The sequence below is a fragment of the Labrus bergylta genome, chromosome 7 (assembly GCF_963930695.1).
Source record: "Labrus bergylta chromosome 7, fLabBer1.1, whole genome shotgun sequence".
NCBI classification, from domain to species: domain Eukaryota; kingdom Metazoa; phylum Chordata; class Actinopteri; order Labriformes; family Labridae; genus Labrus; species Labrus bergylta.
The window spans coordinates 17,296,421-17,515,887 of NC_089201.1; the positions used below are offsets into that span (position 1 = coordinate 17,296,421).

The 219,467-nt window shown below is 40.6% G+C and overlaps 3 protein-coding genes across 6 annotated transcripts; 1 reads left to right on the forward strand and 2 right to left on the reverse strand.

Annotated features, from left to right (window-relative positions):
* Window positions 1-32,928: 32,928 nt before the first annotated feature.
* On the reverse strand, window positions 32,929-45,347 carry rassf9 (Ras association domain family member 9). Its single transcript, XM_020637209.3, has 2 exons — window positions 45,149-45,347; window positions 32,929-36,063 (listed from the first exon to the last, which is right to left on the reverse strand). Exons 1-2 carry the CDS (start codon window positions 45,193-45,195, stop codon window positions 34,803-34,805), a joined length of 1,308 nt encoding a protein of 435 aa, XP_020492865.1. The 5' UTR covers window positions 45,196-45,347; the 3' UTR covers window positions 32,929-34,802.
* A 3,001-nt stretch (window positions 45,348-48,348) lies between these two features.
* nts (neurotensin) lies at window positions 48,349-55,692 on the forward strand. Its single transcript, XM_020637235.3, has 4 exons — window positions 48,349-48,649; window positions 50,081-50,142; window positions 53,385-53,591; window positions 55,234-55,692. The coding sequence occupies exons 1-4, from the start codon at window positions 48,589-48,591 to the stop codon at window positions 55,375-55,377; spliced, it is 474 nt and encodes a 157-aa protein (XP_020492891.1). The 5' UTR covers window positions 48,349-48,588; the 3' UTR covers window positions 55,378-55,692.
* A 15,108-nt stretch (window positions 55,693-70,800) lies between these two features.
* Window positions 70,801-198,457, reverse strand: LOC109986539 (mgat4 family member C). 4 transcript variants are annotated; one of them, XM_020637233.2, is made up of 7 exons: window positions 197,977-198,457; window positions 176,993-177,080; window positions 143,275-143,345; window positions 133,189-133,272; window positions 77,204-77,355; window positions 76,435-76,582; window positions 70,801-75,918 (listed from the first exon to the last, which is right to left on the reverse strand). In XM_020637233.2, exons 5-7 carry the CDS (start codon window positions 77,330-77,332, stop codon window positions 74,762-74,764), a joined length of 1,434 nt encoding a protein of 477 aa, XP_020492889.1. In that variant the 5' UTR covers window positions 77,333-77,355; window positions 133,189-133,272; window positions 143,275-143,345; window positions 176,993-177,080; window positions 197,977-198,457; the 3' UTR covers window positions 70,801-74,761. The 4 variants fall into 4 exon arrangements, with proteins under 4 accessions (XP_020492889.1, XP_065812992.1, XP_065812993.1 ...); XM_065956920.1 differs by lacking the exon at window positions 197,977-198,457 and adding an exon at window positions 182,705-182,950; XM_065956921.1 differs by lacking the exon at window positions 143,275-143,345.
* Window positions 198,458-219,467: the final 21,010 nt, after the last annotated feature.

Consider the following 219,467-nt stretch of genomic DNA (forward strand, 5'->3'; position numbering starts at 1 on the left):
GCTGCAGCAGAGACAGTTACATTTTCTTTTCCTGGTTGTGTTGCTGTGTCCTATACGTCTTTTTATATGTTGTGTTTTTACCCATTGCTGTAAATCAAATTCCCTTCCAGAGACAATGGAGATGTTTTTCATTTATCAAAAGTCAAGGCAAGTCAGTAAATGTTGTAAGCTAACAAGGCATTGAATCGATTGTCGAGTTCAAAAAGCTCCAGAAACACTTGTAGTATGAAAATCAACTTTATTAACAAATTAGACCAACGCGTTTCGGCTTGTGACCTTCATCAGGGTCATTGAATTAATAGTCCCCGTTGTATTTGGCAAAATGGTCAGCTGAATGGTCGGACGAGGGTCAATCCACAGCAGTGCTGAATGACCCAGGAAATTCATGATGAGCAATTGGGATTATTGATTAATCCCACAAGCCATTTATAAAATAGTTTGTGTTGACAAGTTTCTGACGGCCACTTTGTTTGTGATGGTGAAACTTTTCCCCATTCAAAATGACAACCGGATTGTTTTGCATGTCACTTATAAAATTGCTAGCAACACATGCAGCAGCTTTGTGTCTGTTTACATTTTGTGGATAAGACAGATCAGCCTCGGGCTAACTGGAAAACATGTCAAAAATGTAAGCTCATTATGTTTTTCTGTCAGATCCATTGACCGGTTATTTCTCTTCTTTGTATCTGGGGAGATTTGAGTTAAGTTTTGAGGTTTTTGGTGTCCTCAGGTTTGAACAATTTAAAGTTGCATGGAGCATCTTTGTCTAATTCAGTTGCACATGTAGTGCAATATAAAGCCACAAAACTTAAAAGGACGTAGGTCAGAATGAACGGTTCTGTTAAAGCTAGACGTTGACCCCAGAGCCTGAGAATGGAACCAGCATCTATGTTTTTAATGGTCAATCTTTGTAAGTTCAGGTACCATTATATTACTACTGGTCACACGTAGGCGTTGTAAATAACTTTGTCATATTCATGCTTACTCGGGGTCAGATCGTCTGAACGTCACTAAGACTTTGTCCATATTTCTGATCGCTTTTGTCATTTTGATTTGAGGACTTGCTTTCCCGATTGTGGGGGTGGACTTTGTACCTGTGTGAGAGAAAGCAGGAAGTACTAAGTGTAACACAACTTTATGTGTGTAACACTCCCCACTAGTTTTGTATAAACACAGTGTAAAAACATCCGGAATCCAAACTAACTACATAAAAACAGTAAGATAAGAAACTGTAATTTAAGTATCTCCTCACAGTCCCATATGGTGCTAACAGGACTGTAGCGCTTATAGACCCTGCTCTTGTAGCATGAAGTAAAGGATCTCTCCTCAGGGCTGGATCGTATGTCACACAACAATAGTCCGCATTCCTTATTACATTAACCCGAGAAGCTTTTATTCACAACATGTAGCCTACATCTGCTCCTATCATATCGAAGAACAAAACGCTTCACATGGCAGAATCGGGTTTTGTTATGTCAGGCAGAAAAGCTTGTCTCTGTTGTACAAGTAAATGTTTTCAAAAATCTGAGTGCTTCTGAATTTGAGACTCTTAATAACAGGACTTACACCTTACACCAGACACATGGGATGTCACGACACCAGAATTTTGAACTCTGATACAATATTTGTGAAATCAAATCTCTAAATCAATACCAACTGTATTTTGAAACCATGGCAACAAAAATGGAAGTCTCAAGTACCCAATGTTGGATAGTTTCTTGATTTAAATGAGTAAAAACTGCAAGCAAAGATTGGCATTTTCTGGTACCACAAGCATTGCCAATGCATTTTGAGTAATTTAGACAGTGTGAAGGTGATTACTTGTGATTAATGATGGATTCATTCCTCTCCTATGCACCAGTCTTATGAAACAGCTGTATTTTTTTTAAGCTTCTGTATTTTGCATTACAATCAATCATTTAAATAGCAGAGATTGTATTGTTTCATAAACGTGGTATCCAAAAGTATAGAAGTGCCGAGCTATCCAGACACAATGGCGATCAAGCAGTTTATTGACAGCAATGAAAATATGAAACAGCTTTTGGATGCTTCCAAGATAACTAAGTGATTTTACTTATAATCAATGGAGGCTGCAGTCTTTACAGTTTTCTCTCTTACTTTATGATCTGTTTTAAGTTTAAGTTTAAGTTTCTGTTTTAAGTGAGTACAAAGACAGATTTGATTTCTCAGTTGGATCTGTAGCAGCTAACACAAGTTATTTAGTCTTTCAGCATAATGACAGCACATACTGTTATGTTGCTTTCTCAATCTTACATATTTTATTTTAACAAAGCCAATGGATGACAGGCATTTACTACAACCACATTGGTTTCCTATTCGTAATCAATTCTTTCAATCTGTAGGAGTTGTTTTCAGTTTCACTTCATAGTCTTTTTGTCTGTTTTTGCTGGTGTAAAATGATAACACAACCAATGTCATGTTTAAGTTTAAGTTCAACAGAAGGTATCTTCTTTCATAAGTTATTGCCACCATGTATGGCCATACTAAGTTTTTATTATTACTTTAATATATAAAAAATTCCCCTGCTCTATTCTCCAGAACACAATGATTCCCAACACATCACTTCAAGTTAGCATGACGGTCTGCCCAGGACCAACAGACAGTAATACAGTCTGAGGGTTAAAACAACAGACTCATTTAAAGCTTTAAAGGAACAGAGACGTTTCTATTCTAAGATGGTTTTATTTTATGTCACTTTTGTTTAAATCCCTGTCACATGTATCCTTCCGAGCAGTGTTGCTACTGCCGATTTATTCAGGATGAGAATGCATTTGGATCATCGTTTCATAGGTCGCTGTTACACAAAGATTTATTTTCTGAAACACGTTGCACATGCTCCGGTCCATGCCAGGCTTTTCTGGGCCTCAGCTGGAGCGTTCGTCTCCAGAGGATCGTCCTCTGCGTGGATACACGGCAGCAGAAAGCAGAACATTAAGATTCAACATGAGATTCACAGATGACCGGTCATAGTCTAATAACGACAACACATTAGTGGTCATTATGGATGCAGTAGTATAACGTGTATGGGGAAAAAGGCACATGGATGGAGTCCATTGTTAAATGAATACACATCTTCCTCAAAATGATCATTGTTCCCTAGGACCGGTTTTCTTGGCATTTCCTTTTTTTATGCAAGTTAAATAATCTTTAACACAATCAGATGATTGATTATGTTTCTGCTTGCAGGTAGAAACAGCAGAATAATAAATAAAATCAGAATTCTGGCCTGACACATTTGATCAGATATTAGGCAATTTATGTTGTGTGTATGCATGTGTGTGTACCTGAGAAATGACACGGCCTTCATAATACTTGCCCCAAAATGAAGCTTTGATCGGCGTCATTTTGTACTTGTAAAGGAGCAGAGACAAGCCTGTGGGCAAGTTGGAGCAATCATGGGGTATTTACGGTCTTTATGTGGATAAATTGTTCTGTAGCCTCCAGTCAAGCCAAATTGGCTCAGTGTAGGTCTTGGATTAACATTCTATTAAAAGTCAGTTAAAGATAAACACATAATAATATGTCTTAAGTTTCACTTTTTAGTGTCACAGAGAGAATAACATTACAGAAGTCGCCAAAGAAATGTCAGAAGGGATAACAGGCATGTACTGTATGATCAAACATTTACATAAAAACCAAACAACTCTCACACTTATATACTATAAACTTATAAATAGGTTTCATCATATAGTTTCATCATAGCCTTGACAAACATGCTTTTGCCAACACCTTGCCCTTCTCCAGTTTCACCATCATCTCATTGTAGTCATCTCTGGTGGTGGAATATCGGCATGGTTGTTGCTGCCAAATTTAAGGTTTCAAAAAGGAAGGTCCACAAGCCAGTGGGTGACATCATGGTGTTTACATTTCATTCTCATACAGTCAATGCTTTCCACTCATCCTTTCTGCTAGTTGAGTGAATACAGTTGGTAGCAATGGCAGAAAGCAATGGTAATGTACCTCAGCTATCGGTGGTGTTAATATTCCTGCACCGAAAAGTCCTTCCCAGAGGAAAAAAACATCAGCAGCCATTGAACTTGAAGTCACAGGATAGAAATGTTGAGCAGTCAAAAGGCTATTATGTGACTATAAGATAAGGTTAATGCCCCAGAGAGCTAAGGAGGCAGTTCCTCATCGTGCGCCTCACAAAAGGTCAAACATATTCACCTTCTCCTCTCTGAAATTTTATTCACACAGGGGGCACCCCCCACCGGTTTGATGGGACTTGGCACTGTGGCCTCGTCTTGGCTTACGTAAGCTTTTCAAACAGCTTTAGCTCCTGCAACTGTAAGAAGGCCCGGGGGGAGTGTGTGTGAACACTCTCCCACCACATTCAGAGCTTCTTTTTGAGTTTGTAAGGAACAAGCATAGTCGCCACAGGAAAGGATGAAGCTCTTCAAACCCCACTGAATACGTTCACACCTCAGAGGTAAAAGCCCCCACATCAGTGAACGGAGTAGGTCCTAAGTATGACTAGCTGTTCTTGATATCATCTCAAGAACAAGAAGAACAGGAAAATTCTCTGCGTTTGTTGAACCGAAATGCTTAATTTGATTGGGCTGATTTAAAAAAAGGTTTTGCATTGTGCACACAAGAAAAAACTTTACATGTTCTATTGTTTCTATAATGGCACATCACTCACTTCTGGATACCCTGAATATTATCCAATGTGCCAAATACAGCATGTGCTACCTCACATGAGCTTCTATCTTAAAGTGATCTTCAGGAAGCAGATGTAAACAGAGACTGACTACAGCCATCTGTTATTATTTGTCATAATAAAACAAAATCAGAATTTGTTACCAGCCTTGGTAAAAACAAACACTTACTTGGAAGCAGTGAGCAAGGCTTTTCTATTATTCAGCCAGATTGATGCATGAATGGTGTTGAAAAAGGAAGTGCCAAAAACAGCAGTTCCTTTACTGTCCACTAGAGGGTAGCTCCGAAAGCAAAGGAAGCCCGGTTAGGTTCCATACTAAAATGCTAATTGTTACAATAGAAATAAACCTGTTTACAACCTGATTCAAACATGTTTTTTTATTGAATAGCTAATTTCTTTATTGGTAAACACTGTACTGGGGTTGAGTTTTATTTTTATTTTTTATAGAACTCAGTAGTTTTGATTATACTTAGCGCAAGAGTTATGCATGAAGTGGCATCATTAGGGGCACAGGTGAGTACAAAGTAACTTTTTGCCGGGAGGCTTAAGGCCTGCCTCAGCACCATCATTGCTAGATTGATCTAAAGCTAGGTTGAGATAGCATACCCAATATTGTGAACATTTTTATTGGGCTTCAAAATGCCTCCTCAGGGACCAATGGGATACTTTGTCCATGTTTCATATGATCTATGTGTTCGATTGTACCTCTTTGTTTTTTTTTTTTAACATTAGCAGGCTAGCTACCTTTAGCTTTAAGGGCTGGAATATTTACTGCTGCTTTGAAACACCATCAACTGATCTCTATCATTTTCGCCCCCTGCCTTTTATTATTATTTTAAAAAATATATATGGAAGGCTTCATGAGTAGACGAGCAAACCTAGAAATTCAGGATCTATGTCTACTGTCCCTCGAGAGCGTTGCGGTCCCGGAGTGCAGGCCTGCTAGTGGTACCTACAGTCTCTAAGTGTACTATGGGAGGTAAAGCCTTCAATTATCGGGCTTCTCTCCTCTGGAATCGTCTTCCAGCCGGGGTCCGGGAGGCAGACACAGTCTGTATTTTTAAGAATAGACTTAAAACTTTCCTTTTTGATAAATCTTATAGTTAGTGCCGGTGCTGGTGTAGACCAGCTCCTAGTTATGCTGCTATAGGCTTAGACTACCGGGGGAACTGGCACCTTGAGCTCCTCCCTCTCTCTCGCTCTCTCTCTCTGTGCATATACAATACATCATATTACTGCATGTATCTATCTGTAAATCTCAGTCACTAACCACCTACTTTCCTGGGAGCTATCTCTTAGGCTCCTCAAGATCGTTGGTTGACGGCCTGCCAGAACAACCACCACCCCCCCACCGGATTGTTGATGGACGGTTTGCCTCCCCCCACCCCCTTGCTCCCTATCCCTCTTCCTGCATCTTATCCCATCTCTCCCCCTATCCCTTTCCAAGCCCGGCGCAGTCTAGGCCTGTGAAGGCTGTTTCGTCATGAGACGGGGATCCGGCCGAAGATTTCTGCAATAAGGCAGTTTCTTCTTACCACTGTAACTTTTGCTGCTTTGCTAAAGTGCTCATGATGGATAGGCTGGGTCTTTGTAATATAGCAATAAGTAAGGTCTTTTACCTGCTTTTTGTAACAGACAAAGAGTAAGGTATTTTACCTGCTTTTTGTAAAATGTCTTGAGATAACACTTGTTATGAGTTGACGCTATACAAATAAAATTGAATTGAAATTGAATTGAATTGATCTAAAAAGCCCACAAATTATCAGATATTCTGGATCAAGACATCTAACAAGATATATCTCTCGAATGTCATGAAGGACATATTGGCATAAACTACTGTAAGTCCAAGCCTTGTCAGCCCCTCTGAAACTTAACAGGTGTCTGGAGGTTTCTATCAAATTCTTTGTCTGGAAAAGCTAAGTTCAGATAACCAAAACAAGTTAATATTTGGCCGTTAAGATGGTCAAAGGTAAATCTTTGAGGACTGTGGAATCTAAGGTATGCAGGAACCGTTCGTGGATGTATTACCAGAACCCTCAAGTGAGGCCCTTATTTGGAGTTTGTCGCTTCCTTTTTGTCAACACTTCAGAGAACAGTAATTGACTTTTCAATGGCATGAACACTACGTCAGACAATGCTACAGAGAAAACCTCAGACACAGCACAGTGTTAGGATAGGGTTGAGATAATCATTTGGACAATGTTACTACTGATTAAAAGAATGTAAGCAAAGGTTGAGAGTGCATAAGAGATAGTTTTGTGTTCAATGGTCAAAAAGACATAAATGTGAAATTGTAATGTTAGTGTTAGAATAATGGGAAGCCAACATAATAGAATAATAGAATCAGAATCAGATTTATTGGCCAGGTATGCTTACACACACAAGAAATGTAACTTCGGTGAACTATGCTCTCATATGTATGGGTACAACATTAAATATCAACAATAAACATAATAAGAAAATACTAATATTTACATGACTAAATATGAAACAGTGGTGATTAGTGCAAGAATCAATCTAAAGATGATAAATAATAAGCATAGTACATTTATGACTGAGCAGAAATTAGAGATAGTAAAAACAAAAATTGCATCAACATCAACATGTAAGGATGTACAATTAGACAAAATCTTAATGAATCTGTTTCACTGAAATGTTGCAAATGTGCCAAAGATCTCAGAGTTAGGAACTCAACACTGAGTCTTTGAATTTATTAAAGTTAGTGTCTTGGCTCTCCATCACACAGGTTAAACAATTAAAGCAGAAAAAGCCGATCAGAAGAAATCTCCCATGCTTCTTAAAGGGCCAGTGTTTGATACACTTACAGCAACAAACAGTAACTGTGGTCCTGTTGTCTTTCTTGAGCTGAGCGGCTTTGCAGTGATCCTCCATAAGCTCTACTATTGTCTGAGTACGACCCCTCAGGATACAAGCTGCTGCTCATGGTTTCCTGTGTAGAAAGTGGACAAAGACAAAACATGAATTTAAACATCAGCTCTTTGTGTCCAACTTCAAAACTTTTCCCCTCATATATATTTATGATGCAATCAATGCTTGCTGGTCATTTATTAACATGTTATGAAATTAAAATGTAACTATACATCAACAAGCCCTCAGATCCATCTATCTATCCATTATCTATACCACTTTTTCCGTTTGGGGTCACAGGGGCTGGAAGCCAATCCCAGCTGTCATTGGGCGATAGGCGGGGTTACAACATGGACTGTTTGCCAGTCAATCACAGGACTGACATATAGAGACAGACAACCAGCCACACTCACATTCACACCTACAGACAAGTTTAGAGTCATTAACCTAATGAGCATTTCTTTGGACTGTGGGCGGAAGTCGGAGTACCCGGAGAGAACCCACACATGCACGGAGAGAACATGTAAACTCCACATAGAGAGCTCCTGTCAAACAAGTATTTAAACCAGAAACCTCCGGGCTGTGAGGCAACAGCGCTAACCACTGCACCATCATGCAGCCCCCTCAGATACAATAGAACTAAATTAACAAAGTGTTAATCCTGGGGTGTATTCAAACTAAATGTACTGTAAGAGAAGCTTTTCCTAAACTTAAAATTACTTCAAATCTCAAAAATATAAGTGTAGAATAAAGTCCTTTAAACTGTCTCCTTAAATACTGCAAATAATTTGAAATACTTTAAATGAATATGATGAATGAGGGTATTTGGATCTAAAACAGTGAATCATAAGGTGATCATCTTCGTAATTTTGTAATTTTGAGGTAGCAGAACTTACTAAGTGATCCCTCTGATAACTGTGGCCATGTGCCATAAACACTAATGTGTGTTAGCTGCATGGTGAACATTAGTCTGTGTTATGTGGCCATAATCACAACGTCTTTGACGGAGTGAGACCTCTCAGATTGTACCTGCTGTTTGCTGTGGACGTCACTCTCTGTGATGATTCACAGACTCAATCTGCTCAGATACTGATCACAGAGAGCGTGATTCAAAGCTGCACTCACTGTCATCATTTCAGCGTGTACAGAAGTCACTCACATCCAAGATCATTCAAACAACACTTTACCAACGTAGTGTTGATTTGACTTCGCAAAGTTGTCATTGATTTCCTTGATTAAAGAAAGTCTGGTAGTGACAAAACAAGTCCTATATCAAACACTTTAAAATAATGTTTTTTGTTCCATATGGTACTTTGAGAACACTTCAGGTGTGATTAAATTTGCACCTATCTGGGGCGCTGGTGGCCTAGTGGTCAGAACGTGCACCCCATGAGCCGACGCCGGGGTCCTCTGGGTGGGCAGTCCGGGTTCAATTCCGGCCTGTGGCTCCTGTCCCGCACGTCGTTCCCCACTCTCTCTTTCCAGTTTCTGACTTTTTCCACTGTCCTGTAAAATCATAAAAAAGCCCCAAAATAAACCTTTAAAAAAACTGTACCAATTGGATTTTTCTCTACTGACAATAAATTAAATCGCTAAATTTACTGCAGAAATGGTTACCTGATGTGACAAGCCCACAAAAAAATTTGTCACCAAACTCACAACTGTGCAGTAAAGGTAAACCAAAGAACAGTCCAAAACAAGCGGTAACCTTCAGTTTTGAAATATGAAGCTAATGTTGTATTGAAACAGAATTCAAAGTTTTGTTTGACTGACTAGGAGATTAGTTGGCTGGGAACATCCCCGGTAAAAACTGTGTGCCGGTTGAGTTGTTTTATAACTCACCTGTTTTGAATGTTATGAAGGCAGAGAGTTATGCATAAATTTGGGTGCGTCTGAGTTGACTGCACACAAACAATTTTTATCAGTTTGCCTAGAGGCTTAAGACTCACCTGAGTTCTTTGCCCGTCACTACATTTGATCTAGGACTGTCCCCGACTGAGGATTCACATAGTCGAAGCTGATTCTTCAGATTTTGCTTGTCATCAATCGACAGTCGAAATATTTGTTGTTATTTTTTGATCAACATTCTCATTTCAGATTAACCACATCATTAAACTATTTGTCTTCTAATCTGGGAATAACAATTTATTCTATGATAGGACATCATTTTCCTTACTCATTAATTTGACCTTATAATGATATTACACATGTCCAAAACAGCAGTCACACACACCGACGCAGTGTGTGCAGATCAGCCCAGCGACAAACAAACACCGTCTTTTAATTTACCATTTGAAGATTTACTTCACTCTCCTGATCATAATAATCCACCAAACAGAGATTTTCATCCAGTAAAAGTTTTATTGAAAATACAACGGAAAGTTGAGGGGTTTGATCCCCAGCTCCTGCAGCCACATGTCCGATGTGTCCTTGTTGGAATCTCAGCTATAATGGATTCTTTACGATTTCACTATGTTTTCTCTCCCTTCGTCCACGGCCATATAAACATTTATTCATCGTTTGAACGCTGAGAAACTGTTTGTGGAGCCTTCCCACTGAAGCTGAATATCTGAATATGTTTCCATCTCAAACAGCAGATTTATAACGCCAGCTCCAAATCCAGGAAGGATTTCTGAGTCTGTAATGGGGAAATGTGAATTCATTCAAGAATAAGCTTAGCAATATTATTGGCCAAAGAAAAATAAAACCAAAAAAGTACTGCTTTTGTTTCTCTGTTTTAGATGATAATGTCCCTTTGTTTCTAAAAGCATACTAAAGTTGATTTATCATCAACCAAGCATACCCTAAATATCAAATCTGGAAATAGTCAAACCAAACTCATGCAGACCAAAGATGTGAAAGATAACATTGTAAATGCATTTACATTAGAAATAATATTTAAATGGGTACACAAATGGAATATTATAAAAAAAACAAATAGAAAACTCTAATTTTATCTTGTTTTGTAAGACAGAACATCCATGCCAACCTGCTGCACTTATTTTTCTGCATATTTTTGACGTAAACTATTACAACACTAAACCTAAATGGGCTTCTTACTGAGAAATGCTTTTATTTGAAGAGCCCGACCGATTAATCAGCCAGCCGATAATATCGGCCGATATGGGCATATCAAGTGAATATCGGATGCAGTTGTTGCTAGACTTATTCACCAGTCTAAAAACCTTTGATTGTATTACACAAACAGTTCTCTTTCACCAGCAGAGGGCGCTATATGGATTCCAACAAGCATGAGAAGTTTCTTTCCAGTTAAGTGACTATCTAAACTTCATTATATATTTTCCACAAGTGTTTGATGACTGCGTTTAAGGGATCATCGCAATAAATGTGTATATCTATATTCATCTATCTCTACAGATCGATATCCGTATCCGTATCAGATATCGGACCCAAAAATCCTGCATGGGTCGGGCCTTATTTATCAGTCAAAACTTGCAGCATCACCAGGCTGGTAAAAGAGACTGGGCCTGAAATTGGGATGTTTTACAGTAGTCCCAAATAAAAGCACTTTTTGCTCTAGTTTGAGTGGTATTTACTGATTACTACATGGTCCAGCGGTTAATGCAAATTACATGCCCTTTTGTAAAGTATAACAAAAGTTTTGACATTTTAGTTGATTATTTCTTCAGACAGACACAACGAAGGAGAAAGACTGTACAAGTCTGGTCTTTGAATTTCCTTGCAGAAAGCTGAATACATGACAATACCAGCCTTATACTTTGAATGTAAAGTATTTTAATCTGTAAACAAATCCCCACCTAAATGCATAAGGCTCAAGTTTATAGGCTGTAATGTATGCCAGAGTTTCAATGAAAAATATGATTGTGTCGGTTGTTGCACAGCTGCTTCAACGGCATATTCACTGTGTGACAGATTTATGGAGCTGCTTTAGAAATCTCCTGGAAATCATTCAGGAGCAGCTTTACAAACCTGACGGCTCAGTGTGAGAGTGAGAGTGTGGGAGAGGAGTGCTTATACACTTTACACACTCAGGATCCTCTGACTGACCTCATTTTCATTGCATCTGAGTTGCATCTTAAAGACTCGATGCTGGAGCCAGAAGCGATCTACATCCAAGTGAACTGGGTCTGCACTGTACAAGGCCTAAAAATCATAAAGATCACAACCAAACTCTCACTATTGGACCGTCTCCAGAGCCATGCTGCTAGGTCGACCATAAAAAACTTAAAACAAAAATAGCTTCAACATTAAAATGTGGTAAGCTCAAAAATGTGTATTTTTGAAAAGTTCCCACATCATATTTTTTTTTGAGAAACAGTACCACTCATTGGTTGGGACCCTGAACACCTGAGTGTTTCTCGTCCGCCTGAACAGTCTCTATATGGACATGTTCAGACTGAAGTCTATGACACACGGGGCTCCTCCGTCGGGGAGATGAATCGATGGTGGTAACCAAACTAGGAATTAACACCCTGTCAGTCCTGACACACACTGAGAATTACAACGTAATCACATAAAGTGTTTCCTCCCCCGCCTTCACTACTCAGCAAACAATTACACGAATTAGCAGAAACGCTTTGCATAACGCACATCTGTGTGCTTTAATTAACCTAATATCTGTGAAAACATACTGTTTGATTTCTGTTCTGGTTCACTCACACCTTTATGAGCTGAGACTGAAACCTGCGAGAAGAGATCTAGTGTGCCTTTGTTTTGAAAAATCTCCATTTCTTTGTAGTTACCCTTTAAGATTAAGATTTTCTATTTGATTTTACAAGAAACAACACCTTCACTAAGCTTTCCACAAAGTCAAACACAGCTTTTCACAGTCCAAGTAGAAACCACCTTCTGCCAAAAAACATGACATCCTACCAAATTAAGTTGAATTCAAATAAAATGAAACAGCACATTGACCTTGTTTATAGCATAAGTAGAAATGATCTTTTTATGTAATCTTCACAGCCAACTATTTCCTCATCCAGCAGATGAAAGGCGCTCAGTTTGACTCCCAGTGATTCATCAGATAATCTCATGTAATTTGGTGAAATGAGCACATTTCCTGTTTTTGCTTTCTCTTTTACAACACTACAGATGGTATCTTCAGTCTCTTACTTGCTTGTGTGTTAACTCTGTCTGTAATACACTTATTGTTTAACTGATTTACAAATGCACAGTAAGAAACAAAAATGAAGTGCTGTTTATTTAGTCAACAATGTATAAAAATCACAAAGGCCTTGCCTGAAGTCAGGTTGTTTTACCTGTGGCACACTGTCATAAACATTTACTGCTATGGCAGAAATGTAACCCCCAATGTCCACATATTCCGTGCATGCCTCGGTTTTGCTCCGGTGTAGGCCTATGGCGCGTCCTGCCGCACTCGATCCATTTCTGGAACTTGAGCGGTTATCACATAACTACAAGATCACATGGGAATAAAGAGAGAAACATGCAAACTACATGTTGCTTTGTCTAAATGATGGAAAATGCGATCGTGAGCCCGTATATTGTGTTTTATTTTGAAATTGACCGGACACAAACTGTGCACTTCCTGTCCGGGTCGTCATATTCTGTCCAGCTTGACGCGTGCCTGCAGCGTACTCCGTCGAAACGAGAGTCGCAGAGTATTTGAAACAGAGCAGAGCGTAGTGGCGCCGCTGTCACGCTTCAGAGACAGACTGCGGCGCCCGCTGTGGAAACACAACCATCGCGTGGCAGTGAATGGTGGATAGTGCTTGGCGCTGACAGACAGAGTATGTGGAAATTGGGGGTTACTCCTCAAATCAAATGTAAAAAACTAAAATGGGGGTTCACTTTGCTGCCTAAAAAACATTCTTATCTCCTTTAATGTAAAAGGAAAATATATTGTAGGATTTGTGAGACAACAGAAGGCCCCCAGGTGAGTCTTTTGATGTAAAGATCAAACACAGTGTTTTAGCAGAACTTGACCTTACAGGCAAAGATTATCGCCCAACAGGGCAGGGACTTTTTTATTTACATATCATTTTTGTTTCTCATTGCTCTTAAGTTTGCTGAGCTTAGTGCTTCAGCAAGAAAAATGAAAGTGTTATTTGTCCTTCCAAGTCTCAAGCGTTTGCTGGGAAAAAAAAAAGCAGGCAGTTTGTCTCAAGACGATGTAAAGGGCATACAGTCACCGCTCCATTTCTGCTGAGTGCTCACAGTGTTTGCTCTTTGAGTCACAGTCATGCTCAGCAACAAATTACAGGCTTTCAGCGTTTGAAACCAACACCCACTGACCTCAGAAGTGTGAACAATACATCTATCAAACACCGTATCCACCATGAAGGTTTGAGCAGTTTTTCAGCATTTGTCACTGACTATAATGCATGTCATCCTGTTGGAAACATTTGGTGTGATTTAACATTAGGAACCTGACAAAAGTACACAAATCAACTTGTCGCAAAAAAGTTAGGTCTCACTTTAAAGACCTGAAAGCCACTGTTAGGAGAGTGGTGTGAAAAATCCTCCCTTAGCTGGCATCAGTGATTAACTTCTCCCTCACGTCCCCAAAGGCAAATCAGAAACCTGGAATGTGTCTGGACGTGTACACCTGACGTGTGATCTGCTTGGGCCGATTCCCAGCTGATGCATAAGACATGTTCATATGTTAAAGCACAGTGTGTTCAATGGACTTTATAGACACAGCCCAATCCATGCAGAGCTAACATATTTTCTGCTTCTCAGGCTTTGCCATTCTTCGAGCATTGAGTCAAAGAAAACAAAGCCAAAACTAATTTGTCACCATAACATCGAGTTAATCCTACCACTTAGTATCAATTTTCTCCTACAAGAGCTGCATGCGCTTTCTCAGGTTGCTAATAAGTTGGAAGTAATAAGCTCCTGGATACCGTTTTAGCGTCTCAGTCGTGCGTTATGAAGAAACTCATCAAGCTGGTAGAACAAACAGAGTCGAGAGCAGAGGCAATTTTTAAAACTTTTTATTATACAGTCAACTTGTTTGAAAGATGTGCTGCTCTCTGAGCGTGAACAGATTTACTGTATGAGCAGGAGATAGCTCTCAGTGCCTCTCAGTGGAGATAGAGATGCTCAGTCATGGTGGGATGATGATCACTGAAGGATGTCGTCTTCTTGTGAAATCAAGAAAATAAAGACAGTAAGGCTGTTCAGACTTCCAACCACTGATACACATTACTATTTCTTGTACTGAAAACTACTTAAGGGTTATTACGTAGACAAACATCAAAGATATGCTTAGTGGGGTTATTTTTCTGTTATAATCGTATGTACTAAAGATATATTTTTTAGCTTTTTATGCCTTTATTGGAGAAAGAAGACAGTAGATAGAGTCGGAAATCAGGGAGAGAAAGATTGTGGAATGACATGACAAATGATCCACAGATCGGACTTGAACCCGGACTGTACATGGGGTGTGAAAACTAACCACTAAGCCATCCAAAACGTTTTATACACAATTAACTGATATGAAAGAGATGACGTTAATCATTTTCTGATTTCTGGATTTTTTTTTAGATTTTTTTTTTACTTTACTTCTTTTTGAAAAAATACTTGGATTTTTAAACCAATTTCGGTGCCACTGTCAGGCTCTGCATTGTGGGTCAAAATACTCCTTCAACAGAACAATCACTCTTCAGTTATTGACTTGATTTCAAAATATACTTAAAATAATTTAGGAATTAGAACGTAATGACTTGGGACTAATTATTGGACTGAACGTCGTTGTTGTTGTTGTTGTTGTTGTTGTAAATCCTGCCGTGAAAACTAGCTGTTATTCAGTGAAGCCAAGGGAGATTAGGTACGACGTTGTGCACTTCATCTCTCAGAGTAAAGGCTCTCATGCAGATCTCAAGGTGTTTTTGTTGCCAAACATTGTTGCAGAAAGCTACAAACTCATTAATTCCTGTTTGCAGCTTGGGCTGTGGGAAGCTGGGAGTGTGTAAATTGAGGCCTCGGTCTTTTCATGTGCGATAGTGTTTCTCATCTCTTACCGCCATTCAGGAGGATTAGTAGGAGAACCAGTCGGTGGTTACTTGTTTGGCCTTTCCCCCGCGGAGCCAATTCTCGCTCTCACCAGACGTATGGCCACTCCAAAGCCTTGGGCTGAAATATAATCTTGAGCTCTGCACAGCAACTCACATGGGCTCTCCTGGAAACAAAGCACCCAGGGTCTGTAAGGTGGAGGGGAGAGTGCTCATAAGATAAAGTGGATGGTATGAACTGTAATGGATACATGCAAGGTTTGGACAATTTCTGGGTTGAAACAATATATCAACTGCGTCATATTTGGCTGGAAGTGGGAGAAAGGACTGTATGTTGATGGATCAGGTGGAATTTGATCATTATAAAACAGGCACACAGCTTTCTGTAAGCAGCTCCATTTTACAGTTTCACTTCAGTATGAAACAGTAAATCTTTTATTGCTTAAAGAGTGTTGATTTTTCTTTAACAATTCATTGGAGTTTGCAGTTCAGAGAGCTGTCTGTTTCCTGATAGCTGGTCTGACTCTGGCACCTGTTCAAAGGTAAGGGGGCACCAATCAGGATTAGCTTTTAACTAAGATTAAATCACAGTTTCTAACAATACTGTTGGAACCAATTCAAAACCTGGTTTTGGACCTTAAGTATTTCATAGCTTTGACCTAAAATCTGCTACACTTTTTTAGGCTTTTAAAGCAATACTTCCACAGAATGCAGCCAAAAAAAAAAAACCCCACACAACAATGATAATGCTTGTAGTTTCATTGTGTTTCCAAAAAAAAAGTAAAGTCGTCATTAAATATAAGCCTAATTACCAAGGCAACTTTCCCAATAGGGAAAATTTACTGTTCAACTGTAGTATTGCATGGTTTGACATCATTTAATGTAAAGTTTAGGTTTCATCACAGGTACAACATATATGGGATCAGTTTTCCAAGTAAAACAACTTGTAGGTTGTCTTGGCTAATCTTAGTTGAAATTAGAAACTATTGAAACAATCAACTCTGACTTGGTTTGACATTAATGACCTGGGCAGTTAATTTAATCACCCTGCAAATATCAAAATGTGACCTTGCAGAGTCCTTCTTTTCTCCTCCTATTGGACTAGTTCTACTTTTCCGTCTGTACTGGTGGCTGCACATTTATCATTAACATTTTAAACCCATAGAGATAACCAAAAGTTTAAAGCACTGAGCAGTATTTTTTTCTTCTTAAAATCACCACCCAAAGGAGGTTCTGCTGCTCTGAACAGAATGTTTTCATGGCCCACTATCTGACACATAGACATCACAGGGAAACAGCATGAAGGGGTTAGCTACAGAAAGGGAAGATAAGTAAGAACAAAGCGAGTTGTCCCATGGTGTCAAAACAAGACCTCCCATTTCACCCCTATAGACGATGCAGCCTTGAGCAGATACCAGACACTCCTCATACTCTCTCAGATTAGGAACAGAGTCTTCTATAGACTAAACTATCACTAGACCTGCTTTGGCACCAGCCAAAGCCTTCAGGCATGCTGGGAGTGTGTTTCTGTGGTTTGTTAATATTTGGCTAAGTGTTCTGCATTCCAGGGATGTTGGGAATTGTAGTTTTCCCAAAGGAATAATTACATAAAAAAGCTGAGTTTTCCCAATTTTGTTGCTTTTTTGAAACCTTAGTATCTGGGCAAATATGCTAACAATCACTTTAAATTCTACTACATTTCAAACAATACAAGTTTACTCAAGTTTATTTTGTGCTGCTCCTGCTCCTGTGGTTTTTAAACACTTATGAACTCACCTGTTCACAGCAGGTTCACATCATAATTGGCTTTTGATAGATGGAACCAGTTTGGTGGAATGTAATTTCAAAATCAGGCGTGGCAATTTGGCCATCATCCCTTTCCCAAACCATACACGGGTACACCCAATGAGTCAATAACAACAACAATTGTGCAAGTTAACATCACTCAGTGTTGGGGGAAAACATATTTGTGATGCAATTTTATGCTCTATCTTAATTCGTGACTGACTTCTGTGTTCTACTTGTTCCAACCAAGATCCAGTATTGACAAACATATAGCTTTTGAATCTCTATCAAGACATGTCTCTATATTTTGTTGCAGACTTTTGTTGGAAAGTTTGAATCATCAGGCGTTAACTGCATGGTGTTTGAAAACAAAACAACATTGACAAACCATGGTTGAGCTGCAGGAAACTTTGGTTTTAGGTTTATAAGTGTTTATATTTGAAAAAGGCAGGGAAAGATGCCAAGTGAGAAGGCCTAAAAGCCATTCAACATCTCCTGCTACCTTTTCCTTCTTGCCTACTTACTCTCTGATAATTTCCATGATTTAAAAGAAAAAAAAAAAAAACTTGCACAAATTTGAAATTCTGTCAACTTTTTATTTCTTCCTCCGTATCCCAGCTATTTCGTTATTCCTAGTCATAAATGCTAAGAACTCTGTCCTTGAAAAGCAATATTCATCAAGCTTTGTACCTGATTTCTTCTCTCTAGCTCATGATTTTTTCCCTTTCCAATCTGCTTCCTGCATCATTTCCCTTCCAAGCTGCTTGTGTTTTTCCTTTAAAGCTGCTTCCTCATGTTTAGCCTTCTCTTGGACCTGATTCTTATGGCTTTAAATACCAAATTTCTCTTTTGACGGTCTGCTTGCCATGCTTTATAATTTACCCTAAATTGATAATCACCTATTAACCAATTTGACCATCTTGATACTTTTTTTGCCTTCACTACTTCTTCATCTCTACCTCTGATTTCACCTGTCCATTTCTGAGGATTGTGTCTACCTGCAGCTTCAATCAACCCAGTTTGGACTTCCCTCTAATGGGCTTTCAGTAGCGGCAGTAGCTCAGTCTGTAGGGACTTGGGTTGGACATAAAAAAAGACCCTTGGCCTCTATTTATGTCTGAATGCATTAGAAAAAAAATCTTGTTTTTGATGCAACCAATGCAATGTTTTTTTTTTAAATAAAATATTGCCCATCAAACCAACATGGTATGATTTGGGTTTGCAGGTTATCTAATTGGGAGAGGTGAGCATTTTGAAATGAATGCATCTTCAAATGTTTCCCCACTGCAACCACTTCAATATTTCATGCTTTGCAATGGGTTAACACACAGAAATGTATTTAAAAAATCTAATCAATATTCAAAGATATTTAGGAATATCAAATATTTCTAATTTAACTGAAGGGAAATGTGTATAACGACGTTTAATGAATCACCATGATTTATATTTCCTTACCAGGTTTTGGTGAAACCAAATACCAACCAAATAATAGTCTTCATAATCTATGTTTAGAAATGTTCCATATCCTCAGTGAAGTGTTGAGGTAGAATATTGAATGAGTTGTTTTGATCCAAAGCCTGACATCCTTAAAGTGAAGGACAGCAAAGATAAAATTGGATGCTAAAGGGGTTCACCCAGCCTGATCTTTGCCATGTACCTCTTTAAATCTCCTGTCGCCTCCAGTTGATAAAAATTGTTCACAATCTGAAATCCCATGACGTTTCCTCACCCACTTACTGTAAATACACCGTAAGTGGTATTCAACAAAGTGATGGGAATGTGATTTTGAAGTGTGGGACTCCATGTCTGCCGTAGGCAAGCTCCATAGAGGAATCAGCCTGCTGATTGGCCGAACCACTGAAGGGATGTGTTCAGGATGGGGATTACTAACTACAGAAATGTGTAAGGCAAATGGAGACGTACAAAGTTCAAAAGATTATTTTCCTATTCTGGTATTCAATTCTATGAAAAATTGTGTTTTTCCCATGAGGCATGCAGCAACCTTTATTTATGTAAATTAATTTATAAAGGGAAGATTTGAGGTGGTAAAGGATATGGAATCTGCTCAAGGCGAATAACAAATACATTTGCAAACAGACCAGCACTAGCACTAGCATGTTTTCAGGACCCTTGTTTGCTGCTAGTTTCATGCGATCTATTTCAACAAGTCAATGAGTCACAAAGCTTTCAGACAAAGCATTTTGCAGGATTGAAATTGCTGGGTCAGGTTGTAATGTCAACATAATATGGACATAAATGGCTCACTTAACAAAACAAAAAAACAAATGATTTCCAGATATAATTTTGAATCCCACTGCGGCCAAATGTGTGTTTATCATCATGTGAAATTGCCCCAGGTGTTCCTTAAGTATCTCTATTGTTTGTTTTAATGTCAGCTACATTCCTAAAATGGAAATGTAATGTCCAATAGGAAAGAAAAGCTATATTAAAGCACAGAAGCCTGTCACAGTAATGAAAGATGGTGTAAAATGACGGTTTTATTTGAGGCCATTGCCTGGGTGTTGGTTAGCTACCAACTCAGGAACAATGGAGGGTGTTTCCTGTTTGAATCAAAGCTGCTCTGCTACCAACTTCCTCTGATTACTGAGGGAGTGTGTCTGCAGTGTTTGTGTGTGTGAAATAGACGAAAGAAGAACGACATAAGACACACTTTTTTTCCCTGAAAACTGAATATAGGTACTTCTGTCTGCCACAGTGGTCATAGCAAATGGAGATACTGAAGAGGCAGCAGGGAGCGTCTCAGAAGTCATAGTCTTCCACATAAGAGCTGGTAGGGGTCGTGATCCTATCAGCTCGCTGACCGCCTTTGTGCGTAAATCAACAGGTGCTCCATACGTCATCATGTCCCACATCAGGCGACACTTCAGCCAAAAACAGCACAGCAAAAACAATACGGGAGTGAGAGGTGAAAACACATGAGGTTTATGGGCTCATGGGTAATTAGATTTTTCAGGCAGCATGCCAACAATATTTGACTTTGGTGAGGTGGACAGTCTTTGAAGCCCAACCTCATTTTGAAGGTTTGTCTGACATCAATAAATCCTTAAAAGGGGGCATGATGTAGGTTACTTACAATAAAGCCTCCTGACAAAGGGCCACGCCCCTTGTTATGAATAAGTCTCAAAACAGATGCGTTAAAAGAAATCACAGTGTGTGTAGACGTGAGCTATAGAGATCAAATAATTTTTTTGAACAAGCCTGTTAGCGTGTTACTTTCTGTTTTAGAAAAAATGGCATTTAGAATGTATGTGTATGGGACTAACAGGGCTTTTGCAGCCACTCTCAAGTGGACACTGAAGGAACTGCAGATTTTTGCACGTCTGCATTGGCTTCAATTTTCAACGTTAGCATTGCCAATTGGTATAGAGATGTGTCATAGAACATAAAACCTCTTTCAAGGATTCAAGTTGGTTTGTTTGTAGGGCTCATGTGTTTCATTAGATTCTTTATTCATACGGATTTGTTGTACAACTATGTTTAAATCTAAGATTAATTTTTTTTATCCTTGATCTTTCATTATATTCCTTCCAGTTACAGAAGATAGTACACACAAATACTCCGGGTTCACATAAATGGCTTACAAAGATGGATACTATCGAGAGGATGTATTTTCTCACCTATTAGATCTCTCTATGATACATAGATCCCTTTACTCTGCTGATAACAGTGGGTGTCAATCACAAAAAGGAGCAATGTAATAACAACAGCTAAGCCTAGTGCTCCCTGTAAAGGCCTGAAGACTTAATTTTTAAGGTCGGAATACATAACTTTTTTTGTTGAATTTGTTGTCTTGGTTTGTGTGTTTTTGCCTTTCCATCCTGAATGTTTTTCCAGCATGTTTGCATTTGTATTATGTAATATTTATACAGTTTACACACACACAGAGGCAGATATGAATCTAAACAGTGCGGTTCTGCCAGAAAGTTCCTGAGGATTAATCTGTTTACTTGTCAAGTTAGCAAAGTGGACGAAAGCATTCCAGGTTCAATTCTTTTCTTTCATTGTGGCAAACAGGTTTTGGGGCACTATAGGGAGATTTTCTGTCAGCAGGAAAGAGTAATGTATTAAACCTATTGTTTAGCAGAAGGCTTGTATTGTTGTTCTGTCAAAGGGGTTGGACGTTGTCATTCTAATGTTTGAATTTCTCCTTTGTGTTGTATACAGGCCGGCAGCGGAGGTGTTTACATCTGGAAAGTTAGCGTTCTCTACCATACATGGCTTTTCTCAACAACCACTCTGACTCCTCTCTAGAGTGGTATTCATAAAAGTATATATTATTAATCATAAACTGTTAAGAAAGCCCATTGAGAATCATATTTTACTGACACATTAATTCCAATGGAGCTCCAGTGGACAAGAAGCTTTTGAATTCTATGTATACAAAAAGGGGATAAAAGCCATGGGAGCTGTAATTACTGTTTACTGTTGGCAGTGGCCAATTTTGTGGAGCAATCAACTTTTGTGATGATGCTTCATGAAAGTAAGCTGCTTGTTTGTTTACGTCTGCCGGGGTGGGGTTCATCTCCACTGTGAGAATGACAATTAGGACGAGAAGTTTGGACTGACGTCCAAGAGAGGTGGATAGACAGAAAAGATCGATGATGACGTTGGTCCTGCAGGGGTTGATGTTTTTAACATACCACATCCTCCTACAGAGAGAGCTAATGTGATGGTCAGAGCTAAGGGATACAATGAGGACACCATTGCAAATTAATGGGAAAAACTCACATTCCTGCAGAGAGTTTCCAGGAAGACAGATGAGTGTTTGTTTGCCATGTGTTACGCTCATAAAGAACACAATCAGGAAAATCAGACCTTCAATTGTCCCTCATGGGATTTAAATATTTTTTTAATAGAATGGCCCAGACAACTTTTTTCTGCACCTGTCATTTGCACAGTTTGGTTTTCACTAGGAAATCAATATGATGATATATTTGTAAAGAGCAAGCACAAAAATAATAAAAATCATATCCCTCCACAAAAAATGATGAATGATTGTCAATTGTGAATCAGAAAATGGTGTGTTTTGGATACGCTTGTTGGACATTGATGATGGTCTGTGTGTTGACTTGTCCAAAACTGTGCAATTCTGACTTAATCATTGCTTAAACCAGTGGTTTAACTCAACTTCAATTTTTGAGACTCAGGACCCACCACCGACTCCTTCATGAAAAATCGTGACCCAAATTTATGATATTTTTCAATCAATCAGATTGTATTTAATAAAAAAGGGTGCAGTTTGGACCTCAGATGGTACAAAGCGTGATAGAACAAAGAAACTGAACTGAACAATCAAGCGCTTCATAGACCTTTGGACACAATTTTTCTTCAAGGCACACCTTAGCGACCCAATGAAAACGGCTCGGCGACCCACTTTTGAGTCGTTAGGCTGAAACCAAGCAAGTTTGAATCCAGCCTGTGGCTCCTTTCCCGCATGTCATTCCCCGCTCTCTCTCCCTCATTTCTGACTTTATCCACTGTCCTATTTCTACATTGAGGGCCCAAAAAGCCCAAAAATAAATCTTTAAAAAAAAGAAAAGCTTTTATTCTTGACATAACATAATGACTAACCACAATCTTCCTAAATCAATTATATTGATACATTCCAACATTAGCCCAAAAATGTATTTGTGAAAATGTCAACCAGCCACAATAAGGTCATTAAATCTCCACCTTGTTCTTCTACATCTAGCCTGAACTCCTCCCTAAACTGCTTATCTCTTACAGGTAATTTTCCAGCTTTTCAAAGCTGAACGTCTCGTCCTCCTGAGGTAATTTAATTCCCTGTTGTTCCAAGGTAATATGCAGTTCAGCCCATTGTGTCATTGAAAAATGTCAAAGGTCTGTTGCAGGAAATGCCTGACTGAAATAGATGAACATTAAGGGGGATTTTACACGGCTCCATTTCCTCCACGGCCAAAGATGGGCAATATGTAGCTGTTCTTAATCGAAAGATGAAACAATCTTTACATCTTTATTGACATACTGTTCCATTTTCTTATTAGCTAAAATGAAACAACAAACCCCAAGCCTAGCTGTTCGTCTTCCATGTCAGCTGTTAATGTGTTAAATCTCTGGTTAGATGACACAAAAATAAACTAAATGAGCCTCAGTCTTTGATTTTTGGGGAGGTGGGGGATTTCCGTAATGCTTTAGACATTTTAAAATAAGGTTAATGGAAACATACCATAGGACACAAAGACAGCACTGTAAGTGATATGAGATGATAGTGGGATGATCCTCCAGCATGTGATCACTAATCAGATTCATGGCAGACTGAAGGAGGGGAAAGACGCGATGCCCTGACCTGTATAATGTCATGTGAGAGAATCTTTTAAAGCCAACCAACTGTGCTTTCTTTCTTATCTTGGGATTTTCAGCTCCCAGTTTGAGATTATCATAAATAATAAAGATGAAACATTCATTTAGTTTGGAACACTTTTCTTTTTTGTGTGAGTTCAAGTTGAAAATATCGGTGCTGCTTGAAAATAACCCGTACTGCCTGTCCACCATCATACACACAAAGAACCAACCTCCTCTAACACAGGGTAACCTTTTGAAAAAGCTATACTCTAAGTAAGGTTTCTGAATCATTGTTTGAGTCAATCTCATTATGTTAGTTACATATGTTGAACAATGTTAAGTGAAGTTGACTTTAGGTTTACAGTAGGGCTGGGAATCTTTAGATGTCTCATGATTTGATTTGATTTGGATTCTTGGGGTCACGATTACATTGAGAATCAATTTTTGATTCATAATGACTCTGGATTCATGATTCAAAAGTCTATTTTTGAATTAGTACATACTTCAGGATCTACTCCAGTCATCTGTGAGACTGGATGAATTTCTTGCTGCTCCATTATGCATTCTATTGAATTAAAGCGCTAGCCTTAGCACTTAGCAGGGAGTGACTGATTAGCCTGACAAAAGAAAAAAAAACGATTTTTGGAAGTCATGAATCTATTTAAAATCCCACAAGACAATAATCTAGATTTATTTTAAATCTATTTTTTCCCCATCTCTAGTTTACACCACTGACATTAACACTGGTTTCTTAAATATTTCGTTCCAATGTTTTATAAGAATCTAAACAATCCTGGTGTGCCCTGGATTACTCTGATCTTGAAAGATCTGTTCCTGCTCTAGCAGGATGAGTAGCCCGGCTGTGTACAGGGCACCCATCAATCCATTGGTTTCTTAAATGTTTGACCCACACACACTACCACCAACCTCTTCCAAAGAGATGCCCCGCTTTGACAAGGTGTCAGTATACGTGAGAAAAACTTGTTTTCAGCTAAAAAAAATCACATTAAATCAGAGCCACAACTGTATGTGCTGCACAAACTCTTGGTTCCAATTTGCAGAGCTGACAAGATGGTAAGAAACATTTTATAAACAAAAGTTAAAATTGACTGATGGTCTAAAACTTTTTATCAATCAAGATATCGCAAATGAATGTTTTGGGCCCATAAATCAATCGTCATAAAGTTTTAGGTCGTGTCCTTTAGTTCTCAACTATAAAATGGTGCATTCATGTTGTTCCCATGTTATGACTTGAAACTCTGGAACACACAAACATTGGAAGAAAGACTTCCCAACTTGGGAACTGGGACCACCCAGAGAGCTTGTAAATGCAGGGTCTCTCTCTCTCTCTTGCTCTCTTTATACTATTTCAAATGACTCTGTCATAATTTACAGCCACTAAAGGTCGACTGAAGAACATATTTAAATAAGTGTAAAAATAAACTGCTTGTATTTGTAGAAATGTGGATGTGGAACCTCTGATGCAAAGGAAGTTTAAGTATGAAGTTAGGAGCTTATGAAAGACCTTTCAGTTTTATTTTGTTGTTTAGTTTAATAAAAGGCAGTGGTTGAGGTTGTATGCTAAAATGTCATAAAATAAACAAATCTCGGAGGGAAAAACAGCCATGTCTCACAAGTAGGCTATGTAATGTAAGAAATGTTTCACCATGAATTAAAATAAAAAAGTTAACAGGCTGCTAGCAGTGGCGATTCTAGAGTCTGTTGGGGCCCAAGGCAAATTCAATTGGGGGGCTCCTACCAGCCTTCAGGAGGGCAACGACAGTGAGTGCTGTTTTACACAACAGTTTTACGCCCGCTGCTTTTGGAGCACCCTGATGGTCTAGGGCCCCAAGCAGTTGCCTGTCTTGCCTGTTGACTAGCAGTGCCTCTGGCTCTTATTGTTGATCAACCTCCAAGAACGTAACAAAGTTCCTGATTATAATCTTATCACTTGTGTGTTGACGTCTTACTTTAGTCCAGGTCAGGCACCGAGTAAAAAAGTCTTGCAGCTCGACACACTTGAGACAGAGTCTTTCCAGACCATTCAGTGAAAGTTTGAAGTGTGGCTGTGAGTCAGAGAAGAAGAGAATCAAGATGCAGGAGAGAGAGAGAGAGAGCAACATACCGGTGTTTCTTAGGACATTTCAAAACTGAGAGAGGACCGCTCCATCAGAACATCTTTCTCTGTGGGAAAGTTTTTGTTGGTTTCAAGTTAAAAAGAAAAAACCCTGCTGTTCTGTAGTGCCGTAGTGTGTGTGTGTGTGTTTGTCTTGAAATTGCTGATTTACAGTGACCCCCCCCCGCCTCCAGACAAACATAAAGCCGGGCTCCATTGTGAGCGCTGACCTCTCCTTTCTCTGGACAAACACTACGCTTCCCTCACTTCCTGTCACGCCTGCTACCAGCCTTCAGCAGAGTGCCCACCAAGTCTGTTCACTTTTTAACCCGTCTGCATGCAGAGAGAGTATGAAAAGAGTTTTCTGAAATTTTTCAAAAGTTTTCAGTGTGAAAATGTGGGCTATTGAAAAAGAAAGCTCAAGCGTTTCTAATCCCACTCTCTTATTTAAAGATAACAATCAGAGTTGGCCACCAAAGTCAGCATGAAACAGGAACCTCTGTGTTCAGTTGAAACCCAAGCTTGCTCATACGGAAGCGTTTTAAAACTTCTTTGTCAGTGACTATTTTATATAATGGTGCTTGAGAGGTTGTTGGTTTTGTGCAATAGCATCAAGGTGTTCTTGACCGCTGATTATGTTGTGTTTTATGCAGATCTCTTTCAATATAAATAATGTACGATAAGCTGTATGTTGTTTGTGTTTTTTGTTGTAATGTGCTTCTCTGTTAACATGCTTTTTGCTTTTATTGTTTTCTTATATATTAATACTACTGTGGAGGCAGCTTAATGCATGCAGCATTGGGGTCCAAAACAAATTTCCCCAAGCGTATCGTATCGTACTGTATCATAGTGTATCTTATCGTGAAAATCCCTATAAACCCAAGTTTGAAGCTCATTTGTTATCTCTCACATTCCTCCACCAAGGCCAGATCGCTGCCCTCAAATCTCCTCCCTGTCAGGAAGCATCACAGGAAGCCACAACCCATGAGTGCACAGGAGCCCAAGTGCACAAGTCTACACAACAAAACAAACGGCCTGGTGTTGACTGTTTTTTATTTGAAATTCTAATGAGTTCCTTTCGCTAATCTGAGAGATTTCCCTTGAACATAATGGCATCTTTATAATAAACAGGACTGTATCTAAAAAAAAAAACCCCTTATATCCGATGATTGCCAGCTTGAAGTATGGAGAAACTTTGGTGAGAGAGGATGGCTGCTGAGCTTTCTCCATGGTGACTTTTGCACCTTTTTGAAATACAGAGGGTCAACTGCCAAGAGGCTGAGTGTGCTTTCAGTTACCATGGTAACCAGCCCTGAAAGACAAAGCAACTGCGGGTTGTTAAAGAGGTGCGTGTGTTTTTTTGTTTTTGAAAGTGCATTTGCCAAACAGTGTGTGTGTGAGTGTGTGTGGTTCGTCTGTTACGTGTGTGTGTGGTTTGTCTGTTACGTGTGTGCTGTGTGTGTGACAACAACAGGACCACTCTCAGGATATTAGCACCCAATCATATTAATCTCATAAACAGACCGGGATCTTCAAAGTGTGTGTAGATAAGCACGATGCACCAGCCTCGACATGGCACAGGAAACAAGTGTCCAGTGGACTAGATTGAAGTGGAAACATCTACACAGGTATTAAAAGCCCACCTAAGTGCAGAATTTGAGTCATGAAAATACACGAGAAACATAAATAGAGCAATTTCCATGTCTTGTCTATATGCATGTTGTATTTATCTTACCTCCTCCTCTCACTCTTGTGGATGCATTGTGAATCCTGGGTGAATTTCAAGGCTTCCTCAACATGGCAAGGTCGTGACTCACCGGCCAATTACACGCTGAGCAAACCTCCGTAAAGCAAACAAAAACAGGCCCAATCAGGTATAAGCCTACATGTGGGAATGAAGGACGGAGGACAGCCCCACAGAGGAACTGTTGAGGAGTGTAGAGGTCACACTTCAGGTCGGTGAAGATGGGAGGCGACATAAACGAATTCCATGTTTACTTAAGTAGCTAATCAGAGCCACAGTCAAGCAATCAGAGAGAGACGGGAGGCAACACTTAAATACCAACAAATACCATCATTGTGGTGAAGCCTGCTGGGTATGAAATGGATTTGAAGTGAAGTGCCTCCGCGTTTCATGGGAATATAAAGAGGTTAGACTGGACTGCTGGGAATCATTTTCTTTGCTGCAGCATTTTGGTTGTTAAACTGGTTTGTCCTTCAAGTTTCTCTCATATTTTTGTCTCTAATCTCGGTCAAATCCTTATATGTGATGGGAAATTGAAAAATTACAAGTACGTTCATGAAGAAATGCAACTGCAGAACTCGCCAGAGATAAAACGGGTAAGATTTAACAAATAGGCGGCCAATTTCTCCTGCTGTTCCAAAATTGGGTCAGGTTCCAAAAATGTAAAAAACTACACATCCCAAAATGCAACCCATCGTGCTTTTTTCCCCTGCATGTTAAAGGCCCTTGCCTTTCACAAGATGCAAGTAAGATGTGTGTTTTGGTAAGTGTAATATAAGGGGCAGTACTTCAAAACTGCAGATCCACCAGCTGATCTCTAATACACAGACTCTGGCTTTAAATTTGCAAAAAAATGTCAGCACAGTTGGTATTTTGGCTTCACTTTTTTATAATGGGAGGAGGTGGAGAAACGTCAATTTTTATAAAGTCAAGTCAGACTCTTACATACACATAGGTGTGGACAATCATAGGCCCCCAAAAGGCTCATAATGGGTAAATGCTTAACCTTTTTATAAATGTTATTTACCATGGGCAGTTGGGATACATGTAACCAAACTTATGATGTATCCATTCCTATTCATTTGGCCTCCAGGTCAACATTTTTCATATCACTGCTCTGTTTCTCTCTGTGTCTTGACAGACTGAGATCATCTGTTCTGTCTGTCTCTGTCTGAGCAGTGGCATGCGGCTCCACCTTTTTGTAATGAGAGGCTGAGTGACAGAGCAGCACCAGAGAACACCTGTCAGACAGCAAACAACCTGAGCCACAGAAAACAGTGTTAATGAAGAGGAAAATTTACATCAATGCCAACATCAAATGTGTTTACTAAAGTTGGCACCGAGGGAGTGCGGCGGAGGAGGGAGCATAGAAGAGCAGGAGCAAGTGTGTGTTGACAGAAAGTCTTAGTTTTGATTTAATTTGAGCTGGTGAACGCCTTATATCGTGTACAATAATGTAAGAAACCACATAACACAGATCATGTTTCTAAAAAAAACTTTCCCCACTTTTAAACAGCAGCCAGCAGATTTCCACAACACACGAACCCACACCTACACACACACACCCACTCTCACTTTTTGCTCTCCTGTTGCTGCCTGGACACTTGATTGCTCGCTGGGGCCTTTTATCAAATGATTCATGCCTCTTTGACAACATGGCACTCCAAATGTGCTTTCATTAAGGCAATTAAGCCCAAGGCCCTTGAACTACTTTGACAAGTCCCAACTCGTCCAGTTTAAACGCAAATGTGACTTGGACTGGCAGATGGGACCATTGAAAGGGGGCCAATACATGAACATAATTTGATTTGGCCCATATCAGTCTATCTCACTGCCAACAAATTGTAAAGAGAAGGCTGCATGTATTGATGCATCAATGATTGATTTTGGCTCCTGGCGGAATCATAAAATATACATAATCACGTTAGTTTACTGTTGGGTGTGCAGCTGCAACTTTGTCAGATAGTTCTTTTGGTTTGGGTTGGTGTGAATGCTCAAATGAAGTCTGATGTGGACCAAAGAACCAAACTCGGGTCCGCTTGAAAACAATGTCTAGGTTCGCTTCCAAGTATATTAGAGTTCCGTTTGCCATAGGTGAGAACAATGATCAGGACCAAACAAGGGAAGTAAACCAAAATGCAGTGCATTGTGGGTATCAAATAGCTTCACAGAGCATGGCTAATGTTAGCATTGCTAACAACAGTCGCCTTCAGTTGCCCATAAACTTGCAAATGTGTGTGCCTGTGTTAAACTTGAACCCTGAATTGAGTCCACCAAACTTTATATATGAAAGCGACCTTAATGTCATTCATTACGCACAAACAGTAAAGTTTGTACCAGATAATTAATCTTTTCTCACTTATGGGAACCTGGGAATAGCTTTCAATTGATTGGTTGCTTCAATATTGGAATATTGCAGCCAAGTGTACTTGTTGGGAATTTAACCTCGGGTGAGAATTGTGCTTTTGTCACATGCAGGAGTCTGTGAGGGGAGTGCCGAGGGGAAATAAAATCAAGCTATGTCCTCACCTCAGTTGCCCTGCTAAGCTTTTTAATTCATTCAAGGAAAAAGAGAACATCTATTGGTTTTAAAAAAAACATTTTAATTTGACCAATTTACTGTGTTTATGATTGATGCATAATTTTAAGTGTGTCCTTAGACATCATAAGGTCAGCCAGTTTTTATTTTCAATGCAGATACGCTGATTAAAGAATGCCCTAAACAGTGTAGAGTTGAGCTAAGTAAAGGCTGATAAAATGTGTTAATTTGGTATTTTTTGTAGCTGCCCAACCTGATAAATCATACATGCAGTTTCTTTCACGTCATGTCTTCCTGACTCTTATCGCACCGCTTCCTCCAAAAGTCTGTGCACAAAGATATGGGGTACAGTCAAGGTTGGGGAAAAAACAACACAGCACAGTCTGTATCAACATGTATATGAATAGTTATCTGTGTAGATTTCAGTTTTTCATCTTCAGCACTGGAACCAAAGCTGATAACAAAGTATGGTTTGCTCAAGCTGCCCAGTCATCGTAACTAGGAGGGCTGAACAAATACAGGTTTGCAGTCGGTCTAATTGTCATTTTGGTGCATGTAATTATTGTTGTCTGCAAACGCACTTGTGAGCTGGCAAGTCTTTGAATTGTTGCTGTGCTGCAGAAAGAAGAGGGTAAACATTACCTGAGTCTGCAGCCTCACTTAAAGGCACCCTGCAGGGAGGAAAGCACTTTGTTTGTTGGAAAGAATTTTGACTGCAAATTCTTTCCATTAATTTCCAAAGAATACCTAAATCGGTACTATGAATACTCAGTGCCATTGGGGTGGCTGTGGCTCAGTTGGTAGAGTTGGTCGTCTCTCATCCTGAAGGTTGAGGGTTTGATCCCCGGCTCCTGCATGTGTCCTTGGGCAAGACACTTAACCCCAAGTTGCTCCTGCTGCATCATCTGCAGCGTATGGATGTATATGAATGGGATTAATCAACGCCGATGGACATTTTACATAGCAGCCTCTACCATCAGTGAGTGAATGGTTAGGTGTGACCTGCGGTGCAAAAAGCACTGAGTAGAAAGAAGAGAATAGTGCTACACAAGCTCTAGTCCATTTAGCATTGCATTTAAGAGAATGTCACTGTCTTTCTGAACATATGAAGTGTTTCTGAGGCTGTCACAATTTCTCAAGAATTTGAATTTCTCAATCGGTTGCTTCAAACTTGTTTTCATCCCTAAGCTGCCCTTAAAGCAAAAGGCATTGGGAAAAAAAACTACAAAGAGATCAAATATAAAAAAAAATTAAAAAAAACGCTGTCAAAATGTCCACCTGTTTGAGAACTACAGGTGCTTCCATATGTCATTCAGTAAAGTGATGATGTTTATCTGTTAAAAACGGTTATGGTAGAAGGACAACACTAATAAACTGTAATATGGAGGTCTATATACAAAGCAATTGTTCAAACACAGAGCACAATAGCCAGCATCTGTGGAAGGTAAAAAATTGGTCAATTAATTGAAAATGTATGTTGCACATTTTTTTTAGCATGGGCCTACCCAGAAGAGTAATCCTAAAATGCCCACTAATTTAAAACTCTGGTGCTTATATGCATGTTAGAGAAGATTCACACTCACAACAGGATATCATGCAGATTATAATGTGAGGGGAGAATTAGGTCAACATTGACCTCTGCCCTCTGTGGTCTAAGTCCAGCGCTAGTCTGGTTGTAGCTGAATGTGGTTGTTGGTGTCATGTATGACACCATTATCATCAATAGCTGTATGTCATTTGGAGTGCTGCATCATTGGAAGGACACAACCAACATAGTGGTGTGCAGAGATGCCAGACGCAGAACTTCCACCAGATGCGTGTCAGCTCCGCTCTGTAACGGCCCTGTGCTTCCTCGTCTGTCAACACCCACAGGCTTCAGAGTGCAGCGAGGAGCAGCACTGTCGGACAGCTGGAGTCGCGAGACCAAGGAGTACTCGCTGCATTTGGAAAATTGAGAAGCCTTGCGTATCTTCTGCAGAGTGCTCCAGCCCTCCAGAGGTGGGACGGAGCTGAGGCGCAGTATGGTGGAGCCAGTGGAAGCACACACATTAACAAAAGTAAAAAATCTAGTAATCTGCTCTGCTGCCGTGGGGGAGTGGAGAGGAGCCTAACATGCATTTGGTGGATGTGAGCAGTTACACTGTCAATAAGAACAGGTGGACCCCAGATGCCCCCAGATGTCCTCAGCTCTGAATACAGAATAATGACTCTTTGGATCAAATCGTCTGAATCCTCTGCAACTCTGTTATTCAACATTCCTTCCCTTAATATGCCCAACATCTTAAGACCTGATTTGCATTAGAATCTCAGTCCCACAAAATGCCTCTTTTTATTCCTGCTTGGTGCGTGCCTGATGGTGAAAAAGAACATGCTAGAAGCAACGTAATCATCCCCCATTCCATCAACAAGTGTGAGGCACCGGTGCAACATTGTTCACATTGTAAGATCTCTGGCCTTTCATGCTTGGTGGAGTTACTTAGTGGCTGGAAGCGATGAAGGAGGACGAGGAGGTCGAGGGATGGGGTGGGGTGGGGGGGTTAAGCAATTAGTGTGTGAAATAGATATCCTCTTCTTTTCCAAGAGGCAGCCTCACTCTGCCCCGAGTACAAAGTGTTAGTCTGTCAGCAGGACCCTGACAAGGGGAGAGTGCTCGCTGTTGTTTGTGCTTGCCTGGCGACCATGTTGTCTGATTATACGCTGCACTGACGGGAAAGGGGGGCTCTGTATTTGCTGTGTCATTTCTTTCAGGTGACTCAGAAGTTTCAGGAATCTATGAAAGTCAATTCTGTGCTTTTGTCGGCTTCAGGTTTCTTTCTCGTGGTTTTAGCAGCAACGCCCGCCAGCTGGAGTCTATTCAACAACTTAGAGAAAATACAGCAATAAATCACCAACGCTCAGGACAAACAAACTGAATATAGTATAGTATTAGTGTTTATTATAAAAGTTGAAACTTACAATTACCTTTATAATAGCTTTTGTGTTAAAGCATGGTGTACACAGTGATAGCCAAATACTTGTGCTACTTTTGCCCCGGATACACCTGATGCGTGATCAGATCGGTTGCACATGGACATTATTGCCTCGGATAGCAAGCGGTCACAATAAAATCTATAAAATACAATTACAAGACAAATAAATATGTTTTTCTTTCAGCTGCTTTTTTCATCTTTACACATTGGATCATAAGAATAGGGATGTACTACGGAAGCCCCAAGTGGACATGAATCTATACAATTTTATTTACTTCATTCCCCCCATATCGAGTCATTTCAGGTTGTTTTTGGGAGATTTTCACTTATTCATCTTGTGCACAAAATGCACAAAACAAACCTAGAGATAGGCAAGACAACAACAATAACATACCATTCTGCCATTGTCCCCATTAACAGAGAGGTTTAAGGTCATCACAGTGATCAGACTGTTGTTCTGTTTTTTTCTGCCAGAAAATTATCCTGGTATTGAGACAAAACAAGGTTGTAAAAAAAATAGATAAATTAATAGTTAAGAGAAAACAAATAGTCAAGAAACAACTGGAATTCACTGATCACAGGTGAATTAGCTTTATCTTGAGATCCATCCGTCCATTATCTATACCACTTTTCCCATTCAGGGTCACAGGGTCATTGGGCGAGAGGTGGGGTACACCCTGGCCTGGTCGCCAGTCAATCACAGGGCTATTATCTTGAGATGAGATAACTTGATATCTCCAGAAAACAATCAGAAACTACTCATTATTGCTATAAAACGGTGTAAATAAAATGTATTCATGCATGTCTGCTCTGGGCTTCCATAATGTTCTGCTGCTACAGTAGTATATTTACAGTGTTGCTGAAAGGAAGACTCAATTTAAATCTACATCCAAAACAGTTAGCTCTTTGTTTTAATATAAAACATTGTTAATAGACGTATAAGTGTGTACAAAGAAGTGCAGTTCATAAATAGCTTGACAAGGGATAGGAGCATACATTCAACATTATTAAGAAATCAACAGGAAACACTTAATTATAGCTAAGCCTGCTACACCTCAGACATGTTAAGGCGGGAAACCCAGCTGTCATGAACAATAGTGGGTGGCTTGCCTACAGTTGAAGGAGAAAGAAGGTATTGTATTCTAACTATACCGTCCCTTTTGTGATTATTGCGCCTTGAAACTGAAAAAAGTCATTTTTGATCAATCTGTAAATAGTGGACTAAAAGCTCTGCATTTTCAAAGCTTGTGAAACCAAATTTTTGGCAATATTGCTTTAGAAAATGTGAATCTGTGGTTAATCAGTTAATTGCTGCAGAGGAAAGAAAATGAAATAGGTACTTAATGACAGTTATCTCATAATGTTTCACACTTTAGACATGCTGAGGGCAGAGGTCAAGAAACCCATCGGTCATAAGGAAAAGTGATGGACTGTTGGTGTTGTATGAAAAAGCTCCTGTGTCATGCCTTGCAAGTTTATCAGTAAAGTGAAATAAAGACAGGAAGCAACCTTTTTTGTATGAGATGCATAAAAACTACAAAAAAAGGTTAAACTGTGGATACTGTCTTTGTATTCTAAATATTACTGAAGGCCCTTACAGTTTTTCAAGACTGAGCAACAGAAATTTTCATTATTGCAAAAATGATAAACATGGTCAATCAATTAGTTGTGAAAGGGTTGATGAAAGCTATCCAGGGATTTGTTGGTCAGAAAAAAGAATGTTGCTCTCTTAGACACAAAGACAGTGACAACACATGACAGGCACAAAGAAGTGCTAGTGCACACAGAAACTCTAAATTGCAGGTTCAACATGGTCGTTCAAACGTCTGTGTCCAGTGGGGGAGGGAAGTCGAGACACGGTGACAGCGAGTCCTGACTGTGTGTGGAGCTAATCCCGGTGTCTGAGTCTGTGTCCGTAATGTCTAGAGGGGACAGGCTCTGTTTGAGTTTCACTGTCTGTGAGACACTGCACTGAGTCTCACTTTTCAGAGGATTGGACTGCTCTTCGTCTCCTTTGTCTGCAATTTGCAATGAGTTCAGGTGGGCAGCCAGCTGCCAGCACTCCTGATCCTTGGAGACCAGGGTCGTCTCAAAGTTCTCCAGCTGCTTGTCTATCTCAGCAGCTTGGTTGTGAAGGGAAACACCAGTGAAGAGGCTGTGCTTCAATTCATCCTGCAGCCTCTTGAGTTCAGCAGTGTAGAACAATATGTCTGTCTCCATGGGGGACCAGGAAGCAGCTGCAGCTCCTTCGTGTTCACAGTCCTCGTATTGGCTCAGCGGGAAGTTGGCCCTCCTGAGTTCAGCATCGATATCCTTAGACAGCTGTAGGATTAGTTCCTGGTGCCTCTGAACTTGCAGCTCGAGCTGTTCCACCCCATCACTGGTGTACAGATACTCCTGCAGCTGATCATCAAAGTGCGCCTCCAAACTCTGAGCACAAGCCGGAGTCGGTGAACTCTCAGACTCAGCTTCCTGCTTCGTTTGGAGATCTACCTGCTCGAGCTCCAAATCCAGCTCCCTCATGCGTTGGATCTGTTCTTGGATGGTGTGGTCCTGGTCTAGAATAAGCTGCACCATCCGGTCGACCTCGTCTGCACCCAGGGAGCTCTTAGTTTCCTTGTGCAGCTTTTCCAGCTTTCGGAAAGCTTTCTTCACCATGCGCTTTTGCCTCTCCACCGGCACAGCCTGGGTGTGCTGAGTGCGACCATTTTCCAGCCGCTTTGGCCTAGCCCCCCTGGACTTTCCAACCTTCTTGGTGGGTTGAGGCACAAAATCACTGGTTTTGATTAGTATGAACTGGATGAAGGGTCTCTGGTCGCCCCAGGCGTACCAGAGTCTCAGGATTCTGGTTAGAGGAGGCAAGGCTCTTTCAAAACCCTTCCACCGCTCCACCAGACAGAAGTCTTTGGGTTCCCCGTGCAGGAGCCGCTTGCTCTCTGGGATTGACTTGTGATCATCCAGCAGTGCCTGAATCATATCTGCACATGTTGTGTGCTTTGTTACTCCACAGACAACTTTCTCCTCGTTGCAGACTGAAACCTGAATCTCCTTTCCCACCACAGGCTTGGCATCTTTTGTCCTGGGAAAAAGAAAGGAAAAAAGCTTATTTAGTGATTGTGGCTTAGGATTGAAACATTCATAAGTCTTTTATGGTTGTAAAAATCACAGTCTCAGTGTCATCTAATGGTCAAAGGGTAAACATTGAAACTAAAGACTCAGTGGTTTTCGTTCTTCCATCGTTCCATAAATCAGAAACCGTTTTGATATGTTACATGCATTTTACCCACATTTGGACTTACTTGTTGCTGGGTTTAAGAACATTTTGGAGTCATAAAGAAATTGAAAAAAGATTGTTGTTAAGTTCAGAAGCTTTGCATAAGAAGTAACAGAGCTGCAGTTGGATGTTTACCACACATACTCTAAGCTTAAAGGTCCTTTCACTGTATTCTAAGTAGCATATTTTCTTAAGCAGTTCTGTCTTTGATGGTTTTCCATTAGATCAGTGAGCAGAAAACTACATTGGCACATTTGGTGCTCCCAGCCTTGATTTTATTAGACTGCTACTTATCGTCTTACTCATCAGAGATGATCACTTAATGGTTTGATTCTGAGCTATTTCACCCTGAGGCCCTCATTACCTTTTCATCTGCACGGTCAAACTCGCTCAAGAATTGACCTCCGATGGGCCAACGATATCCATTTTTTTACATGCTTAATGGACCACCGGTAATATCCAGGACCTAATATGCAGTCATTAAATGATCGGCACCGGCAATGCAGACATAATCGAATAAGTAGATACCATCGCCAGACATTTCAATTTGATTTCATGATAAAGACTGATGCATCATGTAATCATTTATAAAGAAGAGATCAGCAACAGATAACTAGAAGCAGAAGTATTCCTAAATGTCAAGTTTCGGTCTCAGTGAAATACTTAAATAAAACCTTCTCTTATGTTTTATATATATATATATATATATATATAAACACACACACACACACACACACACACACACACACACACACACACACACACACACACACACATATATATACACACACACATATATATATATAGTTCCTATTCCAATGCTGAAGAGCAGACTTACTATGGAGGTTGAAGGAATGTTGGTTTCTGGTTTTACAACCAAACAGGCATTTATTCATGATACTGTTAACAGTAATAAATCCGAATAACGTGCTTGCAATCCTGGTAAATGTCAAGTTTGGTCCACAGTCTGCAAAACGGATAGGTAGCAGACTCTGTGAGGGAGCTCAGCTTTAGCTCAGTGAGACACTTGCTCACATTATTTGACATGAGCAGACAAAAGCCAAAAACTTTTGACCAAAACATGATTAAAATGACTCCAGAGAAAGACTCATCATCACCCACCAACTCCTTCACGGAAAAACATGACCCACATTTATGCTATATTTCAACCCTTTAGATGTATTCAATGAAAATTTGTGTATTTTGGACCTCAGATGGTATAACACATGCCAGAAACGGAACAAAACTAATATGTTTAACAAAAACGCTTCACAGACTTTTTTAAAAAACTTTTTCCAGGAACACATTCATGACTGACTGAAAAACTCTGTCACCCACTTTTGGGTCCACCTGTCGAGAATCACTGCTGTGAGGGATTTGTGCACAAAAGCCTTGCCTACGAACATTTGTGGTTAAAATCAAATAGTAGAGATGTTCAGTCTCTAGGTACGAGCCGCCATGATTTCAAGTTTTGTTGTTTTCAGATCCAAACCTTGCATCCTGTAGCTGCAGTATCTTTTTGTTCTCAGATAGCCTTGGTTGACTGCAGCCCACATTAACCACCGATCGTCACGAGGAAGGAGGCACAAAAGTACACATCGTCTGGAGATGACACAGATATGACCCGCCTGGAGGCCAACACCAGCAAGTGAGATATAATAAGTACTGTTTGAACAGGAGAACTGAAACGCTTCTTTATCTCGCACATTTTTACAGATGTTACAGTCTGATACCACCAGCATTTTGGTTCCCACACTGCATGAAAACACACAACCAGAGTATTGTATAAGCTGGCGTTGAATAAGGTCTCAGGAATGCGATATGTATGCAACAATGCAACAGGTTGGTTAATGGTTATATAGAGACCCTCGGAGACAAGCGGAGCAAAGCAAATACCTGAGCTATGTGCAGGCCAAACAAATCCTGCACGCCTCCAGCATTCAAAAACATCGACCGTGACGACTATGACCTCAGAGTTTCCAACTACAGCCCACTCAGGAAACCCTGCAAACACTGTTGATGCACAGGGGGGGACACAGGGGGAGGACAGCGTGTAGGCCATGCATCATATGTTGTTTACTTTATAGGAATATTCAAAAATGTTGCACATTTTTCAGCTCTTTCGGTATCTAAAGCCCCCGAGGGGTCAACAAAAACTGAAAGAGGATCAGAACGGGGAAGAGGAAAACGATGAGAATCACAACCATGGATGTTTCCGGCTTTTTGCAAATTAAGCTTTTCCAGGTAGAGTAATAGATATTTTCACCTCTTTAAAAGGTGAGAAATGCAACAATCTGTGGAAATGTTCAAGGTTACATGCAATGGTTTATTACCAAGTAAATAGAATTTGTTGACCTTATTTTATGTAAATCGATAAAGTATTTGATCTACTTAGAGGGACATTAATCTGTCAAATCTACACATTTAACAGTTGAAGATACACTGCAGGACAGCAAGACAATGATCATTTCTTACACATCTTTTACACAATATTGTGAATTTATTGATACATCTACTCCTTGAAGTAAGTCTTTGAATGGAGCACCACCTAGAACAATATGCAACATTGAAAGGCTGCGCTGAAACACAGCAAAAGTTGTTAAAACTTTTTTTGAAATCGGGTAATCGGTATCATTGTTTAGCACACGATTGTACTCTGAATCAGAAGAATAAATAACACAATTTGATGGTATCCCCTGGCAAAAAAAGAAAAGAAAAGAGAACCAGGGATTTCCTGCTGCAGATGAATAAAGAAATAAAGGACGGAAAAGAGAACAGGACAGGAGGGAAGAAGCAATAACGAGAGAGAAACATGAAGCTTGTTGGACAGATGTTGGTTACGTATTAGGACAGGAATATCTGTATTTGATTAGTGCATGGTGATATCTGAACATACAGGTGGATAAACAAGCTCTACAGACATTTCTGTATTTCATAGAGACCGACCCATGGCCTCAGCTGTGCAGGAAGAGGCTACAGCGAGGCAGGGAAACACCTGTATTTGTCCCGGACCACAATCCCCAACATCCTGCCACCACAGCTCAATAGACAGATGGAGGAAGGGGACAATGAATTCCATAGCGGTCAAAATAAATCTGTTTCGTAAAACTCTGCTCTAATGTGAAGTTAGTGTTGACAAATCTATGACCATGGCTGGATAATCCTGATTTCAAATGTCTGAACATTTTCTTAAAAATTTTAACATTAATGAATGAAGCTCATGTCCGTGTTGAGATATTCTCAGGGAGTAAGGGTGTTTTGTTCCGGGAAACAATGGAGCGATTCCCCCTCGGCTCCGATTAGTTTGGACACACGTGAAGACAACAATTGTACTCTGATGCGGATCAAAACAATCGAGTCGAGATCGCCAGGAAGTGGCGGTCTCGGCTCGCTTTAAAACCTTATTCTTCAGTGGTTCGCTTGCACTGAGAACGCAATCAACAGAAAAAAACAACTGGCTGACTCATTACCCTTTAATTGTTGGTGAGTGTTGTGTGTGGGTGTGTCTGGGTGTGTTTGCATGTGAGAGGAAGAGAAAGAGAGAGAGAGAGACTGAGGCAGAGAGCTTGTATTTATATTTGAGCTGTGTATATTCAACATCTGAACGACACACAGATCTGTCTTCAACTTGTCTGCGAGAGCTTCGAAGTGAAACTTTGTAGAGAAGTGTGACTTTCTCCATCACGAGCACTCAGGTCGTACTTGACAACAACAACACTATCCAGTGGGAGCGCATAATTCATGATCCTTTGTCATGTGTTGTAAACAATTCACTCATACAGTGAGACATGAAATACCACCGCGACTTGTATACAACTGTACAGAGTATGCTCGACTTTCGGTAGAAAGTTAAAACAAACACTACATTATTGTAACCTCATGAGAAAGTGAGGTGGAAAAATCATATTGTTTTATGAATTAACATTTTGATAAGACCGGTGGTGGACTAAGTGTCTGGAAATATCAAAGATGCTAACACACTCAAGTCAAGTCCCCACCTAGATAAAGAAAAATACTGCACGCATTATTGGGCTGATTGCATCGCAGCTAATATGCTCATGAGGGCTGTCACTTCAGGTGCCATTTGATATTCATAGTTTGGGATTAAGAGGTGGTTGCCAGACGCAACAAATGAGGTTGCCCTCATAAGTCCGGGCTTCAGGTGGAAAAGGACAAAGCTGGCACTGGTTTTATGATGAACTCAACGCCTCTGATTAAAAATCATCCAATAGAATAACAAACATATGATGAGTACTAGACATTCAAAAAGACGCTGTCATAGAGGGGGTTGATGCTGTGCAGGGAGCAACACAGGAGAGTCAGACCTCAACATTTAACACTCGAGTGAATCCAGGAAACCTGAGCGGACCAGCTTGACCTCAGTTTGAACTTCCAACCTGAGAAACTCAGAGAGCCATCAGACACGTGGGAGGAAACCACATTCAAATGATCTGAACTTTCAGCACAAGTATCTGCGCGGGCCGATTCCATTACAGCTCCACCATGGTGGCATGGCACTCTTCCATCATAACACTCATAAAGACCACCTTTGGGACTTTAACAATTCCCTCTTTGTCGTAAAATTTGCAAGCTGCAAGTTACCGCGATGACTGCATGCTGGTGGTTTGAACATGTCGTAACAAATGACAGAGTTATAGCCCAGCAGTGTCTCAGCTTGTTTTCTCAGATTGATAGCGATATGATAAGTGGATGCTAATATTGCACACAGAAACAAAGCTTTGGTAGAGCGTCAGCAAATACATCCTGTAGCAACTGCTGTCAGCAAGTTCTGATTTTCTTGCTTTGGCATCGACGTTCGATTACCTTCTGATTCTTCAGGTGGTGACAAAATGATAGGTTTGCTATTTAAAGAAAGAAATAATGTAAATGTGTCTTGTTAAGAGCTCTATTAAAGGGCTGCTTCGCTTTGTTTACATAAAAGTCATAGTATAGTTTCTTATATCTCTAGTGGTAAGCATGAAACTATTATTTTAAGGCCAACATTTTTAATAATTTAAATATCCATCCGCCTGGAGGCTTTACATTGACACAACAGTACTTTTAATCTACATGTCGGCATGCTTACATCCCTATGACAATGCTAACATGCTAATATATAGCAAGTTTTGGATTTACCATGACATCATTTAGCAAGTAAGCATACCTAGATGGGCTAATTAGCAGCAACTCTAAGCTAAGGCTGATCAGAATACGAGTTCTGCAGGTTTATGGTTCAAAACAAATGTAAGAAATGGTTAAGAATGAAAAGAAAGACCTAAAAACAGCTGTATTGTGAAGCTAAAGACGACCTATTTTGCTGATCCCCATTCTAAAACTCACATATTAGCGCTACAATGCTGGATGCCTATACTTAACCTGGGCAAAGATTTAGGTCACGAGGTAAACGTACGTCAGAGAAATCTCAGGATGCAAGGAAACAAGTCCAGCTTTGCATTAAAAAGAGGTAAGTAAGAGAAAGTCGTCTGTTGACATTTGTTTGAACCAAACCTGAAAGCTTTGCTGGAACGACACATCTCATTAAAGACACACGACCTTTGCATTGTTTCTCTTGTTAATGACATCAGGCCATAAGATGAAACATCATATTAGCATTTCCTGAACTAATAAGAAGCAGCTCTCTTTCTCAGACTTACTGTTCAGCTCTACGATAGCCTGATGTGTTGTGCCCTGTCGGTCATACAGTGTGAGGACTATCATACAACTTATCTGCAACTTATCTTAGCACGCGTCTCGGAAATTTCAACATGAGCTGCAGGGCTTGCCACAACGAGCCAATGGGCTTAGATCAGTGATCTCACACTGACAATGAGGTCGGACTGACAAATTTTTATCGAGGGGGCCTAGAACCGAGCGTTACATGTGGCTAATGCTACAGCTAACAGGAGGACGTAGGAGAAGCCGCTTTTCCGCGGACTTTGAATTTTTGCACATAGATGTGCCTAAACATGCACAGGACACTTGGAAAACACACTAAAGGGCATATTAAACCAGAAAAAGCATAATATGGGACCTTTAAAGACAAGAAGTCACACAATAACACAAATTAGCTAAGCGATCAAGGCAGCGGTAGATCAGCAACTCCTGTGTTCTGCACAGTCAAATCACTGCTTTTGTTATTTGAGTCTGGTGATTTTGACGAGAGCAAAACCAGCAAAACCACCAAAGCCTCTTTCTGATGAAAAAAATGAAAATCTGTCTCATAGACCACTTAAAAAAAACAGATCCTTCAGAGATCCACGTTTATGTTAGGCACTTACTACGACATAGATATATCAGACTTTGAAAGTGTAAACATACCGTCTTTAGTGGCTTATTTAGATAGAAGGAACAAAAGCAAACAGAGAGCAGATTCTGGTTTCTGGACAGGAGGTGCTTCCTCTCGCTCTTATCTCAAAGAGGATGAGGGATGGGCGAGGAAAAAAAACATCACTTTTCAAATGAATCTGGATATGTTGATCTCTGGGATGACTCCCGCTCTGATAGGCATCTGTGAGCAGAGACACAACACACCCCTTCCCCTTATCTCCCCCCCCCCCCCACACTTCCTCTAGGAAACCACCCACCCGCCCTTTATTCCCCCCCGCTGGCTCTGTGAATCACCAAATAGGCTTTTGCGCAGTGAAAATAAATGACTTATTCTCTATGAACACAATCGATCCATTCAAACTGCTTTTTTAGTGGCCTGCTAATTTGTGCAGAACCAAACAAATTTCAGCAGCTAATTGGTCGCGTCTGCACAATGCTGTCATGCTGTTTCTGTGGCAAGAGAGCAGGATTAAGTGGAAGTTGTCATTGCATTGGCCACATGTGTCACAGACTGGCAACGATTACACTTAAAAGTTACTTGAGGCCTGAAAGTGCAGTTTCACCACCACAGCAGCTCCGCAGTGACGCAGCCTGAGTCTTTGAAGTGAAAGAGAATGAAACAAATTTTGTCAGCTGCAATTATCAGTTTAATTCTGAAAGTCTTGATGTTTCAAACCGACTGTTAAAGAGCGACAAGATGAAGCTGATGTGGAGCGGCAAACATCCGCTTGAATGTCTCAGGAGCCGCTCTGAAATTGAGTGTGTGACATATCTGCAGATCTAAACACTCGAGGTAATTATAGGTGCCGCAATGGTAATTACTACTACACAACATGAAAAAATAATAAGACATCCACAAGAGACAGCCTCAATCAGACTGTTTGAAGTGATCAAAGATAATTCATCTCAGCTCTGTGTGTGTGTATGTGTGTGTGTGTGTGTGTGTGTGTGTGCGCGTGTGTGTGCGTGTGTGTGTGTGTGTGCGTGTGTGTGGGTGTGTGCGTGTGTGTGTGTGTGTGTGTGTGTGTGTGTGTGTGTGTGATGTCAAAATCCATCCATTCTGCTGCTGGTGCCACTGTCAAGCAGCAATTTAGCATAAAAGCCAGTTTTATTTCTGAACTTAATCCAAACCTTGCTGCTTGGTTAGGTGCTAAGTCTGCGTCTTAATAAGTAAAACTAATGAAAATAGCTCTTAACCCACAATTAAAGCCTTCCTGATCCCGGTTTTGGCAACATAAACTCTGTCTGCTCGCTGCGAGAGGATTGGATCATGACCTAGATACTCCTTAAAAAAAAACACAGAAACTCTGTTTACCAACTCTGCACAACAAAAGTCTGCAGTCAACAACTCCAAATAGAATTTCTGCACCCATAATGGAGGACAGCTTGTGGCTCTGCAAATCTAATTTTCCCACACTTTTTTCAAAGCTGCTGCACATACAGTAGAGGCACATCAAAAAGGCAGAGTGAGCCACTCAGGGAAACTACAGCAGCAAATTATAAGCGTGTTGATGACAGGACGACTTTGTACCTGAAGTCTGAACGTTCTTTGGTCGTGTTATCCCAGATGAAACATGCATTAAATAAAACACCTTTGTTGTAATTACAGAGCAGGAGAAGGTGAGCGCTCTTATAATTTAAAGTAAGGTCAACATTTTTGATGCTTAGATACTTTTCAAAACCACATGTTTTAAAGTCATACAGAGATATCTGATATTTTAATGATTGACAGTATCTACAAGTACCGACACTTAAAAATAGCTTTAGATCTTAAGTCATGTTTTTGAACCCAAAGCTGCTGGAGCGAAAGAAAGAGAGAGCAGTGTACAAATACATTGGCAACGTTTGTATTTGTGCAATTAAGACAGTGTGCAGGAGTTTGTCTTCAGAGAAGAGAAAAAAAAGAGTTGCCATGGTACCCTTAAATGTATGTATATCATTTGATTTGAACTGGAATCATATCAAAAAAAAATCTGGTTTGACAGAAATAAGTGAAACCTCATTAAATCACATGTTTTGGTGCTTGTTTTTTTAACTGCTGGTGCAATATAATTTACAAAGGTTTCATATTTTAAGTGTCAAATTAAGTTGGAAAAAAAGTATCTGTTAATTTTTGCAAGTGGCAAAACGTTAAACTGTCCTCCAGATACACATATACAAGAAATAACAACTTTGATAAGAACAGATGACCCTGAACAGCTTCAGGAATTGTGAATGCGGTGTAATCTTGCTTAAAATAATAGTAAAGGCCCATTATATGGTTATTCCCCTTGAAAAATGGGTTAATAACATATCTCTTACTATAAATTCATAACTGAACGTTTTTTTCCAACTTTAAAAAGCTTATATTTGAAGTTGCAATATATTTACTGAGATCGTTTTAGATCATTCCTAATATTATCCTTCCAATATTGCTCTAAATAACTATTAAAAACAGTATTCCTCCTCTGTCCTTCTGTACCCAAAACGCAGCTCGCTCATAAACCTGACGCGCTTCGTCGTGCGTAATTCACCACTGAGCTCACAAGTCTCCCATAACGACACATCACTGTCATCACATTACCTGTTTTTCAGTCGAGCTTTCAGGAAGTTTTTTCCAAACGGAGCCATGTCTCAGGAGCGCGAGGAGAACCGAGCAGCGATCCGAAACGCGTTACAATCCCCGCATGGCACGCGGGACTTCGTCAGACACTTTGTGGAGACGTTCAGAAAAGTTTGAGGGTGTCCCGGCTGAAACTCCGCAGCCAGTCCCAGACGAAAAAAAGCGGAGGGAGGTGTTTCCCAGACCCAACTGAGATTAGATGGTGAAACTCTGCCCCCCTCCACCTGCAGGAGTGTGCGAGTAAATGCTCGAGCCTCTTCAAAATCACTGTGTTCATTACAAAAGAGTAGGCTACAGTATCAGTATAGGCCTAAAACTTTCTGGGATTAAAAGGGAATTATATTGTAGGATAGGAGATCAGATTAAACTCCATATAAGGCGTTTTAGAGGAATAACAAAATGTGAGTTTACAGAAATATCAGAAATATGATGCACATGGGCATAAAAATAACCCCCATGATGCAACAGCAAGTACCATTATACTAGTATTGACTTGTCATGTGACTGGTTGTATTACAGAAACCTTAATAACGTTATGTAAAAGTATGATCCCAGTCACAGTTTGCTGCAGTACAGGACACACAGAGGGAAATTAACTTTTAATTTAGTTTGGGAACTAGTTCTCCCTGCTGGATTCAAATGACACAGATTTAATTTCAGACCTGAGAGGAATGCAGCGCGCTCTAACTTCAGTCTGACTGTTTTTTTCAGACTGGAAACATCTTGAGCAGAACACACAGACTGTGTGGCTTTTCCAAAATAGGAAATTAACCCTCAGGAGACCAATTAGTGTGAAAACGGTACTGTCACTTGAAACCAAAGTGGATTTTATTTGTTACATAAATTGTTATTTACATATCCAGTAACCTCTCTTTAGCCGTTTTCACATATGCACTCAGGATAATATCTAGATATTTACAGGAGGACTTCTCTGGAGATTCTCCCGACCTAGCCGTTCACATATGCTCCTCACAGCGGGGGACTATCCCTGTCAGAGGGGAGGGGGCTCGGGGGATTTCCCGAGGTAAGACATAACGTAAATAAACAATGCGAAAGTAGCGGCCGAAGCAACAGAGTCCGCTACACGACGTTATAATGAGCATATTTGCCTTTATATCAACGCTATGTGTAATCCAATGGAATGACAACATCCACCAAAGAGTGGAGAACAACATACTGATGAACAGAAAACATAATGCAGCTGTTTAATTACGTGCACAGAGATCGTAGAGGGTGCAGACACTTTAGGCAGTCACTGTATAAACGTCACTCTCTTTCCATTGGCTCAAATTGAAATCTCCGGAGTATATGCTGCCATGTTCAGACATCAGCTCACTCGGATTTTCTGCGGAAAAAATACTAGGGGTCTGGCCGGAGAAACTCTGAGTAAAGTCTGTGCGAAAAATGTGGCTGTTTGCGTTCACACATAACCTAAATCCCCTCCGGATAGCCAAATCTCCAGAGTTTTTCAGAAGATATCCGTATGTGTGAAAAGGGATTTTGTTATCAGGATGTATCTAGAAGTAGTTTGTATATTGTGATGAAAATGTATCAGAGATTTATCATAGTGAAGATGTAATGCAAATCCGCACACATTATGCACTTCCATGAGCTAAAAAGCATGTCATTTTATAAATAGTGAAGTGAGGAAATTATGGACGCATACTACATTCACATGAGGAAATAAAAAATAATCTGCTCTGTGCTTCTAAATGTAAAAGATAATTATGATGTTAATTTGGAAAAACTGGGCTGTTTTTTTTTTTTTAATTAACGAGGTAGAGGGGGCTTCTTCCTGAATATTAGTTGACTATGTTCATTTGGGAAAAGGGGGTTGTTTTCATCAATTAATGAGTTCACTTTGTTGTTGATTCAGAAATAGAGGCTGTTTTTCCTGAATTAATGACACAACTGGCTCGTCGATTTCTAAAAAAACAGCAACAGATTTAAGAAATCTTTGGAAATAATTCAAGTTTGTCAAGTTGTTCTAATTGTGGAATTGCTGATGATGATTGTTATTAGTTTAAATTATACAGCTCCTGCAGCCCACATGTCTTGTTGTTCTTGGGCAAAACACTGAACCCTACTGCTACCTGTTGTACAGCCATTAATGTGTGAATGTGTATGAATGATAAGAAACTAAATGCAAACGAAAACAAAAACAAGGCAGTATCTTGAAAAAGGAGAGGATCTAAGAAAGATCCCTGAGGGACTACGAAATAAATTATTTTGATAAAAAGTATTTAAATTGATCATAGTTGTGTTTTTGAAGCCGTAAAATGCAAGTTTCAAAGTTCTTACAGAGATCATCACGTAATGGCTGTTAATTTAATGCAGCTTTTTAAGGTTCTGTTAATGTTCTCCTTTTTTATTTTTCTGCAGTTACTAATAGAGAAACACTCATCAGATAATTAAAGTAAATCAAAGTTAAAATGAGTGTTTTCTTAATTCATGAAAAATCAAGAATGAACTTAAATGTAAGCAACATTTGTGTATTGTTTTCTTTAATGATCCGGAAACTGGACACATGATTGTGTTCATGAACATTTACATTACTGGGAAAGGTAGTGAATTAATGATGAGGATAGACATTTCAAGAGTTTATGAAAATAAGTGCAAATTTTAAAGAATATATGTATACAAGTATATTAATAAAAGCAGAGAGTGCGTTAGTAAAGCATATACAGTAAAATTACATTCCCATATTATCAGATATACATCAATAAGATTGATGTCATTCACCCACAGTGTTGGAAAGTTAAAACAATCACCTGTTGATTTAGAAAGAGACTTCATTTACAAACCAGAGTACATGGGGGGAGCACAGCTTCTCCAAAGACAGGCACAGAGGGAATCCTTTTCCATGCACCCTCCCCCACTCCCGACAAACACAAAAAATATATCTAAAATTATTGAATACATAAATAATTTCTCAGCCGAGGGGAAATAACCAAATCTCCCAAACCTTGACGCAAAAACATTTTCGCCTTGTGATGCCACAGTGACGTCTGCGATGACACATGGATGTAAAGGGAAAAAGATGATATGAAGACAGAGAGGATGGATGGAGGGGTGATGGGGTGGAGGAGGAGGGGGGGGGGGGGGCATCAGTGGGTGTGAAGGTGGGGGTGATATTCTTACATCACACTGGCTCTTATAAACTGAGGGAATGGAGCCCACTGCACTTGACAACCAACCAGGAAACTGAAAGACAGGAGGGAGAGTGTTTGGATCTGCAGGAGAAGAAAAAGGAGAAGAAGAAGAAGCAGCATCACTTTCAGTTCTTCTCCAGCCTCTCTTTGTGTCTGACTTTTAACCATACGGACTAGACCCCTCCCCAGGTTAATTCTTATTCTTCAGAGCGGGATCTTCTTTACTCTTTTAGTCCTTTTCTTATCAACATGCAGGTTCTGTTGACGGGCTTACTCCTCCTCTGTTTCACACGTGGTGGACTCTGCACAGGTAAGAAAACTGGTTTTTTTTTCAAAACACTTTTTGCATTGCTTTGCATTCATTATTTATCACTGAACAGATGCACAATAAAAACACGTTAAAGGAATATAAACAGATAACTATAGTGCTGAATAGCTCTGGCCGTTTCCCCTGTTACACGTCTTACTGTGTGCAACAGGTGCATCATTCTGTTCTATATTTGTGCAACAGTGAAACATCTCTATATTAAAAATAAAGCATAGAGTTTAGTGCTGCACCTCAACAATTCTTCATGTCGTTATTTATCTCTATGTTTGTAATATTCTTGCTGTGAAACACGTTTTATTTATACTGTAGTTATTCAACATCTCTAGTCCTTCAGTTTATGGAAATGCTGTTCCATCATGAAGCTCTAACTTTAAAACTTCACTGAATATATTCAAGTCAAGCTAAGACATTATCTGACATTTTTATCTAACATTTTGCACAAGTTTTGACTCTTTTTGGCTCCTTTTGAATCAACTGAATTTAATGCATTCTCTTATTTCTTGTATTATTATTTTTTTACACAATCATGCAAAACAAAGGTGCTAACAAAAAAAATGAAGACATGATGAAGTTTAACATACATATACATAAGCACATATGCATACGGATACACACGATCAATTCAGCATTAAAGGATATGTAGTGTAATGCACACTCACAGTCACATACACTCTGGAGATTGAGATGAATAAATCCCCGCTCTTCTTACTACAGACTATATTCTTCTTTAACTGTCTTATTTATCTGCTTCTCCTTAATGATCCAATCAGTTAAGACCTAATTTAACTGTCCTAGAAGCCTTTCAAACCTTTGCTCATCCAAAGATGCCTCAAAATTAACACAACATGTTTCTCTTGATTCCAAATCAAAGTAAATTTATTTTGAATGTATTTGCGGTTTAATGAAATTACCCTTTTATGCAGCCTTCACAGAACTCTTTAAGAGACTTAATCCTTTGGGATTAGATTACAAAATCACGTTGAACTCATTGATCCAATCAGCAGTCAGCCTTTAAGATTCTTGGACATATTGCCTACAATGATTTAATACAGAGAGAGTTTTGTAGTATTTTAAAAAAACAACGGATGTTGGTTGATGAACCTTAGGATACTTTGTCTCCTAATGAATGCTTAAAGACTTAGTTTAGGTTTTCTTTCCATATTTCATTGTATGTATATTTATGTTGTTTCTTTTATTTAACCGGGTCAATAGACAGTCCCTGAGTTAACCACGTAGCCACATATTATCTGCTTGTTAAATAAAAGGTTGCAAACTCTACATGACGACAGCTCAAACACAGTCTAAATGCTATCTGACACTTATCATAATTTAATGTTGTTCTTATGTTCTGTATGTTATAAACATGTGTCATGCAGATTTATTACATTTTCTTTTCATTTGCTCCTCTGACAGATGTGGACCAGGATCAGCGAGCGCTAGAGGAGGAGCTTCTCAGCAGTCTCTTCACTTCTAAGGTACTGTACAGGGGTTTTTCTTTTTCTTTTTTATACCTGTGACATCAGAGACTGAGTGTCCAAAAAGTTTCGACCCACCCGGTGTTTTAGTGATCCCTCGTATCCCTGCTGCTGCCCGCACATACAGGCCGCCAAGAGTTCTTTCACCTTCCTGTTGTACTCATGCTGAGTGCAGATACATGATTCAATCTAATTCAATCTTTTTCTCATCTCTCTTAGAAACTCTCACTTTGACTGAGCTAGTTAGGGTTTGGTTTGAAATTATGTATTTTACTCATACAGAGAAAAAAGACTAGTGTGCGCACATCCACGCACATTGCATACAGAGGCAGGACAAAAAAAGTATAAACAGAAAAAAAGAAGATCCTTATGATCCAAACGTTGCTCTTAATGAAGCTGCTTATTGGGAGCTGAACAGTGTGCTGAAGTGCAGGTTCTCACAGTGAAATTGGCCTCCACACGATTTTGGACTTCATGATTTTTAAGTTATTATTTGGTGGTGTGAGCTCGAGGTGGGACACAACAAGTTTGATGTGTTACCCTAAACTTCAAAATATGAAGATCTGGTTTGGATGATCAGTTGTGTTATTAAGTTAGCTATAATATTAGAATTGTTCATGAGGCCGTTTATATAAAGAAAACGGGTTAGTGACAATAATCTTGTAAAATGCGGTCTATAAAAATGCTTGCTGACGACTGGTGTCTGACCTTTCACAGATTATTTTGAGTTGTCATTTAAAAGTTGGTTCTAAAAGTTTTGGTTCATTTTAAACATTTGTTTTTTGATTTCTGGATACAGAAAAAACATGACACTGGTTTCATACTGTATGTGATGTATGATGTAAGCAGACTGCAGCACATACATCCAGTGTCCATTCAATAATACAAATATCCATCCAGATGGAAAAACAAAAGAAGAATGTTGTAACATTTCATGTGTAACTATCATTAACCTGTGGTTGATGTTGTAAACTACCTCACTTTGGTTATTTTATGCACCATGAAAACTCGGCTTTCTTCAGAGTATAAAGGTCACTCAGATATGGACATGTTCGGTTTATAACACAGGTTTTAAAGGAGGTGTTTGCACGTCCAGCTATCTCATTAAGTTTTTATTTTTATTTATTTAACCAGGTTGGCCCCAGTGCAAAAACACAGAGTTACAGACAGAGACACAAAGAAAGACAAAGTACAATTTACAAAGACACTACATTTTGCATGAAAATGTATTAAGTAGGTGCGTAAGATATCAAACTGTCATTTGGAAAAGAAAAAAATCTTGACCACTCCTCTTGCAAGGCATCACTGATTATTAGAAAAAACACACAACATTTTCTGTCCCTCTGAACCTTCGTCAAGTGTGTTGACAGAGGTGATGCCTTCCTAGAGTAATGTCTTTTTAAAGGTTTATAACACATCCCGTCTCGTATCATCAGCCATAAATGATTGACACAGCCATTGCTCTCGACCTCCACATAGACGAGGCTTTGGTACTTTTTAAAAGATGTCACCTGACTTTGATGGAAGATCTTAATCATCAGCAATAAGTAACACTGCTTTAGGGGCATCTGCAGCTTCATATTTTGAGTGTGAGGCCACTGACCAAGCTTGAGTGTTTGTCAACTTTGGAGTGAGAATGTGTCGGGAAAATAAAGCTTGTTAAAGTGACGGATACCCGAGAGTTATAGGATTCAGATGGACAGCATCATAACGACACGTCTTCCACCTCTCTGTCTTTCTCTGTCTGGAAAATAACAGTGCTGCTCGTACAAAGATGATCTGACAGTCGCCGCTGATGCTGGGAGGTTGTTCAGGGCTCATGATTGTAATAATAACTCGCCAGATGACTGATAGACGGCTCCAAAGGCTGAGGAGTGCAGGACTGTAGAGGAGTCATGGGGCTTTGGAGCTTCACAAAAAAACAGGATTATGATTTCTTCACTTTGAGTTGAAATTATCCACCATCTGTTGTTGAGTCTTCTCTTGTTCTGATTTCCTGCAGGATTTTGGTTCGACTCTCTGGCTTATTTCTGTTTGTATCACTACAGCACATGAACAAGCCAGGTATCATATGTGGGTTTTTTTTTGGATGATGTTAGTTGTTTGTCAAAGACACTTTCTAAAATGTTACTTATAAATCCTTCAAACGGGAGCTTCTGTTGGTGCGGCTCTTGTTTTCCTTTCCTTACCTATTTTATGTTTTTTGGATCCAGCACCCACTGAGAGATGAGTGTGACTTGATATAAAGTTATTTTGCGCTGGGTAGTAATATTTGATAGGGGATACGGGGAACCTCTGCTATCATTTTACGCTATAGAAGCATTTATCAACAAGGTAGCACATCTCAACAGAACACCGGCTAATATAGTCTTTATTTCTGATTGATTCAAAAAGGATTAAAAAGAACAGACCCTCCAAGGAGCCGATTCCAAAGAATTACTAACAAGTGGACCCCTGGGGGTTGTTAGAGTATCTGCCCACTGTATTATCCCCCCCCTCCCCCCTCTAAGTTATTGATTTAGTGACATTACAGGAGAAGATTCTGATGAATCTATACTAAACACGACACCTGCACAATTAAATCCAAACCTGCCCCTCACTCGTTAATCAATTAAGATTTATTTTAAACTAAATGAAATGTGAAAAGGACATTCGTTTTAATCAAAAATGATTATTCTGATAAGAATATAAGAACACATTCATCTGATCTGTAAAATTGATGGTGAAAATGTTAAAATTTTATAAAGCGATATGAATTACTACAACTTCTTCTTTGTCCTGAGCAGCATGATGAGCACACATGTGAACACGTTACATCAGGACGATTAGATTAGCTTGAGTTAAGTTGTGGAAGATTCTCTTGATTGTGATCGTCTTACTCCTGTCTGTATCTAACGATCAAAGCATATCACTCAGGCCACAGAAAAAAAAACGTTTTCCTCCTGCCCAGAGAGGTTTAATGGAATGAAATGATGATTACATTTGAAAGGAAAAATGTGCCTCATGGTTTTATTTTGGTCCTCTGTGGTCTCTCTCTCTCTCTCTCTCTCTCTCTCTCTCTCTCTCTCTCTCTGTCTCTGGGATCATATTCAGTTCAACAGCGTACTGTTTGTAGAAACTTCCTTTATATCATCACTGCACAATAAGGATCGACTTTCTAAATTTTCTAAATTTAGAGAACCTTATTACTTTCTGAATTTCTTTTCAACCTAACAACCTCAACTCTTGTTCCCTGTTTGCAGATGAAACAGAATAAGCAGAGTGCCCCCTACTGGCGCGTGTCGCTGCCCAACCTGTGCCGTGTGGTGAGCAGTCTGAGGCAGGAGGTGTGGAGCGGCGAGGAGGGCGAGGAGGAGGAGGGCGAGATGAAGGAGGGGGGCCTCCAGCTGCTGGAGGAGCTGTACAACCTGCAACACATCTGCAGAGCGCTGCAGAGCCGGGAGGAGAGGGTGAGAAACACACACACACACACACACACACACACACACACACACACACACACACACGTATTACAAACACACACATGATAAAAACACTCAGAAACAGACTAGTGCAGGTCGGAGTAGACATCCTTAGTTCACATATAGAGTAAGAACAGGAGCATATTGTGTGTGCCTGAAAAGAAGCGTTTTAAGTGTAACAGCAGCAACATTTAAGTTGACCTCAGACTGAATGCTATAAAGTAACTTGTAATAGGATAAAAAGAGAACCACACATGGTGTCTGCTATAGTGTTTATAAACTGTGCAGGTTGTAACCCTACCAACCAACAGGTAGATTCAGATTGTCATTTATCTGTTTATCTTTGTGCTGTCTGTATGAATTGAATCCTAACTTCAGAGTGTTCAGAGTGTGTACTTCAGGCCTATTTATGGAGCTTTTCTTTCAATAATGGAGTGCAAACCTGAAAATAGATTTACATGGATTTATTCAGAAGAAATAGTTATATTATTTAATTCCCAACTCCAGCATAGAGGTTTATAAACAAAATAAGGTGATAGTGATGGGGATGGGGGGGAGATAGGACAGCTGATAGAGTCAGAAGCCTCGGAGAGAGGGGTGCATTGGGGAGTCTTTATCGGCACACACTTAATAGGGAAACACATTTTTTCATAACCCACTTTAAGCAGGATAAAAGTTAGGCATAATTAGGGGCGTGGTCAGTCTGACTGCAAGAAGCTGCTTTGTAGCAGTTTGTCAGGAGGCTTAGAGTCTTTGCTCCAGCTCTTTGCCTACCGTTAGGTTGACCAAAAGTTTGATCGCGTTATCATATCCAATATGGCAACCACCATGGATGGGCTTCAAAACAGCACTTCAGAAATTAATGTGTAAAGTCACAGACTCCTTGTCCATATTAATATACAATCTATGGTTGGCCCTTTATTTAGATTTCACCTTTTCTCATTAGTTTTTACAATTTGCACCAGTTTAAATAAAAAGCACTATGCACTAATCTTCAAATTTCATGAATTATCTTAACGCTTAATGTTAATACCAATGAAGCTATCACTTCTACTGCAGCAGACAAACACAAAGTCTGTTATATCACAATATATTGAAAGATAAATACACTGGCTCTATTTTTGTTGTTTCTTTTATCAATGTAAAAAAAAACAACAACAAACAAGTGCTGCAGGAAAGGGTTAATAAAACTGTGCTAAATAGCAATACTGGTTTAAAAGGCCAGTAACACTGATGACATCATGTCTTAACCTTTACAAAAACTACAATCTCCCCTCTCCTTCAGGAACACACACACACACACACACACACACACACACACACACACACACACAGAAGAGGCCCTCCGTCATAGTAAACATAGCTCATTAACTCCCTTCCATCATCACCCCATCACCCTCCACTCCACACAGCAGCGTCTCTCATTCTTTGTCTTTCATCTGCAGATTAGCACCTGTTTTTCATGCATGGAAGCACAAAGCAGGAGCTCTCGTTTAATCACGGCTACATGATGCAGCCTCCCATTACCTCGCCACTCAGCGGCTAAACATGTGTTTTCCTGTCATTCCCTGCCACACTCACCCTCCGCTCTCTCTCTCTCTCTCTCTCTCTCTCTCTCTCTCTTCAACAGCTACTCCACGACTCTCTGGAATATTTAGACGAGAACAGGGACACTCCGCTGAAACGAAAATCACCCTACATCCTGAAGAGACAAGCAGGGCAGAGCACCAAGTCCCGGAGGCCGTACATCCTAAAACGGAGCACAATTTACTGACGACATTCCCACAGGACCAGACTGCGTTCCTGCTTTGAAGACGTGACATGCTATTTTTCCTCCATATAGCTTCTATGTTTTATTTTCTGTTCCTGTCGTTGTTTTTCTCCACTCAGACCCTTTGACTGTGCGTCCAGCATCGAGGCCTGTCTGTATTCTGCTCCTCTCAGCTAAAAGTCCTGAAAAGAAATCTCCCCGAGCATCGAGCAAAATCATGTATCTCTGAGAAACTATATTTATTTACTCTATTTCTTCACTGCACTCTGAGTCTATTTTGTTTCAGGATATGATTAAAGGATTCATGATACAAAACCAGTGTGATGTCTCTGTGATCTTTTCATTCAGGAAAACTGATCAGCTGATTCAACTGATGCTCAAATGATTCTTTAAAGATCCCATATTATCCTTATTTTAACTTTTCATGATGTCAGTCTGTGAAACCCATGAAGTAGATTTTCAGCTCAAAAGAACTCATCATTAATCGTATACCTAAAAATCCTAATTTCAGCCTCTGCCTGGACCAGTTAAGGTTAGCTTTAAGGCCCCCCTCCCCACATGCCCACTTTCTTCTGATTGGCCGGCGTTCTGGTAGCTGTCGGGGTCAGAACGCTGCAGCGCTGCCAGGGAAGAGCAGCTCTTCAGTGTTTGGAAGATAGTCTATAGGTGTTTTTTGATTTTGCACTGCAGGAACTATGAACTACTTTAGTTCCTAGAACCACATTAAGAGGAACCTTTATAGCTCCTGCTTCAGAGTAGGTACCAGATCGCCTGATTGGCAGGACAGGCCGTTTAGCGCCCTCAGAAGTCATCCTGAGAATGCTCGGACATACGTTTACCTCATGATCTGAATATTTGCCCACGTTGAACGTGGGTATCCAGCAATGTAATACTAAAGGTGAGTTTTAAAATAGTTATCAGCATAATTGGTCAACTTTAAACCCGTCTGGCTGCTATCAAAACTCTAATCTCGGACTGGCATCAAGTGCCATGACAAATTCAGGAAGGAAACAATGACTGACTGCAAATTATGCAGTGTGTCCGTGAGCCAAGCTAGTGATGTAAAAGCGGGTGTGTGACATAATGAAGCATGGGTTGTTGTGGAGTAAAACAGAACAAAGACAAAAATGTGCAGGTGATAGGTAGGAAGAGTCCAGGTAGAGTGAGAGAGAGAGAGAGAGAGAGAGAGAGAGAGAGAGAGAGAGAGAGAGAGAGAGAGAGAGAGAGAGAGAGCAACAGTATGGTTGCGCTTTTCTACACTGAGAGCATCAGGCCCAGGTGCTCTCAGTCTGGCTGGCTGTTTCCTCTAGGAACAAGGGAGACACAGAACATATGAGCTAAGCCTGCATGTGAGGTAAGGCAGTGACCGTCACAGTACCATACTGCACCATACGTCATACTGCAGCATCCTGCAAAGTCATTATCTGCTGCAGAAAATAGTTCACAATACATACAAGATATTTTTCAGGGTAATTTGTGAGAGGCAGCAGCATATTTAGAGAATGTTAGAGATATCCATCCATCTGTTATTTATACCGCTAATCCTCACATTCACACCTATGGGCAATTGAGAGTCACCAATTAACACAGGTTATGACAGGGGCTAAATAGAGGTTTTTTTTGTAAAAGTGCGATGAGTGTACATCAGTACAGTATATGTTGAATGTGTATAGTGAATGATGTGGGCCTTCTGCCATAAAAAGTTTGGAAAGCACTGAATAAACCTAATGAGCATGTGTTTGGACTGTGGGGGGAAGTAAGAGTACTCGAAGAGAAACCACTAGGCACGGGGAGAACATGTAAACTCCACACAGAGAGGCGGCGCAGTCTGATGAGAGTGCCTGCTGTTGAACAGTAGTTAAAAAGAGCACAGAAGCACTTAAGCAGATAAAACACACTCTTACTGCTCGTAATGAGAACCTTGGCCTTAATAAAATGGCGTTTTCATCTACTCATCAAAGAGCTTTGGTACCCATCTTTTTCTAACTCAGATATTATCTCTGACAGCAGCCAGAGAGGCTGAATGTGTCGACATCAGAGAGACTTTAAAACGTCCTCTTTCTGTTTCTACAGTGAGGGAAAATGTCTTCTCTCTCTCTCTCTCTCTCTCTCTCTCTCTCTCCCTCTCTGCATGTTAGTCTTTAAAAAAACAATTAAAATTCACACAGACACCTGTGCAGGTCAGACCCTCAGTAAATCAAGGTTCAGGTAAGATAACATTGTTTGATTTGAGCCTTTAAAGGACTAGAAAAGGACCTTGATTTGTTCTTGTTGATCGCTTCTGTTTGTTTGCATATTTATTATAAAGCACACTGAATGCTTCAGAATTTTATTTATTTTTATTTTAGATATTTTATGAATTTTCTGGTTTACTCTCTGTTACTGAGAGAGACTTGCACTGGAACTTGAACTGGCGATCCTACGGTTACCAACCCAAGTCCCTACCGACTGATCTACTGCCGCCCTAAATGGTTATTTTGTTTAAGCTATAAAACTAGAGTCACAATGGTCAAAAGGTTTGAAATGTTTTGTTAAAAAACAGGATTGTAATGCTGTGATCAATCCTTCAAAACCAGGAGGAAGCTCACTCAGAATTTAATGTCCCTAAAATCGGCACTTTTATAAGTTTGACCCAATATTTGCAAATCAAAATTGACACAAATCATCAAAATCTTACAAATTGCTAAAATATTCCTAAATAGATGCACAGAAAAATAAAACAAATAAAGCCTGTTCCTTTCATTTAACGATAAATGTGTCAGATTTCCCTCACTTTGAATTGAATAGAATAAAGCAAATCATAATGCAGAAGCAGACAGGGAAACTATAAAATTCACTTAAATTAGTTAAAACACATTCATACTAAAAGACTCACAGTGGTTTCAAACAATACCAGTAGTTTGGATCTCTCTGAGTTACTGAGGTTTTATAAATCTCTGGACACAATGTTCCAGTTACTGTGAAGAAAAGACTCTCCAAGCTCACTGGACGCTGATTTCAGTGGGACTATTATTTTCTTTAAGAAAGGTTTTCAATTCTTTGAGCGCCAGAAAAGAAAATGACATTCACCTTGGTTGTATTGGTGTGAACTCAGACTATCTGCGAGACAGATGTCTTTAAACATCAGCAGATAAAACTCCATCTAGCTAGAGTGATGAGCTACAGAGGTGAATGAAACCTTTAGTTCAGAGCTTTGTCTAGGAGCTGTACTGATTGAATCACTCTTTTAAAGACAATAATGAAAAAGAAAAGGGACCGAAGAATCTAAAAAGAGGCGGAGAAAGCGTGGAGTTCAGGCCCACAAGACACAGTATGAAGAAAAGTGTCAAAACACATTTAATACACAGACTGATCCCTAAAGTAATAACAGGGATAAAGAAAACTATTTGAAAACTGACTGCACTAAATTGTTTTGTTGATATTTATCAACTTTTTGTGTTAAAGTTGGGTTGCAAAGCTGATGTTTGAACTTCCCCTTAACAATAACCGTAAGGTGCCTTTGAGTCGTGTAACTACATTAAACGCTCCAGGAGCTCCAGTTGGTTCTAGTTGAACTTGAATGTGTCAAACTGTTCATGTGTAGCAGGGAAAGGGCAAACTTTGCATAAATAAAGGTTGGAAAAAAATGCTCTCATTTTAGTCAACAATGCCTGCACTGTACAGCAGAGGGCAGTGTTGTTAAAGAAGTCAGATGGTTGTGATTTACAGTGTGAATGACTGCAGAAACATACAGTTAGGACGCCTTCAGGCAGAAAATAAATGCTGAATCCAAAGAAATCAATTTGAGAGCAAATCTCCCAGAACTAAAAGCTGGATTTTTATAAAATCATTATCCTCTTCTTCATTAACCTCTTGCCTAAAACTTCACCAAACTTGAGCAGTGTGAGAAAAGTTTTCCAGGTTCTGATCACTCGTTGTCCAGCTGGAGGGGGTTTGGGTCAGAACCTGTAACACCCTTGTTCTGGGCGGTAAATCTACTTGTCTTTAATTTAAATTTGGTGGTTTTTAAGACGGTGCTTAACTCTGTTTCTGAATTTAAGAAAAGGTTCTGGATAGGACAGTTGGACAGAGAAAGGAATTGCTGGGAGGAGAGAGTCGGGCAACATAAACAAAGGGCTGAGGTCGGATTCAAAACCCACAGCCACAAGAGGACTATAGCCTCAACGAGGACTAGCCTCTGTAAGTAGGATGCGTGACATAACTAGGCTATCGTGCTCCAACAGTAAGTATTTTTACCCGACATATCCGGGTAACATTATACTTCCACGTTACATCATGCAAAAGTCAGGCCAAAAAACTGTGAAAGATTGATTTTTACCCTGTAGAATTTACCTCAAAAGCAATAATGGCATTTTAGATTTTATATGGTTGTGTTAGAGCTCCCATTAACCACCCTGAGGCACGACTCATTTATCTTTATTGAAAACTGGAAAGTCTTTGAATACTTAAACTGAGCAGTCTAAAATGTCACCTCAACACTCTGAAACTTAAAGCACACAGAAACCGTTCTATTTCCTTCTCTATTCACAGAGTTACTCCTCATTGAGTAAATTTGTCTTTTCTTCACACACATTTGGAAACCTCTGACTCAAGAATAAAATGTCTGAATCACCGGTCAGGGCGACGGATCCCAAAGGCAGTAAATGTTTAAGTGTGCAGCTGGAGAAACTATCCTGCCATTAGGTGAAAAAGTGCTTTAATAACATTTCAACTTCAGAGAAGTTTACGTAGATCCTTCTCCTATATCCTCCCTCGCTACCTTCCCTGTTCTCTAAACTAAACCCTTGTTTTGAGTGTTGTTCACATCACTGCCAGCAGGTGGTAGCGCTGTACAACTCTACTCCAGACTGTGGCTTTCCATAACTTCATGTGGTGGTTGGATGAAGTTTTATGAAGCTCTGGAGCTTCTTTCTCTCCAGCTGAAAAGATTTGAGTTTGAGGGGTTCAGACTACATCAGATGGTGTTTAAGACTTTGAAGCATACCTTCATGACAGTCTGCGTCACCACCACACCTCTCAGGATTTCAGAGTTTGAGTCTCATATATTATCAATACAAGTCAAAGAAGTGTGCATGTCATGAATTGATTATTTCTGTACACATTTTTCAGATGTTCTGCATTGAGTAGATATTATTGTGCAGAATGCTGCTGTAAAATAACTTTTTGTTGTCTAAACAGTATTTATTTATGAGCTTTTGTCTGCACATTTTAAATCAGGCTAACACACAGGGTTGTATCTGTATGTATGCTTTTTGTGGATATGGTATGCTTCTTTCTAAATTCTTTAAATTTCTTGGTTAATATTTATGTCTGGGCGGGCCATATAGCCTAGCAGTGATGTTGCTTGCCCCATGTACAGAGGCAAAAGCCCTCATAGCAGTGGGTTTAAATCCGACCCTGGCCCTTTGCTGCATGTCATCCCCCCACTCTCTCTCCTCCCAACCTTTCCTCTTACTCGTCAGCTGTCCTATCCACTAAAGGCAAAAATGTCACAAAAAATATCTTAAAAAATACTCCATGTATCAGTTTATGTCATGATGTGAGGAATCAGAGACGGATATTCATAAAATGATCAGATTATATTATGACATTATTCCTTGGTATCATTTGGAAATGCCCTAATGTTGTTTTCTACTCCACAACACTATATTCATAAAGGTGTTCTTTCTTTGAATCCGGGTAATGTGGGCCACAAGTATGTACCAAAGAAGGGTATCAAACGTGAAACAATATTTTTTCAAGATGTATTTTTGGGCTTTCTATGCCTTTATTTAGGGAGACAGGACAGTGGATAGAGTTGGAAATCAGGGACTGAGTGAAAGGAGCCATGGGTCGGATTTGAACCCGGGATGCATACTTTGAGGACTATACAGCCTGCGTACACAGGGGGGGGGGTTCACATTAACCATAAGGCTAGTGCCGTTTTTATGACCAACAATTTCTTTGTCAGTGTAGAGTTCCAAAAGCACAAATGAAAATGTTTTTTTCTGCAGGTAGATGATCACACAGAGGGATTCATTAAATGAACATTTTAATTCCATAAGATTACTCGATTATATATTTATACTGTAACAGAAAAAGGGAAGTTTAAAGAGAGGAAGATGGAGATTTTCACCTTGTCTATTTAGGTAAATATGTTGTTGTTAATGTGTATTATTAACAACACAGTAATGTGTATACTGTGTATTATTAACAACACAGTAATGTGTAAAATGTGTATTATTAACAACACAGTAATGTGTATACTGTGTATTATTAACAACACAGTAATGTGTAGAACAAACAGATCAATCTGTGCTATAATACAGAACTTTAAAGACAAATCTACAGATCTGTACAATGATACAGTCATATAAAAGTCAACATTTTGATAAAGAGACCTTGGCAAAGTATAGTTCAACTAGTAGACAGTTTCTGCAGCCATAATACTAACTAAAATATAGTATTAACAAATAATGTCGAACTGAAGCACAGTTAGCGTTTGAAGCTGATGATGTCATCACTTACATGACATTCTCCAAGTTTCCTACACAGTGAAATTAAACAGTGAGAGTCAAAGGAGGAATACAAGCTTCAGAGCTCCCATGTTTAATAACTGGTTTATTTTAATCACAGCCTCATACGTTCAGAGTGCCTACTTACACTGACAGCGTGAGGCCTCAGGCTGTCCTGGATTAGTTACAATATCAAGGAGAGCTACAGTAACTCTACGTTAGATTGAGCCCCAAGCATCATGCTGCTTTCATGGAGCTCCTCATGCAGAAACAAAGAGGTTACAATGATCCTCCTGTGAGTGAAAAATACCCACAACAGGCCAGAATGTTCTCTTAGATAACCAGGAGGTTAGATTGTTTCCTACTACATGCAGTCAAGTCAGCCAATGAATGAGTGAGCCCATGATTCCCCTTTCATTTTTATACACCAGGTGGAGAGTTGTCTTAGTGAAATGCTGCTGTGGGGTGGTCCAGGTCCGATCCTTGATGCAGACATTTACAGCATCTCTGAAATTGATTGACAGATCTGTAAACAAGAAGACCAGCTCTAGTTTCAGACCTCTGAATCGCTGCCAACACCCCCAGGCTCCTTTCACATACTCAGCAGTTTGCTGTTTGGTGTTGAAACATGCAGACCGATCTGAGCTCTGTAGGTGGAATTCAAAATAACGACTTAAGACTCGCAGCTGAAATGTAACAGATTTTCACACATCAATTTGGATAAATAACAACAATTACGATTGCATATTTCATTGATTGATATCACACATTTTAAATCATCTGCTTCAACCACCTGCACGCTGTACACCTATAGACTCTGGAAAGACTTAGAAAGGATTTAATAAAGACTGAGGTCTGACACTCCCTTACATATTAATATAAGGGCACATACTCTAAGATATAACAAATATCCTGTGCGGTCACTATAAAAGACGACTTCAACAACAATCCTGTTGAATAATTACCTTTCCTGCCTCAAACAAGCAGAAAAAAACAAGCAGTGAAGATAAAATTAAGCACCCTGGTTCTGCTCCCTTGAATGTTTTGTGCTATCTGCAGTGATTTCACTCACACAATGCAATCCGTACTATGCCAAAACACATTTGACCCCCAAAGTCCAGTTGGTAAGACTAGTGTGAGTGGTCCATACCTTTAATTTAACTTTAATTTAACCAGCTAATTAACCCATTGAGATCAAAGTCTCTTTCACAAAAGTGACGAAGAGGTCAGCAGCAGCAGCACACATTAAAATAAACAATAAATAAAGAGTTAACAGTTCAAAAACTCTTCCTTGGCCCTGAAACAGTTTGAAGAGGTGTGCTGCTTCGGCGCGGTACAGTTGCTCATGCACTAGAACAACAAGAACGGGATCGAAAAAGGACATAACCTATAATCGATCCCCATCTTGCATTATTGAGAAATCCTGGATAAGAGGGCCGTATCTGACAAAAACAACTCAAAATAAAGGAGGTGGAGTGTTTTCTTACATGTGCATGGGTTGACGTCGTAAATCAAACAAAACACTTTAAATCAAAAAATGATAATTGAGCATTGTGTTTGTTTTTATCATCTCTTTTGCATGATCGGATCTTTAAGCACTCCTGCTTTGGATTATTTGCTGTTAATTTCTCTTTCTCTTTGCTCTTAATTTCCTCTTAATTTCAAGGTTAGTTAGGGGGAAGTGACATTGACAAGCAGGGTCGTATTCCAAAAGTTGGACTATTTTCAACAGGCTGATTCAGAGGACGTTTTTGTGCTTAGGATGAACTACATTGGTTTGTATAGAAAATGGGCGTTGACAGAGCAAATAAACAGCTGTTAGTGGACACAGGTCATGTCTTTTGGGGGCTTTCACGTGAAATACACTTCATCATAAATGTAAATTGAGTTTTATTAAAAGGAGTCAATAATATACATGAAATTATTCATGTTGTGCTCTTTGAAATTGCAGAGAACTGGCCAACGTATGTGAGCACACACTTCAGGCTTCACAACAGGATTCACGTTGGATGGTTGCAATTTATCATTATCTGAACATCAGAGCAGATCTGTCAGTTTTAGCAAATTGCAGGCCGCCTCAGCAGATGTCTATCAATATAACGACTCTCATGACCCTGGGAAAGTTCAGGCTTAGTAAGCCTCCCACATCCACGGAACAAATTACACTCTGCGTGAATTAATTCAACTCCATTAAAAACCTTCATCGACATCTGCCGCCGCAGCGATGCTCGGCCCTGCTTGTCTTGGCCTTTCTCCAGCCGGACGCCTCTTCAATTTAACTCCAATTTGGAGTTGGTGGATGTTGGCTGACAGTTTGAAACTTCTCAGTGGGATGCTGACGAGCGTCTTCACTCCTGCTGAAGGAAAGTCATTCTCTCATCTGGACAGCGTTGCAAATTGCGTAAAAAGCCGGTCCGATCAAGATAATGGCTTGTGAAGGAATGAGATTAGGCTCCCTTTGTGAGAAATCTGATTGTGTGGATGGGACATTGGCATAACAAGTGTGACCTTGTTGCAGGGGCCAGCTGAGAAAGTAATTAGGCCTCACATATGGGCGGCATTACCGAAGCCTTCAGCATTGGCAGTGAAGGGAACAGACATGTCAGAGCTGTTTATGTCACAGGTGAGGCTGTCAGCGTCAGCTGTGAGTGGTAACCGTGGTTACTAAGAGAGAGACAGCAGAGAAAGACAAACTGCAACGTTGAGAGACTAATGACTTAGTGAAGGTGTTTACATTTTTAAAATGGTCCTTTCTATTGAAGCCCCTGGAAAGCAAATAAATACAGTAACAGACTTTTAAAAGTATAATTTATATCCATTGTAAGAGGTAGTTTGGTGCTAAAGTCCAAAAGTATTAAGTTTTGGTTTAGAAAAAAAAAACATGTTTAAGCTAGTTTAGCTTCCATCTAGTCACAGCTAACGTTAGCATTCAGCCACTTCCAAGTTATCGTTTACGTTTCATCAACACAGATGCAATAGAAAAAGGTGACATTAATTCAAGATATTCACGTTCATTTTGGACATCCTGTATATAAAATCCTGAGGGAAGACTGACTGGGTGTATTTGCGCTTACATCGTAACATTCACCGTGCAGGTCTGTCTTCAAGCTCCACTGTTATTTTCACATTTCTGTGTCACTGATGTACATTAGTGTCCACTTGTTTCCATTATCAGCTAGTCTGAAGGATTGTCCAGTATCCCAAAAAGGATTAAAAAAACCCCACAGAAACTGAATTGAGGCCTATATCCACCATGTTGAGGTTAAAACAACCTTCCTGTTTCCCGTCCTGTAAACATTGTATTTCTAGCTAGCTAATGTGAAGCTAAAAAATACACCACATCAAAAAAGCTCTTCTTACAGTCAGCTAATAAAGTCATCATTATTCTAGTACAAATGTAAAAAGCATCTATTATTTGTTTCACTAAAGGCTGCCTCGACGATCCTACAGTTTTTTTTTTTTTTTTGCATGATTCTTTTCTGGAGATTAGGACTTCTTAGTCAAGGTCTCTGTTACAATGCCTCTGTTTGCACAGCATTTTGGGATTTTTTGAGTCTGCATCTAAACTCACTCTTTGGATGGCCTTATAGACGGGTTACTTAACCTGTACCACTCAGTATGGGAGTGCTCTAAAAGTAAGGGAAGTTAGTGGAGAATTGGGATGCAATCTTTGTCATATGTTAAAGAAGCAAACAGAGATTCTCCACATAATGTTCATAAGAAATGCCAACTGTGTGCTACTCTCGATGGATCAATCCTCCCGCTGCACGGAACAGCTAACAAGAAGGCAACACCAGACTGAATCAATGCCTGGAACGGTCTTTCCCTCTGGATATTATAGGAGAGAGATTTGCTTACACAGTGGCAGGGATTGCAATGATACGGTCATTCTGGCATCTGAGATGTAAAGCAAATAAAGCAATGATCAGATACCACAGTCTCCAGAGTAGATACGCTGTGTTTGAAAAGCCTGTATCTGTAATCTACTGGTCTGGACAGCTGGCTGAATGTTGCAGAGTTTTTTTTTTTTCGCTTTGTGGGCCCTCTTTCAGATTTGTTTTCCATGAGATTGGAATTAATTAAGAGGCCTTTTAGACCACCCCCCTTCACTTTTTCTTCTACCGAGGGCCTTGTATTGATTATGTGTGTCACTGGATTTCATCTTTTTATTATTAGAGAAACTAATAACGGCTTTGAGATGCTGATAGATATATGCTGCATGTTGTGACAAAGAAACCAACACGCCTCATTACCGCTCTGCTGGAACTTCTACCTCAATTGGTCCGATTTCATCTTTCTCTATCTGGAACTGCTGACAAAACACATGTCCACATGAACACGCATGCAAACATGATTCAGTGGCTCTGACTCTGCAAACACGCCATGCATGTACACCTCAGTTCCCCACAGAGGCTTGTAAAAGCGAGGCTGATTTCCAAAGACAGATCCCCACTCTGTGGCAAGCCCTGACATTGTAAACAGTCTTCATGAAGAAGTCGAGCAGCAGCAGCCGTAGTTGTTGTAGGATGTATCGACAGATTGACTGTGCAGCGGGGCCTTCGACTGGCTGATTGTGTCTTTGCCTGCCTGTGATAATTAAAATGACTCAACCTCCCCCCTGCTCCAGTCACAGTGGTGGCAGAGGCAGAGGCAGAGGCAGAGGCAGAGGCAGAGGCAGAGCTGTTATTGCTTGTCCTTCAGCTGAAAGGATCGTGTTGGCCGGAGAGCTGAGGGCTTTTGTTCTGAAAGCTGAAAAATCTGGTGTCCAGCCTGGGTGGTTTTTAGCGAAGCGCCTTGGGAAATGAGTTATCTAAGCGGAGCATGCAAGAAAACCCTGACATTAATCTTTAATTAAGGCCCTTTACAATTTTGGACGACATGCCCGCGAGGCTGAGAGTTCCTGTAGGGGATAGATATGAACAGTGGGCAGCGGGGAGGGCCAGGCAACATATTAGTTCTTGTGCTGGGCTCATTTTGTCTCATCAAACTCAAGGATCCGTTGATCTGCTGAGACGTTGCCCCGCTTTCCTTTTTTCTGCAGTTTGGATCACGAGACGCCCTGTAAGGTAAGCTTGGCATTGAGACATTGAGATATTTTCCTTTTAAGTCCCCTGAGGTAGCAGTAGTGAATTTGATGAGGAGTGTGGCTGCTTTGATTTTCGACACAGTGATCCAGATTGCTAAATGTTCCACAGCTCCTGATGAGAGTCTGTCTCAACACTGTTTGTGGGAACACATCAAGGTGACTTTTTTTCTCATACACACATTGTTTTCCACACTCTCTTTTTTTTTTGGTTGTGGATCTCCTGTTGAAAGAGTCAAATGATAAACCTGCTGGTAGAAGCAACGTGCCACTGAAGGTTTTTCCTTGTTTTGTGACAGCTGCTGCCTTTGTGATGTTCCAGAAACCCCCCCCCCCCCCCATGGACACAACCTGTTTCATTCTGGCTGGAAACTCACATGAAAACCCCCCCCAAAAAAAACAAGTCTCCCATGAAACAAAATCAGACTTTTTAATTGTTATGATTACTCCTCTCGCTGTTCCCAGAAGGATGAAGGCATTACAAAGCTGAAAGAGGAGGTTTAGTGAAGAAGGGACTGAGGAGAAAGTGGCAGCACATCTCCCTGCGGCAAGATTTGTTCACTGGCAACAATGAGAGACAGATGGGAGGATGGCGGTGCTAGGATGAGGAGGAGGAGGGGGTTCACACCTTTGTGAGGCAAAGCAATTGGGAGCGATTAAACCCCCTCATTCGCTGAAGGGACGATCCAGTCGGAGGAAGGAGCCGGCTCCAACAGCGCCTGCAGCAGTGTTCCTTTTATCTCCACTCCTCATGAAGACCCTGTAAATGCCAGGGGAGTAGTTAAAGTGAAGCACACAGCGTTCTGCTGGGCTGCTTCACTGTTAATACTCAACATCATGACGGCAAATGAAAATAATTCCTCGGCTTTTCTGCACCACTGTAATGGATCATATATGCAATAAGAGTGTGGCTTAACCCGAGTAATTAAACTCCTGACCTAGTCGGTTATAACTCGTCCCTTTTTTTAACCACTTGGATCGGCTCAAACCTTCTTCTGTGCATGTGCAAATCCTACTTTACTTACCTTTGATTTGCCCCAACCTGGAAACAAATGATGATTGAAATGCTTGACGTGCTTCACCATTTCCGTCCCAGATTTGGCAGATAAGGATCCTTTCACTTTCCCATCACGGGAGCGTTTCAATACCCAGCGGCACGCGGCTGGCTCAGGCCTCTCGGTATGCTCTGTAAACTGGCGGCTCATCAGCCCGAGAGCACCTGAGCACAGAGGGGCCCCCTCCATCACCGCCAGATACACAATCACAGGTTCCTCGTCGGGTTATTACGAGTCATTCATCACCTACGCCTGCTTCGTGTTTGTCTTTCGGCAGCTCAGTACTTTTAAATCCATGTATTTACTGTCTGTTCATTGCACTTCTTTTCAGCTTAAGATGCCTTTTATCTCCCCCACTCCCCCCCTCCACCAGTGCACCTGTCTACTGTGGGTACATAATGTACTAATCAGGAGCTATTGACAGGCTTTGATGAGGCACTGTTGTGTGCTTGAAAACATATTGCTCCTGCACCTTGAGAGAAGAAGCGGCCAAAAATAAATCAAACAGGCTGTGGTGCTTGTTCTTTTGATTTCTATGCACACAGCCTCTTCTTAATAGATGGATTGTGAATGTGAAACAGCATTTAAATCCCACCACAGAGATGCATTCCCCAAAGGCACGAGAGCAGGACAGATCAAAAGGCAAAGTAGGAAATCCACACAATCCGTATCAGCCCCGGTATCATGTGGGGTTTGCCCTCCTGTGCGGATACGTGCTACCAGCACCATGGCAACCACGACAATTGATTGGTCGACGTGGCCCGCTGTGCACAGTGGGATATTGTTTTTTTTACTTGCTACCCCGGCCCCCTCACAGTGTGCATTAGCTGTGGTTTCCAGGTACCCGGCTGTCATGTACGCTTACCTTCCCTTTGGTTCTGGATGACTTTGAAGGACAGGAGCTGGAGCGAGGCGGGGACCACTGTGACAAAGCGCTCAAGGTCTCTGAAATGGTGCAGGTGCTGTGAAAGCCTGAAGGTGTTAGATTGAAAATGAGACTCTATTATCAAAAGGAGTCATAAAGTCTTTAATAACTGTGATTCTGTTTACAGATATTTCCCACCAACTAGTGATTCTTCATTTTCTTCTCTATCCATTATTCCTTTCAATCTTTTTGTATAGTTGTGAAAAAGATTATATACCACATGCTCATTGTTAAACACCTAATTAGCAGCGGGAATCAAGCATGACACTGTGACGGCCCAATCTGTTCAATTAACAGATTATATGTTTCTCTACGGGTTGAGGAAAATTCTCTAAATCTGCTGCTTTCATGGAACTCTTTCAGAACCAATGGGAGGTTTTACAGAGGGAAATGCTTCATATTAGTTGGGGGAAATGTTGAAACTTGTTTCCCACCAAAGATCTAAACCATTCAAACACCATCAGGAGTTACTCTCGTTGTCGTTTGCAGGTCATTCTTTGCAAATAACACTAATACAAAAATTATTTTTAAAAGAAAATAAAAATTCTTGGCTAAGTTTTCTGAAAAAAGTACGATGTTGGCTAAAATGTTAAACTCTATTTTACTTTCTGTTTGATACAAGACTACAAGCCCGATCTGCTTGGTGGTCTTTAATCAGCACCTCTGTCAGGCTGAAGGTAAGAACTCCAAGTTGGCTCATGATGACGTGGATTAAATATTAAAACTAGAGCAATACTTCTTCCATAATGAACAGTAAATGAACCGCCTGAATTAAGAGCTAAGACTTTTCTTCACCCATGCCATAGTTACCTCATTTGTACCTTTTATTAGAAATATTTAATGTAAAATGCTTGGCACTGAAGGTTGACAGGCACTACAATACTGATGCTCATGTGTCCCTTTACCCTGAAAGTAAAACTTACAAACCTGTCGAAATATATATATTTTTTGTATCAGTGAAAGTGTTGCAGGTGCAAATATGCTCATGTTTCCTTGCCAGAATTTTGCAACCCGACACTTGAAATGCATATGACAGTTAAAATCTTACCTCCAGGTCACGTAAAATAAGACAATCCATGTTGTTGGAAAAAAAATACTGTAGCATGTGATGCACCCTTATTTTTGTTTAAGATTATAGGGGAAAATATCTGCTAAGATATTCCTTGTGTACATGATTCTACGCGATTTCAAAATCAGGTAGGAGTTTCAAACTCCTGTAGTCTGAGCCCGGCTTAATGTGTGTTTGAAGCTCTAGTTACGTTTGATTAAGAAACACGTTATCTTTTTTTCACATGGAAATTTAACACCCTGGATTCTAAGGTAAAAATCCTCATAGACATTTTTTTTTGCAATGTCACCTGTTCCCTACATGATGGACAACTGCTTTGTGTGTCTGATGCTGCTGCAAATTGGTAGGAATTTGGCAAACCATGGGTGGGTTGTATATGAGTTACAGTATATTACTATTGGTATAAGTAAGAGTGTAGTAAAATAAATCCATCCAAAGTAAATGCTTCATGGACTTCACTTTTCTGGGACAGTTGAAGTCGATGATCTGTTGTCCTTGTCAGCCATGTTCTTCAGCACAAGACGGTTTGTTTTACATAAGAAATGCATAACCCATCTTGACAAATACACAAAGAGTATAAAGTATCCCCGCAAGCCCCATCCCCACACCTTCATTAAGCATGCAGTTAAAAAAAAAGAAAAAAAGCAGAACCCAAATGAATATTGAAATGAATAATGTATGTTTTTTGCTTTTGGCTACAGCGAGATCTGAGTCAAACAGGGTTGCTCTCGCTGCAAGTTTCAAGGAACTGCAAATGTCAGTAATGGTTTCTTTCTTTCATTTCAAATGTACGCCATGACTGTATGTTCTGCTTTTTATTTCCAAACACTCCAATAAAACATGATCAGGCAAAGACAACAGGGGACAACATCTTTGATTCAGGGTTATGTTAATATTGTTTTGTATTCCTCAAGACATTCAAACCAATATTCAAGCCCTGACTCCGCAGACACATATTCAATATTTGGCGCTCCCCCGAGCCCTCCTGCCTAACAGCTCTGTCTCAGTAGTCAATGCACCACAAAGCTGGCATCCAATCCTTTAATCTAGTTTCATTTTAAATACAATATATACAGTACAACATTTTGAAATGATACGTGTAAAAAAATATATGTCATCTTACAATACAGTACCATTTCGAGAACAGAGAAAGTCAAACAGACACAAGGAACAACATCTGAACACACTCGCTCCACTGAACGATAAACAGCAACGTGTGAACTCCAAACCTGTTGTAAGGTAGTATCGGTAGGCTTCTACATACAAACCCAGTACATTATCATGAGCAGAAGCTGAACAATACGTCATAGATCCTGATGTACAAAAAGAGTCGTTTGATCCACTGAAAAAATGCTTTTGTTCATGCACTTTGTACATGCTCCACTGGAAGACAGCTCACATTTCAAAATAACTCACAACCCTACATGTTGTATTCACATTCATCACTTGCTTTGAGCGTCATTGATCAGACCCTCACAGCCAATATGATGAACAAGCTGCCTGCACACACCTCTTCAATTATTCTCACAGAGATCTGCCTCTAAAGCGTTAAACTCTTACCAAATGGGACACCTACTGTAGAATGACCATTTATAACTAATTAGCTTCTCGACAGGAGGAAAGAACAGTTCTTCCTGTGGTATTAAGTGAAATGTACAGTATAGATAATCCTGTTCACACTGCTCGCTCAAAGGCCCGAGTATGGATTGAGGTTTCTAAACATGCTGCCAATTGCAAATGAATTGCTGTGCGCAGCACTTTGCTGACATCCACTTGAAGAATTTATGCAGCTTTTGTTGTTATCCCCCTAGATGTAAATCTGTCCATAAATCTGCAACGTGCAGCTAGTTTTGGCTGGCATCTTGTTTCAAATAAAGATCAGACAGCAATTTCTCCTCCAGCTGAAAACAATAAAATAAATAAATAAATAAAATCAGCCTCACAACACGGTTGCTCTACCTGGGCATGAGGCGTATCAAAGCCATCCATTATACTTGTAAAACAGCTAACTGCCCTGCGGTGACATCATGGGTTTATAGCTCATAAGCAGGTAATACTGGAGCTGAATTGGCACCATGGTGTGCATCGTAAAGAACACCACACGCACAGCACAATGTAGATTGTGTTTTCCGAGCATCATCCATTCAGATGAGATCCCCTTCCCGAGGAGCTGATCCATGCAGGTCACGGAGACATTCACCAAAATGAATGGCAACATTTCCGGGCAAATGGCAAGGAAAAAAACAATAAGCCGTTTTGTGAGGTGGTGGGCATTCTAATTTCATTTCAGATAGCACATGGGGGACCTGCTGAAGACGGATTTCAAAGTTTTGCTACAAGCCAATCTGCGAAAAGGCCTCAATCTGTGACACTGAACGAGACCTTGAGCGAAAACACAGAGCAGGTGGCCAACCGCAGCAGAGCTTTACAAAACTGTCGCAGCATGCTTAATGACAATCTGCTTCCACCACGTGTTCCTAAAGAACGTCAGTGGTATGTAAACATTTACCTCTTTATTGCCTTTAGTGATTCTTGATGACGTTTCAGCGTAGAAACAAATCAGTCGCTGAACATTGCTCACCAACAGATCCTTACTACACGAACATGGGAAATGGAAATGTTCAAAGCTTGTCTCAGGAACGCTTTGAGCATCCAGATGATGCTGATTTAACATGTGCAGCGTTAATTCTCGCAAATGTTTGCTGCTAAACATAAAGCAAGGTGGGGAATTCTTAAAAGGAACTTCAAAGGAAAGCAAAGTTAAATACCCCAAAGCAGCAGCAGACTGAGCGAACCAAGAGCAAAGATCACAGAGAGGCAGCCATGTAGGAGCAGAAACATTGGGGTTGTGAGAGCGCAACATAGGGGAAAGAACGAATTGAGATCCTATAGCTTCAGGGGAGATGTTGTTTTGCTGGTGTAGAGAGCGAGGCAAACACAGACCAATTTACTGCGGGAAAATTGCGCTGTGGTGAGAAAAAAAAAAAAGAGACCTAAGAGCAGACCTGGCCCATTCTTCACTGTGCAATCTAATCTGAGCTCTTAGAGAAGATGGGTGAAAACAAACATTGTTCTCCCCTCGGCAGCCTTGACGGAACATACAGTGCTCACACAATGAAGAGGATGATTAAACCGGGACAGAGAATACAAAAGAAAACAACAACAAAAAAAAAAGGAGCTGTTTGTGACAGGGGTGAATATTCAAGGCAACAATGACCTCTGATACGTTCTGCTGCGGTTTCAAGGGGGAAAATAATTAAGGGGCTAATGGGGACATACAGCTAATGGGGTCTACTCTCAAAAGCAGTCATGAATAATTGCTGAAGACACCATGGATTTAATTTGATGGTATTTTCAAGGAGAAACCTGTTTTGTCAAAAAAATATTCATTCACACTTTTTAATAGCTATCCTTTCAGCTGATTTATAACAAATCAGTGGGTTCAAAATAATGAGAGAAGCTGAAATTAAATCAACCAAGCAGCAGGTAATGAGGAGTCTGCTGTTCCCTCAGGTAGATTTGTCTTCATTCCTGACATGATACCTACTAACGTCATCAGACTGATGATGGGTGATATGATTAAATTAAAAGTGTATAGATATATTGAAATTGATATGGCTGATGTATGCAAAATCACATTTACAATGATACACACATTAATGTTAGATGCAATGACTGTCACTGCTTTGCACCAGATAAAAGTCTTTACATGTGGGACACAGCACCTTCATTAAAAAAATATATCCCTCAAACGATTTAGCTTTGAGTCATTGGAATGATAAGTCTAAAATGATGCCCAGTAGTTGATAATGTCAACAAATCTCATGAAAAGGCCAGTACCAAAAAACATTTAAGTCTGTCCCAAAGATAATGTCTGACCTCCATAATTTTGTCTGTAGCTGTTAATTATGATAATGATTTTTCACACTACTTTTGCGTCATCAAATTTTCTGCACTCTTGTAAAGCACTTTGAACTGCAATTTAATTTGTCTGAAAGGTGCTATGTAAATAAAGTTTGATTGATTAATTGATTGATTGATAAATTAGACATATAAACATGAAGAATCTTTCAGAAAATTTCACCCCTTTCTGGACTGATTCGCATTGAGCCGGTAGTAGAAATGTGTTTTTTTTGCTACAGCAGTTTGCCGCCGTAGCTTTAAGCAGATATATCTCAATCTGAAGGAAATCCAGTACATTTCAATCCTAATTCAGCTGAAGGGTTAACAACACATGGTGCTCTGGTGAGAGTTTATAATCAACGCAAAGTTATATGTCACCCAATGAAATGGTATGCTTATTCATTTTATACATTTTTGGACAATAATAAGATGTATCAGACTTTGATGCATGAACACACTTCAATAAAACTATAAATGAATAAACGCCTCATCCTGGATCGACGGGTGCAAAACACAACTTAAAAGTGTAACATAAATACAATATAGGGTACCAACTTCTCACCCAGCCCTATTTAGGATAGCTATTAAAAGCGTAAATAAATAAAAGGCTTATGGAACGTTTAAGAAAACATACGTTGGTGAATACTCTGAGGTCAGTTAAACAGTCTGTAAGAATGACTGGGAAGATGCTCCACTAAGGTTACAACTTGCAGGTATAAAAAACTATAGATTGATTTAGCAATCAAAATGAGTATCAATAAATACATACAAAATGAATAAATAAACCTGGAAATACATACATTAGTAAATAAAAAAACACTTTGCCTCTATGATATTAAGAGTCTTTCTGGATAGTCCTCATTGGCTGGGGGGTTGTGTAGTCCATAAACTTATACTTCTAATGATAATCCATTCTTTCTGACTGGCTGTCACTACAATGCGCACACACTCAATATCAAAGGCAATTTTGTGGTCTACATCTTGAACCTCAATGTTGCCATTTTTGAACTCCCCTAATGTGATGTAAGAGGAACACTGTTTCCCTTTTTTAGTCCCAACCAGCTTCTCTCCTACTTCCAGGGCTCCATGGTGGAGAATGTCATTCTGACGGTCATCCGAACCAGTAGAAATCTTGATTTTATTAATTTTGGTCGATTTGTTAAAGACTATAACAAAGAAGTCTCCTGTGGAAGGAGGCTTTCCCCAAAAGTATTCGTCCACAGAGCTGTAAGCCTTTGTGGCATCATAGTTCTCAAAGACGTTGATGTTTGTGTAAAGGCTGGCAGGAGGGTTGTCAGGAATGTCGATGGAGTCTTCTTCAAAGTCGTCGTCCTTCAGTTTGTTCTCGGCTCCTTTGTAAGAGGAGTAGTAGCCCATGTGCTGGAACAACGAGGGCTTAAAGCGGATCACGTCCTTCTGAGCCAGCAGACCCCTGAAGTGGATGAGGAGCCAGTCGCAGGGCATCTCCTGGTAGAACATGAGGAGGAAGTGAGCCAGACGAGGAAGGTCTCTGGAGTGGTACAGCTTCCCGATGTAGCCCAGCTTGGAGAACTCCAGCATCACCCAGTAGGAGCCGTCTCTGGAGGTGATCACCTTCTTCAGTGCCGTCAGGAAGTTCCTGGAGCAGCGCACGTCGTCCTCTAACATCATGTAGAAGTGAGAGAGGTTTGTGCAGAAGTTCAGGAGGAACGCGTAGTCCACGTTCTGCTTGGAGCGGAAACGAACCCGGTCCTCCGGGTCGTTGTAGTTTCTTTTCAAACCGTCCAGAGACGGATAATACTCTTCTGGTGCCTGGATCACCAAGAGGCGCCCCGCTATGATGTGATGAGCAAACTTTCTGGTGATTTCCTGCACCAGGTTTTCACACCACACCAGGTCAAAGTCTGCCAGGTGGACCACAACCACAATCTCTTTGAGTTCCTCGTAACTGGACTGATCAAAGATGGATTTGATCGTCTCTAGAAGGTAGTTTCCTCTTTTTCTTTTGACTGATGACAGTCCAATGGTGAGATACTCTGTGAACAAAATAACATCTTAAATTTGAATAATGTAAACAGATGAACTTGCAAAATACAACTTCTTAATATAATTTGTAGACATACAAGAAAATGCATAAGAAACCCACTCATTAAATGCAAGACTGTTCATTTCAAAAGATGTTCTTGATGTATAAATGTACACTTTAATGAAGCAAGCTGCCTGTTAAAGCTTGTAAGTCTACCTTAAAATATTGGTACTGTTTCATAACTTTAAATCACAAAACAAAAGAATGTTTTGTTGATACAATCAGGAATATTTACAATAAAAAAATAATTAAAGATTCTCAACCAGATCTTAGTGTAGTGGTTCAAAAGCGAAAAAAAAAATGGTTCCAACATTTCTGTACAATTTTAAAAAGCTTTAAAAAACAGGGAAGTCCCAGCTTTTAGTCTTTATTTACCATATTTTCTTTCTCTAATAAAAACATACTGTTGCTCCTACAAGCTGAGGTGAACTGTCAATCCTTTTGAATCGAACACTAAACTACTTACTCTTGCGATTCAGCGGAGTCCCAGCAAGATATCGATAGGTTACATTAATGGATCCAGAGAAGTTACTGAGGTCTCTGAAGGTGTGAACGTATCGTTCTGAGCTTGGAGGGTGAACTGATGTTTCCCTAAGCTGCCTTTTATCCCCTTCCTGTAAAAAACAGAAAAGTAGAACGAAACATTACTTAACATTTTTAAAGAACAGAGAAAGAAATAGGCTGTCAACAAGAAGCAGGGGAGTCCTTTTTGAATGTTAAGATTTATGCTGTGAATAATTTACACAAGGTGAAAACCAGACTTTTGGTTTCTTAAACTCATCTCTTGGTACATCTTGTACCAACATGAGACAATATGTGTTTGGAAGTGACTGAACTAACCCTCAACTTGTGGAGACAAAGGGAATATTAAAACCTCTCAAGGCAGTTTGCATAGCTGAGCAAATGGACTTAAGAAGATCACCAGAGAGCTGGAAACACAGTGTACAGTACAGTTTAATAATTTAAAGGACAAACATGGATAATGTACTGCGATCACCAAGTTTGATGGCATCATGAATTAGAAATAAATCATCTAGATGATTTTCACTTTGGGTCTGCATTATAAAAATTTAAAAAACGTCCTTTAGATTCAAGCAATTATGAAGCGGGTGACATGGATAATTACAAAAACACATTTAGTGCTTATTTGTTTAAGTGTAGACATTAAATAAGAAAAACAAAGACTAAGTAAGTATTTTATCTTAATTGCTACCATGGGAAATAAATGTACTCACCAGCACGTAGCCATCTTCAATGTAGAGGTTCAGGAAGAGGAGGAAGGTGATGAGGAAGCCAAGGAAGGGGATGGTGGAGCGTTTCCTCAGACACCTCATCTTGTCCAGTGATTTCCACACCAGCCTCATGCTGCACGCGCTCTCACTGCGATCTGCATGAGAACAACATGAGAAATGACACGTTAGAGCAGCTTGCTTTGAATGTCGTCAGCTCCAGTCGCTGCATGTGAATAATTTGTCTCCTTTATCAAGCATCAACAGATTGTGGGGGAATTAATTTTAGGACCATACAGCCATGTATGGTGATTATCTTCCACTGGGATCATAATTATTCTTCTGCAGATTTCTAATGATGTGTGATAAAGAAGAGCTGGACCGAATGCACGAGGGAAAAACTAAACGCACTGCAGGATATAAAGGATATAGACAAGCTCAATGTAGGATTAGGCTGATTTGGTTTGAAGCATCCACACAACCCACACTAGAGGTATTTTTAGCTGATAGGTGGTGCTATAGCTGGTGCCCAATTCTCCATTAGTCCAACAGGCCAAATTACATTGTTTTTGGTCTATTAAGCCAAGACTTAGGGCATTGTTAAACTAGGCATCTACATCACCTGATAGAGATGATGAGAAAAAAGAGCTACAGTCATGCTTAAGCTAGCTAGCTTATTAGTAACATACTGGAGCGCTAGAAGCCATCCCAGCTTGTGATTCTTGTGGAAATTTGTTTTGCGTGATAAAAGGAAACAATTACAAAACATATTTTACAATGAATGCGTTGAAAATGTAGTAAACGACCTCAAATATGTTTTCAAAAAAGAAAACGTCATTGTGTTGGAAATTGTAAACTGCCTTGCATATGTTTTATTTCTAAAAACCAAGCTTAATTTAAGCTTTAAATTCTTTAAAGGTAGGTGACCATATGTCACGATGAACGGTTGAACGATTGGGAACGTCCGATTTTCAAGCTTGGCGTCCCGAGTCCCCACAAATGTCTATAAAAGACTAATATGTCCCGGTTTTAAACAGTCACTGTCCTGGTACACTTATATGTCTGTATATAATGTCAACCACTGTTGTTGGGAAGGCATTGCTCTTTTAACCAATAGAAAAAACATAATTAATGCACCACAAACAAAGTTCAACACTGATTCATCTGTACATGTATCAATCATTGTCTAGGTTGTGGCTGTTGCTTAGCTAGCCTAGCTCATCATACTAACAGGACCTGCTGCGTAACGACAGGTAGGCTTGCGGTCATGCCGAAAAAGAAAGTTTTTTTCCAAATAGCTCCAGGAGAGTTTCAGCTTCTTTTAAAAGTACTGGGCAATGAATATGCTGCGTTTTGCACACACTTCAAGTGTCCATTTTCAGTCGGCCACAGTGGAAATGCCAAAATTCAAAGCCATATGAAATCAAGTAAACACAAACGGTGGGTACAGGCTGGAAGTAGTACTGTTGCAATCTGCTTCAGTGAGGCAAACACAGGTGACAACAAACTTTAACGGGCTGCTCAGGAGGACACCGAGGAAGATACATGTGGGTTTGCGATACATTTAAAGTGTCCCGATTAAGAGGATTGAAAATGTAGGCTTTTAGGCTAAACCCAGATTATGTAATTGTTTTTGATAAAAAAGACCTGCAGTTAAGTCATAAACTTTTTATCCATCTGTACTTCTACACTGTTTGCCATAAATCCTCTGAAACTCAAAACCCTTTTTTACTAAACTTCTCTGCTTCCCTGTGTACTCCTCTCTGTCTTTGTAAGGAAGAAAACATTCTTATGGTACAACGGTCAAAAGGAGACACTTCTGTCAGCTCTCATCACATAGCTTACTCCTCTTTGTTGTGAAAATGTGTCTTCTCTATTTGTAGATTATGGGCTGTCATCACTAAAGGGAAAAGTCAATTCAATTTTCAATTCAGTTAACTTTATTTCCAATTTGTGGTCCATAGACGAAAGAGATAAAAGATATAAAAAGGCTGAAGTGGAAAAGAGTAAGACACAAAGGACTATAAAATGGATGATTACTTTCACACATCTCTTAATCCATCAGTTTCTAATCTCAACTGTTTTGGATTTCTTTATCGTTTTTATAGATTTTAGAAAATAAAAAGAGCCGTCAAACAGTCCCAGATATATAAACCATGAAAACAACTGTTTTCATGAAGACAGATTGGAAATTTGAGATTAAAGTTTAAAAAAAACACCCCATCCAAATCCTCATCCCCTCACCATCCCACTCCCCATCACATCCCAATCCTCATCCCACTCCCCATCACATCCCACTCCCCATCACATCCCAATCCTCATCCAACTCCCCATCTCATCCCCATCATCATCCCCATCCCCGATGTAAACGGCTTATCTTACATACATCACAAGGCTTATCCACAACAATGAAAGCTATATCATAAACTGCTTGCAGCTATAGAGTTATGTATCAGGCCCATTCATGACAGGATTGGCAACTCCTTATAGAAACTGCTGCCGAGATTGACGGAGGGTGGGGGGCTGGTGGGGCATAAACAGCAGCAGCTGAAGCAACAGCCTACAGATGTAACAAAGGCATTGGTCTTTTCTTTGCTAGCAATTAGACATCAGCATGCGCTTTTGTTCCACTGCTGAAAAACACCCCCAGAGATGCCTAATAGAATACAAACTAACTGTAAGCTCAGTTCAATGACCATACACACATTGATCACTCGCACCAGGAGTCAGCATCACCTGGGATTCTTGCAGTCAATACCTCTTGTGCACGCTTGAAAACTGAAGTTAATGTATCCATCCTGTGTGGCCTGCTTTGTGCAATTTCAACCCCAGTCTGCTTTAATATGACCCGCAATTATTTGTGTTTACAATATGTAGAGCTGCTGTCATACCACTGCACATCAGATCAGCATTGTTTCCCACAGTTTGTGTACGAATCAACTTTTGTTGTGATCTAATATACCATAATTTATACACAAAGTGTTAAGATATAGCAGCGATCTGTTGTTGATGCAATTAAGATATTATATATATATATATATACTATTTTATATATATATATATATAAAATAGGTTTCTGGTAAATTGTAGAGTCTTGCTGAAAATAGCACATCCTGATGAGAAGAATCATTATGGAAGACTCTCTGCTGATGGCTACTGTCAAAATGTCCTCATGACACCATGGGCTTAAGTACCGTATTTTCCGCACTATAAGGCGCACTTAAAAGCCTTTAATTTTCTCAAAAAACGACAGTGCGCCTTATCATCCGGAGCGCCTTATATATGGATCAATTGGTTAATTGGTTGATCCATACTGGTTGTTCACGGCGCTCAGCGACACTGACTCGGATAATGACGAGAGGGAGCCGGGCACGTTGGATGCCGTACTCACCCAACTGTTCAATTCGGACACTGAAGAAGAAGAATTCGAGGGATTCGTGGACGGGGAATGAACTGAAAAAGTGAGCTTTACGTGTTATACGTAACTGAACAATGTTGAGTTATGCACTAACGCAGGGGTGCCTAACCTTTTTTGAACCAAGATCTACTTTTAAAGTTACCAGTCTGCCAAGATCTACCAGTCCACATAGTGAGCCATAGCCTTTACCAACAGCCTACAAACGCATTTAATACTCACACAACAAACAGAAAATAATAAATGAGAGTTCTGTAAAAAATAATGCAGACTACAGACTACAGCAGGCTGCTGTGAGAAGATTTTGCTTTTGTTAAATTAGCTGCAGACACGGTGAGAGTGAACGGAGTAAAGTCCAACCGACTGTTTGACCGGGTCACGTGTGTTCCCACCTCGGTCCGTAAAGATCACGGATCAACTGTGTGCTGTAGCACTAAAAGTAAAAAGTAAAAAGGTTCGCGTGGTGGCTGGCGCTCCAGTGCATGAGTGTGTGTGTGTGTGTTTGTGTGTGTGTGTGTGTGTGCGTGCGCGTGTGCGTTTGCGCTGTTTGTTGGTGTGTCTCGTCCCCCGCGATGCTCACAGTCATGACAGCAGAGAGGAGCAGAGAAAAGTAGCTGCAGCTTCATAAAATGCGCTTAATACTCGTAGCATAGTTTCTATATATGACTTTTTGGTAAAACATTTACCCCCCCCCCACGTCCTTGCGCATGCCTGCACTCTCTCTTGCGCGCGCTCTCTCTCTCTCGCTCCCCCGCTCGCTCTCTCATGCACACAGCAATTTCATGAATAAATGAAAAATTAAATACACACAGGTCGGAAGTATACTTGGGCTCCCCACACAGGTATCGTGTGTGGGAAACAGTGCAATGAGATGAAATTGAAATCACTTTTCTATTTTACAATTGTATTTTATATTGACAAAACATCTCGCGATCGACTGACAATCAGTCAGCGATCTACCTGTCGATCGCGATCAACTGTTTGGGCACCCCTGCACTAACGTTTGAATTAGCGGTATCAGACTGTGTTTCTTTTACGTGTTTACAACTGAACAAGGCTGGGAGATATTGTGAATATGCACATTAACGTTTGAACAACGTTGAGTTATTGTGAATGCACTACGTATAAAACTATGTTTTGAGAGTTAAGAGAAACGTCAAAGAAATAATTTATTATTTGGGGAAATCGTCTTATGTACTTTTGTTTTTGTAGTTTTATACGTTACGTTTTATACGTATTTATATTTATATATTCACAATATCTCCCAGCCTTGTTCAGTTGTAAACACGTTCTATTCTATGCGCCTTATAATCCGGTGCGCCCTATATATGAAAACAGTTCTAAAATAGGCCATTCATTGAAGGTGCGCCTTATAATCCGGTGCGCCTTATAGTGCGGAAAATACGGTAAGTCTTTCTTTTCAGCACGCATCTTTATTGGCAGTTTCCACAGGATCCGTGTGCACAGCGTTCAGAGAAACAATGAGCAACAGGTAACTTTGTCTTTCTTAGGTAGCTTTGCACTACATGTTGTGCATATTTTGACGTAATGTTTATAAAGTGAAGGGATATACGACTGGACGTCTGTACACTGTGTTTTATTTTGAAGTTGACCGGATGCACTATGCATTCCCTTGTCTGACTTTCTGTCTGGGTCGATGTGCTCTGCTCAGCACATGCCGGAGAAGGACCGTGTCGCATGCAGTGGAAATACGGGCATTGACTAAAGAGAGCTCAATCAGCTTTCTAAGTGTGAAGCTTGGACGGAACAAGGCACACACGGATCCTTTGGTAACCAGTTAAGAGAAAACTCTGCAGCGTCAGCTCTTAACGTTTGTAAAAGTCAAACAATGTTTTCAAGACATTTCCAACAATTCAACTATTTTTGTTGCGGGATCCAGAGGGAGAGGCACAATCAAAGAACTTTTCTGCTTTTTCTTGAATAGGAGTCAGTCTCTTAGATTGGAATATGTTCTATGTCCATCCTGATGAAACGAGACAGAGCTATAGACTAAGGTCTTCATTTCAATTATTCAGTATGTGCTCAGAGCAGGAATGCTCGTCCTGGTGAACATGCTCGCGTCTCCTGTTGCAGATTTTAACTGGGACTGAGATGTACTGTATGACAGCACACCTAAGACAACACCATTAACCCTATTTCTGGTCTACTGTAGCTTCTAAGAGTATTCCTGTTTATGGAAAAGGCATACATGGGACATATGGATGACCGCATGAGTTCCCTGAGAGCATCCATTAACAAAAGGCGGACATGTGTGTTGTTGTTGTGTTCATCCTTGTGGCATGAATCCATAGTGGAACCGCAGCAGTAAAATGGACTAAGTGTGTTTTAATGGCTGTGTCATCCTGGCAGTCACACACTCCCTCAGATGTCCCCGACACCATTTTCAGGGCACAGCACACTTCCAGCAGGCCGGAGCTGTTAAATATCCATTATGCACTCTGTGTGTGTGTGTGTGTGTGTGTGTGTGTGTGTGTGTGTGTGTGTGTGTGTGTGTGTGTGTGTGTGTGTGTGTGTGTGTGTGTTTGTGAACTGGACCAAACAAACAAAGAGGTTAAACCCTTTTAGACTGACATAAAGGGAACGTGTGGGAAAGAAATACTGTGATAGAACCTAAATGATGTATTTTTTTATTCACTTGGGACTTTGTTTCTATCATTTAGCTGTTGCAAATAGCCAAATCCCGCCAACAGCCAGCATTCCCAGTAATTGCTTGCAGTAGTTGCTCCTGAAACAGACAGGATAAAAAACTATCTCAGGAAAGTATCACCTGGTTGTATCACACCACGGCTATAGTGCCTCCAGGTTTGGAAAATGGCTCTCAGCTGGAAGTCTTCTACCCATCAATCGTTGACGTTACAGCGAGCCGAGGGGTTATTATTATTTTGCTGTGCAGAAAGATGACTACACAAAGGGCTGTACATGAAATACAAAAAACACTGAAGAGATTTACCAAAGGGCTCTTGTAACCTTGAATCACGATGTTTCCATCAAGGGCTTTCTACTATCAGGAATTCATACCTGGAAATCCTAATATTTTAATGGATATTCTAAAAGATTATTACAATGTATAAATTATTATTTTATTTATAAGTCATTCTTTAAAAGTGTTTGATAATAGCAAAAACATTCAAATCACAAATATTAAACATGTTCAATATCTATGTCTAGGGGAACTAAATGTCGACTGATTGGGAAGGAAGCACAACGACTGTAGAAAATCAATTCATAACCTCCAGCTCACCCATTAATTTATATGTACGCCTCAGATGTTGTACACCATCTCCATGTCTTAATCGACTTATTTGTCCGTGAATATTCAGTTAAAAGGATTCCAAAAACGATAGCAATTCCTTCCTGCCCGTTGTCGGCCATATTTGTTTACTCCAAAGTCGTGTTTGACCCCCAAAAAATTTCACTAGATTATCAGTTTAGAGAGTCAGGAGTCTGGTTGCTGGTGAATGGAATCTGTTTGTGTGTGGAGAGCAACAAAACTGTTTAATCTGGGGTGCTGAATGGTTATGTTGCTTGCCACATGTACACAGGCTATGGACCACTTCCCAGCCGTCCTGGATTCAAAGCCATCCTCAGCGCTTTGCTGCCCGTCATCCCCAGCTCTCTCATCCCAACATTTCCTGTCTCTCTGCAGCTGTCCTATCTAATAATGGTAAAAATGTCCCCCCCCCCCCCCCCCCCCCCCCCCCCCCCAAAAAAAAAAGCAATTATGTTTCATCTGTGATTATTTTTCATCATGTGTGGGGTCTCTGACACATTTTGCACATTTTGTTTTAAAAATGTTTAAAAATCTGTTTAAAAATGCCTTTAGTGTGTACCAGGCTTCAGATGCAGCACCATATCTCTAGAAAGTAGGGCCTAGTTTTAGACATTTTTCGAAGCAATATAAAAAAATTTCTGTGCTCCAGGCGAACCTTTGGCAAGCTATCTCTGGCTTCATCGTCAATGTCCTCATTGCTTCTCTGGCAGCAGATATGAGCTGACTGATCCAGGTATTGTCTTCCTCTCCCCTGCCTCACCCCCCTGCCCCCCCTCCCCCCCCACCACCACCACCACCACCACACACACACACACACACACACACACACACACACTCCCTCCCTTTAATGGTGAAATCTGACAGAGGCAGACTTCAAATGGAAAACAAGGAGCTCCCCAGTGAGGAGGAGGCAATTATGGTCTGGCCTGATGTGCAACCTAATGCCAAGAATTCTATATCACACGAACACACACATACACACAAAACAAGAGCAAAACAAAACAAAAGGCCTTCCATTCCCTCTCCATTCGTAATGGCTTGATTGCTGCCGAGTAGAAGCCGTCCTCCTGCATGCCAACGAAACCACTTTTTGTTTTTCGAGTGCTGTGAAATGGGAGCAAAGAGCAGAGGAGATTTTGGGGGGGGCGGAAGGTATACGATTGAGTCAAGTTGCAACGACATGCCACGAACATGAGTCGAGCGCTACAGTAATTTCACAACCCATATTCCCAAGGTTGTCCCTCTAAAGTCATTTCCACAACAGTCAAAGCTGAATGTCAGGATGGCTCTGAGAACATGCGGCTTGCCTGAGGAGAAACACCTGCAAACCTGGATCTGACAAAATCTGAATGGATTACTTTTTTTTTTCCTGCAAAAAAATTGTTTGTGTACAGTATCAGCATAATGAATTCAGTCCTTTGAATGCTTGCAGGGAAGTGAGAGTAGCGGAATAATGAAGGTGAGATATGAAAATAAAATGTTTTCCTCTGGGAGTCTCAGGTACACACAACACTGAGTCCCTCCGTGTGTTATTCAGAAATCAAAATAACCTCTTAACAAACACTTTCTCGCCTGCTTGAATCAACCTTCAACTTTCTATTCAGGCTGCTACGTTTTAAAAAAGTTAAGCTGCATTTTTCCTGTAATGGGAAAAAAACCTGGATGGGGAAACTCATTGTGAATAAGAAAAAGGGGAAAAGATTAATAAAATGGGAAGCTGAAAGCAATTCTCCCACATTTCATCTTGTTATCTGTTTTACATTATTTCCCCTGGGTATCCTGCACCTTGCAGATATACAGCTCTGCACAAATAATCAATTAAGCCTGCAGATTTGCAGGGATTCAGCAGTTGCTTTGTGTCAGGCCTTCAGCCACTTTCAATGGATTTTCTTCAGTGATAAAAAGCTGAGAGTAACAAAGGCTTCTGTTGATAACAAAATTGTGCCACATGCTGGAATTATAAATCCCTTTATTATGAAACGGCTGTTTTGTTAATAATTCAAATTGGTCAAACAGTTTACCAATTACTACATTCTTACAGCCTGACACACAAAAGAATCTGTCATCTGCAAAGATTTAAAGACCCTTGTCAGACATCCACGCCTCTCATGATAACGCGGGAATGATCTTAATTATCTTCATGCGATGGGGAACCGTCAATGAGTTTGTTATCAATGCATGTTGGGGTAAATTAAAACTAACAAATGAGAGCTTCAACAAGGTAATTCCTGCCAGGCTTGAGTCAAACAGTAAACCTAGTATGCGGTTCGGGTGGGCGATGAGGCAAAATGTATGATAATTAAAATATTGTTTAGTTTGAATGTACTGCCAGCTTTATATCCTGTTTCTAATAGAGGCCAAAAGAAACCAGACTGATTAAGTTGAATGTTTAATTTTCGTTTCTCAACATTCTCTAAATCTGTCTCATACATTTTGTAAAGTTTACATATTATGCAATGTGAAAATACACTTATACCATATTTTGTCTAACACTTATGTGTCTGTAGTCTTTCTACAAGCCCCCCAATTATGTGAAAAGTCCATCCTCTTTTTCCTGCTCAATCTCAGAAAACGTGTGCTCAAACAAGCCGTTTGGAGATTCTCCCTTTATGACATCACAAAGGGCAGTAACCCCTCCCCCAGGTGGGTGATACTCCCACAGCTAGGTGTTTGTTCTGACCTCTGAGTCTGTCTTCTCACCCTAAACAATAGGACATGGAGAGAGAAAGCCTGAGCCACACAAACAACTTTCAGAGGGGCGTGGTCAGACACAGCTTTTTAGCATTTAGAGCTTCAGACACAGAAACAGCCTGTTCTGAGCAGGACTGAAATAGAGGGGTTTATAGACATGATCAAATACAGGATCAGAGGGGATTTCTGGGAAGAAACTTTAAAGACAAGTTTTCCGGACCTCTGAGACTTATTTAAAGTTGTTGAAAAGAAGTATAATATGTGACCTTTAAGGCTGCACACTTTTCATTAGTAAAGTACAGTTTAAACCTAAAATAAATAAAAAATGTACTCCAACAAATTATGATTTCTCAACCTCTTTCTAAGTAAAAAATCAGTTGTTGTTTACAAATGAATATGAACCTGTTTTTGTTGTATTATTCCCAGTCTGAAAAATATCTGCATCTTGATGTTGTTTCTGAAGTGTAACAAATAAGACATCTAATCCAACCCTGTCTGCACAGCTGTATAGCCTAGCTTCCATACCTGCACTCCAGCTGGTCTTTCCATCAAAGCTGACCAGCATCTAAACCCCACTTCAAAAACACTGAACTATCCCTTTAACCAGTTGTCATTTCCCACAAATACAATACCAACATGGAACCAGAGAAAAACAAGTTTTTGTTGTGTTCTCTTCATTTTTTCAGCACCTGCATATCGGTGTCTCTCCCATGCTGTTTTGTAGATACAGCATGTGTCAACATGTGTGGGTGGGAATGCAGTTAACATTAAATCAGCTCGTTTCTAGGTGCCAAGCTTGCTTACATTAGATTACCTTATGGGTTTATTGTTTGCAGCCACAAAGAATGACTTAATAGAAATTATCATTTTTTTCTCTGATGGTCTCATTTGCTTTTGCACGTCATATCGAGGCATCCTTATAAAGTTCTGTATGTTACATTACCAGCTCGCAGGAGCTTCAAAGGATTATGTATGGGTTCCACATTTTTTTGTTTCTTTTCTCCAAAACATCAAATTTCCACATTGCGAGCCAAAACAATACTTTGCATCAGAAATGAGTCCTATTCTCTAAGGTTTACTTCAGAGGCAATCAAAAAACTGGATGCTAACTGGATGCTGTTGCTAATTCTGCTGATCTATCCAGCATGTTCATAATGTTATGATCATGTTTATGGACAGTAATAGTATCATGAACCTCTTTAACAGACCTTTTTATTGACCTACCCTATTTGTTGTTGATACCCTGTCATCTCCACAAAGCTGCAGCAGGAGGTTTCAGATTATTTGAGACACCACTCGTATATTTCTGTTTTTTTTTTGTGTGTGAACATCTGTGAGCTGCCAAGTGGTTGTCTAATCATGAAATGATCCCAGATGTGGTGTGCTTTATCTGAACTCGAATACATCACATTCAGGAGGCCAGCCGGTTGTGCCGAGGACCCAAACAGATGTACCATCCAGCGACAGCAGCAGCACCCGCCTCCCCCTCTGTCTCCCTGTTCCGGGGCCTGTCAATGCTGTCAGCAGCTTGAGCTCACTCACTCTAATGGAAGGAGGAGGTGTTGCGGAGGTGGCAGGAGAGAAGTGTGTGTGTGTGTTGAATGTGATGGGTTCCCTACGGACACACTGTCTAAGTGCGGAGCCCTTCCTTCCACTGCCGCCACCACTAACCGCCACCGCTACCTCTGCCGGGGCCCTCAAGGGACAAAACAAGCAGTCCAGTGACAACGGCACTTCCAGCTGTTCTCCCATAAGGCCACAGTGTGCAAGACAAGCATTGGAGGGTGAAAAACCTCCAAATGGTCTCAGCACAATCAGCCTGTCAGACTCTCTGATACAGCAATATTTCTAAGCACCTCCAGCCAGCATTTCTATTCTGGACGGTCCCGGTGTCCTTGCTCATAAAGGGAAAGGACAGTGCCTTGTTCTCGTTCCAGGATGTGTTGGACACATCCACAAAGCTCTTCAATTCATCAGCATTAATACTTGTTTTTTCCAGAGCAGCACTGGCAGCTACTGGAGTACGATCTCATGAAATACTGATCACTGTGCCACCCGTTGACGCAACCTTCAGAGCGACGGAGCATCAAAACATTCAGAACAAACGGTTGCAGCCCTTTCTTTATTGCAGTACAATCCTGATCATTCAGCACGAGCTGTATTGAAGTGTGCCTGAAAATATCTTCCTCCCATCGTTCAATATTTTACCCACCATTTCATTACAACTTACTTGGCTTGAGAGGAAAAGGTCTCACATATTTTATAGCTGTGAATGGACTCGTGCCATCTCTGGACAGCCAATCCTCGAGGCCATCAGGGATATGAAAGGGACGACGCATTCATCATGGAGCACAAACTGAGTGCAATCAAAGAGCGTAATGTGCTAATGATGTAGCAACAAATATACTGCTTGCTTCATCAAAGAGAGCAACCAAGAGGCTGTCGGACTCTCTGCAGTTATGAGCTGCTTGTCCACCTGCAGGACATTTCCTCAGGAATACGGGACCACGGTGAACAAGTTCAGGATGAAGCCCTTGGTGCTTTATGCTTCAAGAGGTCCCGGCTCTGAGGGTTGTACTTTCTGAGGAACAGGGACTTTGTGGTGGGCGTTGCTGCACAGAACATCGAATTGTTGGAGTACAGGTGTAGTTTTCTATACCTCAGCAGAAAATAGCTGCATTCCATCAAAAGTACCCATGCATGACTTTTAGTCTCAGAGGGTTCTTCTCAAGGGTATACCAGGTTTAAACTCAAACTTATTGTTGTCAGTGTTCCAAGCAATATTATAAAAATTCACAAATATCAGATGAATTATTCTGCTGATGGCCTGGAGGTTAGGTAGCGTCCCATATACGAAGGCTGTGGTCCTCCAAGCAGGCGGCTGGGTTTGAGTCAGACCCACTGCTCCTTTTCCACATGTCACGGCCCACTATCTCTTCTTATGTCCTCCTTTTTCCATTGTCCTAGCTAAATGAAGTCAAATGCCCCAAAATAATTCTAAATAGTATAAAAAAGACTCTACTTAAAGAACTCAAACATGTAGGACGGAGCGCTTCCTGGATTAAAAAGGTTTCAGGTGCTCTTTGGCTTGGGATACAAGCAATCATAAAAGAAAAAAAAAAGGAAAACATATCCAATGCACTTTCACAATTAACAATTAAAATGTCTTTATTTTCACAGCATGGTTGTGCAGACCTTTAAAACACACTTTGATGTATTCAAAGTGTTCATCAGGACGTCAGACAGACGAAAAGGAACCCTGAGCCATATTTAAAGTGGTACTCTACATGGAGCTGGAGTTGTAACCTGCTATTATTCTGCTTAGTTGTGAAGAAGTCTTTCGAATTTTCGAAAGTACATTTGACCATTTAGAAAATGTTCAGTATTGTGAGTCACCCGCCAAAGCCTATGCACTTTTGAAAAGTACTATCTTCATCCAGTTAAAATAAATAGTCTCAAGATTTTTTAAAGGCACTAGTCCCTAATACCCTAATATCTAATCCCTAATATCTTAGATGTAGACTTTAGACAAAAATGTTTTAAAACCCTTCAAAGTGTTGGTCGGGCTGTACTCAATAGAAAGTAATTACTTTTCGTCAAAATGTTTTTCTTCTTTTGAACGACTCAGTTAGCCTTATACAGGAATCACAAATCAGTATCAAGACAACATGTTGTATTAGCTGTTTTTCTTACCTCATAAAGACATTAAAAACCTTAAACACCTAAAGTCATAAAATGAAAAGCAATAGCAATGCAGCTGTAAATTAACATATTAGGAAACAAATTAATGCACTATCACTAATCTTAATACTTCAACCTCATACTGATAACCACTACAAGTAAAAGTCCTTCACTCAAAGTATATCAAATCCCTATCAAATGTCATCAGAGTCAACACCAAAGATTTATTTTGAGCTCATCAGTGTCTCGTATTTGTCATGGAAAAAAGGTCAATGACCAACATTTATCATCACAATTTACCACTGCTGCAATGGAAACAAAGAAATGGTCTCAAGTCCTGAAAATGTTCCTGCCATAGAATTATAGATTTGTTTGCCGATAGTCATCATGGGTCTTTAGACATCTGTGGTAAAGTAAAAAATGCTCCAGGGACTCGAGGGCTGGTTACCAGTCATGAAAGCTGTTTTCACACATGTGGAAAACTCCTGGGGTCTCATTAATCAACAGTGCGTAGAAAGTGTTCTAAATTCTGTCTTACGAATGAAATTTAGAATGTTTGAAGTACAAAAAAATCTGTATTTATCAACCATGCAGACAGTGATCGTACGCACATCGGTAGGTAATCAGTGTTGATAAATCCCACATGTTCTTAACCAGCAGGCTTGTGCATGTTCGGGGACATTTGCATTCAGAAACGCCTCCACTAAATCTCTAAAAACTCTCGCGCAATGTGATCCAATAAAATTATCAGTCTTTTCACTTAGTCGAAGTTACTCACAAAAGAACAAATGATGCAGGAGAGAAGGTGACAGGTCAGAGGAGAAAAGACGAAGATGAAGTTTGAGATTAAGCTCAGTGCAAAAAATAAAACTCATCGCGGCACAAAAGCGAGAAGCATTTGCAGCTGGAGGATAACAGAATACTCCAAAATTTCACCCAAGAACGGTACATTTACAGCGTCATCGAGGGCACAGCTCTCTCTGGGAAAAAAAATCAAACAGTGACGCTCTCACAAGAGGACAGGCTGGACCAAACAGATCAGTGCACTCTTTTGAAAAGCCCTTACTGCGGAGCACACAGTTCGCCAAATCATCTAAAGGCAAAACGAGCCATAATGCAACATTTCAAACGCCTATCATGTCGGTCTTTTTAAGGTTTTGGAACAAATTAAGGCAACACGTCTGTTTCAAACTAGACAAAATCACTTATTTGGGGTTTTTAATTAAAGAAAACTTGGAACATGCATCTACGTTGAGATTGGTTCTGGCGTGCTGTGACACTCGTAGTGCTTTTTATTTGTAGTTTCAATGTTCTACCGCTAGGTTCTGTGTAAGCATGCTCAGAGCTGTGCTTATATTTACACACATTTCTAAGTAAAAGTACAAGTTTATAAATCCCACTGTTTGCGTGGGAATGTTCTTACGCACACATTACGCACAGAACCGTGCTTACGTACTGTTGATGAATGAGCCCCCTGGATTTTTCTGAGTGAGCTGCACGTAAAACTTCAAACAGCTGAATTTTTCACCCAGACTTTCTGAGACTTTCTCCTGTCAACCCCCAAGTAACTTCCCCCTCCCCCACCCCTATCTTATCTTCACAGAGAAAACTGCTGTGAGGGAACAAGTGTAAACAAGAAAAAGTTCCTGAAATGTTCTTGAACTTTTCACAGAAGTGCTTGTGTGAAAACAGCTTGACTGTCTTGATGTGAAAGAGATTAGTGATGCGGTTGCCACTGAATCTTATGTAAGCCAACTCACTTTCAGTGTTTCATTTGTTTAGGTGTTTACATTTGAGGTCAGAGGGAAATATGAAAGCTTTTCACCGCTTTGTCTGCAATAAGCATAATGAGGACAGGAGGCGTGAGAAATGATTCATACGTGGCCGAGCCTCTACAAGGCCCTTCTGAGCAGTTAGCACTTTGACCCAGATTAGCGCTCTGCCAGGGGATGCACTTGGGAGGGATGGCGATGGAGGACCGCGATACCGCCTGTTCATTTCCACTAGAAAACACACTTGACGTGCGTACAGCCCCCTGTGCTCTTGAAGAACACATGCGGTCTCCGTCTCTACCACATCCCTGGTGTGAAGCTGTACAGATACGGTCTGCGATATAAATTATTACCACCATCTGAGGCACAAGATGATTAGTACTTGAATATTGTGATGTAGACTCTAGGGCAAAGGTATTCAATTAGTTCTTTGTTTAATCACGGTCTGCTAATAGTTTGTGTGTTTCTCCTTGACTTCAAACTCCCAAGCTGCCCTCTGCGCCCGACGTCACGTCATAAACATATGCTGCAGCACCCCCAAGGCTTTTTTTCTACATTAAAAGCAAAGACCCACTTGAATCAGCAGACAACAGCCTGTCATCATGTCTACTTACTCTATAAAATAAATAAAAAACTGGACAGGGGCTGTGGGCATGAGAGAGGATGAAAAAAGGAGGGGAAGAAAGGCCATTGAAGAAAAGGCCGGAAAGAAATCCCCTCTCCCTCTCCTTCTCACTCTCAGTCTCCATTTGTGAGACGCGGGAAAAAAAAGGAAGAGGAGACTTGGCTCTGCCTTAAAAGCACTTAAAAAGCCAAGGTCACCTCCTGGTCAAATCTGTGAAATGAGAAAATGGCTGAAGGGGCGAGAGGCCGGTGGCAGATAACATGAGAATGCACTATCTCCTCCCTACACATTTAGTGCAGGGGAGGACAGGGCCCTGGCAGGCGTTTTCAAAAGCCTCGGTGTTGAAATGAGGACTGGAGACACAATACCATGGCCCAGTTTCACCCAGTATGACAGCGCATACATTGAAGTGCTCTTAGGGAATGAGCTTTTTTTTTTTTGGTTAAGCAGAGAGTGGACGCCGAGGAGCTCGCACAGGACGATTTTGCATTTAATCACAACGGCTGAAAGTACTCAGGTAAAATTAAAGGTGCAACCTCCAGTTTTGTCAAGATTCATTAGCGTCATTAGATAAATGGATCTTACAACTGAATATGCGGTGTGCTAATCCAATGATTCAGGTAAAATCAATACCTTAAAAAAATGTTTCAACTATCTCCCTCAGGGGGAAATGAGAGTGGGTTGAGTAAAGGTTGAACTGATGTCATCAGGAGGCAGGTTTTGGAGGTGAGCCACTGACAATGTGTTATTTTGACACTGTGGGGTCAGACCTTCTTTCCTCTTATTTATACCTACCAAACGATCTTTTCTTCAACAATGAGGTTACAGCTGTGACTCATACGCTACAACTCAATGTGCTCAAACTTATACACCTTGTTTGCACACAGGATTGGTGTCATCTGTGCTCGGCTCTGGTTTGCAATACCTGCAGTATGTGTTTTAAAATGTGTGTGACTCAGCCATGTTCATGCCCTATGAAACAAAAGTTCAACCACATAGCATTAAGTCAAAATCCTCACAACTGGTTCAATCTTGTGTCTCAGACATTCAGAGTCAGATAAAGAAATAGCCGTTCACTTGTTTTCTCTTACATACTCTCTGACAGCCAATCACAGATGCTGTCCAAATATTGATTTTAAATTATATAAGCAAATTAACCATCAGGTGTAAAAAAAATGTTTCCTACGTTCCTAACTGGTTACCATGGTTATTTATCTTGTCTAACAAGAACATTTACATTATTTACACTATTAACAGATTCATACAGTGACAGTTTATAATCACTGTGGTTTGATAATTTAAGTATTTAAATATTTACAATAATCATTTATACGGATCAGTTGAAATCAGAAAATCTCACCAGTGAGTTGAAAGCGGCTTCTTTGCCACCGGTAATTGAAACATCTTGAAGATGCTTTGAGCGGGGAAGGGGAGGAGTTTGGGGAGTTAATTAGGCTTAGTTGAGACAAGCAGAGAGTGGAGCCACACGACTTTTGACCTCTCAGTTAAACTTTTATCGAGTGGTCCTGTGGATGTTTTGATGTGGAATATGGATGAGGGGACTTTTAGAGCGTTAAGCTAAGGCTTCATTCAGTGGAAACATACACATAGAATCTGTAGACAGGATTTCATTGTGCCAAAAGCTTTCAGGGGTTGTGTCTTAATGACTAATTGAGCAGCCTCTGGTTTTGAATTGAGAACATATACATCTGGGATAACATTGGCTATAATGGGATGGCTATGCTCCCATTTGACTTCTCTTAATCTCCAGAAACAGAGATCTACCTATAGGATGTATTTACCAATTTGGTAGTTAACATCTTTGAGTTGAACTATGTTTTGTATCTAATCTTTTAGGATTATTTTCTGCATTTTGTTAAAAGGTGAGAGGTGTACATTATATATAGATAATCACTATTTTTGTTATATTTACATTTAATTATTGTATTGTCTCTCCGCCCTTTGCATCTTTAAATCCATCTCTTGAATACCCCTTTCCTTCATATGAGCTGATGTGACGAGTAAATGTCCACCAATGGGGAGCAATGAAGTATGTCTTAACTGTCTAAATTAATAATAAAGTTTAAGAAAGTCAGCAAATTATGAAGACCAAGGGGGGATGGCAAAGGGTTAAGGGCAAGGTTTTGAAAAGTTTGATACCCAGCTGCAGTGGCAAGGACTCTGCCACTCAAAACAGGACTCAGATCTACCAACCAAGCTGCACTGGTGCCATGACTCAAACCTCATTCTTCTGTCTAATTTGACTTTAAACAATGATCAGCAGAAGGGAAATGATTTGCTAAAATATCCTTTATCAGCTGTCTCGATATCTGTAATCTTAATACACCAAACACCCTGTTTGCTGTCCGTCGCCCATAGAGGCTTAATCAACGTCAGTCAATAGCAGATGGACTCATATTCCTTCAGACCTGGCTTATATGAAGCAACTATAGAACTGTGTTTGATGTGTAACCGTTTGTAGCATGCAAGCCAAAGCAGCCTTAAAGGAGAAGGAGTCTGTTGGCTTGTTTTTTTATTCATACAATAGCCAAATAATGATTAAGTCTTTGGTGTCACATAAGTGTACTATGAACTTTGAACTATTGCCAAACTGTAGGACTAGTTTATAGATGACAAAAATAAGAGCTTTCTTTTCAGTTTAATAATAGAAACACAAACAAACTTTTTAAGGAAGCACAAACACAGTGGGTAGAATACTAGAAATTCCATGAAAATAAAAATTGAGATTAGAAAAATCTACTTATGAGGCGACTCCTGTGTGCTCTAGTTCAGGCAGACAACTCGAGCTGCACAGATTTTACACTGACAGGTACCATTCACAAGATCTCCAATCACACACATCCTCCCAATTGAGTGATCTATTTGAGCTGCAAGATTCCCGGTCTATCCCTCTGTTCTGTCAAAGCCTTGCCGTCTTGTAAGTGCTTCACTTAAATACCCCCACCACCCAAGCATCCACCTGAGTTATTTGTCATCAGTCCTCAATTTCTGCATTTAAAATAAATCTACAAGGAATGACGACAAACTCAAGCTGTTCAATGTTCAATGTTCAGCTGCTACAATAAATATTTTAAACATGCAATCGTGAGTCTTATGACTGAAATACTTTCACTATTGTAAAAGTTACTTATTGTGAAATGCATCTAGTTTGGATTTGGTAGGTGAGAAAGCAAAGACTGCATTAATGAAGTCAAAACATCCAGGGGATCACAGCTGGAAATCTAAATCAGAAAATCTGCCATCATTAAAGCTTTATACTTCAAAAGCTAAGTCCACGATCCTCGAGATCACAAATTCTTTCCTTGAGAATGAACAACAAGCAGAAATTGAGATACACAGCGCGATACCTCATGGTTGAAGCCCCATGTTTCCTGTCGGCCTCACCAGCCTTCTGTAGTTGAGTTCTTCTGGAGGCGGATCTCTGCTGAGACATCGACTACCTTTCCCAGAGCTGGACCGATGGGAGAATATCCCATTTCCCTGCATCCTCGGACGTCTCCCAAGTCTCCGGCATGAATATTTGATGAGAGATGTGTGGGATGGCCAATCACTAAAAGACATTTATCTCCAATACCCCTGACTGGGCGAAACCTTCACCGAGCCTCTCCTTTGGTAATCAAAAACAAACGCTTCATGGATGAGAAGCCCTTTAACAGAGAATCATCGATACCACTGTAACGTATGAAAAGAAGATCAGCTCGGCAACATGCTGGGAATACATAAAAAATATATTTTTAAAGATTCCACATTTCGATTTTTCACTTCCACCAGCTACAAAATGAGAAAGTGCAGCCTAGTTTTTTCGTATATCTCTGCTGCCTGTGTTTGTCGTCTCTGGCCTCCCGTGGGTCTCCGAGTGCACACAGTCTATATTAATTAGCTATTCTGGGACTTAAGTCTGTACTTATTCAACCCTAACGACCCTGTTTGTGCCACAGCAACATTACAGAGTGTTCAGCAAATTCCTGCGGTCATTGCTCAGACCTTGAGTTTTACATCATCAGCCTATTATTTTATAACCTTGGTTATGCAAAACACCGTGGCATTTGTGATGACACAAATGAGCTCCCAGGTCCTTGTAAAAAAAAAACAACCAAAAAAACATTGTTTTAATGATGCTTCAATTGAGTCATTCCCTCACAGTGGATTCAGATATCACACTTCTTTCTCTTCTTTGTCCAACTAACAGTGACCTTTCAAAGAAACTGTCCAAGAGAATTTAATAGTTGGGTTACTATTATCAATCAAAACTCTATCAAGCCCCTGCATATCTATTATAAAACGTTTTCGTTTTAATGAGAAAAGACATCTAAATTAGACCGTTTAACACCATCTATGCTTGTTCAGACCAGTCTAATAGCAGTTCACGACATAGTGATTAAAGTGTGATATAAAGAATCGTACATGGACATGAATTTTTTTTCTGTTAACACACATTTCTAATGGTATTTTAGCGGAAAGTTTTAATCCCAAAAAATAAAGGAATCGTCTTTTACAATAGCTCGACTTGTCAACCAGTGAGATTATTATTTTTTTCTTTATGGATCTTGGTATCTGAATGTCTCCAGTCTTATATAGAACCAGTGCAACCATGCACTTTGTTATTTTGGCCTTAGACTTTAGATATTTTTGTCCCCATGGGAAAATTCCTTTTCACAGCCCGGTTTCTCTCCAACAGACAATTCCCACCAAAGACCAGTTCATACACAGTGCATAAAACAAACAACAATCAAAAGTTCCCACTCTGGCCTGTTTATCGTGGCCTTTTATTCAGGGCAGCTATAACAGCAGGGCATTTCTCTTCCCATTGCTCTGTATCTCGATCCTGAGGGAAGAGGGGTGAGGTGGATGTTCAGTGGATGTGTGATGTCCTGTTCCATGACGTTGCAATGCATGTGATGGCCGTGTTGTTGTCGAGTTGTGTAAGGTTGGGTGTAGGGAGACCAATTATTCTGGCAGCTGTGGTTGTGATGCGTGTGAGTTTGGCCCTGTGTTTGGCCCTACTTTCTTTGTAATAAATACATTTAAATTCAATCTGTTCCTTTAGTTCTTCTGAGTAATGTACAACAACAGACCACTACAAAGACATAATGCGACTGCAGTGACCTCAATCTCCTGATGTGACTTATTCTTGATATACTGTACTTAAACAAAAAGCTGCGTAGTTAGTTAGAACAGAAAAGGTTGCATTTTGATTTTCTTTAAGGGACAAAACATCTGGGTAATGCTTGGGAGGCCATCATTGTTTGGGCCAAGATGAAATGGAATCGTTAACGTCTGGTTTCAAACTGGACTCAAGCAGAAGTCTCCTTCCTGAAAGAGAAATAACTTTGGAATAGAATAACAAAGTTGTGCCTTTGAATGGCTTGTTTTACTTTGACAAACTCCTGCACGGCTCAGTTGACAAGTTTAAAGTCATATGGCCCTTGTGACAACAAACATTTCACTCCTTTAGCATTCCCTTAAGCTATTCATTGACTTTTTGACATGAAGCACATTTTTCAGTAGCTACATTAATGTTGTAACCTTTGTTCTGCCAGCATATCCTGTTTCTTTCAAAATAAAACAACGCTTGTCCAAACAGGAAGTAAAGCACCTTTAGCTTAAGAAAGTACAATTGACAAAATAATAGCATTAAATGTTTACAATGTATTACAATGTGAAATGCAAACTGCCAAATGTCAAACATGCGATGAATCGCGATTAAAAATTTGAATTTATTGATTAATATTGGTTTTGAAAATAAAGCGTTTGACAGCCCTATTATTTAAATCATATTTGAGTGGGTATTTTATAAATTGTTGTGAGATCTGCTCTATGGCCTTTTAGTGAAAGACAGAGGTATTACCGCGCCACATCCAGTTGACCTTTCAATGCCATACTACACTAAATAGTTGATTATATAATGATGTCATAAAGACACTAAAGCACTCAGTCAGTGTCTTCATAGCTCTTTTCTGTCACTTGTACTTGAAACTGTGCTGCCATCTGATTGCTATAATCACACAGAAGTAAATGAGGCACCGAACCAACTGTAACACAATTACACTTTAATTAACGAGTGTTTTACTGTTCAGTGACATTTATGCTCAGAGCTAAAGCCTGACAACGGCTCCACCAAGATGACATTGGCTAATTTCCCAGGTCCTGATTCCTTCTTTTTGTCCTCCAGAAAATCAATTAAAATCAGGTTGAGGACAAACCCGCTCTCCAGTCACGAAAGGTTGTAATGTTTCACTGTTCATGTAGATTTTCTCTGACTACTACAGGTGTATAATTACTGATGCATTCCAGTCAACATTTTAATTAATCTACTCTACAGATAAATGGTCATAATTACGCTTTTTAAAAAGCCTTGTCTACTTTTTTTTTTCTTTTACATTGGAATAAATCCTCCTGTAACCCCGTATAGGTTAATGAAGGCTCTGTCTGTGTTCACTCAGTGAAATTGTGCCTCTTCTTTTTTCATGTGTAGCCAAAGGGACTGTTTTCTTTTGAATAGCGGTTGTCTGCAATTACTCTTTAGGTGGATCTTTTTGCTGTCAGTTTGAGATGCTGACAAAGGATGCCCTTTGCCTTTGAAGTACTTCATCTTGCCTCGGGTAAAAGAGTCCATAACTTGGCAAAAAGGAAAACTTTTTGTTTGGTTTCCAGCCTCAGGCAGGCTTTCAACCGAGCGTGCCCCTCTGATGTTCAAGTATATACACACACTACACATTCATAATGGTACCTGGAAGAGAGAAAGGCAGAGAATCAGCCCGACTCATTTCATGAAAGAGCGACTAGAGCACTCTATTAGGAGTGTATGCTGCACATTTCCTTCTACCTTTTGAAATAGCAAATCAGAATCCACTAAAAGCTTGTCTGTGTGCATTATTAATGCCACTTGAGCGAAAGAGGTCGCCAAGAGAATGACTCCAGATCCAGATCTTCACCTGGTTGCCTGGGTCATAAAAAAACTAACATCCTGCTCATCATTTTAAGTTTGAACAATTTTCAAAACATATTTTGTGTAGCAATAACTAAAAAATGATCTTTTAATAAATTGGGACATGATGATTTGCAAAACATTGAAACTCCTTGTTTAATTTAAAATAGCATGAAGAAAACAAATTAAATAGTGACACTGAGAAATTCTGTTATTTGATGTCAGCAACACGTTTCAAAACAGTTGGGACAGTGTAATGTTTATCACCCTGTAGCATCACTTCTTATGTAATTTGTAAGCATTTTGGGGACTAAGGGGACCGGTTTCTGTCATTTAGAAAGTGCTTGATGAAGGATTTCAGCTGTTTCAGTTTGTTTAAACCCCATAATAAATTAAAAATAGCAGGAAGATACATATCAAATGCTAAACCACATTCAGCACATATTACAGCATTACAGCATGTCTCCATGGTAAAAAAACAAAAGTTCAGGTGCTAAACAAGCCCTCCTGCAGTCTCAACTTGTCACCAATTTTATATTACTTGGTGGTTTTTTGAAGCTTAAATTCGACAAAGGAGACCCCAAACTGGGTCATCCATATGTTCCCTCAGATTATTACTTGTCTCATTTGCACCACCTGCTTCTTGAATTTTTTAAACTTAAGCAAATCATTTGCATGATTTCAGGGTGCAACACCATGTTAAGAGCGTTATGAAAGGGCCGACCTAAGGCTGGGGGAAGGTATAGGCCTGGGGGAACATAGGGCCTAACTTGGGGAAAAATCCTTAAGGGAACGTCTGGATTTTGGAATATAGGGCCAGATTTTGTTGGTTGGAAACTGTCAAAGAAATCAGGGAACATAGAGTTGAGAGAACCTAGGGATGACCCTGTTAGGGGTCTCATTTGTCGAATTTCACACTACTAAAAAACCCACCATGTAATACAAATGTGGTGACAATTCGAGACTGCAGCAGAGCTTGTTTAGCACCTGAACTTTTTTTTTCTTCCATGGAGACATGCTGTGAAATGTGCAGAATGTGGTTTAGCATTGTGTTGCTGAAAAAAGCAAGGCCTTCCCTAAAAAAGAAGTATGTTTCTCCAAAAGCCGTATATATGGTTCAGCATTTATTGGAGCCATCCCAAATGCAATGTGCACTAATACAGCCCCATACCATCACAGCTTCTGGCTTTTTCATCAAATTCAAGATGTGTATATTATTTGCCATAGACAGTGAAATGTCTGTTTAATCATTTGATATGGGTCTTTCTGCTATTTTAAATTTAATATGGGGTTTAAATGTTTAGAAAATATTTCAAATTCTGGTTTTATTAACACAACGTCCCAACTTTCTAGGAAATGGGGCTGAATTAAAAAACCTGTTTTTTAAATGCAAATTATGATTAAAGGCTTAAACACTTTAACTACATCATAACATCATTACTGAAGGTGAGAGTTTCTATCAGGTCTCTGGATGTTTTCTGTATCCCCAGCCGTTCTCTTTCACCTCCACAGCAACGGTTCTGCTGTTTATTATTCAGCGCAAGTCGGCACACCAGCCCGACTCCACCTTTGGCTCATTTCCGAACAATTTTCCAGCTTCCTGTAAAATGAATATGCATTGCCTTCGCAGTGAATCCATTTGCAAGACAGAATGATAATGAAGAGAAAGTGCTTTCAAAAAACCCAATTAATCTCATGTAAACCGGCTGCTCACTGCTTCTAATGAGATGCCATTTTAATAAGCGGGTATGTAGTACAACAAAGCCATTTGGTAAACATTATTGTTTATTTGTTTGATGACATGCAGGCAACGGAACGGATTGGATTTTGCAAAGATTCACTTACAAGAGTTTATATCAAGAAAATGCATCCTTTAAATTGCAGCTTGCAGCATATGAAGGTTATTTTTTACACATGTTGATGTGCACAGAGAGAATGCACATTTGTTAGTTTAATTTCAGGAGCTTATACAAAGTTGTCTTAACTTTACCATATGAGCCTGCATCGTATCATATCTTATTGTTTTGTTTTGTACATAGACTGTAAATATTAATGAACGAAGCCTGAGTGACGTCAACCATCTGTTACAGCAGGGGGGCTCTGGAGGCTTATCGACAGCAGCCGCCATGCAGGAAATCCTGTCTCAGCCTAACTTTCAGTCAACCTAACGACAGGCTGAGAGCTGGAGCTGAGGCGGGTTTAAAGCCTCTTGACGAACCATTACATCGCGCCTGCCTGTCAATCATGTCAGCTATGCACCTAGCAATGGATGACCTGTATTCTTCTGTAAAAACAGCTTTTTTGTCTGTTGTGTGTATGTGACTTCCGGTGTTCCAGCCTCTAGGGGACACTCGACGCACTGCAGGAGTGCACTTCCACATTGGCTTCATTTTTCAAGACCGGAGGTTGCTGCTTAGTTTTTATAGAATTTGCTTTCAAGAGTTCAGACAAAGTTGCCTTAATTCATTCGTCTGTATCAATCAGGATATGTTATGACCCATTCTGTTTTTTTATATTTTAATTTACCAAAACTTTATCATTTTGTATCACATCACATCATGTCATATTGTATGGTATGGTATGGCATGGTATTGTATGGTAACATGTCGTTTCTTTTCAGGAGTTTACATTAAGTTGCCTAAACTTTAAACAGCTTCTTATTCAGAGTGTCCTTGAGCAGGTTACTCCTTGAGATTTTAAAATATATGCAAAGAATATAAATCAATATAGACAATCAAGTATGTCTTCATGGAAGCAGGCTGCTCTGAAATTGACACAAATTTAGATGGAAAACATTTATGGAAACCTCATAAACCTGGGCTCAGTGCAGGCACAACCTAATTTATTTTTTATTGCACCGTGAAATACTCGTTTCAGATGCAGCTTGTTTGGACACGTTTCAGGGAGAAACATTATGTGGTCGGTCTCAGAGTCCGGCTGTGTCAGAGATCAGTGAAAAGTGTTGAGAGATGGATCAAATTTGAGAGCTAATCGGTAGCTTGTAAACAACGCTGGCTTCGGATGAAAACAAATCTACTTGTTATCGACTCGGAGCCTTTCGACTGCATCACTGCCTGGTTGAATGTGTTTACTTATTCAGCAGGGTACTTTCTCAAACTAGGGGTCCCAGCTCTTATCCTTTCCCTGCTGTCGGACAAGAGGGGCAGACCTCATTAAAGATACATTGTGACCAGAAAGACGAGTTAAAAAAAATCTACAATCTTTGTGCTGCCCTCGTCAAATATTCACCACCCCGACTACTGTATGTGTGCAGTCTTTCACGCTAGAGTAAACGTGGCTTCTTCCACCCATGTGCGGCCTGTGATGCCTGTGCTATGTGCGGGAGGATGGGTGGGCAGCAGGATTAAGAGGCCATGGGGGATGTCTTTACATTATCTTAGAATGAAGGTCGCCTTGCAGATAGGAAAGAAAAGTGAGGCTAAGATCTTATGCAGAGTTCATGGGTGGTCAGGTACCCCATGTTGTTCATTCTGATCTGGACTCTCTGCAGACTGCTTGGTATTCAGGGAGAAACCTGCACAATGAGGGGTAATAAGAGAGTACTGGGCAAACTGTGCTCTGAATGCATGAGCAATACAAGCACACAAATCAGAGGGTTGTGTTTGGGTCGGGCTAGAGGTTAGCAAAATGGGTTTGTGGGCTGATCACATTTCTAGACCAGCTGGTAACAACGCGCTTTATCTAATATACCATCTTTGGACCAATGGAATAAAAATCCATTTTGCAAATAACTTTATAGCTACCATTAAAAGTTGCTGGAGTTGAAAGATGATCTCACAATAATGCAATTACAGTTCTAGAAGACAGACAGACTTCTGAGATGGATGCTCAGAAGTCATCAAACAAAGCCGAGAGGCTTCAACTTTTGCTCCAGAGCTGGCCACGTGTCTGTTCGTTAATCGTTAATTATCCTAACTCCTGTGAGGCGTTTTTTATCTGGTTATGAAAAAGACTGAAACTATTACTGATATCTCTATATGACCTACAAAAGCAAGCGATGCCATCACACACGAGATTGATTATCTCTGTACAGTTATTTTCAATGCCTAACCTGTGGTTAGTGCGCTCGCCCCATGTATGTAGGTTGTGGTCTTCCAAGCGTGCGGCCCAGGTTCAAAGCTGACCTGTGGCTCCCTTCCCGCATGTCATTCCCCACTCTCTCTCCCTGATTTCCAACTCTATCTACTGGCCTATCTCTCAAATAAAAGCACATAAAAAGCCAAAAAATGAATCTTAAAAAAAAGACGATCTAATTGTGAAAGTTTGAGAATGTTTGGAGGAAGAGACAGCTTCTATTTTGGACGTAAAGAAACGTTTGTGCTGCGTCACATATTGAAGTGAGTCCTTTTTTTTTTCCTTCTTCTTCACATTCATTTTCAATTCTATGCTATTAGTCATAGTAATGGTGATTATTCTTGGAACTTTGCCATCATTATAATATATTTTTACATGGTTTTAAGAGACTCAAAGCATGTCAGTCCAGCTAATAAGCCATCAAAGAGAGTCTAAAAATATCCAGTAAGCCTCTTCTCTCCGCTCCATTCATGACTCAAAAGGAAATATGACAAATGGCTGTTAAATCTCAATATAACAGCTTTAAGTAGCCTCTAAAACTGACACTTTGCATCAACCAACAGACAAATTACTGATTTCATTCCTGACTCTGGGAACATGTCAATGTCTTTGGCTGTAATGAGTAAACTGTTGCCTTTATTTCCCTGATTGCTTTTGACTTGACTGTCCATGAGGAAATAAACAATTTCCAAAGAGTTTTTTTTTTTTTTTTTTTAAAGGTGCAGTGATGCTAAGTGTTTAAGGCGTGTCATTGAGCGTCCTTTCACATCCTCTCCCCCTGCAGTCGTGCCGCGGAGCTAATTTTCTCACCTTGTTTTATTCTCGGCTCAGATCGGAGATGCATGGCCGATTATTGCCTTGTGTTCAGGAAGAGTGACAATGGGCGCCGAGCCATGGCCTGCTCGCTCTCTCGTTTGTGTCTCGCTGGCAGTGAAATACACCCCAAACGAACGCTGAGAGAGACAGCACACTTCAGCCCATGATGGATGTTGTCATTGTTCAAGGAAGGCTCCAGTACAGTGCGTTTTAGATGAGATTTAGCACGAGCGAGGAAGAAGACACAAACAAATTAAGTTTGTGCACAATTTGGAGTGCACACAGATGAAGGAAATCGATACAATGATTATAAAAGTGTACTAAACATTATCCTTAGCAGTTTCAGCTGACCTGCTAGAGCTGAAATGAGGCTTTTCCTTGGTTTTCAGGAAGCCATTTCCATTATTATGCCCCACTTATCAAACTGGGACAGAGTATCTCTCTCACACTGCACGGTCACCACTCCTGTGAAATCATAAAGCAGAAAATCACCATCCATCTGACATTTTTCGCTGGGGAAATAGTGGCTATAACTCCTGACTGAGTTGGCATTTGGAAGTTGGACGTTTGCGCCTCGGGGACAGGACAGGAGCTGTGGGTAGAGTGTCGAGCGGGAGCACAGAACAAGTTTTTCTCTCTTGTGGAGAGGATCCGCTTCAGTCACAGCTGCTGTGCGACTGGCCCTGGTGGGCACAGACGTTCAGTGAAACCCGTACATTTCACTCCACACCCTGCACAGTGGGGAGTTTCTCGAAATAGAACACAATAATATGCATGTTGGGCTCTTCGAGGAGGAAATGTAACACACCATATGGGAGCAAGAGCATGCAAAATATTGAAACATTGCTTTAGACACAGTTGTCAGATGCCGCTGATAGCTTTCATTCCCAACTCTGACAGCTGCAAAGCCTGGGCTTCTTTGAAAAAACAAAGTCTGAGTGTACTCATGCAGCTCAGAGATTGGAAGGACCACATGTCAGAAAATGATCCGTCTTTGAGATCCTTGCTTTATTCAAAAACATAGATCAAACCTTTCCAAACAATACAAATATAAACCTTAATGTTCACAGCCTTAAATAAATGTACACACACTCTTTTTTTAAGCTCAGTTCTTCTATGCTCATTCAATCTGTGTGACAGCACATGTGATCAGTCATCTTAAAACTAGAAAAGCGAGAGTGAGCAGCAGGACAACATCAGCCAATCAGAGGGCTCCACCCACAGTCATTTTTTAAACATGAGAATTCGATGAGCATGCTTGAGCGTTTAACTCGTAAACAGTAGTGATTAAATGGACATATGTCACTGCTGTCTGTTTACCATAACCCAAAGCATTGTAATAACTTAGAATGGGATTCATCAGCCAATAAACGGCATCGTAAACAAAGGTGATAAACAGCATGATTTAAGTAGTCATTGGCTGAAACAGTGGCAATAAAGTAGTGTTACATCACTTCGTCATTTCCTCTAAGTAACATGTAAAAGAACAGTTGTTTGATCAATTTGAGTAGAAGAGAAGAGAAAAAACATTTATTCAACCCTGAAATGTAAACATTTTTAAATAATTATATCTCTTGTGAGAAATAGAGTAGTTTGAATAATTTGAATCTTCTGGACTTAAAAGAATAATTTCACAGAGACCTGATTTTGGTGAAGAAGACATGATATGTCACTCTTGGTAAATGGACCAAGAGTGACATATCTTGTATAGCTTGTATAGCACTTTTTTAGTCATCAGACAACTGAATGTGCTTTTACACCCCAGGTCACACCTACACATTCACCCATTCACTCACTGATGGCTGCTATGTAAAGTGTCTTTCAGAAGTAACAAATCCCATTCATACACATTCAAACTCAACTGACGAAGCAGCAGGTCCAGTTAAGTGTTTTGCCAGACATGTTGCTGCGGGAGCTGGGGATCAAACCCCTGATCATCTGGTTGAGAGACAACCGACTCTACCAACTGAGCCACAGCTGCCCACTCTTAATTCCTATAATGTATCTATGCCATAGAGTGACTTCTACCACTAAAGATAGAGACTGAAAACAATAACTTACAAACTGTGTTTAATGCTGTCCAGAGAAAACCTACTGTATGTACTGCCATCGAGACTAAAATGATGTGCTTCTCAAGGTCTAAGTCAACAGTTAATAAGGGTATTCTGATTTTTACTTTGAAAAATTAGGTGATTGAATGCTTCCAAACATGTAAATATCTTGGTTTTTCTATTGGAAGAAAATGTGTCGTTTAATCAGCATATTGAGACTCTCCAACAAAAAAAACTGAGTGTGAAATTGGATTTCTTCTACCGAAGCAAACGTTCTTTTTCTTTTGTTCCCTGAAAGAAACTCATTCAATTTTTTTTTATGAATCTGCAATTGACTACAGTGATAGTCTTTATATGCATGCTACATCATCCTCACTGAAAATGTTGGACTTATCGTGCTGCCTTGTGATTTGGCCCTGGTTTGGGTTTAAGCACACATCATTGCATTTTGTTTGAGAGAGTAGGTTTGTTCTACTTGTATGACAGAAATGTTGAACATTGGTAGGCTACAGCGCAGACTCCAGAGGACGAACTGCAAACACATCAATACGCATTAAGAAGTACGGTAAACTAGACGTTGGTCTTTTCACTTTGGGAAAAACAGAAAGGAGACAAAAGCAGAGGTAAAAACAGGTTGAAGTAATTTGAATAAATGTCCTGTGTGGAGCAGCAGATTGCCTAGAGGTTGTGTTCAGACACAGCTGCTCTGTTTGGGGCTCATGCTCACTCTGTTCAGCTTCCATTCAACTACAACAACGTGCTCACTTTAGATCATAACTCACTGAAGGACACATCTGTTTAAATGTATGTACAAATACAAATGTGTGGTGCGATCTCTATGAAAAGGGTGGACGGTTGTTTATTACAAATTCCTACAATTGGCCACTTTTCAGAAATTGCCTCTTTTCAGAAATTATGTCAAGATGTCTCTTTTAGTATCATCTCTGTCTCTGCAAATTAAGTATGTCTTGCAAGCTTGTTTTGCGCTGGACACTTTATTAATGTTTATCATAATGATCAAATTAAATCAAGCCAAACACATGTACCAACAAGCAGACTACCATCTCTTAAAGTCCAACGCTGACAATAGATCTGATAAATGTCATTCCACACTGTGTAACCACATCATATGGTCATGTTCCCCTTGACAACTGATGCAATTCACTCCCTATGTTTTTTGTGCACACCCCTCCCCCTATAGACATTACATTAGATTAACATCTGAGCTTCGGTTAGTCTAAAGAAATGGACATTGATCCACTGAACCCTGTCCGTGCCCCCACCGTCTATAACACAACCCCTCTCCCCCCTTCAATTGCTCATTGCAGTAAATTATCCTGAACCAGACCTCTTCTTTGACTCAGATTCAGGCTCTTCTCCACAAGAGAAATTAGCCAACATTCATCAGCAGCTCGGCACACGGGCGGAAAAACAAGACAAGTGCTTTCCTTGGTGATATGTCGAAATTATAGTCTTGTCAACAGAAAGGCAGACCGTTCAATTAGATGCTGGGCTCCCTCCTGCAGGCAAACAGAGCAGCAATGATCCAATCAGGAGGAGAGCTGGCTGGTTAATATGGCTTGTCACGTCTGAGCTCCCTGTTCTCTGGGTAATGCCGCTCAACGCCAAAGGGGCACAGCAGCCAACTAACTCCAATTGATTTAGTAAGCAGCGAGAGCCCGCCCTCTTCTGAAAAAAATAAATACCAACCTGGATGGAGCACTCGATGACAGAGAGGTGGCTTTTATCCAGCCCACATGCCTCAAACCGCCGGCGTTGCTTTGAGACACTAACTGCTGACATTTAACAGAGACAACAATGTGACCTCCGGGGCTCCATTCAGAGCGGAAAGGTCAAAAGCTGGACTTGGGCTCCCACCAACTGGGAAAGAACAGTAGCAACTGCAAACGCTATTTGTTAAATGTTGACGCTAGTTATGCCATTAGAGCCCTCCATCTCCCACTGCCTCTCTACTTATACACAGAGACAGCTCAGGTAGAAGCCATAGATAAAGAGGCAATCTTTAGATGAAAGGTGAAAATGCACAAATCTCATAAATCATGATGGGTTCGCTCGGATGCCTTGTCACCCACTCGTTCTCAATTCAGACCTCTGTTATTATGCTTTACATAAACCTAGTGACATTTACATCCTGCCTCTTTATAACTTGTTTATGAAGAGGCCATTCCTCTGCTGAGAAACAGAGCTCCAGAAACCTTACACTGCAGCCGTTGCTCTGCCAGCCATGAATTAACCATGTAGCGCTATCGAGATGCAGGAGTCAGCATCTCCAAGTCAGAGCCACAAAGGGTCTGATGCTCTCGCTGTTGAGCCAGTGTCCCAGCATTGACTGCCGGTTGTAATTCTCTCAAGAGATTGGAGCTGACAATCTTCGGCTTGCCAGACACAAAATCCTGTTTATCTGTCAAGACGAGCGGCTCTAGCCCACCATTCTCTCCCAGCTCTGCCTGTAAGCTCTCCAAGCAGACAAAGTCTTAGACATCATGAAGACAGAAAGACAGGCCTGATAGCAAAACTGACTGTGCCATCAACACTCCCAACACCGAGAACTTCGGTCAGTCAGTGGCTTACCCAGGACTGCAGAGACTCAAGCTCACAAGACTTGATTTGACTTTCATGTTCTTTTCAATGAAATGCTTGAGGTCATCTCAGACTGTCTTTGTCTAGAATACATTGAGGTACGCCAGACTTATCAAACTGCATTCTTAGAAGAAAGTTTGTCTGTTACTAGGCCTACTTTAATTTTTAGAGATGTTTGAATACTTTTTTTTCCCCCCAGTTACCCATAACTGAGTTTGGGTATCCACCAATAATAATAGGTGTAAAAGTAAAGTACTAGGCATGCTGCAAGTTCAGTTACACTTTCACCCGCAGTTGAAAATGTCAGGGTTACACCGTTCTTTCCTGTTCTCACTCTCAAAAAAGAGGACAGAACATTTGGCGCATTCCGGAATGGAGCGAGTGACACCTGGTGCACCAGCTTTACCTGCCGTGCTTGTCAACAAAACAGGCTAGGCAACATTAGCTTTACTACGAGAGAGTACAATTCTGGGTAAACTTCCAGTGAAGCATGACCATCTATCTCCCTTAATGCCTCTTCATTGGTCATCCTGTGAACAAGACGCACCGCCATTGTGTTTTACTCTCGTCACGGTTACATTTTCCATTCATATCACTTTGGCTACAAGTCTAACTTTATAAACTTACACCTGCTCCATCCCAGGTGTGAAAGTTATACCCAAGTGCAACACAAACAGGGCTCAAGTCCAGATGGTACACAGGGTAGAATTTTAAGTTGGTTGTCTAAATAGATCCTTCTTGATTAAATGAGGCTCAGCCACATTAAATTTGTTTGCTTTTTGCCAACGTTATGAGAAAAATTATCTTAAATTAGTTCTTTTTAGCTGCTCCAAGGTTGCAGTACAACACTGTTTGCTGTAAAGGGTAGTGTTTTTGAACGTGAAGAAGACTTTAAATCTCTTTTCAAAAAGTTGATTTTATTCTGAGCAAATATATCACGGTATTGGATAAATACAAACATCTGGTTCATCTAGACGTGTCTTATGAGGCCTTTCCAGATACTGGTATCAGTTTTGTAACAAGTCTATAATCTATAATATTTTTAAAGATGGACAGATTTCTCCAGCAGTTGGCAATTTATTTCACATTAACTTATCTGACAACTGGGTACAAGAGTGTTTAGAGCCTAAAAGAATCGCAGTGTGTTGACAAAAAAAGTCTGGAGACTACTTCAGGGATCAGTGTTTCTAGTAGAGTGGCTTACACAAAGCTTGTTTCATGTAAGAAGGACTGAAGACAGTGGGATTACAGAGCGTAAAACACAGCCAAAGAGGACAAGAGTGTAACTCAGAGAGAGATGGCAGCTGTGGCAGGCTTCTGAGCCAAGGTGCTGGTGTAGAGTGAGAGGGGAGTGTTGATGGGCTTGCCGGGTGGAAAGGAGTGATGTGAGGCTAAGGTCGGGCAGATGGTGGCCGATAATGAGGGTGTAGAGGTGCGGGGAGGAGGGGAGTCGTGCTGTTCGCAGGGCTTGGACTCTGCAGCAAAGGCTCAGCACTGACTTCAAGACCTGGGAGACTGTGAGAAAAAAAAAAGGTGTGGGAGGTGGATAGAAGAAAGGAAGCATTGCCCAAGTGATGAGGGTGAGCCCAGTTGCTCTGTGCAACCTTTAACAAGCACACCCATCATCCCGTGTTGGCTGCAGACCAGTCAACGATTGTGAGAAATATTCAAGCATTCACTCTCTTGAAATTCTTCTGCTCCTTTGGGTGCATGCTCTCCTGGAATCTTTTTTGACCTTACCTTCATTAGTGGGTTGACATTAATGCATAATTGATAAGAAACAAATGAGTCTATGCTAATAATGTGGCTAGAAGTGTGACAGGGAGAGTGCTGATTTTTGTGGTCTAGGGTTTGGCTACCAGGGAAATATCTTCTTTCCAGCCCACCCACACTATCAGATAACTTAAAATACAGCAATTGTGCTATTTGGACCAACAAGGGCTACGAGTAAGAACGGCAGATTAAGATAACAATGAGGGGAACATTAACAGGCTGGAGGAAACGGTTTGAGGTAGTTAGCAGTGAAAATAATCAACATAGAGTCCTCAAAGGCAAAGTTTGTTAAGCCACTATCGACTTATCATCGCATATCTAAAGCTCCTTAGCGCGCCAGCCTGAAAATGTAAGCCCAAGAAAAAAGGAAGTCAGAAAATCAAATAAAGTAATGAAAGGATGTGTCCTAATCCGGCTTAGATGTCATAATTTGTGTTGGCAGAAAAATGTGTGCCTTAGCAGTTTCACATTAACATTCTGATTGGATTTCCTATTGGTGTTGACAGCGCTATGTGCTAATTCTTCTCCTTCAAAAAAAAAGCACGATAAGTCCTTTTTTTTTTATAACCAACATTCTGATTAGCCTGCATATTTGTGGGTAAAATAACGAATTTGTGCGTTATTATTAAGCCCCCTCCTCCCTCCCTACTTTCTGCCTCATTTGGTCGTGATGACAGTTGACAAGCCCCACTGATTTTTTCATTAACAGCTCATACCGTCACCAAAGCGTCGGTGGTACACAGGAAATGAGCGCTCATATCAATATCCCGGATGACATATCACACACAATGCATCTCAAGTAGACACCGACTGCGCTACGTGGTCCCAAGGGTTGGTCCATTGATCATGCTGCATTATCATTATTGATCTATGAGCCAGAGGGGGATAAAAATCAACCACTAGCTTATCTTCAGAAATCTGAGTTCCTGTTGTTGCAAGAAATGGAGAGCTTACAAATAGCACTTTATGTCCTCTCCACATGGGATAAGTATTACCTGGGGGCCTCTGATAATTTGAAATAACTCTGGAGGGCTTTTCTGTTTCAACTTCCATGCTGATCAACATGGCTTTAATTTGTAGAATACAAATTCCTGGGAAAACAACTAAGCTAATCCAGAGCGAATGCACCACACCAAACACTTGAGTTGGGGATAATTGCCAAATTACCAGCGGTCCCCCTGTAAAACTAAACCCATGCGAATAGGACTTAGGGTACAACGTTTTCTCTTGTATGTGTCGCATGTCTCCCTGGACAATCATGATATCACGACAGAAAATATAATTATCAGGCCCATCAATGTGGTGCTTGATTTGGTTTGCCTTCAGGTGAGTGTACAGGGAAGGTAACAGGATTGTTGATCTTCATTTATGACACAGTGTCGGATATGCAGGCATGCTCTTGGGGCTTCTGAGTCAATACCAGTATCAGTTTAAAACCTTTCATTAAGGTAGGTATAACACTTCAGTGGCTACCTTATTTTCTCTTTTATCTCAGAGGCTCCAAGCAGGAAATAAAGCACAGGCGAAAGCCTCTGCTCCATACGGGATAAAATCTATTCTCTATTATTGCACTGCCGTTGCTTGAGGGCTGTCAAGCTAAAGGTAATGGCATTGCCTGTGATAAATTTATGGCTCAGCTGCTCCATGTTCCATGAGGGATATAACGGGCTGGGAATTGTCCAGATTGTTGAAGCCACAGCTAAAATGACAAATGAGCCTCCTGTGACAAATCAACAACGTCATTTACGATGTCGTTCAAATGACTAAGTGTGTACTAATGGTAGTCAATGTGTTATATATTTACACAAAGCTGCATGAATAGATGGTCTGTACCGTGAGCTGTCAAACTTCCAGAAGGATATGGAAGGAACAGAATACAGGGCAAAATACTGTAGATGTGGATGATTTGGTGCAAGCAGCGTTGGAAACATCACCTCTTAACAGCAACAGGGTGGCACTCAACGGTCAGTGGAACAGCTGGTTCAGAGGCCAAGCTGAATGAGGTCCTGAGGTTATGCTGCAGACGCCATGTGGACCATCTGAGAGCCTTTCGTTTGCTTCCTGTCCATCACACCAGCTCTCACCGGATTGGACACCCTGACTTCTCCTTAGCGGGTCGAATCCATTTTCGTCCATTTGTTCTCTCCGTCGTGCCAAACCCAGACTGATCTGCGAGACTGTCCCGTGCCAATTAATCAATACTCCTGGCTAAAGCAAGTTGGCAGTAGTTCAACGGAGCTAAAGCTTATAGGGCACTAAACTGGCTCCAAATTTCCATCTTTTATAGGGTATGAGCCCGTGTATTAAAGCAGGACACGACTCCTCTAGGACCTAACTTTTGTCATCACGCACTAAATAATAATTGGTTTACCAAAGGTTAATTGCTCAATAGATACTAGGCCATTGGAATTTAATTGTGCTGTTAAATGCCTCAGATGTAGCCCATGCCTTTGTAATAGCTCATTTGACTTGGAATGAATGGAAAACTGTTGGATCCCAGATGACTACTAAAATTTTACTAACTGTTGCAATGAGTCCACTCAAATTTGTGGAAATCACAGGTTTGTTCTCTAAATATTAATTTGAGATTCTTGGTTTGGAAACTCTCATAGCACTAACCATCTTCATTTTATTAATTAAAGCACTTTTCCGTGAGTTTGTTTTTCTTGCCCTCCAGCTTTTTCATGTAATCTTTGCATTGGTAGATATCCACAAGTCAGCAAGTTTCAGCAGCGTGTGGGAGCTCTCCCTCCCTCAGCAGATAATGGGAGCATTAAAATGCCAATCTGGGATTTGTTGAGTGCATCAGCTGTGCATGTTAATTCAAATATTCCTCAAGTAGTGGTTGTAAAGTTGATGGAAAATGTGTTCTCATTCATTTCATACCTATCTTTATTTCTACAATGTTTGCAAACGAGATGAAATTACTCTTCTAATCTTCACCTTCAATGAAAGATAAAGACTTCCGTCTTTAGTGCTCTTAATTCATGCATCAACAGGGCACTGAATCACTTTTATGGTAAAAAAAATGTTTTCCTCTAAGCTCCATTACGCGTATGTTTGTTGTTTTATATTAAACAAGGAGGTGTTTAACATTGAACTATGCCAAAGATAAAAGGTAAGAGAGATATAGTAACATATTTGGGAGTATTTGCCATTTGAAAAATCAGTTTTCAACTGCTGGAGCAGCGCCACGGGAACAATTTCAAGGCACAGCCTGTCGAGAACACAACCTAATGGAGGCTTATAAATTATGAGGACAACATCCAGTCGTGCTATCAGCTCATTCCAAAGAGAAGACGTTTGAAGCAGAGTGGTATCAAATGAACCTGGAGCAGACGTCTCATTGCTGTTTATCAAACCTCCCCTGGCAGGCCTGCTGGAAACGCAGACAATCAAGTCAAGTAAAAACATAATTACTTTGTTTATGTACTTCCTCTGCCCTGCCTCCAAGGGCAGAATCGACCCAATTATGACAAGTGAGTGACAATTGAATTGGACAAATACCAGGACGAATGCACAGTGGTAACAAATGTAAGCGAAGTAGCTATGATGAGGATATTTTCATTCTAGATGGCCAATGTCTCAGCTAACAGACGTAGAGCTCTGGATTATTTGCACTTCGTAGTGCTTTTTTCATGTTTAGCTAACATGTAAAATCTACCTTTTCAAAGATGCACATAAATTGAAGAACTGCACTGGAGGATTTTTCTGCTGATTTCCTAAATATGCAGCTGATATTCACACAACTTTTAGCTTTGTTTTGGTCTCCACCAACTCCTAAAATCTAAATCCGGGCTTTAAGCTTCAGAGTATCAAGTCAAATAAAACATATCCACTTCATGTCCTCCATCTGCCCTGCTTCCAAGGACAAAAATCACAAAATTATGACAATTTAGCATCCGCCCTATCTCTCTCTACTACTAATATTTTCAATGCAATTCCAATATAGGTAGGTTAGGAAGCTGAATGTTTTCAAATTTAATAATGAAGATTCCTTGATCTTCATTCATTATTTTGTGTCCCAGTGGCTGAGCAAGCCAATAGACACAGAGATTTTTCGGGTCATATCACTCTTTGTTTAATTGTCAACCTTTAAGCTAACATTTAAAGACTGACATTGTAGAAAAGTATAGAACTTGAAACATTGCATACATGCCTTTCCTGCCTGCCTCGTGTGTATTGAATTGATTCAACATTCAACACTTTTAACTCTGTTCTGGTCTCCACCTACTACTGAGAAGCATCCTGATCGTAAAGCTGCTAGGTGCTAATATGTCTGGATCCTGTTTAATGCTAACACGCTTTTCTACGCTAATCAAGTCTAAAAATGGGCGTCTGTAGAGAGAACTGAGGTTGAACAACACAGTAAATGAGCTGTCCAACCAAACGAATGAGCTAAAGGAGGCTGTAAAGCCCCTTCAGTTGGTTTCACATTAGGGACCCGGATCCGAGTACGCTTGACCCCAAAGTCGGGTTCATTTAATCAGTGTGATCACAGCTCTACTGTACTCATTGAACTTAGACAACAGAGTATGGAATAATTCCTCAAAAGCTTCATACAAGTCATTTGATTCAATGTAATTCTAACAAATAAATATATTGTTTGATCGTGGCCAGAATTGAATTTAAACCCTTCAGTAACAACAACAAACTTAATGCACTTCAGAAATGACTTTTATGTTCTATTAACTTTTTAATATTTAATTTAAATATTTATTTATATCATCCAGTTTGTGTGATGATCAGGCTAGATGTACATGTCCTGTCCTCAGAATGCACGCTGCCTTTAGCACTGACTGTAATTGTCTTTATGTTGCTGTATACTGCTTGAAGTGACATGTGTCGTATTTATCAGAATAAAATATATTGCTTGTGTTGTTTCCATTATAAAAGCGATAACCTCTGTTTTATTAACAATTGAACAGACAGGAATGATAAAAGGTGAACTCTTCATTTACTTCCCAAATACTCCGTCTTTGTATTACTCTGAGGGTTTTACCACAGAGCACGCTGGGAAGCCAAGACTTCTGTCAACATACCCTTGAACATGTTTTCGAGACCATACAGCCCCCCTGAGGACATACACATGATTGGGGCCGGTGAAATTAGATTAACCGTCAGCTTCCTGCTGTTTTGTTTGTTGTGAGGGATCCTGCTGCCAAATGTTCGACAAGGATGTCACACGGAGAAAAAAAAAACGCAGCCACTCTGGATAAAGCTGCTAACCCTGGCATCTGACCCCTTGGCGCGTCCGAGCAGCTACAAGTGCTTTCCATCTCCTCCGACTGCTCAACCTGTCAATCTGCCTATTCAAAGGTTTCCCCTTTCCCCAGGAAAAGCTCATTTTCCCTTCCTCTTGGCCCAGTCAGTAAGTGTCACTTCAGTTTAGATTTCACTGCCTCCCTGCAGCCCAGCACTGAGGCTCCTGTGGAGGGATTTCTGTTGTGGTCCTGCTGTCCAATTAAAAGTGTGGGGCGCCGGGGGTTCAAAAAAACAACTTGCTGTTCAGTAGATGGGTCTATGACTCTTTTCTACTACAACACATGGAGGTGAACTGACTTCATGTTGAGATTTTTAAATCTAACAGTCTAACAGTTTTGAATTAGAAATCATAGGTCATATTCACTCAGTTTCACAAAGCATGAAAAATGTCTTTTATCTTTGATTTCCTATTAGCATTTTTTCTTCTACCAGCTTATAAGCAAACATTAAGACAAAGCAGCCAAACAAAAAACTAACAAAATGTATTTATGATCAGTCAAATGAAGAGTTTCTAAAAGTTTTTTAGATTATTAGCATTTCCTCTGATCTAACTGCTCAACATCCAGATGTTCTTTGGTGAGCTGGCGGTTTACAAGAATCCCATCAGGCCTGTTGCCTGCCAACACCACAGCGGGCTTGAATCTTAATACGGCCTGATGCTTGTCGAGCATCCAATCTGCTCCAGCTTGCAGGCCTGTCTCTGAGAATAATGAGAGGCTGGTTCTGCCACAGAGATTTCCTCAAAGACCGCTGGATTAGGAATTCACAGGAGACGCTGCCTCTGCAAGATGGCAACCCCCTTTTCTCTGCAAATCAATTCTAATTTTACCCTCCACGTCGATAACCTGCTCGTTGATCTCTTTGTCTCAGGCTTGCTTTCTGCTTCCCATCATGTCATCCTTTAGCCAAACCACTCCGGTTAACTTGCTGACAATGCCATGTGAGTATGTTAAGATAGGGTTTCCCATGAACCATTCATTCATCAAATATCCTCTTGAAAAGCTAATGAGAGTGAATGTCTTTAGCTGTAGCCACAACTATCCCAGTTTTTGTTCTTGAAGATGTCCCTCAAGGCTTTTGTTTACCTGCCATCCAACTCCTGTGCTTTCTGTTGGTGTATTGGAACCTCTCTTGGTTTTCCACATCAGTTGTCAGGTTACAGATGTCAGTGAGGGAGAGCACGCTATTAAAGCAGAGAAATATCCTGAGGCAACATATTAAAACAGGGTCACAGGCTAGCTTTCCCCAGAGCTCGCTGTCAAACTTTGGAATTTATGTAACAGGTTATGTTTCAGCAGAGGGTGAGATGTACACAAAGAACTCTCCAAAGACAAAATAATGATCGATAATTCCAAATTGTTGCTGCGTCAATAAATTACCCTCAGATTAAAATGTGTTGAGTCCTATTGGGGGAAATTGACAAGTGCACCTCTTCCAGCGGCTCGGAATATGATAAGATCAGTGTAACTTGTGCTTTGCAAGTCTCTACATTCATTGTGGAAGGAAGACAGCATACACATTAATATTCAAACAAATGAATGCACTCGAATGAAATTGCTAGTAGCAGATAAATACAGGTCAACACATTAGGGAAGCCCTTATCCCATCAGTCTGACCTCAAAAACTTCACTTTAAATATGACTGTGTTACAGAGATCTAAACAACTCTTCATCCTTGGCCTCTGGCTTCCATTTAGTCCCCCAAAATATGGAATTCCATAATTGGTGAATCATATTTGCAGGGTGTAAGGATGAGGATTTTTTTTTTTTGGGAGTGGCATTGTTGCAAAAAGAGCCGGCCAAAGTAGCCCTTAAAAGTGCGGATGTGGCTTCTATCAAATGGCAGAATGAAGCCATCAACCCCATAATCACAAAATTGTCCTCAAAAAAGGAAGCCAAAGCTTTTTTGTCATTTCCTGTAGGTTATGAGGAGCAGAGTAGAAAATTGCTCGGCATGGGCACATAGTTACGTACCTGCTTGTGTATCACCTCTGCCTGATTATTTTGTTTGCTGGAGAACATTTCTGGGCCTCTGACTCACTGGGTTTTATCAAATTTTCTGGATAGCAGCTTTTATCACAATAGCTCTAATCACTCCCACCTTCTCATGCTGGAGTAATGTGACAGTAAAGACACATGACGTCACTGCCTGGAAATTTGAAAACGGAGGTTTTTTTTTAATCATTTGGAGCAGAAAAAATTGCAGAATGACTCGGACAAAAATATAGTACGACAGTATGAAGTGCAGTAGAATACAATGCATATATACTTAGTTTTATATATAACAACAACAAACAACATTACACCTTAATGCCTGCTGCTGTAGATCTGCTAAAATGATTAGTATCGGACCACCCAGCCAAATGATTACTATCGTAGCTGTCAATTCTAGTAATAGCCATTTTGCAACAGTAATTTGACTGGATATGGGTTTTAGTTGAAAACAAACATAAATCAGCCCCAGCTACAAACTCACCCAAGGATTATGAAATTTGGTTGGTGTATGTATCACACGGAGACCTACAGAAAAGCCTCTTGGACCCATGGCATCAACTCAACATGTAGTCCACCATTCAGAATTTCAAAATGGGGTAAAATGATCCATTTCCAAGGCTCCTTCTGAGATGAACTACTTCTGGAATTATCTCATCCAATCAAATTCAAATTTGGTGTAAATCTGGAAGAGACCTTATATATGTATATATACAAAAAATTCAGGTCATGTATAATACTGACAGAGTTTGGCTGTGGCAGATTCTTGGCCCATACAATGGTGGCAGATGGCCGTCCACTCAATTTGAGTTTGCTCGAGGTTTCTACAAGTTAAAAGGACGTTTCTTCATTGCTACTGTTGCAAGGGGCTTTCTGGTGATGGATTAATAATGGGTCTCCTTAACTCATATTAGAAAGATTACAGCCATCCCTCCTCTTGGGGTAAAATGTCCTGAGTTTGTCATGATTTGGTGGCATATAAAGAAGAATGGATCAATTGAGATTCAGTTACGAATACTATCTATTATTTGTGAAAATCTTTTTTATGCCAGATAATCATTTGTCAAGCTTAATCTGTAATAGATTCTGAAGTAATACTGTGGAAAATGTTTTATGATATATTCTCTAAAATGGCTTTCAAACTGACCAAGTAAAGATGAGAGTGTCTGCAGCCAGCAGGTAGGTAAACCAGTAACCTTTGTGAAGGGACAAGATTTCCTCGACTAGATGCACAGAACAGTAGGCACAGAGTCTGTCCCGAATGCTTTGTCTCAGGAATACCTAATGCTCAGCTTTGCAGGAGAGAGGCCAGATAATAAAGCTCAGTCAGGATCAGTGAGGCCGCTCTCCGCTGACTCTCCCCTCATTGTCGGATGCCTCGCTCCCTGGGAGTCGCTCTGCATTATCAGTGATCATCAAAGGCACTGTCAGGAAAGTGTGGAACTGGGGCTTCCACAGGCTGTCCGAGACGCTCTACACATTCAAATGAGACAGGCTTATTAATTCTTCAAAAGCCACACTGCTTCCTTTTCCCCCAGACTCATTTTGGTACATTTAAGGATGATAAAAGCTCAGCCAGGGAGCTCTCCCGCCTCCTTCCGCTGTCTCTCTTTTTCTTTCTCACACATACATCATACATAATGCAGGCACATGCGTTCAGCTGATCTCCAGGAGATATTACTGCTTGCTTCAGAATAGCTGTCATGTCTCAAAGTCTTTTGTGGGAATGGAAATAAGGGCATTTCACGGACAAAATGCAGAGGGAAAAGCTACTGCAGTTTGCATCTATTGTGTAGCTTTTTACATGGCTTAGCTTTATGCTATTTTCTGCTCTAGACCAACAAATACTGCAGTCAGACAGCTCTCAGTGAAAAGATGTGTTTGTAATAGAACCATATCTTAAACACACAGTATGTAAAATCCGCCGCTAGGGGGCTCTCAATCAAAACAACAAAAGATGACGTTGAGGCTCTGGGGGAATCATGGGAGAGATTCTCTCTGCTCTCTCTTTCAGTAGCAGCTCCCGCTTCCTTATGCACCGGTATTTGACGTAACATCTGCTGTTTCCATGGCAACGATAAACATTTAGTGTCTGCATGGCGGCTCATCATGCCGGCTGCCGCGACAAGACACGTCCGGTTACAACTATAAAATTACGGATTTCCCTGGCTTTGATAACTGTTGGAAATATTTGAGGTAATGTAAGTACTCAACAAAATATATATATATAACATAGGCTTAGTACATTTTTAATTAATTTAGATATTTGAATGTAAACATTGTTATAAAATTTTACACATTGTGTCTTGTACAAGTTGGAAGCGTATACAGTATGACCCCAAAACCATTCCCAACCCAGAAAGCTTTTCAAAAATCTTAGGACTTTTTGACATGGTAGTCTTATTTTTCTCGCAAGTTGACCCTTGAAGTTTTAATTCTGTAAAATGAAGAGGCCAATTTCTCAGAAAAATAATGTAAGAAATGGTAGAAGTAAAAGAAATTAGAATAACAGACAGTTTGAGCAGCTTAAGTCTAAGAGAACAGGAGGATGAGAAGGACAAAGTCTTGAAATTCATTACAACTTTTCTTGCATTCTCTATTGCTGCACATTGGATTATATGTGGAACATCAAAAGCTTTAATTATCTTAATTACTCTCCTACATTTGCAAGAAGGGAAGCTCCTTGAAACCAAAGGAAAATGCGAGAGTGTCTGTGGCAAAGCTGGTCGTTAAAATGCACATAATTTGAATGTTATATGAGAACCTTAATTGGTGAATTCATGCTTATCAAGAGGCCTCCTTCATTACAATTCAAGAGCCTCCTTCATGGTGGCCATATTTTTTACATAATGAATGTGATTCTTTTCCTCCCTCAATGCAAGAACTAATTACACAGACCTGCCGATCGCCCCCACCCAACCTACACACCCAGAGTTAACGTGGGAAGTTTGCAGACAAACAGGAATATGAGAAAACTCATTTCTCTTTACTTGTGACACTGGGTGTTAAATACTTAACTCATTATGGATTCATTGAAATCCACACCAATGACTCCATATTAATCTGGTTATAGCACTTGAGCAATGATTATTAGAAATTCTATTGCCGCCCTTGTCATATCCAACATTTCCGTTAGACTTTTCCCATTCACGGTTACAATTACAGCTTTGGAGCACTTCTGTAACTCTTCAGCTAGGATTAACACTCACTGAACTTTCACTTTTCTCCAATGTATATGGTTCAGGGGCAATACTGGAGAACAAAAGGTAACTGCTCCCACTGTTAGAGCCTGTTAATGGATGTTGAAAATGTGAGAAACCCTTTACATGATGACATATAAGGATACTTGTAACACCATTTTTTTTGTGGTGTGTGGAGAGCAACTTTTGAATATGAAATAAACACTTCTGCCCTAATGCACACTGGGATTATTCCCCCTCATCCAAATCCATCAACTGGTTTTAACTGCTTAAAAAAAAAAGGTAAACTAAACAGACGCTATTTATATGAGCAAGAGGCAACTTCTGGTGCTGAAAAACGAAGCCGATGCAAAATTCTGCAGTTCCTCGAGTGTCCACTCGAGGCTGGCTGCAGAAACACTGGAGGTCACATACACACCCATTCAAAAATGACTGTTTTTTTACAGCAGGAATTAACATGTTTACATCCTGGTTGGAAATACAAAATACATCTTATTAGCTCAGGCCTCTGGGATTTTGATTTAATGAAGGATAAGAGTTATTCGCAATAAGACGCGTAGCTGACATGATTGACAGGTGTAGCAGTTTATCAAGATGCTTAAAACCCACCTCAGCCTATCGTTGCCTAGGTTGACTGAAAGTTAGACTGAGACAGCATTTCCAGCATGGCGACCGCAGCTGATAGGACTCCAACGCCCACTGCAGTAATAGATGGGTGACGTCATTCAGGCGTCAAACATTAATATTTACAGTCTATGCTTATGAGTCTTTATGAGGCACCAAAGGGTGGCCATGACAAACACTGATATATGACCTATAAAGTCAAGAATGCCTCGGATATTTGAAGGATAAGATAAAACAATGTGCATAACCTTTGCAAGATCTCATATCCAAGACAAATTTCCCCTGTATTGTATTTTGAATAAGAAAGTATGGATTCCACTTATTGACAGTACTTTTGAAATATGAAAACACTGTGTAACACTGGATTTCAATGTTTGCCAATACTGAGTTCCAATGAGAGCAGAATTATGCCAGACAATCTTGGGGATTCAGGGCCTTAGTATGTTAATCTTAATCACAGCGATGCTTTGACACATGGCTGAGTGAGTATTTAGACCGAGATGTTGGATTTTCTGTGTGTATGACCTGCAACAAGATTGGATGATTTAAATCACTGCATCATAGTTTTGGTTTGTAAGTGGAATCCAAAAGTCCTCTGTAGTCTGATTGTAGTTAGTAACTACGCTTGCATCCACATTTAAATGAATAAATTGAGCCACTGCTAAAAGGCGTTCGAACAGGGGACAGGCTTAGCGAGTGCCCTGCCCTCTTGTCTCAGGAGTCGGTTGGATAATGTGGCGGGGCTCACCCTGAGGTGCAGGGATCTCACTGCAGGGCCAGATGACACTCGTGCAGGTCGACTCTGTCGGGCACAAAGCCCAGCTGACTTGTTCAGCAGAGCTAAGCCAGCAGCGACTGCTGGGGGGGGGGTTAGAGGTTAGCATAAGCCGCTCTGGGCCACCGCAGCCCATTGACTCCGAACAGCAGGGTCAGCTGTGGGGCCGCGAGACCACTCTGCGAGGTAACGCACGCAAACTAAAAGACGTCAACAAGAGAAACATGACAGGAGTAAAATAAGAAAACATTGAGGAGAACCCTTACATGAGGATTATGACAGTTTACAGCACAGGGAGCAGGGAGGGATTGTATCAAAGTCACACAGCTTTAACAGAAGCACAGTACTCAATGTGACCACTGCTTTGGTTTCCCTGTCTTTCTCAGGGGGCTGTTGAGGTGTTGTGGCCTTTTTTTCACAATTGAATGATCTTTTTGTTTGATTTTTTTTTAGCTCATCTTGTTCATGGCGATTTTTCTTTAGTAGGTAGAATAGCTGAAATGTCCTATCAATCTTGAACTATCATTAATTGTTAAGGAATTTACTTCTGCAATGATTTAGATCTTTTCCATGCAAGCCAAAGCAAACGAAACAAGCCTCATTATCATTATGGGTTCATTATTATTGCTGTGTGTGCTGGCCATTAACATATGCATTTGTCATACTCGGGCACTTCATCAAATCACACCATGACTACTGTAGCGGAGACGCTGCCAATATGTATTTCATTTTCATATCAGCTCAGTGACAGGAAAAATACATTATGAAATCAAGACCAAACACATGTTTGCCGACATGTTAATGAGGCTCCGGTCGCCGAGAGAGACAGAGCGGCTATACTGATACATCTTTTTAGCCCAGGGCATGCTAACAGCAGTGTCAATTTCTTATGCGAGTCCCTCAAGGCTGCCGGCACAGAAGATACTTCAGATGGAGAGGCGGTCGGGGTGTGTGTGTAGGGGGGTGGAGGGCTCCTCCCTGAACGCCGCCTCACCGTACGAAAAGATAATTGTCTCCTCCTCACCCGGAGAGGCAGGTGTATTTCTGTGACCTATACCAGGTACTCTTCCCCTCTCGTGCACAGCCTGAGATGTCACAGCAGTTTGCCGTAATTACTTCTGCTGATAGAGGTGAGAGAGGACATTTGCATCAGATGAGGCGCCGAGTGGTCGGGTCTCCCCCACTCGCCGTGTGCAGCTTTTAATGTCACCGTAATCTCTAAAGGTTAGCATTGGCAGCCCTCCTGTATATCTGCACAACGAGCTGAATCAGTGGTTTGGAAATAGGTTTGACATTGAGTTCGGGTAAATGCAGGAACACACACACACACAAAGTCACAAACACAAGGAGAGAAACGCTGGAAGAGAAACATTGTGTATCTTCACTTAATCTGATCTTTTCTGGTGTACTTCTACACTTAGACTGTGGATGAGATTGGCAGGGTCAGGCCGGGATTTCTTAACACAGCCTTCTTCTCTTTAGACTCCTTAGACTGTAGAGATAAACACACAGAGTGAGTGCTCCTTACTCTCTTTTACAGAGAGGTTTGTCACCTTTAAGAACCTGCTCACCGCTGCTGCAATGTGTTTAACCCTGCATTTACCAGTTCTTCATTCATTCCATCTAAGGTAATTACGATTTCCCTAAAACCTATGTGAAATATTTGTATTAAAAAGATTCACAGAAATTTGAACATACTTTCACACAATAAAACATCAGCTTTATTACAACAACATGGTTATAACAGGAGCTCATAGGTTGTTAGGTGATGTAAACTCACATTGTTTTGAAGAGATGGGAAATGATGAAGCCTGTGCTGCAGCTTCAGCAAGGGTTCAATGGTGGAAGCTACTTGTCCTAAAAAAAAACATGTTGCCCTCCAAGCCTCCATGCCCAGGCCCACCCGCAGAAATGGCTGGGCCCCTGAAAGGCTCGGTGAATGGGCCCTACCAGGACATGATTTGAATCAATGTATGTACATACGATCAGTAGTGTTAGCGTTAGCCTCCTGGCTAACATTAGCTCCCTCTGGGCACGCTTACATCAGTAACATAACAATAAAAAAGTTCATATTATTTTGAGAAGAACATTTTGAGACAGTTTCGTTTTACTGAAGCAACTATAAATAAAAATGTTTGTTTCCGTTATTTTAAATGCCACTCAAAAGGCAAAGGCCAGGACCTCAGCACCCTCTGCATGCAGAGTTTAGACTTCTGCCAACAGGGAGGAGGTTCAAGAGGACCAAATCTAACAGATACCTGAGGTTGTTTGTCCCATCTGCAGTTGGGTTTTTAAATAAGCTGTAGGCATTGTTGCCTTTACACTTTTACTATGTTGGGCTTTGTGTCTCTTATCTCCCTCACGTCCATCATGATGATATCCATGTGTTGTGCTTTATATGTATTTATGTCTTTGTGCTGTTTTTAGGATGTCTCGCCTGTATGAACCTCTGTTGCAAACCAAATTGCCCCTCTGGGACAATAAAGATTTTCCAATCCATTCCATCCAATCCAAGGGTAATGGTGAGTATTTAGGTTTTTAAAAAATGTGGTCATTGTTGCTTTAAATTAGGATGTACCATGTTTTATTTGCTAACCTATAGGCCCTCCCAATGAGACGGGGTCCCACAGAGCTTTCCCCTTTATCTTCCACATCCTGCGTTTCCCACCCCTAGATTTGATATTTAACATACCAAATCTGGTTATAAAAATACAAAAGTGAATGTAGATTATTTTGCCAATTTTAAAATGAGTCACTGACTATTGCACAAGTGCAGGCAGCCAATGTTCATATACAACAATCACGCTAGTATTAGAACACTTAAAATAAAACACTTAACAAGCCTACAGGCTGTAATTCAGAACCATCTTTGGACCCACTGAACAGTTGTTCACTGGTGCTGCAGAGGTGTAACGTCAAGAAGTGCTTCATCTCCCCGTCTCTGTGCCATCTCTTCTATTCCTCCCATCTCCCACTCCAAGAGAACCATCCTGCCTTCCTCAGTCTCTAAATCCCACACCTCCCAGAGCATACGCGTCTGTTCATCACACTTTCTCCTTTCCCTTCTTCTCTTTTTGTTTCTGCGATTCTGGTGACATTTTCATACTGCCAGATCCTTGCCTTGAGACATTTGTGCATGTGCCCACACCTCTCCGCCCCCTGGAAAAAAAAAAAAAAAAAATCACACCTAAATACACACACAGAGAATGCAGATACACACACACACTCCTCGCCTGGAGCCGGGCCCCTCTGTGCTCATCTACCTCAGAGAAGCTGGAGCTTGGCATAGAGAGGAGGCTCCGGTGGATTCTGTGCTCCGCCTGCCAATGCTGCTCTTTTGATCTGCAGCCAGCTGATGACAGATCTACATTAAGCTCATAGTCTTCTCTCCCTCGCTCTGCTTCTCCTCTCCTCCAGCCTGACACCGGGGCGAAATGTTGCTGTAAGTCCATGAGCATCGGTGGGAATCGACATCTCGAGGGGTCGACCCCGTGAGTCTCCTCTCACACCAAAATGAGAGAAATATAGAACCCTGAGTGGGTTTTTCAGCGCGCAGAGGAAAGCCATGTGGGTGTAAGCCAAAGATAGTGTCAGACCAACCATCCAGGAGGAGGCCTTGCACTTCTCTGATGTGCACCCTCAAGATTCGGAGGAAATAAATCACCATATTTGTGCACATACAATACAATGTTAATAATGTATGTACCTGATCACCCTGTTAGCTGACACCTATAATGTACAGCTCCTCCGCTAACTGGCATCCCTCCTTTTTTCTTTTAGGTTTTTCTCTCTCTTCAGCTTTTGCTGTCAATATAGAGAGAAATGTGAAAACATGTATGTTAGTCATCAATGTAGAAATATTTGTAGTGTTACCTAAAAGCTGTAAATTCTACTTCTACTTTTGATTCATTTAAAAACTCCTTCAAAGGACATAACTTAAGTTAATTGACTTCCGTTCACAATACTTTTATTCATGTCATAAGCTTCTCCATAAGGATACAATACCAACAATACAATCATTGTATCACACGAGTCAGGGTGACAACATATTGCTGTATCCATAGTTTGTCCTTCGCCTTATTTAGCAAAACCTTACAGGTTGTGTCTCTCTGCTGTTTGACTGGTTTTGTGACACATCCTCTCTCTGGATTCCTAAATCATCCAATGAGCAGAAGACCTGATCTTTTTTAACGCCATATGGTCATAAACATCCAATATCTCCAGCAGAGTGGCAGCAGATTAAACAGAACTATCACATTCTTCACTTGAAGCAGAGTTGAGTTTACATTAAAAACAGGCAACAGTCCTTACAAGTATGAAAAGGTTTGGTTCAAAATACAGACAAAGGCTTTAAATAACAGTGGACTTCACTCGAAAAAAAAAAGGCTCAGTCAACATGGAAAGCTGCAGCATACAATGAGAGAACAAAGACTAAATCACATGAGAGGAGAAGGGGAAAGTAGTGAGAGAGATGAAACTCTTTAGGACAGGTGAAAAAACTTAAAAGGAGGGAAAACAAAAGGGTATGAGGTGAAGATATCAGAAGCAATAGGAGACGTTAATATGCAAAAATAAAACTGGAATATAAATTAAACAATGACAAAAAAAACTGGAAAATAAAAACCTCCAACCTTCAGCCTTAGCTATCCTGTTATCAAACCTCAAGCAGCACTAGATGGTCCCAAACTAATGATAGCTGTGGCTCTATCTGACGGCCAAATAGTGTCAATGCACGGCCCATGCACTCCATCCAATAGGTCTTATGTGTCCAGGCTGAGTGTCAGCAGCGTGCTAGTTTCTCCTTAATCATTGCATTTTAGTGATGTTCTTTGCAATGTGTTGTTAATGCATGTTCAAGGTGCAATTACAATGAAAGTGCAATTTACTGCTCTGTCCTCAAAGAAGAGTGCTCTCTGAGGCTGCAAAAACGTACGTTTGTAGTCGTCTGTGATGGATTCCTCTTTGTGTGAATGGTTAATGTGAGGGATGAGTCTAAAGTGAACTCTGGTCCTGAGTGACTCACACCGAAAACCAGACACTTAGCTTAATGTGTCAGACTAACAGCAGACACTATTTCATAACACTCTCTTCACTCAAGGGACATTTCCAAGCATAAGAAAACTCATTGTTATACAGTATTTTCTCAAAGTAGGTTTTCTTTGGCCTTGGAAAAAAAAAAATCATGATTTCGAGGTAAATTTGGTTTGCTGTAATTAGTTCCATAAAAAAAAAAAAAAAAAAAAAAAGCTGCCAAAAAACAATGCAGCATATTGTGTTTCTTAGCCAAACACTCCTCTGGTGTAGCTCAAAATTAATTACAAAATGAAAAGCTTTTCAAACAGGAAGGGAGTCTGACGACTTTTTCTTGTTCTGTGCCTGAATTATTTTAGAAAAATTTTGAGAATGCCTCGCCAATTACAGATGCATTGAAAGCTGCGATATCTGCCAGGGTTATATGATTTCAGAAGATGGAAAACAAAACACAGCTGTACTTCGCCACAAACATTTGGATAACACAGCACTGTGCAATATGACAATCAGGCGTCTTGCTTCCACACAGCCAAAAGTGTGAATCTGCCAAACAAAATCTTCAACCAAAACCACCACAATTTACTGGCAGACCAGTCGTCATCATTGGACCAACGAGTCTGCTTAGTTGCTTGCAAAGTAGACGTTCAGAAATTGTACTCAGCCACCTCAGTGTTTGCATTATAATGCATTTTTCTAGCGGGTATACGTGTTGGTGAAAAATTGTGCTTTAAAATGCAGCAGAATGAGAGTAATCACACAGGATGCATGGCTAACAGCTGCAGATGAACGAAGAGTGGCGGGCAGTGATGGAAGCTCGGCATTAGAGAAACACAACCAGCTGTTATTTCTAAAGGGGATCATCTGCTTATCACCGCCATATCCAGCAGGAATTTCTCGCCTTTGCTTTATGTGGCGTGGCAGGCCGATTTAACTGATGTGCAACTGTATGCTGAAAGGTGAAAACACGGTCTCTCAGACACCCCCCCCCCCCACCCCCGCCGTTTAAATTTAAACCCCCTGTGATTGAGTGTATAAATTTAAAAAAGTGGGGGATGAGGGATGGCAGAGAGTGTTTGGTTAGAGCCGACTGTATTGTTAGTGTTTGTCATTAAGGAGCCATCCTTTGATTCAGCGGGGCAATGCCTTTGTGTGGGCTGCAAATTGGCAATCGGCCTACCACATTACCATTCTAATGGTCACTGTAAGGGGTCTCTGAGGAGGTCAAGGCCTGCCTCGGCAGAGGAGAGAGCCCTATTATGTTACACCCTAAAAGATCATCGTTTTTGTTGGGTGTATAGGAGAATAGAAGAGTGCACAAACACAAACATCACATGATTTCAGCTGCAGATGCAGATATTTAATCAAGCTGTCTTTTGTAGTAAGACCCTCAGTCTCCCCAGACGATGGCGTTGTATCTGGACACGTGGCACACAGTGAGAATGGGACTGAACAGATTAAGAGTAACACAAAGAGTCAGAGTGAATGTGGGCATGAGAGGGAGACAGAATGATGTGCAGCAGGCTAGCAGTGAATATGTCACTCAAACCAAAACACTCCTCTAAACTCGTCGTCGGCATTCAGTGGCTGCACCTGCTGTCAGGAGCTTCATACATCATCTCTATCAGGAACCGGACTTACAAATGTCAGCTTCAATGAACACACACCACGTCTTTCAAGCGCCCTGTGATTGTGGTGCTTCAAAATGTAACAGTTAAAGGTCACTTAGGCAAATGTCAAAGACTTCTGAACACAGAGATAATGATTTGGCTTTGATCAACTGCTCTCACTGACATATAGTCCACCTTAGCTTTGGATCAGATTTATGCGTTTTAAGCATTTGGTGCTTTCACACACGCCCAAAATCCTGAAAAATTCCTGAAATTTTCAGGAGTGTGGATGCAAGTGTGAATGCAATTGGCCCCAGCTTTTTTCTGTCAGTTCCATGGAAAATGTCTTTGTGAAGTTGGGGTAAGTTGAAATGGGAGAGCAGCAGGTAAAAGTCAGGAAAATTCACCAAGGGCTAGCAGGACTGGTGGATGACGTTGACTTCACATTACCAGTGAGTGACTTGGGCAATCATCACGCATGTAGTGAAGCTGCTTCATCCTCCTTTCTGCTTGCCAGAATGTTCGTCTCCAACTCTTTTCACCACCAGTCATCAAAGCTCAGTCAGACTTTGCTTTGCTAGACATACTGGCTATCTTGTCAACTCTACTCTTGGAATGTCCTTTCTAGGTCCCGCCCCGCCCCCTGAGACCCACATGTACAACTCAACACTGTAAGGGACGCGTGATGAACAACTTTGAACTCTCACCTTAAGAAGAGGCTGTGTCCTCCCATTCTGAAATGTAAAGCTAACTCCGAAATGCCTTTGACCTGCATTCCCTTGGTCCATTTGGCACATCCTCAAAAATCAACGCGTTACATATGCCTGATGCAGGATACACATGACTGGTAGGGGCAGTGAAGAGTGTGATGGGATGTGACAGAGTCAACACAGCAGCAGGGACAGATACATATTTTAATATAGTATTTAGAAGAGTTATAGTTTAAGAAAATGTTTTTTTTTTTTTTACCGAGAACTCATTGGGATTTCTGCACTCCTACACCCTGCCTCTGTGTTACATATTTTGCTTGATGCTGCCATTTCCTTTGACAAGCATGTGTTCATTTCCTGCCATAATATAGTAAGCCTGCACTGTTTGCAATAATGTTCTTTCAAAGCCAGCTTCACCAGCCTTCCCTGATATGAAATCTTAGCACACAGTCTTGCTCTGAGCCATGCTGTCCCGTAGAAGAAACAGCTGTTTGCATGAATCTTTAATGCACAGCCACATTGGCATGGCATTGAAGCAGATGAGAAATTGGAGGATCACCTCAATCTCTGATTTAAGCTGTTTCAAGTCCCCGCTGTTTCAGAATGTCAAACGTCTCATTTACTGGAGTGCACCACTTAAAAATGTTAAAGGTTAGAAAAACAAAAACAGCTACAGCTACAGCACTTTAGCCAGTGCGTAGCTCTGTGACGCAGAGTTCCTTCAGTGGTTTGTAGAGCATGTGGGCAGAGTCCAGACGGAACAGAGAGAATCAGCTTTTCATCGTCTGGAATCACAAGGCTTTGCAAATCAAATGTCTGACGTGGGAACAGAAAAATGTTTGAAATTCATCTTTCAAAGTGAAAACCAATATTTTTAAAAATGTGCAGTATCACAACATGTTAAATTAGATCGAGCCAGGTTTACAAAGAATTTGAAGCATTTTCCTTTACTTCCCTTTGGTGAAATGAAAGTACTCACAAGATAGTCACAAGGTTTAGTAAAAAGTACACTAATGTACATAACCAAGTCTGACCCCTTTACAATTTCTTTTTATTGTTGTATCAGAGAATCTACATAGAGTTCTTTAAGACTTTTTCTTAGGCTGGCTACACGAATCGATTTTAAAATCCTAACCAAGTTTAAAAATGTGGGAGACCACAGACATGAGGAGAGTTTCGGCCTATTTTTAAAATTTGAATCCTCCAAACGTGATTTCAGAATAAAAACAAATATGGAGGACGATGGACGTTGTCAGCTGGCTGTCCTGTCAGGCATTCTGTTTCGCAGTGAAAAACAAGAAGAAAAAAAAAGACTATGGGTTAAATCCTGGTTGAGAAGTTGTGTTTATGTTCACTGCCATGAGCTGAAAAAGAAAGCAACATCCGGATTGTAACGCTTCCTGGTCTGCACGCTCTCATTGGTCTGTTATTGGTATTCTGTCGTCGGCAGCCTGACTGATTAAATGTCAAACTTGCTTGTTATTTTCGATCCAAGATCGGGGAGGCTCCGACTCGATAGGGAGCAGTAAAAAAAAATCATATAGGCAACACTCTTGAGGAATATTTGGACAAATAACTGGTTGTGACATGTCAAATCAAATCAGGCCACACCCCCATGATCTTTGGTCTGAAATCGGAGCTAGCTTAAGTTCATTAAAACTAACATAATGCGCTTTTAATGCACCACAAATCAAGTGACAGCCTCTACAGCCAATAGGAAGGTGTCTCTCCAGAGTTGCTGTGTCAGGTCTGTTGGAGACAGTGGGAGAAATGGTCACATTTTACAGGGGGAACCAGTATCCGACCCTAACACAGAAGCTTTGGCTCCAGGTTCCCCCAGTAAAATGAGTCCATTTCCACCACTGCTCCCAAGAGTACATATTTAGTATTTTCTGTGATAGCAATTAGATGTTTTAAGTTAAGTTTAACGACGATATAAAGTCATTACCAGAAATATGATTAGTTTAGTCGCCTAATTGGTGGTTGGCAAAACAATTGTAATTATGTGTAATTTTTTCCTTCCACAGAGAAACATTGAACAGTGGTGTTGGTACGTTTATGAACACAATAACAGAGAGTCACATAGACCTGCAGTGACAGCCAATACCTCAGAGCTGCGCATAATATCGAGGTGATGAATTGACTTCACCTGTGTGCAAACCAATAATAAGCACGGCTGTCTGAGAGCTGAGAATTTCCAGCATATTGAAAGAAAAACACACAACCCACACACACACACACACACATTGTGTTGTTGGTCTGTCAGAGTGTTTTGTGGTCTTAATTTAGAGGGATATTTAATGGTCCCTCTGGATTTGGCATCCAACCCAAAGAGTAAGTATTTCTCCTCGTTTTATATTTCTCTGCAAAAAAGCACTTTGGAGAAATAAGCTAAAGAGTCAACACCGTAAACTGGATATGCTGCCCAGCACAGAAGAGCAACGCGGCTGTCAATATGGCTGCGAGTTTACAATTGTTGTGCTTGCCGACTGCTGTCTGTATCACACAAGTGTGAAAAGCAATAACACCACCAAAGTGCAACTGTTGGCGGTCAATATTTTCTCTCCCTGATAAACCCTCTGGGCAGCAGCGTTCCCTCATCTAGCCAACACAAACACAGCTTTGCAGTTTCAATCTGTCACAGTGTGTGAATATCAAGTCAGGAAGGGGGGGGGGGGGAGAATTCAAAATGTAAACCCTGGTCTTTTACCACTCTGCATTCTCAAGTTTCACAAAGGAATCATCCAAATGTGAAGTTTAAGGATTGCCTGAGATAAAGTCACGCTCCTCAGCAGTGTCAGCGGGGTTAAAAAGAACTCCCCGCTGAAAGCAAATTAGTCTCCACGGCTGTTCCGCTGCGACTTTGATTCAGTTTACCTTTTTCTCATGTCACTCCTCTGCGGGGGGAACGTTTTATGAAAAAGCAATCTGAGGCAGCTACTGTGAACCAGACAAGAAATGTGTAATCGAGCACAGCACACACTCTAGAGATGCAAAAACAGAAAGAAGTATAGAGAAGAAACGTACCTGGAAGAAGTCAGATGTGTTTATTGGAGAGAGTCTGCAGGCTGAGCTGGACGAGATGCATGAACACGTCTGGCTCAGAGTTATCTGAGAAACAAAAAAAAGACACGTGACATGTCAGTGTGATTACACAGCTGTGTAACATCTGGAGCAACTAATCGAATGTATGAATCCATACTCTATACAATCTCAGCTCATATGGATGCACGTACGAGTGGGGCATGTGAAATGTGTCATTTTAAAGTTTAATATAATAATTAAAAAAACTTTATTTGCACCTTTCATTAAAACAATGCAGCTCAAAGTGCCTCAGAAAAAGAAAGAATGAAAATTAAATTAAAAACCAGGCTAAAGTGCCGTAATGATAACATGGTATGTAAAACCCAGTTCATGTAATGATTAAAGATGGAATTGGATCCAAAATCAACTGTGATGCCAAAGACAACATGGAGACAATTATTTTTTGTACAAAACACATTTGAGATAAAACACATTAAATGCACAAAATTCCACCTCATGATATCATTACATTAAAGGCACAGTGTGTAAATTTTGCCACCAGGGGGCTCTCAATCAATACAATAACAACAAGATGAAGTCGAAGCTATAGCGGGGAATCATGGGAGTGATTCTCTCTGCTACTCCATCCCCAACCCCGATGAAAACTAACTCTCCGTTGAGCGTTTATGAACGGGCAAAATCTACCTATGGAAGAGAATATGTTTACCGACGATGTATCCAAGTATAATTGAAATGACGTTTTGTTCACAGCAGCACAGACAGCAACAGTACGGCAGCTTTCAGTAGCAGCTCACACTTCCTTGTGTAGCGGTGTTTGAACTTACATCCGGTGTTGCCATGGCAACGCTAAACATGTCGTGTCTGTCATGCCGGCCGCCATTATAAGACTCGTCCTGTTACAACTATAAAATTACGGATATCTCTGGCTTTGACAACGGTTGGAAATATTTGAGGTAATGTAAGTACTCAACTTTTTTTAGGTTTAGTCAATTTTTAATTAATTCAGAAATTTTGATGTAAACATTCTACGGAATTCTTGAAATCCTTTTTGAATCACAGACATTTTATAAACTAAGTGATGCAGTGAAAAGGAAAGTTTTCAAAAGATTTTTTGAGCCAGAATTAACTAAGGCTAAAAAGAAGAGATAATAACCCCCCCCCCCCCCCACACACACACACACCCACCCACAGAGCTACAAGTTACATTCAGTGACTCACAATCTCAGTCAACAGCAGCTGCAGACTCCAATTCCACAACGTCTTACTTTTTGAAAAAAAAAAAAACAACAGATCTCCAGAGCCCCTTGAGGAGAAAGCAGCGCTGCGCCGAGGACGTCCAGGAACGCTTACTGTCACCGTTTCTCTGCGCGCTCACACACTGACGGCTGTGACGGTGGGGGCAAGGCTTGGCGCTCCCTCACAGAGGCAGGGTAATTGGCTCGAGATGATGGGCCATAAACATACATCACAGGGGCGGTGAAGCGCTGAGCAGACAGCTAACTAAGGCTCTCTTTTCTACTGCGTGGCTCTTGTTTGTCATACACACACACACACACACTTACTGTCTCTCATTCTTGGAATATTCACGCTCTTTGAACACACATGCTGGCCCATCATTACTACCACACAGAGAGAAATAACAGCTCTCCTTTCTTTCAATTTCTCACCACAAAGCTGTGACGGCACACTCCGCTCGGACCTTTTGCGTATTTTTGGGCATCTTGACCCAGAGGACGCTCCCTCCTGCCATTATCATGCACTGATATATAATAGGCGCCATCCATTCAATATGCATCATCACCATAACGGATAGGATGCCCCCCTCTCTCACCATTACTAGCACCAGACACAGTGTTGGATAATAGGCTATCCTTTCCTGCGGCGCTATCGCCATGCCGCAGACTTTTCCCTCCATTACCATAACACTCCTGTCATAATAAGCAGGGAGAGCCTTCCAGTCATGACCACAGCTCGCCGGGAGGAGGTCACTCGTGTCAGATTGTTTGCTCACACACGGGTAATTGGAAGAAATAAGGCCGGGCTGAAGGGAAATAGCGGCCGAGCTCCTCTTTCTTCCTTTGTGCGTGGCAGCATTTTTCTATGCTGCTGAGCCATTTGATGTGTTTGAAAAAAGCGAGGAAATAATAATAAGAGATGAGGGGTACGGCGCCAGTTAATTTGGCCTGCTCAATTGCTGCTGTTTGCACCATCCCATGATGATGTATCATAATGGATGCTTCCTCACTATTCTGCATTCTCACATTCCAAACTGAGGAGTTTGTGAATAAGATCCACTTCATTCATCAAACTCTTTTCTTTTCATGGGATTTCCACATTTAGTTTCAGAGGTCTAGCATGAGCGCCCCCCCCCCCCCCCCCCCCCCCCCCCACTTCAGAGACAAGCAGCAACCTAAAGACCCCCCTAACTCCCTTGGCAGACTGGAACTTCAAGGGGAAGGGTAAAAGCGATGGCATGGGGAGGGAGGGACAAGAGGGGGGTCCAGGCAATACGCTCATTATTCAGGAAGACACTCGAGGCCACAGGAAATAGCACACTTCATTTTTCTTGTCAAACTCCGGCTGGCTTTAATGGCGCGCTCACAGCGAGTGGTGAGACAAAGGGATGGCGTGGCCGCACCTGAGACGTGGGAGGAGTGCCGATAGAGATTGAGGCCGACATCACAGCAGCAGCAGCAGCAGCCACCGTACATTTAGCTCTAAAGCAGACCAAACAGATCCGGTGAGGCTGCTGAATGTGTCACAGGCCAGAATAAATTCATCTCACCTTTCAGAGAGAAAGTAGAGTAAGGTTTGCTTACAAAAAGGAAAATGAAATATTGTCTCAATTATACTCTAACTGTAGAGGGGCGCAGATGTTCCTTTTGTTCCTCCCATTCCACATCCTCCTGAACCGTCCCTCATTATTGCCTTCATTACCGGCGCCATCTATACGGCGGGCGGCTGCCAGAAAACCTGGATGTACCCACAACTCATCATCCAAACAACAATTAATCATCCGCCCAGCAATTACACACCTTCCACAATACCACTCATTGATTTTGAACACACACGCTGAACGCTTTTTCTGTTCCTTATTTTTTGCACAAGAGGCTTCTGTGAGCGAGGCTGTAGCACGCTGCAGGCCATGCAAAGCAATCTTCTCCCGCCCCATATATCCGCTGGACTGGAACTGTGTTTTTGATCACAGAGATGATGGGGCAGGTGTTTTTTGTGCGGCTACATGTCAGGAAGAGGCCTCGTTCCATTGCGCTCCAATCTCCAGGCGTGGCAGCAGGGCCGTGCTATCAGGCAGTCTCTTTTGTTCAGCTCCTAATTGGGGTAATTTATTGTCCTAACAGGCGGAGCAGCTGTGGCTTTACAGCGTAGCACCAATTAAATCCAGATGCTGGCATGAAAGGATGGGTCTGAACGTGACTCGGGGACCAATCACTAATATTAACTCGGATCTCTGCGAGATGAACGAGACGAGCTGTGACGAGAGATTCCCTTTAATGCATCGCTATTGTGCTGAAATCGAAAAATCCTGATGAGAAAACAGTCACAATCAGATCTCAGGCAGACGATATGAAGTATTTCAAATAATGGATGCAATTATCAGGTAGATTAAACGGGGAAACAAAAAAAACTGCAGGGGACTCCTGACAGCCATGGTGCCCAGACTGCGACTGAAATGCAACTACTCTTCTGGACCCTTGTTTTGGTTTCAATGTTTTTAAAAGACGTTTTTTCCACAACAAAATGGCTCCAGTAGAGGATCAGGTGAATTTGAGCAGGAGATCTGGGGAATATGAGGGAGCAACTGAAAGAAACCAGGTCGCTGTGAAGATTCCTCCAGGGCAGGGATAACCTCGACATACTGCTCTTGCCCCGGCTGCCTCTCCAGCCCGGGCTCTTTAGACAAAGAGCCCCGGGGACAGACACAAATGTGAGTAACACAGAGAGGATGGAGGCAGCGCCGAGGTCACCACCTCAGAGCTGCAGCGGAAAAAAAAAGACAAACCGCGGATACACAAGCGATATCCTTGGGCCTTAAAATTCAAAGTGAATAGACAAGGAGTAATGAGAGCACGTTGGCCAGGTTCTCCTTTTTATGTTCATTCGTCTTCTCTGTTCGGTTTTAATGAAGTGTTTGTCCGCTCTGCCATTGTTTACTCTTAATGGATTGTGTTTGTTGATGTAATGTGCTCAGCCTACGACAAGTTAAACATCCTAATGGCTTCTGTATTGTACGTTTTTCACACATCCTGACATGCTGCTTGTGTCTACTTTATCTTCATCAGAAAAGTGCCGTTAATGTGTCGCAACTGCAAAGGAAGCGGGAAACACTGACGCACATTCACAAGGGTGGACGTTACTACTTTAAGAGGAGTATAAGAGAAATACAACAAAAAAAAACATGTCTTCACATTTCTTAAACCATTCAGGTATTTACCTTAGTGAGACAGGATAATACAGATTTTTCTATCGCTCTGTCATGTTAAAGTCCCATCCCACAAAGAATTATAGGACATTGCCATTTCTAGAAAATGCATCTTCAGGTTTCAAACAGCAAAAAGGCCTACTTCAACTGGAAAGTGTTCAGCGGACCAACAGTCAACACATAAATGATCACTTCTTGCCTGTAAATTATGATCGTATTTATGCCAATCATTACCAAATTTTACTCTTATAGTTGGCCTGGTTTAAGATTTGGAGGTGGCATATTAGAGTGATCTGTTTGTTTGAACGTAATGCGATTCTTATTTACACCCACACCCCATCCTTTTCTTAACTAAGAAGTTTTGGTGTCGTCCCCTAAATACAATACAACAATTTCACAACAATAATGCAGTTTTTTTATTCCTACAGTTTTTCACATCGTTAAGTGCCAAAGTGTCTCTTACTGAATTCAAGAATCTATTTTGAAAACACTCCTATTGAGAAAGTAGAAAGTTGTTGTTGTATGGGTTGGAGGACTTCTTCAAATTAAGTCAAACCTGTACTTTATTTTTTAATAATTAATTGAAAATTACAGATCCATAGTCACATTTGTAACTTGAAGCTGGAGAAAGCAAAAGATTGCAACCACTGTCCAAATGGTTTAAAAACATTACCAACGTATTTGTGCGATTCAGACGGTGTGCACGAGTTTGCATGGAATTTTTGGTATCAGATTGATGAATAAAATGTTACACTTGTGACAACCCTACCAAAGAGACGAGATTCTTATTTGAAACATCACCTTCTACTTGTCCTGTGATACGGTGTAAAGTCTTTAAACAGTAAATTTAATTAGCAGTGAAAGGCAGTGTGAAGAAAGTTTCACACATAGGAGGTATTATCCTTTTCTTGCAACACCTGTCTTAAAGGCTTCCTCCTCTTCAGGGGGGCAAAGAAAAAAGTAGCAGCGGTAGATGGACTTGTACGTCTCTGAAGCACCTTCCTCCATTAGAATTCACCTTACCTCGGAGCTCCTCTGAATCCTATTACTTTCCTCATCGTACAACTGACTTTAAACCTCGGAGACAATATAAAATACCTGTTTGCTGTAGCCTTGACAACAGTAGCTCTTCTCCGTCTTTGCCTCAACCTCTCTGCCCCCCACCTCCTCCTCTTCTTTACTCTCAGAGAAGAAGGAGTCGGACTCTGTTTGCGAGCAGAGAGCCGTAAGCGGGGCGACTGCATGGCGGGTAAAACCTCCGTGCTTCACGAGGATCAAGAGCTCTGACCCAATTAGTCGTCTTTGTTAAATGAAACTCCACCGGCCCCCGTTTAAACCGCCACATACTCCCCCCCCACCCACCCACCTCCACCCCTTCACACTCTCCCCCTCCCCTGCTTGTGTTTTTACAGCACAGAGTGATTACAGATTTAATTAGCTGAGGACCTTGCTTCAGGGAGACTCCTAAATCCATATTGATATTTCTGCAGAGTTCGGAGATAGAGGCCAGGGCTCAGCGATGATGACTTACGAGGGAGGCTGAAGGAAAACATAATGAAAAGATGGTTTGCAACTTTTGCCCCCCCCCCCTGGTGGCTAATCACTCTGTAGCAGGAAGATGTTGAGAATTATGCATCGAGAGCAGGGAGCTGATCAATGCTGACTTAATGCTACAGCCTTGGATGTAAACAGGGCTGCTGTCGAGTTCAGCAGCTTTTTTCTGCTTCTGACGTGAGGGTTTTCTGCTCCTGCTGAAATGTATCATCTGTCTGCACACCTACTTTCAAACACCTGGACCACATGATAAGAACAGGGTTACAGTTAAATAGACTTGACTAACATGGGTGCTCATATTGATGACTTAATTTGAGGTAAACAACTAAAATGCGGGGTTAAAAAAAGACAGAAAAATCATGTTTGTGGTCTACAGTTCTACAAGCAATTTAGAAGTCACTTTTATGCAAAGAGACAGAGAAAGTGCAACACAAGCAAGGATCTAGAGAGGAGGAAACAACGTCGGTAGCTGCTAATGAATCAAAATTTCTGATGGAAAAAGCTGTTGTAAAGAGCGAGAGGTCGGCACATCAGCCGTAACACAATCCTGACACCCATCAGCTTCATTCTCACAACGTTTTAGCTTTTTCTAAGTCTCTATTAATAAATATCTGCAAATAAGTGCATCTAACAATCCAGCTGTAGACATCATCTCTTAACTTCATTAAAATTCTCTCACCTGAAGTTTCTCATCGGAAATTAAACAATGACAGGTTCGGCTGTGAGGAGACAGATCGAGGCTGCTAGAGGAGTGTGAAGCTTAACCGGTGGGGGGGTTAAATGATATTCGTGATGGAAGAGAAGGCTCCGTCGTCGTCAAATATCAGCCATTGGTGACGGATGACAGCATTTTTGATTGATCCAAACCTTTAATGTCCTTTGTCACCTAGAGCTACAATGATGCACCAAAGGAGAAATCCATAGAATGACTGCCCATTTCCACACAGTCCGTGCAGGCTGCGTCCCGTCAGCGCTACGGTTCTTCTCTGTCAGACGACACGCGCCCTAGACCGAAGCGTGAGCAGAGCGGTGGACAGCCGCTCTGCTCACGCTTCATGAGGAGCTGTACATGGATCACAGGAGAACACGGATTCCCAAGATCACAAAGAACTACAAGATCACACTGGAATAAAGAGAAGAACGTGTCTGTCTGGGGTAGATTTTTCATTCATTTGGTGCCTGTTTTGGCGCAACGTCGATGGAAAATATGATGGTGAGTCCGTACATTGAGTTTTATTTTGAAATTGACAAGATGTTCTGTGCGTTTCCTTGTCTGACTTCCTATCTGGGTAGATGTATTATGTCCAGCTTGGCACGTCATTGCAGTGGGATCCGTGGCAAATCGACCTGGAGCTTATTTGTAATGGAGCAGAGTGGAGTGGCGCTGCTGGCACGCTCCGGAGATGGACCGCAGCGCTTGGAATCAGGAGCATTGACTACAGTGGCAGTGAACAGCGCCGTAGTGCGACTGGGGCATGTGGAAGTTGGAAGTAAGAAGAGATAAAATGATACTGTAGCCAGATGTTAGAAGCCAGACTTATTTTTTGATACTTAAACTGTCCTGTGATCACAACATAACCCTGGATCACCTGTCGTTAAGTCAGAGCTCTGATGTCAAGCGGCATACAGGGAAATGTAGGAAGTCCCGTTCAGCACCCAGCTTGAATATTCCATTCATTTTTATATTTAGAATGAGTGTTCTTATTATAATGAGACAGGAAGTATCTTCAAGAGAAACAGTGAAGTGTCAGTCTTAGCATAAAAGCCTTCAGCTAACAAAAGAAGGATTAATGATTTCCTGCAAAAAAAATGTTCCGTAGAGATTCATTTTTTTTTAAACATCCCATTCTCTCAGGTATGACAATATGAAAAAGCAGCGTGCTGTTGGGTTTTTCTTTTCATCTTGACTGTACCAAGCACACAGTACAGTGCTGAGCTGCAGAGTGGGGGAGGGCTGAGCTAACGTGCCAGAGCCGGAGAGGAAATGAAAAACTGAGGAGGGAGAGTACGGAGGTGTCAGAGCAACTCGTCAAACTTCCCTCACGTAGTATGAATATTTCACTACTGACACACAGCAGCTACCCCGACTGCACCCCGGAGACTGACAGAGACAAAGAAGCAGGAACAAACAGATCTGATAGAGGTGGAGAGAGAAAGAAGGATAGATAAGAAAGATGAGATACATCAGATAGAGAGATAGATTTATGGATCAATGGATTGATAAATGATATTATTGGATTAATGTGTGATAGATAAACTGCATGATATATATGCACGGTGGATTAATGTGCAATCGATAAATGCACGATGAAAAGATACATGGCAAAAGATATGATGATGGATAAATGCATTATAGATAAATATGAGATGCTCAGAAGGGGGGATAAAGGGGAAAGCTCTCTGTCACCCAGTCTCATGAGGAGGGCCCATGGAGGTGAGCAACAGAAAATAAATCAGGTCCATCCTTATTTTAAGCAACAATACAACACACATATTTTATTTATTGTTGCTTCACTAAAATGTAAACCCCCCTCCTCTTTAAATTCTATGAACCTTTTTTGTTGTAATTGTACCGACGTAAGCGGGACCAGAGGGACATGTTAATGCTAACACTACTGATCAAATGTGCATACGATTTTCCATTTTGGATGGATGGATGCATGGATAGATAGATAGATACATAGATAGATAGATAGATAGATACATAGCTATATACATAGATAGATACATAGATAGATAGATAGAGATAGATAGGCTCTTCACCCAGATGGATTCCTGCCTCAGGCTTCATCTCTCAGTTCAGTATTTCAGCCGGCGGTGCTGACAGGAGGAGCTCTCCACAGCTGACAGCGCTGCCTTCCTGTCTGAGAGCTCACCCATATCACTCCAGCAGCTAATACCCAGGACAGAGCACGACACACTGCCTTCAATCACACAACACACCCACTCCTGTGAATAACGTGGACACTATACAAGCACACACTGGTGAGAAAATATACAAGCGCACAGAACCTTGCAGTTTAGTTGAACGTTAGAAATTTTACAGACTTAAGACTCAACTGTGATTATGGCTGTATCAACATTGTAAGTTTAAAAAACAACCTCTTCTGCCCGTTACCATTTTTAGTGCTGGGCCTCAAGATCCCCCAGTTATAAAATAATCCCACTTCTGTCACCAAATAGCTCCATCTCTCTGAGGCAAATTTCAGAGGAAGAGAAAATATATATGTGAGATTAATCTGCCTACGTTTTCAAACAGATTGTCTTCATTCCTCATTACAAAAATGATTTATAGTCAATTTAAAGCAAAACAAAGAAACTGTTTCTCTCTTTCATGCATGTGATCTTTCAGGATTAGCTCTATTTCTCATTTCAAGGGTCACACTGTCGTATAGGTGATACAACTTGAGGGTTTGCTTTAATAAATCATTTCAGCTGCCACATAACAGACTGTCATGGTTTCTATTAAATTCTCAGAGACAAATGCGCACATCCACGGTTTGTCTCATAAAAGTGCATGTATTTGCCACTAAGATGCTTTTATTTCCATTCTGTGTCAAACAAAATCCTCCCAGAGCGTCCCTACAGATACAACTTTGCATTAAGATGCTTTTTATTTATTTTTATTTTTTTTAAACCTGTCAGTGGATACTGATGAAGTGAGCAATGTAAGCAGTGATTGAAAAAAAATATATATATAACTAGGGAAACTAGGTCCCAAGACTGAAATACAAGAATGTCCCTTTAACTTTTAACTCAGGACTGAGCTCTGGGAAACAATTTCCCCCTTTTGAAAAGTTTATTTTATCTAACTTTTTCCAGTTCCATGTATGTTCTCTGTGCCCTCCAAACTGATGTACAGGACGCTAAAAATGCAAGCTGCCTCGGTGCAAACGACTGTTCGAGGCATGTGCTGCAGTAAAGACGTGGTTTCATTTTAAGTGCTGTGTTTTGATTTAAAGTTTGCCGTGTTGTGCTAATCAATAAGTCGGCATCGGATGAGCTGCAGGTTTACGGGAGCAGCGGAGAGAAGGAGGAGCACCACAGCGGTAAATCTGACCTGAAGCACTTACTTCCACTCAGTATCCTATGGGCCATTATTGGTGGGTGTGCTCACACATCAAAGTGGCAGGGGTCTTCCAGGCTAAAAAGAAATAAGAAACAAAGGACCATTAAATCACAGGGAGAGACCTGGCTTCGAGCGACACACACACACACACACACACACACACACACAGTTTAACACTACAGTCTGAGGAGTGTGAGGAGAGTTTAGCACCCATAGAGAAGGATGGAGAGAGAGAGAAACAGAGGAGGAGAGGGAGAGAAAGGGAGCGCGACATTGATTTTTCCCCCCTCTGAAGTGCCAGTTCATCATTCTGTGAGACACACACTATCGATCCCCCGCCTTTAGTTTGTTTGTAATTTTGGGGGCTCAAAACCGTTCACAAAGATAGATCCTCTTATATGCCACTTGCCTCCCAGATGAAGAATGGAGGGATCAGAGGATGAGTGGAGATGACCTCATTCAGTGAGGGGCTCCTCAATCAGAGGAGGCTCTGTTTAAAGAGGAGTGTAGGCGGTCAACTGTGTTTGTTATAATACAAAGTCACAGTAAGTTAGCCTTTCTGTTTTTTATTCCAACATTAACACCATAAAGCACTATTTCATGAGGGATTTATGACAAGTGCATCTGCATTGGTGGATTTAGGTTGAGATTTCTTTATGGAAAACTTTTTTTAATCAAATTAAATCAATAACTGTCTCTAAAGTACCCCATGTCTTCCAAATAAATTCTCCAGTTTGAAACCTTCTGCTGTTTTCTTCCATGTCCTCTGGTATAAAAAAACAACACAAAAAAGCCATTTGTGTGCGGTTTACTCCACACAACACTACATCACTTCTGGACATAAAATTACATCCTTCAAGCAATAACCTCCCACTTCCATTTGGAGCTGGAGGCGACTCGCTAAACCTGCCAAGTGGCATTTTAACTCCTAAACCTCTGATGCCCCTCTCACAGCTCTTTACCCAATCATCACTCGTTACTTCTTTGGCCCACAGAAAGAGTCCAATCTGAGCGTTTCTATACCGAATAATCATCAGTGAAGTACACTTCAGTTTGGAAATATTCTGATATGTTCAGTTTATGTTCCCCTGACGGTAACGCATCCAGGGCAGCTTCTGAAGTGGCGGACTGTGTACAAGAGCAGCTTCAACGCACACCAAACGCCCCCATCTTTATTATGGGAGATTTTAAACACTGTAATCTGAACACTGCACTCCCAGGTTTTGAACAATAAGCGTTCAATCACAAGTGGAGCTGGAAAAAAAAACCTCCTCTATGAATCAATCTGAATCTTTTTTTGTTAAAAACGTGCAGGGCTCTTTTTTGTAGTCTTGGACGTCACTTTTTACAGCACTTTATTCAATATGTTTCAAACAAAAAACTGAAATATCTTTCCCATTTGTGGTTGTCTTGTCTTTCCAATTACCTTTTCATAGCACCAATTTATTGTCAGCCTCGATTGCTCTACTGTAGTTTAATTTCTTTCAGCGTGATGTGACTTATAGCTTTCAAAGAACCTTTCCCAGCACTGAACATTTTGTTCTGAGATCTGTCAAAGAGTATCCGTACTGCTCAGTATACAACAGAAGGTATAACACAAATATTGAGAAGGTACATTGTTTTCTATGTTCCATTTCGCTGTTTAAAAGAGGTGTTCACACATTCACATAGGTGCATCAAACTATCACTTTGAAAAGAAAAAATCCTGCACACTACTCTTGCTAGGCATCACCAGTTTATCATGTTTCGTTCCCTCTGAACCTTTGTCAAGTGTGAAGGATTTTTTTCTTTTGAAAATGTTGCATTTCATTATCGTCATTCAAAATGAAATCAAAATGTTGAGAATGAAGTCAAGATGTCAAGCATGAAGTCAAACCATAGTCAAAGTATAGTACAACGTTTTCAAATAAGTCAAAGGAAGACTTTTTTGCATTATTAGCATTTCCCGACCAAAGTCAAAGTGTTGACATTCAAGTCAAAATGTGAAGAAAAAACTTAAAAAACGAAAAACATGTTTGAACTTGAACTAGTGTCAGGCATAAGAAATGAAACAAGAGGAATGGAATTAATTTAAGGATTTGAGTCCAAAGGTTGAAAATGAAGTTGAAATGTCTGGAAAAAAAAATCCAACTTTTAGCATTAGAGGAAGAGGCAACCTCTGGTGCTGAAAAATGAAGCCAATGCAGACGTGCAAAATCCTGCAGTGTGTTGAGTGTCCGCTTGAGGCTGGCTCCAGGAACACCGGAAGTCACATACACACGACTAGCAAAAAAACAGTTTTTACAGCAAATATGTTTACAGCCTGGTTTAAAACAATGGAAATGGTCTGATTAGTTATTGTCATCACTGGCTCACCCTGTACAGGAAGTGACATTTTTTATAAATGTTTTGATTTTATTAATGATGCGGGTTATCCATATAGTTAGGCGCGTATAGCTGACATGATTGACAGGTGAGCGCTATGTAGCGGTTTATCAGGAGGCTTAAAACCCGCCTCAACTGCAGCTCTCAGCCTGTCGTTAGGTTGACTGAAAGCTGGACTGAGACAGGATTTCCAGCATGGCCGCTTTGTACAGAATTAATATTTACAGTCTATGTATTAGAGCCATATGAAGGAGCCAATCAGAGGAGAGGATTTTTTCGAATAAGAAAAAGAAAATATTTTAATAAATTGTTGTTTCTCTGATTTATGTTTTCTTCAGCCTCGCACTATGACAAAAATGTTCTCTCCATTTTTGACATCTTGACTTTATTCTCTACATGTTAAAAAAAAAAACTCCCTCCTCATATTTTACTCATGCCTGACTTCTTTAAAAAAGCTGAAGATGATTAGGTTTCAAAACTAGAACGAAAGACGGGCAAAGTTTAAAAAAAAAAAAAAAAAGACCCAGATTCTAAAGACATAAGAGTTATTTTTTCCTTTCTTTAAAAGTGAAGTGAGAGCATTTTGACACTGGGTTTACTTCTCTGTAGTTGAGCTGTGGGTTGTAGGTGGTTTCTACATGTTTCGACTTGATAAACACTGCACTTCTCTCCTGGAGCGAGCAGAGAGCGCTTTCACTGCCAACACTGTTGATGGTAGGAGCGTATTCGCAGCATGTTTTCCACTGTGACCTCCATCGCTGCCAGGGAAAAATTCTCCATCTGAGAGACAGCCTCCCACATGCAGCCTTACCTTAACATCTCATCTACATTTTATCACACACCCCTCCCCCCCACATACAGAGAGCTACAGAGAGATATCACCTAAGTATACCTTAAACTATACCGAGCGGCTCAAACGTAAAGGTCATCATACTGTAGGGAACAAAGCAGTGACTGCAGGAAAACATCAGTTAACCAGAGTCCAACGTGTTAAACAAGAAAAAGCCACATAAACACAAGGTGTCAATCTGTTTTTCTCATCTTATCTTTCTCGTTTATTCAAGATCTTGTTTCTTAAAATGTGTCCTGAAGGTTTTTGTGATTAGTCTAAAAGGACGAGGTATTTCCCGTTCTTACCAAGTGTCTTCATGTTGATTTGACCCTAAACAAGAATCAAACGCCAAGTTTTTTCTTTCTGAGATCATTCTTACCAACCTTAATTTTTTTTTTTAGCTTAAATGCCTTCAAATGCATTACATATTGGAGAAGAGGACTCTAGTATTTATCTAGTATTAGCTCTTGAATGTCACCTACTCTGCAAACAACCAAAGCTGCATACCAACTTTACTGTAAAAGCAAGCGGCAACTTACCGACACACACACACACACACACACACACACACACACACACACACACACACACACACACACACACACACACACACACACACACACACATATATATTGTATTGATAAGTTCATTCACAAAACAATGAAAGTTACTGAGTATTTACAAAATATTGTAACTTTCATTTTTGCATGCAGACAAATGCCAACACTCTACTTTGTTTTTGTATTAACACAACAAGAAACATCCAAAATATTGCTGAACGTATTAGGCAGCAAAAGCTTATCTTATTTATGAGGTTTGGTTAGTGACTTTTTATCATAAATTCCTTGCTGATGTTGTCAAAGATATCTGAGCACTGCTCTGCCCCTTGACACATTTATAAATATCTGAAGATCTCAGGATATTCACAACCTCCGAGGCACTGAGGATAAAGAAACAGCCCTAAAGACGTCAAAAGAGTACATTAACAGGAACTTAAGTATGAGTGATTTTCTAAACAAAGGCATAGAACTAGAATTTACCAAAATACACATCGTTATGACTCATAGTTAAAAAGTTTCAAATTTGCTCCAGAAGAGCTGCAGCAAATGCAACTTCTTGGAGGTAAAATCACTCCATCAAAGCAGGTTGTTTTGTCTCTTACGACATTACAGAAATGATTCTTGACCTTAGTTGAGGGAAGATGTTTTTGTCTAAAAAAAACAGCCAGACTACACTCCCTTCAAAACTCCTTATCACAGAATTCATAGTTTTCATTTGACATCACACACTCGTGGAAAAGCCCACCTGGAGGGCAAGAAAAACTTAAGAAAAACCTACTGCTGCACACTGAGAAGTGATCTCAGCTGCCACCTGCCTGTTTTAACCAGGTTTTTATTTTGTTTTTTTTAAATAAAAATAAAAATAAAAAAACATGCCGCACTTACTGATGAGGAGACAAGTGCCTGGCTGTTCAGTTTGTTCAGAGCTGTTAAAAAATAATCAGTCAGAGTTTTTTCACTGATATTACGTCCATTTTTTTGGTCATGGTATTGGAGGGATTCTTGGTATGGGCCATTACTCAAATCCAGGTGAAGGTGAGATGGGGCGTGGTGGAGTTGTTTTGAATTACAACCCATAATTAGTAACCTTATTAAAAAATTAAAATACACTTCGAAACTGAGGTTCTTTTGTTGGTGAAAAATAATCAGTAGCTGAAGTTTTCAGCTATTCAAAGTTTCTCACTTACAGCCTCGTTCCAAACACAACAGCAGTTGATTTCATCCTGATCTCCACACTTTCAGCTCAAACGGGTGACTAATCAATCATGGAGTGTAGTGATTGGGTGCAACATAAGGCTGCAGATTGTTGGGATTTAGTGGCACACGTCTGAGAGTTACTGTTTAAATATGGGGAAACAAATCCATCTGGCGGTGTCTGTTGAGCCATACTTACATTGTCTATTCTGGATTTGTAATCTAGATTCTAGCATGTAGATTTAGGTTATCTAAACATGGCCCTGCGCACTATAAACTCCTGTCTGTCTCTGAAGAAGCCTCCAAAGTGGCAGCATTTCTTATAAATGGGCTCATCAGGAAATTAAAATAATAAACCCATGAAAAGATAATCAGTCTACAGATCCTTGAGATGCCATGTTGATATTGAGGAGAATGGTTGTGACAGTTCCTCCATAATGAGCCTCCATCTTTTCACAGTTAACAGAAGTGAAATGACTGACAGTCTCAACACTCTGGGTGGAGGTCATCCGAGTGAACGTAGTGCTGCATCCTCCAGATGCTCTTGCCATATTTGCTGCCTACAGGCAGTCTATCTATGGTACTTGTTCATTTCCTGACTCCCCAGGTTTTTAAAATGTCATTTATGTCTAATGGCCGTGCTCATTAGCTGCATCTGAAAAACACACTCTGGTCATTACCAGCTACATTTGCAGTCAGGCTTCATGCCGAACTCTCTTGTTTGAGTCATCCGTCACAGCACTATTCCCTGGCAGTTGGAACCATAAATGACACAATGCACAAATCTTCTAATTATCTGCAACTATCTGTATCTGCTTACATTGCTAGTGAATATGTTTTTGACAAGGCTGCTTTATCAGTGTAGCGAGAAACCCGATTTGAAACAACATCCATCATGTTAAGGCTGCCAAGGCGACTTGGGGGACTGCACGAGCAGTAGCGCGCTAAGAATTGCACTTTACCTTGGTGCAATTCTCTTGTGTACAGGCAGAGTTGGAAAAAGGAGGGTGTGCATGACTGGGACTGCGATGGAGACAATAGCACTCTCTTTCGTTATTTACTTGTAGCACTGTCGGATATGGACAAATCTTACATGATAACTATTGTATGCTTGGGGAAAACATCCAAAAGAACAGCGTCAGGGTCAAAAGGATCAAAGTTTCTTCAAGAACCAAGAGATCCACTTGTCACTGTCACGTCTACTCGAAATAGAAGAGGTATTGTTGTTCCCCTTATCATGCTGTGAAATGACTGCCTTGGTATCACAGTGCCACTTTTAGGAGCGTTGTGTGGGTGTACAACAGCCTGTCCAAGAAAGAAATAGGGAGAGGGGGATAGTGGGTGGGGGAGCGTGCCGGCTATCCTTTGTCAAACGCTCAGTGCCATTTAATGGCCTGTAAACCCCTTTGCTGGAGAAAGAACAGGCAATTAGCATACTGAGTGGATTACAAGATTGCTCTGACTCCTGGATTAATGTGTGCACTTAATCTTCTCTTTGCTAAGCGATTCTTGGATATACAGCCATTAAAGGGGAACAAATTTCCCACCTTTCAAAACACAACATAGAAAGGGTTTCTGTTGTAATGCCCCAAAGTTGGAGTAGAATTACTTTATATTTAGAAAGGTGTCTGGATGAATTATCAAAGGACAACATATACTTCCTTTAACTTTGGTCATCTCATATTAAGTCTAAGAAGTATGTCTACATACATCAGTTTGTATGAAGTAATCTAAACCTCAGCAAGACATGTTGGTACCTACTATGACTAGGGTTGCAAAATTCTAGGAATTTTCAAAGTTGGAAAACGTTCCATGGGAATTAACAGGAATTTATGGGAATTAACAAGAATGGCGTTTAAAAAAATCCCCATCTTAACTTCCCGTGGTAAGTTACCGGAAATCTACCAGAAATGTTCCACCCCTTTGCAACCCTAACTATGACTTTAACATTTTCCATACCACATGCTTGAAACATTACAATCTCTGTTATTTCACTGACTGGTAGAATCAAACAGCATTGAGGCTTGAGCACTGTCTAAATTGTACAAATACATTGGAAATGTTGCCAATGTATTTGAGCACTTTAGAGGGAATGCAGGGGTTCACTTGCAATCTCTGGCAATAGAAAATAAAATAAGAAATTGCCCCATATTGGGTGCCTAAGACCTCTTAGTTTGTTGCCGTGGTATAAAATAAGTATTCATACCAATGGAGCAAAGCTAGTGTTGTATCCAAGTTTAAAGTCTGGAATCATAACAACCCAAATACCTACAGAGCTCAAACCTGTGCTGAATGTCAGACTGAAAAAAGCCAATAAACCACTATCCAAAATGTTCAGACTAATTGATTAAAACATTGTTTTTAATGGCACACTGGACCAAAACACTGCAAATTGGTTTTAAATAACAATGTCAGCTTTTTTTTGTTTTTCATTTTAAGCATTGCGAGGTAAACTTTAAATATGCTGGTTATGTTACAAAGTGATCTACAGGGAATGTGCTCCTGCCTGTATTTGATTGGCCAATGCAACTTCTTGCTGTATGAGGTCATATACCTGCTAAAGTTGAGCCGTGGTTCAACAGGCGACCATGTGTTGTTTTCTGGGTTAACCCCATTGGCATCCCTGGTGTGTTGCTAAACCAGCTCCATTAATATGAATAAGAAGACAGTGTTATTTTCACACAGGTTTAAAGTAAGTGCAGCCTAAGTGGCCCTGGCGCCCTCTCAGTGCCCTCCGTGGTTTGGCTGAGTGCCCCCCAAGTTCTCTTTGTTTCGGCCCAATTGCCCCTGCAAGTGTTCTTAGTTCCCCCCATGCACAACTTCAGAGAGGGTCCACTTAATCAAATTAAATACCAATCAAACCAATATCTTTTCACACAATAGCCATGAACCATTAAGGCAAAATGGAAAACTTTAATTTCTATTACCAGTAGAAAATGTATATCTAACTATTTGTACAGATTTTGCTCAGATATTGCTTAACAGCATGAAGGTTCCTGGTTCAATTCCCAGACAGGAGCTTTTCTGTGCAGGGGTTTGTTCACCCTGTGCATGCGTGGGTTTCCTCCAGGTACTCAGACTTCCTCCCACAGTCGGAAATATGCTCGCAAGGGTTAATTGGTGACTCAAAATTGTGTGGCTGTGAGTGGTTGTTTGTCTCCACATGTCAGCCCTGTGTTTGACTCGTGACTTGTCTAGGGTGTACCGAACCTCTCACCCAATGACAGCTGGGATTGGCTACAGCCCCCCTACAACCTCGAAAGGAACAATGTTATAGACAATTGATGGATGGATGAATGGATGCTAAGACCCTCATCTACAAACTAAAGAAATCATGAGAGTCAATGTGTCACAATCTGGATGGCACAAATCTCCTTGTACAGATTATCTTTTAGCACATCCTGCTTGACTTAATTGCATCAAAAGCTCCCTTAGATACTTTATTTGTATGACCATGGACTGAATTTTGTGATCATAGCCATTTGGTTTTAAAAGCAGCAGTGATTTAAACGTGCTTTCTTTCTAATGAAAAGCAGGAAGGATTTATATTGGTTGCATCAAGAAGTCTGATTGTATGAAACCACATTTGAATATGGCCTTTATTCTCAATTAAATTATTACCTCACCTAACATGATCCCTATTAGTTTATTGGCTGAAATCACTACCATGGCAACCTCTAAAGTAGGACAGAGACTTAGCAATGTGTATCCAGCCTGTCATCTAAATATAGTAATCTTTGATTACCAAAAACAAAGACGATGACACCATAGACCGTACTCAAGTAATATTAAAAATCACAAGTTTTCAGATAAATTGTTTATGTGCTGGTGGCTACATCCACTTCATTTATTGGCACAGTATGACCTCCAGGCAAAAACATAACCCTTAATTATTTTTGTTGGTGAGGTGCACATTTTTCAGCTTTGCAACTACAGAATCTTTGCTCTCCACTGTGTAAAAATACGCAACAGACACTTTATTTGGCCATCAACTTAATTTGAATCTTCTATTTTTTTGTGCCCTTGAACACAAAAGTCAAACATTTGCAAAAGTCCCTGACGCACACCTATGCCACACACCACATCATCTCCATGATTGCTATCCTCTGACTATCTCTACTCTATATGATAAACTTTCGGTGTGCACACCATATCTCTACATTCTCTGGCTTCATCTGCTATCTCTGCTATCATTCCTGAATCACTATACATATTGGCTGGCATTGATATGATCTTTAATCCACGGCTGCCGCACCTCAAGCCCAAATCTTTCACCCAGAGTGTCAGCCCAGAAATGAAAAGAGCTGATAACTTTGCACAACTATTGCTCACTGCCAAGGCATGGTGTCTTAAAATGGAAACCTCAGCTTCATGTAGCCGCTATTTGAGAACGCGTACAAACACAAATGGCAGATAAACTAGTGTCAAAAGCAGATATTCATTAATTCTAGTCAGACTTTCCCTGGAAAAACTTAGGAAAACTTTTAAAATACCAATGCTTACTTATACTATCTTGCAGGTGGTGCCAATATACTAAAGAACCATCATGTTGTAAACATTAAAAAAAAGGCTTAGGACAGCTTGTTTGCCTCGCTGAATTTGTGTGAAAATAGGATCAGCGGCAATAACAGAATGCATTTCTTCCTTACTTTAAATATCAACACAGATTACCATCACCACTGCAATTCTCTGCCTCCATCCTCCCAGATAAAAGGCTTTCAGGAAGCACTCCTTAAAAAAAGAAATAAAGTGCTGATTCACTGCATTGTGTCAAAATGGGAACAGATGGTTGAGGCATACCTCTGCTGTCCGTTGAGATGAGTGCGCGCTGTTCCAAAAGCTACACCGGCATACTTAAGCCACGACAGGCTTGTGCTGTATATCAAGCTTCACTCCTGAGGTTGTTTTTTCGGTGGCAAAAAGAGTGTGTAAAAGAGTGTGAAAAGAGAGCGAAAGCCAGGATCCCTGGACACATAAAGAATGCGTTTTCTCCTTAGAAATCAATAATGTCTCATTGCCTTGAAGATCGCCGGGAATGCCATCGCTTTCAATTTATTCATTCATTCTTCTCAATGAACACACCGCAGTGATCCAGTGTTTTCCATCCCGTTTCCCTCTTGGTTCATCTCCTGGGAGGTTTCTTTTAACTTGTTAAGATCTCTTCTCTGCTTCTTTAACAAAGGCATTTGTCTGAGAATTGAGAAGGAGAGAGAGCCCTGGAGTTTGTCTCTGCTTTATGGCATCACAAGCAATGGGCTTAGACATGTTTATTTTCTTCCTCATCAGACCTTGATTTGATATGCTGCACCGCATTATTTTTCTCCACGCAGTTCTGAATCTTGCTTTATGAAAGCATCTAGTTTAGCATGCAGCTCCTGCACTAACCCCCCCCCCCCCCCAACCATGATTGCCTCAAAAGGTGTTCCATGACTCAGAAGGGCTCACAACAGCACCTATTTCACAGCGGGGGCTTTATATGCTTGTCCACTCACCTTAATTATCAACATTAGCCATAGAGAGGGAGCAAAAGGCGGTTAGAAAACTGCCATCAGTCCCTAGTTTTTCTTTTAAAATGCGAATTGAGGACATGAAACATACTCAACCGTCACAGACAGCAACATACCCCCAGCTGTGGGGTAAGCAATTGCAAAAAAATTACAGATTGCAGAAGTAACCTCAGGGAATAAACGACTTTTGCCAGATGTAGTTTCAAGACTTGGCTGTGATAATATTTCGTGCCTGTCAAATACAGCTGACTGGTTCTCCGGTCTGAGTCATCTTACTTTATAAGAGAGATTCATCTGTTAGTCTAATCACTTAGAAAGCAGATAGTTTGAAAACATTTTACTTTTCTATATTTCTGATCACAACCTCTGCTTGTGCCCGTCTAGAAACTTTAAGCTACAGGCTGTTGCTTATAAACCTCGGCCCTATTTCTACATACTCTAGCGACTAGATGACTAATATGGAAAAAGGAATGTTTTCAGAAGGCCCCAATGGATTTCTTTAGCTGGCAGCTGCAAAAAACAGGTTGAAGTGGACGCAATTTAAACCTTGGAGGGAAATCCGCAGATCAAAGTAAGTTGTTTGCCACTTTTCAAGTTATTCAAAGTGTCTGATAAAGTCATGGAAGGAACTCTTGCAAAGATAAACCTTTGGTAAGTTACTCTTCTAGAAAACTGAAAAAGAAGGGCACTGGTGGCGCAGAGGTTAGTGCGCGCACCCCCGTGTATGGAGGCTGTAGACCCCCAAGCGGGCGCTCCAGGTTCAAATCTGACCTGTGGCTCATTTCCAGCATGTCATTCCCCTCACTCTCTCTCTCTCTCTTTCCCTGGTTTCCAACTCTGTCCACTGTCCTGTCTCTCCAATAAAGGCACAAAATGGCCAAAAATAAATCTTTAAAGAAACTGAAAAAGCCAGACAATGCTCTCTTATAAAACTTTACTCCTTTATTATACCCTGTTAGCTTGCAGGACATGGGAGTTATGGCCTGCCATCTGTTTGTCAGTAATACGGTACGATTTTGGTGTTTTACATCGATAGTACATGTCCAACACAATATCTATATGACATACAATAACCTATTAAACTAACCAATGAAGGCAGCAGTAAAAGACCAGCTCTCATGTTCTGGAAGGTAAAGTTATCGTTGAAGAGAGCAAATAAAAAGCGAATTTTGGTTTCAAAAATGGCAACTTACCTTTGAACAAAAACTACTCTTTAGAGATCATTTGGGTTATTCTATTAGGAATTTTGTGTTCCAATCTGAGGTCGACCATTTTCAAAAACAGACACTTTAATTCACCATAGTTTGATTCGCTGCAGTTGCCCCAAAGGGTTACATTGCAGACATTCAATCATATTTTGATGCGGCCAGCAGAAGCAATCTACTGGACCAATATTGAAACTTTTTCTAACTATTAGCTATTTATACCAAAAACATGTAAAAACTAAAAAAGGCCTAGGTTTAAAAATACTTGAATTGCCCTTTAATTGGACCTTTTCTCCGGGCCCTTTCAAGGTAAATAGCAGGAAGCACGAGCGATAATGAACAGTTCCGATGTGGGTGACTCAAGAAGTATGTAAGCGTGTGTGTGCACACTTGAATCATTCTGCTGAGCGTAACAATAAAACATAGCTCAATGTGAAGCCCGCACTCAGCAACTTTAATGCTGGCTTCGCGAACAAAGGGGTCAGAGCTTACTGTAATTTTTGTTCTCCTCACATCAATATATGATGCTTCACTGGGGGCAATGAGAACCTGTCCAGAGTTATAAAGGTGAAGTGTTTGTACCAGGCGAGTGAACACACAATCTCCGTGCTCGTCACACACCTTTTTGACCCTCCAAGAATGTCGGCCGTGAAACAGCGAGGCCTTTACGGCTCAATTCTGTATTCCCTTACAAAACCACTGAAGTCAGCTCGGCTTTATTACAGCTAATGTACCATCTGCTTCCCAGGGCGACTCTTCATTAAATATGGAGGAGATAAATAACATATCTCACATCTGCAGCTCTGAACGTAAATGTGGCCACTGCTGGTGGAGAGGTGTGTGTGTGTGTGTGTGTGTGTGTGTGTGTGTGTGTGTGTGTGTGTGTGTGTGTGTGTGTGTGTGTGTGTGTGATGAGACAGGCCTGACAGCTCCTTCTTTATACAAGACAGTCTGTGCAACACGATGAAAAATGCAAGCAGAAGTTCCTTAAAAGATTGCTGCTCCAGGCCGTCTTGACAGGATATTTTGCATCTAAAGACATCCAGGGGAGCTCGTCACATTTATGTTGCGAGCTTAAGATTTAATCAATCAGAGACAAAGTTTCACTTGCAACAACAAATCAATATTTCCAAACTCGTACTCGCGATTTGTAAAAACACAGAGACAGCTTTAAAAACTTGGTATGAAGTCATATAAACATCAGTAAATGAATGAAGGATAGATGCTAATCATAATAATACATCATTTAAATGACTAAAATTAAACATCACGTTAAGTAACATGGAAAGCTGCAACCAGCCAGGCATGGCAAAACACTATATTATGAGCTTCAATAATTAATAGAAAATAATCTTTCAATTCACAAACAGATCATATTTTCAACATAAACATTAAATAATGCTACACTTCATCTGTACTGGTAAACAAAAACAAAAAAATCTGCTTTCATCATGGATTTCAGTCTTTTCTTCTTCTTCTGTTCAATGGAGGGATCAATATTGCTTTTCTCACACCCTCATCTCTTTAAATCTCTACCCACGGTACGATGCAACCCTAAGTCTATTTACTGTGATGAACAGAAAACTGTTCAGCATGAAAATGTTCATTCACAAAGCCTAGACGCAATCTCGTTTTTGTCACATGATGGCTAGCAGTAAAAATCTATTTCTGAATGTAGTCTTTCAGACATTTCTTTTGTTGCTGCGCTCTGCTAAGGTTTAAAATGCATCTATGTTTGTGGTATTTCTTATTGTCTATGAGTAAAATAACAGTTTTTACTATGAGGATTGGATAAAATCCATCCCCACTGGAGATAAAATAAATAAATTCATTTGTCAGAGGGAGGAATGCATGTACAGATTAAACAGGTGGAAATCCAAAAATAACCCCAATTAATGCTTTCCAACTTTACTTCAAAAATGTTTATATTAAATCAAAGGTCTACAATGATGAAATCTTGTGAAGCACAACAGGCAAAAAAAAAATCTGCATGAGAGTAGGTTTGCCACGATACCAGAAATTCTAACTTTGTTAAAAAACTAGTCAAAATCTAAAGATGTTGATATGTGTTTCGATATGACGATGACAAAAACAAGTCTAAAGCATCAAAAAGCAAGCAAAGTCCTGCACACTGTCTAAACGTCATAAATACACTGACAGCATTTCAGTATCAAAACGTTGCCAACGTACTTGTACAAAAAGACAGTCCTTTCTTTCTTCTTAGGTCGCAGCAGTTCTGGTTAAAAATACAACTGAAGATCTGAATTTCTTTTAAAGCTTCCGTACTTTTAGATCTTAGACTGTAAATATGAATGGACAAAGCCTGAGTGACGCCACACGTGTGTTACTGCAGGGGGCTCCGAAGGCTCATCGGCAGCAGCCGCCATGCTGGAAATGCTGACTTAGTCTAACTTTCAGTCAATTTAAAGGTCCCATATTTTGCTTTTTCTGGTTTTATATGCTCTTTAGTGTGTTTTCCATGTATCCTGTGCATGTTTAGGCACATCTATGTGCAAAAATTCAAAGTCCACGTAAACGCAGCTTCTCCTACGTCCTCCTGTTAGCTGTAGCATTAGCTGCATGTAACGCTCGGTTCAAGCCCCCCTTGAAATAAATTTGCCAGTGTGACGTCTTGTCAGTGCATATCACTGATCTAAGCCCATTGGCTCATTGTGGCAAGCCCAGCAGCTCATGTTGCACGCCCATTAACCTCTGTAGCACGCCCACGATATGCCGTAGCCTGCGATAGCACAGTAGAGCTAAGGTGCTAATGTTTTTGCTCCGCTCGGGAACCAAAGTGGCTGCATTCCCAATATGGTAAAAGGGGCGGGACATTTCAGAGAACCGTGCTGAGCGAATGACCAATTACGGCAGAGCCGACAGGCCGACCAATCAGATCAGACTTGGCACATGTGGGGACTCTGAATGTGGGCCCTTCAAAGCCTTAGAGAGAGAGTCAGAAGCGAGCCGGTGCATGGAGCGGCAGTACATCTTTAGCTATTGTGAACATACTTTAGTAGGTACATAGATTAAATATATGAACCCCAAAAAGGGCATAATATGGGCTCTTTAACGGCAGGCTGAGAGCTCAAGCTGAGGCGGGTTTTAAGCCCACCTGTCAATCATGTCAGCTACACGCCTAACTATGGATAACATGTGTCGTTCATAAAATCAAAACAGAGCCGTTTAAACATTTTTTAAATATTCCCCATACAGTTTGTGCCCATAAGGACAAAAACTAATCAGACAAATGTCGTTTTTTTATACCAGGCTGTAAACATGTTAATTTCTGCTGTAAAAACTGCCTTTTTGAATGGGGTGTGTATGTGACTTCTAGATCTCTTAGAGCCCGCCTCCAGCAGACACCTGACGGACTGCAGGACTTTGAGCTTCTGCATTGGCTTCATTTTTCAACACCGGTGGCTGCCACTAGTTTTAGATACTGTAGATCAGTAAAATAACAGATTGTATCATTTTAAACATGTGGTATTAAAAAGTGTTAAGGTATAACACAATTTGACAAGTTTACATTTTGCTTCACGCTTGTTCTGAAACAATAGTGAGAGTATGAAGTGGTGACTCATCAGCAGACTTTGTTAATAGTTTCTCATCATGAAATGGTCCACATACTTCAAGAATTGTTTAAGACCACAAGTTGTGGGAGTGTGCGGTAACACACTCACCACCTTTTATAAGCTCTTCAGTAATGAAAAGTTATCTCCTCTGTTTATCTATTCCCCTAGACAATTAAATTCTCCATTACTGGCACAAGGACATATGTGCGTGGGTGTGTAGATGTGTGAGTACCAAAGCCAAATAAATAGCTACTCCCTTTTGTTTAATTTTAGCAAGACACTCAGGACGGGAGGTTTTATATGAGCACCTATTTACCGTCCTCATACACATACTGTTTATATTTTATGATAAGTTGTGAGGCTGCCCTTGCCTTTTTTTCCGCAAAACATTTACGGAACAGCCTCAGCTCATCACAATTTTTGGATAAAGAGGAGGATAAACACCTCAGGAAACACATCCGTTTCCAAAATACACACTGGATTGTGGTGTTGTGGTTCCTCTGAAGGCCAACAAACATTTTAAACTTCAGTCCTTCAAACACAAAAGTGAATCTGTCGTTCATTTCTCAGGGTCCTCAAGGTGTTACTTGTTTAGTGTGCATGTCTTCTTAAGTCCATTTAGGCGGCAGTAGTTCCGTCTGTAGGGATTTGGGTTGTGAACCGGAGGGTCGGCAGTTCAAGTCCCGGTGCAGACAAAAGCATGGAAGTTGGTCTGGTAGCTGGAAAGGTGCCAGGTCACTTCCTGAGCACTGCCGAGGTGCCCTTGAGCAAGGCACCGAACACCCAACTGCTTGGGCACCTCACTCTGACATCTCTCCATTAGTGCATGTGTATAGGATCCTGTTTGTGCATGTGTGTCTATTTCATCCCATGTGTGTGTCTTAATAACAGAGTGTAAAAGGAATTTCCCCTCGTGGGATTAATAAAGTATGTAAAATATATATATATCAATTGCAGAAGCAAAGTAATGCGACATGACTTGTTGCCTCACTCAGAGAACGAAGGTTACAACACAAGCAAGACTTCCAGCTTTGTTCAGTTTTATAAAAATCAGCGGGAAACGGGTAATGTCTCTGAGTGGAGTTACATCACATCAACCCTGAGGGATCCCAAGAGGTCCTTTAGAGCATGATGTTAGACATGATGCTGCAAGACTACAATACCCATGCAACACAGAAGAAGAAGACAGCAACTGCAGCATCTTCCACAAATCGGATCAGAAGTTCAAAGTTTCCTGTCTAGATCTGTGGAAGAACATTGTATGTTTTGTGATTACACAGACAATTTATTTATTTATTTACTTCGCAAATAAATTGGAGAAATGTGTTGTTGTTTCCAGCTCTGTGTTCACACTGGCGAGATAGAGCATCCTTCAGCTTCCACTTTATATTTATTTACAGAAACTTAAGACCAAAAGACTGTCCATATAGGTCTACATGTTGTCATGTGCATTTAAAGACACATTTTTTAAATCAGTATCTCTGGACTAAATATGTGAAAGTGATTTTTTTTAAAGATTTTTGTTTTTTTGTGCTATTTTTGAGACAGAGAGGGGAATGACATGCAGGAAAGGAGCCACAGGTCGGATTCGGACCCGGCTGTCCGCTTGGAGCAGCCTCCATACATGGGGCGCACACACTAACCACTATAGGCTTACTGGTGCCCCCCATGAGAAATCTATTTGAACCACTAGAACTGAACCAGTTAAGTGACTGCTCCCTGATGCCTCTCAGCCCCGAAACATGACAAAGAAACTTATTTCTCAGCAAACCTTTCCAGTTAAATACTGACTCGAATAGAAGGTAAGATTGCCTGCTATAAAAATTTGTGACGACTCAGCATAGACTGGACAGCGAGTCCTTATTGCACTGAATTGCCTGTCAGTCTACAACAGTACACTGTGCTGTGTTTCTCGCCAGATTCACTACAATATGTGCTTAACTGTGAAGCGGTCAAGGCTGTTTTTAAGCAAAAAATTGAGCTTCATGAAAAGCTTTAAAGCAAAAAAATAAGTCATGCACAACAGAGCTCACTTCAATTTATTTCCATTTCTGCATAGATTAAATGCAAATATCCCTCAGATCTCATGTTAATACAGGCAGGAGTGCCTAGAAAGACTTTCAGAATCTCTTTAGCCCTCATTGTTAAACTCTCATGTTTTCAAATGTCACAACCCCCCCCCCCCGAAGATATTAAGAAAATTCTGCTGAGCGGCTGTCCAAATGTTTCATCTCCGCACTTTTCTTAAGAAGTGTTTACTCTGCAATGCCAAACAGAATGCTGTGAGCTGAAAGGAGTTCCCTGTGTGGTGTTTTTTTTTTTTTTCATCTACCCTCCACCACTGGACACATTGGAGAGCTCTTTGCAGATGGACACATGCTGCGCGGCCTCCTCATGCAAACACCACAGGCTATATTTTGGGTAGGCACACTGTACAGGCAGGAGGCCTCGCCGGAGCTCAAACTGCAAAGGCTGCTGAAGTCAGCTTCTGGCGTATTGAGACAAAGCTGACAACTCCATAAAAGTTTCAAAAGCCAACAAGCTTTATCGAGGGCGGGTTCCTCAAAAGAAAATGACATGTTTGTATCTTATAATGTGCCACACTGGAGCTCTGCAGACTTTTCATCTAAAGCCCCCTTCAACACATGACATCCTGATATGACAATTTGGGGACTTTGAGGTCCTGACATTTCAAGAATTGCATTTCAGAAATGTACCTCACAGCTAGAGATTGTCAGTGTCGGACCCTTCTCATTACTGCAAAAGCATGATTAAGTTTTATAGGCCTTGAACACTAGCACAAATCTCCTTATAAACTCCTGATATTTCCAGGAGGAGCTGTATGTGTGAACTCAAACAGCCACATTTTTCACTCGGACAGCAGGATATTCTCAATGTCCTTTCCAGAATAAATAAAGGTTTGAAGATGAGTAGCATAGAGAACAAAAGACCCCAAAACCCAAACCATTGCTTGTGGTGAATTTTAATACATTTATTCCTTACTTTTATAGGCTTAACTGTGATTTCAAGCAGACTTCTACGAGCGGAGATGGCAGGAAAATATTTACCTAATGTCGGGTTAACAGATTCTAACATTTGGGTTCATGCATGTAGCCCTCCTGGACCATTTTGGGAAATCTCCATGTGTACAGAGCAGGATGTCAGAGGGGCTGTAGGGTTATGCCATGTTTTCTAAATGCTTGCAAAGTAAAGAACTCCATAAAAGTTTAAAAAAGCAAACATACTTTTTTCCAGGCCTGGTTAGAAAGAGTCTAGTTTTTTGAAGATGTGCCACCTTAAGAGTTCAGAAGACTTCTGATCTAATAATCAGGTGTTACCATCCTCCGGCTTTGTTGTGACTATCAAACGCGCCGTACAACCGTGACGACCCTTTGGCCCACCAGCAGCCCCCGAGCCAGGTGACCCTAATTACAGCGTTGGCTTTGCTGCCAAACGGATCTCATTGGAATCCAGCCACAGCTTTGGTGACCCCGGCAAACGAGCTGTTCCCAATGGAAAGCAATTTAATGCTTGGCTGCTCAAAGAACAAAATGTATGCAGCACAAGAAATCCCTTAGATAAATTAGAGCGGGCAAGCGGCCTCTGTAAAGAGCCCTATCTGAGGCCTGATGAGCCACCTGTCAACTTAGAGGAGACATGAAACCACAGCGAGATAGGAAGCAGGCGGATTCTGTCACCGCACAGCAGGTACCGAGTTACCTGTGGAGGGAGAATGCAGGAAGATGAGCAGTGTAAATATTCTGATTGGTCAAAATGTCCAACTGCCAAAAAATGAATAAATCAGTCCCAGGAGCTAAACCTCAAAAAGTTGAAAAATGCCAGAATTTAAAATCCCTGTCTGCTTTTTTTGAGCACCTTCTTCCATCTCAAGTATTCATCAGCCACTGGTCTGCCGTGCATGAGTTAGTTTGTGGTTATTTTTTGAAGAACTTTGCAATAGAAATGAGTCCACCAGTGTAAACATTACAGTAGACTTGGTTATTGTGGTGTCCTTTGTGGGAATACCTTTAAATGCTTAACTGTCTAAAAGGGTTCGTTATCTAATAAACATAATACAATTTAAGAATAGGTTAGAGATGACCTCAGATTCATGTCACGGTATTTATTTTATACTTTTTTATTTTTTAGAGTGAAGCAGCTGACTTCTTGTCATTCATTAAGGAGTTTCATTAAACAACTTGGGATAAAGAAAGTGGTAATAATGTCAGGGGAAATCTTTCTGGAATTGAACTTAATGCAGAAAGCGTCCTTCATCCATCATTTTAATTGATAGTTTTATGTCTATCTTTGTTTTACTACCACCATAAAATACTTGAGAAAACAGGAAATGAGGGGTTTGAAACGCAAACATTTTCTGGGCAAGATTAGTTTTTTAAATACAACAAATTTTATTATTGCTGCTAATAATAGTTATTTAAAAAGGAAAACCATTATCAGGAAAAATCGGTATCGGCAGGTCAGACCTTGAAAAACTGGGAATCAGAATCGGCCAAAGACTTAATAATCGTTGGATCTCTGATTTGCACGAAACCCAAAGATAGTCCCTGAAGGCATTACTGAGAGATCTTGTTTAAAGAATGCAGTGGATAGAAGCATGCATGTGTAACTACGGATAGACAAGATACTTATTAACCACAGCAGAAGCATTTATGAGTTTCCTTTCACCTGAAAAGTAAGTTCTTAGTTCCAAATAGATATTCTTTAAAAATCCCTGCAGTAAAAGGTGCTATGTCTGTATTGCTTCTCACTGCAGCCTATACTGCCTGTGTGTTGAAATTGAAAAAGTGAAAACATGTCCTTCCCCAGTAATTAGTGCTGAAGTGCCAACAGAAAAAATTGTCCTTTGAAGCCCACTATGCAGGGGAGGCTGAGGAGCAAATCAGCGTGGGTTGAGAGGTGCTTGGCTGGAGCTGAGGCCATGATGACCTTTAGATTGAAACAATGTCCTGGGGAGTCAAAGCCATTAAGCACAGTAACTGTAGATACTGGAGTGAGCCCTGCACTGAGAATCCATCTCCTTAGATTAGCTGACAGCAAACAGGCCGCCGAGTGGAGCCCGCCTCGGTGGAGTGACGCCCTGAAGGAGCCTCAACAATGTAATCCTATTCGCCCTCCAAAGGTTTGAATTGTTCCTCCTTGGACCCCTCTTAAAACTGAAACAACACGGACCACACGCTCTTTCCCTTCAACCACGAAGGTCCAAAGACGTGAGAGAAGACATTGTAAAAGACGTGACTAAACCAACAATCACAGAACGCCTTCTTTACTTTTCTGCTTTAGCGTCTGACACATTCTTTGTCTGATTTTCAGTCACAGGCTTGTCTAAACAACATCCATTTATTGTCACGCCTCAAATCTGTCCCTTTACAAGCATTTTTGTCAGCTATATAATTACTTTTTCTGAATGCCTATGACAGGAATTATGTAAAAGATCTCTCTCTTTTAGTATATCAATAACTTTGACAACAGGACAAAAACTGCAGAGCAACAACTTCATGATGTTTACTTAATGACAAACTCTGATAAGTGACGATGAGTTGCAGTGAGTAGTCTTTACTAAAGTGGACATGAGTGACAAGTTTTGACATGTTACGCAACCACAAAAAAATGATGTTGGTTAAAGAGAATGGTAATGGATAAAGAAAACCAGTGTTAAAAGTTGTAGACCTCCTGTGAAGCCAAAGAGGGTAACTCAACCAAAAACATCACCAAAGGAAGAGATGGGAGAACCTTTTCACAGAGATACTGTAAAATTGAGTCCAATGCAAAGTTGTTCTATTGCAAAGATGGATTCTGACACTCCCTATTTCATCATGATTTACCAGCGCTTGCACAAGTATGCGATTAATGAAATGTTACTCGAATAATGGGGTCAACGGCGAGTACCCATCCCTAGTTTTGACACTTTGATATTGATCATCCCACCACCAACAATCCAGTGACTCCATCAATACAGTGTCATGCATTTGGAAGTAGCAGAAAATTCAAAGCAAACACCCCCGTGGTCACAGAAGCACAACAAGGCCTCTTCCCTGCTCCACAGTAATCCCGCAGACAGCAGCTCCACTATTTTACTTTGATGGCAGCTCTGTGTCTGTAAATGATACAGAGCCTTTGTTTGTTGTGGAGCAGTCGTGGCCCGGGTTTGTCTCTAAGTGCTGAGTATATTTACTCTATCCAGTGCTATGCTTTGTTGCACTCTGTGAAACAAGGTAGAATTCAATTACATGGTGGCCGAGGCCCTGACAAGAGCTCACTCTTGTTTCAATCACCCCTCGGATGGATGTGGGGATGAGGAGACGAGGCGCTCTAGTCATCCCATCATGGACCAGCAGAGGGCTATGAAGCGTGAGGACGCACTGAGGAGGAGGTGGTCATTGGCACTGATGGATGTGTAAATCAAACAAGAGCAAACTTTTAGTTTAGTTTAACCCTGTAGACCCAAAACACCTTTGTATAGTTCAACATCAGGGAATGTCTCAAAACATTAAGCATCTTAAAACAACAAAAATAAGTTGTCTTCAACAGATATGATGCACAAAGACTAGCAACATGGTGGCTCCCAAAGATATACTTATTTGCTATACGCATTGAAGAACACAACATTTAGTGCCCGACCGGGCCCTTCATCAGGTGCTGTGATTTTTTTTTACGACTCAGCATCTAAATAATAGATTTGCGTGTGTTTGCTGACTTTTTCTTAGTTGTCATCAATAGCCTAAGTCCAAGTGTTTTTTCCTCGGGTTTAAGTGTCCCACTCGTTAATATAGAAACAGCTCCACCATCCTTGGATTCCTGTCTTTATCAAGCGGCAACCGCCGGTGAAGCCAATAATCCTGCAGCTCATTGATTAAATGGTAAATGGACTTGAGCTTGTAAAGCGCTTTTCTAGCCTTCTGACTACTCAAAGTGCTTTTTACACCGCAGGTCACACCTACACATTCACACACTGATGGTAGAGGTTTCTATGTAATGTTTCCATAGGAAGTAACTAATCCCATTCATACACATTCATACACCGCTGATGAAGCAGTGGGAGCAACTTGTCTATCCAACTCTACCAATTGATCCACAGCTGCCCCTAACAGAATGTCCACTAGAGGCTGGTTGCAGAAGCTTTAACTTTAGTTTAAAAAATTGGGAGTCATAGCAGACATAAAAAGGCTTGGTTAGAAAGATGGTGGTAACTGAAAGAAATGGGTTTGAATGGGACTGTTTTGGTTTCATTATACATTAAATATGATGTTTAAATGGTCCGCTGCACACACCTAATGCAAAACAACATCTGCTGAAGGGCCTCCATTCCAAATTTTCTTTTTATTATATATCGTCTTTTTCTCTATCTACAGTCCGTGAGCTCTTTGTGAGTCATGCAGTGTGCACACTGCAGCCATCACACTGACGGCCCTCTCTCAGGACTCTGCCCGAGCCCGGCCCAGATGAACAGACTACAATAAAACAAACACCATCCATCATCGTGATTGTCACACTTTTCATTGAGTTCATAATTTCCCTGTGAAAACGGGTGTGGATCCACGGCTGCAGAGACCATTTAAGGCAGTAATCAAGCACGTTATGAGTCCAGGTTGGTAATTAATGGGTGGCGATGGCAGAGGGAGGGTGTCACGGGAGCAGCGTAAACCTTGTTTGTGAAGACCCATGTATTTCACCTTAATCCTCTCAATAACACGATACGTCTGTCTGTATTCCTCGGGGCTGGACTGTCGCCAGTGATTGAATGCCGCCTTGTCCTGGCGGAGGCCAGATCGTTTAACTGCTATTCTCCTTGGTTCCCTATGGGAGCTTTTTTTTGTGTGTTTGAATGTCCTGTCTGCCTCATTGTGTATACAGCTCATAAATGATATTTATGGGTGAAGCCTACAGAGGGATGTTGTGATGAGAACACAAACATACAAACACTAGCTGCAGAGTGACAGCGAAAAATATGGAGGGGAATTAAGCTACGATTGCAGCATTAAGATGGTCATGTCTATACGGGAGGAGATATGAGTCACAGCTGATGAGGAATTTTGCAAACAGAAGTGAGAAACTGAACTCACTGCAAACATGACGAATAAGTCTGCATACGTTTACCATACCTGCATACACTTAGTAATTACAAAAGGGTCTGTAGCTCATAATATAAGAAAATAAGTGACCAAATATACCACATGACTTAAAAGTGACAATTTGACTGATGTTTCATACAATAGGAGCAGCAGTAGCCCATCCTGTGGGGACATGGGTTGGGAACTGGAAGGTCACCGGTTCAAGTCCCAGTACAGACCAAGTGTAGAGTGTGTAATTGGGACTGGTCGCTGGAGAAGTGCTAATTCACTTCCTGAGCACTAACGGCACTTCATCAAGTCAGCAAACCCCCAAACTGCAGTGAAGACTCTGACACGTATTCCCTACTGCATGTCTATAATGTTTGTGTCGCATGTCTCACAATTACACAGAATAAAGTTGAGTTTTCCCTGGGGTTAAAAAAGTACATGAGCAACCTGCTATTTGTGTCTATTGTATTTAGAAGCGAGCAATTTCAAAATGTGGTCTTGTGATGGGTGATTTTCCCTTTTTCCTTTTGTCTAATAGGAACAAAAAAGGACAAAAAAACTATTCAGGAGATTAATTAACCGATTTGAAAGATCGAGAGAAACATATCAGATTTCACAAGTTTGGTGTTAGCTATGATGTTAGTTCATTCCGACAATCGGTGCCCAGATGAGCACAGCATTCATGAAACATTAACAATAACATCACAGGCACTATTTTATTTTATGTTAACTTATTGCTCTGACTTTCAGATTGCTACAAAATTGTGCCTTTAGGACAAAAGTGACTTCTGTGGCCTTTGCAATGAGTTATGCAGCCAAACACACAATCACACTATCACATTTATACACAAACACACTAATGCACACATACACCAACACACTAATACACAAACACACTGAAACGCACATGAACAACTGGGGAGATAATTCAAAGCTCACCCAGCCTGAGCAGATCCAGCTGCATTCCTACTCATTTTTCTGACTCACATGTGTTTTTTTCCTCTTAAGGCGAGTTCCAACCAACGTTTGTAAACAAGAACAACTCTCCCTGAGCCCGGTAACAGTGTAACCCGGACTTTAATGTGTGATGTCATCAGAAGTCATAGCCTTCAGCTCTAACATTGACTGAAGTTTGGACTCAGCATGGTTTGAACTTTCAACCTCAAATGAGGTAAGGTTTTTTTTTTTCTTACTTTGCAGAACGATTTAAACCCAAAATATCTTGGCTGCCATCAGGAGAATATCAGAATGCAGGGTGCATGTTCAAAAAGCAAACAATGGTTCTTTGTTACTGCAGAAAACCTGACATGTATGTGGCACACTGACCCAGGGTTGAATTCACATAATCAGTGGTAAACTGAAATGCTCTAAGTGCTTTTTGCATCACCCTTGCAATTTTGTTATTTTTCCGAACTGATTGCCACATTCACCTCTTTTCCAAAAACCGTTTCCATTTCTATTCCAGCTCACTCAGGGGCTGGCATGCATTTAGACAAGAAACCATACCGGTGTAGGTCAATTTAAAAACTTGTGGGTTACAATAGTTCAAAGACAAATGCATGAAACAACTAAAACACTAACATATTTTCCTGCACACCTCTGCATTGTGCGCATTCATTTAACTTCAAATATCCAACCCGTCTCCTTCCTTTTATTCATCCGTCGGTGCTTGGCTCTGGTCTTTGCATATCAGGCCTGGGCACAGGCTAATCGTCCATCCCACAGGCTCAGCAGGACTCCAGCAGTCTGAGGGCAGCACACAACCCCAGACGCACTTTAGAGTGACACACCAGCCTGAATGCCACGTCCACAGAGAGAGAGAGAGAGGGAGAGAGAGAGAGAGGAACCACTGGAGTTTGGCCTGTCGTCTACTTTCAGCAGGTCTTTGGCTCTGTGAAACCTTTTTGCACCGCTAATGATGTCTTTTATGCAAGCTGTGATCCATCCAGAATCTCTTGGCTAGCCTTTGGGAAGAATTTATGCCTTTAATATCATGAATAATCTAGTTGCTCAAAAAACAACTGTATTACCTTCCCTGGGAGCTGAGGTAAAGATTCCAGCAAGAGACTTCAAGGTAAAGCTTTCACTTCAGACACGGCTTTGCACTAAAACACAAACGTGTAGAAGCAGCTCGGCATTAAATTTTGATGAACTAAGTCATGAAATATGGAGGTGCTGATAAAGTGGATGTTAATAGGTTGCCTATGGGTGAACCGAGCCTGTAAGTGAGGTGAACATCCCTTCCTGCAGAAACACAAGCGTTTGTAAAATGCTGCAGCTGCTCATATGGACAGAAAAAAAAGAGCAAATGAATTTTTTCTATTTGCACAGAAAGCAACAGATGTGTTAGTAAAAATGCATGATCATTATCCACTTACCTACTAAAGTGTTTTATCTTTAATTAAAGAGTTTTATATTCAATAAAAGCACTCTTTATTCACTTTACTCAGCGATTCAAAAGGATGCTATAATGACAGATGTGAAAATGTACATCTGTGTTTTCATCATTTCTAATAAAAAGCATTTAAAAAAACGTCCTTTTGTTCATCGACTGTGAAGTAAACCTGGATCAAACTCAATCAAGGAGCTGTCCATGGTGCTTAACCTGAGCTCTCAGAGACAAACAATGCCTTGCTGTAATGCTCAATCCTCCTTATCTTATTCACATGTTGTCCAGTGGTGGAGCCAGACTTTTTTTAACTGGGGTTTCTGGAAGTGTTAGTGCACAAAATTAGACATTATCAGACGCACACTTGACGCCCATAATTTCAAAGTAAGAGGAATATTTTATTCATTTCTTAAGATTATTGAAAAATAAAACTGTGAAAAGCTTTGAGTTCTTTACTGTACACCCATGACAAAAGAATCAGGGACAAGAAACCTCCTAAAACTAACTAATTATCAGGGTGCAGCTTGGAGCGTGCATGCCATGTACAGAGGCTGTAGTCCGGCCCGGTTTAGGATCCGACCTTTGGCTCCTTTCTGTCTCTGAATTTTGATTCTGTCCACTGTCCTATCTCTTAAAATAAAGGAATAAAATGCCCCAATCTAAAACTGATTCTGCATTCAACACATCTACATTATTGACTGCTTTTGTTTGTTGATGATATGCAGAAAAGCCCAATGAGACTAAACTTAATTTTAGTACTGCAAGATGTGTAAAAGTCCTAGTAGGATACTCGTGCAAAGTACTGCATTCCCCAACTGTTCAGTTGCTGTTGTTGTTTTTTTGTTTTTCTGTTTTTTTGTTTTTTTTTGCAGGGGGGGCTTTATTGTAAGGATAGGACAGTGGATAGAGTCGGAAATCAGGGAGAGAGAGAGAGAGTGGGTGGGGAACAAACCAAAGTTAAATTCCTTGTGTGCGTAAGTATACCTGGCCAATAAAGCTGATTCTAATTCTGAGGTAAGGACCATCAGGCCGGGCTCAAACCTGGCCACCTGTCCGGAGGGCTACAGCCCCTGTACATGGGGCGCGTGCACTTACCCCTACACTACTGGCGCCCCGCGTTCAGTCTTTTTAAGGAGAGCATGATTATCACACCCTAAATGTAATCTTAATGTCACGAAGAAAAGTGCATCTATCAGTATCTTCTTTGCCTCTTATCTTGTGTAGTAACAGGACGGTGGTATCCTTTCCTAGCATGCAGCGTAGCAGTTAAAACCCCTGCGCAGGTTGGCAGTCGATCACAAAACTAAAACAGAGACAGATATCACATTCAAACCAATTAAGTCTCCAAATCTGCACCCAGAGGACGCCCATACGGTGGAGGGGAGATCATGCAAACGCTACAAAGGAAGAGCCCAGCCGGCCTGCTGCTTTGGAACAAGGAGGTTCAAAGTTGAACCACTCAGCTGCTCTGCTGCCAGATTTCTCTCTTTATTTTCCAGGGGAAATATAACAGTTGTAATCCTGTTAGGAGCATATGTTCCCATTATTTTAAGAAATCAATTCTATTATTACAGCGCCAACATTTTTTTTTACAACACTTAAACTGATTCAATCAATACTCCTTTGGGCACTGGAACAGGAATCAGAATCTAAAAGTATTAGTGTTGGTCTGACTTCAAAGTGCAGTCACTGTTTGGTGTAATATATGAAACCCACTTTGTGCACAGGCATTATGAGAGATGAATAACGTGTCTGTGTTGCTCTTTTTGAGAGTGACAAGAGAAAGGCGGAACTTGAAAAGAGGCTGGGAGTGCTAATGAGCCTTATTTTAAGAACACAACATGGCCATGAATATTTAACAGCTTGTCTCCTTGATGAAGCACCAAAATAAAAAGTCTGACGAATTCATCATCCCGAGTGAAAAATGGTTTGTGTGAAGCTGCTGCTGTAAAGACGCCTCTGAACAATGTTACTGTACAATAGTGATGCACGCTTTAAAACAGATCGTGTAAATCTTGATTAAAATGAAAAGATTAGTTTGAAATGTAACCAAAGCAGCAGCTCACAAACACTCAGACACACTGAGCTGAGAAGGAAATCGCTGTGTGAGATAACGCTGTGTTCAATATCGTGATGTAGATATAAAGCGCAATAGAAAAAACTAAAATAAAGAAGGCTTATGAGTTCATCACAGGTTTTCAATCAATCGGCTGTTCCTCATGTTGACAACCTTGTGTTTCCAAAATCTTTTATCCTAAATCCAAATAAAATTTAAAAAAGCATCTTTTAATACTAAATTTGCACAAACTCATCTGAGGCAAGCTAACAGCTAGCTAGAGCTTCATCCCTACCCTAACCCGTTACCCTTAAAGAAAGAATGTGCACCATTTTACACATAAAAGCAGATTATGAGGTATATCGTCTGTGAATGTCTCTCTGAGTCATGGCTGTCTACAATGAGTGAGAAGCGTGAGTCCCGCCAGCTGTACTGTTGTCAGAGCCGTGTTTACGTCATGTTTACAAGGAAAGGACGGCCTTGCGTATAAAGTTGTTTTAGTCAAACGACTAGTGAAAAGAAGAAGAACGTACTCACTGCATATTTGGATGTCACACAAGTGTGTTTAAATGTATGTGCAATATGAAGCTATGAGTTAAGTGTGCTAACAATAGCCTGCTAACACAACAATGAAGACCACGGGCATTCGGAGCTTGAGCAAAGGACAATTTTGTCCGACCCTTGCTCTTAATGGTGTTTAATTTAATTATGGTGTGTTCTAATTAATAACTGCTTCATGTGAACGTGAGTGGAGGAGGGTTGAAGGTGTGCCGCTGGAGCGTGTTTTCTGTTATGTTTATGTTATGTTCTGTTATGTTTATGTTAAAGCGTGGCTCTTAAACTCAGGCCTTGGTCCCAAAGGTCAAATGTACATGTTAAGTGTGAAGCATTCTTTGTTTACATCATTTATACTTTTGCGATGTGCTTATTGTGAAGGGTCATTTCATCATAATGATAGAACTGCAATTAATTACTCAGCCCTAATGCACACTTACTTTGGCATCCTTAAAATCAACTTCAAACAAGGTAGAATATGAGACGTAACATCCGAACATATTGGAACAGGTCTGACGTTTGTGGCAAAAAAAAAAAAAAAAGCCTTGAAAATCGTGGATAGACCTCCCGCCGTCATGGACTTAGATCCATTATAAGGAGTAGGTACCACTCTCCAAGATGGCGCCCACATATATATACATCTCAAAAGGCGTGGAAGTGGCATCTACGTGTATTTATATCTATGCTATCCGAAATTATGACAAAAAGCCGATAACAAATGAAGCTTTTAAACTTGTTGTGTCAAGCATCACTTTGATTAGCATCTTTATATTGTTTCAAATCACCCTTCTTTATCTCTAATCAATGATCCATACTCTTATAAACGCGGACACCTTTCAAGGTAGTCATGGAAGAGATCCTGCAAGGTGCAAAGTCCCAGGTACTCACTTTGTTGCTTAGCAACAGCGAAGGCACTGGCCCCCCATTTTTTTTTTCCTTCCAGAAAACAACCTCAGTGTCCAAAATAAATAAAGATAGAAGGACCACACGGTGAACCTCTTGAGCGGGGTTAAGTCTCTGGGAATCACACTCAGCAAACAGCAGGGAGAGCGGCTGCGAAAGGCCAACGAGTTGTTTATGTGTGGTAATTACACTCTTTACTCTTAGGACGTAAACAAACAGCTTCATCTATGGATTCTTTAAAGGGGCGGAATAGGATGATTTCGGCCTCCTATACCCATGAAGATAACATTGTGAAATGCTTCATTAAATGAGGTGTTGTTAAAAGACAAATTATGAATTCCTGACACAATTAGACGTCTTATTTTTAGACTCTGACGAAGATTGAAAATGAATGCAAATGCTGTTTACGGCTTTGTCCTTCATTTTCCGAGAGAAAATGAAAGAAAACACCCTCCGAACAGATCAAAAGGGCTACTAGACTACTAACAACACAACCAAGGACTCCTTATCAAAGACGACTGGCTTTATCTCATTAAAGCAGGCGAGAAAAAGGGGGGAAAAAACTCCAGTTCCAAGGGGAAATGAAACAGTTTTGCCCGTATTTGCTTTGTTATTTAGCTGGAACAGCTCAAATTAATTACTCTCATCTTCCTCACTCGATTCATTATTCTAGCTGTAAACACATTAGTCAAATGAAATGTCTCCAAGCACACCTGGCATTCTTATCTTCCTCCCGCTATAGACGACAGGTCGGTGCAGCTTTCCAACGCGCTGCAAGCAGAGTCTTAAAGAAACCCGGCGCCTTTTCTGGGATATGGTACCTGCCGCCTCCTCTACCGATAGCTGCCTCCCAGGAAGCCTTAATGTATGAGATTTGTCAGTGTCAATTTCCCAGCTAATCTCTCTGGTCCACCTCGCCGCTGCCTCTGCCGCCCATTCATTCTGCTGCTCTGTCTCTACCTGCTCACGCCATCCTGGGAAGGATGCAGCGGGAGGCCGGGGAGAGGAAACACATCTGTGATAGCTGCTGCCGCAGCAGCGTGACCCTGCATGTGCAACCAGCAGGAATGATACACATCCAGGGACAACTGGGCTAGCTCATGCATGCTTATTTATTTCACCGATGATTTACTAAAGGTATAATTTAGAGTCTATAACATAGATAAGGTCTGCTTTTCTGAATGACACACTGAAATACACAGAAACAGCTTTAAAGACAGACCAGAAAACTGACATTCATGATTTAGTTTTAGTTTATTTTGAATCAGGGACAGTGTACAGAGTAATTTTTTTTTTCTTTAGTCCCTAAAGGAAATTCTGGTTTACACTGTTATTTAGAGACACACATAGGCCCCAAATACACACACATGCACAAACAGGACCTGTGGACATGCATGAGTTGAGAGAAGTCAGAGTCGGGCTGCTATGCAAGGAGCCTGCCAAAGCTGTTGGGGGTTCGGTGCCTTACTCAAGGGCTCGGGAAGTGCCCTGGCGCCTCTACAGATCTAAGACCAACTTCCATATTTTGGTCCACACTGAGACTTAAACCAGTGACCCCCCCCCCCACCCCCAGTTCCCAACCCAAGTCCCTATAGACTGGCACCCAAAAGCTGCTACCACTGGAGAGAGAAAATGCTTTGTACCAGATTTAGCTAACTAGTTTATTTCCATCTGTAGTCCCTAGTCCAGATGACGGCAAAAGTAAAATATAGATCAACCACTCATCTATTCACACGCACACACACACACACACACACACACACACACACACACGCACACACACTTGCAGTAAGAGAGAAGAAGAGCACAGAACAATATACAGACAATAAAACATTATCTACACGTTTCCCTGAGTTGTAGAAAAGTTGTTGAGATGACAAATTAATGCTGGTTCCTTAAAATTCATGTTTTTGACTTCAGTGGGAGAGAGTGTGCGCAAATAATTGACTCCATTGTTACAGGCCTCTTAATTCTGTTCAAAATGACCACACTTGCACATTTGAACCACAGTGAAACATGTAAAAACCTACACTGTGATTAAACCAGTTAGTAAGTTTAAATACCTGAGGCTTTGTTTTAAAGGATTATTTTTCAATAGTAGTTCTTTAACACAAACGTAATGTCTACAAATCTAAAAATTTTCCTCCAAGTACAGATCAGATATAGCTTCAGCTTTTTACTGGATGCACTCATAAAATGCAAACAAGAGTGACAGTGTAACAGGGTAATGTGGATTCTCTAAGACTCAGAGACGCTCATTGTGCAGTTCACCCGGCTCAGAACAGTCAGAACTTTCAACACTGTGACACTCAAACACAAAGGAGGGATCAACGGCTAATCAATAGAGAAAGCTAAGCTCTTTGTTTCAAATTCTTGCCCTGGCTTCTAAATCCTGAACCTGCTTTTTTTAACAGTGTCAGAAAGCAGCATTCCTCAAGGAAAGAGGGAGTCTAAGTTTCAGCGGAGCAGAATTTGGCAGGCACAGAGGTGTAATTTGCCTTAAGTTCTGCAGAGGGAGAAGAAAATGCTAATTTAGGCTACGTTTTAAAAAAGAAAAAAAAAAGGTTTAAATCCTATGCTCATTACTGTTGGACGCTGGTGTGCTGCAAAGCCTCCCAGCCAGTAATATTACAACACTTAATTAAAATAATTCTGCAAAACATTCAATGAAGACCTTGACTTCCATTAGACTTCAGACTTCAGAGGATGACATTCAAACTTTTCCAATGAAGAAAAGAAAAGTTGCAGCTTCCTCAGAGCTGCAAGTGTTCGACAATGATTATTTTTATTTTGGGGACTGGGAACTTTTTCTCTCTTTTTTTTTTTATTTTTTTGCAGTTTGAGTGTTGATCACACACTTTCTTGTTCCCAAGATTCCCTGCTGTGTTTGGTCCTATCAGAGGACGCCAAATATCCCCCAAGTACAATATTAACACGGATTCATTTCTGCAGTGTGTTCACACATTTCCACCAGAATAATCTCACACAGACCCCCTGATTTAACACCATGCTCATAGCTCATATACAGTGTTTACAGGTTTGCAAGGAAAGTCATGCCCTGCTCATGTGACATTTTTTAGTCCCTGACGTAAAGAAATCTGAAATAGATATGTCATGTATGTGTGTGGATATAAATGTGTTTTAAAGACATGCGTGCACAACGACTCTAGGGAGGAGGGGGCGAGGGCTCTCTAATGTTTTGGATTTGGACTGCAGTACAACATGTAGTAGTATCCTGACCTTTAATTGCAGTAAAATATGTTATAATGCAATATTTGACTAACTCTAATCTATTTTTTTCTGAAATCTGAGAGTATTTTAGGCGTTCTTGGAGAGAACTCTCAGTAACCCTCTGCATGAGAACAATGTGTGTGTGGAGGTGCATGAATATGATGAATTACATCTCTCAAAAGTAGCCCAAAGGTCCTCGTCATTTGACATCCATGACAAAGATGAATTACTGAAGTAGCTTAAAGGTCAATGAACTCCTAATCTACAGGGTGACAACGAGCCAAGAGGTAGGACTTAAAGTGACAGTTTGTATTTTGGGAAGTATGGGGTGTAGGAAAAAATCAATTCATGTCAGAATGGCAATTATTCATTTCTGTAATTGTGAATCGATTCCAACATGTAAAATTAAATTTTCTCCAAACGTCCTATACATTTTTTTTTTTACCAGCAACCGGTTTTATACACTGCAGACTCCCTGCTAGTATTTTCCTCCGTGCACCCTCTCCACTTTCCTTTGTACACTGAAGCAGCAGGGGGTGTGTCAGCCCCGGCTCAGCAGCTGCTTCCTTACATTAGCTAGCTCTTAGCGTCAGTAATGTATGTCTAAAGGTATAATTTAGAGTCTATAACATATATTAAATATACGAGGTCTGCAGAATGAAAATGAGATACTTTGTGAACAATTCAAATGCCCGAGCTCACATCATGTGGCGACACCAGGAGTAGACTTAAGTGGAACAGCGCCCAACAACATCTCAGCAACACCCACTGCACCGCTTTAACGATCAGCCAATCACTTCACATCCATCGTTGTTTCATTTCAAAGACCTGCGTCAACAGTAAAGCTTTAGATTTATGATCACAACATTTTTTCAAAGGCAACTGTCTGATATATACTTTGTTAGCTGGCTTAAGCCATTTTTTTAGTATGTTTACATGATTGCAATCAGCAGATAAGAACATTACAAATGAAAAAGCTGCATCGTCTTGTGAACATTTTATTGAGCTAATGTCTAATAATCATTTTCAGTTTCTTAGTGCTCAGCAGACTGAGGTAGATCCTCAAGAAGCAACCCTTTATGGCGGAAACAGAAAGTGTTTGACCCTGTGACGTTGAAGCATTTCTTTATAATTCAAACTGAGCAGCATCTGCGTGAAGCTGCTTGTATATGGGCCAGTGACAAGACAGCCCTGAGAAGTGTGTGTGTGTGTGTGTGTGTGTGTGTGTGTGTGTGTGTGTGTGTGTGTGTGTGTTGCATCCTCTTATTCTTACCTTGACATTAATTATTCATCCAGCTGCATTCCATTTAGATGTGTAGAAACTGAAGCGTCATGTGTCTAGGCTCACTGCAGTGTGTCTGCTGCAAAACAACAAAGAGAACAAAAGAGAGTATTAACATGTGAAGTAAGCAGGGTGATGTGGTAATAAACGTTTTGGTAATATGGGATCCTACTGTGTTAAGTTATCATACATGTTTTTTAGATTTTTCAACAAATGAAAGCAACAAAACATATAAACATGAGTCACTGAAGTTTTGCATGTTTAAAGATTTTCTAAAAAACACAGTTTATAGTATTTAACAATTGTTGAACGATATTCTTCAAGGATATTACGTTGCACATTATTGTCATACCCTGACTTTTATATGAATATAAAAGTTCTGACTGTTGCTTCCCTTTCTAATATGAAATAACTGACAGGTATAAATCATTCAGCAGGTTATTATCATGCAGGATCCTGAATGTTTAAGATGCATGTTCCTCTACATTCTCTGCGCCATGCTTCCTCTCTTGACGTTCAGTCAGAAGTCACACTTGCCAAAAGGTTAGTGAAGGCAACCGCTTGGGGCTCCAGGACTGTTGGAGGGCCTCCTGAGGGCTGGCAAACTGTAGACCACAGCAGTGACTCAAAATGTGCAAAAGTTTGCAATGACAAGTAGGAAACCTCCCTAAGGGGACCCCGTTGATAGAACTCACTCGTGCTGTGCTGTAAAGTGTAACATGCATAATTCCTGTAAAATTACAAGTTTGTCAATGAAAGTCACTAAAGAGGAATTATCTGTCTGGAAGTGAAAACAGGAAGAGGAAAAATACAATGGAGCAGATCATGATTAAATATTCAATGACTAAATGCTGCTAGTCTAGCCTTAACAACAGGGGAGAGACAGTTGTGTAACTTAATTCTGCTTGTTTTAAATAATCACATTTTTGTTATAATGTTCAACAGAAGTTAGTTTAGCTAGCAGAGCAGACCTTATGTGTCCATCTCTGTTGGTTGTGACCGGGAGTAAGAGTCGAAACACCAGCAATCGACTTGTTAACGTCGACACATCGGACATGTTGATGCAGGAGATGGGGCTTGAACCCTGGACCTTCCAATTGAGAGTTGACAACTCTACCAACTGAGCCACAGCCGCCCCCCCCCCCGTGTGGAGGGGCCCGCTGTAAATTTCTGCCTTGGGCCTCAACTCACACTAGAACTGCCGCTGGTCAAGTTTTACACTAGAATCTGGCACCATGACTAAGAATGCTTTTGTTCTGCCTTGCACTAAAACAATGTTTTGGTGGCCTTTCCTTTAAATCTTCCTGTTCTTATGAAGGTTATTAAAGCCCAGTGTTCAACATAAAATCTGACCTGTCAATCTTAATCCTTCTGCTGAGCAAACACTGTGACGAAAGTTCATCAGCCATCTGTCAAGAATGTACAGAAAAGTCCGCTTAGAAATACATGGCTGTAAAGTATTACGAAAATACCCGTAATCCTGTAAGAAGTGGCTTCCTGCAGTTTTGTTTTATGCCAGGAATTTTGAAACCTCACGCTTTACGACGCATTGATTTATATCCTGCTAAGCATAAGGCCATCAATCTGCAGTGTGTGACATAACGGCTCGTTCAGGGCTGTCTGGGGAGAAATTATCACGCTCGATGATGTCGATGAGTTAAAACCCATAGAACAGATGCACGCCTGATGCTGGATTCAAAGCACAATGCAACATTTCACTTCAAAGCGCAGCGGGCTCTCCAGAGACAAACGGCTGAAGGTACGGAGGAGCGTTCTGCAGGAAATCTTCTCTAATTCAAAGGAAACTGACAAACAGGGATTTTAATTACACACTGTCCAAGCTGTGCTGATGACCATTATGTGTCAATGTATCTTCTATAAAAATACAACAATTATGCATCAGTGGTCCCATCCACAAAAAACTCTCATTCATTTACATTAAATACAAGTGTAATGTGCTGTTGAAAGATGAGAAGATATCACTGGTTTTAGAAGAACGCCACCCGTTATCCTGTGACTTAACATTAAATAAACTCTTAAATGTATTACCTGCTTCACTTGGACTCCAGAAGACTTTATTTCATTGTGACAACCTTAAGCTCTCGCCCAAAGTAATATGTAAAACAGCAAAGGAAGTCTATTTTTCTGCCTTTTCTGAGCCAAAATTAAAGATTTAAAGTGCCAGACTGGGAGCCAAATGTGCTGTGGAGAGCACATAAAAAAATGAAACATTTCCAAGTGCATATGTGATACCATTCTGTTTTTTTCTCCTCATTGTTGAGATGGCCGTAAAAAACAGTGCAGCTTTGTGCTGTACATTATCATATAATAATGCCACTAAACTGCTGTGGGAATCATTTTAATGGGCCAAAAACAAGAGAGAGTCCTGAGTCACGTCCAAACTAATGCAACAATAAGACTGGACTGCAGTAATAAAGCAAACAGCGGCCTAATAGCTGACCCGGGAGACTTGATTATGCTGTTTCTGTAACCCATTACAGCAACGCAGGCAGTAAAAAGCCATCATAGTGACTAAACTTCAGCATAATGACTCTTGGTTATTGTGAACAAGATGTACACCGAATGTGTGAAAAGTCCAAAATAGCAGAACAAAACACTGTGGCATCGTTTCAGCTCCAATAGGAGCCATTTTCACAGTGTATGAATTCACATTCAGCTCTGAAAAGGACACCTTTTGCCTTTTTCAAGCTGTTGTGTTCAAGTTGTTTTAAAATATCTGTGAAGGTGTTTAGGAAACATTCAGTTTGAACTTTTTTATGAACCTTGTTTTTCCTGTCAAAATGCATGCATATAATCAGAGGTGGTGAAGTAAACAAGTAAAGGATTGTTTAAAGTGTTTTTTATTCAATAATAAGACTGGACACAAAGCGATGCAACACAAGACGATTTACAGCTCAATGTCCACAGAAAATGTTCTTAGTGACTGTTTTTATTGTTTTTTGGTTGAATGAGTCTGCAAATTTTTAAAATAGAAATCATCAATTTTGCATATACAGGACAAGACAATCAAAGAGAGGAGAGAAGTATGACTTTGTCCAACCAAAGGGGGCGCCAAAATCAACTAACCAAAGATTCCTCACATTTACCATAAAGGTTTACTGTGCAAGCAGATTTCCAGCACCAGGTACGCACTCTATGGACACAACCCACCCACTCCCCTCTTGCCATAATCCATTTCAACCTAACCCTACATAACCCTTTCAATGCATCCCAAGGCAGTTGTGGCCTAGTGGCAGAGTCGGTCGTCTCTCAACCTGAAGGTTCAATCCCAGGCTCCTGCTAGCCCAAGGACACATGGGCACTTTACCCCAAGTTGTGGTTTGAGGAGACAGAAGACTAGAAAAGATTAAGTCAAGTCCATTTACCGTGAATAAATGGCACAGAAACAGAGCATATCATGGATGGATTTTTCAGAAAAGTGTTGTCTTGATTAAAGTTAAAGTGATTTAGGTTTAATGTTCCCCAATGACAACATGAGCTTCAGTCAACTTTGTACAAAAACAGCACTTGTCCTTCTCAAGGGATCTTTTACTTATATTCAGTGAGCTCATTTCAGAGTCCATATTTTTACTTTCATGAAGAAGTTGAATCAGTACTTTGGCTTTAACCACTCTTTTTTCCCAAACACTTGTACTTGTGATTGAATAAAAAAAACTTGCACTTTTGCTACCTCTGCATATCACAACTCGATTCAAAGCGGACTCTGTGCGTTCAAGTCCTTTTAGAACTTGAACGCACTGTAAACCTGCCAGACATTAGCATAATAAAAGGGAGAAACATTGACACAGCATGCTTCACAGTCATGCTTAATTCCTGCTCGCCCCACAATGGGAGAAAATATTATCAGTGCTGTCGTAAACACAAGTACAAATCCCTGCTGTTATGGCGCTCCCACTGAGAGACTTCTGATGTTTCCCAGTCATTTCCATTCCACTGGCAGCATTTGCATTTGTTTGATTTCCAGCAGCAGTGTGCAATGTCTCTTTGTGCAACAATTCAGACACAAATAAATTAAGATCTATCCTTCCTCGCAAAGATTATTTATCGCTCTTCTCAAGCTGTCTGAACTTTGAAAACAGCTTCGAGATATGCATTACTATTCCCACACCGGTCGCCCACTGCTTTGACGGTAGAGACTGCAGTCTGCTGTTTGCCTGTGCATGTTTTTTCTATAAAATATCTGCCTTATACAACAGCTTATAAAGGATTTGTTTAGCTGACTTTGGCGTGCACATGCAGGATGAATCATTGTAATGTAATGCATGCCTATAGCTACAACCCCTCTGCTAATCCTTCTGCAGAAAATCAATTTTTCACATCGGCTTCGGCTGCCCTGAGGAAGACAAATCACAAAACTAGTCAATGTGCCGATCAGAATCAAAAAGACTTGAATCAGACGGAGCCGAGTCGGTGTAATGCCTTGTGAACAATCAGTAACAAGTCCCTGCCAGAATGGGAACACGTTGTTTCATTCTCATCAGCCCCTCAAAAAGACAAACATGGGATAATTAGGATGATTAAGACGAGCAGAGACTAAAGGCCAACAGTGTTAACAGAGCTGCAGATAATAAAAGGATTAGGGGTGATTCACTTACAGAAGCTAATGGCATTTTCAAATAGAGAGAAAAAAAAAAGGAATTAATTAGCAAATGTGAGTGACGGCTGAGAATCGCTCGGTTTCACAGCAGAGATTGAGCAATTCAATCCACAACAGGTCCGCCTGTCTGGGAGGAAACCGGAAAAAGTCACTTAAAGTGTCACAGAGTCAGGTGAAAAACAGGGGGAAAAAATGGCACCTTTAGGAAAAGAGAGAGCAGATCTGCAGCCGGCAGATGAGCACTGACCCAATCTGACCCACTTCTCACTGATTTATGGTTTATGGTCCCTCAGCAGACACTGCTTTGTTCTGGGGGGGGTCATAAATCTCCTGCACCTCAGAGCCGATCAGCTGACCCTCCAATCCTGGCAGAAGCACCCCCCCCCAAAATCCCCTCACCTTTCAAACAGACCCAGCTCTCAACACAAAGCAGAAATCATCCGATAGCACAAGCAGGCGGCAGTTAATCACCGTGAGCGGACAATAGTGTGAAACGGAGCCAAGCCGGGCTGGGCAATCGCAATTGCTAAAGCGCTCAAACGAGGACAGCTGAGAGTTTTACCTGTTTGTTATCTCGGCTCTGAGCGTAAAGGGAGTGTTTTACTGAAAAAGTGGAATGAAGTTCTCAGTGTTTGAAATACGCCAGAGAGAGCGAGGAAGGAGCACTGAGTAATTCTGCCCCCGGCCGTGTTGAAAGGGCTCGCGTCCTGGTGATTATGAGGCAAATAAATTGGTGAGAAGTGAGGTCATTAGACAGGCTAACGGTGAATCAGCAGGTGAACTCCTGCAGCACAGATAGCACTCCATACCCGCACTTTTATTTTTTTTGTTGCAGCGCCAAAAGAACACACCAAGGAAGAAGAAATCAAAACAGGAAGAAGAAGCCAACAAGGGAGGGGATTACTTCACAACGAGACAGGAGTAACAACAGCCAAAGAGTATCAGTTATACTTCATCTTTCCCCCGGATGAAATAACCACGGCGTGCAGGGACTACAAATCACACTGCTTAAAAGGAAGCTGATGAGGAAACGCTGCGCCTCTTATTTGCGCCGTAAAGAATCGGAAAATAATCTGCAAACTCACCTTCCTTAAGCCTGTGACAGCATCTCCCTGCTCAGTCCTTACACTGCGTATATACATCATGAGGGAGCTCTGCTGAAGCTCTGCGCTCCCCACCAGTCTTAATGATCTCCATGACTCACACGGGAGCAGATAATTGGCTCTTGGAAAAGTGGGATAAACACTCGTTGTTAAGGCAGTACGTTTTTTTTTTTCTTCTTCTTCACACTTATGCACGTGGATATTTTCTTTCCTATCTCTCCTCCACCTCTTTCTTGCTCGTTCACCGTCTCTCTCACGGGCACCACCATCCCCCCCTAGTCCTCTTTGCCACTCTCTTTGCCAAGGTGCCTCCAACACTTTCTCATTGGTTTCTTTCTGCTCTGCTTTCCTCCACTCTGAAGTATTCTCATCTTAAAGGAACAATGTATTCACACCCCTTTGACCCCGACCTTCCTGTAGCTCACAAAGTGTATCATGATGAGGAGTGTTGGGTAAAACTAATTACAGCTTAGGGTCGGAGCGGCGGGACAGGCTTCAATAATTCATGAGCTCCGATGGCAGATGTGTACCAAAAGAAACAGAGCCGGAAGGAAGGGCAGGATTTTATTTTTTTTCTCATGTTAACCTGTCGATGCTAGAAACTAAAACGCGACAACTCTTAAAAGGTGTCTTATATAAGCTTAAGGTACTTTTAGGAAGTTGTATTTTTTTCCAAAATAAACTTCTAGGCATGTTAAGTAGAGCAGAGATCAAGCCAAATGCTCTCGCGTCAAGGTAATGTCTCACCATGAAAATGCTTTAGTAAAAGTAATGCTTGTCTTTGGCCTGAGAATGAGCTCACTGATGTCTAAAAGTTTGAGCGTTTCTGAGTTACTGGATCCTTCAAACTGCCTTCCAGCTCTTAGATAGAGTATGCACCTTTGGGTCAAAGATAGTCAAAACAATCAAATGTATTCCTTTTTCTCCAACCAGCCCACCGTCATAATGACTTTACATTCAGTTAACATCATCATCACACACTTTTCAGACCCATTGATATAAATAAGTGATTTAAACCTCAAACATCTGGTAAGAGAAAGAGCAGCCTGTTCTCACTCCCATCTCAAATGTTGCAATGACTAAAATAAATATATAGTGGAGGTACCTTTTCTAACATTGTTTCTGGATGCTGATGAAATATCAAAAGTCTGATATCCCGTTGAAGTCTGCTTTTGTCTGCAGACCAGGAAATATGAAGAAACAGTAAACATAAGAATTGAAACCGGAAGAGCATGATGAGATCCATTGTGATTTAAAAAAAAATAAAGACAACAGACTTGTGGACCAGTGAAAAAGTGCTCAGCTAAGACAACCCTTTGCTCTAGTCATGTTCCTATATTCTACTGAGAAGTTACATAACCTTCCCTATGGCTATTAGCCAAAACAGCATTGCCAGGTGGGAGGAATTCTTTTTTTATTATGGCGATATTTAGAGTGGCAATATTATGTCGTCTAATGGTCACCAAGTATCGATATTTTAATTATATCAATAGCAATGTGCTTTTTTAATTTTTGACTCCCGTTGTGTAGAAATAAAAACAAATGAAGAGAATAGACTGATAATGTTTTCTTATTTGTTAAAACAGTTCCTGATTCAGTTTATTTTTGTGGGCATAATATGCAGTTAAAAATGTTCCTCTGGTGATTCCCAGCCCTAATAGCCACCTTCAACAGACCAAGAGTCCCTACATGCAAACTCCAGGTAACAACAATGTAACCAGTGGGCAACTAAGGATTTCCTCTGAAAGGTGACTTCTCTCTAAGTTTGAAATGAAGGTTAGTTACATGATATTACCTTAATTTGTTTTTTTGAATGTTTTTTTTTTTTAACTTCCCCTTTCCCCAACCCAGTAGAGGTAATGCTACATAATCTTAACCTCTTCTTATGTTGCAGAACGTAATGTTTAAATGTTGTGTATATGTGTCAAACTATCATAAACGTAGTCAAACTGGTGATAACACTTCCTCAGATGAACTATATTCAGACGTTTTCAGCGAATCAGCTCCCTTGGCAGTAATCTGCAGAGCTGTATGTACTGTCTGAGCACCTGTGTTGCCTGAAATTCGGTGATAAATTAGTGACATAATGAGCAGCTTCAGTCGCAGGTGCATCAACTGTGCTATTTGAAATTCCTTCCCCCTAGGCGCCGTGTGCAAATGCTGACTGTCGGAGTTTTTGAACTTTTGTCAATCGGCGCTTTCAGCGAGCAGAATTGAACGGCTCAGTTAGAAATGTTAAGTGTGTGGCTGTGGAGGAGTAAATATCGGCACAGACAGCTTCGTATGCAGTCGTTTATTGGTAATCCTGGTGACTCCATGAGGGGGAACAATCGGAGGCAATTATTCATGAAGGTTCTATCATTTCCTGTCGCCTGTTAGGGATTGATGTACTCCTCTGCAGAGGAATCTGCAGAGGAGTGTATGTAGAACAGAGGAATCTGTTCTACATACACCACCTGATTATCAACCATGAATATGTGATCAAAGAAACAAAAGACAGACTACAATACAAACACTTAGAAACCATTTTTTCACAACCGCTTTAAATCCAGTTTCTGAATTTATGTGTCGGCTGATTTCAAGTTACCATCTAATAATAAAGAACTTAAATAGTAGCAGTATAATAATAACTAGGGATGGGTACTTACAGTAATCTTAAAACTCAAGTACCCATATTACCTTAAGAATGAACCACTACTGGAGTACTTTCTAATATATACATTTTTTACTGTAAAAGAAAAAAAATGTCAATAAAAAAAAGAATAAAGCCAAGAACCAGGTATGGACGGGCCTGTGGCACAGACCGTTCCCTGGACCTGAGCTTACTCTGACTGTATACATGAATGACTGAAGTCAACTACATAACTATACTAGTGGTCCGCTAGGTTTTTTATGCAGTGTGTCGCTCACCAGTGCTGTGTATCTGTTGACAGTGGTCTAAATATCCCAGTTCTGGGGGCTCTGTACAGCCTAGCGATTATTATGCGCGCCCCGTGTACAGAGGCAGTAGTCCTTGTCGCAGCATCTGTGGGTTTGAATCCAAGCTAGGCCCTTTGCTGCACGTCATTCCCCACTCTCTCCTCCCAACATTTCCTGTCGCTCTTCAGCCGTCCTATCCAATTATGGGAAGAAGATGGCCCCAAAAATACAACTAACAAACTAACTCTGGATGAAATGACAAATGGTAACATGTGACTCTGTGGTGAGAGCTGTTCAAATGTCTGTAGTTACAGACACTTTGATGTTCTGCTGCTCTGTCCTCAAAAATATTTTCCACTCTCGTTGCTGCTGTTAGCCGTGATGGTGGCTCGTAGTCCAGCTCCACAAAAACCATCAGCTTCTGTGAACGCTACCGTTTTAGAGCAGTGAAGAAGAAAAGAGGCCAAGAAATCTGAGAGATCGTAGTTTTGAGTTTATTAATTTGAGATATTCTATCAGTGAAGAGACTAGTGTGCTCCACATTGTTGGCAGTATCAGAGGCATTTCTCTGATTCTGATATGTGTTTTGGAACAACTCTACGATGAAGTAAAACTTTCTGGAGAACTAAAAGTATTAGTTTCTTTTTTTTTGTTTTGCCTGATCCCACAATGCTAATTTTTAGGACAACCACTTATGTATCTTCACAAATACAGTTATTATTTAGTTCAGAAAAAGAATCTCTGTGATGGAGAAATGAATATTAAAATCAAGCGAACAGGAAGCCTGCGTCGCCTTCAGGTCCACATCTGTAACAGCAACCTCGGCACACCTCCTCTAGCTGATCAAAGCTGCTCCGTGCCTTCATCAACAGCTGGTGAGCATGAAGGGGGAAAAAAAGAAAAAGGAATGGCAATATGGCATGATTATGCAACCTATTTCAACCAGCCCTCCACCCTGCTCTCCAAACAAACACAGCTTGCCTTTGGTCTTTGTTTCACTGTCATTGATGCATATTTCATGAGGGAATTCACTGTCTTCCTTTGATTTTTTGGCACTTTGGTGCTGCTGTCTAGCAATCCATTAGCTCCCATTATCGTCTCTCCAGCCCTAATTAAAGACAACAAGGAGACTCTTACAGCTCTAATCTACTGCATATGATAGCAAAGTCCTCCTCCTAAATATAGAATTCTAACAGGTATGGTAAAAGAAGCAATAAAGACTACTCTTTAAGTGAGCAGATGATTTGACGTTTAGTCTACAAAGTGTCCAAAAATAGTCTCAAACGCCTACACAAATCCCAGAGTGGAATATGATTTCTGAAAATAGATTATTTCGTCTTACAACGATACAGAGAAAAGCAGCAAGACCTCACACTCGAGAAGAAGCAGCATGTTTCTCACTAATGATTAATGATCATCAGTGGTCCAAAGTCCCTCGCCCAAACCACAAACAACTTCTCACTAAGCGTCGACAGCTGCTCTCAGTCTCAGTCTACAGCACATTGTAGTTTGTCTCTCTTTGTGTCTCCGTCTGTAACTTTGTGTTTTGGCTGCAGCCTGTCTCGACCAGGTCTCCCTTTGGAAAGAAGTTCTTAACCTCAATGGGACCAATTTGGTTAAGTACAAAAATAAAGATTGGAGGGATTTTGTACCTTGAGTATATTCCATACGTTATAGCTTCTTCCACTACAAGATATTTGCTCTTGTCTAAAACAATGGTTCTCAACTGGTCTAGCCTCAGGACCAAATTTGCCAAATTTGATATTTTTCAACCAATGAGACTTATTGAATAGAAAATAGTGCAGTTTGGACCTCAAACTGTTCAAAACATGTGCCCCAGCAAAAAATACAACCAAAGGCAACTTTCGGTCTTTGGCGTTCAATTTTTCGGACCACAGTATGAGAATGGTAACCCCTACCATTATATTAAGGGGGCGGCCCGCCCCCCCCAACGCCCCGCCCCCCTGAAGGTCAAGTAAAACATTTTTTTTTTTTTTTTTTTAAAGAATTATTTTTGGGCTTTTTGTGCCTTTATTGTAGGGATAGGATAGTGGATAGGATACCTTTCCGATAGAAAAGGACAGTTGTCATTAAAAGTAACACATTCCTTCGAGTGTTTGTGCCGTCGTGTCGCTGTGTCGCTGTGTCGCCCCCCCCCCCCCCCCCCTAAACTATAAACTATTGGATTTGTATTATGTTTTTGAATTACTCTGACATGTTCAAAATGTTGCTCCTCTTGATCCCTGAAGGTAAAGCACATTGTATTCCCCCCACCCCCCTACATTTAAATTAAGATACTAAAATGAGTATCATAAATATAGGACAACTAATTAACTATATGGTAAGCTAATGACTTCTTGATGACTATAAATGCTTTGGTTATGGGCAGCTTTAGTAGGAAATGGTGAAAATGGTGTTCCCAGTTTATTAATGGTTTCCACACTAAAGAGTTGCTTTTTTGAGGATCTAGACTCAGCAGTAAAATGTGACTGAGTTCAGCCCTTCTCGGCGTCTCCTGGTTGGCAATTCACATTATGCTAAATGAGCAGCAGAGGGAGAGACGCTGAGGGAAAATGGCCACAGAGACGGAAGATAGAGCAGGCAAAGCGCACTTCAGTGAAACTCAGATCATTCCACTTCAAAACACAAGGAGCCTTAATGCTGCTAAATAGGAAACTTTCTCCCTGTTATGGACAGCCGTTTTGATAAGCTAGATGTTCTTATTTGAACCCTTTTATAGCTCAGTGCTGGAGCTGTTTCTCTCTGTGGATGTGTGGAAAAAGCTCCATTTTTGTTTATCTGATATCCTGTTGAATAAGGTACGTTTATGTTAACCCACCTGTGCCCAAAATATGTTGGAAAGTAACTTTTTTAAATACATTACCCTGTACTTCAGCACAGTCTTTATATCAATTTCACTAAATATAACATGAAAGCATTTTGCCTCAACTCATTTGACTCCAGCTAACAGATTATTCTGCTTTTTATAACGCCATTAAAATCATCTCTATCTCAACCAGATCAAACATTAAAATGCTGTTTCAGTAATCTGAACTAAGACATTCAGTACTTGAGTTGAGTTGGAAAATTCAGCTGAGAACAGTTTGAGCTATATCTTAAGAGCAGGACTTGTTTGATTTGTATTAAGCAGTTTGGGATGTAATTACAAAATGTACATATACCGCTGTGTATTGGTTCAATGTTGGTGGGATACGTTTTTAAAATTCCAGGATACACAGGGATCGGTACTGCAAAAGTAACATCAAACAAAGTCAGCTATACTGGACGGCTGTACCCAACTTTCAAAAGTTTTATAGTCAGAAGTATTCAGGTAGTTGGTTGGCTTGGTTCCAGGATTGAAAATGTGTCGATGGAGGATTTGAATGGGGACATTTACGTCCAGAACCAAATCCCAAAAAGTGCTGATGATGAATGTTAACAAATGCAGTAAGTAGATCATTATCAGTATACTGAAATAAAGCTTCACTAGATCTCCCTCTGTATTCTTCTATCTTAAAACACAGATTATTAGAGCGAAACATTCACAGATGTGACTTCTTTCAGCATCTGTAGTGATGTTTAAACATCAGCACAAGATGCTCTATAAGAAACATCCAGACTTTTAGGGAAAAACGCTGAGGCAATATTTAGGGAGTGAAAAAAAAAACAATCTTGGCTGTCTCCCAAAAAAGTTTACTCTAAGGTTTAAGACTATTGTGACATCACTATCCATAACTTGTAGAGTTTATACAGAGCTACACCTTTACTACCTCATCAGTTTGGTTGACGCAAGAGTTATTAATTCTGCAAATATTTGTGGAAACAAAACACAAAATCTGAGCTTTTCATCACACCAGGGCACTATTAAATGTGTTTACTCTCCTCTATGATATGTTCTCTCTCTCTCTCTGGATTCATAATTTATAACCTCGAAGCCAATGTCAGAGCCCTTTGATTTAAAAACATTGTATTTACAAATGTGAATGTGTGTCAGTGTGCTTGCTTTTCCTCTTAGTGTTTGGATAATGTTTTTGAAGGGATTCAATATTTATTTCAGCCCCAGCACTCGTAAAATACTACAGCTCTAAATAATAAACTACAGTACCCATTTACCAAACTCGCAATGATAAACTTGACTTCTCAGGCAGTCTGTTGAGTTCTGTTTGGCTTTTGTCCAACGACAATGTGAATGAACTCTTCAATATTGAATGACTCACTCTACGAATGGCTGACAGTCTGCTCCCTGACAGCCGGAAACTAAATCTCCATGACACGTATATATGTGAAGCGCTGGATGAGAGTTGAAGCTCATCTCTTTGAGCTTTTGGTACAGAGACATTTCCCTAAAAATAAAAAAATGTTGTGAATGTGGTTTTGAACCCCTCCCTCCTCAAAGGCAGTCAAAATGAGGACCTGAATCAAACACTGAGGGTAAAAGGGAATTGTTAAAGCGGAGATGAAGTGCTGTGGATTGAAATACCCGCAACAGATACAGTTTTCATCTATTGTCATGCTGGGCTGGACTTTCTTTTTATTTTAATGGCAAAAATAGCCCCACTCACAGCTCCGAACATGAATGTGAAATGGCATCACACAAACACTGTTTTATAATATCACCTTAAGGTGTTGTAAAATATAACTTCAATGTAAATCATTCTTAAACTTTAGTCATTAAGGTAAACTCAACATGTCCTTTAAGTTGTTGGTTCACGCTTCAGGTTTCACTTCCTTCTGTTTAATTTTCTTTTTAAGGTTCAACCCTCAGTCGAACGAATCCTCTGAGACTCAATAAGACCTGTCGGCTTTTCTTTAAATCTACTGTGAGTTTAAAACTGGTTGTTAGTCTCTACTGAATACTGACTCCTCTTTATGTCCTATAAAAACAAACCAAACCATCAAGAAGATTGGCTGGTTTTATGTTTTGCTGCAGCGATAAAAAAAGGTATTTTGTTTCTTTCTCTTTGTGTTCCTCTCCATCTTCCTTAGCAGAAACTCAAAAACTCTGATTTTACTACACATTAACATTTGGATTACGGTTTTTAATGCATGTTAAAGGAGTATGTCTGTTATTACAGATGTTACCAACTTTGTTATCAGTTATACTACAGATGGGAGGCCAGGGGTGTCTTGCCCGTCAAGTATTCTTGACGGATGAGAATTTTCAATTTTTTATTTATACCTAACTCTAAATGTTATATTCACCTCTGCATTAAAACCACCTACATGAGTAAAATGTTTCACAGTTTCTTACATAACAAACAAGAAAAAGATCCATTTAGAGTCTAAGTTAGATTTTTACCATCCTTTAAGAGCAGCCAATAACTTTACCAACTCCCGCAGAGAAATCCATATTTTTCTCGAGGTTTATGCTTACAGTAATGTACCTTAAGGGTAAACAGCTTAGGATATTGAAAATGGACGTTCAATGAAAAAGAAATAGACGTTTGACATTATTTTCTTACAGATTCAAAATGATATAAGTATTGTCTGTTGGAGGGTGAATGCAGTTTGTCTGTGTCCAACTTAGAATTTTCCACTTCTGGTTATGTTTCGTGAGGGATAATGTATAGTAAGCAGATTGTTACCGCAGAATGGAACCCGGATGGCGAGCAGCCCTGGACGCAAAGCCGACACTTACTTTAGTCAGGCAAACCCAGAATGCTCAGTTACACATGTAAAGCTAACTAAGGTAACTCATGCAACCTATAACAATGCCTGAGCGGGTGTGCGAGTAATGAAAAGTTACTCGAGTAATAACGTCAACGAGTACCCGAGTCCTCGAGCCCATCTCTACCCTGGCTCTCGGAGGTGTGTTAAATGCACAGGTTTCAATCGTAGAATTTGATAAAACAAGTTGATTTGTAAAAGTTACAGAAAAGTAAAATAAATAATTAAATGAGAAGCATGACATCAGCTTCCCAGCCAACAACCACATCAAACAGCTAATAGGAAAAAGATCAAGACAAAAACAGTATGAGACACGAATATTGTATAACTTGATCCGCTCTATAACGGCTGCTGGGACAAAGCTGTTTCTATAGCAACAAAACCAGAAAAGAGCTTAAGAGAGGAAGAACTCATTTTCCAGAGTTAGACTATGGTCTTGCCTTCCTCTAATAATGTGGCAATCAGTGCTTTACATGTTGTAAATTCAGTCCATTCAAGTCATCCAGTCAATGCTGGGATTAAGTTTTCTCCCCACAGCTGAACACAGAGCGTAGGTCAGATCCACTTTCACTGACTCAGCCTTCATGGTCAGACTCTTCACGCCTCACATGTTCTGTATCGGAGCAAAGCTCAGTGCCTGCCCGACAGACTCCTACTGCCCAACATTAGTGACCTGCACCACCTCTGCTAATCAACATGGTTAGACACCTGGGAGGCAGAGTGCGGTCAAGAGGCGGGCCGACAATTATTTGTGGCATTTGTCTAACCTTTCACGGAGAAATCAAGTGAGTGGCTGCCTGGACTACCTGAGTGGAAACCGTTGCAGTCATCAGCTTAAAGTTCAGTGAATCTCACTCTGTGAGAAATGTCAGTCCTTTACTGAATTAAATTCTTTTTTCATTCTACGTAAAAAATAGGAGTAATGTTTGTATTTCTATTTAGAATTTGTTGCATCGATTCAACATGCGATGTAATTTTGTATAAAACTGGGAAACTGATACTTTAAAAAGCAGAGTGATAGTAAAGTGATGCAACCCCGGAAGAAAAGTAAGATTTAAAAACAGATTAAAGGCCTAAATGTCTGCTGACTTAGGCCTAGTCCACACGTAGGTGGGTATTTTTGAAAACGTTTTTTCCTGTGCTTTCGTACACTCACATATTACGTTTAAGGTCTCTGAAAAGGCACCTATTGTAAAATGACTTTCAGGGTTTCATTTTTGTAGACGGGGAAAACAGAGTTTTGGGCTTTTGCGCCGCTTTCTCCTCCGTTTGATGTCATTGTGCGACACTGTCACTTTGGTTTACCTGAGATTAGTGAGAAAGCAGACGTTACCAAACTAGTGCTCCCACTATGTTGACGGGCAGAGGAGCCTGAATGGGCAACTTTGTAAATTAAATGGTCATTGCAGGGGAATGGCGAGAACATTTAAGTGTGTCAGTGACATCGTTTCTGACTTGGCATGCTAGTGACAGCCGTAACAGTGCATTTTGCGTTTTCATGTGGAAGAAGATGTTTCTGAGAACTTAATGTGTGTGAACGGGATTACCTTACGTTTAAAAAAAAAAATGTGTGGACTAGGTCTTCATTTTCTCTCCATTAAAAAGCCGTAACCAGTGAGTCTACAGAAAAAGAACCTTCATCAAACTCCATTCCCAGTGTTTGGAGGATTAGAGTTCTTTAGGTTCTGCTTGAGCACACTGACTCAATGAAAGTCTCTTCTTCTTTTATAGAAAATGACAATAGTTTAATGACTTATACATTATGGGCGGCAGTAGCTCAGTCTGTAGGGACTTGGGTTGAGAATCGGAGGGTCGCTGGTTCAAGTCCAGAAATTGGCCTGGTAGCTGGAGAGGTGCCTGAGCCCCCCCACCAGCTCAGGAGCACCCACTGTGGGCAGCCCCCTCACTCTGAGACCTCTCCATTAGTGCATGTCCATAGGATCCTGTTTGTGCATTTTTGTGTTTGTGTAGCATGTTAACTAGACAGAGTGTAAAAACAAATTTCCCCTTGCGGGATCAATACAGTATAAATTAAATGATGAGTAAATACAAAAGTATGATTCAGTGGAATTAAGAGTTTTGCTTATTTTTTAAGGTGTACAAAGACCACTGTTTCAGCAGCACTAGCCTGGATTCAGGTTCATTCAAAGACTTCCGCTGGGAACTGCCCAGTGTTAAAGCAGCGACATAACAAAAGTCCAGACTTCACATACAGCCAGAAAAAAAAAAGTTTGATCTACCACAAGGATTCTACTCCATTAGTAACAAATACCAACCAAGTCTGTTTTTGCAATACAGGCCCACTCTAAGAAATTGCCGGCCCCTGAAATGTCCTGTGAACTGGGCCCACCCAGGATATGATTTAAATCAATGTATGCACATTCAGTCAGTAGTGAGAGCGCTAGACTGCTTGCTAGCACTAGCACTAATGTTAGTGACATTACAACAAAAAAAGTTAATTTCATTTTAAGAGGAGGGGGTTTACATTTTGAAACAGGATACAATTTACTGAAGCAACAATAAATAAAATGTGTGTGTTTGTTACTTTCAAAGGTAATGGTGAGTATTTAGGTGTGAAATAAAATGTGTTCATTGTTGCTTAAAATTATTACGGACCATGTGACCCTCCTCATGAGTCCCAGAAAGCTTTCCCCTTTATCCCCCCTTGTGGGCGGGGGGCCTAGCGGACACTATCTGTAAAAACCTCTAAGCTAGTTTTTGTTTAGCTGACACAAAGAACCAGGACAAATATGTGGCCGTCCAATATGAAAAGACAGTTCACTTTTTCCAAATGGATCCTTCTTCCAAATAGGTTAACACCTCTCTCAGTATGAAAACAAACCAGTGGTTAAACAGGTGGTGGCTCAGTGGCAAATTGTACCCCCACTGCTGCAGAGAACTTGGGCTGAATGACCACTAATGGGATTTCCAGCTTGTGCCTTAATGAACACAGTTTGCTGTGTCTCTGACAGAGGCAGGGGAGGCATCAGGTCTTCAATAAAGCCCAAAGAGACCTATGGATAGTGATGGGAAAAGCAGTTCTTTTCAGTGTACTGAATCAGTAGAATCAGTTCAGTAAAGTCATTCGTTCAAAAGATTCGTTCACCGAATCGTTCAGTACTTCTCTGCAGCTCTGCCTGTGAATCAGAATTTAATAAGCTGAAACACGTCCGAACATTTAGTTCTGCTCGCGATCATACTGAGAACAGCCGGTGGTGAATAATAAGCCAATGAGCTGAGAATTTAGTTGGATAAAGCTACAGTTTGCAAACTGAAAGCTGCTAAAACAATCACATTTATTTTCCCCGATCGTTCTGAACAGTACTTTAAGTACACGAATCACTCACTGACTGTCTGACTGAGAGGAAGAGAGCGACTCAGAGGCGGAGCTCCCGTTCAGTACGTTCAGTGAACGAATCACTCACTGAGCATCAGTCAGTCAATGATTCGTACACTGAACAACGTACGAATTGTGAATGACAATGAATTTAACTTAATATAGGCTACATGTCAGCAGAAAATATGCATGGCAATGAATATATCCCATGCCAGAACAGTTATATTTTAAATTATAAGCAGGGCAAAGAAAATGATTTAAAAAATAATTATATTTAAAAAAAAAAATAATGGGCTTAGGCTACTTTACGAGTCTCTCTCCTCTCTCTTCCTCTCAGTCAGTGATTCGTTCACTGAATGTACTGAACGGGAGCTCTGAGTCTCTCTCTTCCTCTCAGTCAGTCAGTGAGTGATTCGTGTCGGAGCTTCTGTTCAGCACGTTCAGTGAACGAATCACTGACTAAACGTGAACGTGCGAGACTGCGAGTCACCAGCCTCAGTCACACACACACACTGTAAGTTGGATATGAAAGCCGTTTGCAAACTGACAGCAGAAGCACATACATTTTCATGACACCTAAATGTTAAATAAAATATTTGCTACTTCCTCAATTTTGGAGACACGAGATGGAGAAGTAGGGGCGGGCTTTAGCGACACAGAGCTCCCTGTTGGTTCAGTCAGTAGGTATCACTGACATGAAAGGGAGTGGGAGGGCGGGCTTTGAGCGACTCTTACGGTCTGGAGAGAGAGACACGAGACGGGAGAGAGGAGAGCGCAACTTAAGTTGAGAAATTAACGACTTTTTTCAGTAAGTGATTCAGTTCAGTTCGTTCACCCAGATGATTCATTTGATTTGAACAAATCGTTCATGAACGACACATCCCTACCAATGGAGCCGCTGGAGTCCCCAAAAAATGAACAGTTTGTATTTTGTGCACACAAGATAAATATTTTGTAGGAACAAGTTATCATCTATTTTTAGTTTTTATTTAATTTTTAGGGGCTCCTCAAAGCCGGTCATTAATTGGACGGAAGCTGGTGCTGTGTGCCTGCACATCATTGGAGGATGAGGACCCCAGTTTTAAAGGGAGCTGGACAAAGCACGTCATCTTCCTCGTGTTGCGAAAGAGAGAAACTTTGTGTTTTCTTTAAATTGAGATTCATTGTGTTTACATGGTGCAGTCCTGCTTACTGTTGTAGGGGAGAGTAGCCTTTTCTTCTGATTAAACCATTTCTCCTGTTTTTCTGTTCGGAAGTTAAAGAAGATGCCTGTATTTCCTATTCTTTACTTTATCAAAGGTAAGGTAGTTTGTTTTTTTTACTCAGATCATGTTACGTTTATTATTTTCACTAATTCTAATTTCTGTCCCTGAAGTTTGGTTATTTTGTGAACAGTGTTAATAAATGACATAATGTGGACTGCATGTGTTTGATTGTGGTTCATTGTTGGGAGCGAGGAAGGACAGGGGTCACTTTTATGCAACGGCTGGTTTCCCCAGCTGGTCGTAACAGTCCTATTAAGTTTTTCTTGTAGGAATCAGACATGTGAGTGTTAAGCAAGAGTCGTCTTAACATTTTTTAACTAAAAGACAAACAACTCAACAACAGTCCAGACATAAACTTTACTGACGCATGTCCCTCCTCTCAAACCATCTCTGAAAATAAATTCCAATTAGCAGCGTCTCTTCACAGAGAGCTCTGGTAACAAGCCGGGGCTCGTAGTGGGAGACTCGCCCCTCGGTGACCCCTAATGAGCCGGCAGCCTCCTGCCAGAGGAAGACGCGGCTGCTGCACTTGTAATGAGCTGCTGTTTGTGCTACAGGCCTTTCAGATGAGCCACGGAGCTGTCATTCGCACCGCAGTCCATGTGACTCCAGCACATGATGCAACTTTTTTCACGACTTTAAGGACAATGCACGCCTTAGGTGATGCGTTATACTTCTACGACTTTAAGTCAGCATTCACAAAGTAACGTCATGAACAGTTTCGAGACACAAGAGGAGATTTTTTTTTTTTTTTTGTTCTCCCACAGGCTGTCACTCTGATGAAGAGTTCACTCAGTCACAGTGTCAGGAACAATCACTGTAGAAAAACCCTGTGACATAAACATCCTCAGCACCTGTAAATAATATTCTTTATAGAGCTGACACTGCTCTGGTATTGAGGAAAACGTCAATAATGAACAAATCAGATACCATGAATTATCAGCGCCCCTACAGATCTGCAGATTTGATAAAATATGATTGGAGTATAAAAAACATCAGTGCTAAAAAGGAGGAGAGTATATGTTGATTCTGATTCTTATCTTTTTCGTTATGTGGATTTCACAGATTGGAAAGAAGCCGTTTACAGTTTCAGCAATGAGTCGAAGACAATGTCAAACTCTGCACAGAGCGTCTGTTCTTGTGGAGTTGCCCTTAAGCTCAGCGGCACTTTTGATTTCCAGAGAACAGCAGTCAGCTCATGATCGAGGAGATTCTTATGCAGGCAGATTATGTTGTTTTTGTGGGACACATACAAGCTGTCACGGTTTCTCAAGGAGCAACTCATGCATATATTTTAAGTCGTTAAAAACTTTGCTGATTTTGTCAAAGTGATAAAACAAAAAGGACACTCATGGTTAATTTGATTTTTCTAAATTGCTGGTTTACACAGCCACGGTCCAAAACCCAACCATATTGATTTGAATAAAGACATGAAACAGAGTAAAGCAGTAATTACTCTAATTTCTGAAGTTCAATTAAATTAAATTATTGATTTAACTGCAGTACGTTTTCCATTGGTTCAAATGCTTATTTTATTTTCTGATTTCAAGTTCCCAAATTTAAAATATGTCAAGTTTAACACTTGACATATTGGTGGATGTGTTACCAAGTCAAAGAAATTCATGTGACACAAGAGGTCACAATGTCAAACAGGGATCTGTTAGTGTAAGCAATGCATCCTGTTTGTTTCTTCAGTGATGCGTTTAAGGACACATTTAAGAATCTGGACTTTTCCCTGTGATATTGCCGTTAGATAGTTTCGGAGAGAAATTGGCCACGCGTTCTCAAGAGTGTGATATATTGCTTTGTCGATGTTATCCGGACACACAGCCACACATGCCGTGATGCCCGTGCAGTGACGGGTGGCGGTGATGTTGCACAAAGTTATGACTCGGGCTGAATCTCTCTGACACAGTCTGCAAGGGATTGATAAGAGCCAGGACCAGGACAACAAGGGTGACGGTTCGTACAAGTTATCAGTCAAACCACGTGGCCTCCTCACCTGTGAGTCCTTCAGCAACCTCAACTCACAGTCAACAACACAGAAACATCACAACGGCACTCACCTCCACTCCGGCGCACGCTGCAGGGGGGGATATCTGCAGAGATGGGCAGCTTTGTCCTCCTCTTTCTTCCCTCCTGACGGTTCGATCAGCTCGGGACACCAGCTCCGATGCGCTTCACGATCCTGAACGACAGACAGAGCCCGGGCAGCAGGCAGGAAGGCAGGCAGGCAGGCAGGCACCGCTGGAAATGTCTGCAGGAGCCGATGCACCTCCGCGCGATTTGTTCCCCCTCTCTTCTCCTTTCTCTCTCTCTCTCTCTCTCTCTCGCGCTGTGATTTATTCTCTGCTTTCAGCTCTCATAAAAGACAAACTTTGAGAATTTCACGGGGCATTTCGAGCTGTCGTTTTTTACTGGCACATCCCAAAGGTACCGTGGCTGTGGATGCTGCGCTCCGGTCTGCTCTGCTCCTCTGCTCCTCCCGGCAGCAGGCGGACAGGAGGAGGAGGAGGAGGAGGAGGAGGAGGGCGGCGCGAGAAGAGATTCGTGCGCTCCAGCGGTGCATGCGTGGCACTGGCGGTCAGATCCCAGGATTCACCTGTCATCACAAGACAAAGTGCATCCTATTTAAAATACTACTTCAAATGAGACTGGCTCAAAAGGCTGTAACCCTGGAACCCAGGCAGGGGCGCTCATACGGTTTAGAAGGGGCGCACATTTGTCCAAACCCCCCTGAGAAGTAAAATACATTTAGTTTTACACTCTTCTACTTTATAAAAAATATTAAGTCCTACATTTTGGGGGGATAAGTTAAGTATAAATCAGCGCCAGTCTTCTGTGGGAGGGGATTAAGAGGGGGAAAAGCCTTTAACTAAAACTAGAAATTGTCTAATGCAAACACATTATTCAAGCTAATAGAAACTTTTATCCTGTTAGCATTAAATGCATTTTTTTTATTTTACCCCCCCCCTCATTTCAGACAGAAATTAATGAAAAAGCAAATGTAATTTTCTTCATTTTAATTTAGTCAAAGAATGTGCATTTTTGAAGTTGAAAATTAAAATGCAAATTAGATAAATTAGTCATAATTTTATTTTTGAGTCAAATAATACACCCATATTCTAAAAAATTAAAAAGCATTTCTGTTAATGCATTTTCATTTTCAAATTAGCTTTATCATTTGAATTCTGATCACTAGTCGCTTCCATATTAGACAGTCCATAAAAGGTTAAAATGAAATGCCGACAAGTTGACTGAAATATAAATGCAGTTGCACCAAAAAGTTCACATTCCACCTAATTTCAGAAGAGAATATTTTGCATTTTACTTGATCTAGGGTTGGGGATGGGAGTCATGTTTTTGTTGTTTGCACTTTGTGCTACATCACTATATGAAAATATACAAATAAAGATTGATTGACTTGACTTGCCCGTTTCTCTACAGGGCACAGTTATAAAATGGTTCTACAATCCGTATAAAACATGATGCATTGTTATAAATTAAATCAATCAACATTAAATTCAGTCCATTAAATAAACTATACCTGCAGCTGGGCAGCATTAACATGCAGAAGACACATGAATGCATCCCCTAATGGCCAATAATGTACATAATGTGCACTGTGAAAAGAGGACGCTCTGTCATTTCTAGAAGCACTTTCTGTAAGAACAAATATGCTTTCATTTGTGATGAGAGCTGTGAGACTGACTGAGACTAAACAGTAAAAACTGAGGGCTGTGAAACAAAAATAAGTTGAGAGAAGCTTAAGTGCTCTGTGGAGAAGAGTCATACTAAAGTTGGATGAAGATCACTTGTGACTTTGTTACCCCTTGACAAAAGGCAACACCACTGCGTCTTTTGAGGGCTTGCATCACTTTACAAAGGTCCTGGACATCTCAGTTGACAAAAGTAATTTTCACCTTGTGATATCAAACATTTCAGTTTTTTACCGTTACCACTTTTATATCTGCAAGAAGGTCTTTAAGTTAATGTCTTAACCTTCTATCTACCAGAAGTTCCTTTTTTAATTTCAAAATACAAGCAGGTTAGTATCCAAACAGGAAGTGAACTTCCTTGAGGAATACACAAATACAAAATAAAACCAAAGGCTATCAGGAACTGTATTTCAATGCAAGATTTAGAAATTGAGACTATGTAGGTCTCAGATCCACTTTCATCACACAATATCTGTTAATCTTCTGCACAGATCAATCTACAGGACCAGCCTTGGTACAGAGGTTTCCAATAAGGGGACAGAGGTCCAAACATCTGGAACAGTTTTTCTGCCTCATTTTGCAGTCACTCTTCTGTTTTGGGTTTTAAAAATAATACTCACAGCTTACAGCAGTATTTATGTTACAGTAAATTTGTAAATTGTATTCTCTCCCTCTTTTTAGACTTTATATGAATACCTTAATATGTTTGTATTTCATGACAAGACTTTGCAGATGTTTTCATTTTAATGTTGGGTGGGTTCCTGAAGCCCTGAAGGCTTTCTTTTGTCCCACCTGTGCGTTTAAAATGTACATGTCTTCTTCTCTCTCTATTTTATTCTTCATTCTTCTGCACACACAAACACATAAAAATAATTATGACTATAGAAAATTCTGCGATTAAAGACAGGGTTGGTCATTTTCGAAAAAACTAGCATGATTTTGAAAGCAGCATTCCCTCAGTGCGCTGTCTTCACACACCCCCTCCCCTCTGTGCTCCCTCAAAAGCCACGCCCCCTCACTTACATGCACGGGCTAGTCCACAGAAGGGGTAGAGAACGAGCAGGAAGACAGGGAGGCGTGATTGGTGCATCAGATTGGTACTCGTGGCAGACATTGGTAGAAGTTTCTACAGGCTTACAACTGCTACAGATGATGGATTTTCTTTGTTCCTTTTTCAGAGCACGAGTTATTAATGTCTGTCAGGACCTAAAGACAATTTCAACCAAAATCTTAAAAAGTGTATCTGGAGAAAATCAACAACCCTGCCTTTAACTGCTAAAAGTGTAATTGTTTCACAGAGCTGAATGCAAACCTTACAGTTCAGCACCTGCAGGTCGAGACAATCTTCTGAAGGAAGTCCAACACTTTCTCTAACAGCAATCAGTTTTTACTGATCGCTGTTATTTATACCCCAACATATGGGTTGAAAAACAGAGCTATGGTCTTAAATATACTGATATTACCCTTTAAAAGGAGAAGAAAGATGCAGAGCAAAATATGACAGTGTCTGTGTCTAATCTTAAGTATCCATGGTGGGCCCATTAAGTCAAGCTTATTAGGACATTTTCAGTTAAAATGAAACGGCAGCAAAGCGAGCAGTCACACAGACACACTCACTCTCACACACACACACACACACACACACACACACACACACACACACACTCACTCACACACACAGAGCTGAGTGGATACCAGCTCATGCCCCAGTTGAGGTCATATTTGGGCTAAGCTGTTTATATGCATATTCATATCCTAATCACAAATACCCGGCATACATAATTAAGCTGAATACTTTGGCTATTATTATGGAAGGAGAACTCAGTGTGACCACAAAAAAAATACGATTAAATAGGATACCCTGGGTAATATGAGCCTACTCCAGCACATAATCTTGAGGGGAGCTTAGACCAGATGGGAAATGGTGTTTTCATGTCCCAAATGGAAATGATGAGCCTCCTGAACTATACTGGGATGTAAATGTGCATAAAAAAATGCCTTCATTATAACATGTAGCAGGGTGTCATTGTTAAAGTAAACATTTATTCTAAGTATTGGCACCACTGAGATCAACCCAGGCATTGTCTCTCACTATTGTCCTTTTTTTATTTAGCTTCTTTAATCATGTCAGAGCTGCCAGTGTGGGAAAAGTTTAATTTACAGGCCTGAGTATTTTGACTTTTAGAAGACAGTTAATATATTCATAATCCTTCTCATTCCCAGTAGACGTCTGCTGGAGGAGTTGAAGTTTAGAGATACACTACAACGGTCGCGTGCATACATACTATGGTCGAGCACCGATTGCAGAGAATAAACGTCACCACCCCTACCGCTCGCTTGAGGTGATTTCTCCTGCTGTGTTCTCACATCAACTCACTTGGACTTCCTGCTGTAAAAATACTGGAGCTGGTAGGATAAACTCCAGATGAAGCCCGAGTTAAAAATTCAGCTGTGTTTGTTCACACATGCAGCTCACCTTAAAAACTTCAGGAGTTTTTCAGACATTTTGTGCTTGAGTGACTAAGTCTCCCCAGCTTACTGTCTGCTGTTTGAGCTGTAGAGATGATGAAATATAACTCTGAGAGAGCATTACACCTGATGAGATCAGTAATAGTGAGCCACAACAATCCAGTTGCACCAAGTAAAAGAATTAGCTAAAAGCTTTCATCAGCTACGCTAAGTTGAACTGACAAGTCGTTTGACAATTTCTGTGATTTGTCGACCAAAGAACCATCGCGATATAATAATATTGAGCAATTGGTGCTTTAAGAGAATAGTTAAAGATTAAAGATATTATATACTGTATATCAAATAAGGAATACATCACTGATCGGTAACACAGAACAGAAAAACCTACCTTTGTTTTGTTGAATCATTTCCAGGACAGAATTTAAACTGGGTCAGAACGGGCAGTCCTGTACGATGGAGGATTAGGGCCATGTTAAAAGAATATATATTTTTTAATTTCAAGATTAAACTCATAAATTTACGAGAATAATCTTGTTGCTTAATGAAGAGGCAGGAACACAGTTTTACCAACAAATACTTTTTTGCAAATGGATTTCTTAGTGTGGAAGTCAAAGGGTTAATGTGTATGCAACCTCTGGAGCTTCTGCAGCCACCATCAAGCGGACCCTCAACGAACTGCAGGATTTTGCACCTCAACATTTGCTTCATTATTTAACACCGGAGGTTGCCACTTGGCTCAAAGACATGCTCAAATACTTTGTTGAGCTGTAACCTGAGAGGTAGCCATGCTGCTTGTTCAGCTCATTGCTTATACTACTGAAGGCATTTTAGACAGGTGTATCATTTGTTTTATCAACCTAGATCATCCATCATCAAGATTAAAGTGGCAAGAAAATAAAAGTTTGGAGGGCCTAGAAAGAAAATAAGACAAAACTGTAAACCAATATTGATTTAAAATCTGTTAAGCAGATACTAACAAAGTGGTTACCACGTTAAAATGTTCTTCAAAGCATTTACAGTCCAGCGGTAGCCAACACTATACTCTCCAATAGAGCCTGACCAGATTCTCCTTCCCCGAGGTGAATAAAAGCCTGCTCTTTTTTCTCAGTTTCCTGCTGAAATTATCACGGGTCAGGGAAGAGCTCAGGGGGCTGTAAGGGGCTTAGGATAAGTCAGAGTGACAATTAGTGAAATGGCACATCTTGACACGTCAGACCTCCAAACAGCCACGCATGAATCATAGGAGCCTGACTAGAAATAGCGACCTCCGCCCCAGCAACAGAGCAGTCGACGCCGGTGTCATCTCAGTCCTCACCTGGTACAGTATCCTCTCTCTGTGAGCAGAGAACTATAACCTGAGCTGAATATATGCATGTATGATCCAAATGGCTTCAGGAATGTGGAAAATGAGTAATAGAATAGAATAGAATAGAATAGAATAGAATAGAATTAATTTATTGATCCCAAACTGGGAAATTGTGGCGTTACAGCAGCAGGTTATCCAACACACAATGAGTAAAAAACACAATGTTAGCAAATCTAAACACAATATAATATTAAATACAAAGTAAATAAGTACTAAAAGATATCAAAAATAAGAATGTGAATATATACAACCAGGATTTCACTAAGCATTACTAGTCTTAAATAGGAAGATTAAATATGGAAGATTGAATGTAAATGTGCAAAAACAGAGTCGTAGATGGTTATAGATTAAATATGAAAGATTAAATGTAAATGTGCAAAAACAGAGTTGTAAATGGTTGTAAATTAAATATGAAAGATTAAGTAGTAGTAAATGGACAGTATTGACATAAGTTAAAGTGCATGAGTGCAGACATATTATAAGCAGAAACTATACAATATAACGGCGAGTAGAGCAGCCAAATGAAGTGAACATGAGTGCAGGGATAATTTGTAAATTTAACATGTGCAGAACAGATTACAGTATGGAGAGACAGATATTATGTAATATAAGAAAGATTTCTTGTATCTGTCCTTGTGACAGCGGAGTTGTATCAGTCTGTTGGAGAAGCTGCTCCGCTGTTTGTCCAGTAGGGTGTGCAGAGGGTGATCAGGATTATCCATCATGGATAACAGTTTGTTCAGAGTCTTCCTCTCTGTCACCTCTACAAAAGAGTCCAGCTTGCAGCCTATCACAGAGCAGGCTTTCTTAATGAGTTTGTCCAGTCTGTTAGTGTCACCAGCTCCAATGCTTCTCCCCCAGCAGACCACAGCAGAGAACAGTGCACTGACCACAACAGACTGATAGAAGACCTCCAACATCTTGCTGCACACGTTGAAGGATCTCAGCTTCCTCAGAAAGTAGAGTCGGCTCATCCCCTTCTTGTACACAGCCTGAGTGTTGGCCTTCCAGTTCAGTTTGTTGTCTATGTTGACACCCAGGTACTTGTACTCCTCCACCACAGACATGTCCTCTCCCAGGATGCACAGCGGTAAAACCTTCCTCTTGATGATCGTACTATAAGGTTGAATTTGATTAAAGGCAAATCGACTCCCAAGACATAAGCAGGTTGAATTGGGATCTTCCAATTCGATTTTTTTAAATCATTACATATTGGTAGTAATCGTTGAAAGTATAAATACCTGACAGCTTTTTTCTGGGGGCTGTTCAGAAGGGTGGCCAAGGGTTGCAAGCCCCCCCTCCCCACACACTTGAAATCTGATTGGCCACCTCTGGTGCCACCCTTAAATCATGAACAATTAGTGCTTTTACACTTGCAGAAACTCAGAATATTTGCCAGAGGAGCTGAATGTGTGAACGCAAACAGCCAAATTTTTCGTTTGGACATCACACAGAGTTTCTCCTGCCAGACACCTAGTAGTTTTTCTGTATCAAGTCCGAGTCAGCTGATGTGAGAACGCAGCGAGTTGGAGGGGGGAGTGACGTTTACATACTGTTACTGCAGCACAGTGCATGCGACTGCTACAATCTCTGTACACCTAATTGCCCTTTCAAGATGTCCCATTATAAATCTGAAGGACTGCGATTAATTAAGTTGAATCAGAGAAAAATGTTTCATGTACAATCATGCAAACATAGGGCTTTTATTATTTCTGTGTGTTATCAAAGAGTTGTCTGTTCTTGAATTCAGAATCCTAATCTCTGTCTGGCACATTCCCTACATACAGTGTTGTTATTGTTGATGATGACTGTTGCTGGTATTGTTCTTAGGGTTAGTTTTATCCCTCTGCAGCTTTTTACATCTATTATGTAAGAGGCTGCTGCAGAGGAGCATCAACAGGTTTGTGTGAATGCATAAAATAAGAGGCAGCTCCCTGTGTGACTGTCACACTGTGAGCGAGCCGCTCAACTTGGGGATGACTTTTTGGATGTATTTTAAGATTCTTTGTGTCTTTTGTTATCCTCTTTATTTAAATGTGCTGAGGTGAGACTCTCTTTAAGATCCTAAGCTAACATGTATCGCTATCCACATCAATGAAAGGTGTTAAAACTATGAAAGGAAGATTTTTTTTGGTAGCGAGTTTTCTCTTTTTTAAACTCGGGGTTTTTCTTTGCTGGCTTACTAATCCTGTGAATGTTTTTTGTTGTTTCACTATTCTTTCATTGTATTATAATACTGCATGATTTGTGGCCAAGCGGCAACAATGCAAAAGTGCAAAAAACTGCAGTTCCTTGAGTGTCCATGTGAGGCTGATGGCCAAAACAAAGGAATCCCTATTTGGTTACTTTATAAAATGCTACTTTTTACTGCAGAAATAAACATGCTCAAACTTTCTAAAAATGATTTTGGTCTCAATATAGCTTACTTCTTTATTCCTAAAAACTCAACAGAGGGTAAGTTTCAATCAAGCCTAAGAGTTGTTCATAGATTTGCATAATTGGGGGAGGGGTCAATTTAACTGTCAGGTGGGCAGTAAGCTTACATTTGCCAGGAGGGTTAAGGCCCGCCCCAGCTCCACCTTTTTTGTCTCACTGAAACTGAATTAATTTTAGGTAGTCAGCATTTCCAGTATGGCGACCGCTATCGTTGGGCTTCATATCGCCTCTTCAGCAACTAATGGAGACTATTCTCATACGTACATGGACGTATACAACAGATGTTTAGTCATCAACAAGTGGTAAAAGTTGTGACTAATTCTATCACTGACCCCTCAATTCTCAGATTTCTTACTTTTACCCAACATATCCTTCCTTACCATTATTACCAATATTTCATTATTGTTTTTTGAGTCTTTCAGAGTTAATTTGAATTTTGTGCTTGTGTTTCTTTGGGCCATGTTTGACCAACATTATTTCCTTCAGGAAATATATTTTTTTTTAGATAGATGGATGGGTAGATGAATAGATAGATGTAAGACACACACAGACTAGCCCTGAGAGTGCACACACACACACACACACACACACACACAGAGTCTATCTAGAGTATATCAGCTGCTACTCAGGAACCAGCCGACATAAACTGGCCTCATCCGGCATCATTTCACATCATCAGCTTTACGCCTCCTTAGAGACACATGCAGGATATTGATCACAGCGTTTCTCATGGATCTCAGTCGACCTCCGAACATTTATAGACATGACCGATTGAAGAAGGTCGGCGCCTTTCTTGAACAACCTACAAACACATTGTTTTACAGAAATGTGCTGCAGATTTATGTTATACCAAGTATGCAGCTGTGCATCTGAAACACACCATCTTTCTTCACTTCCATAGAAGAAGCAATGGGTTTTGTCCAATAAGCATCTTGTTCACACCTGGTGGAGGTGCAAGTGACACAATCTCAGTTGTGAATTAATCACATAAGAGAGGCGTATTCACAGAGTAGTGTTGTTGCATGGGATGAACAAAAGCGTATCTTTTTGTTACTGATATAGAAATCTTGGAAATCTTCTGTTTTTGTCTGACAAGCATGCAGTCCTTTGGTTGACATCCAATACTTTGTGAGAGGCGCTCCAGGCGTAACAGCAGGTGGGCCGAGACTTTCTTTTCTAAATGCCGGACATTGCAAAGTCCAGTCACGCGTTCCACCCGTTGTCTCTCTACACACTGACTGTTTCCCAAAGTCTGCCTAAATGTCATCAGTCAATAATATCTGATCCCTCACCAACAGATTGTGAGCTCAATGCAGATAAGAATTCATGGAGTTCTGAAACATAAACAGAAACACTTCAATCACAAGACAGGAAAGAATACAGCAACAAGGCAGATTTATGGGTAAAATGCTGCATTTAAGGTTCTTGTTTTTTTCATTTCAACCTCTTTGCAAGACATTAAACACATAAATACAGCAGGAATCAAATACATCCTACTGTATGTTCATGTATGAAATCATGACTGTCTACAATGAGTGAGTCCCGCTGGCTTTGTTATTGTCGGAGCCGTGTTTACATCATGTTTACATGAGGTTTATGGGACGGCAGAATCCTCCCTTTGTGTATAAAATCTGTTTAAGTCAAGGACTATAGAGAAGAATAATATACTCACTGCTTATATGAATGTCATGTAAGCGTGTACATTTTCAGGCAATGGGAGGCTACGAGCTAACTAAAGAGCGCTAACATCAGCCCGCTAACACAACAATGCAGGACACAGGCAAGCGCAGCTCAAGGACAAACATGGCCACCGCTTGCTCCTGACTCTTTCATGCAAATGAGAGTGGAGGGGGTTTGGAGATGTGTCGCTGGAGGAGAGCGGAGGCTTCAGTATGACAGTTTGTTTTGGTTTCTTGCTGGTGCTCAGGGGCGACATGTACTGGATCCGAAAGTTGCACATTCTTCCTTTAAGGTGACTGTCTTTACATAAGTTAACACTTTAGCATAAGCAGTACAACATTTGTCTCATCATCATTTTTAATTTTTTAATAGTGTTAACATTTACAGAGATGATACAATAATTTGAAAAAATAAAAGCGCCTCTGTCTGTGTTGCCACATCGATTGCAATGGTTTGATCTTGGTGAAAGCTGCTCTCTGAGTTGTCTGATTGGCTTCTCATTCTGGGAGCACAAACACGACGCCAACATCATTATCATTACAGCTAATCAAACAGAAAAAGTGGTCGAGTAAAATCTTTTCACTGCCTCATTAGATAAAGATCTATTAACACGTGTGTGTCTGTTTCAAACTAAAATTCTATTTTGTTTAATGACGCTCATTCAGACTGTGTTACTCTGGAGGCAGATACCAACACAGTGAATAAACTCACTTACACTGATTATGATACAGTGCAACATTTCTGACAACTAACACTTTTACAGCATATACATCATTAGCATTGGCACTGTAGCCATTTGTTTGTTTCATCTGTTGTTGTTGTTTTGGCTTTGTTTCTTTGTCATCTGCCTGCACAGTTGCGACCAATGGGGGTTCACTATGAGTCTGGGTCTGCTCGAGGTTTCTGACTGTTGAAAGGAAGTTCACTGTAACTGTTGCCAAGTATTGCCGAGTGCTTTCTCATGGTGAAGCGATGGGTGTCAACTTTCAACAGCCAGGTTTAATAAAGTGGGAAAGAGACAACACAGTGCATGGACTTAAAAAAGAACATGAAATACATAAATCAAACAGTGCAGACACTGAGAATGAATGTCTGTATCTGTGAATATTTTAAGAAGGAGTACAGTCTAGACCTGCTCTTTTTTTAAAGTGCAATCACATACGGATGGTTACGGATAAAAAATGAATTTAATGATTGAGAGAAAAATGGATACGTGTCATTTTTCAAAGGTCGGTAGAAGCTAAACAATGCGAGCCATTAAACTACATATTCAGCTGCCAAAGGTTAGTAACGCCTCTGACTCAGCACAAATAAAATAAAGGAAGACTTTGTCAGATTTATCCTCGTACTTCTCAGAGAGGTTTGGAACAGCTCCCGTGTAATAGCTTCAATTTATGACTTTGGTCTTTGTGCAAAATATGCAAGCTTTCTGGTCATTTTTCAGCTCCTGGAAATAAATGTGGCTTCTCCCTCTTGTAGTACAGCACTAAATTGATTTTCTGGACTCTGTCATTATTGGACCAGAGAAGACTAAATGGGCCCAACCGGTAATTAAAAAGTGGAGTTTTTTCTTTCAGGAATCTTCCGCCTCATTAAAATCTCACAGTGCAGGTATGAGGGGGTATTATCTGCAGAACAGACAGCCGGGTAGTTCACATCATGCCACTGAAATGCTGAACAGAAAGTCGGCGCTTTCACAATAGAGGAAGCAAGTCCCTTCTCTCACGGTATCATTTATGCAATGAATGATATCTAGTAATTGGTGCGAACATCTTGGTTCACATTGTGCATTCCGCAGCGCAGCTCCCCATTGAATTTTTTCCCAAGCTTTCTGCAGGCAGGATGTAAAGGAGTCTAGCGAAGAGGTTAAGCCATTGTTAATTCCACAATGCTTAATCGTTCTCCTAAAATAACAAGGAAACAGCCATCCTGGAACAGTGGCCAATGGAAAGATTAACTGGATTAGCAGCAGATGATGCGGTCAGGCAGCGAATCCTGTGGGCCTGAATCAAGTCAATATGGAAACTCTGTTAAGATCTGCCTTGGTTAAAAAATGCAAATCTCTCCTTATGTTTGAACACGGATGTAAACAATGAACGACAAGGGCATTTTGAATGCATAAAAAAAGGCAATTTGTGATTATTTTGGGAAAGATTTGATGCAATAATGAAGCAGGTATTTTGCAGGGATACCACGCCCGAGGTTTCAGCGCTCTACTTTTTTTCTATTTCAGCTCAATTCCCAACCTTGATGGAGAAGAGGGAATCAAAATAATAGATTCTGTGGGGGATACCGCTGGATTTTTTATTTTATTTTTTTAAAGCATGCTGTGAATCTCTGGCTGGGAAAGCCACTGAGGGCTTGTTATGATGGCTCCCTATGAATAACAGTGGACGTCCTGCAGCCTTAATAACCCAACTAACTCAGTATCCATCCTGTCTGTCATTTTGGTCATCTCCATACAGAGGGTACACAAAGCCACCGTACCTCGGGGTGTCTGTGAATAGGGATGTTTATAACAGCGTGGGACTATTTGTCACTTCTTAGCGCAACCTGTGTCCTGCAGGAAGCCAAATAATGATTTTAACTGCCCGTCTAAAAGATTGATCTCCCTAATCCTCCCCACCTTTCTTCCCACTGAAAGGTGCAGACTAATTTACGACAGGGCTGACGATGGGCATGCTACGCCTGTGAATGAATGATCTGGCCTCGAGCGAAAAGAGGTAATTTCCCCTTAATGTAGTGCCGTAAACATTTATCATCACGCTGAGCTGACAGCACATTCCACACGGCGAGGACGCTGCGAGTACCCACTTTAATCTCTGGAGATTTTTACCTCTGATTAGCCATGCGGCCGACAATCCCCACCCACCACGCTTGGTTAATTTTTACCACCTTTGCAAGCGGTAACTGTTGGTTTGGGAGGCGCGGTAAATAAATGTGAATCCTTCAGCAGCGCATGGGGACAACTTGAAATAAGAATCAGTTACAGCCACCAGAGGGAAAAACTAAAGTTTCTGTCGGATACAATGACAGATGGAAAGAGAAAAGCAGAAGAATGAGGCTTGGAGCGAGGCTCTCACATTACATAATGTGATTATGTTGACAACTCAGCTTGAGTTGACACTTTGGGATGTGTAATATTCCAGTAATTTCGGAAGGCTAGGCCTGTTCATTTAGCTTAGGGATAAATAATGTAAATTCACATTAAGTTGCTCACGCTGAGAGAGGCATTCGCACATTAATATATAATGTGCTGCAAACAAAGAAAACGCTTTTAACAACTGTGCACAGGCTGCGTGAGTAAGACAGAGAGAGAATAAAGACAAGAAAAAAGGGTAAATGTCGGTGATTTGTGCTCTCAGCAGCAGAAAAAAAGGCGTATTCAAAGACCTGCTGCAGCTAACACTAATCAGGCATCATACAATCATGTAAGCTAGCACTTTAGAATCAGATGTGTATGACTTTACCATGAAAAGAAACGTGTTAATTCCCCAGCAGCTGTACAAAGAGAAACCTCAGAACAAGGCGACGGCAGGGCTGATGTTTTATGCAAACACGTTAGCAACAATTGCCAATTACATCTACCTGACAGAGAGCAACATTAGCATTGATTTGGAGTCATGTTTGTGTCAAGCTGATGAACATACCAGTGAGTCCAATGTTCATTCTCCTCTCTCGCTTTCTACTTACTCCCGAGGAAAATATCTGGCCCTCCAGCTTCTTAATGTTCTATTTTCAGCTCGTTGCTATCGTTGTTTGCTCTTTCTGGTCAGAGTCAAACTGGTTTAACAGAGCTTATTCAGCTGCTAGTTAAAGTATTGACAAGATAGCTGACAGAGTAAATGTGCCGGAATAAAAAGAGCCGAGACAGACTGCTGCTGGTTATTCTTTTTAGTTTCCAAAAACAACCGTCTTGTCCATTGCAGTACATTTTCAGTCAACCTATCAACAGGCTGAGAACCGGAGCTGAGGCGGGTTTTAAGCCTCATGACATCAGGCTTACATCGCGCCCATCTGTCAATCATGTCAGCTACCCACCTAATTATAGATAACAAGTATTGTTTATAAAATTCAAATGGATGCGTTATTAAAAAATCCATCCCCGGTACAGTGTGTGTCTATGATGACAATAACTAATCAGACCTATTTCGTTTTTTGTACCAGGCTGTAAACATCTTTATTTATGCTGTAAAAACTGAATTTATTTTATGTGGTGTGTATGTGACTTCCTGTACTTCTGTAGCCAGCCCTCTAGTGGACACTCGACGAACTGCAGTATTTTGCACTTCAGCATTGGCTTCATTTTTCAAGACAAGAAGTTGCCACTTTGTGTTAGCTTTTGTAAGCTAGACCCTCGCTCTTCTATACAGCTACTCCCTCCCACACTTCAAAAACAGCTTTATCCCCTCAGCAATTGAAGCTTTAAACAAGCTTCCACGCTGACTGGCCCCTTCTTGTTATGTGTTTTTCTACCTGTGTTATATGTTTCTACTTACTGTTATATGTTTTCTTCATGTGTACCAACCATGCAAAGCTGTAAAAAGAAATTTCCCTCCTGGGGATCGATAAAGTCTTGTATTGTGTTGTAAAACAGACAGAAACAAAGATAGTTAAAGTCAAAATGCCAGACATAAGGCTTCAGAATTTAAACCAATTTGAAGTAAACGTCACAATCATGTCACTGCAATTGCAATTAAGCAGCAATGCTAAAATCATAGTTCCAGCTCCCTTTCAGAGTGGAAATGTAAGGAAATGGAAATCTTGAACAGGAAATGGAAGTTAGGAATCTTTAGTTTTAGGAAGTTTAGTTAGTTTAGTTTTTCACATTTGGAGACAGTAGCCTGGTAGTTGTGTCTCATTGTGTCTTTTTAATCTGATTTTGGAGCGATGTAAAATACTGGGGTGTTGTGAAGTCAGTTTTTGGTATCAACATTAATAGAAGAATTGTTTCATCAGATTCACATACTAAGTTATTTTCAGATTGTGGTTGAAACAGAAAAGACTAGATTTGCATAAACCCTGAGCTCCGATTTCAGGATTAGTATCCTAAGATGCTGTAGGAACGATGTATCAATGCTTGTACAAAAAATGTCATTTTAAAGTAAGATTGGAGACGTGTTTGGATTATCTGTCTGTCTGCAGGATTTTCTCCTCTCACTTTAAGGCCAAACGTTTATCAAGTCAAAGCGTTGGGGCCGAGCTGAGGCATGCCTCCCCCGTGGTTGTTGACAAGTCTAAAGCATATTAAATCCAGTGTCACCACAAGATCAATACCTACTGAAAGTGTTGACGCTTGTCCCACCAGGGTGAGGCGGTGTAGGCGTGTGTGTGCATCAGACTGCGGCGGACTGTCTGTGCCGGTGTGAGAGTTCACTGCCTGAGATGTGAACAGATCAATCTCTGTTCTGTCAATCACAACAAGAATTAAATGAGCAATTTAACAAGTGCACCGACTGACCTGCTGATGAGTTAGAGGTACCACTACCATTCAGCCTTTAACATTCTGCACAGAGATAATAATGTGACTTTGTGGTGAAATCTGAACTGGAACTGAATCTTTGACCGCTGTATATTTTCATCTTGGTCCTGAACATCATGAGGAATTTAAGATAAGAGCCAAAACATCCACACATCATGAATGTCATTTGGTACTAAATTCGTGCATCGTAATGAGATTCAACAAACGAAAAAACAAGTCATCAAGAAAATAAAAGACACAAGTAAAGTAGTTTGTGCAGGGCATTCAAAGCATGCGAGTTTGCATGTTATTGATGATCTGAGCGTAGCTGCTTTGTTCTCTTTTCTGCTTGTCTGTTATCACTTTCAACTCTTAATTGATATTGTAATTAACGTCCTCATTCATGAGATGTTGATATCATATATATTGACATGTCTACTTCCTTGCTCGTGTTGTACTTCGCTCATGATTTACGTCGCTTTGGAAGAAATTGTCTGCTAAGTGAAGTTGTGGAAATATAAGGAGATAAACGCAAGAAATAAAAACAAGGAAGCATCATCAGATATTGATTAGACCCAAATTAGTCTCAACCAAACGTTGATGAACTGTTCATTTTACTTTCACTAAACTTTCTTTCGATGAATCTTTTTTTAATCCGGCTTGTCGTGCTCTACCTAGAGCTGATATTTTGTACCCTCATTACAGTCTCTCCTAATGTGATTTTAGGATGTCTGCTGGATCTTTCATTAGACTATTAGTGCAGCTCAGCTACTGCTTAATGGTATGAGTGCAGCCCCTCAGGTCTGATTAGAAACAGCCCCCCCCTCCTACTGTATGTGAAAAAGTACAGAATCTGCAATTCGTGAAGTTTTTTTTATTCTTGTGCAACTTTCCCTTCAAAATTATACGAGAGAATATAAGACAGACTGTGAAAATCCAATAAATATTTATGACTTGACTTTGGAAGTGCTCAGGCTGGAGGAAGATTTCTTCCAGCTTTGGCTGCAGAGATGAGAATGACCATGGCTGTGGGGTTATACTGACAATGATGATGTTGATAATGATGATGGGATATTAATTAAGGTGATAATGATAATGATTGTGAAGAAGATGACCTTCACACGCACCCGTATGATAATGTGATGCATGACCTTTTGGAATCATTTGTCTTAAGGATACCATTACAATCATCATGGAATATGTAAAAGAAAATTGAAAAATTGATAGAATAATAAATACACAAGCTTCAGTTTCACTTGGTAATGCTTGAACAAGTCAAAGGCTATAACTATCATTCCATTCCAGCTTTATGAGGGTGTTTATTGTCTTATTTTACGTAGATTTATCTGTTTTCTCCAAATAGTTCATGGCTCATAGCCTATCTTGGTATGAATATCAACTTAATGCTGTTCTGACAACCACTCGTACTGTACTTTAAATCAGTCTCCTTACTGTGTGTATGAAGAAATCACTCCGACAAATTAAAGAGGACATATTATCCCCCCCTTCCACATTTTCAAACAGTCCCCTGTGGTCTAAATGAAACATCTCTGCTGTGCTTTGGTCAAAATATAACATGAATCAAGCACCAGAGGAGGTTTGTGACCCTGTATAAAGCAGCTCTCTCAGAACGCTCCATTTTGGTGTGTGTGTCTCTTTAAATGCGATGAGCCCCCACCTGAGTTTTCCCGGTAGACATCACTCCTCTGTAGCGAGAATAAAAATGGCGGACATGCGTAAAATTTTTGTTCTATGCTGGGGGTGGAGTCCATGGGTGGAGATATAAGGGGAGGGGATTTTTTTTTTTTTTTTTTATCAGAATCCCACTGTGATGTCACAAGGAGAGCAAATTTGAAACAGATGATTTTTCTTTGTGTTGTAAGACTTTTAGAGAATTTTATTGGCTAAAAGACATGTGAGTCATCGCCACAATCATTTGCAATTGGACGTCAGAACAGGGGGAGGCACCTCCTTTCCTCGAAGGCTCTCATTTGCTGTTATAAGTTGTCATCAAAAGGTCAGAGAAATAGTGAAGACTTAATGAGTGATTAAAAGGATCGATCAAGTCAAGAGGACACATATCAAGAAACCATCATTCTTCTCTCTGATGGTCTTGTCAGCTTTTTGTAGGTCATATAAAGACTTCAGTATTAATTTAATTTTGTTTCATAACCAACTAAAAACCCCTGGCAGAACCTAAAAATGTAATAATCCACCTTCTTGTTTTTTAATCTGTTTTTCTGACATTGTTTCTTCTCTATAATCATGAACCTGAAGGTGCTGGCTCCTGACAAATAAACTCTCCTCACTAGTCATGAATGAAAAAAAGATGCAGAAGATGTGTCCAAAAGTTTTAAATCAAACACAGCTTGATCACTTTCACTCTACTTTACTGCCTCTCCTGCCATCCTGTTGGTCAGCTGCGATGTTAATGCACCGTCTGCAGCAAGCCATTGTAAATTAAATGAAGTAATTAACGTAATTGCCAGAAATCTATGTTGCCATTAAGTTGCCACTCTGTTAGACGAATCATTTGCATCTTATCCACTCAATTGATTGGTGCAATACATCACCAAACACAGAGCGCTCTCTTCTGATCTCATTGATCAGCACCTCTCTTCCTCCTGTAAAACAACACACCAGAATACGGTTTAATTTAAGACATTTTACAGCGTCTCTTTTGTGTTTTCATTCCACCGAGGTTGTTGGAATAAAGCTTATAAAACTGGCTTCACAATCCAGCACCTCTCAAAGCTGTAGATATCCGTTATTTAAAAGTCATCTCGTCGGCAGAATCTCAGAGAAAGCGTTTGAAAGTGAAGCTTTTCTTCTCTTTGAGTCTCATGTGAAGGGCTCACTCTGATTTATCTCCTGCTGGATCTTATCTGGATCTCTCCACGGGTTCTGGACCAGTCGAGCTGCTTTCATGTCTGAAGAGAAAGACTCTATCGGAAAGTTGAAAAGCAAAAACACTCTTTGTGTTTGTTGTCAGCTGAGGAAATGTCAGCATCAGTGTTTTTTTTTGTTGTCAAGTAATGGTCCAGATAAATAATCTGAGTTGTTCATGAAGCCACCCTTGAGTCTGTCTCTCTGTGACAACAATACACATCTGCAGACAGACATGGGAAACTTTGGGGTTGGATCTACAGCTTTGAGTTCTGCCTTAAACTTTCTGCCTTCAGTGAAAGTTAGATTTTATAAAGAAATACCCAGAATCCCTCTCTCTGATATGTATTTCTGTGTATCTTCTCCTCGTATATATCGCTCCAAAGATCCTCGAGAAGTAGCTAAGATGCTAATGATTTCCTGGTTAAGTGGAAGCTAAAAAGAATTTGTTTCAGTTAAAACTAGAAACACTAGTCAATTGAAATTGTGGATTCAATCATGTTTAGACAGATAAACGAAAGAAATACTCTCATTGTGTTGTTTGTTGAGTTCATCTCTGTAGTTGTAATGTATGAAAGTACCTTTCTGTGATCAGGACTATAAACCTAGAGCTTTATTAATTATGTAATAATGCAAATAATATATCTTAATTTTGCTCTTAAGGGGGGGGGGGGTAGATCTTGCTGCTGATCAGGGGAGACATCTTCAATCACCCTGTCTCCCTGTAGAGTTCAAGTGCCAAAGATTCTCTGACAATCATTCAATATCACATCATCATGAAAAATAAATATTTATCTTTGAATCATTTCCTTTTCTCTCCTGATTAATTTTTTTTTAGTGCCCATGACAGCCAAAGGCCACTTACAATTGTCCTAACTTTTCACCCCTATACGGCACCATACACAACAGGAAATCAGATCTGTGTGGCTCTGGCGTTCCTCTGAGCAGATCAGATCACGCTTAACATAGCTCATCTTGGCGAGACAATCTTTAGAATCATCAAAATGATGTTACAGGAGTTTCATATAACTGCCAACTTCTGATCAGATCACTTATGTTACCAGCAGGGGGAAAACAGACTTTAAGATACTTGTCGACATGGTTCTCTGTGATGGTTCTGTGTTGCTAGTGGGATTTTAAAAAGCACTCAATATTTTTTTAATGGCGTGTTCGTCTGAGCAAAAGCCTGCTGCGACCTGAAGCCTCAAGTAGTTTTTAGTTTTCTCACCAGAACTGCACTCAGACTGACTTCTCTATTCCTCATGACAGCACGTTGTCAATGCCATCTTGATGCTACAGCTCTCCATCCCAACACTGAAAAAGAAAACCTTCTTGAGAACCATATGGCCAAGGCTGATGGACCCCATCTCTATAGATTTCTAAATCAGCGTGTTTCTGTCAGCTTGTGCAGTTTGGACGTTTCTCCGCTCTGTAAGCGTGAAAGCGCCCCAGCGCTACGGCAACCGGGCTCCCTAATACCGACCAATCACAGTCCAGCCGAGAGGAACCAGAGCAAAGTGAATGTCAGCACGCCTCCGTGATGATGGATGGGCCTCACTAGGGAGATGATGGATGACCGAGGTGGCCATGTTTGTTTCATATCATGCAGAATGAGTTACTATGGCAATACTGCTGCTCCAGTGACCTCTGCTTGACCTGTGTCAAAAAGAGAAGTCAGCCGTGACTTTGGCTGCCTGCTGGATGACAGATACCACCAGGCAGTCCAGAAACACCCTCGTGTTTGACTGAGGGAAAGATTTTCGTGAAAGTAAGAAAAAACTAGTTAATTTTGTCACTTTTTCTTCCCCTCTCTAAAGCTAAACCCACTTGTAAATTGATTGTGGAGTAATGTTTGTTTTCTTCTTCTCAGCAAAAAATTCCAATAAGTTTTGCTAATTAAACACGGCGGAGGTAATTAAAGAGTCGCACTATCTGCAGCAGGCAGACTGCGTGCCTCACAAAGACGTGCGATAAAGACGGAGGGAGCGACTTTTATTTCAGTTTCAAAGTGTATTTGAAGGCCCTGTCGCAGGAAAAAATGGCTCTTTCAAACAATCTTGACAAATTATCGTTGAAAACATTTAATTATCCCACATAGTGTCTAGGAACTTTTATCTCTTTATACAATAATTAATTTGTGGGTGTGAATAAATCGCATTTTAACAGCATTCATTCTCCTTTTATTTTACAACTAAAGGCTTCAATTCAGAAATCTCCATCTCAATAAAGAAACTCATTACGAGTGTTTCATCTGAGGAAACAGAAAAAAAACCTCAGCTGAACAGAAGACCGCCGCTGCCGTTATTTTTATTCTAAAGTAGTGTTTTGTGTCCTCACAAATTAAATGGTCTGTTTAAGGGCTTTTGTCTGGTCAAAAATAATTCATTTTAATGTCAGTTTTCTATTCAGTGCCTGGAGTAAACTTTGATTCAGTTTTTGCTGTTCACCGTGCTGGTTGTCCTTGTAAAAATCTAGTACAGTGTTTGTCCCAATATAAGACAGGTTTTAGTTTTTACTGTAAAGGGGGCATATTATGAAAAATCCACTTCTACAGTGTTTTTGAACATAAATTTGGGTAACCTGAGTGTCTACAGACCCACAAAATGTGAAATAAATCAATCCAGTTCTTTGTTTGTAGTCTGCATAAGTCTGACAACACAGAGTAAAATGCTCCGTTTAAAATTTGCTCTCCTTGTGACATCATAGTGGGATATTGGTAAAAAAAAATTCCCTTCTCATGGACTCCACCCCCAGCCTGGTGCAAAACTTTTGTGCAGGTCCGCCATTTTTATTCTCCCTACAGAGGAGTGATGTCTACCGGGAAAACTGAGGGGGGGGGGCTCCTTGCATTTAAAGAGACACACACACACCAAAACGGAGCGTTCTGAGAGAGCTGGTTTATACAGGGTCACAAACCTCCTCTGGTGCTTGATTCATGTTATATTTTGACCAAAGCACAGCACTGATGTTTCATTTAGACAACAGGGGACTGTTTTATAATATGTCCTCTTTAAATACACGTGAAAAAAATTGATTATCTTTTATTCAGTCTTATTCACTCTAAAAGATACAGAAAACATGATTTTATTCAACCTGTTAAAGAAAAATACAATATACCGTGTCTTATTCAATGTGCTTGTATTCCTATTTTTAAATAAAATGGTTTTCTCTTTTAAACCAAGAATCTTCAAAAAGTCTTCCTCTAAAAGATAGTCTTGAAATGGGCGGTCGTCTTAAATAGGGTGGTCCTATATGCGCTCCAATAGGGTATTTTTGAAAAATGTAACATTAAGCAGACCTGCCAACTCTCCTGATTTGAGTCTCTCTATCTTTAACCCTTTCTCCTGCTGCAATCCCGATTGGTATTTCCTCCCTGATTATCTCCCCTGTTCACGTCAATATGAATCAAATGGGTGTTTTTCAGCTCTACGTGGATGAGTCATAAGACCTGGCAACACAACTGGAGGCAGCCGTAAGCATGCGTAAACCAGCCTACCCCGCATGCTTCACTCCTCAGAGTGGCTGCCTAACCCCTCTGCT

Excerpts from the sequence above, each read along its gene's own strand:
- nts (XM_020637235.3), top strand. The coding sequence starts at position 48,589 with ATGCAGGTTCTGTTGACGGGCTTACTCCTCCTCTGTTTCACACGTGGT. Across the intron at positions 48,650-50,080 it reads ACGTGGTGGACTCTGCACAG|ATGTGGACCAGGATCAGCGA; the intron begins GTAAGAAAACTG and ends CTCCTCTGACAG. Across the intron at positions 53,592-55,233 it reads TGCAGAGCCGGGAGGAGAGG|CTACTCCACGACTCTCTGGA; the intron begins GTGAGAAACACA and ends TCTCTTCAACAG.
- LOC109986539 (XM_065956921.1), bottom strand. The coding sequence starts at position 77,332 with ATGAGGCTGGTGTGGAAATCACTGGACAAGATGAGGTGTCTGAGGAAA. Across the intron at positions 76,583-77,203 it reads TTGAAGATGGCTACGTGCTG|GAAGGGGATAAAAGGCAGCT; the intron begins GTGAGTACATTT and ends TGTTTTTTACAG. Across the intron at positions 75,919-76,434 it reads GACTCCGCTGAATCGCAAGA|AGTATCTCACCATTGGACTG; the intron begins GTAAGTAGTTTA and ends TTTTGTTCACAG.
- rassf9 (XM_020637209.3), bottom strand. The coding sequence starts at position 45,195 with ATGGCTCCGTTTGGAAAAAACTTCCTGAAAGCTCGACTGAAAAACAG. Across the intron at positions 36,064-45,148 it reads AAAGCTCGACTGAAAAACAG|GACAAAAGATGCCAAGCCTG; the intron begins GTAATGTGATGA and ends TCTTTTTCCCAG.